Below are 288,358 nucleotides of genomic sequence, written 5' to 3'. Positions count from 1 at the left end.
CGGCCAGAGGAGACCCATCCTATCAGGGCAAAATAACAACGTCTTCACCAGATACAACACAAAAATTTGGATTTTTTACACAGCACAACTCAATAATTGAGAACAAATGTGGTTAGTGAACATACTACTGTGATCACAGATGAGGTATGGAGCTGGATCAAGATTTCTGAGTTCATATTCACAAAGTGGGGAAATTGATTAGGTCAGCTGCAAAGAACTCTCATCACCAGTAGTGCTAGCTTAAGAGTTCGCCAGCCTACATACTTGCTCACTTTACTGGCATATTTATATATTTGCTCGATCAACACAAGCACTTTCAGGCCATCAAATCTACTACTGATGCCCAAGTCATAGAATCCCTACAGTGCAGAAAGAGGCCATTCAGTCCATCGAGTCTCCACTGATCACAATCCCACCTAGGCCCTATATCATATATTGATGCTGCTAATCCATCTAACATTAGAGTCAATTTAGCACAGCCAATCAATCTAACTTGCACATATAGTATTTCCAGGTTCTTGCTCTTGCACTTCCTACTCATCTGGGAGATGTTCTTTTTTCCAATAACTATTCCACAGGAGATCAACTATAATGCATTATACAGGACTACAAAAAAATGTTTGTCATTATAGAACAGCATTATATTTTATTTCTCCAAAAAATGCCTGCCATTATACAATAGCATTATACTTTATTTCTAACTTATTATTTAACACTCTTCTTTCCACAGTCAATCAAGCAATATGTTCCTTTGGGTACAGCTGTTTCAACGGGCTAATGGATTTCTGGGCTCTCTGCCAAACCTCATAATATATTCCTGACTCAGAGATAAGACATCCATTAGTCTGTTGGAACAGCTGCACCCAAGGGAAAACTTGTTTGAATGACAGAATTTTCTCTTAGATCCAGTTCTCAATATTTATTTTTAAACAAGATAAAGAGGTGTAATGTGCTTGCAATTTCTACAGTTGATATTTTAATGGTCTGGTTGATTGACACTTGTACAGGGACGTAATAAAAGTAGCTTTCTGAAGAGCCTGCAAGAAAGAATGACTGTCTTTTTAAAGTTTTTTGCACATGTCATTGTTACTATTGGGTTCATTAGTTCTGTAGAGTTTGCACAGAGTCAATGGAGATCAATGTGCCATTGGTTAGCGTGGAGTATGATGTTGGGGGAGGGCGTGGGCAGAGGGGTATGGCTTGGCATAAAGGCTATGATGGGCCATGGGGAGTGGATGGAGGGTCATAGGTAAGATCTTTTGAATTTATCTTTCAAAATGTTCCCTCACTCAGACCATGCTTCCTGAGATTTCAGAGGATCCATGAACTGCAATTCCTTGGACAGCTGTCCCCATTTCAAAGGATTGTGGGAACTAAGAGGTGTCTGTTGTCACAATGGAACTGGTCAGGTGGGAAGTGCAGGGTATGGGTTCACCCACCCCTTATCCCATCTTGAGGAAAACTGAGGACATCAGGAGTAGGGCTGGAAATCATGGAATCGAACTGGGCACCGCTTTTAAATGTCTGCAGACTCTCCCCGATTCTGTGAAAATCACATTTATTATCTCCGTTAGAAAGAGGTACAAGCTACAACAGTGAACCATTCTTTATCTTGCAATGCAGGTTATTTCATACCACTAATCCCATTGCGGTACTTTGAACCATGCATATTAAACTCTGTGAACGTGTGACCAGAGAAAATTGGAACTCTTTTCTGCACTAAGAGCTTTTGCATAATGACAATTTGCTGGCAAAAAAATTTAATCAGCAGAAAATTAAGTCAAAGGATCGTATTGTCAAGCCAGCCAATGTTACTCTGATACCCATACTAAAAACAATTTCAATAGTCACTGAGTACATGTTCCATAAAAGATTGTTGATTTTGTCTGGAAATAAATTAGCATTTACATTCAACCGTCAACCACAAATTGCATTTAGATGAAATTGTGAATATTGTGAAGCCCAGCATAGAGCAAAAAGACAGATGCTGAGGAGACAAAGAATTGGGGAACATGACCAAAAACATAATCAGAAAGTTTGGCTTTGTAAAATCTTCTGAAGCTGGGGACAGGAGTAGCAAAGTTAAGGATTTAAGGTGAGATTTCAAGAGAGCAAGTCTGAAGCAGTTGAAGGCACTTGACATCAACAGTGCAACAGGGTGAAATCAAAAGAAGAAGAAGCAAAGGATTCTTGAACCTAAACTGCAGAACTCTATTCCAGCAAGAGCTCAGAGCACACTGTATTCAACATATGGGCAGCACAGTGGCACAATGGCACTGCCGCCTCACAGCGTCAGGGACCCGGGTTCGATTCCTGGCTTGGGTGACTGTCGGTGCGGAGTCTGCACATTCTCCCTGTGTCTGCATGCGTTTCCTCCGGGTGCTCTAGTTTCCTCCCATAGTCTGAAATACATGCTGGTTAGGTGCATTGGTCATGCTGAATTCTCCCTCAGCGTACACAAACATGCGCCGGAATGTGGCAACTAGGGGATTTTCACAGTAACTCCATTGCACTGTTAATGTAAGATCATAAAGATCTTAAAATCCCTACAGTGCGGAAGGAGGCCATTTGGCCCATCGGGCCTACACTGACAATTATCCCACCAGGCCGTATCCCTGTAATTCTATGTATTTACTCTGCTGATCTCCCTGGCACTAAGGAGCAATTTAGCATGGCCAATCCGCCTAACCTATACCTCTTTGGAGTGTGGGAGGAAATCGGAGTACCTGGAGGAAACCCACGCAGGCATGCGGAGAATGTGCAAATGTCAGCCTGCTTGTGACACTAATAAATAAACTTTAAAACATTCATGAGACTGACGGACTGCAATCTTTGAAAACAACACAATCTCGCCTCACAACAATTTTTTTATTTTGTCATGGGACGTAGGTGCCACTGGCTGGGCCAGCATTTATTGCCCATCCCTGAGGGCATTTGAGAGTCAACCACATTGCTGTGGGTCTGGAGTCACATGTAAGCCAGACTGGATAAGGATGGCAGACTTCCTTCCCTAAATAACGTTAGTGAACCAAGTTTTTAACAATAATCAACAAAGATTTCATGTTCCTCAATAGGAATTCCAGATTTTTATTAATTCAAATTTCACCATCTGCCTTGGTGGGATTCGAACCTGGGTCACCAGAGGATTGCCCTGGGTCCCTGGAATGCTTGTCCACCAACATTACCACTATGTCACTGTCTCCCCCCATCCTCTTGGTGTCAAGTGTTCACTCTCTTCCATGCTAACTACTATCTTATTGATAAATTAAAAAAAAACCACAAATTAAATTTAATTTAATCAACCAAAAAGATAGACTGCCACCTTTTAAATTAAATAGTGCTCCCTTGTCCAGTCTGAAGAGCAACCTTTGCTCCTTATTTTCAGTAGAACCAAATGCATGCACTCATACTCAGCCTCTGTATTTTTCAATTCTTTCAAAGTCTTGGTTCTCTCCACTTGGATTAGGATTAATCAGTGAAGCAATCAGAATATATTCAAGAGGCAGGTGGATATAGCACTTGAGGCGAATGGGATCAAAAGTTATGGGGAGAAAGCAGAATTAGACTATTGAGTTGAATGATCAGCCATGATTGTAATGAATGGCAGGGCAGGCTCGAAGGGCCTTCTCCTTCTCCGATCTTCTATGTTCATTTACTAATCCCACTTTCTCACATCAGATTTCCCTCACTGTCATTGAGGATACCACAACTAAGGTGCTACCATCATCAACAGTCCCAGGCCTTTCTGGAAATTACTGACACAACGCACTAACTATGTGAAAGGATAATAAAGTCCAGAGCTAGGAATAGATCAGGGGAGAAGGGGGCGGAGTGCAGCTCGACAAAATGTGAAACTTCCTAAACCCAGGCCCATCACTAAGAGTTGCAAGATTACCTGAAGACAAGAAAAATGTGAATGTGGTGCAAAGGGATATGATCCCCTGAAGGGGTAGGGAGTTTTAGGTCAGATGGACAGCATGGTCAGTACAGGCTTGGAGAGTCGAAGGGCCTGTCTCTGTGCTGTAGTTTTCTTTGTTCTTTGTACTTAGAAAGAACCAAAACGATTGGTTTTATTTTACAGATCGGATCCAATGGGGCCATTTCTCTTCCTGATCTCTTCTCTGCTACAATGAGATCAGAAAAATGGAAAACGGCAAAACCTAGAAACTGCAACAGTGCATCATACATCAGTCTTTTAGACACAACTGCAGATGTGACTGGAGCTCCTGAATAACACAGCTACAGCTCATTCCCTAACACCATTTCAAATTTTTGAATCAATCCTTCTTTTGCGACCGAACTGCAGTGTGAAACTAGGCTCCCAGGTACCAAAGCACCTGGTGTCAAAGCACAGTGCCCGCATGGGTATGATTAATCACAGTGTGCAATGCTAAATATAGGACAGGAGCTGCAGCGTAGCATTGCTGGTGTTGTCGAGTGTTCAGATGCGAAGAAAATCGAAGTGATGTAAGTATAATGCATGGACGGGCTCCTATTATTCCCAAGTCCTTTCATTTGCAAGTCCCATATGACAAACATTGTACACACAGAGTAGTGGAAATCTAGAACTTTCTCCTGTTTAAGTCTGTGGGTGCAAGGTCATTGAGCTAAACAGCAGCATTACAGAGAGTGAAGAATACAGCATCCAGGAATCAGTGCCACTGCCTGAAATGTCCTCATCCATTCAAGATCAGGGCGTGCCGTAATAAAACCTCCTGCTTGGCAAAGTTAGAAAATCAGCGTACCCTGGAGATAGTGAGAAATTCTTCGTTTGAATACCCAGCTCTCAGTGACAGTGAAAATTAATTGATGCCAGAAAGGAAATCACTTGATTGTAATACAATGTCTTGAACAAGCTCTGCTAATTAAAATTCCTGCTGTATTTCTAAAATACAATTATTGAACTAGGATACTGGTCCCTGGAGAAGGATAACAACATGGCTGCACAATGCGGTAACAGAATGTAAAACTGAAGGCACCGGCACTGGCTAAAGTTAAAAAACAAATGTGTTCCTGGGATGGACTTCCGGGTGGGGGCGGGAACAACAAAAATCACTTTACTGCTTTGGATGGGATTTTCCAACCCTTCCCACCAGTAGGATTTTCCGGTCCCATCGAAGGCGATACCCGACGGCCTGTTCCCTGACAGCAAAGCCGGCAAGCAAATGACCATTGACTTTGGCGGGACTGGAAAATTCTGCCAGCAGTCAGTGGTGAGCTGCCTTCGCCATGGAAAAATGTCCCCATTAGGTGGGGATGTGTTCTGCGGGAGCGGGGGGTATGGGGGCAGGGGGGGAGAGGTAGTGGGGAGGGGGTGGTGCATCAAGCCCTTTGTTTTATTTTTAAGGAAAGGAGATAGCAACACATTCAATGAACATCGAAATACTGTCTCTCAAAGCTTCAATTTTAAAATTCCTGTCTTTGTTTTCCAGCCCCACTTTGGTTTTTCCCCTCAGCATCTCAAACCTCCTCAAGCCCTACAGACCATGGATATCAGTACTCCTGCAATTCTGCCTTCATCATTCTATTTGCTCCACGACTGGCAGCTTTTCTTTCAGCTGTGGATTTCCTGAACTCTGGAATTCCCTCCCCTAAGACATTCTTTTCTCCTTTGTGGCAGTCCTTAAAGCTGACCTCTTTGACCAAGCTTTTCCTTAAGTGGCTTGTATCAAATTACGTTTGATAAACATGTCTTGGGAATTTGCTTTGTTAAAGGTGTTGTATAAAAGCCAGTTGTTGTCGATACCCGGAATTTATTTAAAAATTGCAAAATAAGACCAAGAGATCCTCCAGATGTCCTGTACCTTGCAGCAGTCTTTCCCTAGGTGTGTCATTATTCTTATCTGTTCAGATTTAGACCATAAGATATAGGAGCAGAATTAGGCCACTCAGCCCATTGAGTCTGCTCCGTCATTCAATCATGGCTGATATTTTTCTCATCCCCATTTTCCTGCCTTTCCCCATAATCCTTGATCCCCTTATTAATCAGGAACCTGTCTATCTCTGTCTTAAAATCACTCAATGACCTGGCCCCCACAGCTTTCTGCAACAAAGAGTTCCACAGATTCACCACTCTCTGGCTGAAGAAATTCCTTCTCATTTCTGTTTTAAAGAATTGTCCCTTTAGCCTGAGGTTGTGCCCTCTGGTTCTAGTTTTTCCTACTAATGGGAACATCCTCTCCACATCCACTCTGTCCAGGCCTCGCAGTATCCTGTAAGTTCCAATAAGACTCCCCCTCTACCCCCCCAATCCTTCTAAACTCCAACGAGAAAAGACCCAAAGTCCTTAACTGTTCCTCATACGACAAGCTCTTCATTCCAGGAATTATTCTTGTGAACCTCCTCTGGACCCTTTCAAAGACAGCATATCCTTCCTTAGATACAGAGTCCAAAACTGCTCACAAAACTCCAAATGGGATCTGACTTGTTAATTGAGTTGGATAAAACTTCATAGTTCTGTCGCTTTAAGTGGAAAAACTGCCAGTTTTGCCATGTTTCATTTTTTCAATTGAATTAGACCTGGGGATAAAAAACTAACTGCAGCCATTTTTACTCACAGCAATTTGCAGGTGGCGCAGTGGCACAGTGGTTAGCACTGCTGCCTCACAATGCCAGGGACCCACGTTCAATTCCCACTTGTGGTCAGAGTCTGCAAGTTCTCCCCATGTCTGTGTGGGTTTCCTCCAGGTGCTCTGGTTTCCTCCCACAGTCCAAAGATGTGCTGGTTAGAGGCATTGGCCATGCTAAATCCTCCCTCAGTATACCGGAATGTGGTGACTAGGGGATTTACACACTCACTTCATTGCAGTGTTAAAGTAAGTCTATTTGTGACACGAATAAATATACTTTAAACTTTAACTTGCAACCGCTGCCTGTGTTCCCTTTGTTCTTTTCCTCATTCCTTTTGTGCTTTGTTCAGCAGATCTTTCTCTACACCCTAGCTATGACTGGTTTTAGAGATTTGTACTTTTCCATGTTCCGAGGTGTTCAGCATCTTCTCTGCTCCTTTTGCAGGATTCAATCATCTATTTTTATCCACTCTATACACCCTTTTAATGAATAAGGACTGTGGTGTTCTTCATTTCCTGTTGCTATGAGAAGATTTATTGAACTGATCTTAAGATGTCTGCCTCCAGAGGCAACCTCATGGCATACTCATGAGCCAGAGGAGTCAATCATCTTGACTACATTTCAAAGTTCAAACATAATCCTCTGAGGTATCTTAAAAAAAATTTTAAAAAAAGACAAACTGTTAAACCTAATGTTTATTTTGAGTTAGACTAGACAGCGTTATCCTAGCAATGATGTCTAACTGTGAAATTAATATTAATTTCTTGAAGTTTCTCAAGCTTCTGTAATAGGAGCAGCATGTGTATTTTCTCTCTTCTCACCCCTCCAGCGTATGCCTTATGGTTTTCTAACAATTAGTTACACATAACAGAAACACTAATTAGTTAACAAGTCTTCATTTGCATCTTCAAAACCGTAGTTTATTAAAGTCTCTTTACCCCTGCCATTTGTCTAAGTGGAGTATATGAAGACTTTTTAAAGGTCCATTTGATATGGTACACAACAGTCTCTGACCATCCATACAATGTTGTTTGCCTGAATTTGGTGAATGCTGTTTTCATCATCTTTGATTTGATTTATTTATTATTGTCACATGAATTGGTACACAGTGAGTACATAGGGGAGAATGGAAGGAGAGGGTGCAGAATTTAGTGTTACAGTCATAGCTAAGGTGTAGAGAAAGTTCAACATAATATATGGTAGGACCACGCAAAAGTCTGATGGTAGCAGGGAAGAAGCTACTTTTGAATCATAGAGTCATAGAGATTTATAGCTTGGAAACAGGACCTTCGACCCAACATATCCATGCCACCCTTTTTTTTATAAAACACCTAAACTAATCCCAATTGCCCGCATTTAGTCCATATCCCTCTATACCCATCGTACCCATGTAACTATCTAAATGCTTTTCTAAAGATAAAATCGTACCCACTTCTACTGCTACCTCTGGCAGCTTGTTCCAGACACTCACCACCCTCCGTGTGAAAAAATTGCCCCTCTGGACACTTTTGTATCTCTCACCTTAAACCTATGCCCTCTAGTTTTAGACTCCCCTGCCTTTGGGAAAAGATATTGATTATCTACCTTGTCTATGCCCTTCATTATTTTATAGACCTCTATAAGATCACCCCTCAGCCTCCTAAACTCCAGAGGAAAAAGTCCCAGTCTATTCAGCCTCTCCTTATAACTCAATCCATCAAGTAAATCTTTCTGCACTCTTTCTAGTTTAATAATGTCCTTTCTATAATAGGGTGACCAGAATTGCACACAGTATTCCAAGTATGGCCTTACCAATGTCTTGTACAACTTCAACAAGACATCCCAACTCCTGTATTCAATGTTCTGACTGATGAAACCAAGCATGCTGAATGCTTGTGACTCCACTTTCAAGGAGCTATGAACATGTATCCCCAGATCACCTTGTTCTATAACTCTCACCAATGCCCTACCATTAACTGGGTAAGTTCTGCCCTGGTTCAATCTACCAAAATGCATCACCTTGCATTTGTCTAAATGAAACTCCATCTGCCATTTGTCAGCCCATTGACCCAATTGATCAAGATCCCAATGCAATTAGAGATAACTTTCTTCACTGTCCACTATACCACCAATCTTGGTGTCATCTGCAAACTTACTAACCATACCCCCTATATTCTCATCCAAATCATGAATATAAATGACAAATAACAGTGGGTCCAGCACTGATCCCAGAGGCACACTGCTGGTCACAGGCCTCCAGTTTGAAAAAGAACTCTCTACAACCACCACAACAAAGTTCATTTGCGAACATCAAAGAGATGCTGATACACCTGGTGTTTTAGCTCAGTACAACCCAGAGCTACCCACTACTATGGGTGGAGGTGATATTCCACAGGTCTGGGAGCTGTGCACTTTCAGATACAGATGGATAGAAAGTATAGACCTGTACACCAACAGAAACTGAACAGAGATATGTAGTAACAGAGAAAGAAGTATTAGCTCTGCCTGGGCTTGTGAACAGTTTATAGGTTATGTTCTTGGCCTCCAGTTCAAGATAGAGACAAACCACAAGTTTGTCATGACAGTCTTAAATTCTAAGGAATTAGCAAACATGGATATAATGAGAATAAGAATGATGAGGCTTGATGCAAAACCAGAGTATGTTCCAGGCAAAGAGCAGATACTTTATCATTTATCCCAGTGGCACCATCTGAACAAAGTGATGTAGCTCTTGTTCAAGAGGTGGAAATCTTCACATTGACAACAATCATCAGTCTAACAGCAACTATTCAGCAATGAAACGAAATTAGAGATGCACAGAAATCTGACGATGAATGTGTTCAGGTCAGTGAGCACTGCAGCAGAGGATGGCCAGGATACATGCTACGTAATTCCAGTCTCAGACAGTACAATGAACAGTAGAGACAGGGACAACTCAGTGTCATTAATGTAGCTATGATAACAGATTGGTCATTCTGAGAGTTCAAAAATTTGATATGCTACAATATTGCACCAATGACATTTGGGCTGGTGGCGTTTGCTACCAAATAAACCTGTTGGACTTTAACCTGGTGCTGTGAGACTTCTTACTCAATAAATGTCGAACCAGAACAAGATATTCTGTTTGGTGGCCAAATCTCTCAAAATCATTGGAAGAAATATTGTCAAACGGCATAACTTCTGTTATTCATTGTAAGCTGTTGATATCATCTCTCTTTCCGTCAAGGCGATGGGGTGGACCTTTTAGAACACAGAAGTGAAATGTTCTTGATCATAGTAGGCTACTAGTTTGGATGGCTAAAAGTCAAGCAACTGCAGGGTCACACCTCGAAAGGACTGATTACATCATTGAAGGAGATATTAGCAACACATGGAATCCTAGACCTTCTAAGCGAGGGAGAAAGAGGACGAGTATTGTTTCAGCCCGATGTGGAACAATAACAAATGTCACAAATGCGCGACCTCGGTGAACCAGTTTCAACCCAAAATCAAGCTCACTATGAACAAGATGTTGAACAGACTCTGCGCCTCATCCAAACAGATAGGTACAATAAAATGGAACAGATATGAACGAGTTGCCATACAGAAGCAACCTTCTACACAATCAAAGCAATCATCTACCCAAATGAACGGACAAGAGATAATGAGTTAATCAAGGGATCCAGAAAACTGACTACCAGATTGGTGAACCAGAGTCACCCACAAATTCTTCTGTCCAGCAGAGCCTGAGAGATCACATGGAGGACTCAAAACCCCAATCTCCTCCAAAGGAGCTGAAGACCCATTTGGGTAGACCAGTGAAACTGCTGTGGCCATTGTCCCTATTAAAAAAAAGGAAGTCAGCAACTTGTGGGCAGGTGTAGCATAATGGGGAGATTCAGAGACTGCGGTGGGGGGGGTGGGGGGGAGATAATGGGAAGAATCAGAGACTTGCAGGGAGATGTAGAATAATGAGGAGAATCAGAGACTGCAGGGGGAGTTTTGGTGGGGTTCTGAGGTGGCCGGGTAATGTCAGAAATTCAGACACTGCGAAACTCATGAAAGCCAGTGCCCCAGTTTTAAAGACGTAACTTTATTTGACTGAGAAGTCACCAAACAGTTCTAGGCCTCTCCAGACATGGAGCAACCTGAACTCTCCAATGAATTCTGATGTATATAGTTCAAGACAGATCAATAATACACTTTTCTCATCAAATTCTCCCTCCTTTCCTTAACTTTGAACCAACCATCTTCAGTTTAGAGTAGTCATTAATAACACCTGACATATACCTTAGCCAATTGCACTTAACCTTCTGGCATTTATTAGTCCATAAAATCTGGAACCTAACTCCTGAGTTGACTGATCCCACTTCCTATGTTGCCTAGTAACCTCAGATGCTAGCTCAAAGTTCAAATGAACATGCCCATCAGTTCCCCAAAGGTCTGCTAAACCAGATTAGCGCATGACTCCACGTCTGGGCATGCGCCCATCTTATCTGGGCAGTGAATAAACTCTAATCACTGAATTTGATTAAGTATTCTAAATGTTCTAACAATTAGAAACTCTTCTGATAAATATTGCACATTCCCAGACCTTTAACATTCACTTAAAATATGGCTTTACCCTTAGCCCTTTACTTCGCAGCAAACTGCGTTTGGCTAAAGTGAACAATGATTCTTGAAGATACATGAACGCATTCACAATATCAACATATGCATTTTAAAATCATAATCACTTGTTTGAATCTCTCCCTGCATTTCATATATGTGTAAACTGCTTTCTTGTTGGCTCAAAAGTCTGTTTTAAAAGGCACTTAGCTTAATGCTGATAGTTCTGTCAGTGCCTTGATGTCTAAATGTTTAAAATCCTCTCTACGTTGCTAGGAATTTTCCTTCCCCTACAGGGAGATGTAGTATAAAGGGTTAATTCTAACTGTATGCTTAAGGCAATGACACAGTATACATCAGCTCAGGAGCAATATCTTGCTCTACCTTGTAGAGTTCATGTAAAGATGTATGCCACGATCTTACCAGCTGTTCAAGCTACGCTCCTGCTGCAGTGAAGTCAGATAATTTGTCAGCCGTCAAATCACCATTCATTGCAGCGGGATGGGAAAATCCCACCGGCATGAACAGTGATGAGATTTCAAATGTAGAGTTCATGCTATGATGTACTAATGTTCTTTAGGGAAGGAAATCTGCCTTCCTTACCTGGTCTGGCCTACATGTGACTCCAGACCCACAACAATGTGATTGACTTTTAACTGTCCTCTGAAATGGCCGAGAAAGCTATTCAGTTATATTCAAGATTATGTTCACCACCATCTTCTAAAGGGTCATTAGGGATGAGCATTAAATGTTGGTCTTGTCAGTGATGCCCACATCTTGTGAATGAATAATAAAAGGATGATAGCTCAAATCTACACTGGTATTTACCTACTATGCCCTGGAAAAAGCTCCTTTACCGTGCCAACCTGGCTTTTACAGCACGCAGTCCTATAAAGTTCATCACAACCCCAGTTACTACATTCAATTCTAAACTAAAGAAAATTTCTGATGTATTGTTCTGCATAATTGTGTCCGTAACTACCCCAGGAGTGACACGGTGACACAGTGGTTAACACAACTGCCTCACAGCACCAGGGTCCCAGGTTCAATTCTTGGCTTGGGTTGCTGGCTCTGTGGAGTTTGCACATTCTCCCTGTGTCTGTGTGGGTTTCCTCCCACAGTCTGAAAGACGTGCTGGTTAGGTGCACTGACCTGAGTAGGCATTGGATTGTGGCAGCTAGGGGAATTTCATAGTAACTTCATTGCAGTATTAATGTAAGCCTTACTTGTGACTAATAAATAAACTTTACTTTTAACTTTAGTTTTTTGCAAGTGTTCCTAACTTTAGCTGTCATTAGTGGAAGCATCAATTCTCAGCTGTCCTGATTCACTCGGCATGTTCCTTTAATTGAAAGTCAATTTTAACATTGTCCAGTTCATTGTACTTTAGAGCAAGCTTTCCAGACTGTTAAATATTTGCCAAACCTCGGGCTGTCAGTTCCAAGAGGACCTTCTTAGGAATCAACTCACATCATTTTAATATTCAAGTTGCCACGCTTGGTTAAAGGGTCACTGAGTTTAGCAATTTATCTTTAATTTTGCAGGTTAAGAGGTGTGGAAAGAGTTACCAACTCGATCCTAGGCACATCCCACCAAGAAGGGAGGCAGAGAAGAATGGCACTTCAGATATCTCTCCTACATCTGCTTGTGGGCAACTCATGTGCGAGAGCCATTAGCAGAATCTGTCAGAAACGTGCCCAGCCATCCTACAAAGCCATCACTTACTGCACAGCAATAAGTTGTTAAATAAATAAGCTGATAGTATTTTTCCTGTGTGATAACTCAAATACCCACAGAGACACAAGACATGTTCAAACATGCCCAAACATACAATATTCTAATAAAGCCATGGAAAGTACTAGTCAGTCAGTATCAGTAATAATAATAGCCAGAGAAGCACCATCCACTTAAATATGAGTTGTTACAACTTCATCCTCAACTTTCAGAAAGATTTAACCATTGGTGCTTATTTCCACAATATTGGTTGGTCAAATCAATAGTGACTAAATATTAGTTATTAAAATGCACCTCTTATATCTTAATTTGATCATTATAAAACATGTTGTTCAGAAATCCAGTCCTTGTAACAGCAGTGAATCTGATTTAACATCCATTGCTCAAATAATTTGAATCGTGTGGTCCTTTGAGACACTTCAACAATGCAATAAGTTTCGGTACAAAAGTAAGTATTTGTTCCATTTCTTTCAAGCCCATGATGTGTCATTAGTGAGCCTAAAGAGAGGATTTACTGCAAAGCAGAATCATCGACATCACTGGCATTAAACCTCACTTGGCCTCCTGATAGCACCATGGGTGGTTAACTTAAATGTTACCAACATTGAACAATTGATTTCACAGGCAAGAACAAGATGAAGGGACTCAACAACATGAACTCAGGGTCATCCTCCACATAGGAAGTAGACGGAAGTGAAGGATGCTGATGTTCAGAGGTGTGAGGGGTCTTTGTCTGTAAGTTTTCACTGTGAGTGGGGGGGAACAGAGCAAGTAATGGTTATTGCCCCCAAATTCGCAAGATATTTGCCTGTGTACATGTGTACTGTTTATTTGTCATGTCACAAGTAGGCTTACATTAACACTGCAATGAAGTCACTGTGAAAACCCCCTAGTCACCACACCGTATACCGAGAAAGAATTTAGCACCTAATCAGCATGCCTTTGGATTGTGGGAGGAAACCAGAGCATCCAGAAGAAACCCATGCAGACACAGGGAGAATGCACAGACTCCACACAGTGATCCAAGATGGGAATTGAAACCGGGTCCCTGGTGCTGTGAGGCAGCAGTGCCAAAATGCCTCCCCCAATACATGGAAGAAATAAGAAGGCTATAGTAATCATGCAAATGATTTCCAAAAGGGCCTTCATGAAGGAGTAACAGTTTAAAGTACATAAACACCCACAAATAAGAAGACAAATTGCATTGAAATCCCATTAGAGCATGTGTGCATTATTATGTTAGGGATCAGAGATGGGTTTTTCTGGCAGTTCGCTATTTCTTGTTTATCAAAGATGAAGAGTGCCACCTTTAAGAATCAGGAACATCATTAACAACTCTGCCAGGGAGGAGCAAATGCAACATTTGGAAAATGAACCAGACTTCAGAGAAGGTTGTTTAGTGACCTCCCCTTCTCTCATTTTCAATTACAATGCTCCCCAGTTCAAAGCAGTTCCTTGGGCTAGCCAGACTATGCTCCAATCAAGATGGCCTTGGCTTCAAAAAAAGACTTTCACTGCAATCTGAGGCTATCAAAAATTGTCTCTAAAACAAAAGAAGATTCCCATTTCAGAAGATTAATCCTCATTTAGTGGAGAGTGTAGAAGAACATGCTCAGAGCAACACAAAGAGTATTTTAAAAAGAAATATGGCCTTATTAGGATATTGCATGTTCAGGCATGTCTAAACATGTCTTATGCCTGTTATAGGGAAATGTTAGCAGCTATTATCAAAGAAGTTATAGGATAGCATTTAGAAAAATTAAAGGATATCAGGCAGAGTCAACATGGTTTTGTGAAAGGGAAATCATATTTAACCTACTTATTGGAATTATTTGAATAAATGACGTGCTGTGTATACAGGGGCACTGGTAGATGTACTGTACTTAGATTTACAAAATGCGTTTGGGTGCAAATCAAAGGCTATTGAAGAAAATAAAAGTTTATGGTTTAAGAGGTAACATATTGGCATGGATAGAAGGTTGGCTAGCAAATAGGAAACAGAGTAGGTGTGCATTAATCATTTTCTAGTTGGCAAGATGTAATAAGTGGTGTGCCACAGGGATCATTTCTGGGGCTTTAACTTTTTACAATTTACGTAAATAACTTGGATGAAGGGACCAAAGGTATGGTTGCCAAATTTGTTGATGACACCAGAATAGATGTAGGGGTCTGGAAAGAGACATGGCTAGCTAGGTTAAGTGAGTGGATAAAGATTTGGCAAATGGGGTCGTGAGTTTTTGGAACTCGTTTCCTCAAAAGGCAAGGGAAGCAGAGTCTTAGGCAGGGTAAATAGCTTCTTAACGTGCATGAGGGTGAAAGGTTAGCACCCTTGAAAGGGATAAATGCGACTATGGAGTTGAGGTTAAAATCAGATCAGCCATGATCTTATTGAATGGCAGGGCAGGCTTGATGGGCAGAGTGGCCTACTCCTGCTTCTAATTCTTTTGTTTGTGTGTAAACACAGACACCAACCTAATGAAGCTACATCACATGCTATCCAGATGCTAAGAACCATGCCTCAGACAGAGCTAAGGAATCTTAAAACCAATGTACAGGAGAAAAACTCTAACCACATTTCACCCAGAGGAGAATGACAGCAGACTATCATGCATCTCCATCCATTCCCAGCTTGGGCCACTGTCTGTGCAGAGTCTGCATGCTCTCCCTGTTCCTGGGTTTCCTCCAGGTGGTCTGGTTTTCTCCCAGAGTCTGAAAGACGCGCTGGTTAGTTGCATTGGCCATGTTAAATTCTTTCCTGAACAGACGCCAGAGTGTGGTGACTAGGGGATTTTCACAGTAACTTCTTTGCAGTGTTAATTAAGCCTATTTGTGACACTAATAAATAAACTAAAAAAGTGTCTTCAGCCAAAAGTGACAAGAAAACAACCCTACTCATCCTTTTCTGGAGGTCCCCATCATCATAGATATCCAGGCAACCCAGTTTACTCATTGTAGCATTAAGAAGCAGCTACCTTGGACTATACAGTAATGCATGGAACGTTTTTGAACTGAACAGTGTAAATTTTGACACTAGGGAAAATGTAAATAAGACATTTTTCATTGTTGTATTGATTAGAAATGCCTTTTCTGTAATTTTTTTTCAGATTATTTATGAATAAAGTATATTATGAAAAAAAATTCAGAAGCAGCTAAGTGCGTGGACACTGAAGGCAGCAAGCTCTCATTTAATCTTGGCTGTATTGCTGAAGAACTGCACCCCAGAGCTGGCAGGAGTCCTAACCAAAATATGACAACAGTCTTTACCTAAGAATGTGGAAAATTGCTCATGTGTATGTTATCATCTCCAAAAAAAGCATGGAAGGTTGAACCCAGCCAATAATGACTTATCAGCCTTTACTCAATCATTGAAGTGATTATATTGTCAAGCAACAACCACTTGCCAACAACTTGCTTATCAATGCGGAGTTTGCAGCAAAATCGCACATGACCTCACCGCCGCCTTATCTGCAACAGACAAGAGAATAACTATCTTCAAAATCAAGGGAGCATTCACCCTGGCACAAGGAGCCTGAGCAAAGCTTCGATCGATGGCAATAATATGTAGGGCCCGATTCTACCGTCACGTTGCACCCATTTTTGAGAGCAAAAACTTGATAAAGTCGGGCGTGATGTGAGTAACGCGATCCGTGCCCGCCTCCGCGCTAGTTCCCTCTTTACCAAGGCCCGAAAGTAGCCGCGATCGGGACCACACCCAAAATGGGCGCGATGGCTATTTAAATGCTTTGATGTGCGTTTAAATTGACTTAATGGGCTGCATGCCCAACTTTGCACTTACCCCTTTACCACGCGTTTGCCCTCCAGAATTGGCACAAAGCAGATACGCTCCCTAGAAGTCCGATTCAGGCACTTCAGTTCATGAGAAGGTAGGTGCCTCGTATCCGAAGGTTCTTTGCTTGAAATTGGTGGAGGAGGTGGGGGGGAATGGGGGAGGTGGGTCCAGAGATCAGTGGAGACAAAAAGGGGTCCGCTGCCACTCTTCCTGAGATCAATGGAGGGGAAGGGGAGGGTCCATTGCCCCTCTGCCTGAGATCAGAGGAGGGAAAGGGGGAGAAGGGCCTGTGATCAGTCCAGCGGGGGAGTGGGGGGATAAAGGGGTCAGTAATGTTGTTGGAGTGGGGCAATGTCTGTGGGGGCCAGGGGATGGCATTATCCAGCCCGGGAGGGATGTGACAGGGGAACAGCATTCTATTGTTTTTTTAGCCTGCGCGTGCGCAGTTGGAAGCACCAATCGGTGCTGTAGGGTTTCGGGCACGTTTAGCCCATCCACAGGCTTCTGCAGCGCAATTCGGAATTGCGATGTTTTTGCAGGTAGTGTGCATATGGAGACGCCTCTAAAAGTCAGATCTGAAACATTCCCAGTTTAAAGTCCACCCAACACTTAGAATCAAAATGGTAAAATAGGGCCAGAAGCGTCCAAAATCATTTAGGACATAGCAGAAGATGGTGGTGATTGTTAGTGGTCAGTCATTGCAGTCCTGGGACATTGCTGCAAAAGTACCCTCGGCCTGGCAATCTGCTATTTCAAGAACATTCCATCTGTCACTAGGTCAAAAGTGTGGCTAGTTACAACCAATTCTGCAATGCTCAACATTGCTCACAACTCCTCCAATAAAAACACAGCTTATATCAGCTGACAAATAGTCAGTAAATCCATGCTAAATAATTGCCAAGCATTTATTATCCCCAACAAGAAAATCACCAACTATTTCTCCTGACCTTAAGTGGCATCAACAACATGACAGAGTCTTTCCTATGTTCAAACATCTTGGGTTCACTACTGAACTGGAAAATCCAAGTCAACAATGTGCCCACAAGAATAACCGTGGTAATATCCAATTCACATTCTGGTGTCTCAAAGCCTATCTACCAATCATCAGGCTTGTTGCCAGCTCAATTGGGCAGGTGTTGCCATAGCAATGCACAAGAAGCTCAACTTCATCCAGTACAGGTCAGGCCATCTGTACAATATGTAACAACCTCAGACCTAATGTGGACCATAAATGCTGGCCTAATCAATGATGCCCACAAAGAAAATTCCCCAATTTATTCCAAAAGGAAGTCCCAGCCTGCAACCTCTGCCATCATGAAAGGCAAGAGTGTTATGTGACCATTAACAGTTTCAACTCACACACCATTTCGACTTGACTTGTTCTAATGCTCCTTCGTCATGAACAAATCAACATTAGTACCAAGGTTACGGTGGTTAATGAAGAGCTTCTACCATCACATCCTTCACTGTTGCTGGGTCAAAATGCTGGAACCCCTTCTGCACGGTGGATGTTCCTACACCATATGGATTGCAGTGGTCCAAGAGGGCAGGAACCACCACCTCCTCAAGGGATGGGCAATTAGAAATCGGCAATGACTGCCAGCCTAGCAACATCCACATCCCGAGAGGGGCAATTAACACGGAGGTGTGAATAATTCTGACAAGGCCACAACAAAATAAGTCAAGACAAAAAAAACTATCCAAGATAGAAATTCAATCAAAAGAAAATGAGAAATAAGATCTGCAAAAGCCTAAGTAGAAGTGAATACTTGAGTGTTGTAAAATTTGGAAATTATTCTCCAAACCAGGAAAATGTCAATCTGAGTCTTGCATTTTTAACTGTGTGTTTGTTTTTCTATCTGAAAATAAGTTTTGTTGGTCCAAGACAGAGAGGAAAACTAGTTTGTTTGTCTCTTCTTGCAATTGCACCTTGATGGATAAAAACACAAGAAATGGTACTGGTGAAATTAAGGGAGATGGTCAGACAAAATCAATGTGGTCCCTCCAACGCCAACTATGTGTGGATCTTGTGAAGGAAAGAAAAAGCGACGTAAGTTTACCTAAGATAGTCCATTGTCAGCAAAACACAAATTTAACAGACCAGCTTTAAAGTTGTCATCTTCCATTTTATTTCTGAATTGGTTTGTGAAGGGTTCCAAAGACAGGGGACACAATCTTACCGTCCGTTCACACTGTGACATGATTGGGGAATTTGACGGCCGGCCAAAACTCCATTCGGTGCAATGGAATGGGAAAATCCCATCGGCATGAATAGTGGTAAGCTCCCAACCACAGTTTTCAATCCTCAAGAACTAATCTTGGAATCATTAAACCTCTCCAGTGCAGAAGAAGGCCATTCAGCCCATCAGAACTGCACTGACTCTTTGACAGAGCATCTTACCCAGGCTCTTTCTCCCACCCTATCCCCATAACCCCATACATTACTCATAGTTAATCCATCTAACCTGCACATCTTTGGACACTAAGGAGCAATTTAGCATAGCCAATCCTCCTGACCTGCGCATCTTTGGACTGTGGGAGGAAATCAGAGCACCCAGAGGAAACCCATGCAGACAGAGGGAAAATGTGCAAACTCCACACAGACAGTGCCCCAAGGTGGGAATTGAACCTGTGTCCCTGCTGCTGTGAGGCAGCAGTACTAACCACTGTGCTGCTGTGCTGCCTGTTTAAATATAACTTGTAAGAAATACATGAAACCTACAGAGCCAATATGGTTGATAAACAAGTCCTTGGTTAAAAGTGCTGGTAATTGTATGAAGGATATTTCAGGATGACTTTTACTCTTTCTCTTGTTAAGATATCTGACTGACAATTATGTCAGGTTTATTTCCCAGTGCGGGAATATGTTTGAACCATCTGAAAACACTTCAGATTTCATGACATTCATATATATGAAAACATCTTAACCGGGTGCCTGAGTTTTTCCCTACCCTCTCGGGCAGTTTTCCCCTCAGGATTTAAGTGTGTGCCCACCAGGGTGAATAAACCACACTACCAGATCTGGTCTCCATGCTACTAGAAGGACGTGGAAGCTTAGGAGAGAGTGCAAAGAAAGTCCACCAGGGTGTTGTCTGGTGTCGAGGGTGTTGGCTATGAGGAGAGGTTGAATAAACTAGGATTGTTTTCACTGGAAAGAAAGGCTGAGGGGAGACCTGATAGAGGTCTACAAAATTATGAGAGGCATAGGCGGGGTAGATAGTCAGAGGCCTTTTCCCGGGGTGCAAGTGTCAATTGCAAGGTGGCATAGGTTTAAAGTGAGAGGGGGAAAGTTTAAGAGAGATGTTTTGGGGGAGGTTTTTCGCACAGAGAGTGGTGGGTGCCTGGAACGCACTGTCAGAGGAGGTAGTGGAAACAGGCACATTTTCAACATTTAAGAGGCATCTGGATGGATACATGAATAGAGAGGGAATATAGGGACATGGACCAAGTAAGGGTAGAACATTTTTTCAGTTTCGTTAAGGCATCGTGATCGGCACAGGCTTGGAGGGCCAAATGGCCTTTTCCTGTGCTGTAAGAAAGTAAACCTTGGAGTCAGACGGTCTCCTCACAAATGCACCAAGCTGTGCATTTTCCCAAATCCAGTGGATTAAAGCTGCTGCTTCTTATTCTGAACAGAATACCTGCAGAACAGAAAGCAGCTTTTCATTAATGACTGACAATTCTGTATAAAAGCCTCTGAATTATTTATTTTTCAAATCGCCCACATCAGCATGGAAAGATTATTTATCCACAGGAAATCTTCGTTACGAATGGACTCAAGTGAAAGCAATCGGCTGTCAGATTGGATGTCTTGGCACTTAAAAATAATAGAGTCCAAACCATGCACAACACTAAAAGCCATAGTGTATGATTGAGTGTATTCTGTTATAGCAGGGGTATTTTGAGCTGATTAAAGGACTCCTCTACAAGCTTACACTTTAATCATCTCCCTGTATCCGATTACACAGCAGAGCTTACTGAACCATACACTACAGTAGTCTCACTGATAGCAATAAGGGACCCAGTATCTTCTAACAGCTGGTTTATTACCGACAATGTGGTTAGTTTGCGAGCCAGGAAGGAAAGAGAGAGAAAGGATTTTTTTCCATGGATCAGTACCCGGGCTTTAAGACAAGGGACTGGAGGAATGTAGTTCTGCAACAATACGTACAGATCAGTTCTAGCTTAGAAAGGATCCCCTCCATCCTCCAGTCACATTGCTAGGAGTTATTGACAGAAGGATCTGCAATTCTGTAACACCTACAGGATGTGATTTGCAAAAAAAGGAAGGACATTTGAACAGTAGTCACTGCTGGAATGTTGGAAGTGAGGAAGCAAATTTGTGCAATGTGATAATGACTAGATCATCGGCTTTGATGATGTCGATCAAGAGACCAATATTGGCCAGGACACGGGATAACTCCCCTGCTACTCTTTAAAGTAGGGCCATGGGATCTTTTACATCAGCCTGAGGCAGGAGACAGCGAGCGGAATTCTACAGTCCCGTCGCGGCATTGGGGAGGAGCCATGAATTATGGTGAGCCATTCAAATGCCTATTGACTTTGGGAAGAGGCCAGAAGACCCAGCCTGCAGGAGGGGGCCTTAAAATTCCACCCAGGGCCTACTGTTTAACATTCAAAAGCTGGCGCCTCTGACTGTGCAGCATTCCCTCAGCACAGCACTAAAATGTTAGCCTTGATTTTTGTGCTCAAATAAAGCCCAAACCCAGAGCTTCCTGCCTCAGAGACAAGACTGCCACACACTGCGCCACAGCTGGCATGTATACTGACAAAGAACCATACACACAAAAAGTTTCATCTGACACTAACCTGGAATTAGGTTGTAAATCAATAGCGTGCACCTTCCATGCCATCATATGTATGCTAATTAGTTTCAAATCATTGACAAGAGAGAGTAATGTGAGTACTGAACGGCCAACGATGAGCAGTAACACACATATTGCGACAGAGACAGCTGGTCTCACACGTATAAACAGATGTTAACTGTAGGTGTGGAAAAATCAACTGCTCTGACAGAACAGATCATCATTGTCAACCTGGCTGAATTTCTCCTCACCATCCCTCTCCTATCCTGTAGCTTCCAGAGTCTGCCTCTCCTCTGCCAATGTCAGCCCAATCGAACAGAAGTGGCCACAAATAGAAATAACTCGACCTTACACCGAGACCGATTGCCTACTTGTTATAGAGTGCAACACCACCTGCAGCCTGATTCCTTATCAGCTTAGGGACATGGCTAAAGAGCACATTGCAGATAATGGTGTGCAAGCTGTTGATTTGCTTCGCATCTACAATGACAACATGTTAGAAGACATGGATTGATTACTTTATTATTTATTATTACTGTCACAAGTAGGCTTACATTCACACCACAATGAAGTTACTGTGAAAATCCCCTAGCCGCCACGCTCCGGTCCCTGTTTGTGTACACTGAGGGAGAATTTGGGAACGGCCAATGCATCTAACCAGCACGTCTTTCGGACTGTGGGAGGAAACCAGAGCACCCAGAGGAAACCCACACAGGCACAGGGAGAACGTGCAAACTCTGCATAGACAGTGACCCAAGTGGGAATCGAAACCAAGTCTGTGGCACTGCAAGGCAGCAGTGCTAACTACTGTGCCACCATGCTGCCCTGTTATACAGAGATTGATTCAAGAAGATTTTCACTTACTCAATTCAATGGCAGCCTCAGGAACCAGACTGCAGCAAGAGCATCCTCCCTATGTTGAATATAATAATTGGTTTTATACTGAAAACATAGATCAGTACCAATCAACTCATCCCCTCTGTAAAGTGTAAACAGCATCGGTTTTCAAGCCTGTCCTCTATCAGGAAACTAAATGAATCTATTGAGTCCCTGCACTGTTCAGTTAACCCTTTTATTTCTTTCTGACCATGTCATTCGTGGTCTGAGTTACTTGATTCTGAATAAAAACATTGTGACAGGAGTTTGGTGCTGCAACCCATTTTCCAATTTCCCCCAACAAAAGGTTACCAGTTTTGAACAATTTTAAAAAGCATATCTGTCATTGTGTAAAATAAGGAAATTCAATACTTAAAAAGGATTCATGTCAAAATAAATCCATACCCTGCACAATAAATCCGCAATGTATCCAAAGTACTCAATAACAAAAGCATGTGGCCACAAGATTAAACATGACCTCTCGGTGCAAGGAAAAAACACTTGTCTCTGTATATTACATCAGGTGAATCCTATTCATCAGCTCGGAAACCAGCTCCTGAACAGTGTTACATTTGTGCCCTCTAGCGTTGACTTTCTTCCATAACAGAATAAACTATTTATCACTGTCACAAGTATTGGGATGTAATGAAAGCTATTGTTATTCAAAAGTCTGAAGCCAACAGGGAAGAAGTTGTTAAGTTTAAAGTTTACTTATTAGTGTCATAAGTAGGCTTACATTAAGACTGCAATGAAGTTACTGTGAAAATCCCCTAGTCGCCACACTCCAGCACCTGTTCAGGTACACTGAGGGAGAAGTTAGCCAGCAGGCCTTTTGGACTGTGAGAGGAAACTGGAGCACCCGGAGGAAACCCATGCAGATATGGGGAGAATGTGCAAACTCCACACTGACAGTGACCCAAGCCGGGAATCAAATGAAGGTCTCTGGTGCTGTGAAGCAGCAGTGCTAACCACTGTGCCACCCTGCCACTCCTAAAAGATGGATCCATACTTTATAATGTAGCAATAGCTTCCAACTTTAAATCATTTAAGTGGACAATGGAAGTATTGATCAGATGGTCAAGAAATTGAAATTAACTTCAGGTAATCAATCTTACTAATAATATAGAAGATCATTTTGTGGGTCACTCTCTTTCGTTCCCCTACCTTTACAAGGTCGAACCCTATCTGCATATTTTTGGCCTTTTATATGGTGCCAACCTAGAAATTTTCGAAGAATTCAACCCGACAAATTTTGTCTCCAGAAAGGAAAATTGATTACAAAGTGGGAAGGTAGATTAAATGATATTTTAAAAATCAAATAAAGATTAATATGAAACCATTCTCAAAGTTTAATTACCTGGGTGGATCCAGGCTGAGTGTGGTCATCCTAATGGTTTTGCAGTTGAGGCAAGTGACAGATACAGATGGAGAATTCGACGGAGGAGCCAGGAAGTTACAGGCCAACACTTTTGCACCTTTTGACTCTTGGAAATTTGATTCACCCCACACGCACATCTTTCGGTACCTAAAAATCAGAGATTTTGCTCTCAAAATTATCTCTCAGTTTCTTTTACTGTCACTGAAATCACTGATAGATTTGTTAGAACTAAATCACAAATTGCATTCTCCACTCTTTTCACCACACTACCTTTCACTTTCTACCTTAAAAACTCTTTGGGATCAAGACTTTGATTCAGACCTATCAGAAGATAACTGGACGTCTATTCCCTCTTGTGTATATCCCTCACTTATCTATGCAAGACATGAGTTGCTACAGTTTAAACTCTTACGCTGTATCTACCTATCCAAAGTTTGATCAAACTTGTGATAAATGCCATACTGCCCCAGCCTCTCTAACCCATATGTGCTTCTTGTGGGCTAAATTGGTTGTATTTTGGACAAATGTTTTTACAGCTCTCTCACATTTTTAATAGTAACATCTCCTTTTACTGCACTCTTTGGAGTGGAACCTAATGGCATCCCTCTTACAAAAATTCAGACTGATAACACTCGCATTTTCAACATTATTGACTAAATGCATTATTCTGTTAACTTGGAAGCTATCTGCCCCATCCTCTTTTATTAATTGGATGTGTGATCTTACGCAGAGTCTTAAACTGGAGAAAATTAAGTTTATTATTTAAGGCTACTCTGATGGATTTGATGTAGCTTGATGACCTTTCCTAGATTATTCTGAAGAGGTACAGCCCTCTGGGGCAGATTTCTTAATCAGTACGTCAAGGAAAGGGAGAAATCTGCCAGGGTGTTCTTGACCATGGCCAATCACAAGCCTATCTTCACTGGTAAATACATTGGGATGCGTACAGTTCCACACACTATAATATTGGCCTTATCAATGGGGAGGTGGTGACTTGGTAGTGTTGTTACTGGACCAGTAATCCAGAGACCTGGGGTTTGAATCTCTCCATGTCAGATAATGAAATTTGAGTTCAAAGTCTAATGATGACCATTGTCACAAAACACATCTAATGCCCATTCTGGAAAGGGATTTGTTGTCCTTACTTAGGACTGGCCTACATGTAACTCCATATCCTCAGCAATGTGGCTGACTCTTAAATGCCCTCTGAAATGGCCCAGCAAACCAGTCAGTTGAAGGGTAATTAGGGATGGGCAATAAATGCTGATGAACCAGTGATGTCCACATCCAATGAATAATTTTAAAACCTTGTAAGTAGAACTTGAGACATTTGCTTATCATGCAAGTTTGATGCTGAAATAAGCACATCAAAGACATCATGCAGGATAATGGCTATTCTGATCAGATCATTTCATGCTGTATATCATGCAAACTCATTAAGTTATTGCCTTGAAAAGTACCCAGCTTACCTCAGATTACCCTGGAAGGGTAAGCTATTTGAACAACAGGTGAAGCTAGCTGTTTCACACGGATACTATGCAGTAACAATGTGATTAGTATTCACCACGACCAGGATGCTGCCAACAAGCCAAAAAACCGTTCTGCCAATCATACAAATGAGTAATGAGGCATATGGATTTTAGTGCCATTGTGATGCTAAATATGTAGGCCATCCATTCTAAAGATAGGCAGATTGTATCAAATAGCTTGGACTTTCTGCTATTTATAGTGGGCAAGGTACAGACTACCAAAACAGCCCATGTTAACAAAATGCAAAAACAATGTCCAGTATTAGATATGACTCCTCAATTGAACAGCATTTGCTAAATAATCCTCAGTGTGCTAAGAATTATACTGACAACCAATTTGAGATTGTCAGTGGGGCTTGCAGTGCAGCGCATTCATGTGTACTGGAAATTACATATATTAATATGCATGGGCCTGCTCTTTACAGACAGAAAGAACATGTACACACATTGCACCTGTTTAATTTGAGGCCAGACCCTTCCTAAAACGGAGTGAAGTAACTTGGGACAGTTTACAAGCCCTTTCCATTAAGGAGCATAAGCTCGGCATTTAGGGATCTGTTTTCATCCAAAAGCTTGGAAAAGCAAAAGCCTAAAACTTGTCCCCAACCAATTTAAACTGATTCTGAAGAGGTTCTCTGCCCAGAATGTTTCACCTGCTCAAGAGGCTGCCTGCCCTCCCTAGATTTGTAGCAAATCCTTGTCAGGAAGTAAGAGATAATTGGACAACACAGTGGTTAGAATCATAGAATCATAAAATTCGTACAGTACAGAAGAAGGCCATTTGGCCCATCGAGACTGCACCGACAACAATCCCACCCTATCCCCATAACCCCACATATTTACCCGCCATTCCCCGTAAAACTAGGGTCAATTTTAGAAAGACCAATCAACCTACCCCACACATCTTTGGACCGTGGAAGGAAACCAGAACACCCAGAGGAAATCCACACAGACATGAGGAGAACATGCAGACTCCACACACATTGCTGGGGACCCGGGTTCAATTCCAGCCTTGGCTTACTGTCTGTGGCTCCGGGTGCCCCTGTTTCCTCCCACAGTCCAAAAATGTGCAGGTTAGGTGGATTGACCGTGCTAAATTGCTCCTTAGTGTCCAATGGTCTGAAGAAGAGTGACTGGTTGAGAAAGGAATGGAAAAGCACAGCAGCGCAGACAGCAGTGTGATTGACAGGAGGCAGAGCAGCTGCTGTCTCCAGAAGAACAGATAAATCATCCATCTACCTCTTCAAACCATCTCAACGTCGAAATCAGAATGACCACTGAGCTCAGCCTGGATCCACCTAAATCATCAAGCTATGAGAATAGTGTCACTTAATCTTTATTGAATTTTTTAAACATCACCTTATCCATCTTCCCACTTCCTAATATATTTTAAATGTGTGAACCTGTATGTGCCGTGTGTGTGTACATAGCTTGGAGATTTTTTATTATTTTACTTGAACTGGGTTGTGTACAATTAAAAACCATTCACTTTTTATTTAAAAAAGACAAGGAAACCTGTGTGGATTTTAAAATCACAGCACAAAAACAATTAATCACTCACTGAATTGGCAAGCATATCCTTTTTTGAACACCAGTTGCAGGCAAATGATGAATAGGAGGAGAGGGGAACCATTTCCCATCTCTTCACCTGACCATGATACCATGGAGAAAGCAATGGTAAACTACAGGTTCCCCATGCTTGCTGCTAATTCAAAAAAGGAACAAAGCTTGAATCTTTATTTGCAAAGAAAGGACCCCTGCCTATGAATATTTGTCACTTCTAGCAAGAATAAATTAATGTTAATGTAAGCCTACTTGTGACGCTAATGAATAATAAATAAACCACATATGAGCTCAACTGGTTACCTTAAATTGGTTATCATTGCAGCTATTGGCGCACTCAGGATTATTCTACAAGTGCTGTCCAAATATAGAGTCACATCTAATAGTTGATGTTTTGTTCTGGGATAAGTGCATGCTGGTTGACTCCTGTTTATATTCTGCCTATTGTGAACAGCCAGAGGAACATGTTGTTTGATTTGATCAGCCAGTCATTGGGATGTATGACCTACATACCTGGCATCGCACCAGCACCAAAATTCCCCATTGCTTTTTCCATGGCAATCCCTCAGCCATTCAGAGTTAATCAATCAGCACCTTTTACCCAGCATAAATTGTTCCAATTGTTTGAAATTTGGCATTCTTGTGTTTGTCCAGAGGAACTGGCAATTCATTTCAGCAATATTCAAGTTATATACTACCGAACACCTGTTAATAAGGATCTGTGCTGCTGTATATAAATCTTATTCAGGTCTTTCTCTACAAAAGCTGCATGTTTCTTAGAAATAAAACCTTAAAATTTAATATTTAGCAGCAACTAAAATGATAAGCCTACTAGGTGGCTCATCAGTGGTTAACAACACAAGTCTAAATCATGTTATTAATGATAAGTTTGCCTACTGCCTCTTTCAGTGCAAGCCATTTTCCATTATCATGCTAATCCTTTTGTCTATTTTTAACACTGCCTCATCCATGAAAATTAAAGCAACAATAGACAAATGAGCTCACAACAATATCTAAATATAGAATTGCTTAAATGCTGCTTCCATGTCTTGGGGGATTCTTTGAATCTCTTCATTCAGCTGAATGTAAAAATAAAACTTTGTGACCCACAAATAAATCTATTTCACAGTCTCTGTCTCCTCTTGTCTTTATTTAAATTATTTTTGTGGCCAGTGTGCCACTGAACTTCTATTCTGTCATGCTCTGTTAGGTTATCCTCCAAATGTTCTTCTTCTTTATTCCTTCATGGCATGTGAGTGCCATCGGCAAGGCTAACATTTGTTGCCATTAACTTAATTGCCCTTGAGAAGGTGGTGGTGAGATGCTTGCTTGAATTGCTGTAGTCCATCTGGTGTAGGCATATCCACAGTGCAGTTAAGAAGGGAGTTCAAAGATTTTACCCAATGACGAGTGAAGTAACAGTACATATTTCCAAGGCAGGATGGTGATGGTAATGAGGTTTGCTGTCCTTGACATTATAGACAGTAGAGATTGGATGTTGTTGGGTGCTGTCGAAGGAAGTTTGACAATTTGCTGTAGTGCACCTTGCAGATGGTATACACTGCTGCCACTGTGCACTGGAAGGTTTGAATGTTTAAGGTGGCAGAGAGGATGCCTAGCAACTGGGCAACTTTAACTTGAAATATGTCCAGCTTCTTGAGTGCTGTTGGGGCTGCACATATCCAGGAGAGTATTCCATCATACTCCTGATGTGCCTTATAGATGGTGGACAGACATAGGGGAGTCAGGACGTGAGTCATTCAGGAGAAGAATTCCCAGCTTCTGACCTGCTCTTATAGCCATAGTATGTATATAGTCAGTCCATTGTTTCTGCTCAATGGTATCCCCAGGATGTTGCTCGTGGAGGATTCAGTGATGGTAAATGCCTTTGAATATCAAGGGGAGATGGTTAGATTTACTCGTTAACCCTTCAGAGAGGAGAGCAGGAAACTGATCTTGAAAAGAAACAAACGAAGATTAACAATATTATGCCCTAATTCACTAGACATGACATACAAAATAACTAGGGGACAAGCATAAAAAAACCTGCCATTAAGACCAGCTACTAAGAAAAAGCACCTGATTGACTCTGGCACTTGCTCAGGATGCAAGGTTCCTGTGACAGTTACAGAATGGAAAAAGAATCGTGACAAATTGAAAATCATGTGGCCATGTACGGTGGAGATGAATCTTCAAGAAACCTGGAAGCAATTATCAAAGTCAAGGTGGAGTGAAGAAAAGCATTAAAAGCAAATTACTATGGATGCTGGAATCTGAAACACAAACAGAAAATGCTTGGAAATTTCAGAAGGTCTGACAGCATCTGTGGAGAGAAAACAGAGTCAGCTTTCTTCGTCAGACCGGAGTCAATCCGATTCAAAACGTTGGCTCTGTTATCTCTCCACAGATGCCATCAGGGCTGCTGAGATTTTCTAGTATTTTCTGTTGTTATGAAGGACATAGATACTGGTCTGTTGAAGCTGGGACACCTGACATAATAACAGGCACAGTGACAGCAATTGCATCTCTTCTGCTTGTTTTCTTCCTTCAGATTTAAAAGTGTCAAGCTAATTGAAACATAGGAACTCCCCGTGAAGTTTTGATGTTATTACTGCGCAAGTATACAGTTGCACCATGCTTTTCAAGCAAATTCATGTCAAAACCTCACTGTGCATGAATTGCTTTGATCACTTGTGCCAACCCTGAGCTCCAGGCACTGACACTCTACTTGATTCATTAACATAGCTCCATCCCCATGCAAAGACGATGCAGGTTTCTGCAATTTAGCCCAGTTCTGAACGGGTATAAGTTTACATTCAGGCTTTTCGATGGAACAGAAGCTGAAATCAGCTGGTGCTTTCTACTGACATCTTTGAACATTTATTTTTAATGGCATCAGAAACTCATACAAGAGCAAATCTTCCACAATTATCTCTTCTTACACAAGGGAAAAAAAGATGTTTGATGGCTTTAACCACACACTTTCATAATAGTGGAAGGATAGAAAGGGAAACTGAAAGAAGGACAATACTATACATTGCATGCTGTCCTTGGTCCCAATCATTCACATAGATTCCTGCTCATTTTACCCTGGTTTGAAGGTTCCCAGGAATGAAGGGTTTGTCATATGAGAAGTGGTTGAGGAGTCTGGGTCTATACTCGATGGAGTTTCAGAAGGATAAGGGGGGAATCTAATTGAAACATACAGAATACTGAGAGGCCTAGATAGAGTGGATGTGGAGAGAATGTTTCCACTAGTGGGAGAGTTAAGAACTCGAGGGCAATGAAGGGACACTCCTCTAAAACAGAGATGAGGAGGAATTTCTTCAGCCAGAGTGTGGTGAATCTGTGGACCTCATTGCCACAGAGGGCTGCGGAGGCCAGGTCACTAAGTGTCTTTAAGACAGAGATAGATAGGTTCTTGATCAATAAGGGGATCAAGGGAGAAGGCAGGAGAAAGGGGATGAGAACCGTATCAGCCATGATTGAATGGCAAAGTAGATTCAATGGGCCAAATGGCCTAACTCCGCTCTTATAATGGCACAGTAGCACAGTGGTTAGCACTGCTGCTTCACAGCACCAGAGACCAGGTTCAATTCTGGTCTCGGGTGATCGTCTGTGTGGAGTTTGCACATTCTCTCCATACCTACGTGGGTTTCCACCAGATGTTCCGGTTTCCTCCTACAGTCCAAAGATGTGCGGATTAGGTTGATTGGCCATACCAAATTGTCCCTTTGTGTCTAGGGTAAATGCATGGGATTACGGACTAGGGCCTGGGTGGGATTGTTGTAGGTGCAGAATCAATGGGCCAAATGGCCTCCTTCTGCACTGTAAAGATTCTATATCTTATGGTTTTAATGTCCTGGTGAATGGCCGTCTGATTTTCAGCGTAACTTGAAAATAGTAAGATCACCATGAAAACTGATATGAGTTTGGGTATAATAATGGCACAAGTTAGAACAAATAAATTCCATATCATTGCATTGCTTTCCCAAAGTATGGGTGAAGTATTACTTTTTTAAAATTTGCTGCAGGATATCATTTTATTTTGACATTGACCTTTAACAGCTTGTGTACGAATGGTTAACTATACAAACTCCTATTGAATAAGAGAGTTGTAACAACACTTGTTAAGACATTTTAATCAATTGCATCGATTAAATTCCAGAATAAAAATCAATGGACTGCACCACTGATTTGACAATCAAGAGTTAGGAACCGCCAGCTGACCTTGCAATGTTGAGCACATTTTTAGGATGAAGATGCTTAAAAAAAATCCAGTACTATTGTTACCAAACTGACTACTGCTCCTGCTAGCATCAGTGTTTGTCAAGGTATGTATGACATGATAGAACACTCAACTGGTAAGACAATTTTTTGCAAAATGTTGATTACAATTAAGTTAATTTTTACAAATCAGTTTGTCAGGTCTCAGTTGATGTCTCTATTTGCAAAGGATTAGTTCATATATAGTGGTACAGTAGTGATTCAGAGGCCTAGGCTGCTGCTCTGGGGACATAGGTTCAAACCCCACTGTGGCAACTAGGGTAGAATTTCAATTCCATTAATATATCTGGATTTATAAAGCTAGTCTCAGTAATAGTGACCATGAAATTATCACCTATTATTGTAAAAACCCATCTGTCCTTTAGGGAAGGAAGTCTGCCATCCTTACCTGGCTTGGTCTGCAACGTGATTCCACACCCGTAGCAATTTGGTGGATGAAATGACCGAGCAAGCCACCCTATTCAAGGACAATTAGGGATGGACGAAAAGTGTTAGCCTTGCCAGTGCTGCCCACAAAAGATTAAAGAAAAGTAATGTTTATTACCAGGTGGCACAATGCTTAGCACTGCTGCCTCAGAGCTCCAAGGTGCCAGGTTCAATTCCAGCCTTGGATGACTCTGTGTGGAGTTTGCACATTCTCCCCATGTCTGCGTGGGTTTCCTCCGGGTGTTCTGGTTTCCTCCCACAGTCCAAAGATGTTCAGGTTAGGTGGACTGGTGATGCTCAATTGCTCCTTAGTGTCCCTAGGTGTAGAGGTTGGATGGATTAGCCTTGGTAAATGTGTCAGGTTACAAGGATAGAGCAGGGAAGGACCTGAGTAAGATACTGTTTTAGAGAATTGGTGCAAACTTGATGGGCTAAATGGTCTCTTCTGCATTGTAGGGATTTTATGAATTTCTAGGAAATGGAATGGAACACTGGTAAAGTATCAAACTTTGAAGGAAGCCCAGATGCCAAAGCTTTCTGTTCAGTTTCCTATTCAATAAATTTGCATTTAACTTTTAGTGTCTTTCTCTAGAAATCTAAATGCTGAAAGGTGACCTGATGGTTCAATAGATTAGACATAAAGAAAACATTTCCAGTTGTAGAAAGTTTAAAAATATAGAACAGTCACTAATAAAACCAACAGCAAATTCCTATCCAAAACATGGCAAGAACGTGGAACATGTACCCCATGGAGCAGTTGAGACAAATAAAAGAGGAAGTTGGGTTAGCCCATTAGGGGAAATAGAATGGAAGGATATTCTGATAGGATCAGATGAAGTAGGGGGAGAGGAGACTGGCGTGGAACATAAACGCTGACATTGACTCATTGTGTTGAATGATGTGTTTCTGTGCTCGACGCTTAATGTCATTTCATCTTGCAAAGTGCGGCCCTTGTCCACAAAGACTGAAAGGAGACATCCTATTTTCAGAAGAGTTTTAATCCTTTCAATGGAAAAGTAGGATTCCAAGCTGAAAACTTTTCTCCTACAATGTTCATTTATCACGTACACCAATCTTCAAGCTAGCTCCAAGCTATTTAAATGTAAGCTGCAAAGACACTATTAAGAGAACTCTTTGGGTCAGCCTTATGCTTTAATGAAGTCAATTCACAACACAATTCAAATATCCCATTGCAATTCACAAGTCAGGAAAACAGTGCCTTATATTTTCATGGGACATGGGCGTCGCTGGTTGGCCAGCATCTATTGCCCAGCCCTAGTTGCCCATGCTCAGAGGGAAATTGAGATTCAATCACATTGTTGTTGCTCTGGAGTCACACGCAGGCATGACCACAGATTTCCTTCCCTAAAGGACTTTAGTGAAGCAGATGGGGTTTTCTGTACAATCAACAATGGCTTCATGGTCATCAGCAGATTTTTAATTCCAGATTTTCTTATAGACCAGATTCCAACACTTGCTGTGACAGGATTCAAAATCAGGTCCCCAGAACATTAGCTGAGTTTCTGGATTAATAGTCGAGTGATAATACCACTTGGCTGTTGCTTCCCCCTTGTTTACACACCAATGTAAATGTGTGAGAGCACAGTGCTATTCTGATAGTCCCATCCCTCCACTGAACACCTATTTCAAGCTCATAGCTCTAGAGTTGTAGTTCATTAGTCTCTCATGAGCTGAATGCCACATTTTTATTCACAGTCGTGACTGCATTGGCATCGTCCATGGCTAATTACTAAGACCAAATCAGAAGACAGATTCAACCAATTTTAATGTATTCAAACTTGGATCTCTATTTGACCCTTTCATACAGTTGCAAGATAAAAATCGTATATATAAGCATAAAGGCAGAAAGAAATTAATTCATTATAAAAATGGAAACCATAGTTTATAGATACTAGGCTGACTGTTCAAAAACACTGCCCATACTTCCTGCAGCTGCTACTGATATCTTATAAGGAATTGGTGGTAAATTGCATCTAACTTTTTTTTTGTTTTGTCCTCATGGTATTCAGCATACAAAAGAGGCTTGTTGCACTTAAGGTGACAAACTTGAGCAGCTCCTTGGATTTTAAGGAAATACTTTCATTTGGAAAACAACTATGCAAGGCATCCAGCTATCAGTTTTGATTGAGTGTTTATCAAAGCAACAATAATGTCTTGTCGCATGACAAAAATGCCAGTACTTAATATTGGCAAGACCAATTATCCTGAGATGCAATTCTTACCATGTAAATGCTTCCTCATATAGTCGTCAAACAATCAAATTGTTAAACACTTCAACAAAGTGGCAAAGGCTTGAGATTTCTGGATTATTTCATCGGTGCTCCTGAACAGCACTTCACAACATAGCAGGAGTAGAAACTGCAGTTCTTCCCAATTACTCCAAATTCTGATCCATGCACCCATTTTTTCAGTGCTTTGATCATCCTTAGATAGAGGTCTGAAATGATGCCAGTGGCATATGGGCACATTTCAGGTACAAGTCATATCCAACACCATATCAATGAGGGCAAGTGAGTACCTACCAGATGGATGTAGAAAGGCAGAGCTTGACATTAAATCAACATGTAACACTTTTTTGACGCCAGCACTGTAATTCTGAAGCTCAACAGTCCAGCTAATGCTTTCTCAGCATCTCATTGTGTGCTTCCATCAGCAGAAAGGACCAACTTCACCCTACTCCCAACTCTACCCCACCCTGAATTATCTCATTGAAAAGGATCATCATGTGTTTTCATGTTAGTTTCAGATTGATTTCAACCTGTTACTGTTATGATTCCCGACGTGTTTGGTGCTTCTTAAGAGTTCTTCAAAGTCGCACAAATCTACAGGAAATGGTGTGACAGATGCTCAAGGATTTTGCCTGAACAAACCTGGTTCCCAGGTCTGGGTACTGATATAGATATTCCTTTTGGAATGCAGCACAACTGCGAGAAGGAACAGGGGTGATGCAAAATCAGGGCAAGCTGCCAGAAGCAGGAAGAGGAGAAGCAGGTGAAGCGCTCTGAACAGGAGACCATGTCCACCCAGGATATTCAAGGAGCAATTCTTCTATGTGAACATCAGCGAGGAACAACGTGTGAGATGTGTTCACCTCAGTAAAGATACCCTGACTGAAATCTGCCACCTGCCACAGTTACAAGTACTGTCTCAGAACAGGGTGAGGACTGCATTGTCCCTTATAGTAAAGGTGGCGATGAACCTTCATGCACAGGCTTCCTTTAGGCTTGAACTAGAGATTTTAATAATTAGCCTTCCACTGTTGTGTAAGAGCTGTTCAGGAACAGCTGAATATATTTAATTCTCTCTTGCAAGAGAGCAGAAGGCCAGGAGGGCACATGACTTTGTGACGATTGCAGCCATCCCCATGGTACAGAATAATATTGAGCGCATGCATAGCACTTTGTGGCACATATGCCAACTCTGCCCTATAGCTGAATTGAAAGGGATTCCATTCCCGCAAAACTCGGCTGGTGTGTGAGCATACTGTCAGTTAACTCTCCTAGTACCCATCTTCCATGTGCTTTTGTGTGTCCTAGTGCTCCTTTGCAGTGCTACTCCATTGCCTGCAGCATGTCTGGTGGAAGGCTGCTGAGTTTGGTGGAGGAGACGGCAGATGGCCTTGAAGGATAAGCTGGAGCAGTTCTGGGCCTCCCAGACCCATCTTTGGGCTACACCATCTCGGCACGTTGGGCAGCAGCAGCAGTCTGGCTGGCTAGATGCCAGGCAATGACAAGGGCATTGGCCAAGCAACAGTAGTGGGAAGATGAATATGCCATTGTCCTGAGAGAAAACAGCAGGTTCATGCTCCATGGAACCACAGCCACTCCCCTGGTGTGTCAACCACATTGCTGTGCCTCTGGAGTCACATGTAGGCTAGACCAGGTAAGGACGGCAGATTTCTTTCCCTAAAGGCCGCTAGTGAACCAGATAGGTTTTTCCTGACAATCAACAATGGTTTCATGGTTATCAGTAGATTCTTAATTCTAGATTTTTTAAACAAATTCAAATTCCGTCATCTGCCATAGTGGGATTTGAACCTGGTCCCCAGAACACTAGCTAAGTTTCTAGATTAATAGTCTAAACGATAATACCACTAGGCCACGGCCTCCCCATTGAAGAATCTCAATGAGATCACTTCACATTCCTACAAACTCCAAAGGGTATAAGCCCACTTAGCTCAACTTCTCAATATAAGACAACCTTTTCTATCCCAGGCATTGGTCTAGTGAGGCTTCACTGCATTCCTTCCAAGACATATATATCCCGTCTTAGGTGAGGGAGCCAAAATGGCGCACAAGTGCTCATGGTTTGGTCTCACTGAAGCTCTTGCATATTGCAATCATGGAAATGGACAGACAACATGATGTTGGTAAGGGGCCTGTATGACACTGAATGGGTGCAGGATAATCATGCATTGTCAGTTCCACATGCATTTTTGAGGGCTGTCCAATTTAGCCCTGTAATACTTTTAAATCTGTACATCACCCAAAGGATTTCCTTTCATCAAATGTTACAGAACCACAAGTTTACAGCGTGGCAGGAGGCAGGTTTGTGCCAGCTCTTTGCTGTAGCAATCTAATACTAATCAAACTGCCCAACATTCCCTTTGCAGCCCTGCATCAACATTTATTGCAAAGCTTTTCCAAACTACACTACAAAAAATGTCACAATCTTGAGCTCAAACGCTTCCAGTGGCAACTTAGTGCTCCAACACCCTCTATTTTAAAAAAGTCTGACTTGTCTCTGACTTTGGTAACAATTTAAATTCCTTAACCTTACATTGCTGGCTCACCAGAAAACAAATATCTACTAATCCTCTTCATTTTAAAACATTTATTAAACCTTCTCAAAGTCTTCAACACATAGAGTCTATTTTCTATAGATGGAATATTTCTCTATCTGTGAAAATCTTTTCCTTGCAGCGAGTGGTTTGGATCCAGAGTGCATTGCCGGGGAGTGTTGGTGGAGGTGGGATCATTTAAGCCATTTGAAGCGTTCAGCAGCAAACCAGACAGCTATCAGAAAAGAAAGAATGTACAGGGTTATGGGGACAAGGTGGGGATATGGCACCAGGTAAATTACTTACCCAGAGAGCCGGTGCAGAGATGATAGGTGGAATTTGCCCATCCTACCCATCACGAGAATCGCAGCAGTGGAACATGGAACATACAAAAGTCAGTTAACCTCGGGCAAGATTTCCTGGCTTGGGGCAAGCGTGGCCAGACAATCCTAGCCCCAGTCGAACAGCCTCCCTTTGCACTGTTCTGCACTGTAACAATCCTGCAATTCGGTGAAGAAAAAACACACACTGGTGATTTTTAAGAAATAAAAGCAGAAGTTCCAGTTTCTGATACACACAAAGTTTGCAAGTTCAGGAAACACAGCCAATTGCACAAAATGTAGAGAACAGGAATTGTATACTGTGACTAAACAAATTTAAATCTCAAAAGCATTAAGTGACAAAAACTAGTTCAACATGACATGATTTTACACCTTTTCCTCCACCAAAGCTACACTGAAACATGCATACATAGAAAATAGAAGCAGGTGTAGGCCATTCAGCTCTTCGAGTCCGTTCCGCCATTCATTATGATCATGGCCGATCATCAAATTCAATATCTTGATGATCAAATTCAGATATCTGTGATATGAATTGAAATGACAATTATTGGCAAATATTCACCCAGTGCATGATAACCTTGTTTGAAGTATTTTAATGCTTTAATCCTGGCCAGAAAGGCTGTTTTGTTACGTCTTCATAAACTGTTGAATCTACCGGTGACAGCCAATATACTTCAAGTTTTGCTGATTTTTCAAGCATGTGAAATGGTTATAGTGTACATTGATTATGATTCTGTTGCTGTAATGAGATAATAGTTTTTTTTTTAAAGACACCATTTTAACATTCCAATCTGAAAATTCTGAGGAGAAATTAGTGTCAAATTTTGAAAGCTGCAACATTTTTTAAATCAACCCAACGCCAAGGTAATTGAAAGTAGCAACACTAATTTTATTCCATAGTTGTTCGTCTTTTCTAATTCACCCAGGATAGTAACACACTTCTTGACAACTGTCTCTACCAGTCAACTGGGCTACCAAACTAGACTTAGCTCAATGACAGCAGCTTCACCTATGTGTCAGAAGGTCTGAAGTTCAAGTTCCATCCCAGAAACTTGAGCATATATTTTAGGCTGACACTTCAGCACAGTACCGAGGGAATGTTGGACAGTTAGAGATGCTGACGTACAGGTGAAAGGGTAAATGAAGATACAGTTAGTGCCCTCAGAAGGAGATGAGTTAAAAAGAAAATTCTTTGACACCATTTCAAAGAAGGGCAAGGGAGATCTTCCCGGTGCCTGAGCCAATATAGTTCCCCAAACCAGCATCACTTAAAAGGAATGGTCTGCACATTGATATGTTTCTGTTCAGGGCACAATCATTATGCATAATCTGTTACTACTTACATTAAAACAGTGACTACTCTTTAATTCACTGTAGTCATCAGCAACTCCATTGGCTGCATCTTGCATGCTGAATGGATGATGACTGCATCCCCAAGGACATGCTCAGTGATGAGCTTGCTATTGCTAAAAGACTAACAGGCTCCCTAACATGTTGGCTAGTGAGACCTCAAGTTGACTGGGATGTGTGGGGATTCTTTGCTGTCAACCTGCTTGTCACCAGACACCCAGTCAGGAAGGGTGCAGAGAAAAGAGAGAGCAAAAAAATCCCAATAATGGGAAAGAGAGCGCAGCAGGGGGTAAAAAAGCATCAGTCAACCTCAGTTTTCTATTTGTACCAATACAGGAAGGGATCACCATTCATAAATCCGTCTCTACATCCACAAGAGATGATGTTCAGGCTGAAAGTGGCACAGTGGTTAGCACTACTGCCTCATAGCACCAAGGACCTGGGTTCGATTCCTGGCTTGGGTCACTGTGTGGAGTTTGCACATTCTCCCTGTATCTGCATAGGTTCCCTCCGGGTGCTCCAGTTTCCTTCCACAGTCTGAAAGACATTCTAGTTAGGTGCATTGACCTGAACAGGTGCCGGAGTGTGGCGACTTTCACAGTAACATGTTAATGTAAATGATTAATAAATAAACTTTAAACTTTTTTAATGTCTTGGTCCAAGTCCATCATCTCCCAAGGTGAACAGAAGACTACTACTACCTCTCCGTAGTATTCTGGAGTATCCTGAGATTATGAAAGATGCTCTACAAATGCAAGTTCTATCTTTACTTTCTTAAAATATAAACAGAATATCCCGCTCTTCTCTTGTCAATTCCCAGACCCAATTAGACAAAACACTCGGCTCAACCTTTTGCCTCACATTGTTCTTGTTTTGTGAACAATCGTAACAAGAAACCTGGATATAGGAGATGTGCTCCTTCAGCAAGTACCCGTATATTTGAGACATCAAAAAAAATACAGGTAGGGAATAATTGGATTGTTCTATCAATGGGTTAGCAGGGTCATGATGGATTGAAGGGCCTCTTTTTGTGCTCTGTGATCTTAAATAGGCAATGTGTGCTTGCATTCCATTTCCATTTCTCTACCGGTCGAGTTTAACACGAGGCAACAAGTGTTTACTGAACTGATCTGTAAGGAAAGCAGAAAAATAATACTTTGTGACATTTATAATATTCATGTAAATATACCTGGTGGAAGCAAGATCCTGAAGCAGAATTCGAATTGAAATGTAATCAGGGAGACAGTGGTGTAGTGGTACTGTTACGGGCTTGTAATCCAGGCCAGTGTTCTGTGTTAATGGTTCAAGTCCCACCATGCTGGAACTTAAAGTTGATGAAAATACTGTTGATTATTGAAAGTTACTGTGGAATTCCCCTAGTCGCCACACTCCGCCACCTGTTCAGGTCAATGCACCTAACCAGCATATCTCCCAGACTGTGGGAGGAAACTGGAGCACCCAGAGGAAACCCATGCAGACACAGGGAGAATGTGCAAACTCATAGAAATCATATAAACCCCACAGTGCCAAAGGAGGCCATTTGCCCCATTGAGTCTACACTGACCACAATCCCACCCAGGCCCTACACCCACACCCCTACATATTTACCCACTAATCCCTCTAACCTACACATCTCATGACTCTAAGGGGCAATCAACCTAACCCACACATCTTTGGACTGTGGGAGGAAACTGGAGCACCTGGAGGAAACACACGCAGACACGAGGAGAACGTGCAAACTCCACACAGACAGTGACCCAAGTCAAGAATCAAACCCAGGTCCCTGGAGCTGTGAAGCAGCAGTGATAACCACTGTGCTACGTGTCGTCCCTCCACATAGGTAGTGAGCCAAGTCAGGAATCGAAACCGGGTCCCTGGCGCTGTGAGACAGCAGTGCTAACCACTGTGCCACTTTGGGACTGAACATCGTCTGTTGTGGATGTAGAGACAAATTTATGAATGGTGATGCTTTTCTGAATTGGTACAAATGGAAAGCATTGGGCTGAGGTTGACTGATGCTTCTTTTCCCTGGAGTGCTCCCTTTCCTGTTATTGGGATTCTTTTGTTCTATCTCTGCACCCTTCCTGACTGCTTGTCTCCAGACACCTCGGTCAACAGCAAGGATTCCCCACACATCGATGCTGATGCCAAGTCAATTTGAGATCTCAGTAGCCAACATGTGGCAACCTGTTAGCCTTTTAGCAATAGCAAGCTCATCATTGAGCATGTCCTTGCGGATGCAGTCATCATCCATTCGGCATGCATGATGCAGCCAATAGAACTGATTCACTAATACTCTTCAGGGAAGGTCACCCTTACCTGGTTTGGCCTCCATGTGACTTTAGAAAGTTGATTCTTTACTGTCCGTTTCATGATGTAGCAAGCCACTCAGTTCAAGGACAATTAGGGATGGGCAATAAATGCTGGCCTTGCCACTGCTACCCACATCCATGAAAGAAGAAAAAGAATCCTCTCCATCGAGAGCACTTGATTTTTATTTATCACCCACCCCAAACTGTCTTTCATTTCAAAGGACATTTGCAAATCAAGCACATTGCTGTGGCTCTGGAGCAACATGTAGGCCAGACCAAGTAAGAACGGCAAATCTCCTTCCCTTAAGGACATTAGTGAACAGATGGGTTTTTACAGCAATTAATAATAGTTTCATGGCCATCAACATACTTTTTAATTCCAATTTTTTTATTGAATTCAGATTTCACCATGCTGGGATTTATACCCAGGTCCCCTGATCTGAATTGCAAGAACGTACGTGTGCGAGAGCGTGTGTGTGTGTGTGAGTGTGTGTGTGTGCGCGCGAGAGCGTGTGTGTGTGTGCGAGTGTGTGTGTGTGCGCGAGAGCGTGTGTGTCCAAGAGCGTGTCTGTGCAAGAGTGTCTGTGTGTGAGAACATGTCTGTGTGTGAGAACATGTCTGTGTGTGTGTGTGTGTGTGTGTGTGAGAGAGAGATGTTTATGTGTGTGAGCACGGTAAAAAGTCTGACAACACCAGGTTTTAGTCCAACCGATTTACCTGACGAAGAGGGAAACCTCGAAAGCTTGTGCATTTACTATCAAATAAATCGGTTGGACTAAAACCTGGTGTTGTCAGGCTTTTTACTGTGTTTACCCCAGTCCAACGCCGGCACATCCACATTATGTGTGTGAGAGCATGTCTGTGTGTTCGTGTGTGTGACAGCGTGAGTGTGCAAGAGCATGTGTGTGCGTGAATGCACAAGTACGTGTGATGAATGTGTCTGAGTAAGAAATGAATGTGCGACAGAGGGAGGTGTGTAAGAGAGAGGGCTGAGCGCACGAGGGAGAAATGAATGTGCGACAGAGGGGAATGTGTAAGAGCGAGGGCTGAGCGCGTGAGGGAGCAGGCTGAGTGCGTGAGGGAGAACAGTAAGTGAGAAGAGAGGTGTATGTGCATAAATGTGAGAGAGATGTGAGTGTGTATGTCGGGAAGTGTGAGTTTGTGTGTTGGGAAGAGGGAGGTGTATGTGTCCAAAATGAGAATCAGCTTTTCAGCATCATTCCTCCTACTAAAATTGACAAAAGATAACTGAAAAAGGTAAGAGTCATAGAGTCATAGTTATAGAGGTTTACAACATGTAAACAAACCCTTTGGCCCAACACATCTACGCTGTCCCTTTTTCAAACCCCTAAGCTAGTCCCAATTGCCCACATTTGGCCCATATCCCTCAATATCCATCCTATCCACGTAACTGTCCAAACGCTTTTTAAAATACAGAATTGTACCTGCCTCTACTACCACCTCTGGCAGCATGTTCCAGACACTCACCACCCTCTGTGTGAAAAAATTGGACCTCTGGACCTTTTTGTATTCCTTCCCTCTCACATTAAGCCTATGCCCTCTAGTTTTAGATTCCCCTATCTTTGGGAAAAGATATTGACTATCTAGCTGATCTGTGCCCCTCATTATTTTATAGACCTCTGTAAGATCATCCCTAAGCCTCCTACGCTCCAGAGAAAAATGTCCCAGTCTATCCAGCCTCTCCTTATAACTCAAACTATCAAGTCCCAGAGCATCCTAGTAAATCTTTTCTGCACTCTTTCTAGTTTAATAATATCCTTCCTATAATAGGGTGACCAGAATTGCACACAGTATTCCAAGTGTGGCCATATCAATGTCTTGCACAACTTCAACAAGACATTCCAACTCCTGTACTCCTGTGTTCTGACTAATGAAACCAAGCATGTTGAATGCCTTCTTCACCACTCTGTCCACCTGTGACTCCACTTTCAAATGGCTATGACCCTGTATCCCTTAATCTCTTCGCTCTGTAACTCTGCCCAACACCCTGCCATTAACTGAATAAGTCCTGAATAGATTCAATCTACCAAAATGCATCACCTCGCATTTATCTAAATTAGCTCCATCTGCCATTTATTAGCCCACTGGCCCAATTGATCAAGATCTCATTGCAATCCAAGATAATCTTCATCGCTGTCCACTAAGCCACCAATCTCGGTGTCATCTGCAAATTTATTAACCATGCCTCCTATATTCTCCTCCAAATCATTAATATCAATGACAAATAACAGTGGACCCAGCAGTGATCGTGAGGCACACCACTGGTCACAGTTCTCCAGTTTGAAAAACAACCCTCTACAGCCAACCTCTGGCTTTTGTCGCCAATTTTGTATCTATTTAGCTACCTTACCCTGGCTCTCATGAGATTTAACCTTATACAACCACCTACCATGCAGTGCCTTGTCAAAGACTTGAGTATGTTTAGTAAGAGAACTTATTAACTATTATCAGGTTATCACTCCTAAAGTGGGTACTACTTCCAAGGGTTAATATTAAGGAGCCATGTCACTAGAAAATGTATTTGTGACTGTGTGCCTCTTCCTAATATAGCAACAAAAGTCATGTTTATATTTGATTCTGTGTTTCCACCCATTTCGCAGCAAATGAAAGGACATCAACATTATGAGAATCCTTCGGGATGCCCAATGCTCTTGGGAGGTCACTTGGGGTGCTGCACCACAAAACGTTTGGGGGATTCTATCATATAGTATAAATTTTTTGTTTCCTCTGACATTGATATTCTTGCAATTGTCCTGTTGTGTGCAAAATGAAAAGCTTTTACAAAATGTATTTTTTCAACAATATATGAACTAAACGTGTACCCAAATCAGAAAGGTGCTTTTTTTTTGCAGATCTACTGAACTTATCAAAGAGAGTGTGTTAGAAGGTCAGTACAAGCCATGTGATTCCAAGTCTGAGTCCTCCTGCTACATGCCTTAAGAGGGTGTTAGCAGCCATGGACATCCATCGGAATGCTCCACGATGATGCTTGGTGAAGTACTGTCATGATTTGCTGTTGCCTTGCGCAGTGTGGCTGAGCAGGAAACTCTCCCATTCTTACCGCCCGCCATTGAAACAATTTACAGGCTGTTAATAAACCTGTTTGACCTCATTGTGGAGCTATCAAACTCCAGAGTGGGATTTGAACCTGGAGCTTCCCACCCCAGAGGTAGGGACCCTACCCATTGCATCACAAAGCCTCCAGCTAGCGCTGAGTACAGTTTCAAAGAAATCAGTGATTTTCCTGGGCTCCAGCTCAATCTATTTGTCATGTTATTGTATGTGTCAGGAGACGGTAGAACCTGGGAAGAAGGGGGTTTTCTATAAATGATTTGACTTCACTCACTAAGGCTTTCATGCAATCAAACATTTAACAGTGAAGGTGGAACAAAGAAGTCAATGTTATCGACAGGCACAAGTATTAATGATTTCCTTTCTGTTCCTCCCTTCCCTTAAATTGACCATAAAATGCCTTATGTTCCACATTTGATGATTTGAAAATATATGTAGCGTGTATTACTGTCACCTAGTGGCAACTAAAGAGGCGGAAATGATCTGAAACAGTTCATCTGTGCCTCGGGCTTGCACAGAAAACAATCATTTATCTCAGTTAGCCCTGCAGGTCCCATAACTGAAAACATAACAAGAATGTGTAAAAGTCACCATAATTTCAAACTCCACGGTTGAACAAAGGTTTTACTGTGTGGTTTGCATTGAGTAATTAAACTAGCAAGAATGCATATCCTGTTGTGACACCTTGTTGTCAGCCTCACAGACAACCAGGAAGTTGGAATGATCTCTGCGATGGCCTTCTCGATGAAATGATAGGAACAAGCAACCAAAACATTTGAGTCCTCGCTGCACGCATCCTAGGGGACAGCTGTTAATTGTGGCAGTTCCCATTAGCACTAACAGTCACACTGCAAATTCAAAGCAGAGAGTGACAGAGCTTCAAAATCTTTCTGGTTCATTGCAGTAACTTGGGTGTTTAATGTCATGTAACAGGATTTTGCCGCAGTGGTATCACAGCAAAAGTAACATTATAAAATTGCCCCAGATTTTACAGTCAGCAGCAAAGCAACTGACCTGGAAGATAGTTGCTCGTTAAAATCTAATAATTTTTGTGAGGTGGATTACAACTTTCCCAATTTTAAATTTCAATCATTTTAAGAGGAGTGCAAGCCATACATTTGAAATCTGGCACCTCCGTGCATAATTCACATATTTGCAGGCTTTACATGCAAGTTTGGAGTTTGCACATTCTCCCCATGTACACATGGGGTTTTGCTGGTTGCTCCAGTTTCCTTCCACAGTCTAAAGATGTGCAGGTTAGGTGGATTCGCCATGCTAAATTGCCCCTTAGTTTGGTGTGTGTGTGTGTGTGTGTGTGTGTGTCTGTGTGTGTATTGCGCATGAGAGAGTGTGTGTATATGAATAAAAAAAATGCAGAAAAACAATGCAGAAAGATGTAGGCTTTGCTAAATTTAAACAACATCTGTTGTGTGCTACATATTTAGTTTAGTTTATTTATTAGACCTCCTTCAGATCAACTCTCACTTAATACCGCACTGGATTGTCAGCTTAACCCTTTGTGCTTGGATCTCTGGAGCGAATGCACAACATTCTCACTCAGGTAAAGGAGTTCCCATTGAGCAATGGCTAAAATGGATTTCAAATTTTCATACAGGCTGGGAGAAACAGAACAGTTGATGTTATTGAGGCAATAAATTTCTGGAATGTATTAATAACAATCTCATCAAATCATACGTCTTCGAGGAACATATTAGACTTTGTGATGAGTGATGAACCAGAATTCATTTGCAGCCTGACAGTGGGGAATTATCTCAGCAATAGTGACCATCACCATATGATTGAATTTGATATTAGGTTCAAGAGAGTCACAAACCAGGATTTTAAAATTTAAGCAAGGCAAATGTCACATGTATGAAATATGTATTGACTGCAGGAAAATGGGCTGCAGTGTTAATGGATATATCTGTTACGAGTGGAAAGGATTCAGATTTCTCTCATGTTTGTCAGTAAGGATCTTCGGCAACTTCATTGCACAAAGTGATAGGTATTGGGTTGATTGTACTGTGCTGGGAAGATGTCATATTGTAACCAACCGTACGTTATTTCATTACTGTAAGAAGTCTCACAACACCAGGTTAAAGTCCAACAGGTTTATTTGGAATCACGAGTTTTCGGAGCATTGCTACCTACCTTTCCACTCAACTGATATAGGAGCGGCACTCCGAAAGGTCACAATTCGAAATAAACCTGTTGGATTTTAACCTAGCATTGTGAGACTTCTTACTGTGCCCACCCCAATCCAATGCTGGCACCTCCATATCATATTTTACCACCAGTGTGCAACAAATCTCATATGTACTCTACCACAAACATATATTCATTCATATTAAGTAAGGTAATCACATATACTTCTTATTTAAACCATGTTTATAGTTTATGCATAATTCACGTATTTGCAGGCTTTACATGCAAGTTTGGAGTTTGCACATTCTCCCAGCGTACACGTGGGTTTTTGCTGGCTGCTCCAGTTCCTCCCACAGTCCAAAGATGTGCAGGTTAGGTGGATTTGTCATGCTAAATTGGCCCTTAGTTTGTTTTGTGTGCGTGAGTGTGGCTATGAACAAAGAACAGTACAGCACAGGAACAGGTCCTTCGGCCCACAACTCTGTGCCAACACAGATGTTTCTCTAACCTAATATTTTCTTGTCTCTATGTAGTCTATATCCCTCTATTCCCTGCCTATTCATGTGTCTATCCAGATGCCTCTTGAATGTTATTATAGAATCTGCTTCCACCACCTCCTCCAACAGCGCGTTCCAGGCATTCACCACCCTCTATAAGAAAAACTTGCCCCTTACCTCTCTTTTAAATGTTTCCCCCCTCACTCTCAACCTATGCCCCTGAGTAATTCACCCTCCAACCCTGGGGAAAAGATATTGACTATCCACTCTATCCAAGCCTGTCATGATCTCGTAAACCTCTATCAATTTCCCCCTCATCCTCCGATGCTCCAATGAAAAAAATCCAAGTTTGTTCAATCTTTCTTCATAATCCTTATCCTCCAAACATCCTGGTAAATCTCTTCTGCACCCTTTCCAATGCATCAACATCCTTCTGGTAGTGTGGCGACCAGAATTGTAGCAATATTCCAAATGCGGCCTAACCAAAGCCTTATACAGCTGCAACATGATTTTCCGATCCTATACTCAATGCCCTGACCAAAGAAGGCCAGCATGCCTTATGCCTTCTTCACCACTTTGTCCACCTGAGTCACCACCTTCAGGGAACTATGGATCTACATGCCTAGATCCCTCTGTATGCTAGTATTTCTATGGGTTCTACCATTGACTGTGTATTTTGACTGCAGTAGGCCTTCCAAATCATATCACCTCACATTTGTTCAGGTTAAATTCATCTGCCATCTTTTGGCCCAGGTCTCTAGCAGATTTATATCCTGCTGTATCCTCTGACAATCCTCCTCACTATCCGCTACTCCCTCAATTTTTGTATCATCTGCAAATTTACTAATCAGACCATATACATTTTCCTCCAAAATCATTTATATATATTACAAACAACAGAGGCCCCAGCACTGATCCTTGTGGAACACCGCTTGTCACAGGCCTCCAATTAGAAAAGTACCCTTCTACTGCTACCATCTGCTTTCTATGCCCAAGATGGGGATATGCCGGCATTGGACTGGGGTAAACACATTAAAAAGTCTGACAACACCAGGTTTTAGTCCAACCAATTTATTTGATAGTAAACTCACTAGCTTTCGAGGGGTTTCCCTCTTCTTCAGGTGAATGGAGAGTTCTGGCCTCAGACAGAGCATATACAGCACAGACAGTTTACAGATTACTGATTAGAATGCGAATCTTTACACCTAACCTGCTGTTCAAGTCCTAAAGTGGCTGGCAATGTGCGTGGAAGGAGCACTGATCACAGGTTAAAGAGATGTGTACTGTCTCCAGACAGTACAGTAAGTGAGGTTTTGCTATTAGTTGATAGCCAAGTTCCGCACACGAGGACGGTCTCAACAGGGATCTTGGGTTCATGTCGCACTATCTGTAACCCCCGTGACTTGCCTGGGTTTGCAAAACCTCACTTACTGTACTGTCTGGAGACAATACACATCTCTTTAACCTGTGATCAGTGCTCCTTCCACAAACATTGTCGGCCACTTTAGGACTTGAACAGCAGGTTAGGTGTAAAGATTCGCATTCTAATCAGTAATCTGTAAACTGTCTGTGCTGTATATGCGCTGTCTGAGGCCAGAACTCTCCATTCACCTGAAGAAGAGGGAAACCCCTCGAAAGCTAGTGAGTTTACTATCAAATAAATCGGTTGGACTAAAATCTGGTGTTGTCAGACTTTTTCCTATGCCCAAGCCAGTTTTGTATCCGTCTTACCAACTCACCTCAGATCCCATACAAATTCACCTTCTGTATCAGCTTGCCATGAGGAATCTTATCGAAGGATTTATTAAAGTCCATGTATACAACATCCACTGCCCTGGTCTGGTCAATTTTTCTTGTGGTTTCCTCAAGGAACTCAATCAGGTTTGAGAGACACAACCTCCCCTTCACAAAACCGTGCCACCATGTGCTAAAAAGCCTTTTCTCTTCCAGATGCGAGTACATCCTGTCCTTAAGAATCTTCTTCAATAATTTCCACCACTTATGTAAGGCTCACAGGCCTATAATTTCCTGGATTGTCTTTTCAGCTCTTCTTTCAGAGAGAAACAATGTTAGCTATTCTCCAGTCCTCTGGTACCTCGCCTGTGGCTAAAGAGGATACAAAGATTTTGGCCAAGGCCTCAGCCATTTCTTTCCTCATCTCGCTCAGTATTCTGGGATAGATCCTATCTGGCCCTGGGGACTCATCCACCTTCATGTTTCTCAAAACCTCCAATACTTCTCTTTTTATCTCAATGTACCTAGAATGTCAACATCCTCCTTTCTACACTCACTATTCACGAAATCCTTTCCCTTTGTGAATACTGATGCAAAGTACTCATCAAGGACCTCACCCACCTCATCTGGCCCCACATACAAATTCTGTTCACTGTCCTTGAGTGGACCTACCCTTTCCTGAGTGACCCGCTTTCTCCTTATATATGCATAAAAAGCCTTGGGATTCTCTTTAATCCTGTCTACCAAGGACATTTCATGGCCCCTTTTAGCCCTTCTAAGTCCCTGTTTAAGCTCTTTCCTGCTATTTTTGTATCCCTCAAGTGCCTTATCCGTTTTCAATTTCCTGAAATCTATGCATGCCCCCTTTTTCACTAAGCTCACAGTCTCTCTTGTCATCCAGAGTTCTAGAATCTTGCCATCTTCATCCTTCATTTTTACAGGGACATACTTGTCCTGAATTGTTAACAACTGACTTTTAAAAGCCTTCCACATGTCAGATGTGACTTTACCCTCAAAAAGCCACCTCCAGTCTACATGTCCTAGCTCCTGCCTAATACTGTCATAGTTAGCCTTCCCCAGTTTAGCACTTTCACTCTGAGGTAACTTCTATCCTTTTCTCCAAGTATCTTTAAACTTATAGAATTGTGAGCACTGTTCCCAAAATATAGAACATAGAACATAGAACACTACAGCACAAACAGGCCCTTCGGCCCACAAGTTGCGCCAATCACATCAATACCTACTAATCCATAGACCTATCTATAACCCCCAATCCCATTAAATCCCATACACTCATCCAGAAGTCTTTTAAAAGACCCCAGCGAGTTCACCTCCACCACCACTGACGGCAGCCGATTCCATTCACTCACCACCCTCTGAGTGAAAAACTTACCCCTAACATCACCTCTGTACTTGCTTCCCTGCACCTTAAATCTGTGTCCTCTCGTAGCGACCATTTCAACCCGGGGAAATAGCCTCTGAGAATCCACCCTATCTATTCCTCTCAACATTTTATAAACCTCTATCAGGTCGCCTCTCAACCTACGCCTCTCCAGGGAGAAGAGTCCCAGCTCCCTCAACCTATCTTCATAAGGCATGCCTCCCAATCCAGGCAACATCCTTGTAAATCTCCTCTGCACCCTTTCAATAGCTTCTACGTCCTTCCTATAGTGAGGCGACCAGAACTGCGCACAGTACTCCAAGTGGGGCCTGACAAGGGACTTATAAAGTTGCAGCATTACCTCCCGACTCCTAAACTCAATCCCTCGATTAATGAAGGCCAGTACACCGTACAAATGGTCTCCAATGAGACATCAATCACTTGTCCAGGCTGTTTCCCAGAACCAGGTCTAGATAGCACCTCCCTGAGTTGAAATGTCTATATATTACCTCAAGAAGCACTCTTGGACGTACAGAATAAATCTGCCTCATCCAAGCACCTGACACTAAAGGAAGCCCAGTCTATGTTGGGGAAGTTAAAATTGCCCATCACAACAACCCTGTTGTTTTTACATCTTCCCAGAATCTGCTGATATGTCAGTTCCTCCACTTCACACTGGCTGTTGGGAGGTCTGTAGTATAACCCCAACAGTGTGATTGCACCACTCCTGTTCCTGAGTTCTACCCATATGGCCTGACTGCATGATCCACAATCTCTGTACTCTATCTTGTGGCCCTTTTAGATTTTTGTCTTTGATTTCTCAGCCTCCCACTTTTTCCCTTCCTGCCTTTTGTTTCTGTCCCCACTCCAAACTGAATCCACCCCCAGCTCCTGAACCATCAAGCGGTCTAACAGGAGCCGCAACTGGACACAACTTCTTGCCTGTGAAGGAGCCAGGGACACCGGAAAGGTCCCTGAATTCTCACATCACACAAGAGAAGCATGACACAACTCTGGGATCTCCTTCAGTTAACCCTACAGTTAACTCACAACAACTCCAATGCCAAGAGAAAAAAGAAAAGAAAAAATATTTACCAGTCAGTCACTTACCTGCTTGATGTGGAGTGGCACCCCTCAAGCTATAAATACCTGGCGACAGACTAACAACCTGTTCCAGGAATAATTAGCTACAGGAAAGAAGGAAAATCTGACCTGTGTACCACCAGGATGTGGAAAGATTGAGAGTGAGAGATTTTTTGCAAGGTTGGACAACAAGATTCCAGTAACAGCTAATTATTAGTCAAGTGGCAACAGCAACATTAATGCCAAGGGTGACATAGGATAACAGTCATTGGAAAAGGCAGTGAGCACCATCTCAAGGGCAATAAGGATGGGCAGCAAATGCTGGTCTCGCCAACAATGCCCACCTCCCAATTTAAAGATAATTTCAAACCGATTACAATCTAAACCAGTAGACCTGGTAAGACCCAAGACTCTTTTTCCTGTACTTGGTGTTTCCTGTTGAAAAATGTTTCCTCTTGATGTTGCTAAGCACGGATTGGAGTACCTACCTAACTTCATCCGTTCTGAATTGTTAGGAGTTGATGTAACCGTGATAAAATTCTAAATGCACTTCAGTTTACAAATCACCAATATTTAACATTCCCAAACAATGCAATTGTAAAACTGCAAATTACTTTTCCAATCCATTACTCCTGCAAATATTTGCAGATATCTCATTAAAGCAACAAACCCCAGCCCACAAACACAAAAGATCCACCTCAGCTCTCAGAGAATAACTAATTAAGCTTCTATGCCAATTACTGAATCATGTCATGTGACCACAATAAACCTTAACTTGGAAGTAATTAAATTCAACTCTTTAATCAACAAATCTATATTTACATTATGATTTGTGGCTAATTACAAAAAGTAATTTTAGACAGAATTAAAATTTGACTAACTCCCAGCAGGCCCTAGCCACTAATATGTGTATAAATCAAGATTGTCTAGACACATGCTTGTTTCTTTATGCTGAGTGAAAATAGTATTGATGGAAGAGGAAATATATAATTACAACTGAAAGATGCAAGAGATGATAGCTGGTTTACAAAAAATGAGATTTGATTTTGAAATTGTCTTGGAGCAGCAGAGAGGAATTATGGAATTGCCATTTTCTGGCATGGATAGTAAGGGGCACTTTATAATCTGGAGCTTAACTTTGGGAAAAAAAACAAATGCTTATGCCTATAAATTGCCTTCACATTGAAAAAGTCTGCTATTGTTTTCACAGTAGTAGAAATTTAAATGGAATGGCAGCTATTTACAGTGTTTAATTTTATTATTTATTATTGTTGTATATATTAGTATTCAGTGAAAAGGATTGTTTCTTGTGTGCTATACAGACAAGGCATACCATACATAGAGGAGGAAGGGCAAGGGTGCAGAATGTAGTGTTACAGTCAAAGCTAGGCTGTAGGGAAAGATCAACTTAATACAAGGTAGGTCCATTCAAAAGCCTGGTGGCAGCTGGGAAGAAGCTGTTCTTGAGTTGGTTGGTATATGACCTCACTTTTTTATCTTTTTCCTGATAGAGAATATGTCTGGGGTGACTGGGGTCCTTGATTATGCTGGCTGCTTTTCCAAGGCAGTGGGAATTGTAAACAGAATCAATAGATGGGAAGCTGATTTGTGTAATGGCTTTGTTCATGGCCCTTTTAAGTTTCTTGTGGTCTTGGACAATACAATAACCAAGGATGCTTTCTGTGGCGCATCTATAAAAGTTGGTTAGAGCTATAGTGGACATGCCAAATTTTCTCAGCCTCCTGAGGAATGTAGAGACCTTGGTAGGTTTTCTTAACTATAGTGTTAGTGCAGAGGACTAGGACAAGTTGTTGGTGATCTGGACACCTAGAAACTTGAAACTCTTGACTATTTCCTCTTCATCCCCATATATATAAACAGGAGCATATCCTCCACTATGCTTCCTGAAGTTGGTGGCTATCTCCTTTGTTTTATTGTCATTGAGGGAGAGATTATTGTCATTGCACTAGTTCACCAAATTCTCTCTCTTTCCTGTACTCTGACTTATTATTGTTTGAGATCTGACCCACTACGGTGGTGCTATGAGCAACTTTAAAATCAAATTGGAGTGAAATTTGGCCACAGTCATGCATGTATAAGGGGCTGAGGACACAGCCTTGTAGGGCACCGGTGTTTTGGATAATCGTGGAGGTATTGTTGCCTAATCTTACTGACCGTGATCTATGGGTTAGGAGGTCTAGGATACAGTCACAAGAGGGAGGAGCTGAGCCCTAGGTCAGAGTTTGGAGATGAGTTTTGTAGGAATAATGGTAGTGAAGGATTGTTTGCAGATAATCATGATTTTTAAATTTATTGATCAGATGGCAACATGTTGTCAAAATGCTTGTAGTCTGTATGTACAGTTACTTCCTGTGAGTGCTGTTAGGGAGGGAATTCCATGACAATGAAACAATATCTCAAAATCAGGATTGTATCAGATTTGGAGGGTAATTTACATTTTGCATTTTAGGCAGTAGATGTGCTTTGGAAGGATCCTTAACAAGCTGATGCAGTGAATCTGGTAGATGACACACTGTAGCCATGGCAGTCTGGTCATCACATTGTAGGAAGGACATGAATGCAATTGAGCGATTGCAGAGGAGATTTACCAGGATGCTGCCTGGGATGGAACACTTGTGAAGAGAGGTTGGATAGGCTTGGGTTGCTTTCGTTGGAGCAGAGGGGTGACCTGATTGAGGGACATAGTTAGGATGGATAGGGAGCAGCTGTTCCCCTCAGTTGAAGGATCAGATATGAGGGAACACATTAAGTGATGCGTGGGAGGATTTGAGGAAAATCTTCTTTTACTCAGAGGGTGGTGACAGTTTAGAATGCCTGGGAGGTGGTGGAAGTGAGATGCCTCACAGCCTTTGTTTAAAAAAAAAACCTGCATGAGTACTTGGCACACCGTAACATTCAAGGCTATGGGCCAAGTGCTGGCAAGTGGGAATAGGTGGGCAGGTCAAGGCATGTCCTGTGTCGGTGCAGACTTGATAGGCTGAAGGGCCTCTTCTGCAGTCATATTCTGTAGACTGGCAATGGATAAATTGGATGCTTAAGGTGGTTGATGAGGTGCCAATCAAGTGGGCTGCTTTGTGCTGAATGATGTCGAGCCTTTTTTGTTGTCAGAGCTGTACTTATCCAGGCAATTGGAGAGTGTTCCATCATACTCCTGATTCATGGCTTAATATCTTGAAAGAGATCAGCATTTAAGAAGAGTTGGGATAACGTTTTCCAAAACATCTGAAGTTCTTAAAGCAAAATTATATCTAATCTTGTAGTAATTATCCTGTTCATTAGTTCAGATTTCATCCAATACTTTGAAACTGAATTTCAGACATTTAAAATGGACAGCAATCTCATAATGATACCATAAATGTAAAGTTGTTTTAGATATGCTCCCATATCTAAAACTACTGTAAGTTTGGACCCTCAATTCAGTTCGTATTTTGCGCTTGCAACTATTTCTGAATTAATTTGTGAAGAGATTCAGGAACAATTCCAGCTGTTGTAACTTTGGTTTTTTCATACTTAGTTCAAATTTCTGTTTTCAAATAATTGAAACAAATCGGTTCAGTTTTCTTTCTGTATGACAAACCGCAAGATGCCATTTAATGACTTTGGTTTCAAACTATTGAGCAACATTAGTACTTGTCCCTCGGAGCATATTGTCCTCTCTGGAAACAGGGATTAAGTGTTTGGGTCTTGTTGGGGCAGGATTGACTCCAAGGTGATATATCCACAATTGGAAGGTTGTAAACAAACCAAATTTTTATGGTGGGATCAGGATCTCATGACCTAAGTCTCTCAGATCTGGAGTAGCCCACACCACTTTGGATTATTGACCAAAGTTTGGTCTATTGATGGGAAGGATTCTAACTTTTTGGAACCCCAGAATTCTGCAAGCCAATTCCTTATGGTGGAGAGCACTCTTTGCTGCCCAGGCAGGAATCTTACCACATGAGATGTGGTTGTATTTAGAGTATCCCAGCACTCCTTTCAGAAATCATTTTACTTGTAGATCTGTGGTATAAGTATACCTTAACTATGAAAGGAAAGGTTGTGGACTCCATATTAAACAGTAGAAATTCAAGTTGTGTGGATATCTAGTCATCTTAAACTCTTAAATGCACTTGTGTTTGCCATCCTGCAAAAAAGTGCTTATTTATCCTCTTGATTTGAATGAGATGCATCTCAGCAGAGGAATAGGAGCATTTTCAGTGTAAGTCTGTATAGGCAGAGTGCAAATTTAACACTTAATATGCACTAGTTTATGATGGCTTTTTTTAGGCTGGTGTCTGAGTTTGTAAGAAAGTTGCTGTCACTAATGCAGTGTAGTGAATAGCTATGGATAAATGCTACAAAATGGTTAATGTTAGTGGGTGTCTGGTATTAACAGCAAAAAGATAAGAAATCAATAATCTTGTAAACGTTGTGATCTTTCTTTGCAGGATCTAGTTCAGCAGTCTGTGAGCTTTTCATTAAAGGTAAATGCTTCAAAGGTAAGATACTAATTGATATGAAGAACATCACTCAAGTATTGAGAATGTGACCCTTTTATGTTTCTAAATATCTCTTCCATTAAAGCATTACTTTTAAGTTTGAATTGTGAATGGAAATGCCCCCATAAAGTGTAGTTTGAGTTGCTCTGTGATATTGTCATTAACATAATAATGTAGAACACATCAGCACTGGCCTAGTAATCCAGAAACCCAGTGTAATTCTCTGGGTATTTGGGATTGAATCTCACCGTGGCAGATAATGAAATTTAAATTCCGTTCTCAAAATAAATCTGGAATTAAAGTCTAATGATTATCATGAAACCACTGATTGTCTTAAAAATCCATCTGGTTCACTAAAGTCATTTGGGGAAGGAAACCTGCTCTCCTTCATCAGATCCACAGCAATGTGGCTGACTCTTAAATACCCTCTGAAATGGCCAGTTTAAGGGCAATTAGGGATGGGAGATAAATACTGGTCCAGCCAATGATGCTCACATCCCACGAATAAAAAAAAAATCTCTTGCACACTGCAACACATCAATTAATTACATATCATTCTTTTTATAGTGAAAATTGACTTTTTTATATTTGTGGGGAATATTGTCATTCTGTGAAGGGTGTGTATGTGTATTAGAGCCAGACTGTCTGGAAGGTTTAAGACATGAAAAGATACAGGTGTTAGGTTTGTGCATTTGTAATGTGATATTATGGTGGGTTTGAGATACAAGTGAATAAGTTGAATGTAGCGTTTTACATTTTTAGATAAGCTAAATTTATTTGAATATTAAAAAGAAGTTGGGGTGACGAGAAATATTTTGCATCTTCCTGAAGTTCGATGGGTAAACCTAGGAGTATGTATTACATTTTCAATTAGACCAAAAGCAGAGACAAAATATAAACCTGATAAGTTTGGGTTTTTTGAAGATTAAGTTTCAGAGGTGCAAGAACAATGGAACGAGAGATGAAAGGGCAGGGGAATGTCTTTTGACATTACTGTGGTGAGCTGGCGATTGGCTGTGTGGGGGGGACCTTCTGATGGGAACAATCTGGAACTTTACATGGGGATATTGTAGGTGTGAACCAGCATATTCAAATCTCTAGCAATGATCATGAAGCATTTCCAGAATGTGGTGTTCTGTGAATTAAAGTAAGTATGAATTTAAGGAAGTTCTTGTGGAAATATTCAAAATCAACCTTAAATCATTGCTTTAAATTTAATTGTGCAAGATGACAATTAATAACTACAAAAAAATGTTCAGGAAACATTTGATATGATCTACTAAATGAATAATTGCTCATTAATTCCTCATTACAATAGCTATGATCAAGATTACTGTCTTACAATAGCAAAAAAGGTCAAATTCTGGTCTTATTACTTATAATTATAGGATTATTCAGTGTTTTGGAAAATTATATTCCACAAGTGTCAACCTTTCAATATAATCAAAGGCCTTCCCCAGAACATCTTGGTAATAGGCCTCATTACACACTAAACCAGCTTCTTTTGTCTCCTATCCTCTCAGTGCACCCAATACTTCTATAGTGTTCCAGACTTGCTGCAGTTGTACCTAACACTATCCTCCTGGTTATTGCAGAACAAATGTGCCCATTCCGACACACATATGGTGACAAAATCATTGTATGCAAACACTGGCTCCGAGGCCTGTGTAAAAAAGGGGATAAGTGTGAGTTTTTACATGAATATGATGAAAGCAAAATGCCACGGTGCTACTTCTATTCAAAATATGGTAAGATTTATTTCTATGCATTAGGATAATGATTGACTAACTTGAGAAGTCTGTAGGATTTTTGAAAACAGATTTTCCTAAGATCTGAAATGACTTAATGCTGAATGAAAGTGGTCGGTAGAGAACACAATTGAAATTAATTCTATGATCTTCTGATGTTGACCCCCTATAAATAAACCCATAGGGTTAGAATTTTGCACGTTGACAGCTAGACTTTTCTACACATTTAGACATTGCAAATATTGACATTAGTACATTTCTATATTGTGATACAGAAAATAAATGAAAGCGCACATAATTAATTTTTACACTTCTCTGACCAGGATATACATACAACAGAAAGCTCATCAGTCAGTGTTTCTGTAAAGAGTCTGATTTACCGTTTTAGTACAGCTCCAAAATGACCATATCAATGCAAGAGGAATTAATTGGTCTCAGATTTTTAAGTGAAGTACTTAATTTCTTAAGTAACTTCAACTGTATTAGAGAAGTTTTTAATTGCTTCAAAGGCTAAATACTATTTGACATAGGTATTTATTACATTGGTATTAAAAGACTTGTGCTGAATTAAAGTAGTCAGTAGACAATGTAATTGAAATGAATTGCTATAAGCTTCTAATGTTAACCCCTATAAATAAAACTATAGGGCTGGACTTTTGCCCATTTGATAGCTAGAATTTCTACCCATTATACATCTCAAACATTGTGTTTAGTACATTTCTATATTGCAATGCAGGAAATAAGTCAAAGTTCAATTACAATCTAAGAAGGCATTGCAGCACATGCAGGCATTTAAGGAAGAGAAAAAGCAGCTAAAATTGTGCATAATCTATATGAAATAAACTTTATTAGTGTATCACAAGTAGGCTTACATTAACACTGCAATGAAGTTAGTGTAAAAATAACCTAGTCACCACACTCTGGCACCTGTTTGGGTATATTGAGGGAGAATTTAACATGACCGATGCACCTAACCAGCACTGTTTCAGACTATGGGAGGAAAACTGAGCACTTAGACGAAACTCACACAGGACATGCAAACTCCACACAGTGACTCAAAACTGGAATTGAACCTAGGTCCCTGGCAAAAGGCAGCAGTACCACCATGCTGCCCACTTGGATAGATTAGAGGTAAAATATAAATGGAGTTGGCTGTGGTGGCCTGCTGCTCTATATCTAGATTCAACTGTTATGATCATTTAGTGGAAAACTGAGCACATTGCCAAAGATATCCTTTCCAATAGAATCAATGGACAGATTGCCCCTTACACGTACCTACTGAAAAATCAAAGCTCTACACTGGAATGATGGTGAAAATCTGGGCTATTCTTTGAAGTGTACACATGACAAACAGGTACACATTGGAAATTTTTTTGCAATCTATGGATCTTTATCCCAACAGAAGTTGTTGTCCTCGGAGATGGAGCACAAGGAAAAAAAATTGTTTTTTTTTAATTTGAGTTTCACACTGCTTATCCTATGTTTTGCTCATTTTATACAGTGATTTTTTAAAAATCTGTAGCAATTCAAATTGAGCCAAAATTATCAGTGGGAGAGGAGCATATGCTGGGATCATTTGCATTTATCTAATCCTTTATAACAAATATCAGTATGCTTGTTCAAGTATTGGAAGCTAGGAATCAATTTATCTTCATTTTTCTTTCCCAGAGGATCCACTTTAAGATTAAACTTTTGGTGTGAGGAATAGCAGTAGAAATGTGTTCCATCACTATCAAAGCTTGGAATAACATTGGCAAACTGAAATAATGAGCCCATGTAACTTGCGTCTTTGTGATACAGGTGAATGCAACAAGCAAGAGTGCCCTTTCTTGCACATCGATTCGCAGATAAAAATTCAAGACTGTCCCTGGTATGACCGAGGCTTCTGCAAACATGGTAATTAATTGCTGATTTTATCTTTCCTTGTGGTCAATACTGTACTCATTACCAATTTCTCTAGAGATTCCAATCTATTCAAAGACCTTGCAAAGTCTAAAAGACTGTAGACTCCTTTTTATTCTCAGTATCAAATACTACTTAATTTTTAAGCAGCATTGTCCAGCAGGTGGTAAAATTAATAACATGAAAGATGCTCATCATTGCTTGCACTGAAACACCATAGTGACACAGCAGACAAGCTAGTAATTGAGATAAACGCTGAACACACGTACATTAGTTTTCCTCCACGCAAGTAACATCAAAGTGACGACGATTCTCATTAGAAGAGCAATTGAACAATAAGAGTATTAGAAAGATTTCATGTTCGGTTCCTATGGTTAGAACTATCATGAAGGATTTCAGTACAAAACGGTTACGTTCCCTTAAGTTTGCAGTTTCTCTTGTTTCATCTTGCAGATGGTTTTGATGATCAAGTGTAGGATCGACATGCTGTGCTTGGTTGAAGTCATTAGATTACGTTTTAGCTTCATTTGAAACAATTTTTAAAAGTGGCGTCTCGGCCTTCTGGCTAAGATGCAAATGAGATCAAGCCTTGGAGGAGGAGCTATGCCTCCTCCAGTCAGCTTGGATCATGTAGATCAAGCCCAAGACAGGAGGCGAGAGCCCTGTCTTGTCAGCTTGGATTGGGAATGTCTCAACTTGTTGAGACTCTGAATTGCTCTTGATTTGATTGAATTGGAATAAAAACAAAAAAAGTCTTGGTTCACTGGGAATGTTGACAAAAAATAGCTACATTTCATATTGACTGTTTTGCATTATTTTTATTTTCATTCAACCCATGATCACTTAGTTCTATTCACTGAATGACTAGTTATTTTCCTCAATATATTATTGGTATGACACTGGAGTAGTAAGCTAACACATGGTAAAATTTAAATTCATTCAAAGTCTGATAACCATGAAACTACTGTCACTTTTTTAAAAAAAACCATCTGGTTCACTGATATCCTTTAGGGAAGGAAATATGTCTGGTCTGGCCTACCTGTGACTCCAGATCCACAGCAAATGTGGTTGACTCTTTATTGCCCATCACGGAGGGCATTTAAGGCTGGTAAAGCCAGTGACGCCCAAATCCCAGAATGAATTGCTTAAAAATTAGTAAGTAAGAAGTGAAAAAGTATTGAACTTTCTAAAATTGTGAATGTATTTAATTTTATAAAAAGTGAGAATTAAAAATATAGTATACTAAATCTACTCCACTTAGTCATAGAGGTTTACAGCATGGAAACAGGCCCTTCAGCCCAACTTGTCCATGCCGTCCAGTTTTTACCACTAAACTAGACCCAATTGCCTGTGTTTGACCCATACCTTTCTATACCCACAATTGTCCAAATGTTTATTAAAAGACAACATTGTACCAACCTCTATTTCTGCCTCTGATAGCTTTTTTGAGACACTCACCACCCTTTGAGTGGAAAAATTGCCCCTCTAAACCCTCTTATATCTCTCCCCTCTCATCTTAAACCTATGCCCTCTAAGTTTTAGACCCCCCTACTTTTGGGAAAAGATGTTGACAATCTACTTTATCTATGCCCCTCATTATTTTATAGACCTCTAAGATCAGCCATAATCCTCCTATGCTCAAGAGAAAAAAGTCCCAGTCTATCCAGCCTCTTCTTAAACTCAACCATCAAGTCTTGGTAGCAGCCTCATTAATCTTCTGTGCACTTTCTACTTTAATATCTTTTCTATAATAGGGTGACCAGAACTGCAAATAGTATTCCAAGTGTCTTCTTACTAATGTTTCTGTGGCAGGTCCACTCTGCAAGAATAAACACATCAGGAAAATAATGTGTGTGAATTATCTGGCTGGTTTCTGCCCTGACGGGACAGCATGTAAACATATACAGTAAGTATTGTACAAGGGGTATTAAATCTGCCCTGCTTGGTTTGTTGAAACAGCTATGATACTAGACCAAAATCGTCTATTGCTGGTGATTATGAAGTTGGGTACGATCTTACTATGTAGTCAAATGTTGAAGAAATCTTTGTTAAAATATCAGATGACGGCTTCAAATGTTTTATTCATCAAACATTTGAGCACATGCTTACTGGCAGCTTGGATCAATAGGCAGCATTCTTAACCAAGAAGGTTGAGTTCAAATCTCATTTCAGCACTGAAATGACACGTCCAGGAGCTCGCACCAATGTTAATTGGTCATTTATCTCTTTTGTAGTTTGTGGCACTCGGCTGTGCACAAATTGGTCGCTGTGCTTGCTAACTTGACAAAAATGGCTGCACAGCAAAAATAAGTTACTCAGATATGAATTGCTGTTGAGATGTTACAAGAATGTAGTAAGAGCTACATAATTAAAGGTTCTTACTTCACATACCATAATGTAGAACTGGACAACTGTAAAATCATAGGGATGCATACACTCTTGCCTGAAAAATACATGCCCAAGTACCCAATCGTCTTGACTACTGTTGATGGCAATATGACTTTGGAAGTTACCCAAGGAATCTTTTAACTTATCAATAGTAAAAAAAAATGCCAGAGAGGAAACAACAAACAACAAAAAACATGTTCAATGCAGCAAAAATTTTCTTCTGGTGCCAAATAATTTGTAAATAATTATTCATTTTCTACTTTTCAGTCCAACTAATGAATTTACTGACTAGAACAGCAATCTAAGCAAGGTAAGTTAAAAGAATATATTTTCTCTTGAACTGGTTGCGTTGAAGTGCAGGTTGGAGAATGTGTATTGTTGCCAATAAAATTGGGTTAAATGCATCTAATGTTAGGCATTAGAGGCATCCTGATGAAACAAAAATGGAATTTACAGTTTATTAATTAGTGTCAAAAGTAGGCTTACATTAACACTGCAATGAAGTTGCTGTGGAGGTGCCTAGTCGCGACACTCCAGTGCCTGTTTGGGTACACTGAGGGAGAATTTAGCATGGCTGATGCATCTAACCTGCACGTCTTTTAAATTGTGGGAGGAAACCAGAGCACCTGGAAGAAACTCATGCAGACACGAGGAAAACTTGCAGACTCTGCACAGACAGTGACCCAAGCTGGGAATCGAATCTGGGTCCCTGGCGCTGTGAGGCAGCAGTGCTAACCACTGTGCTGTATTCGTATGTATTTCTTTAAAATTGGATCAAGGCACAACCAATTCAACTAAAAGCCAAGTGAGTTAATCATTTAACTGTGGAATGTAGTGACTTGTGGAGCTAGTTGTGTTTTTGGAAATTTTCTTTAGTGTCACGAGTAGACTTACTTTAACACTGCAATGAAGTAATTGTGAAAATCCCCCAGTTGCCACACTTCAGCACATGTTCTGATATACTGAGGAGAAATTTAGCTTAATATGAATGGCTGAATGTAACTTTAAATGTTCTTTTCCTTCCTTATCGATGACCCACACACACCATAATATATGGAGAATAAATGTATAAGCTTTTGAATTCACAGAATGCGAATTTATTAAGCACACAAAAGTCAAGGACAAGAGCTAGCAGTTTCAGCTGGCCTGATAGATTGCTTCAGAATATTTATCACTGTTTCTAATATGTTTTATAATTATTTTTCACTAGTTTTTAAATTTATGTCTGCTATCTTAATTTGAAACCCTTAAATTCTAATTCTGACCTAGCGCAAATGCTTCATTTCAATTACCACAAGAATAGAACCTGTAACATAATTCAGCTGGCTGTTTAAATTACAGCACAGTCACCTCCATCAATGGCATTCATGCTGTTTTGTTTTCTTATTTTAAAACAAGGCGATAACAAAAAGTGAAGATACTGCTCACCCGTGAATATCAACTGGAAACACGACCCTTTTCCCAAAACTGAAGTGAAATGCAAAATCTTAACTTGGAAGACTGGAAACTTGCAGAGTAAAAGTAAGCCAGGAAAGCAGAATGGACAATAAAAATTGGATCCCAGGAATGAAAAGACTCTAGTAATCTTTTCCATACACAGTACATCAAATATATTTTCACAGAACCAAGCTCCTTCCTCCTCCTTATGCCTGTATATTTGTTTCAAAAATAAATTATTTCAATTGTTGTTTTTGTGATTGTTGATCTATTAAGTTGATCTATTGACAGTGGAGTTTTCTAAAACATGTTCCCATACCAATTCCATTGGTTCTCTATTTTATTCTCATGTTTTGAAGTCTGATTTTTATATCTTGGGAGTGTGTGACCAATTTCTGCCACCACCCTTGCCCCATTCAAGAAATTCTAGTTCTAACTCCACAGTTGTGTTGGTCCTGGAATTGGGGAATTGAGTTGTCAAGAAATGGTCAAGTGGGAAATTGGGAGAGACTCTTATCGTTAGAGGGAAAGCCAGAAAATTCATTGCCATGGTCGGGAGGACGAGGAGGAGGACGAGACATTACGAGATGGAGGGTTTTTGTGGTCAGACAGAGAACATGTCCCCTTTTCCCTATTGCTCTGCTCTGCCACTTTTTGGCTCACATCCAACCCTTGTTGCCCCTTATGATGCCTTCCCTTAAATTGTGGCTTGTTGTCGTCGTCTTGTCTCCCTGGAGGTTTTCCATGAAGGGATTAGAGTCACAGGGTTATTGACTGAAAATGACTTGAAGGAAGCTCATTTTATCAACCCATTTCCATGTTCAGTATGTGGGTAGATGCTGAACTAGGGCTGGGTGTAGCCACAGCAGGAATTGGGCAGGTTCTCAAGTTGTTCTGCCAATAGTGCAACCTGAGCAGGAATTGAACATCTAAAGCTATGAAAACTGTGGGACTTCTCGTCCTTCCAATAGAAGCAGTGTTGAAGCTGTGCATCTTTGGAAAACTCCAATGCTAGTCAGACAGGATTCTAAAGGATACGCACAGCTTCAGATACAGTACATCATACTGCAGCCCTAGCTTTTATTTTCCTTTTTTAAAAAAAAGTGACAGAATTCATAAAAGATCACCGTAGGAAACAACCAGGATATTGCCTTTAAACAAACACACTTTACTGCGTGTTGCCAATTTATTTAGTCATCAGCCATATTACTGGCTGGAAAGTTTCCAATTCAATGAAACTGAATTTTTGAAAGCCACTTAATGTTTGCATTGATTCACTGATCTCTGGCATTCGACTGTTAAATATTAACATGGAGGGAGTATTGATCCCAATATGCATTTTTCATAACATGTATTGATAAACACACTGAATCACACTTCCAATAGGAAAATGCACCAGTAAAGATTCTGGTTAGGGAACAAACGTAAAACTGGTCTACTAAGAGAAAATCACGCTTAGCAGGAACTGGCATGTCTGAGAATTTAATGATTAAATAATAACACTATGCAAATCTAAGGAAATATCTATTTCCATGGCAAAAACAGGACACTGGCTTTGTAATGGTTCTGACCACCAGTATCAGAGTGGTTCTAGTTGGTGCAAGTACATACACAGACACACATGCTGCCCATATTACACCCACAACCACCTTGAACACGAAGTAAATAACCTTATTAACAAATTTGTGAAAAATACACAAAAGACTCACTGGTTTATATGTGCTTAAATGATTTTAAAGTGCAGGAAACATTGACAATGGCTTTTCTGATTTGATTTATTATTGTCACATGTATTAGTATACAGTGAAAAGTATTGTTTCTTGCGTGCTATACAGACAAAACCTACCATTCATAGAGAAGGAAACAAGGGTGTGCAGAATGTAGTGTTACAGTCATAGCTAGGATGTGGAGAAAGATCAACTTAATGCAAGTTAGGTCTATTCAAAAGTCTGATGGTAGCAGGGAACAAGCTGGTCTTGAGTTAGTTGGTATGTGACTTCAGGCTTTTGAACCCTTTTCCCAACAGAAGGTGGGACAGAGAATATCTGGGGTGAGTGGGGTCCTTAATTATACTAGCTGCTTTGCCGAGGCAACAGGAAGTGTAGACAAAATCAATGGACTGTGCAGCTTCCAAATTGCAACTGTCCTTGATGTCCATTCTCCAGCAAACTTCAGTGTAAATTCACCATTGGAGTATCGCAGTGCGAAGATCTAATTTAGGGTGTTCAGGGACAAATATTCCAATCCATTTTAAAAAAAACAAATTGTGTTATGACATTTTTCCAAAATCTACACTTCAGAAAGTCATAGTTGGAATGTAGACAGGAAAAAGGTGAGTAAACTGCTGCAGTGCCGTTGTGGTATTGCCACTGGACTGGTAATCCAGAGTAAATGCTCTGGGTTCCCAGGGTCAAATCCCATCACAGCAGATGATGGAATTTAAGTTCAATAAAAATTTGGAGTTAAAAGTCTAATACAGTGAAACCTTTGTCACTTATTGTAAAAACACATCAGGTTCACTAACGTCCTTTAGGGATGGAAAACTGCCATCTTTAAGTGGTCTGACCTACTTGTGACTCAAGATCCAAAAGCCATCTGAAATGGTCTAGCAAGCCACTCAATTCAAAGACAATTTGGGATGAGAAACAAATGTTGGCCTTGCCAACGACACCCACATCCCATGAAAGATTTCAAAATGATTTCACAAAGTATCCCAAGTTCCATTTTGGAATTTAATAATTACAGTTACTCTGAATTTAGAGTTAGAACATTTGATCCCTGATCTTGATATAGAACGATAGTAATAATGTGACTTTAAACATTTCACCTAAGATCCATCTGGCACTGATTTTTATCTAAAAGTAGAAGCAAAAGTTCTGTGTCCATCTATAGGAAAAATCTCAAATCTCACTTTTCATGACAGGCAGCGCCACAGAGGCAAAATTTTTCGAAGGCCACAAACCTATTGACAAAGGATGTGCTTTAAGGTATATAATTTTGCATATTCTGGCTATAAATTCCTGTTGACTACAAACATGCTATTTTAAAATATATTTGCTATCTACTAATTGGTGATTAACAACTAAGTTAAAACTTTTTGCCTAAAATGTTAATGCTAGTTATTTGATAATAGGGTTACTTGGCTTATCAACTTAGCTTATCAGTTTAAATAATGATCACGTCTGTGTGATATGGCCATAATCCTACCCATATTGTGAAAGGGGGGAAGAAATGAAGAGATGTTCAAATGGCTTTTGAACATTTGTCTCCCAACCTCCCCTTCCTGCCCCTGATTAGTAATTAGTTTTTCTAAACTAATTAGTTTACAATTAGTAATAACCTTTGAACCTCGTCACAATGTTTCTGCGGCTATTGATTTGCTCAACTGCACCCTCGCCTCCAACTTTGTCTTAGTGCTTGACAAAACCATTATTCTTTCTTACCCACAGTACTATCCTCATCGCCAATCTTTTTGGTCTAATGGAAAAAGACTTGAAAGGATGTGGGGGACCATTTGGTTGAGTTTTGCACCACCAGATTTAACTGGGATACATCAAACACTATTGAATCCTGCTCAATCTGTCCACTTCTCCAGAGTCATTTGGAATGCAAAAATAACTCCCGGTTTCTTTTCTCTGATAAAAATCCTCATCTCGAAATCATCTCTTTTGTGCCCTCCACCCTCTGCTCCAATGATATATTGGAGCTCGTGGACTTCTTTGGTCAGTTTCAGTCTTAGTGACAATCAGCTGCCTCTGCCACTTCCCCACCCTTCCATGAGCTCACCAGGCTATACTTGTTCTTAACTCTTCTTTGAGCATCTCTGGATTCATTTCACTCCTATCTCTCCTTTCTGAGCATCTTGTCCATGAACCCATCTCCTGTTTCCTTGACTGCTGACCATCCTAATTTCACAACCTTCCCCCCATCTCCATATTTTCTCTTTTTGGTGTTGTCTCTCTCCTTAAGTCTTGCTGCCATCACCCATCTCGTCAAACAAACCTTTGACCCCATTATTCTTAAACTAACACCCCATCTCCAACCTTGTCAAACGTGTTGAACACTTTTGCCTTCTTAATCTAGGTCCATCTGATTTTAATCATTCCATTATTGGTGACTGCACCTTCTGCTGCCTGGACCTTAAGCTCTGGAATACCCTCGCTAAACTTCTAGACCCCACCACCTCTTTCAACCTTGTAAGACGTGTCCATTTATCCGATAAGACTGGGACAATATTCAGGCTGGGTTGATAAGTGACAAGTAACATATGTGCCTCAGATACACCAGGAAATGACCATCTCCAATAAGGTCTAACCATTGCCCTTTGACACTCAATGGCATTAACATCGCTGAAACCCTCTTTATCAACATCCTTAGGGTTAAATTGATAAAAACTGAACTGGACCCACCTTATAAACACTGTGGCTACAACATCAGGTGAGAAGCTGTGTATTTTGTGGAAATTCACATCCTAACTGCCCAAAGCCTGTCCACCAAGATACAAGTCAGGAGTGTGATGGAATACTCTCCACTTGCCTTGATTAGTGAAGCTCCAACACTCAAGAAGCTTAACATCATCCAGGACAAAGCAGCCTGTTTAATGGGCACCTTGCTCACCATCTTCAACATTCATTCCCTCCACCACTGACACACAGTGGCAGCAGTACATAGCCGTTACAAGACGCGCTGCAGCAACTCACAAGGCTCCTTTCAACCTGTGACCTCTACTGCCTAGAAGGAAAAGAGCAGCAGGTATATGGGAACACCACCATTGGCAAGTTCCCTTCCAAGTCACATACTACCCTGGTTTGGAACTATATCATCATTCCTTCATTGTCACTGGTCAAGATGCTGCTACTCCCTCGCTAACAGCACTGTGGGTGTTCCTACAACACATGGACTGCAGTGGATCAAGAAGGCAGCTCACCACCATCTTCTCAACGGCAATTAGGGATTGGCTACAAAAGCTGGCCTCACCAATGGTGCCCACATTTTATGAATGAATCAAAAACATTTTAAAAACCTACCTCTTTGACCAAGCTTATGGTCATCTGACTTAATTTCTTCTTAAAGGTTCAGTGTCACTTTGCTTTATAATGACCTGGTACAGTGTCTATACATCAATGTTTTATACATCAATGGGATTAGATAAATTGTTTTTGTTATCTAGGTAGATGCACTTAAATCAGGGGTCATTGGATGGTAATGTGGAGTCAATCTCCCCCAGCTAATATTTTTTCTCTGCCCTAATCTGATAACAGCAAGGCTAATTCCCGATAATGCTGGAAAATCTTGGTAGATCTGACAGCATCTGTGGGGAGAGAATAGAGCCAACGTTTCTAGTCTGGATGACCCTTTGTCATGGCTCTGATGAAGAGTTTCAGATTCCAGTATCCACAGTATTTTGCTTTTACCTTAAATGAGGCCAATTCCAGTACTGCTATGAACACCCTGGATAAGGATGCTCTGGCTGCATCCCAAGATCAGAAAATCCCGTCTGAAGTCATCTGACCTTTGCGTGGTCCGCCCCCTCCCACTACAATTCCCGTGGCAGGCAGGACGGGAAAATTCTGCCTCCCAAGTTAACCAAGTAGACTCCGGTCAAACTGCATCACAAGGCTCAATACAACTTAAATACACGCTGGATAAAGTCGTCATAGCATTTAAATTGCTTTAATTGTAATTTGAATCTACGTAACCTCATAACACTACATAGGAAACCTGATCACTTGAGAGAAATACAACTGGAAAGTATCTGGAGATGTCACTATTAGCTTGCTAACGTACACTTGAACACTTCTGCAACACGTCAGGAACGCAATAGTTCAAGACTTCAATAAAATGGTGCCTTTTTCAACCTAAGAAATATGATTTATGGGATTAAATTCATTTGATTACCCAATCCAGGACATTTATATTATTTTTCACTTATTTTCAATGGCAATTTTTCCATCTCTCCATTTATAAAACATTAGGTGTGAGAAATTGTTTAATGATATAGTTTCAAATAACCTGACACATGGGTTGAGTGACGAGAACAGACCTCATATTACTTATCCAATCGACCGTCCTTCATGTGTGATGGTCTTATTTCTCCTTCTGAACGCTGATTACAACATCTGTATGTAACGCTGGTAGTCCTTGTCAGTGAAATGTGTTTTTTTTAAGCTGGAAGCATCAAAAGCTTATTCTAACATGAAGCCATGTATTGCAAAAAATAAACAGCTATTGGTACCAGCTGCATATTAGGACTAGTCCACACGAGTTGGTAAATATTTGATAAGAATAGGTATCAAATAACAGCAGTTACAAGACTCTTCACACCCCGCTTCCTGTAAGGACTCCATTACATTCTCCCAGTTTCTCCACCTCTGTCACATCTGTTGTGATGATGCCACTAATGAAAATGTTGCTTCTGACATGTTTGTCTTCATTCTTAACCAAGGTTTCCCTCCCACTGTAGTTAATAGGGCACTCATCAAGGTTCAATCCACCTCCTGCACCTCTGTCCTCACTCCTTCCCTCCCAAACCAATATAGGATCACCTTTTCCTTTTCATCCCACCAGCCTCTGCATTCAAAAGATCATCTTCCGCCATGTCCGCCAGCTCCATCATGATGGCACCATTAAATGCGTCTTCCCCTCACCACCCCCTCCCCCGCTCCACCAGCATTCTGCAGGGACCTTCTGTGATACCCTGACTCACTCTTCCATCATGCCCAATTCCCCATCTCCTTACGGCTTCACCTTGCCATTGCAAACACAGAAGGTGCAGCCCCTGTCCCTTTGCTTCCTCCCTATTCAAGGCCCCAAACGCCCCTTTCAGGTTAAGCGGTGTATCACTTATACTTCTTTCAGTTTGGTTTATTGTATTTGCTGCTCCTAATGTGGTCTCTTCTACAAAGGAGTAATTAAACACAGATTGGGTGACTGCTTTCTGCAACACCTTCACTCAGTCCACAAGCATGACCCCAATCTTCCTGTTGCTGCCATTTTAACTCAGTATCTTGCTTTCATGCCCATATGTCCATCCTTGGCCTGCTGCAACATTCCAGTGAAATCCAGTGCAATCTGGAGAAACAGCATCTCATCTTCCAATTAGGTACTTTGCAGCCCTCAGGACTCGACATTGAGTTCGGCAACTTCAGATTTTGACCTTTCTCCTCCATCTTAAACCCCCATTCTTCTTTTTAATATTTCATATATGAGGCCTCAATGCAAAACATCCTCCCCTTCTCACACCAGGCCAACTGTCATTTTTCTGAAAAGTTATTACTTTTGTTGCAATTCCTTTTGCTCTTACATTCTCCCTCCTTTTAGTTGTGACAAAGAGTATGTGACTCAAAACATGAACTCTGTTTCATACCTGATAGATATTGGCAGACTTGCTGACTTTTTCAGTATTTTTGGAGGCAACTTATATTCTAAACTGTAGAAAAGTTCCCTTACTTAGCTCACAAAACAACCAAAAATATCTCGCCACTGTTATACTTTACTCTCTCCCTTAACTGGACTCTAGGAACCACTCCAAAGCTATTCTTAGGTCCTGATGGCTTGTTCCTGTTTTCTTTTCCAGCTGGATTATCTCTAATCACCAAATTTAGGTTTAAGCTGGAGATCCTTCTCTCCAGCCAAAGCTAGGTGAATGTTCCAGTCTAATTTAAAGCCTCATGAATTTGGTCTCTTTAATTCAAACATGTTCCCTCTCAAATTCTGTGTGGTGAACAGCAGAGATTGGTTGCCTCTATCCCTGCATCTAAAAAAACATCCTGCCGGTGATTACTACAATTCATGGTATGTTTCCCTCTCAAAGCCCAACTTTGTGGCAGTTTGAATCTAATTATCTTCTAAACACCCAATTACATTTTACCTCAGAATTGTTCACAGAATCTTACATTCTTGACATCACTCAATGAGATTTATCAACAATCTATCAGCAGTTTATTCACAATCAGTATAGTTGCCCTGGTTGTTGTTTACAGGTGTGAATAACTCTCACCTTCTTCACTGTAAGACAAACTGGCCTCTCCTACAGTCTTTAATGGTCAAGCCACCAATGCTTGTTGTCATCAGAATTCAGACCAGGTCAGATCATGCCCCTCATTCCTTATCTTTATCCTAAATAAAATAAACAGTCCCAAAACATCATGAAGTTATAAACGTGGTATTTACAGTATCATGGCCACAGCTACTCCAGTTCTGTTTTTGAACAATGGAAGTCCATTGTATGAGGTCTAGTACAAAAAGGCCGAATGGCCTCTTCTGCACTGTAAGGATTCTATGAGTAACTATGTGGAGTTATGGGGATAGTGAGACTGTGGTTGGTGCAGACTCGATGGGCCGAATGACCTCTTTCTGCACTGTAGGGATTCTATGAGTTCTATGAGTAGAAAGCCAATCACATTAGTTAAATATCAGATACAGTGAGGACTAGAGGTAATTATTCACCTTTCACGATAATGTGATAAAAGAATGCTTGGGGCTGAGAATATTGGATGCCAGGACCTCAGACTCCTTTATATCAAACCTGTAAATAACTCTGCTAATTCCTGTCCTGCATGCAGTCAATAGAAACTTTGCAAGTCTAGAGAAGTGACATCAAACTATACGAATCTGGGAACATTCCCTGCTAGTTTACCAGTAGTACTTGTTATATATGTTTGTAATAGTATACTTTTTGTGAATCATCTCAATTCCAGGGCATTGCTGCAGAAGTTCCTTGAGGCAATGTCCTGGGCCCAACCAACCTGCAGCTGCTTCATCAAGGATCTTCCTCCCATCATAAGCTCAGAAATGGGGATGTTCACTGATGATTGCAGTGTTCAATACCACTTGTAACTCCTCAGGTACTGAAGCAGACTACGCCCAGCAGCAGCAAGACTTGAACAACATTCAGGCTTGAGCTGATGAGTAGCATTTAACATTCGCGTCACACAAGTACCAGACAATGACTATTTCCAATAAGACAGAATCTAACCATCGCCTCATGACATTCAATGATACAAATTCTCATCCAGCCACATAACTGTCTGTTTCCACTGTAAACCAGAGGTTTGCTATTTCCCACTCCAGGGCAACGCAGAGATAAAGTTTAGGGTGGCAGAATTTTTAACACTTCAAGTTACAATTCCACAAATCCATGGTTCCACCAGCAATGTGATAGAGTTGTCAATAAACTAATATGTTGATAAAAGTAAGGCATCCATAGTAGCAAAAACCCCAATACCATGCTTAATTCAGAAGTGATTAAATATAAAACAAAATCTGATAAAAATATATAACATAAGGAAAAATAAATATAGAAGTAAAAACCTTATTGGAATTTAATAATCAAACTCCTACTACAAATCTGATGAAAGCTCACAACAATTTTCCTTGACATTTCAGAATGTAACCAACTCCCTGGTGCATTCAGTGAATTTTTAACAGAATGCTCTATGCTCTCAAAGTAATGACATTGCCTATATAATACTGAATTTTTCTAGATTAATGACCAGGATACCTGGAACAAGATTGTAAAGAGTAGTAGAATAATAAAAATCTTACAGGCAAGTAGATTTTGCTTGCTGTCATTTAAGTAATACTCACAGACCATTTTTTAATATATTAAGGTGGCACAGTAGCAAAGTGGTTAGCGCTACTGCCTCACAGGGCCAGGGACCCAGGTTCAATTTGTGGTTCGGGTCACTGTCTGTGTGGAGTCTGCATATTCTCCCTGTGTCTGTGTGGGTTTCCCCTGGGTGCCCCAGTTTCCCCCCCTTCACAGTACAAAGATGCTCAAGTTAGGTGAATTGGTCATGATAAATTCTCCCTCAGTGCACCTGAACAGGCCTGGAGTGAGGTGACTAAGGGATTTTCACAGTAACTTTATTGCAGAGTTAATGTAAGCTTAATTATGACACTAATAAATAAACTTAAAGTAATACTCATAGGTCAGCTTTTTAATATATTTATAAAATCCACATTTATTTTAAAAATTTTGCTCTTATCTGTAGTAGTTAGTTAAGTACATTTTCAAATCACCTTACATAAATATTCATTCAAAAATATTGGCAGCCTAAAAATAATATCTTTATTACACTTGTAATTTTAAAATTGTCCTCACAATGAAGCAACTCACCATATCCTTGCCCTCTCCTAAACAGTGCATGGGACAATAACTAAAACTCACTATGAAGTGTTTGAGACATTTTTCTTAAGGTAGTGTCTCCATCACTTTTGATTTGAGTGGAGAGAATCAGAAAAACACGTCAGTCTCTGATTTTCAGTGGTTTCTTTCTCCAGCAATCGTGTTCTGCAAAGAAAGGTTTTAATACTTGTTAAATCATTAATGGCTTTTAGCAAGAACCTTCTTTACTAGGTCTACTTGATAATGCATAGGAATTGCGCTTTGGATTTTTATCAGAGGTCGGAGGATAAAAAGTGGATGTTAATTGATGGTAATTCACACAGTAAAATAATTATCAAGAGAAAATCAGTAAACCAAATTCCAGTATGAAGGTTTAACATTAAAAATAATTTTTGTGTTCCCACTGGACTGTCCAAAAGCACAGATATACTCACGAATATAATTCCAGATGTAGCCAAAGGCTGCACATCCCAAAATCAAAGTGATCACACGTCCTCCTCCCCCTCTTGTATTCATATATGTATTGTAACACTTCCGATAACCTGCAGGAAACAAGTTTCAAAATAATTCTCTCCAGCATTGCTGACAAATTTGTTTCTCTTATTTCTTATATTTCCACCTGCCCCAGGATGAATTTGTTAGCTAATAAGTTAGGTTGTTAACAGCTCAATGGGAGCATTTCTGCCACCGCCCACCCCCTTCCCCCAAGTCAGAAGGTTGTGAGTTTAAGTTCTAATCCACAGACTGAGGAGGTGCTGCGCTGTTTGTGGTGCTGTCTTTCCTATGAGACATGATAGTCTGGATCTTCCTGTCAGCAGCAAAATTGTGGCTTACGCTGCTCACTGCATTCTAAATTACTTTTTTCCTTTCTGGTCCCAGCTGCAGCAAGGTGGACCCGTGTCGAGGTGAGTTGGGAGGCCTAGGGGTGAAGTGCAGTTGCATTCAAACCATTTCCCCTCTGTTATCATGAACTGAAGGCCTGCCCCTTGAGGTCTATCTTCAGTTCAGTATTTCAATGTCATTTTAAATGCATCCTTCATTCATGCTCATTCCACCCTTTCCTTGCGCCTCCTGTCAGCATCGCCACTATTGGGACTGGAAGATCTGAGCCATTAATCCAGGGCCTTTCATATCAATGTAAAAATTCCCATGGCACACTCAGAAAGGCAGGGAGTTTCCCGCTGATGTCCAGTTTAACATTTATCCCCCCAATGACATTATCAAGAGAGATTATCTGGTCATTACCTCACTACCATTTGTGGGAAACTGCCGCATTTAAATGTGTTTTCTACGTTACAACTGTGACTACATTTCGACAAGTATTTCATTCTCTGTAAAGCATTTGGGAACAACCTGAGGTCATAAAAGACATAATATAAATTATTCATTCATCAGCATTTTATATCAAGGCAAGATTCATTTGCATGATCGGTGGCACAGTGGTTAGTACCACTGCCTCACAGCTCTAGGGGCCTGTGTTCAATTCCCAGCTTGGGTCATTGTCTGTGTGGAGTTTGCACATTCTCCCCGTGTCTGCATTTGTTTCCTCCAGGTGCTCCGGAGCCCAAAGATGTGCAGGTTGGGTGCACTGGTCATGGTAAATTACATAAGAACATAAGAAATAGGAGCAGGAGTAGGCCATCTAGCCCTTCGAGCCTGCCCCGCCATTCAATAAGATCATGGCTGATCTGTTGTGGCTCAGTTCCACTTTCCCACCCTCTCCCCATAACCCTTAATCCCCTCTCTTATCAAGAACCCATCAACCCGCTTCTTAAAAATATTTAGCGAGGCAGCCTCCACCACTTCAACGGGCAGAGAATTCCAGAGATTCACCACCCTTTGAGTGAAGAAGTTCCTCCTCAACTCCGTTCTAAACCGCCTCCCCTTTATCTTGAGGCTGTGCCCCCTAGTCCTACTGTCTTTTTTAAGCGGGAAGAGTCTCTCCACCTCTATCCTATCCATCCCATTCATCATCTTATACGTCTCAATGAGATCTCCCCTCATTCTTCTAAACTCTAACGAGTACAAGCCTAGTTTATTCAGCCTCTCCTCATAGCTCAATCCCCTCAACTCTGGTATCAGCCTAGTAAACCTCCTCTGCACTCCCTCCAGGGCCAAAATATCCTTGCGCAGGTGCGGCGCCCAAAACTGCACACAGTACTCCAGCTGTGGCCTCACCAATGCCCTATACAGCTGCAGCAAGACCTCCCTACTTTTATATTCAATCCCCCTCGCTATGAAGGCCAGCATCCCATTCGCCTTCCCCTTGTTGTCTCGGGATGCGTAGGTTAGGGGGATTAGTGGGGTAAATATGTGGGGTTACAGGGATAAGGCCTAGGTGGGATTGTTGTCGGTGCAGACTTGATGGGTCAAATCGCCTCCTTCTGCACTGTAGGGTTTCTATGATTTCTAAGATATTCTGAAGTTAAGGCTAATAAAAACCAAAGCTGCAGATCTGTAGTCCAGTGTTTCCATTACTGCCCTTTTGTAAGACTGACCCCTTGCTACTGCGCGACCTATTAGACCAAGCAGGGGAAAAAATGGCTACGTTCGTACAAAAGAAACAATGCCACTGACACCCACACTGCATCGTGCTTCTGTACCAAACACAATTCATCCAGCTTTCATAGAATCTACTTGGAAAATGGCTGCTCTCAGTAAAGTGCCTGCAGAAAAATTTACCAACTCACTGCACACATACAAACTGCAAAATTAATGTGATTTTGTTTTAATTTTACCACTGGAAAGGTATGCATGTCATCAAAGCTACTTCAAAGGAACATGGCGAGGATAGATACAACAGGATGTGAATGAAGCAAATCATATGGATGCATTTAAGGGGAATCTGGACAAACATACGAGAGAGAAGGGAATAAAAGGTTGTGGTGACAGGTTTAGATGAGTAAAGATGGGGGGGAGGCTCAAGTGAAGTATAAACAGTAATGTGGACTGGATGGGCTAAATGGATTACCGTAACATATGCCGCAGAAACAGGCCAATGCAGACATAATTTTCCACTACAAAACGCATACTGCAAGTCAGCAGACACATATAGCATCATTAACAAATGGGACACTGGATCAAGTTTCAAAGTTCACTGAAAATATAATTTATAACAATTAATCTGATGTGATATTTACAGTTGCAATTTTTTTTGTTCATTTAAGTGCGTTTGTCAGTGATCAAGAATTGCAAATATTACTTCTTTAAAGATGCAAGTTATTTTATACACTCGAGTAATGGTCAATCTCGTAAAGGTAGACACCCAAGTTTTGGCCAAAACTCCCTAATTTTTCTGTTAAAACAAAAGAAACAATGCCACTGACACCCACACTGCATCATGCTTCTGTACCAAACACAATTCATCCAGCTTTCATGGAATCTACTTGGAGAATGGCTGCTCTTGGTCGAGTGCTTGCAGAAGAATTTACCAACTCACTGCATACATACAAACTGCAAAATTAATGTGATTATGTTTTAATTTTACCAATGGAAAGGTACGCATGTCATCAAAAACTGCTTCAAAAGAACACTGAGAGGGTAGATACTACAGGATGTGGATGAAGCAAATTATATGGATGCATTTAAGGGGAATCTGGACAAGCATATGAGAGATAACTGGTTGTCAGTGGCATTATTTCTTTTGTTCTAAAGGAACTATTTTTCCCCTCTTGGTCAAACAGTTGTGCAGTACTAAGGGGCAATCTTACAAAAGAGCAGAAGGAGGCCACATGGCCCATCAAGTCTGCACTGACTCTCCAAAAGAGCATTTTACCCAGGCCCCCCGCCGCCCTATCGCCATAACCCCAAGCATTTACCATGACTAATACACCTAACTTGCATATTATTACACACTAATGGGCAATTTAGCCTGGCCAATTCATCTGACCTGCACATCTTTGGACTATGGGAGGAAAATGGAGCAGCACATGGAGGAAATCCATGCAGACATGGGAAGAAGGTGCTAACTCCGCACCGTCACCTGAGGCTGGGATGAAACCCGGATGCCTGGCGCTGTAAAGTAGCAGTGCTAAACACTGTGCCAACATTCCAAAAATGTTTTTTCACGTCATCCTCTGTTATCATGACTTACATTACGCCTTATTAAACTGTTTAAAAGCAAGAGAAAAAAATGCCATTTGACTACTCTTTGGAGGTGCGGTTGACAGGAACAGTCTCTATAACCTGGCAACTCTAGGTAGTGGGAGAAGATAGCACAACAATTACGGTAAATTAAAGCGTGAGATTCATTTTTATTTGCAATTTTAATGTGAAATATGGCATTGAGTGTGGTTTTCACCTCACATTTGATACAGCTGCTTAGCCTTCAGTGTAGAATGAGGCCATTCGGCCCATCCAGTTTGCACTGACAACAATCCCACCCAGGCTCTATCCCCATAATACCATGTATTCATCCTGCTAATCCCCCTGACAATAAGGGACAACATAGCATGGCCAATCAACCTAAATCCACACATCTTTGGACTGTGGCAGGAAACCGGAGCACCCGAGGAAACCCACAGGGAGAACATGCAAATTACTCACAGGCAGTTCTCCCCAGGCAGGAATTGAACCCTGGTCCCTGGTGCTATCAGGCAGCAATGCTAACCACTGGGCCATCTACATTGCATAATTGATAAATACTTCTTTATGTTTTATGATAATAATTATCTCTTCAACATGCATGGATTTCAATCGCTTGAAAATATTATTCATGTATAAGTTGACCCCCTTTTGCCTGAAAGTTTGGTCTAAAAATTTTGACTTTTCCATGAGTACACACAATTTTCTTCTCATTTATTCTTTCAGAGGATGTCGGTGTCACTGGCAAGGTCGGCGTTTTTTGCTCACCCCTAAATTGCCTTTGCATTGGATAGCTTGCTAGGCCATTTTAGAGGATTGTTAAGAGTCATCCACATTGCTGTGGGCCTGGACACAGGTGCAGACCACATATGGATGGCAGATTTCCTTCCCTAGAGGGTATTAGTGAACCAGATGGGTCTTTCCAACAATTGATGATAGTTTCATGGGCACCAAACTGACACTAGCTTTATATTCCAGAATTCATAAACTGAATTTAAATTCCACCAGCTGCCATTTATCTGGATTATTAGTTCAGTGACATTACCATCTCACCATGTACCTCAAAACTAATTCCCACAATTCTTAGCTGGTGCACTGGCATCTCAGCAATATGCATCAACATTTCATGGAACAGATTTCAGTGCTATTTTTTAAATTCAGTTATGGAATGTGGGGATTGCTGGCTAGACCAGTATTTATTGCCCATCCCTAGTCGCGCTTGGGAAAGTGGTGGTGAGCTGCTTTCCTGAACCACTGCAGTCCCTAAAGTGTAGGTATACCCACATTGCTGTCAGGGAGGGAGATCCAGGATTTTGACCCAGCGACAGTGAAAGAACAGCAATATATTTCCAAGTCAGGGTGTTGACGGACTTGAAGGGGAGTCTCTACGTCGTGCTGTTCCCAGATATCTGCTGTTTTTGTCCTTCTAGGTGGCAGTGGTCATGCATTTGGAAGGTGCTGCCTAAGGAACCTTGGTGAGTTCCTGCAGTGCACGTTATAGATGGTACACATGGCTGGCATTGTTCATCAGTGGTGGAGGGATTGAATGTTTGTGGACGGGGTAGCAATCAAGTGGGCTGCTTTGTCCTGGATGTGTCAAGCGCCTTCAGTGTTGTTGAAGTTGCACTCATCCAGGCAAGTGGAGCATATTCCAATACACTCCTGATTTGCATCTTATGGATAAACTTTGAGGAGTCAGGAGGTGAGTTACTCACTGCAGGTTTCCTAGCCTTGACCTGCTCTGGTAGCCATAGTGTTTACACAGCTGGTTCATTTCAGTTTCTGGCCATTGGTAACCCCCTCCCAGGATGTTGATGGTGGGAGATTCAGTGATGGTAATGCCATTGAATGTCAAGGTATGACGGTTAGATCCTCTGTTGTTGGAGAAGGGTGGCAAGTGGCAAGCACTGTTGCCTCACAAAGCAAGGGACCTTGTTCAATTCGCAGCTTGGGTCACTGCTGTGCAGGGTATGCACGTTCTCCCTGTGTCTGCGTGGGTTTCCTCCGGGTGCTGTGGTTTTCTTCCACAGTCTGAAAGACATGCTGGTTAGATGCATTGGCCATGCTAAATTCTCCCTGAGTGTACCCAAACAGGTGCCGAAGTATGGTGACTGAGGGGTTTTCACAGTAACTTCATCGCAGTGTTAATGTAAGCCCACTTGTGACATGAATAAATAAACTGAAAAACTTAATGGTCAATGCCTGGCACTTGTGTGGCGTGAATGTTATTTGCCACTCATCAGCCCGAGCCTGGATATTGTCCAGGTCCAGCAAGCATTTGGACATATTCTGTTTCAATATTTGAGGAGTTGCAGATGGTGCTGAACATTGTGCAGTCATCAGCGAACATCCCCACTTCTGACTTTATGACTGCACTACTTAAGTACAATGTATAAAAAGTGGTTACTCCACACAAAAACTGATCTAATACAGTTTTCATTTCTAAGCTACCTGATTAACTTTGCGAAGGAGTTTGGAAAGTTGACTTCTATGGATTGTAGGAAGTATTTCCTCAATGGGGAAAAGAAGAATAGCATGTGCTTACAGTCAGTGGACTAGAATAAACCAATCCAACATGGCACAATTTCTTACGCAATAAGCACTTGTTCTATGACATTGGTTGGATGAGCCACTGTAAGGTTAGACAGATTACATCTTTCATGTATATATTTAGCCACCTGAGCTTCCACAGTAAGGAAGCACAGACGCTGATCAGTAAAACAAAGGCTGAAAGACAAATTACAAGATACTGTGACAAAATATAAAATTAGATAATTTTGGATTTAGATTATTTGAAAACTGCATTTTCCCCCAAAGCAAATACGATTTTAAATGAGCAATTAAGTCATATTACAACAGGTCAATCATTAGAAAATGCACAAATATGGTGGAACCATACTGAAACTTTCAAAACATACAGCCAAGTGTACCTTTTGTATTTTCACACCCAGAGGCAGATAGTCTTATGGGTGTTTCCAACCGTTTAGTTTGCTGAGGCAGCATACTTAGTCCAATGCCATGGTACCCTGGATACAGTTCAGGAAACCATTCCATTCCAATCTCAGTTTTTGAGCAAAGGCTCGGGTGAAGTTCTTTAATCCTTCTATCCAAACACATGGCTTTTCTGGAGCTCGTTGAAACAAACATGCACTTTTCTTTCTGTGACAGATGCAAATATTCAGACTGGGCAGCACCATTTGTACTCCCGTCACATTCCATTTTCTCCACTGCCACATTACCAGTATGTGAATTTCCTTCAGATTTACTTAAGTCCTTCTCAAGTGCAGGAGCCATAACTTTGCTGCAAATGTGATTCTTAATGGATGAATTATGACGACTATTCTCTAAAACGTCAGCTCCATAATCATCTTCCTTCACACTTATAGTCACTTTCGAAATATAATCCTGCTCTGCACTGGCAGTTGTTCTACAAAAATTATCTTTAATGTGATCCCACACACTAGTTTTGATGTTGGTTATTGGACTTTGTTCAGATATTAGTTCATTAGAGATCATTCCTCCTGTGACTTCATTCTGGTCAGTTTGCCATCTTATGTCAAGCAGAGGAATCACGTTCTCTTGTCTTATGAAGTGAAGTGTATTTATTTTCTCAGCACAAGATGACTGCGGTATGTCAACATGGATCTGCAGATCCAACACAGCTGTCCCTTTCTCAAACTCTGGTCCAGTTTGAATGTCTTCTGAATTAAGAATTGACTTGACTTTTGGAGAAAATATATTTTTTGAGATCAAGTCAACATGTTGCTTTTCATTCAGTGGGAGCCACGATGAACTAGCTGCACACTTTTCTTGTTCTTTCTTTATAGAATTATTACTTTCAATCTTTTGAGTACTCTTCACTTTTGCCCTGGTCATGCTTTTTAACTTCAGGTCGACTTTATCTCGGTCTTTTTGTAAAAGATGTTCACTTGACTTTGTTTTTATGACCATTTCCTTTCTTCCCTCTTTAGGTTGCCCTTTGGTTGTCCTACTAACAGGCTGTTGGCCTTTATTCTTAATCTGCTCTCTCTTATCCGTCAAATCTCCTTGACCGGACTTCGATTCATTAAAACCCTTACTCCAAATGGTTTGTTCAGAAATCCATGATTCACTTCCCAAACCTGTGGAATGAATCGGCTTTTTTGTTGATGCTGCTTGTTCTTTCTGTGTGAAAGGCTTTGCTGAATTTGCTGTAACTCTCACCTTTTTGCTGGGTGGCGCTGGAGATCTCACTGATTTGCAATTTAATTCTGGCTGTGCGTCTGTCTCTTTAGATTTACCGTTCACACTTCTGGCCACCTTACAGTGAGGAAGATGTGCTTTTAGTCGCTTAAAGGCTTTACCACAAAATGGACACACTTGTGTTCCTGGTGAAGTATTTTCCATATGTAAATTGGCAAGAAGGACAGAATAGTCTTAAATCAAAAGTGTGGAGTACACAAACTGGAATGATTAGTTGAAACTGTTGGCATTTTTGACATTTGCAATAACATCATGTTTAAAGACCAGGGTTTTCTCAAATCATTGATGGAGGTTTCAATATTATTGCTGCAAAAGCTGAGTCTGCCATTTTCCTCTGCGTTCTCATTAGCATTCTTCAAGTTTAACAAATGACCTGTTCATCTAATATTTCTTCATCTCAATAGGACTGCTTTAGGATCAGTTCCTCCCCTGAAGATGAAATGTTTCCATTAAAACAGAAAGGTATATCAAGTTTAAGATAATGACTTAATGGGTATGTCATGATAACCAGGTTACAGTTCAAAGTCACGCATCATTCTTATCCTACTGTTGTACTCTTGTTTCACATGCCATGACTCAGATCTCTTGTACAAACAGGAGAATCAGAAAACCGCCAGTTTCTGGAAGAGGTTTTCAAACAAGAATCATGTCCTTCATTGATCCGTCAGATCACCCTTTTAAAAACTTATATTCATATGGTGTCCTCAACGTGATAAAATGGCCCAAGGCCATTTCACAGAGGCATTATAAAACCAAATATGACACCAAGCCACATAGGGAGATATTAGGGCACACGGTCAAATGCTTGGTGAAATAGGCCAAGCAGGTTAAATCAGGGGACACCCGAGAGGCATGAAACAAAGGATCACAGAGATATCGGAATATTGTGGGGTTGGAGGAGATTACAGAGATTGGGACATGCAAGGCTATGGAAAGATTTGAAAACAAGGATGAGGATTTTAAAATTAAGGACCAGAATTTTCCACCCATCACAGGAATTGTAGCAGGTGGGGGACAGACGATGCTAAGGTCTGTTGATCTCAGGTGGAATTTTCTGGTTTTGGAGTGAGCATGGCCAGAAAATCTCACCCAAGGTGTTTAACCAGGAGCCCTATGGACTGGTAAGCAGAAGGACAATGGGTGAGCAATTTTTGCATGGCCTCAAGTTTATGGATGGAACGAGAGAGGCCAGCCAGGACTCTGGAAGAATAGTCAAGTCTAGACATTTCAGAGGCATGATTGAGGGTTTCATCAGAAGAGGTGAGGCAAAGATAGAGATGGCTGATTTCACAGAAGTGGAAATAGGTGTTCTTAGTGAAGGTAGGGATCTGCGGTTGAGAGCTCTTCTTGGGTTGCAAGCAGTCTGACTCAGCCCTACACCGCTGCCAGGGAGAGGGTTGGGATTGGTGGCGAGGGAACTGTCTTGTTGGAGAGGAGCAACGCTTCAGTCATCACACTATTTAACTGAAGGAAATTTCTGCTCATCCAATATTGGATGTTGAATAAGCAGACTGACGATGCACAGACACAGGGGGAAGCTGAGTGAGGTGGTGGTGAGGTCAAGTTGGATGTTATCAACAAACAACATGAAAACTGATGTTGTGTTTCTGGATAATGGCAACATGTAGAGCAGTTTTTGTTCCCTATTTGCAAACAATATTGGCTAGCCCAGACTATGAATTTAAATTTGTCAAAAGCCTGGGTTTGATATTTTAAGTAAGCCATTGCAAGTTACAAGACATTTTTCAAAGAGTACTATTTGATTTTAGCCTTCAAAAGCCACAAGAGTGGAGGGACAAAATAAAAAAAATTGAAAGCAATGTCTTCAGTGTTGTCAGCCATATGGTATTGTAGCAATATTTCCTGTTTTGCTTTGTAATGAGCACAGCTGGGCTCATTTGAATTTTTTGCATGTTCATGCAAGCACAGTATCTTGAAAGGGACATTGTGGCCTGCACAGTATCTTACCACCTAGGCATGCACATGCAGCTTATGAGTAACATCAGTTGTTGCATTCTGGTCTCTGAGTCTGAAGGCTGTGGGTCAAGTCCCGCTTCGAAGACTCGAGCACAAAAATCTAGGCTGACGCTCCATTGCTATATGTAGGAAGTGCTACACTGTCAGAGAGGCTGTCTTCCAGATGAGATGTTAAACCGACACCCAGCAGGGCGCACAGTATCCCACAGTACAATTCTGAAGGAGAACATTGGAGTTATCCCGTGCCTCAGCCTATATTTATTTCTCAATCAATATCACAAAAATAGGTTAGCTAGTTGTAATCACATTGCCCTTTGAGGAAGTTGCTGTTCACAGATTGGATACCGAGGAACTTTTCCCGTCCCGTCTGGCCATGGGAATTATAGCGGGTGTGGGGTGGGATGTCGACCATGCAAAGATCCGTTGACCTCAGGTGGGATTTTCCAGTTTTGGGGCGAGTATGTCCTGCAAATTCCCACCCCAATTTCTCACTTACAATAGTGACTACATTTCAGAAGTAGTTAATTGGCTATAAAGCACTTTGGGATGTCCTGGAGTAGGGCACAGTACTATGTACAGGTGAATGCAAGGTTTTGTTTTCTTTATGCAATGCCAAAATAGGAAGCAAAGAATAAGGAACAATCCAATCTGATTGCAAAGCATTTGTATCTTTTGTGCAGTCAAGTCAGGTAGATGTTTGCTGTTCGGTGCGGATTACTGGTTGATTATTAAAAGGAGCAAAGGACAAGGATATACCTGAGCATGATTTTCAGTACAGCAAACAATTCAGACTCTCAATGGAGCATTTCAGGAAGGTGAGAAACACGGATAAGAATTAGTAAATCAATAGTGAGCACGGAAATTGGATGTAATTTGATTTACACAAAGGTTAATAGATTTGTGAAGTAGGTTCATAGAAGGCAATTTAAATAATTTCTATCAAAATGGAATAATTTTGTGGAGTTATGGTCTCATGATCCTGGGCAAAAATGGCAACATTCTGGCAGCTTGTGATTTTGTAATCAGCAGTTTTAGCTTTAAACCAATGTTAGGCTTCTCAAATAATTTAAGATCCCTTTCTATTCTTCAGCCAAGGTTATCAGCAGTAGCAAGCTCAAATCAAAGTTAATTACTGTTAATCATCCAGCATGGGAGAAGGTGGATAGCAAACTAGGAAATAAATTAAACAATTTCTGAATCAAGGGCTGACTGAGGTGGTTGAAGAACTTGGGTAGAGTTCACAACTGGCTAACTATCCTTGGCTGGTGGAAGGAGCACACTTGATAGGGCTTTTCTTACCTTTCTACCCTCAATCCTCTTTCCACTTAACTGCTGCCCACCTAACATCCCCACCTGGTCCCCATGCTAGCCGATCTTATTAATGATTCTCTCTCTTGGGGTGTGGCCCCTTTTGCCTTTAAACCTGCTTTCATCATGTAAGATTTTGAGAATTCTACAAATTTTTATAATCTGCAGCATCTATGGATTTTATTCTGTAAACACACTTTAAAATTAAGTGGTTCAGTTCTGACTTGTTATTGGGCAATTAACAGGCAAGATGGTTGGGGAAACAGGAAAAACAGATTTTTGTGGAGAAACATACCTTTTTTTTGTTTTATGATGGAGCTCATTTGTGTTGAGCTGATGTCTTAATGGCCAAAATACCATGAGATGTTTATTGGAAAGAATGGCTAAAACAGTGAGAACTTAGAATGACATCTTACGTTAAACGAAGCATGCATGGTTTAATGGGTGTAAACCAGACAGAAAACTTTTATTCTCTGATATTATGATAACCCAGGCACCCCAGACATGCTCTCTTTCAACTTCTTCTGTCGGGAAAAAGATACAATAGTCTGAGGTCACGTAGCAACTGACTCAAGAAAAGACTCTTCCCTGCTGCCATCAGACTTTTGAATGGACCGACCTTATATTAAGCTGATCTTTCTCCACATCCTAGCTATGACTGTAACACTACATTCTGCACCCTCTCCTTTCCTTCTCCATGAATGGTATGCTTTGTCTGTATAGCACGCAAGAAATAATACTTTTCACTGTACAGCAATACATGTGACAATAATAAATCAAATTAAATCAAATAAACTGTTGATTTTAATAGCTTTAGTGTGGGACTAAGGTTAAGAAATATTGAGGGAGCATGACTGTTAATGGCTCCGCTGTGTCAGGAAGGAGGTGCACATTTGTTTGTGACGGAATGTAAACTTCTGGAGTTTATGATCTATAAAACTAGGGTTGTTAGAAAGATGGGGGTGACATGAGATGAATTGTGTTCTACAGCCAATAGAAGGAATGAACATGGACCATCTTCAATAAAGGAAACAGGAATGGGAGACCAGGAAATAAAAGTTGAGAAACTGTAATTCTTGTTGGCACAGTATTACCATGGCTTCTGGGTTTACTCTTCTGGACACAGTTCAACATCACTTCGAAGACAAAGACAAAGAAGGGGGACATTGTCTGTGCTGACAACACTGAGCTTTCCTGGGATCTTGAGAGATGAGAAAGTTCCATATTGTCTTCCCAGCTTGTTAAGTATATGCAAAATCTTATTCTACTGGATTCATAAATACTAGTTATTTGTACCTTAAATATTGTAGGTTAAGCACAACTGAGGTCCCTGGGGTTAGAGATTTAAAAACGGATCTTAGAGTTTGTTTAAATTAGAAGGGGTTTATTCCTCAAAACCACAAGCCTTACAATCACCCCTCCTCAAAATAACTTACCCTTGACCCCACCATCCTTGTAAACTGTCACGCTATCTCCAACCTCCCATTTCCTCTCCAAATTCTTTGAACACAATTTGCCTCTCAAGTCCATGCTTATCTTTCCCAGAACTCCACATTTGAATCCCTCCAATCAGATTTCTGCTCCACCACAGTCTCACAATAAGCTCTTACCGAAGTCGCATGCAACATCCTATGTGACCGTGGCAAAGGGAAACTATTCCTCCTCATCTCCTCTTGATCTGACTGCAATCATTTGACATGGTTAACCACACCATCCTCTTTCCACTGTCACCCAGCCGGCTGGGACTGTTCTCACTTGGTTCTACTGTTATCTGTCTAATCGTAGGCAGATTATTTTTTGCAATGGATTCTTTTCCTGCTCCCATAGTGTTACCTCTGGTGTTGATTCTTGACTCCTTCTTATTTGTCATCTACCTATTGTCCATTATCCAAAGGCACAGAGTTAGCTTTCACGTGTACAATGATGGCACTCAGCTCTACCTTACCATTACCTCTCTTGACTCCTCCACTGTTGCTACATTATCAGACTGCTTACTGACATCCAGTACTGGGTGAGCAGAAATTTCCTCCAATTAAATACTGCAGTGACTGAAGTCACTGTTTTCAATCCCTGCTACACATTCCCATTGCCTAACTACCAACTCCATCCCTTTCCTCTCGCAACAGTTATAGACTACATCACTTGTAATTCTGGTATCATAGCTGACCCCAAGATGAGCTTCCAACTACATACTTATGCCATCACCAACTTCCACTGTCATAACATTACCTGACTTGACCTAAAGGTAATGAAGGCAGATGACACCCTTATTTCTGCCTTCATTACCTTTAGGCTCAATTATTCCAATGCATTCCTGGCCACTCTTATGTGTCCAACGCTCTGTAAACTTGAGGTCATCATAACTCTACTGGTGCTCGCGCCTTAACTCGCACCAAGTCCTATTCGTCTATTGCCCCTGTGCTCAGTGATTTACATTGGCATTCACACAAGCAATGTCTTGATTTTAATGTTTTCATCCTTCTTTTCGAATCCCCCTAAGGCCTTACCCTTCCTTCCCTACCTCTCTAATCTCCTCCAGCCTCCAAACCCTCTGAACATTCACTATAGTCTTTTGAGTGTTCCTGATTTTAAATGCTCCTCCATTGGTAGTTATGCCATCAAGCTGCCAGGCCCTTACATCTGGGATTCCCTTCACAAACCTCTCCATCTTACTTTTCTCTTTAAGACATTCCTTAAAACTTGCATCTGTGACCAAGCCTTTGGTCATCTAATATAATATCTTCTTACGTGACTTGGTGTCATATTTTGTTTCATAATACCCCAGTAAAGCACTTTGCAACATTTTATTCCAATAAAGGTGCTGCAGTAGTCCAGAGATTGGCAACCTCAGATTTCCTAATCCTTCGGCTCAGCCACTTCCTTTGGTCAATAATCCTAAAGGACATGTTGTAAATGTGGGCAAGAAATGAAAAAGAATCGAAATACATGGTACTGGGACGATGTATTTAGGCCATGATACATCATCCTTCATTTAAAAAAAATTCCCAAAACCAATAATTGTGGAGGAGTTTGGGGAACTACTCAAATAAACGGACAGAATTTATAGAGTCATAGAATTGTTACAGTGCACAAACGTGCCATTACAGGAAGGACATAATTGCTCAAGAGAGAGTACAGAGGGGATTTACAAAAATGTTGCAGGGTTTGAAATTGCAGCAATGAGGAGAGATTGGATAGGCTTCCTTCGAACAGAGGGTGACTGAGGTGCACAAAATTATGAGGAGCCTGGTCAGGATAGACAGGAAAGACTTGTTTCCCTTCACTGAGGGTTCAATTACAAGGGGGCATAGATTTAAGATGATTGGTAGAAAGATTAGAGGGAAAAGCTTTTTCATGCAGAGGGTGGTGGCATCTGGAATTCACTGCCTTAGTTGGTGGTTGAGGCTGAAACACTCCTCATTTAAGATGGATCTGCATCTTAAATGCTGTAAACTGCAAGGCTACGGACGAGGTGCTGAAAAATTAGGTTAAACAGAGTGGCAAGTTTCTTTTTTCTCTATTTTGGACCGCGCAGACACGATGGGCTGAACAGCCTCTTTCTGCGCCATAGCTTTTCTACAATTCTATGTCCATGCCTTCTTTCTGCAACAGCAACTCAGTTAGTCCCCAACCTGTGTTTTCTGTCATCTTGTAATTGTTTTTCCTTCAGTTCCCTTTTGACCACAGATGTATCTACCCCTACACTATGCTCCCATGCACTGCATTCCAAATCCTAAGCATTCACTGCGTAAAAAATATTTTTTTCATGTGACCCTTGGTTATTTTGCCAATCGCCTCAAATTGGTGTCCGTTGCTTTTCGACTTTTCCAGCAAGTTTTCTCTCTATCTACTCTGCTCAGACTCTTCATGATTTTGAACAGATTTTGAGCCAAATCGTTGTGTGATTTCAAGAAGAAATTAGATACAGCTCTTAGGGTTAAAGGGATCAAGGGATAAGGGGAGAAGGGGGGGATCAGGGTGTTGAATTTGATAATCAGCCATGATCAACATGAATGGCAAAGCAGCTCAAAGGGTCAAATGGCCTACTCCTGCTTCTAGTTGCTATGTAACAGTTCTATCAAATCACCTCTCAGCTTTCTCTTCACTGAGTCCCAGGATTTCTCCAATCTTTTCTGCACCTTAATGCCTTCACACCCTCTCTAAATTGTGGTTCAATTGATGGTGCTTCTCTTACTGCACCTCCTACTTGGCCAACTGTTGACCTTATGGCTGATACTAAAACCCCTTACGAACTTCCGCTACATTTTAAAATATTTCAATCGCTATTCCACTGTAATTATTACTATCCTCTACCACGCCGCTCTTAAAACTCCCCTTGGTCGCACCAAATTTGACTTTCAACTGGATCAACAAGTTTTCCCAAAGAATGGAATCCCTACAATACAGAAGATTTCTATATGGGAGTCTGAAAGTCAGGAGGAGCAGATTAGTTCACCAACAATCAGAACAGAATCCCTGCAGAGCAGAAGGAGACCGTTCGGCCCATCGAGTCTGCACCGAGTCGCTGAAGGAGCATCTTACTCAGACCCTCTCCCCCGCCCTAATCCCGATCGCCTGTTTAAAACCTGGATACCTTTATTCTCCCTCCTTCATTTTGTTTTGAAAGCTGAACTGCGAGTTTGTGTCAAAACAAATGAAGCGAATTGTCCTCGACACCCGCAGGACCCAGCCAGAGCAGCGGAACCTTTGTTAAACACCGGGGTGGGAGGGAACTAATCCAGGTCAGGCAACTTCCGGTGTCCAACACCTAGACCGCCCGCTCTCGGGTCCGGGCTGGGGCGCATGCGCATTGAGGAAGGCTGGCGAGCCGGAGAGGGAGGGCAGGACGTTGCGAGCTGAGTGCGCAGGCGTAGTGTGGACCGCGTAATTACGTCACTATTAACGCGTCACCGTGCGTGGCTCCGCCCTCTCAGCCTGGCCCCGCCCCCCAGGCTCGGGGAGGCTCAGACACAGCGAGCAGCAGCCGGGGTTAGATGTTATCAGACGGCAGGTGAGTGGCAGCTTGGCCCTTTCGACAGTCCGCCCGCCCGCAGCCAGATAACCCAGCCCGTTATAACCCGCCGCCTCCCACCGTCCGGGGCCTGGGGGAAGGAGGGAGACTGGGGGTGGGGTGGTGGTCGAGTCGCAATGGGCGGCGGCCGGTCGGTCAGTCACGGAAAGGCCTGGGCCCGTTATCCCCGAGTCAGGGAGACAGAGAGCGAGGGCCCTACTCAGCCAGCACCCGGGGATGTGAGCCCCCGAGGCGGGAGGGAGGCCGGGCAGCGGAGGCTGGAGCTCGGCATCCCTCAGCCTAGTTCGGCAGCGAAGGACGGCTGAGGTACCCAGGCCCCAATGGCGCAGCCAGCAGCTTGTGTGGAAATAAACGTCCGCAGGAAGGCAGCCTGATGCTGGTCAGCTTTCTGTCATCCCCCTGCCTGCCCCCGCGGCCCTTACTGTCGCCTCCAATATTAAAGGGACCTCCCCACAGCCCCGACATGTATTGTCTTCAGCTCCTTTCTCCTCCTCCAATATGGTGGGTGGCAGCTCATTGTGAGTTGGGCTTTGATCAGTCTACAGGGTACAAGTGATGTGTCTGTACTCCTGGGGTGACTGCAGCCCCCCACCCACGAATAAATTAAGAAGTTATCTCCTTTTTAAATCACCTCTGGTGTTCGTATCGTTATTCATTTTCCTAATTCATCCTGCATCACTGTTAGTTTCACTTTATTGTTCTTGGAATCTCAGGATGGACACATTTATTCAGCGGTTTACTTATAGGCAAACAATAAACATAGACCCTTTTGTAATAAATTGCCAACTGTGTAAATTAAGAGTAATTTCCTCCCTCAGGATGAAAATGTTCTTAATCAAGGTATGTTGTGTCACATTTCAACAAATTGTTTGAAACACACAGCATGACCCCAAAATCTGATTTCCTATTTTGTGTTGGATGTACATTATGGTGGATTTGATTTCCCCTCTGGGCATTACCTACCTAGCTGCTCTTCTCTATCTTTTGAGTATACTCACTAAACTACGGCTAGGTAATTCCCTCTAGAAAGTAACGTCAAACATTGGTCAACTTCTTCCGGATAGGCATGTATTAAAAAACAGAACATATTTGGTACTCGCAACAATCACATGTTTGAAAGTCAGAATTAATGGACAGCTAACTCAACCCCATTGATGGGTACAATTTCAGCGTCCCCAAAATTTTATTCAAGTTCTGCATTACAAAATAAGTCACTTGCTCTGTAGTGTTCTAAGTATTTAGTTCAAAGAACAAATCTTGGCAATCCCTCTGGCTTTTATCCACCAACCTTTGCCCGACTGCATGCAGTTAAACTGACGGTGCCAGGTTTTTTTGCTCGGGACGCAGACTTAAATTCAGCACAGAATGGCCTGATAAAAGTGTAAGAATGATGCAAGTATGCGTCTGTTCATGGTTTCAAGTCCAAAACTGATATTTTTAATTGAGCACCAGTTGTATGATCTAACTTAGCTGAATTTGAGTCACTCTGGTGTAGTTATGAGTGTTCTGAGATGAGAATTTGTGCACCTGACATTTATTATCTCATTTCTTGGTTTATAACAAAAGTGTTGAAAGCCCTGTGCAATTGTGTTTCAAGAATAGCACTGGGAAGCTGCATCCTGCTGTCTCAGCTTTAAAACTGGGCCTGGTTCTCCACACCTAAGCAGCTTGCATTCAGGTTTAACATTGTAGCCAAGTTTATCATTGAATCAAATCTTGTTGTAATAGGTGAGCATTTCCACTTTGCTAGCATCCGGTTGAGCTGCACCACATTGTACTTAATACTACAATTTTGCAATTTGTTTCCAACTTCTCATTTCCAGCTGTCTCTTGATAGCTCCAACAAAGCACAATGCGCTTCAAGTCAACATCTTTCTCCAAAGGTGGGGGAGTCTAAAACTAGAGATCATAGGTTTAAATTGAGAGGGAAGAGATACAAAAGGGTCTGAGGGGCATTTTTTTCATAGAGTAGAGTGTGTCTGGAATGAGATGCCAGAGGCAGTACTAGAGGCAGGTACAATTTTATACTTTGAAAAGCCTTTAGATAGTTACGTGGGTAAGATAGCTTAGTGGTAAAAACTGGACGGCATGGACAAGTTGGGCCAAGGCACCTGTTTCCAAGCTGTAAACCTCTCTGACTCCAGAAAACTCCTTTGCACACTATCAACACATTTCTGCTTTCCATCATCTTTTCAAGGCGTATTGCTATTTACTTGTACCAATTAAGAGCCAAATTTAGATTTCACAATTTACTTTATCTATACAGTGGTCATGTCAGTTGGTCTACTCTTATCCAAAGAGCCTTAGCTACATTCAACATGCTGTTCCAGAGATAAAGTGTGATGAAACAGCAATGAATGATTTAGCCAAGTTACCAAAAAAAATTGCCATTATTTAGCTTAGGTTGGATTTGTTTATAATTCCTAGTAATCTTCCATATAATTTTATTTAGGATAATAGGTGAAAAAGAGTCCCTGTTTAAAAATATGAAATATCTTTGGTGTTTTATGACTGAATGTATTTTGCTGCATTTATACTGTACAGAATACAGAATTTCTTCTTTATTCCTTCACTTGTAGGGGAATTGCTAAACCAAGCTGCTTAATGGAGGTTTTAGGATTGTAAAATGCCAGTTAGATAGTATGATTTGAGATTGGTGCTACAACTATATCTATAAAAGTTCTGTAAGATTGGAGTTAGCACTGCTGCCTCACAACGCAGGGCCCCAGAGTCAATTTCTGGCTTGGGTCACTGTCTGTGTGGAGTCTGCGCATTCTATCCGTGTCTGCATGAGTTTCTTCTGGGTGCTCCGGTTTCCTGGTTTGCTGCATGGGCCATGCAGAATTCTCCCTCAGTGTACTCAAACAGGCACCGGAGTGTGGCAGCTAGAGGGTTTTCACAGTAATGTCATTGCAGTGTTAATGTAAGCCTACTTGTGACAGTAGTCAATAAACTTTATCTAGATTGTAATTTGGAAGGTGTAAGTGAATGGTTAACCCCAGTCAGGATCATGTTGTGTAGCCACATGCATGGATGGTCAAAGTTCTGTAAAATGAAAGGGAACATTTTTAGGAATAATCAGTTTTAAGTCAGTGATGGGATGTAATTGATCTTTGACAGATGATAAACTCAATTCAGATAGTTTTTGCTTCAGCAGACAGGAAGAAGTGGAACTAAAGAAGTCTATACTATATTGTAATACTTGGCTGGAAAAGTCAATTATGTTGGAAATTTTCACAGTGAGAAATGATTATATGAATAATATAAACATTTAGCGATGAGTTCTGAGGTACACCTGTGTCCCATAAATGGACTGCCATGGTGAGTTGTAAGTACTACCATTTATGAAACATGGAGAGTTTGATAAGACTCCTCACTGTTGTTTATTTGGCTTGTCTCTTTTTAAGATTGATTTGATTTCAGATCTATGCATAGAGGTTTACAGCATGGAAACAGGCCCTTTGGCCCAAATTGTCCATGCTGCCCTTTTTCTTTTTAAAACCCCTAAGCTAATCCCAATTGCCTGCACTTGGCCCATATCCCTCCATACCCATCATATCCACTGTAGCTATCTAAATGCTTTTTGAAAGACAAAATTGTATCCGTCTCCACTACTCTTGCTTCAGACACTCGCCACTCTGTGTGAAAAAATGGCCCCTCTGGACACTTTTGTATCTTTTCCCCTCTCATCTTAAACCTATGCCCTCTAATTTCAGACTCCCCTACCTTTGGAAAAAGATATTGATTAGCTGATCTATGCCCCTCATTATTTTATCGACCTCTATAAGATCACCCCTCAGCCTCCTACGCTCCAGAGAAAAAAGTCACAGTCTATTCAGCCTCTCCTTATAACTCAATCCATCCTAGTAAATCTTTTCTGCACTCTTCCTAGTTTAATAATATTCTTTCTATAATAGGTGACCAGGATTGCACACGGTATTTCAAGTGTGGCCTTACCAATGTCTTGTACAACTTCAACAAGACATTCCAACTCCTGTATTCAATATTCTGACTGATGAAACCAAGCATGCCAAATGCCGCCTCTACCACCATTGCATGGTTGAAGCAATACACTAATGGGCTAGCCCTTAATTTACAAAATACTGATTATTTTAAACAATGGTGTTTGTGAGCACAAAGTAAAATCATTTTACCATTTGACAATAGGATGGACATGTATGGAACTATAAAAATTAAATGTAGTTAACAATCAAATTACAAGAACATGGTTAATTTTTTTTTATATAGTGTCAGCAATGATAGAGCTCATGAGAATTCTTCAGTTGTGTTTTGAGGAAAGTGAGTAGTTTCACCAATATACACCCAACACAGAAGATCATTCTTTTAGTGATTAACTTGTATCCATAAGGACTTTTGCAATTTGCGGGACAAAGACACTGGAGCTGGATAAGGGGAGGATAATTGCAGAACTGCCAGAAATGTGCAGTTTCAGTGAGGTTCCTGCATTAGTTCACATGGGTTAAAGGAACAAAGTACAGCACAGGACCAGGCCCTTAGGCCCTCCAAACTTGTACCGATCATGATGCCCTAACTTAAAAAAACCTTCTGCCCTTACTCCGTCCATATCATTCTATTCCTTCCTATTTATGTACCCATCAAGATGCCTCTTAAATGTTGCTAATGTGCCTGCTTCCACCACATCTCTGGCAGCATGTTCCAGGTACCCACTACTCTGCATGAAAAACATCCTCTGCACATCTCCCTTAAACTTTACTCCTCTCGCCTTGAACCTGTGTCCTCTTGTAATTGACACTTTCACCTTTGAAAAAGCCTCTGACTACTCACTTTAACTATCTCTCATAATTTTTTAGATCTCTATTAGGTCTCACCTCAGCCTCTGTCCTTCCAGTGGAAACAATCCTAGTTGATTCAAGCTCTCCTCATAGCCAACACCCTCGAGATCAGGCTACATCCTGGTCAACCTTATTTGCACTCTATCCAAAGCTTCTACGTCCTTCTGATAATGTGGTGACCCGAACTGCACGCAATACTCCAAATGCAGCCTAACCAAGATTTTATATTGCTGCCACATGATTTCCCAACTCCTGTACTCAATGCCCTGGCTGATGAAGGTTCATCATTTCCATAATATAAAATAGCCCCCCAACTTCTAAATCTTGGCAGCATTTCAAGTTTTTGACAAATGTCTTGATTGCTTTGAAGTCTGTGGTTGTGCAGGAGAAAAAAAGAACTCATTTCCCAAAGCATGATTTGGAGGCACTAAGAAAGGTCAGAAAATGTAGCCAAACGTTTTTGCATGTGATTCATGCTGTTCTTCAAGCTTTACCAACATTTTGAGGAGAAGACAAAGATTGAAACATTAAATAATATATTGGGGCCAAACTAGAATTGAAAAAACAGGAGAAAGCAAAGTCATTTCAAGTATGATTGCTAGTCAGGCTCAGTACTAGAATTTGGGTACAGCATGTACTTTCCAAGTAAGTGATGCAGAATGTTCATATGTTTCATTGAAGGAAACATTCTTAAAACCATAAGATAGTTGAAGCATTCTAGAGGCTTGAGTTAAAGAAAGAATTTGCAATTCTCATGCTTTTTACAATCTTGAGCTAACCCAAGATACATCCTAGGCAATGATATACCTTTTAAATGTAGTCATTGTTGTAACATAGGAAATGTGGCATCCAATCTGCACACAGCACATTCTCACTAACAGTAGCAGGAATTATGATGAGATAATGTATCTCAGGTGTTGTTTGAAGGATAGATAATGGCTGGGACCCAGAAGAGAACTCCTGCCGTTTCTTAAATAATGCTGTGGGATCTTTTCTGCCCACCTGAGAGGGCAGAACAAGCCTGAGTTTCATCTGAAAGGCAGCAGGCACCTTGACAGTGCAGCACATCCTCAACAAGAGTGTTGGGCTGGGTTATCTGCTCTAGCAGGACACTATCATTCTGTAATAAACAGAAACAACTAGAGATTGTAGTAAACAAAAACAACTGGGCCAGCTTTTCCATTTTATTTACTCTTTTCTGCTATGCGGATGTCAGTGGCACAGTCAGCTATTTTGTCGATCCCTAATTGCCTTTGAGAAGGTGGGAATGAGCCACGTTCTTGAGCCATTGCAGTCCATTTGGCGCAGGCAAGCCCACTGCGCTGCTGGGGAGTTCCAGGATTTTGACCCCACGATCAAAGATACAAAAGAGTGATACCATTCCAAGTAATGGTGGTGTGTCTTAGCTCCACCCATTGAATGCAGCCCAATAAGACACTTCTCACCAAAATGGACACTAAAGGAATGGGGATCAGGTGAGAAAGTGGAGTTGAGGTAGATCCTGTTGAAAGACAGAGCACAGTAAAGGAGCTGTATAATTTCCTCCGATTTCATATTTTCTTAGGAAAGCAAGGTGTCGGAACATTTGCTTCATTCAGCATCTCTTTCCTGCTAAAACCCAGTGACAGGAGCGGGACCTGGTTAACTGTGAAGTAGAGGGGGTGGGGCCAAAATCTAGATTTGTCAAGTGATCCAAATTCCTACCTCTTATTTTTCAATGGGAATTTGGGTGCTGGGCAGAACTAGCTCAACCAGTCCTGGCACCAAGATGAAGGTAGTTCCCCAAAGCCATGCTAACTGACCTCAAAATGATATGGGGGGCTTGAGGGGGTCATAACGCAACCGCCTTCTGCAACTTAAAAACCATTGCCGTGCATTATTTCGTTTTGGGCTGAACAACCTACAAAATCATCAGTTTCCTATGACACCAACTCCATGGGCAGCTTCTTTCATAATTAACTTCAATGCTGAGCTTGAATAATTTGCTATTCTAAATCTTGTCAGCTTTATAATTTTGTACTCTTCATTTGAGTACGGTCTTTTGGGAATCTTATGAACGCAAGTGGCTAAGCTGAAGGAATTGTGCACCTTAATTGGTGTTTGTAGATTTAAATTAAAGTCTTATTCTCTCTCTCTTCCACTATCCACCGGATTTCAGGAAGCGAAGACGGAACTGTAACGATGAAGAAAATCATTCTGTCCCACCGCCGAAACGTCTCAGCAACAATACATTTTTGCAAGATCTACCAAGAGACAGCTGGGACTGTGAGGTTAGAAACAAATTTCAAAATTGTTGTATTAGGTAGCATCCTGAGAACATTGTCCTTCAGTCATACAGCCTACCAAAGCTAACTGTCCGTAAATAGGTACTTGATTGAGGTAATGGTTCACTCCCGCTCCAGAACAAAACCCCAGCATATGTTAGTATCTCCAAGAGAATGGAGGAGAAAGAATATATATAACAGGACATATAAACCCCTTAACATTAGAGTGGGAATTGGATTTTAACCATGAAGTGAGCTGCTTTGGTAAAGTTAAAAGTCAATGTCTGCCTTTCTTAAACAGATTTTTTAGAAAGTATGTATGGAAATGCTTTTACTAACTAGGTTTTTCTCTGGGTTGCTGCTCTGCACAATGTGCAATGAGTTTTAAATGCCTTTTGAAAGATATTCATGAAAGCATTAATTATGAAGATTGAATTCTGGGAACTGCATCATAATCTGGATAAATTAGACTGGGTGAGGAACAGGAGTCTTTAATATTTGGGTGCCTTCATTTCAATTAGTTTGCACATTGGATGTGAACGCATTGGAGAGAGTGCAAAAGCGGTTCACAGAAATGGTTCCAGGGATGAGAAACTTGGGTCATGAGGAAAGATTGGAGAAGTTGCGACTGTTCTCCTTGGAGAAGAGAAGCTTAAGAGAAAATTTGACAAAGATATTCAAAATCATAAGGGAACTGGGCAGAGTGGATGGGAAGAAACTGTTCCTGCTCATGCAGTTGATGTTGTCTACATGAACTTTAGCAAGGCCTTTGACAAGGTACCGCATGGTAGGTTGTTGCATAAAGTTAAATCTCACAGGATCCAGGGTGAGATATCTAAATGGATACAAAATTGTCTTCTTGACAGAAGCCAGAGGGTGATTGTAGAGAGTTGTTTTTCAAACTGGGGACCTGTGACTGGCGGTGTGCCTTGGGGCCCACTATTATTTGTCATTTATATTAAAGATTTGGATGCGATATAGGGGGCATGGTTAGTAAGTTTGCAGATGACACCAAGATTGGTGGCATAGTGGACAGTGAAGAACGTTGTTTCCAATTGCAACGGGATCTCAATCAATTGGACCAGTGGCTGACGAATGGCAGATGGAGTTTAATTTAGACAAATGCGAGTTAATGCATTTTGATCAATTGAATCAGGACAGGACTTACTCAGTTAATGGTAGGGCATTGGGGAGAGTTACAGAAGAAAGAGATCTAGGGTTACATGTTCATAACTCCTTGAAAGCAGAGTTACAGGTGGACAGAGTGGTGAAGAAGGCATTCGGCATGCTTGGTTTCTTCAGTCAGAACACTGAATACAGGAATTGGGATGTCTTGTTGAAGTTGTACAAGGCATTGGTAAGGCTACAGTTGGAATACCGTGTGCAATTCTGGTCACCCTATTATAGAAAGGATATTATTAAACTAGAAAGAGTGCAGAAAAGATTTACTAGGATGCTACTGGGTCTTGATGGATTGAATTATAAGGAGAAGCTGAATAGACCTTTTTCTCTGGGGCATAGGAGGCTGAGGAATGATCTTACAGGGATCTATGAAATAATGAGGGACACAAATCAACTAGATAGTCAATAACTTTTCCCAAAGGTATGGGAGTCTAAAACTAGAGGGCATAGGTTTAAGGTGAGAGGGGCAAGATATAAAAGTGTCCAGAGGGGCAATTTTTTCACACAGAGTGATGAGTGTCTGGAACAAGCTGCCAGAGGGAGTAGTGGAGGCGGGCACAATTTTATCTTTTAAAAAGCATTTAGATAGTTACATGGGTATGGGGAATATGGGCCAATTGCAGGCAATTGGGACTATCTTAGGGGTTTTTAAAACAAAAGAGCAACCCGGCCAAGTTGGGCCAAAGGGCCTGTTCCCAAGCTGTAAACCTCTGTGACTCTATGAAAGGATTAAAATGAGGGTATAGATTTGAAGTGATTTGCAGAAGAAGCAAATGTGATTTTTCTCACGAGTGGTTTGGGTCTGCAATGCACTGTATGAAGGCGTGGTGAAGGCAGGCTCAATCACGGCATTCAAGAGGACATTAGATGATGATTTGAATAGAAACAATATGCAGGGGTACAGGGAAAAGGCAGGAGAATGGCACTTAATTGTAATGCTTACTGGAGAGTGGGTGGAAATATAATGGGCCAAATGGCCTTTCCCTGCACCATAATAATTCTGCTTTTTTCTCAGTGGGTAGAAGCCCATTATCACAACTGACCACATGATCATTGCAAGAAAACAGTTGCCACAGCAACTTTGCAGCAAGTTCTAAGTGGTGCTGTTGTCATCCTCTAAATACGGTTTGAAAAGACTCTCTTAACCATAGAATTTGCACATGAAATATGATGGTCTGAAAGTGTTCTGTTCCTGCTCTTCATCCAAACAACTAATAATAACTTTGATGATTCAGCAAACAATTTTGTTAAACACCCTTATCCGTAATATTTTTATCTCGAAGAAAGTTTGGGGTTGGAAGGATGGCACGCTATTCCTGGAGCCCATCCCACAGAGTGGAAGGAGCTCTGCTCTTCCCGACATTAACGACATTTACATTGGTGTACAGAGCACAACTTCAAAATTTCCAGATGACACCAACCTTGAAAGCACTGTGAACCATGAAAGATTGAAAGTAGATTTGATAGAGATGTTCAAACTCAAAAGGGATCTAGATAGTGTCACTCAGGAGAAACTGTTCCCATTGGTGGAAGGATTGAGAACCAGCGGGCATGTTTCAAGTGGTTGGCCAAAGAAGCAATGGCAGCACAAGGAAAAGCCTTGTTTGGGTCTAGAACATACTGCCTGACCAGGTGATAGAGGCAGATTCACACAGTGAGTGGCTAGGATCTGGAATATGCTGTCTGACAGTGTGGTAAAGACAGATGCAATCATGGCTTTCAAAAGGATTATTTTCCAGAAAGGAAAAATTTGAAAATGGACGATAGGGAAAGGCAGGGGAGTGGGACAAGATAAGTTGCTCTTGCATGAACATGGCAAGTCAAATGGCCTCCTCCTGTGCTGTAATGTCCTAAGTGAATTGAAATAGATAAAACATTGGGCCTCCCCATCAACTTGCTGTGTTTAATCCAGTATATCCAGGCACCGTAATACGAATAATTGGCTTTATTTCTTCCCAGCTAAGAAGAAATTTGAATTGTCGGAGCAAACTGCTATCTGCTGAATATTGTCTTTTGTTATCCAAATAGTAAACATTGGTCTTTTTGAGGGTTTCTTTAACATTTTGATAATATATAGAATGCAGCTGAAGGTAATATACAACAACACACTGATACTTGGAGAATTGGTGTGTGGTTAACAGTGGCTGATGTTGGAGATGTTCTGTAGCAACTCCAGTTAACATATTTATAGCTATTGCTGCAATTCCACAGGGAAGGTGATGCTGTCTGAGAGATGATTCAACATCAAGAGGACATGCTGCATAAATCCGCAAAAGTACTATTTCTTACAAAGGTGTAACCAGTAACTTTGGTATTAATGTCAAGTTGACTCAAGTATTAGTAACTTAGGTTAATGAAATTGGAAATCGAGATAAATCAAGCTTGCAAGCTGTTGATTACCTGGCTCAGGTTCCTGGTTATCGTGTGTCATATTGCTCAGGAAGTGCATTTTGTCTGCTGTTGATTTTGGCACCTTTGAACTTTCCAATCCAGGAAGATTACAAAACTGTGTTTCACCATTTGGGGAATTTGGGATTTAGGTTTACTAGCAAGGGATTTTTCCAATCTTAAAGCAGTGGGAAATTCAAAAAGTGAAAGAAACAACATAAACAGTAGTGAGCCAGCAACAATGAGTGGATGGTGGAGCGGGATAGGCAGCATTAGTGAGTACGTAATGAAGGGGGGTGGGAGAGGGAGTGTCCATGTGACTGCCACATGCAGAAAGTTACCCTTTCTCTGTACATTAGTCTGTCTGGATATGGAAGTATTTTCCTTCCACCTTGCCAAACGTAGCAGATGTCAACTTAGGAGTCAGAATTCCTAATGACTCCACCATTGCATGTCCCACTCTTTCCTCAACTGTCTTTACTAACTTCTTGTTCCAGTGTAATTATGCTGATAATCAGTTTGATCGTGTGACGTTATCTGCCCAGCTGTGTTTCTTGACTAAAGTATTTCATTTTTTAATGTGGAAGGTTACCATTTAGGCTGCTGCCTAAACTCTGAATTTACATGTTGTAAATATGTAAGAGTATGCTACAGCCACTAACTGTTCTTACATTTCTACAAAGGAATGTCTTGCTTCTCATTAGTTGTGGATGGTATTGGTATTGCCAGGAGGTTTCTGACAGTTCACCACAGATAGCATTTTGCACATCCTGTGCCTATGAGGGAATGTGCACATTTAACTTCAGCTGTGTGCTCAATGCCTGTTAGAGTAACACTCGAGAGTTTTTCTCAGCAGTTAAATTTCTTTTCTTTCTGCAGTCCTCAAGCAGTGACAGCAGCAGTATAGTCAGCAGTCCTGACAGACCGAATGGACACTTAGCAGCTGATGGCATACTAAGCCGGACCAAGCCAGGCAGCAGCTCGACTATGCTTCAGTTTTCTGATTCCAGCGAACCGTCTGCACAAGGCCCGTACTTCCAAATCAATCAGATCCTGAGAGAGGCACACTTCTATAGCTTACATCAGCGTGGACACCAAACGTGACCAGAATGTGGAACTGTGTGCCTTCAATGAAGGACAGGGACTGTAAATGTAATCTTTTGGAGTGGATGTTTGTACTTAGATGATTTAAATTGCACAATCTTTTCCCTTATTTTGCTCCATTTGGTTAAAAATTTAACATCTCTTCACTCTTTAAATGCCCTTGGAGAAATGTAATATCAAAATCGTGGGGACTATAATAGCACAACTGTAGCCTTGATTGCTTCATTTACCCTGTCTGGCACAATTCTAACTCACTAAATCTGTTCACTGTGGAATTAATCTGCATTTGAGCTAAGTCCTCCAGTGATGTTGCAACAGGGGTTGTTGAAGGAACGAGAAGAAGATGATTATCTTTCAAATGCAGTAGTGTCAACTTGCTCTAAGAAGCTTTTTTTGCATTCCCGCTGCATTTTACGAAATGATATCAATCTGGATTTCGACCAGTTTTGAAGGTCTTTTAAAAATGATCTCCTGTATTAGGCTTACAACAATTTCTCTGCTATTTTACAACAGGCTGCAAACTTCCACTGATTTGTGAAATTGCAATCGTTCAGAGGCTGAAGCAGATACAATAGTGGAATTTATGCAGTTACTGGTGTAAAGTCTAATGCCTGTGCAGATCTCTAAGATCAGGTTTCCTGCAGGGCTGGTATAAAGATTTGATCTTAGGACCTGTTTGATCAAAAAACATCAAGATGGGTTCTGTTAATCTAGGTTTATATTGTTCTTTGTATAGTTCTGGGATTGCATTTGATACAGATGATTTTAACCTGTACTAAACCTGAACACATCCTTAAATGCAAATATAGCGTAAAAATTGTTTAAATTTTGGCCTCAGATATAAGCAGTTTCTGGATGTCTGTATTTTGCAGTTTTTACATGCGAGTGTAATTGGTGTGAGACAGACAGCTGTTGTGAGCTTCCTTAGTGGCTGAGTGAGTGCATTGTGAATAGCTGAGTCATACTGACCATGAGGGTTTGATCCCTGGCCTGCATTGTTAATTGTTGGGACAACAGTATAGGTTCTACTGATGGAGAACCAAATGTGCATGCAGCAAAGGTTCGAGCACAGTACAGCATGAGGTTCCGCTGCTGTAACCCCTGTGTCAAATAGGCTACAGACAGCTAGGTGGCATACCAAAGGATGCCTTTGGAATTGTATCCTAGCTCAGGAGCCACACCTTTCGCGGGGGGGAGGGGGGTGCAAGGAGTAGTTGCAAAAAGAAAGTAAAAGATCAAAATAACTGTCTTCTATTTTTAGTTATTTGTATGTTTAAGATTGGGTGAAAGTGTAACACAGGTATGATACAGTTAATGACATTCCTAATTGTTTGAGCAAACCTCAGGGTACACATGCCTGACTCTTGATTTGGAATGGGGCTGGGAATTTGTTCTTTGTCAGGGATTTTTTTTTAATTTGTTCTAGAGTTTGAGATTTTATTTTATTTGTAAGCCTAAAGTTACCAAGTTTAACTTTCAGAAGTGAGTACAAAAAATTATTGTAACCATTTATGTTCAATAAAATTAATGAGATCATTTGAAATGCAGTCAAGAATCCAGTGATGTGGAAGCCCACCATTCACAAACAGAATCTTCCATTAAATCTCCAGCGCTAAGCAGTCATGAAATCTGGTATTGATGTCCAAGACATTTTCCCAATCTACGACTCCATCTTTGTATATACTGTTTGCAGTGAAGCGCACAGGTTGAGTTTCGAACAATTCATTCAGAATTGTATAGGATATGACACTTGACATTCCTGGCCAATTGTGAAAGTAACTTGACTGCTAAAATGTGTCTGATACTTATGACCAGTGATTTACTGATAAATAAATCCATCAAGTTGAACCTTTTTAATGGTTTGAGAGTTTTACATTCCAATTACACTCAGTTTTATTTTTCAAAAAATCACTGATCAATTTAACCTGGAACAATTAACTTTACATTTAAGATGTACTTTATCTCCAAACTGGTACAAATGTTGATGGATAACCAAGGAGTTGGTCTTCTGGATGACAGGTAAAATGCTGTATTGACACCATTTTGTTTTAGTCTGTGAAAATTAGAATTTCTTCTGGTGGCTGAACTTGAGTAACACAATTGTCTTTTTGAACATCTAAGACAGTATTACACCAAAACTCAGAGATCCAATGCATTTCCAAGGAATGTTCTTGAAAATGCTGTGTAATTCCTTACATTGACCTGCTTTTCATTATATCATCTGATGCATGCACATCTGAGGTAGCAAGAAAATAAACTTCCCGGAAACTAGTTCTATAAAAAGTAGAGATGTTTTGTTTGCTGTGTTAAAAATGGTTTCCAGTAAAGCAGTAAAAAGGGGAAAATACTACTTAATTTTAGCTCAGTTACATAGGAATTTAGTAGGGCAGAATGTCTATGAAGAGCCATTGTTGAAAAGGAAGCAAGCTGCATGATGAGTACTGTGCATTTGGACCTTAAGTATGGGAATTTGCAACCTTTCAGAACAGTTCCTGGTGGATAATAGGCACAAATGTGGCATTTTAACCTGGTTTGTCCACATCAGCCACTTTGCTTTTTGAATCTTAATCAATTTGGAACCTGTGAAAGTAGTTTGGGACTTTTTTTTGTTGCTTGCCCTTATCCAACACACCATTGGGTTTGCAATTGAGTTTAAATTTAGTGTTCTAGATTAAAAATGAATATGTCTGACATTTAAGATCATGGCTGTTTAAGACCTCATATTGTTAAAGCCAAAAATGCATCTGTTTCTTATAGGAGATTCAAGTTTCTTTTTGAGAGGAATCCATTTCTTGCTTTCAACAATTTTGAAATAAAATTTATTTTACCTAAATTGCTGATGACTCAAGTCTTTGATTTCAGAGTTATTGAAAGCACTGTCAATTTTATGATGCTGCAACTTTTGAACTTGTTTAGCCTTGAGATGCCATTGGTTCTGTACTTTGTGAAAATATGATTAAGCTTGGTAAAGTAATTACGATGTACTTCATAACCTTTGAATATAATTTAAGTAATTGTTAGTCAAGACACTTGAAACAGGGAGTTAAAACATGCTTTCTTAACATCAACCTGTGGTCTTTTTAAAGATAGAGGATTGAGATATATGGCAATGTTAGATTCAATATCATGGAAAAAAATTAACTGCTTCACTAAACCAAGGTGGGGGTTCTCTTGCAGAAGGAAAGGGCAAGTCGAATTGATAGCTAGCTAGCTAGGTGGTGACTTGTGCACTGAATTACAGAAATAATGGGTAGAAAAACTCCACGAATACTTATGTGGACATATTTGAAAATTAAATTGTGTTTAGGGATCTTCGTGCATTGTCCTCATCTCTGGATATAGGTTCCAGTGTTGTTTAGTTTTGGTTGCAACAGAGCATTTTCGTTTTTATTAATAAGAAGGCTTATGGTATGCTTGCCTTTATAGGAAGGGGTATAGAGTATAAAAGCTGGCATCTGATGTTGCAGTTGTATAGAATGTTGGTTAGACCGCATTTGGAGTACTGCATCCAGTTCTGGTCGCCGTACTACTGGAAGGACGTGGAGACCCTGGAGAGAGAGCAGAGGAGGTTTACCAGGATGCTGCCTGATATGGAAGGTCTTAGCTACGAGGAGAGATTGGGCAAATTGGGACTGTTCTCCCTGGAAAGACAGAGAATGAGGGGAGATCTAATAGAGGTGTATAGGATTATGAAGGGTATGGATAGAGGGAAGCTTTTTCCCAGGTTGGATACAAAAATCACGAGGGGCCACGGGCTTAGGGGGAGAGGGGAGAGGTATAATTCAGATGTTAGAGGGAGGTTTTTCACGCAGAGGGTTGTGGGAGCCTGGAATGCACTGCCAAGCAGGGTGGTGGAGGCAGGCACGCTAGAGTTGTTTAAGGCTTACTTGATAGGCACATGAGCAGACTAGAGATGGAGGAATACAAAAGACTGTTCTAAAAAAGGATCAAGAGCCTCAGGACATTCCTGGGAATCAATAGATTCCTATGGGCCGTCCAACATATTGTATGGCTCACCTGTCTTACGTTTGAGCTTCTGGGGATCTTCCGTGAATTATCTGTATAACCTGTGTATGTTTATTAATGTCTTTTTTTTCACATCCACAGGTGATTCGGTCTGCCTTGTTGGCCAACAAGGGGCATACACGCGGTGGGTCGTGCGAGGGCTGCTCTTGGATATTGCTTCGAGAGTTGCCTAGTGCTTCACGTCATTAGTGTACGCTTAAACTGGACCAACTGATGGACAACACGACAACTCAGTGACTATCACTGTTTGTTGTGCAGATACATGGACCTGGGTCGGATCTCCCACTTGGTTTGGTGTCTGCGGGAGTTTGCACATTCTTCCCCTGCTTGCGTGGGTTTTCTCTGGGTGCTCCAGTTTCCTCCCACACCCCAAAAACGTGCTTTTAGGCTGATTGGTGTTAACAAATTGTCCCTAAATTAGACCTCCCTTAATCTGGCACACATACAATTTTCTAAATTTGCACACCTTTATTATGGAGTCCAAGAGGCGTAGGCAAAAGTCATAGGTAGAAGGAGGATTGGAATGAGGCACTCACAATGTTAAAATGGCGGCATGGGCTTGTTGGGCAGAAAAGCCTGTTTCCTGGGCTGTGTTGTTCTTTGTAATACAGATTTCATAGTTACTGGGATGACACACCAGGATGCATATGGAGAGTTATTTGGAAAACAAATCTTGCAGGTGCAGTAACTTGAGTTTAAGGGACACTTGCTGTTGACAGAGATGTGCCCATGCCAAGTTTGATTCTAACTGACTTGCAAAAACAATCAGAAAATGTACTGTCAAATGAGCTGCATTTCATGGTTGCCACTTACCTCAACATCACAAAAACAGATTATCTGGCTATTCATGGTAGTTTTGCTGTGTGCTAATTGGCTGCTGCATTTTCTCCAATAGTGATTACATATCAAAACGTGTTCCGTTAAGCAATTGTGATAAATGGTCAAACAAAATTCCACTGCTTCTCTGGTGTTGTGGCAAGTTCATCTGCAGTTGCTGGCTTGGGCACACCTGACAACCGAACTTAGGTTTAATTCACCTCCAGTAATGTTTGCTTTCCTTCTGATACCCTCCACCATAGCTGAGAGCCTAGACACAAGAAACAGGAGCAATAGACCATACTGCCCACTAAGCCTGCCTTGCTATTTGATATGATCATGGTCTTTAACTCCACTTAACAATCTGTTCCCCATATATCTTGATATTGTGAAATATCAAAAGTCTATCCCAGTCTTAAATGTCTTCAACTTCAGAGTATCCACAGTCCTCAGGCAGATGATTTCAAAGATTCACAACACTTTTAAGAGAAGCAATGTTTCCTCATCTCTGTCCTAAATAATCAGCCCCTCATCCTTAGATTGTGTTCCTATATTTCAGATTCCCCAACAAGCAGAAATGATCTTTGGGCATCAACTCTATTAATCCCCTTTAGAATCTTGTCTGTTTCTAAAGAGCACTTCTCGTTCTTCTAAATGCCAGATAATATAGGCCCAACTTACTCAATCTCACATCATTGAACATATCCCTCATCCAGGTACCAATTTAGTGAACCTTCACTGTATTGTCTCCAGTGCAAGTTTTTTTTTGTTCATGGGACGTGGGTATTGCTGAACCAGCATTCATTGCCCATCCCTAATGCCCTGAACTGAAGGGCTTGTTAGGCATTTCAGAGAACATTTAAGAGTCAACCACATTGACACAGATCTGGAGTCACATCTGGGCCAGACCAGTTAAGGATGGCAGATTTCTTTCTCTAAAGGGCAACTGGCAATAGTTTAATGATTATCATTAGATTTTTAATTCCAGATTTTTTTCAAGTTTCAACATTTGCCATGATGGGATTCAAACTTGGGTTTGCAGGTCTGGTTCGCTGGATTTCTAGTCCAGTGACAATACAACTATGCCATTACTGTACATCTTTGCTTAGATATGGAGATCAATACTGCATACAGTACTCCAGATGTAGTCTTAGCAAAGTCCTGCACAATTGTAACAAGACTTCTTTAATCCTGTCCTCCCATCCTCTTAGAATAACTTTTTATTCATTCTTGGGATGTGGGCATCACTGGCTGGGCTGGCATTTATTGCCATCTCCAATTGCCCTTGAGAAGGTGTTAGTGAGCTGGCACCTTGAACTGCTGCAGTCCATGTGGTGTAGATACACTCAGTGCTATTAGGAGTTCTGGGATTTTGACCAGTGACAGCAAAGGAATGACAATATATTTCTAAGTGAGGGTAGGGGGGTAGCTTGATGGAGAACTTCCAGGTGCTAGCAGCCCTGTGTTTGCTCCCCTTGTTCTTCTAATAGTCATGGATTTGGAAAATACTGTCCGAGGACGCTTAAGTTCCTGCAGTGCATCATCTAGACGGTACACACTCCTGCCTCGGGTGTGGAAGGACTGAATTGTTTCTGGATGGATTGTTTTGACCTTGACAAGCTTCTTCAATGTTGTTGGAACTGCATGCTTCCAGGCAAGTGTATTCTCTCACACTCAGGCTATTCTCCCCAGGATTCCTAGTTTCTGACCTGGGCTTGTAACCATGGTATTTATTTATATGGCTTGTTCAGTTTTCTGGTCAATGGTACCCAAGATATTGACAGTGGGGTATTCAGAGATGGTAATGCCTTTAAAGGCCAAAATGCCATTAGCCTTTTTAATCGCTAGCTGTACCTGCATGCTAACCTTGTGTTCTTTGTACAAGTACACCCAAGTCTCTCTGAAAATCAACATTTACAGGTTTTACTCTTCTAAAATATCCTACTTTTCTTCCAACCGAAGCAAATAAACTAACACATCATTCCCATCTGCCATCTTGTTGCCCAATTACAATCTATCTGTATCTCTACAGCCTCACAGCCTCCTCCCCAAAGGTTACCTTTGTATTGTCAATAAATGCAGAAATATTACTTTGTTCCTTCACTTAAAGATAGATTGCAAGTTCCTGCAGCACTCCAATAGTCACAACCTTCAAACTTGAAAATGCCTCTTGCATTCCTGTCCATTAATCAATCTTCTTTCCATGCTAACATATTATTTCAACTCCATGAGTTCTTACCTTGTCTCACAACCTTTTAGGTGGTACCTTATCAAATTCAGTTTGCAAAGCCAGGTATGCGACATCTACTGGTTGTCCTTTGTTTATTCAAGTTATGTTCTCAAAAAAAAATTTTTCAGAAGTGAAATTCTGATAACTTTGTTAATTTGTTTTAATGACAATATATTGTTCTAAGCCTCCAGGTAACTCCCCCATCTCCCCCTTCCCCACCAAATGCCCTGCAATGTCTGTAACTCAGTCAAAGTTGTACAAATTACAGACATTTATTATAGGTAAAGTCTGGGGTTGTAATGCATTCCACAGATAGCCACATGTTGCACTAATGAGATTACACGAATCAACCAGAGGTATACAATGGAAGCAATGAGGTATCACAATTTAGTTCAGCACTGAATTTTCTCCCAACCACCTACCTCTACCTTACTTCACCTTTCACTGTTAAAAATCTTCATAAGTACCTCTCTTTAGTCATTTCCTCCCCTCACCCTGAGACTCTTGTCAGTTCTGCTCAGTGTCCTGCCAGTTGGCAGCTCCAAAATGGCAAACTCATATTCCCCTTATGCAGTCTCCAAAAATTCAGATTCAGAGTTTCACCCTTCATGGCTAGGTGGCACAGTAGTTTGCCTTGCTGTCTCACAGCACCAGGGACCCAGGTTCAATTCCTGGCTTGGGTCACTATGTGGAGTTTGCACATTCTTCCCATTTCCTCCCACAGTCCAAAGATGTGCAGGTTAGGTGGACTGGCTGTGGTAAATTGTCCCTTAGTGTCAGGGGGATTAGCTGATAGGGCTTGGATGGGATTGTGGTCGGTGCAGACTCGATGGGCCGAATTGTTGTCTTCTGCAGTGTGGGATTCTACGCTCTAAGATAATTCAATATCATCTTTGGCTGTGACGTTTCACTGACAACAGAATTTGGTTTGGCTTTAAACACAAGAGGTGTGAAACGTAAAAGGTTAAGTTACAACAACTTCTGGTGCAACATTAAAAATGGTACTTTTATTAATCAGCAGCATTTGTAATATATTGAAACCACTCTTAACTTGATTAGGCACACCCTTGTCACAAGCAAACAATCTTCAGAATGAGGATCTTATTTTCATTTTCACACCTGCATCAAGCAGCTGGCACAGTGACAAGCTGGCAGAACAACATAATCATTGAAATTTGCACTTGCCCCATTTTCATTTTACAGTATTTAGCAACATATTCTTTCAAAGCATGCTTTGGTTGTTATACCATGTGATGTGAAATCAAATCTATATTTTCCAATTTCATTGATGTAAAATATCAATTTGCATTCCACAAACACACTGTTCCTGAAGTACGCTGTGGAAGAATGTATGACATCCAATTAATTGTAGTTTTGCAAACAAATTTAACGTTTGACAGCCACCTTAAACAATCACGTTTAAAACTGCTGTTTTGGTTGGTTTGAAGGCACAAAGTTTATCATTTGAATTCAATAGTGACTCATCTTCAGCTGCCAGTTTTGTTCTAAAAATGGCTGCTTGATAGTGTCTCTGATATCACCACAAATGCTAGATTCTACAATCAGTATTCTGATAAACAGAATCTATGCCTCACCTGTGGGAACAAAATCTAAAATAACTTGTGTGCGAAAGTGCCATACCGGTTTCATTTTGGTTGAAGGTTGAGTGACTATTCAGATGCTGTGTGAAGAGAAGGATGTATTAAGAAAAGAGAATACAGATGTCTGGTTACATTGAGAGTCAATTTGTCCTCGATCACTCTGTGGTATTTTCACCTCAGTTGTGCCACATACCGTTATTTTATTCTGTTCTGCTGAAGTGTGCATTTCTCTGGATGATCCTTGGTTAATGCAGGGCTTCAGAAGTGGAGCAGGTGATTCATGTACCACCAAAACCATATCAGCAAACAAAGAGAGTTTACTGTCTGTTGGGTCTTCAGAAGCTGTGCTCTGGCACTGTGCAGATTGTAGTCTGGAGTCTGCAGCTATTCTCTTGTGCTGCTCATAGTGAGAGTTTTGTTCAGTCACAGAAGTTTGTGTTACAGCTTCTGAATGCAGTTGAGGTTTTTCAGGGTCTGCTGCACAGGATGAAATTTCAGTCACCTTTTCTGTAAATTGAGTTTTAACCTCTGGCATTGAAAGGGATGGAAATATCGAGCCCTGGTTTTCTTGTGAGGCTGAGCTTCCTTGTGACCGTGGAGGTGAACATAAAGATGATCCTGGTTTTTTCTCCAATAGTGAAACCTTCTCCAATACGGGAGGACAATGTAATGGTTCAGTCAATGCTTTCCCTTTCTGCCCTGAAGTGAAGTTGGTTAAAGGCGTCACAGTATTACATAGCAGGGTGTCACGAGAAATAGCCAGAGCGATTTCTGAGGCCGAGCCCCGAGTTACTGTCTTACTACCATCCAAAGCCTGAAACTGCCTCAGGATCTTTAAAAGAAATGAACAAAATGTTTACATTATTTGTACCTTTTATGATTCTACCTTGGCACCTCTTTTGGTGCACATTGCCAGGATTTTCTGCCTCCCACAATGACAGTCTTTGTCCCATGCAAAAGTTGACCGATTTAACAATAAATTTTCTCTTATCCCAATTTCCTCTCCTTGATACCAGCAGCAACAAGCATTTTAATAGTACTGCTTTTAAAGTATTAAGACACGGCAAGGCATTTTTCCCTTCCGTCCTCCATACCATGTCACTTCCCAGAAAGCAATGGAGTTTTCCTTATTGAGGAAAAGAGCCTCGTAGAAGCTGCACCTTGCTCCCAGCTCAGCCCAGCACCTAGTTGAGACAGTTTGTTTTGTGAGATCTTTGCAGATAACTCTGTCCTTTCATCTTTAACAGTTCTTCAAGCATGCAGTGCTGGGATTTTGTACCCATTCCTGCAATCCACCTCGAAGAGAAAAACTCCCCCTCACATTCTCCAGCCACCATCAAGAAAGAACTTGCATATAAATTGCACCATTTAAAGTCCACACATCTCAGAGCACTTCACAACCACTGAACGTGTTTTCGAGTACAGTTAGTGTAAGAAAATATGGAGGCAACTGCACAGAGCTACCCACAAACAACAGGGGTGATGAATAGAGGCAATCTGTTTTTGGTGGGTTGGGGTTGAGGGAGGAACATTAGCTAAAACTCAGCAAGAATTTCCTGTTTTCAACAACACATTCACTGAAACATGCCAGACATCTCATCCCAGTACAGCCTTATACCACATTGAAGAGTCAGTTTATCTCTGGAGCACTCTATTGTGATAATCACAGCTGAACATCGAGATGAAATGAGGTGTTAGTTGTCATAACCATCATATGCCAAAATTGTTATTGGACGCTGAATTCTGAAGGGGCTAAAGCTACACTAGAGTAAACTATAGCCAACTGTGGGGAAGGTGGAGGAGGCCGGGCCTAAAGAGAAGTTAATGATGAATAAATATAAAATATAACCATGGGAAATAAAAGTATGAACAAAAATGAATAAGCATTAACTAATGTGTATTATTATTACAAACTGAGGGCAGGCTAGAACATGATTATTACTTGAATCATTTCACTTTTCCTCAAGATTACAAGCATTTGACAATTAGCTTAAAATAAGGTCCCTGGGGTCTTGCTTATAAATGTGCAATGTTTTGAAAGAAAACATTTTCTTAACCGTGGGAATAGTGATGATTTTGACAAGTAACTTACCTTAGTGGCTCGATTAGTCACGGGCCCTGGTCTACCCTCACTCAACTGCCGCAGGCACTTGTGGGTGATTGTAAATATCTGATCATGTGATAACAGGTCAGAGCACATCAGGGTGGAGAGAATGCTCATAGACCTCTACAAGAAGAAAATAAATCACCATGAAGAATATATTTAAAAAGGGCAAAAACAGTTCCTCCATACACAGTATATACAGACACAACTATTAAAGACTGTACATCTGCCACTTGCTTGTGAACAAACTGCTGAGATAGTTAAGTAAACACAAGTTGAAGGAATCCAAGATATCTGTGAAGGGTCCATATTTACAGTCTAAACAATAACTCCAGAAGAATTTCAATCTTTGTCAGTGCCTCTGGAGTTACGAGTGACAGTGATTCTTCTAATTTCAGGAAAACTAATAGCCCAAAGCATTGCAGCTTCCAAACAGTCACAATAGTTCCTTTGCTTGTATGAATGAAATCCTGGAATTGCACACCACAGGGACAGATATACTATTATAAGATCTGGGAGCAGGAATAGGCCATCTGGCCCCTCAAGCTTGCTTTGCCATTCAGTAAGATCATGGCTGATCTTTTTATGGACTTAGCTCCACTTACCCGCCCCCTCACCATAACCCTTAATTCCTTTACCATTCAAAAATCTATATTTGCCTTAAAACATACAATGAGGTAACCTCAACTAGTTTACTGGGCAGGGAATTCCACAGATTCACAACTCTTTAGGTGAAGAAGTTCCTCTTCAATTCAGTCCTAAATCTGCTTCCTCTTATTTTGAGGCTATGCCCCCTAGTTCTAATTTCTCCCGCCAGTGGAAACAACCTCCCTGCTTCTATCTTATCTATTCTTTTCATAATTTTATATGTTTCTATAAAATCCCCCCTCATTCTTCGAGATTCCAATGAGTAAGCCCCAGTCTACTCAGTCTCTCTTCATAAGCCAACCTCTCAACTCCAGAATCAACCTAGTGAATCTCCTCTGCACCTCATCCAGTGCCAGTATATCCTTTCTCAAGTGAGGAGACCAAAACTGTACACAGGTGTGACCTCACCAGCACCTTATTCAGCTGCAACATAATCTCTGTTTTCAAACTCCATTCCTCTAGCAATGAAGGACAAAATTCTATTTGCCTTCTTAATTACCTGCTGCACCTGCAGATCAACTTTTTGCAATCCATGCACAAGGACACCCAGATCCCTTTGCACAGCAGCATGCTGCAATTTTTTACCATTTAAATAATAGTCCATTTTGTTGTTATGCCTACCAAAATGGATGACCTCACATTTACCAACACTGTACTCCATCTGTCAGACCCTTTTCCACTCACCTAAACTATCTATATCTCTCTACAGATATTCAGTGTCCTTTGTACACTTTGCCCTACCACTCATTTTCATGTCATCTGTGAACTTTGACATACTACACTTGGTCCCCAACTCCAAATCATCCTTGTAAATTGTAAACAACTGCAGTCCCAACACTGATCCCTGAGGCATACTAGTCACTGATCGCCAAACAAAAAAAAAACAGCCATTTACCGCCACTCTTTGTTTTTTGTTCGTTAACCAATCCTTTATCCATGCTAATACATTATCCGTAATGCCGTACACGTTTATCATATGCAGCAGCTTTTTGTGCAGCACCTTGTCGAATCCAGATACAACACATTCACCAGTTCCCTGTTGTCCACCATGTTTGTAATGTCTCAAAGAATTGCAGTAAATTAGTTAAACATGACCTGCCTTTCATGAACCCATGCTGCATCTTCCCAATGGGATAATTTCTATCCAGATGTCTATTTCTTCCTTGTTGATAGTTTCAAGTATTTTGCCCACTACAGAAGTTAAGCTAACCAGCCTATAGTTACCCGCCTTTTGTCTACCTCCTTTTTAAAACGGTGGCATCACATTTGCTATTTCCCAATCTGCGGGAGCCACCCCACAGTCCAGCGAATTTTGGTAAGTTATCACGAGTGCATTTTCCCTGCCATCTCTTTTAGTATCTTGGGATGCACTCCATCAGGATCAGGAGATTTGTCTACCTTTAGCCCCATTAGCTTGCCCAACATTACTTCTTTGTGATAATGATCATTTCTAAGTCCTTGCTTGCCATAGCCTTCTTGTCATCTATTTTTGGCATGTTATTTGTGTCTTCCACTGTGGAGAGCGGCACAAAATACCTGTTCAATGCCTCAACTATTCTCATTTCCTGTTATTAAATCCCCCTTTTCATCCTCTATAGGGCCAATACTTTTTCAATTTATATATTTGTAGAAACTTTTACTATGGTTTTTACATTCTGAGCTAGCCTGCTCTTGTATTCTATCTTACTTTTCTTTATAGCTTTCTTCATGGCTTTCGGTTGACCTTTAAAGATTTTCCAATCCTCCAGTTTCCCACTAATCTTTACCACTTTGTGTGCATCTTTGTTCAATTTGATACTTTCCTTTATTTCCTTAGATAGTCATGGCTGATTATCCCTCTTTCTACAGTCACTGGTATATACTTTGGTTGAGTGCTGTAAAAAGAAATCACTTTGAGAGTCCAAATTCTTCCTCAATTGTCCCACCATAACGTTTCTACTCCCACTCTACCGTAGCCAATTCCTCCCTCATCCCATTGTAGTCTCCTTTGTTTCACTGGTATTGAATTTTATCTTCTCACACTCCAAGTTCAACCATACTGTAATCCCTCTTCCCGAGAGGATCCCTAACCGTGAGGTCATTAATTATTCCTGTCTCATTACACAGGACCAGATCTAGGATAGTTTGCTCCCTCGTAGGTTCCATTACATACTGTTCATAGAAACCATCGTGGATAAATTCTATGAACTCCTCCTCAAGGCTGTTTTAACCGCCTTGGTTTGACCAATTGACATGTAGATTAAAATCCTCCATGATAATTACTGTACCATTTTTGCATGGATCAGCTATTTCTTTGTTTATTGCTTGCCCCACACTGATGTTATTATTTGGCGGCCGATGGACCACAGTCTATCAGTGAATTTTTTTCCTGACTGGGCCTGATTTTACCATCATGTTGCACCCGTTTTTGGGCACGAAAACTTGGTAAAGTCAGGCATGGACAGAGTAGCAGGTTCTGTGCCTGCCTCGGCGCCGGTTCCTCCTTTGCCAAGGCCCAAAATGGGTGCGATAGTGATCGCACCCAAAATGGCAAACGCACGCATTTAAATTGACTTAACAAGCTGCACACTCAACCTTACAGGCACTTCCCCTTTATCATTGCGTTCGCCCATCCAGATTTGGCATGAAACAGACACGCTCTACAAAAGTCCGATTTGGGCGCTCCAGTTAGTGAGGCGGTAAGTGACGAGCGCCCGACAGCTCTCTGCTTGAAGTCGGTGAGAGGAGGGAGGGGGAAGGTGGGTCCGATGGCTCAGTGCTTGAAATTGGTGGGCGGAGGGAGGAAGGGGGTGTCTGCTGCCACTCTGCCTGTGATCACTGGAGGGGGGAAGGGGGGGTCCACTGCCACTCTGCCTGAGATCAGTGAGGGGGAAGGAGGAGTCCACTGCCACTTTGCCTGTGATCAGTGAGGGGGAAGCGGGGGTCCACTGCCACTCTGCCTGTGATCACTGAGGAGATCGGTGGGATGGAAGGCAGGGAGGGGGGAGGTCCACGATTGGTCTGGGTGGCAGAGGGGTGGGGGATAAAGGTGTCAGTAATGTTGTGGCGGTCAGGGGGAGGCATTATCTGGCCTAGGAGCAATGTGGGGAGGAGCCACATTCTATCATTATTTTTCTGCGCGTACCAGTTGGAGGCCCTTATCGGAGCTGCAGGATTTTGGGTGCATTAGACTCCACCCACAGGCTAGTGCAGCCCAATTCAGAATTGCTGATATTTTTTCAGTTAGAGTGCGTACGGGGCGCCTGAGAACGGGTCTAAAAGTCAGATCTGAAACATAAGTCCGCCCAGCACTTAGAATGAAAATGTAAAATAACTATTTCTAATTTCCACCCAAATGGACTCGACCTTTTTCTCCATGGAACCTACATCATCTCTCTCTACTGCCCTGACGTCATCCTTAAACATCAGAGCTATACCACTTCTGTTACCTTCCTGTCTGTCTTTCCGAATAGTCTGATACCTTAGATATTTAACTCCCAGTCATAACCACATTGCAACCATGTCTCTGTAATGGCCACTAAATCATAATATGGAGATGCCGGTGTTGGACTGGGATAAACACAGTAAGAAGTCTGACAACACCAGGTTTAAGTCCAACCGATTTATTTGATAGTAAACTCACAAGCTTTCGAGGTTTACCTCATTCACCTGACAATGAGGTAAACCTCGAAAGCTTGTGAGTTTACTATCAAATAAATCAGTTGGACTTAAACCTGGTGTTGTCAGACTTCTTACTACACTAAATCATACTCATTTGCAATGATTTGTGCCATCAACCCATTTTTCAATTAACTGATCTCAAGTCCCTGGTTGAAGGCATTTTTTAAAAATTGATTGGAGTATCTTTTGACTCCTTTTTCGAATCTAACCTGTGTTTAGATTAACCTGACAATTATTCAATACTTAAACTGTGGAGTATTTACTTTTTTTTGTTTTCCAATTTAGCACTGTACTACCTCACCAACACAATTTTTACAGAACTGTGCCAAATCCCGGGATCATCAGCCTGATTGATTTCTGATAGCAAGCTTGAAAGGAAAGAGGAAGACATGCATTCATCTTGTGTCATGTTTCACAATGCTTCGAGAATAAATGAACTGCTATAAAACTCGTAGAAAATACCATGTTGACAGTGTCGGAGAGGTCCTTCAATTTCTCATTGAGAAGCTCCACGACCACTTCACAGTTGAGTAAGCCACACCTGAATTTGGTCAGAAATAGATACTGTATTATAGCAAACAGAAATTGACAAGAAATAAGCAGTGTCCCAGAATGAAGTTTAAAACGGTCCAGCGCGTAAATTGTTTAATACTGAAAAGCATCTTCTTCATCAGGCTTGTTCAACCTTTTCATGCGAGAAGCCACATTTCAATTCTTTTCCTCATTTCAGAAGCCAATAAGCGAATTTCGAAATGATGCAACGTTAAATGTGAATTTCAATAAAGTGTTGAGGTGGAAGAAAAGAAATAACTTCCTGAGCAAAAATAAAACAATGTCAAAGCAATAAATTGATTACTTAAATACTAAGTAATTAATAAAGATTGCGAGAGAGGGTCAAATTGTGTTTTTCTGGCTCACTCTCAGGGTACAGGGACCTATACATGGTGCACCAAATTTTGTCAGATCCCCACAGTGGGCAGTACAGGGAAACTTCACCCTAGGAGTGAGCCAGACTCTCTGACACACACCTGTGCTCTCACACACTCTTGTATACACACACACACACAACACGCACTCTCTCTAATTCCTACACCCCCACCAACAGTCAGTCTCTTCTCTCCCCCAACACCAGCAGTCATTCTCTTCCCCTTGCCTGATATAACCGGGGTGGGAGGGACTAATAGATTGAATTAATTTCTCAGAAGCGTTTGACGATTAAGGATCAAGTTTAAGGATGAAATCCTGGAACTATCTTTCTAACAGCACTGTGGTGTAATCACACCCAATGGGCTGCAGCACTTCATGGAGGCAGTTCATCACCTCCTTCTCAAGGGCAGTTCAGGATGGGCAACAAACACTGGCCTTGCCAGTGATGTCACATCCCATTAAACAAAAATTAATAAGCAATATGCACTGCCTAATGGAGACATTCCTTAGTTTTGTAGGTATCATTGGCTTTACAATATTGAAGCAGAAAGGAATACAGCTCCCATGTGAATATAAGTTTAGATAGTTTAGCACAGTGGGCACGCTCCAGGATATCAACTATGGAAGCCATGTTCAGAGCCAAATTACAAATTACTTTATTTGATTTATTTTTGATAGAAATATTTAAGAACAGGTCTCTAAAGAATTTCTGTAAGAAGGGAAGTGAATCAAAATGTCTTTTTTCATAGAAAATCAGAGAATCCTTACAGTGCAGGAGGCCATTCGGCCCATCGAGTCTGCATTGACCACAATCCCACTCAGGCTCTATCCCCTTAACCCCATGCATTTACTCTGCTAGTCCCCCTGACATTAAAGGGACAATTTAGCACAGTCAATCCAACTAACCCGCATATCTTTGGACTGTGGGAGGAAACCAGAGCACCCGGAGGAAACCCACAGAGACACGGGGAGAATGTGCAAACTCCGCACAGACCCAAGCCGTGAACCGAAGCCAGGAATTGAATCCAGTTCCCTTTTCGCTGTGAGGCTGCAGTGCTAGCCACAGTGCCACCCATAGTTTTATTAGAACTACACTATTCAAAAATTTGATCACAAAGAATAGGGAGTGCTGAATTAAGAAATTAAGAATATATTCTTGGATTTTAATTTTATGGACATTATAGTTTTCAAACAATCGTCCATTCCAGTGTATATCAGAAATGTAAAAGTCTTCTGTTGTTACCTATCTCAGGAGTTCAATAAAGTGTTTTTTATCAAATGGTTTTATTAATAAAGTCACACTCACTCTTTAATAAAATGCTGCATTTCATCTCTGGTCAGAAACACTTTTGACCCTTGGGTCAGGTTGTTCACCAAGGTTATTTCCTGCACACAGTCATTCACGTTTATCGATTCAACTCTACTAACAAAAATCAAAGACAGCTCTAAGATTCAAAGCTCAATACAAATCTTCAAAACATCCCCAAGTTAAATTCAAATTATAGTCTCTCACATATTGGAAAATTTACTGAATTGTATGGAAACTAAAACATTTGCTGTTGATTTTAACTAAGAAGCTAGCAAAGGACATGCTCATCATAATATTTTAACCACTTTAAATGAAGCTACGACTTAAGGACTGATCATATTGGAAATAAAACTTGAACTTGTATATTTGAATATAGCATGAATATATCTATAATAAATATATATAATTAACATCAATATACAAAATTCAGACAAAATAACACGACTAAACATTCAGTTGTTCTAGCTACAGGAACTTTTAATCTTTTATATACACACAGTGTATTGAGCTTCTGTCTGTTAGAATGTTCAATACTGTGGGAAATCCAATCAGACACTAATTAAAGGCAATGAGCTGAAACATGTTAAGCATTTTCATATAAAGACCAGAATAAAGCAGAAACATGGTTCGTTATTCACAATCCTCAGTGCAAACAAGATACACCTTCATCAAGCTCTTACATTCCCACACACCATCTGGTACCTAATTTTTTTAACGTTTTCAAATATATCCGCTGCTACGCTATGACCAAAAGATAAGTTCCCCTTCAAATGCATAAATTTGAACTTGCATTTAATTTCACTAACTGGCACCAAACTAGCTTATTGGCAGACTTTTTCATAATACTTTTACCTTTCCATTAAGTCTCCGCTCTCTCTGCTGCCTCCGGATTGGCTGTCTGTACCTGTTTTACTATTGCTGCCATCTGAGATATAATTGGTCTGTGAGGAATCCTGGGAACTGTGTCCACTGTCACTTTCTTCCCAGCCTCCCCCTGGCAGACCAGGATGATGATGAATTGCTGCAGAGGAAAATACATCACAATGATACCAAAGCCAAAACAAAACCAGAGCAAAAACGGCTCCTCCTCTGTGTATGACGTTCTAAAAGTTTTCCAAAGTACTCTGTGTTCGCTCTTCAACCTTGTTTCAAGACAAACTACGCTTTACAAAGGCAGTGAAAAAAACCTTCTATTTGTAGGTTAGCATGGGAGAATGAGGAACTGAGAGAGGACTGTTCAAATGAATTAACCCATTCCAACTCAGGAAGCTGAACTTACCTTTTGTACTGTGTCTAGCAACAGGACTTTTAGAAACTGGTTTCAATTCTTTTGCTTCAGAGACAGTTGACAATACTGGCTGGTAGCCCTCAGCATGATAATAGCTTCCATGGTTTTTGGGGCAATCTTGAGGAAGCACAGCATTCGCCATAACCTCTGCTGCTTTCTGTATCTTATTAAGAATTGCATCACTGGCAGAACCTGATAATAATATAAACATTATTTTTAACTGCCATGATTTAGCAGCCAGACTTGATAGCAACAACATGATATAGGCTGAGGCAAGCACATTGCCAATAAATCCACGTGAGTAAATTGTAAAAAAAAATACTTTTATACTGTATTGTACTACAACCTGTATTCCACTGGTATTCTAGTCTTGTTTGATGTATATCTAGATTCATGAAGCAACTTTTTAAGTCATTGTCAAATTGTGCATAGGGAAGCATTTATTTCTGTAGTCTATGCATTCCTGGTGCCAGTTCATCAAAGACACCTTATTTAATTAAAGAACGTCCGGCTAAAGACACCGTTCAGACTGGTGCAAAAATAAAAGATACGTTATTTGTGGAGCTTCAATAAACAAACCATCCTGCAGTATTTGGAACCATTCCAATTGGATCACAGAAAGCCACAACTAACATTAAATGGCTTGCTTTTCCAAGTTTATTTGCTGATAGACGACTTTTCTTCTCCAAACACGTGCACACTCTAGTTACAACCCAAGGGTTTTGATAAATTAGTTTTTAACATTTATTTATTAGTGTCACAAGTGGGCTTATGTTAACACTGCAATGAAGTCACTGTGAAAATTCCCTAGTTGCCACACTCCAGCACCTGTTCGGGTACACTGAGGGAGAATATAGCATGGCCAAAACACCTAACCAGCACGTCTTTCGGGCTGTGGGAGGAAAAACCGGAGTGTAGGGGGAAACCCACACAGACACGGGGAGAACGTGCAGAACTTGCAGAACTCCACAAAGACAGTGACCCAAGCCAGGAAATGAACCCGGGTCCCTGGTGCTGTAAGACAGTAGCACTAGCCACTCTGTCATCATGCCGCCCATATTCAATGTTAACCTTGTTAATATAACTAAATAATACATGTACCTAGTCCAGCACAATTCAAGATCAACCACAACACGATCATAGTCAAAGCTCCTTTTCACATCTGATTTCATAACCGGTGTGTCTGAATGACACCGAAAGGCACAGAAAGAATGAACTATGTGCCAATCACATAGCGATAAAGCGGTTTATCTCACATTCAAGATGCCTGGTCTGCTTAAAAAAAAGAACTTACCCTACACTGCTTATAGATGAACTATAGTTAAATTCATATTTTATCTTTACTAGTGGTAGATTAATAAATCCCTCTAGTAGGAGAGATTACGAATAACAAAAACTGTACATAAATTTTAGTCAGCCACTTGTAGCTTTCCAGCTCTGATCATCCAAGACCAATTCTAGCTAATCCATTACAAATAATACGAGTGCAATAGAAATGCTAAAATACACCAAACTTGGACTACAGACATTTTAATCACTATAGAGGAACACCAATATTGTCTGTCCGTACTTGGCATGAAAGATATGCAATTCACCATGAAAAAGGGCAATTTTCTTTTTCTGCCTTGTAGGTGGAATGAACACAGTTAGGTAAAAAAGAGAAATGCAGCCAAACTGGCTCCAGGGTTCAAACTTGAACGTTAACATACATAGAACATTACAGTGCAGTACAGGCCCTTTGGCCTTCAATGTTGCACCGACCAATGAAACCAATCTAAAGCCCATCTAACCTACACGATTCCAATATCATCCATATGTTTATCCAATGACCATTTAGAAGTTGTTTAGGAAACATTGGGGCTGCTACTTATGATAAATTACTTGAAATCTGTTTAATTTGAACTGAAATGACAAACACTGGAAAAACAAACAGGGCAGGTTTTCATTTCCACTGCCTGGATGGAACAAAAATCGAATGAGTTGCATAAAGGGCAGGTGATTGATTAGCCAAAGCCCTGCTGAGGCAAACAGAACATTTCACTTCAAAGAACAAGTCTCTTCAAACGGAAGTGAAAATCCCTCATAGAATTTTGCAGATGATAACAACACAGTTGCACAGCAAGACAGAATTTTCTGAAAATAAACCTCAAAACAGACACAGACTCAGTGGAATATCCAAACAAGAATAATCAAGTAGATACATTTGTGCAGCAGCACAATCAGTGACATCCTAATGAATTACAGTTGAATTAATCAGTCTAATCATCTAATGACATCAGCAAAAATCAACATATTGAGTCTATGCCAGGTTTTTCATAGACAAAAGAATACACAATTGACGATAGAATCGCTGACTGCATTGCTTTAGACAAGACTGAAGGATTCTGTAGCAGAGGTCTGATTCTGCATTTACCTGAAGACACTTTCCCTGCTGTGTGCCCAAAGCCTTGCATTGTAGAGCCAGAAGAAGGACTGGAACCCATACCTGTAGAAAAAGAAACAACAAAATTTATCTTCCAAATTCCACTTAGAAATTTCCATTCAGTTGGAGCACTGATTGACATTTGCTCTTAGAAGCATCTTAAACTTAGATCAGTTTTAACCCAAATGAGGCTTTTATTTGAAATGCATCAGTGATGAAAGCAATTCCTTCACCTAATCAATGTTAGGAATTAAAAAATACTGAATACTTGAAAGTAAAGGATACTTGGGAAATTGTCTTAAAAAATAAAGAGGTTAGACAATTTCAGTTCCCAGCTTAATTACTGGATGTATTCCCTCTGCAATATCAACATTAGCGAAGCAATCCATTGAACAATAAGCAATAAGAAACATAAGCAGTAGAATTAGAATCATAAAGCTGTACACATTATTACATTTCACACATTAAATATTTCTTTGATGTTTAAAAGTAATCCCAAATTAATTTTGGATTGGCTTATGGAACATGAAAATCCACCATTTCGCAACATCTTTATCGCTGAGAAAACTAGCTGAATGATAAAAATTAGGTGAATCATCAGTTAGCAGAGTGCATGATTTCAATAAGGTCGAAAAGAACGAGAAAGGCAGCAATATAAAATCAAGCAGCAGCACTGAGAAGGCACCAACATTGGCTTTTAAAAGTGTGTAGAGGTAGGAATGGCTGAGAGATTGATAAGGGCCCTCAGAGAGATGAAGACAACGTAAAGACTATAGTGTGTAGATTTCCATAGAGTATAGAGTAGCAATCTATCATTTTAAAATTAGGTATTTATCCACAGCAAGGCGTTGCCAAACTCGACCAAAAGTTACCTAGTAAGAGAATTAAGTTTAATGTTATTTGAAAATCAAAATATTGTGAATGCTGGAAATCAGAAATAAAAACAGAAAATTTTCTATCTTTCTTCACAGGTACTGTCAGATGGGCTCAATATTTCCAGAATTGTCTGTTGTTTTCATGTTAATTGCCATTTGTTTTCCAGAAAGCTTGTCCCAAGCAAATCTCCCCTATGACGTCCTGTTATCCAAATGATTGGAATCTTAGATATGGCAGAGTTCTTTTTCAAATCTTATTAATTTTAATAAAAGTTAATTCTTAGTCTCCAAACTTTCAGTCTCAAACATTATACAGGGAGTGATCCATAGAATGGAGAATTGGGGTGTTACTGATGATGTGGAGATGCCAGCTTTGGACTGGGGTGGGCATAGTAAGAAGTCTCACAACGCCAGGTTTATTTGGAATCACAAGCTTTCGGAGCACTGCTCATTCATCGGATGAGTGAACCTGATGAAGGGGCAGCACTCTGAAAGCTCATAATACCAAATAAACCTGTTGGACTTTAACCTGGTGATGTGAGACTTTCTTACTATGTTAATGATATTACTGAAGCAAATATTCAACTACATTAGGCAGCATTTAAATCATTGCCAAAAAAATTAATCAACATAAAACAGAGAGAATGAGAATCAATAAAAAAACCCTGAATGCTTTATTGTTGAAAGAAAGCCAAATACCTAGACAGTAAACAATATGACCCTTGATGATGCAAAAATCTGAGGGATTCCTGCTTCTTCCTTGAGTGAAGGCCTAGTCTCCATCTAGCATTCTCTTCTACCTGACTGAACTTTTCTCTCATTGAATAATTTCTCCTTTAATTTGTTGAATTTCCTCCAAGTAAAAGGTGCTGCTAGAGGTGCCCACAACTTCTAGTTCTGCCCATCATTTTGTGAGATATGGGAAGCATTCCTCTTTCCAGTTTTACCAATTCTTTTTCTGGTATATCAATGACATTACCACAGCAAGCAGTTGAGGCTAAAGCATTGTATATTTTCAAGGAGTTAAATATAGCTCTTGAGGCAAATGGGGGTCAAAGGATATGGAGGGGAAAGATGGGATCAGGCTATCGAATTGGATTATCAGCCATGATCATTTTAAACGGTAGAGCAGACTCAAAGGGCTGAATGGCCTACTTCTGCTCCTACTTTCTATGTTTCTAGGACCAAATTGATGCTGCTTCCTGCTCTTGCCCAGAACTGGGAAAAACTAAGCAATTTGGCTTCCAATTTCCAGCTTCCTCCCTGCTTCATATATCTTTTTCTGATACTTCACTTTCTTCACATCTGTCTTCATTTCTGGGGATTGGCCATCTATGAATATTTATTATAAGCCCTCAACTCCTACAACTACCTCAATTACATTTCCTAACACCCAAATTCCTGTAAGGGCTTTGTGGGATATGTGAAGCATTCCACTTTCCCAGTTTCTCCATCTCCCTTGCATCTGTTCTGATGAAGCTGTCTTTCAGAACAGCACTTCCAACATGCCACTCATCCTCTATTATCCCCAACATCTTGTCCTCCTCCCACACAATGACAGGAGGTGTAACACCTTCCCTTTTACCTACTCTTTTTTCACAATAAAAACCCCAAACACTCCTTCCAGTTGAAGATGTACTTAGTGTACCTTTTTCAATTTAGTCCATTGTATTCAATACTTTTTTTCAAAATCATGCTCTTTTCTGTCTTCAGCTTATTGTAATGTTCCAGTGAAGGCCAACTCAAGCTTTAGGAACAGCACCTCAACTCCAGATTAGACATTTTAAAGTCTTCCAGACTCAACATTAAGTTCAACAACTTCAGACTATGAGCTCTGTCTTGCATTTTTTTTTGTCAATGCCAGTCTGTACGTTTTTGCACAGATCTGTCCTTTATCCTTTATTCAGCCTTTATAAGAACGTAAGAAATAGGAGCAGGAGTAGGCCATCTAGCCCTTCGAGCCTGCCCCGCCATTCAATAAGATCATGGCTGATCTGAAGTGGCTCAGTTCCACTTTCCCGCTTTCTCCCCATAACCCTTAATTCCCTTGCCTACCAAAAACCTTTCTACCCGCATCTTAAATATATTTAGCAAGGTAACCTCCACCACTTCAACCAGTAGAGAATTCCAGAGATTCGCCACCCTTCGAGTGAAGTTCCTCTTCAACTCTGTTCTAAACTGCCCCCCCTTTATCTTGAGGCTGTGCCCTCTAGTCCTGCTGTCCTTTGAGCGGGAAGAACCTCTCCACCTCTAGCCTATCCATCCCTTTCATCATCTTATACATCTCAATGAGATCCCCCCTCATCCTTCTAAACTCTAACGAGTACAAGCCCAGTCTATTCAGCCTCTCCTCATAGCTCACCCCCCTCGACTCCGGTATCAGCCTAGTGAACCTCCTCTGCACTCCCTCCAAGACCAAAATATCCTTGTGCAAGTGCGGCGACCAAAACTGCACACAGTACTCCAGCTGCGGCCTCACCAGTGTCCTGTACAATTGCAGCAAGACCTCCCTACTTTTATATTCAATCCCCCTCGCTATGAAGGCCAGCATCCCATTTGCCTTCCTGACCACCTGCTGCACCTGTAGGCTGGGTTTTTGCAACTCATGCACAAGGACCCCCAGGTCCCTCTGCACCATAGCATGCTGCAGCTTTTCGCCCTGTAAGTAGTAGTCCTTCCTACTATTATTCCTACCAAAGTGGATAACCTCACACTTGCCAACACTGTATTCCATCTGCCAGGTCCTCGCCCACTCGCTCAGCCTATCTAGATCCCTCTGCAGACTTTCCATACCCTCCGCACAATTTGCTGTTCCACTTATCTTTGTGTCATTGGCAAATTTCGACACCTTACACTCGGCTCCCTCCTCCAGATCATCTATATAAATGGTAAATAGCTGAGGCCCCAGCACCGATCCCTGGGGCACTCCACTAGTCACCAACCGCCAATCCGAATAGCACCCATTGACACCCACTCTCTGCCTCCTATTTGACAGCCAATCCCCTATCCACGCTAACACCTTACCCCCAACTCCATGCCCCCTAACCTTCTGAAGCAACCTTTTGTGCGGCACCTTATCAAACGCCTTCTGAAAAATCGAGAAACACCACATCCACCGCTTCCCCTCTATCCACCGCACTAGACACATCCTCATAGAACTCCAATAAATTCATCAGACACGACTTCCCCTTAACGAATCCGTGCTGCGCCTGCTCTATCAAACAATTCTTCACAAGATGCCCCGCTATTTTCTCTTTGATTACGGATTCAAGCTTTTTTCCTACAACAGACGTTAAACTAACCGGCCTATGATTCCCTGCCTTTTGCCTGCTACCCTTTGTAAACAGCGGCGTAACATTAGCCGTTTTCCAATCTTCCAGCAATCCCCCGGAATCCAGCGAGGTTTGGAAAATAATCACCAAGGCATCCACTATCACCTCTGCCATTTCCTTCAGAATCCTTGGATGCATTCCATCCGGTCCTGGGGACTTGTCCACCATCAGTCTCTCTAGTCTGTCGAGCACTGCCTCTCTAGTAACAACGATCTCATTCAGGCCCTCCACTCCTACCACCTTTCCATCGTTAACACCCGGCAAACTATTCGCGTCCTCCTCATTCAGGCCCTCCACTCCTACCATCTTTCCATCGTTAACACCCGGCAAACTATTCGCGTCCTCCTCCGTGAAGTTCGAAGCAAAAAAGTTATTCAAGGCCTCAGCTATTTCCTCATCCCCCACCACTAAATCCCCCCTCTCATTCTCTAAGAGTCCAACATTCACCCTAGCCAGCCACCTCCTTTTTATATATTTATAAAAACTCTTACTTTTTATATATTTATAAAAACTATTACTTTAATATTTACTTTGGGCTCATGCTTTATTCCTGACAATTATTACCATTCCCTTTGCCTTTTGTTCCATGACATTTTTGATATTTAATCTCTCCTGGTTTCTAACAAATCTCCAACCTACCCATTTACTCCACCTTTCTCAACAGCATAAAACACACACATTTTTGCCCCTCTTCAGTTCTGAAGAAATCATATTGGACTCGAAACATTTATCTCGCCAACATATGTTGCCAGTCCCTCTTGCTGAGTTTTATTTCACATTTCCAGCATTCGCAGTATTTTGCTTTTAATCCACAGGTTGCCGCAGATTTTGTCCATATAATTTATTTGAAATAATTCCCTAAATTGAAAGATTTTACACAAAAGTGGGATAACATTTCCTATCTTTTGGATATTGGTTATGGTTTGGTCAGTTTTTAAATACCCAACAAAACTAAACCAGCTCTGCTGCAGTTCTAAAATTAAGAAATTCATATTAGCAATTGCCAATTTTGAATTAGTGACTTAGACTATTGACTGAATCCCAATGCATTTATTTGCAGGCAATACCAATGCTTTTAGTTCTGGGTGGGATCTTGAACAGCTTATCGAAACTGTTGGTGCAGAATTGGATGAATTAAAGATATGGTTTTCCAAAACGGATTGTCATTGAATCTGAGTAAAATTAAGGGTGGGTTTTACCAGCCCCCACTCTGGCCAGCTTTCCAATGGCAGAGGCTGTTTGCCATCTGCCACCGGTGGATTCTTCCTGTCCCAAAGTCCATAGCCATTTGCGTTGGTCGCTGGGGAACCCGTTGGCCAATGGCGACCTGCCTCCACCGCCAGAATACCCGCTGGGGGACGGGGCTGGAAAATCCCAGACTACATTTATGTTATTTGGTAACGGTAAAGTAAATGCCCAGGTTAATATAAATAATGTCATTATTGAAAAACAGTTTACGTAAATGCATCTTTTTTACAAATCATATATATAATACATAAAGATATTAAAATAAAATTTAAAACAATTATAATTGAGTAAAACCAAATATATACTGTCTTCACCGTCAGTGTACATTTTGAAATGTTAATGTATCCTTTCCTATTTACATTATTGTTCGAAAGCTCTACAGGTTATGCGAAATGAGCTTTCAAGAACATATCAACAAATGATTTATAAATTTACAGGTTTTGAAGTTGAGGGAGTTATTTTAACTGGAAAGCGTCAATGATTGTATATGAAGCAAAAAAGGCAGGGGCCAGAAAATCCCAGCCTATGTGTATTTCAGTTCGTAAGGTGAATTGTTTGATGAAGGCTGAAAAGATGTACAGGTTTAAAATGTGTACATGGGTCAGATCTTTTAGTTTACATAAAATTATGGAATAAGATGATGGTATTGTTTGTGTTTTATGGAGATATTATTAGGATAATAGGACTACAAAAATGAGAAACGTATGTGTTTAGGAACTGGAAAATTATTAAGAATTGAATTGTATTTGTGAAATTATAAGTTTGTATTGTTTTAATGATGCATGTGCTTTATAGTATTTGGCATTTATCATATCTATGCACCACATAATGTAGTATTTTCTTCATGTTCAAAATAAATCAAATTAATCATTAAACCCTTCAAAATACAGCACTTGACATTTCATATATCAACCTAATTGACTAAGCTAATATCCCCAAGAACAAAAGGAAGCAGAAAACAGGCAATTATTTCTGTTTTTTTTACAATTGTTTTCCTTGACGTTACTACAAAAGAACATAAAAGAGGCTTATTAACTTTCAACATTATATATTATGTATAAGCCCTATACCATCCCTTGCTTAAAATAACCAGTGCCCTCCCTAATGATGCTGCAAAGCATTTGGATTGCAAATTAGAAACATAGAAAATAGGTGGACTAGGCCATTCAGCCCTTCGGGCCTGCACCCACTATTCAATATGATCATGTTTGATCATGTACTTTTAGTATCCCACTCCTACTTTTTCTCTATTCCCCTTGATCCCTTTAGCCACAAAGGCCACGTCCAGCTCCCTCTTGAACGTATCTAACAAACTGACCCCAACAGCTTTCTGTGGTAGAGAATTCCACAAGTTCACAACTCTGAGTGAAAAAGTTCTTTCTCATTTCAGTCCTGAATGGCTTACCCCATATTCTTAGACTCTGGCCCCTAGTTCTGCACTTCCCCAATATCGGAAACATTTTTCCCACATCTAGCCTGTCTAGTCCCATCAGGATTTTATATGATTCTATGAGGTCCCCTCTCATTCTTCTAAATTTCAGTCAGTTTAAGCCCAGTTGATCCAGTCTCTCTCCATATATCAGTCCTGTCATTCTGGGAATCAGTCTGGTGAACTTTCACTGGACTATCTCAATAGCAAGAATGTCCTTCCTCAGGCTAGGAGACCAAAACTGCACACAATACTCAAGGTGTGGCCTCACCAAGGCCATGTATAACTGCGACAAGACATCCTTACTCGTATACTCAAATTCTCTTGTTATGAAGCCCAGCTTGCCATTAGCTTTCCTCACCACCTGCTGTACCGGCAATGCCAACCTTCAGCGACTGTTCCACTATGACACCCAGGTAACACTGCACTTCCCCTTTTCCTAAACTGTCACCATTTAGATAATAACCTTCCTTCCTGTTTTTCCACCAAAATGGATAACCTCACATTTATCCACAGAATAATGCACTTGTCAAGTATTTGCCCACTCAGCCAGCCAGTTCAAGTCACTCTGCAGCTTGTTAGCATCCTCCTCACAGCACACCCAGCTTAGAGTCATCTGCAAATTTGGAGATGTTGCATTCAATCCCTTCATCCAAATCATTAATGTATATTGTGAAATAGTTGGGGTCCCAGCACTGAATCCTGTGGTACCCCTCTAATCATTGCCTGCCACTCTGAAAAGGACCCATTTATTCCCATTCTCTGCTTATGTCTGCCAACCAGTTCTCTCTCCATATCGAAACATCACTCCCAATGCCATGAGCTTTAGTTTTGCTCACTATTCTCTTGTGAATTGTACAGGTGATTGCCAATATTATCTACAATTAGCTGACTGGAGATACTGAGAGAGGATTATTTAAATCAAGAATATACAGGATGAAATATGTGACTTGAAGCATTTCAAACTTAACAAAATTTCTGAACAACAAACTTTACCTGTTGTTGGGTACAATCTGGAAGGAGACGAAGTACACGAGGTTTGATATGGCAAAGCATCAGAGAATAACAAATTTGCTAATTCCTGCCAAGGAAATGGAGACATTAATCACTGACTTCAGGGACTCCACAAAGCCTTTTCTGTACATTTCTCAAAACATGCAGATGGAGAGTATCAGTTTTGACTAATCTAAGTTTCAAACACTGGTCATTTGAAAGCCTTTAAAATGACTGGTAAGTCACATTTATCCTAGCTTTAAGAACATACAATACCTCTGCAGTTGTTCGCACCCTCTGGTATAGGGCATTTCCATGGAGCAGATCCGGAGGACCACTAAAAACTAGCAGGGAAAAGTAAACAGTGCAATAAATAACCAGAAGTTACACAACAGAGAGCAGCATGACATCTATTTCATGACTGAGAAAAACCTTATAAATGAAAACATTGATCAGTTATTGATTTATTTGTAAACAAAACTAGGAACATTCTATTTTCTTTTGTGTTTCCACTCATACAATTAAGAAAAAAATTAGTATGATACTTAGATCATAAAAAAAACCTACAATGCATGCGGACAGTTATGGGAAAAGGGATTTGCTGCGTCAGGAATAAACTCGTTTTTCAAATCATCTTTTCCTCTTTCTGATCCATTACCGAAGAGTTGTTCTTCATGGCTCACAACCATTGATTTGAGCTTATTTTTTAGAACCAGCTCAGCTGGTCTATTCTTTCCATCAGCTTATCTTTTGATAATGAATGTTTAAAATTCCCACTTTTAGGCTGTACTCTCATGTTTCTCTCGAGGCTTTTCTCTAACTGATTCTAATGGATTCACCTTTTTAAAATCCTTCCACATTCTCCTTAACTACAGGCTTCTTCTTTAGTCTTTTGGCAGTCATGGCCTCACTTGATACAACATCATTATCTGCTCCAAATCTTTACATGATGATAATATAAATGTCTTGAAATGGCTTTTGGTATGTGTTTTTACAAGACATTTTGGCCTCCTTGCTCAATTTGGCAATATAGCCGAGTCCCTTTGTACCACTGTGAACCATCACAAAATGTAATTATGATCTCATCTGCAAATCATTGTTATTCACAGATCTAATTTACTTAAACTATGAAGTCAGCTGCATCCACCGTGTAATCTGTGTTCTATTGCACAACATTCAGCATCATTCGTAGAATCCACAGTGCAGAAGGAGGTCAATTGGCCCATCAAGTCTGTACCAACAACAATCCCACCCAGGTCCTATCCTGTAACCGTACATATTTACCCTCCTAAACACTAAGGGGCAATTTACTATGGCCAATCAACCTAACCTGCACATCTTTGGACTGTGGGATGAAACCGGAACATCCGGAGGAAACCCACGCAGTCAGAGGGAGAATGTGCAAACTCCACACAGACACTGACCTGAGGCTAGAATTGAACTTGGGTCTCTGGCACTGTGAGGCAGCAGTGCTAGCCACTGCGCCCATTCTAAAGGAGGGACACCCAAATTCCGTGGAGCAATTTCTGAATCTGAGGACACGCAAGCTTATATTTTCTTCTCATTTTTAGCAATGCTACAAAGCAAAGATTTCTGCGGAATACGTTCACTCGGTAGCATTAAAACTGATAAATCTCCAGGGCCTGATGGCATTTATCCTATGCTGCTTAGGGAGGCGAGAAATGAAATTGCTGGGCCTCTGACGCAAATCTTTGTCTCTTCATTGGACACAGGTGAGGTCCCAGAGGACTAGAGGATAGTGAACGTGGTACCACTGTTTAAAAAGGGTAGGAGGGATAACCCGGGCAACTAAGGCCGGTGAGTTTGACATCAGTGGTAGGCAAGTTGATGGAGAGGATTCTTAGGGATAGGATGTATAAGCACTTAGAGCGTTGCGATCTGATTAAGGATACGCAGCATGGCTTTGTAAAGAGGAAGACTTAGCTTATGAATCTGGTAGAATTTTTTGAGGAGGTGATAAAAACGGGCGACAAAGGACGAGCCGTTGATGTCGTCTATATGGGTTTCAGTAAGGCGTTTGACAAAGTCCCTCATGGTAGGTTGGTAGAAAAGATTAAGGCTCATGGGATACAAGGCCAGGTATCTAGATGGGTTGAGAACTGGCTTGCTAAGAGGAGACAGAGAGTAGTAGTGGAGGGGTCCTTTTCTAGCTGGAGGTCTGTCACTAGTGGTGTGCCACAGGGCTCAGTACTGGGACCTCTTCTCTTTGTAGTATATATAAATGACTTGGAAGAGGGGGTAAGTGGTGTGATCAGCAAATTTGCAGATGACACTAAGATGGCTGGATTGGCAGGCAGTGAGGAGCAGCGTCTGGCAATACAACAGGATATTGATAGGCTGGTATATTGGGCAGGTATATGGCAAATGGAGTTTAATCCGGATAAATGTGAGGTGATGCATTTTGGCCGGAATAACGTGGGGGGGGGGCAGTAATATGATAAAGGGTAAGCCTATAAAGAGTATAGAAACGTAGCGGGACCTGGGGGTGCAAGTGCACAAGTCTTTGAAGGTGGCAGTACAAGTGGAGAAGGTTGTGAAGAAAGCTTATGGTATGTTAGCCTAAGGGGTATAGAGTATAAGAGCTGGAGTCTAATGTTGCAGTTGTATAGAACGTTGGTTAGGCCGCATTTAGAGTACTGCGTCCAGTTCTGGTCTCCTTACTACCGGAAGGACGTGGACTCTGGAGAGAGTGCAGAGGAGGTTTACCAGGATTTGCCTGGTATGGAAGGGCAGGGTTATGAGGAAAGATTGAGCAATTTGGGGCTGTTTTCCCTTGAAAGACGGTGACTGATGGGGGATCTATTACAGGTATATAAGATTATGGAGGGTATAGATAGAGACACTCAGTACGAGGGGCCACGGGCTTAGGGTGAGGGGGGACAGGTACAACACAGATATTAGAGGGAGGTTTTTCACACAGAGGGTAGTGGGGGTATGGAATGCTCTGCCAAGTAAGGTGGTGGAGGCAGGCATGCTGGAGTTGTTTAAGAGTAACTTAGACAGGCATATGAGTGGGTTGGAGATGGGAGGATATAGGAGATTGTTTTAAATAAGGTTCATTAGCATTGGGACGTCGCTGGTAAATTAAAAGGATGTGGTATGATACTAATGTTTTTCTCTTTTAATTCACAGGTTTTAAGTCGGTCCACCTTGTTGCCCAACGAGGGGCATACACGTGATGGGTTGTACTAGGGCTGCTCTTGGATGTTCGAGAGTAGCCTAGTGCTTCAAGTCGTTAATGCGTGCTTAAACTGGACCAGATGCTGGGCAACACGACAGCTCAGTGACTATCACTGTTTGCTGTGCAGACACATGGATTTGGGCCAGTGTCTGTGGAAGTTTGCGCATTCTCCCCGTGCTTGCGTGGGGTTTTCTCCGGGTGCTCCGGTTTCCTCCCACACCCCAAAGATGTGCTATTTAGGCTGATTGGAGGTAATAAATTGTCCCTAAATTAGTTTCCCTCAATGTGGAATGCCATGAACAATAGATAAGGGTCATGGGTGGAGGGGGGGGTACTGTTAATGTTAAAGTGGCAGCACGGGCTCGTTGGGCCGAAGGGCCTGTTTCCCGGGCTGTTTTTGTTCTTTGTTGTTTGTTCTTTGGCCAAGCACTAAATTGAGATAACTGGAAACCTAATGGGGACATGGAAATATTTTATTCTTGTGAACTTACAACTTCAGCCTGTTAAAAAAAAACTCGATATCCTCCCGCCTGCCTTTCCTCCTCTAGTCACAGTGAAAAATTTTAATTGAACAATTAATAGTCGCTGAAGGATTGGTTATTTAGGTCTTACTTTTCTCAGGTATGAAATTCATTTTGCGTAAAACAGGAATAACTTGTATTTATGTAACACCTTTTTAAACATAAAACGTCCCAAGCTGCTTCACAGGAGCACTATCAAACAAATTCTGACACACAGCCACATAAAGATATTAGGGCAGATGGCCAAATATTTGGTCAAAGTTGTATGAGATACCTAAGAGGGTTGTGGGGACAGGAGAGAATACAGATATAGGGAGGGGAGAGGGCATGGAGGGCTTCAAAATAAGGCATCGCTTAACTGGAAACCCATGTAGGTCACGAGCATTTGGATGATAGAGGAATGAGACTTAGAGTTCTGCAGCAGAACTTTGGATAACCTTAAGTTTATGGAGCGAGAATGTGGAAGACCAGCTAAGTGTGTTTCAGGAATAGTGTCTTGGAGTCACATACAATACCAAGATTGCAAATAGTCTGGTTCAGCCTCGGAAAGTCTTCAATATTTTAAAATAATTTATTTGACACAGTTCACTCATAGAATAATTTGCCCAAAATCACAATTTCATTATACAGTAACTCTGGAAACTGAATAAATGCAAAATAACGTAATTAACTATTAATTATTAGGTTCCAAATATAAAAGTAACATTGTTTTTTTTCAATTTTTACATAACTGAAGTTAAGCTTGACAAAATACATAATGACCTGATGCTTTCAGCACTGGGAGCATCCCAGCTGCTAAATCAAAGGTCATTTTTCTGCAAATGTCAACCTGAACAGTGCATCAATGATTTAGATATAGACCGAAAATGCCTGCCAATACCACCTATGGACATCCGTAGGCGGCCGTCAGACAGATTTTGTTGTATTAAATTGTAGCTGGTCAAGAAGAGGATTCTGAGAAACCGAGCACCACTGTAAACACCATAACAAATAAATGGCATTCTTCAGCCTCGGGTGCTTTCATTGCCTATGTCAGAATTGCTGTTTGGAACTTAGATTTTAATTAGACAAAAGTGAATGTATCGCTCTTACTTAACATATTAAAGTCAAATATGGGCTAACCCGGTGTTGCAGTGCACCGAGTACCAACATATCCCATTGTATGTAGTCCTTGTGACCTCAGCTTTGGGAAGATCTCACAGTGAAACCACCTGTTTTCCCACAAGAAGGAAAAATTCACCATAAGCTGTGGAAAAATATCTTCCAGCACTTGTTGCCAAAGTGTTGGTAGAGATCTTTGTTAACAAATGAATCTTTCCCCATATCCCACTCAACATTTACTATTTGCTAGGACTTTATCAAAGCCCAACTATCTCTGCTTTTAGAAGTGAATCAGAGTTTGATTAGTTGTATCCCCATCTAAAACTTGCTTTTAACGTCTACTGGTTTTCTGTCCTTTTCTTCAGCAGGGAAATGCATACTCTTGTCCAGTTCTCTACCAACCACTTCTGTACTTATAATTTCTGTGTTTGGTTACCTTTAATCATAGGTTTGATGGTTTTATCCCTGCTTACTTTTTTTCTGTTTTAGGAATCTCACCTTTCTCTCCATATGTACTCTCTTGTGTCAAGGACAACAATGCCAACAGTTGTCGGGTTTTCCTGTCTGTCTGTCTATCTATCAGTTTTGGGTCTTGTTTCTCCAAAATCTGGTTCCAGTTTATATATATTTTAATCCTTCCCTTTTTCTTTCCATATTCTCGCGTTGGATTTTCTCATTCACTTTCACCTGAATGCAAGCATGATAACTGAGTCCTGTATTTGCATTCAGGTGTGTCCACTGGAGAGTCAATTGCATATAATATATAAAAGCAGGGTGTATCTACTAGAGCAAACAACGGCAGATGTGGAGGAGCTCCTGACTTGGTGGGAAATCCACACAAATGGCTCTGAATTTGTGTATGTGTGCATTGCATAATTGTAGTCACAAAAAGCGAAACTAATTTGTTGTGGCAGCCTTACCAAAACAATGCTTGGTAACACATCCTGTTATATAACATGCCTGAACTGGGAACGTATGGGGTAAAATACATGTAGATGTACAGCAAATATATAGGCCTTAGCTGATGAATCACTGGGTTAATGCACAAATCCAATGTGCTGATGGTACAGAAGTGGCCTAGGCTGCACAAAGTCAGTCATCCAGGGACAGAGGGCAATAAATGTGCCCCCCAACATCCATTGGAAGACTGAATACAATCATCTAGATTTTCCCTGTAGTGACTACCTGCTGGAAAGTGCGTGATTACAGACTTCACGTGAAGCAGGTCTGTGTTGGCTATGAGGCAACTGAAGACTGCACTGTTTCACCTACAGCATTAAAAAGGTTGGTTCCCAGTTACTAAAACAGGAGGAAGTAGAACAGCAGCACATTATACGCTCTGCCCAATGTTCCCTGAAAATCCAATAGGTTATATAAGTCGACCAATCTGCTGCCAGCTGTTTCATGAACCACAGTTTAAGATACTGCTCTTTTTTGAACCGACAATTCAAAGGGCGTTATGTTGTAGCAGCTGTTTTTAATTCCTACCTGTTACCTCTTGGATAAAGGTAGCATTCCTCCGAAGCTCCAGAGTAAATTGAGATGAACCATGATTACATACGTGCCGCAATATCTTGAGAACCTATTAATAAGCACAGAGATGAAGCAGGCAGTTGTACAGCTCTCTGTATATAAGCCAAGCAAGTGTCTAACACAGCACAATGGCACCTTTGTCTACTTTTCTCTGTGAAACTGAGCTGACGCGAGCCAGAGAGAATATAACCTCTTCGTAATTAATGGTTAACATCCCGCCTGATTTTCATGCAAGCTTGCAAATTATGACATTTCTCACTTAGGTGGTGCACTCAATCTGAGTACTACCAGACCCTATTTTTTCCATAGCATTATTTAACAGGACTTTTGCAATTAGCTCATTTACCAGCTGCTCATTAATTGTATTTGTCAGGCAAAGATGGAAAGAAATTCCAAAGTTCGTTGGAAATCAAGAATGCCATTTAGTTTGGCTTTTATTGGCAACTGTATATTTCCTTTCTTTCACAAATGTGCATAGTCCTTTTTTATTTTGAGCTGAGTCTGTTATTTTCTTGGCTGTCCTTTAATACAAAATGGCATAAAATGTACACCTTTCATAAATCTCAATTCCAATTGCTGCTAGTCTATTAAGTGATTTACCAGATTTTCAGAGTTAAGACAACTTTCTGGACGATTCAGAAGAAGCAAGATAGGGATGGGTCTGGGTAAAATGATCTTTCGGAGAGTTGGTGCAGACTCAATGGGCTGAATGGCTTCTTCCTGCATTGTAAGGATTCTATGCAAAGGCAGAGGGATTGGGAGAAATTTCAAAAGTCAGAGTCTACTTAGGCAACTGCAGACACAGCCACCAATGGTGCAGAGTTTATCCAACATTTTCTGTTGTTATTTTATATTTTCAACATCCATAATATTTTGCTTTCATTTTACTGTGCAACTGAACCCTTTACACACAAAGTTACTCAAGGTCACCCTTCAAATGGTGCATAATATGGATTGAAATGTGCGTGATGTGGAGATTATGGCATTGGACTTGGGTGGGCACAGTAAGAAATCTCACAACACCAGGTTAAAGTCTAACAGGTTTATTTAGAATCACAGGCTTTCAGAGAGCTGTTCCTTTATCAGGTGAGTGGAGAGTTGGGTTCACAAACAGGGCATATATAGACAAAGACTCAATTGCAAGATAATGGTTGGAATGCAAGTCTTTACAGGTATAGACAATGCAAGTGGAGACAGGGATAATCACAGGTTAAATAGGCCTGAATTGTCTCAAGCTAGGACAGTTCATAGGATTTTACAAGCCCAGGCAAAATGGTGGGGGTTAAATGTAGTGTGACATGAACGCAAGATCCCAGTTGAGCCCGTCCTCGTGTGCGGAACCTGGCTATCAGTTTCTGCTTGGCGATTCTGCGTTGTCATGTGTCTTGAAGGTTGCCTTGGAGAACGCTTACCCGAAGATCAGAGGCTGAATCCCCAACTGCTGAAGTATTCCCCAACTGGGTGGTCTTAACTGGGATCTTGGGTTTATATTACATTACATGTAACCTCTACCATTTTGCCTGGACTTGCAAAATCCTACTAACGATCCTGACTTAAGACAATTCACATCCTTTTTAACCTGTGATTATCCCTCTCGCCACTCACATTGTATGAATCTGTAAAGACTTGGTTACCTGTAAAAACTCACATTCCAACCATTATCTTGCAATTGCGTCTCTGTCTATATATGCCCTGTTTGTGATCTCAACTCTCCACTCATCTGAGGAAGGAGCAGCGCTCTGAAAGCTCATGATTCCAAATAAATTTGGTGGACTTTAACCTGATTTGTGAGGCTTTTTACTGAAATGTGCAGTAGGAGTCGCATGGTGGCACAATGGTTAACACTGCTGCCTCACAGCACCAGCAACCCGGGTTTGATTCCTGGCTTCTGTCACTGTCTGTGCAGAATCTGCATGTTCTCCTCATGCCTGCATGTGTTTCCTCTCAATGTTCCGGTTTCCTCCCACAATCCAAAAGTAGTACTGATTAGGTGCATTGGCCATGCTAAATTCTCCTTCAGTATACCCGAACAGGCGCTGGAGTGTGGCAACTAGGGGATTTTTACTGCAACTTCATTGCAGTGTTAATGTAAGCCTACTTGTGACACTAATAAGTAAGCTTAAAAACTTAAGGTGACCAGCCTGTTGGGTGAGAGATTTGAGGCATCTTTCATGGCAATAGTGACAAATACAGCAGAACTATTATTTAATGTGAATGACAACAGTGAGCTGATAAAGTTAATGTCAATACAGGTTCCATCTAAAATCGTCGAACCATACTTTATATGGGTGGCACAGTGGGTTAATACTGCTGCCTCACAGCACCAGGGAGCTGGTTCGATTCCCGACTTGGGTCACTGTCTGTGCAGAGTTTGCACGTTCTCCCCACGTCCGTGTGGGTTTCTTCTGGGTGCTCCGGTTTCCTCCCATAGTCCAAAGATGTGTGGGCTAGGTAGATTGGCCATGGTAAATTGATCCTCAGTGCTGGAAGACTAGCTAGGATAAATGTATGGGGAGAGGGCCTGGGTGGGATTATGGTCACTGCAGACTCGATGAGCCGAGTGGCCTCCTTCTGTAGGATTCTCTGGTACTGTTGTCTTTTATTTTTGCATTGTTAGAAAGATGACCAAGCAACGGTCAGTGATTGAGGACAGGCAAGGAACGTGGTGTGGGTGAATGGGGAACTATGGTTTAGATTGGTATTGCTCATGAATGACTTGGTTGGGGCAGAAAGGGGTTATTGAGATTGTATTCTCCTGTCCTCTTTGTGTTTCTTCACTTCCTCTCCTCATACTCCTCAGCATTAACATGATAGGTGTTTACCACGGCTGGTCCCTCATTGTGGTCAACTTGGATAGCATGCAGGATAACACACATCTTGAGACCTGTTCAGCTGACGACTATATGACTACTCCCAAAGTGATCCAGGCAGAAGCGTTGGGAGGATGTCAACGAGTGCTCCAAAACCTTTCTTGTGGCAGCATGGCTCTCACCGTAACCCTACACTTTTGATGGTTGCTGACTGCAGCCAAGAACTAGGATGAGCAGATATTCCTCCCCAGCCTTTGACTAACCGCAGCAGGTCAAATGCAGCTGGCACAGAGGAATGCTGCAGTAGGAAGCTAACCACGACTGCTGTTGGGATAATGGGCATTGTCCTGCATAATGTGCTATGTATGCCAGCTGCACACTGAGGGTGTGGAATTTCTCTCAGTTTGAGAAAAATCACACAGTTCAAACGAGGCATACAGAAAGACGAACAGAGTTGCTTCCAGCTTTTACTTGTACAGAACTAAGAACTTTGAAGCAATGCTGAATCTACACTGGGCAAAGGATAAAAAGGAACATCACCCACCTTCAGCTTGACATGACACGAATGGCTCTGCAATCGTTCCAGCAGATACTCCAGGAGACACTGACACAATCCCACAGACTCATGAGAGATTTCTGCAGTTCCATTCGGTTAGGAAATAACACCAACATAACGCAAACTTACACTAAGTGTGTAAGACTGATTACTTTCTTATGGGAGACAATAAACCAGTAACTCCAGCTTGACAGTATCTTCTTATCCTTACAATATACTACAGGGTTGGATAAATAACTGCAACAGCCATGATGCCTGTACAGTACAAATCATCCAAAGACACAAAATAGTCAGAACAGAAGCATGGAACCAGAAGAGATAATTAAGAGAGGTGATTAAAGGCTCATGTGAAAAGACAACCTGCAGAATGTTCCCATCCTGCCACCAGGGGAATCGTAGTGGGCAGGGGAGCAGACCACGCAAAAGGTCCACTGACCTCAGATAGGATTTTCCAGTTTTAGGGCGAGTGTGGCCGGAAACTCGAGCCCAAGGTTTCAGAAGGCTTTATAGGAGATGAAGAAATAAAGGATTTATAGAGGGAGTGCCAAAAAGCAGGGCCTTGGCAGCTGAATCCTCTGTCAAGAATGATGGAGCAAAGGAAGGAATGATACACCAATGATCAGCATTAGAAAACTGAACGAGGAAGGTAAAGAAATCTGGAGGAGGTTTCAGAGGCAGGATGGGGTAAGACCATAGAGTGATTTGAAACCAAAACAGGCATTTTAAACTTGAATATGTTGGTGACGGGGTTCGTTATGAAACCAAAGTAATAGTGGACAGAGCATGGCGATTAGCAAGGCCAGCAATGATAGCATTAGAACGAATCAGTTTCAAAGTGACAAAGTGACAGATAAGGATTTCAACCATTGGGAGTTTCAAAGGTGGAAGGATTGAGTTAAGAGGTAAATTTAACAAGGTTATGGCAACCTTGGTAACAGAGAAGTGGGTTATGAACCATTGCTCAGGGCTGAACAGGACAAAAAGGCTCTTCTCTTTAGCCAGAGCAAGAGATCAAGGACTGTGATGGAATTAGTGTCAATGGAGCAGAGTTTGCAGTCGGGGCTGAGAGCTAAGTCTTCATTCTTCTCAATAGGAAGTTTAAATTCATCCATGACTTAACATGAAACAAGCACCCAACAATGCCATGGTGATTTGTTGTTTGAGGAAAGATCTGTTCAATTGCATCAAACTTTGCAAAAAGTTAGTGGAGGACAATAAATAATACCTCTTGGTCACGGTCGGAGTTGGACTGAAAGTATTTGAATACATATCTTGGGGAAAGAAGGGGACAAAACTGAAAGATGATGGAACATTTGATGATCTTAAAAGGAATTTCATTTAAAACCAGCTCCAATCTTGTTGTTTCTCCGATGTGTAAAAGCTTTTGCAATTTATTTAAAACAAAATAATTTATTGAAAAGATCCATTACTACTTTTCTGACCATCAGCTGGACAGTTAAACTGAGGAGGAAATCCTGGATGCACCAAGCAAGGATACTAGCAATCTCCTCAAACAGATACCCAGGACACGGTACTTCATCATCTGATGTTGCCTTCATCAACATAGGAAGCTGAAAAGAATATCAAAAGGAATTTAGTTATCGAACCAGTTATGCATAAATGAAGCTGCAAGGACAACTGCTAATAAGCTGTGAAGCACTCAGCTTACTTACTGTACAAGACAGAAAAATCTACACATGATCAAAGTCACTCTCCACATCTTATACCACAATTCAAGCTATCAGTACAGAAATGAGCAAGGTTACTCATTCGCTGCTTGTGACAGTGGTGTCCCATTCCAATCCTCGCTGAAGCATTTTCACTGAAACCTCTCATATGATACCAGAATCACAGAATTATTATGTTGCAGGGGGCAATTCGGTCCATCGTGTCTGCACTGGCTGTCCAAATGAGCATCATGCCTTGCGCCATTCCCCTGCCTTCTCCCCCATATCCCTGCACATTAGTGGAATAGGAACAATCATCTAATGCCCTCGAATTCCTCAATTGAACCTGCCTCCACTACATTTCAAAGCAGTGCATTCCAGACCCAAACCACTCGCTGTGTGAAGTTGTTTCTCCGGAGTTCATACCCCATAATTGGCTCTCAGCCTGACCACTAAATAAAGATGTGGAGAAATAGTTTTCCTTGTCAACATAATTGGGATTAATGGCCAGTTTCTCAGAACCGCTAATAGAAGCTTGTATAAACAAAGCACTTTAATGCAGGAGACATCGCAAGCTTTACAGGGAGTTGAAACAGACATTAAGCAACAATGAGCCAGCTAGGAAGACAACTGATGATATGGCTAAAGGAGTGGTAGCAAAAACTGAAGGATTCAAGGAAAAGGTTCAAGAGAGTGGGAATAGGACAGTGGAAGGTGTTGCTAATGATGAGGGTCAGAGGAGTAAAAGACTAGCAAGATTAATATCTCAACCAACGGAGAGTGCAACCTGGGATACTGTTCTGAAAAAGACAGATGTTGTGGGACTTGTGATTTGAGGGTGAGGGTTTTGAAAATGAGTTGGGCACACAGTGAAGAGAGGCAATGCAGAAGGTTGATGAGCATTAAAACTTGGATTGGGGCAGGGTTCTGGAGACAGAAATTTGGACAAGTTGGAGGTTATGTATTTTAACTGTCTTGAGGCAGGGGAGATGAGAGAAGTCAAATTTAAGGTTAACGTTTATTTATTAGTGTCACTTGTATGCTTACTCTAACATTGCAATGAAGTTACTGTGAAAATCCCCTAGTCATCAAACTCCGACACCTGTTTGAGTAAACCGAGGGAGAATTTAGCATGGCAAATGCACCTAACCAGCACATCTTTCAAACTGTGAGGGGAAACTGGAGCACCTGGAGGAAACTCACACAGATACAGGGAGAACGTGCAGACTCCGCACAGGCAGTGACCCAAACCGGGAATCGAACCCACATCCCTGGAGCTGTGAGGCGGCAGTACCACCGCGCTAGTCGGGAAGGCATGACAAAGTTTTGTGTGACAGCACCCAAAATTCTGGAACAGGAACAATGGAACAAACAAGAAAATCCAAACTTCTGAAGGACTAAATCAGCATTCATTGTTTTGTAAAAACTAGCTGCTGCATTTCAAATTAGAGAACAAAGAGGCTCTAATTAAAGGCACCAAAGTGAATAAATCAAATTCTACTAAATTAATTCTAGAAAAATGAAAACTTAATTATCAAAAGTCATGTCAGTCACCTTCACATATTAACCACTATGAAGTGATTAATATAATTTTCTATTTTTAATGTTCACATATTCCTATGAATCTCCAGTGTGAAGTAATCTCAGATTTTAGTGCAAATTTGTCAGCATACAAAGAACAAAGTAAATTACAGAGCACAGAAACAGACCCTTCAGCCCTCCAAGCCTGCACTGACCATGCTGCCCAACTGAATTAAGACCCCCTACTCTTCCTGGGACCATATCCCTCTATTCCCATCCTATCCATTTATTTGTCCAGACACCCTTTAAAGCTCACTATCATATCTGCTTCCACTTCCTTTCCCGGCAATTAGTTCGAGGCACCCACCAGCCTCTGTAAAAAAAATTTGCCTCGTACATTGCCTTTAAACCTTGCCCCTCATACCTCTAACCTATTTTAAGTGTACTTTTGGATTAGAAACAAACTTTCAAATAAATACATTAATTTGATTGTGCTTTCTGTATTTCACACTGTGTAAAAGGACATTGTGTGGTATCAATGAAACCAAAAAGAAATTAAAACAAAGGCCTAAAAACAGAGAATATTGGAAATACTCAGCAGGTTCAGGCAGGGTCTGTGGAGAGAAGAACAGAGTTAATGTTTCAGAGCAACACATTTTCATTCACAACTGGGAAAAGTTAGGGCTGCAGTAGGTTTTGTACAAGGGGTAGGTGGGAGAAGGACAGAGGAAGATCTGTGATGGGGTGAAAGGTATGCAAATTTCAATGACAGAGGGGCTAGTCTTCCAGGGACAAAGGGAATGGTGATGGGACAGGAAATGGAAAATGCCTGGAGCAGGTGTGTTATTGTCTCCAAAAGCAAAAAATAAAGAAAAAACCAAAACAGGCAAAGACAAAGAAACAAAATGGAGGAGGGGAAAACAAAGTTTAAAAATCTGAAATTGTTGAGTCCAGAAAGTTGAAACTCGCCTAATCGAAAGCGCAGGTGCTATTCCTCAAGCCTGAGGATTACCCATTACATTTTTAAACTTTCTCAGTTCTGATGATAGGTCATTGATCTGAAATGTTAACTCTTTCTCTCTCCACGGATACTCGCTGACCTGCTAACTACTTCCAGCATCTTCTGTTTTTATTTAAAATTTGCAGATTCTGCCGTATTCATTGTTTGGCTCAGTGGGCAAAGGGGGACTGTAAATTAAAGGACAATTATAATTCCACTGTCACATCAATACAAAAGGTGACAAATACAACTCCAGAATTGTAACACATTAAGGCCAAGAGACTCCCTCAAGGCCTCTACTTGTTACCACTTGGGCTCAGTGCTGCAAAGTATAACTGAAGGGTTAGCTTTACCTTAGCAACATCTCTCTTTTTACTATACCTGAATACCATGGGTTCAAATCCCACTCTAGAAATTGGGAGTACACAATGTAGGCTAACAATTCAGCACAGCATCAGAAAATGTACTCATTGTTGAGAGTTGCAGCTTTCAGAGAAGATCATTAACCAAAGGTTCTATCTGTTGTCTCAGATGGATATACAAAGATCCTAAGGCACAACTTGAAGTAGGGCAAGGGTTTACCCACCAGCCAAGAAAATAATATTGCTGTGAACAGGTGTGATGAGTCGTCTTTCAAGTTATTGTCAGGATGAACTTAGGCAGGGAATTGAATCTGGTTAGTAACAGTTCAATATTTTGGAAGCCATTTTTAAAAAATAATAAAATCCGTTATTAGGAAGCATAAAAGTGTCAAATTATTTCTCCTCTTTAGAAATGGGCCAACAATTCTGTCTCCTATCTGACAGCAGTCATTCAAGCACTTAATTTTTTTCCCCTCCAATATAGGAGGAGGAAGTTTTGGGGATATATTTTGTTACAAGCCCATTCAGTTACATGTTTGTACAAGTTATAGGCTTATGTTAAATTCAGAACCCAATCAAATATTTGATGGCTGAAGGTCCCAAAACACTGGATGGATGAGATTAGCAATGGTGGACTGACCATTGTATGGAATCACCAATAGGAACAGAGAAAATCAGACAGAAGGCTAAACTGGGCTGAGTAGGGCTAGCTGGCTGAGTGTCAGTGCACAGGAAAGGTGGCCCAAATTCTTTGCTTGTTAGAGCTCCGAATAGCTGAAGAGATTCAAGTCTGGCAGCTCGAGGCCACCCACATATACTCACTTGCTATTACAGAACAGGGAGGTCAAGGTAAGGGGACTGAGATAATAGGAGTTGCTGTCAGAGCTAGAAATCCGATTACTTTTGTCTCCCTAAAGATGAAAGCCAAACAGCTGGCAATAAAAGTAATACAAACATGTTCTTGTGTTTTCAAGAACTAGTCAAATCAACCTAAGACAATATGGGCTAGATAACAGGTACAAGCTAAAGAAAGACAAACATGTGCAGGACAGAAAACGAGAGGGATTCTACATTTTTATCCAGAAAAATATTATATCGAGAGCTAGCACTAGCTGGACAAACAGATCCTGCGACAGCATATCCAAGTCCAACGAGACATGACCTCCCAGCACAAAAATTCATCAGATACTCTACGATCTTCACAAAGAATCAATGAAAAAGTCAAGATTTTGATAATAAAAAAAAAGTTTTTAAAAATCGTGGCCGGGGGCAGGAAAAGCTGTAAATACACAATGTCATTCTACTCCCCAGTTTCTTTGTTTCAGCAGGTGCAGGCAAAGAGATGAGCAAGTACATTTTCATTTTGACTTGCAACAAGACACCAACAGGCGATCACATCCAAAAAAAAACCTGCAACAGTCTGTCCAGAAAGTTTGACAGCAACTTTTAAAAACAATCAGCACTTGTGCAAAGATCCCCAGACAGCAATACAGATATGAAATTAAACACAGGAACCAAACCATCTACCAGGAGGATTGCAGTGTTGCTACACAAATACATATATTTTGATATTTATATATATTTAAATACATAGATATTTTGTATACTTATATATTCCATAATTTATGTATAGAATATATGAATTATCAGTAATGATGCTGCACTGGTCAGTGCTGCCTGAAGGTACTTTAATCAAGGTGCATCCTGACTATTCCAATCGGTGAGTGCTTGTCCAGGGCCTGGTGAACAGAGGGCCGGCTTTCTGCCATCATTGTCCACCCACAGCCTCTGCTTCCCTCCCTCCCGGGGCCTCTACAACAGCCTGTACTGCACAGTGTGGCCCCCCCCTCAATCCCAATGCCCCCTCTCACACTCACTCACTCGCTGCAAGAAGACCAGCTTCTCTCCCACCGTTGCCATCACCGCCAGCCACCCGTCGACCTTTGACCGACAGCGCCCACCACCCAATCAGTGCCCGCCGCTCCCCCTCCAGTCAGGGCCCGCTATCCGTCGCCCGCCGCCCAATTGGTGCCCGTCCCCTCCCGGTGACGTCACTGCCGCCGATCACGCCGGCCTTGGCGGAAGCGGAAGTTCGTCATGGGAGCCAAGATGGCTGCGCCCAGGTCGGGCACAACTGTAGTTTTACCACCTCTCGACCATGCCGGGGAAAGAGGTCTGGACCCGCACCCGGGATAAACTCAGGAGCTTCCCCCACTTCATGGCAGCATGTGCTGAAGAAGTGGGTTCAAGTGGTTTTTTTTTAAGTTCTTTCCGGTTGTTGCCTTTCAGGATGTTGGAATCGGGCAGTCTCTTGTTCAAGAGTCCACAACGTCACAAAGTCACCTCCACTTTAAAAAGGAAACATCTCCCTGAGGTTTTTGACGAATGGAAGTTAACAGGAGGTTGAGAATCCAGCTATTACCCAAGGGAGAGAGATAGGGAGGGATTAATGTAAAACATTGAGGATGCTGGAATCTGAAACAAAAACAGAAAATGTTGGAAAATCTCAGCAGGTCTGGCAGTATCTGTGGGCAGAGAATAGAGACTATGTTTCGAGTATGGCTGATCCTTTGTCGGAGCTCTGTTCTCTCCTCAATGCTGTCAGACCTGCTGAGATTTTCCAACATTTTCTGAGAGGGAGAGAGTTGTACAAAAGAGGTGACTGCAAGTTCCATGACTAAGGGTGGGCTTGGGAGCAGAGGATGAATATCAGGCCCAGAACGTAAGACCATAGTATTGACAGGTGTGGGAGATTGTAAACCTGGTGGAGGTTGAAGCAGAGGAGCTTGTTACCTATGTGCGGGAGAGAAAAGGAGTCATTGAAGGTTAGCAAGATAAGAACATAAGAAATAGGAGCAGGAGTAGGCCATCTAGCCCTTCGATGCAACAGGCTACAGAACTAAGGGCTAGTGCTGGGAGCAGGCACTGTTGTTGAAGTGGAAAAAGATCATGTTGCTGATGAATAAGATGGTGGTTGAAGCTAAGACTTTTATTGAACAAGACTCAAGATTTAGCAAGATATGGTTTAAACTGAATCAGTAGCCTGAGTAAGTGACAGAGTCATTGGTGAGGCAGTGGAGTTTGTGGAAGGTCTGAAAATGATGGCTTCTGTCTTCCCCAATGTTCAGTTAGGGGAAAGTGTGACTTGATTTGATTTGTCACATGTATTAGTATACAGTGAAAAGTATTGTTTCTTGCACGTTCTACAAACAAACCATACTGGTTATAGAGAGGGAAAAGAGGGTCTGCAGAATGTAGTGTTACAGTTGTAGCTGAGATGAAGAGAAAGATCAACTTAATGTGAGGTAGGTCCATTCAAACGTCTGATGGCAGCAGGGAAGGAGCAGTTCTTGAGTCAGTTGGTACGTGACCTCAAACTTTTGTACCTTTTTCCTGTCTGGGGTGTGTGGGGTCCTTAATTATGCTGGCTGCTTTGCTGAGGCAGCGGGAAGTGTAGACAGGGTCAATGGATGGGAGGCTGCTTTGTGTGATGGATTGGCTACATTCACAACCTTTTGTAATTTCTTGCAATCTTGGGCAGAGCAGGAGCCATACCAAACTGTGATACAACCAGAAAGAATGTTTTCTATGGTGCATCTGTAAAAGTTGTGGCTGACATGCCAAATTTCCTTAGTCTTCTGAGAAAGTAGAGATATTGGTGGGCTTTCTTAATTATAATGTCAGCACGGGAGAACCAGGACAGGTTGTTGATGATCCGGACACCTAAAAGCTTGAAGCTCTTGATCATTTGTATTTCATCCCCATTGAAGTAGACAGGGGCATGTTCTCCACTACGCTTCCTGAAGTCGATGACAATATCCTTTGTTTTGTTAACATTGAGGGAGAGATTATTATCGTCGCACCAGTTCACCAGATTCTCTATCTCATTCCTGTACTCTGTCTCGACGTTGTTTGAGATGTGACCCACTACAGTGGTGTGACCGACAAACTTGAGAATCAAGTTAGAGGGGAATTTGGCCACAGTCATAGGTGGAGAAGGAGCTAAATAGAGGGCTTGTAGGGCACCATTGTTGAGGATGATCGTAGCGGAGTTGTTGTTACCTATCCTTACTGATTGTGGTCTGTGGCTCAGGAAGTTCAAGATCCAGTCGCAGAGAGATGAGCCGAGGCACAGGCCATGGAATTTGGAGATGAGTTTCGTCGGAATAATGGTGCTGAAGACTGAGCTGTAGTCAATATGCAAAGACATGTGCGTAAGGCAGTCTGACAACACGAAGATAGTCACAGGTTTGAGAGAGGTGGAGCTGGGTGTCATCAGTATGGATGTAGGGAGAAACCAGGAGCCCCCAAGCGATGAGGCTGACAAGGAAGAGAAGAGTCTTTCACCAGGGATTTTCTCACAAGGTGTAGAGAGAGTAATTAATGGTCACAATTTAAAACATTCAGCAATATTTCCATCCTTAAGACATAGAGATTAAGGTTTGTGGAAGATTGTTCCAGCCCTTAATTGTTAAGCACTTTAATATCCAGAGTCACTCAAATACTTGAGACAAATGTTAAGAAACAAAATATTTTGCTTCCAGTAAGTAAAATCCTCTGTGTGCCACACAATACCTCTACCATGCAAAGCATACAGAGTGATGCATTATTCTGGACACTTTTCAGTTTTCTGTTCTGAATTTAATAAAGTCAGGCTTTTTATTTCCTCTCTTGCTGTGAGCAATGAGCCTATTTTGTGTTTCCAGCCCTTTCCTGTTCCCAATTCTGAACCCTGAATCTTTTTTTTAAACACTTTCTTTCCATTATACTTACGTGGATTTCTCTCGAGCTTGTCATCATCTTCCCCACTTACATTTTGATTTTTGTCTCCTTTTATTGCCTTGCTATAATCTGTCCAAGAAGCTGACTTCAGGCAGTCCTTGCTTTAATTTGCTCTCTGTGATGAATATTTCTGTTGTTACTTACTATTTTTGTCTTTCCTTCACCCAAGTGCTTAATTGCACTTCGGATACAAGAGTCTTAAAGCTAAAATATCAGCCCTGTTATTACTCTTTACAGCTACTCATACTTCCTGTTTATTTTAATTTTAAGTGGTTTCCTTAATATCACCTTTCCTTTTGCTGTAATTCTTATCTATGGGTTGTTTGCTTATTTCATCTGATTTTTTGATTCAAAGGCATCAGCATACGGGAGATGTGTGGCTGCAAATACCCAGGGAAGCAAGGACCTGAGAAAGGACATGTGCGCAAAAGAGTTTCAGGCGCTGAAGAGCTGCTTTACATTAAATGTAAGTTTTTACTGGCAGAGAAAGAAAAATGAGAAAAAAAGCAACATTTCACCTGTAAAAGAGCCTGAAAATGTGTGTACCATTACAACATGTGTTTTCCATAACTGAAATAGTTTTAAATATTATGCACAGTTGCAAACTGAATTACAGCTGACTACAGTAAACAGTGGTGCACCTAAAGGTCATTGCAGCTACATTCATTACTTTTCTAGCCAGTATATTTTAATATTTCAAGCACCCAAAATTAAAGTTCCACCTATATTGTTATTTATAACTGGAAGTAATATAACTTTTCCTTTAACCAATATATCTTTTAAACTAAGCAGCTGTAAATATTTTGTCGGTCATAAATATATTGTAATGTTTAGTTCTGTGGAAGTAGTACCCAAATGTATGTGTCCTTTCAAAGTCAGTTCCAGATGTATTGTAATTGTCTCCATAGGGCTGCATGAGCTGCAGTTATTTAGCTTCAACCCCAACTAATGGATTTTCCATCCCTGCTAGCCAAATAGACTGTGTGAGGCAGACTGTAGAACAATGAAGACACAATAAAATATTTTGCACAAAAGTCATTGTTTCCACTCAATATTTAACAAATCTATGGTATACACAGAATAAGCACAGTAAGAAGTCTGACAACAGCAGGTTTAAGTCCAATCGATTTATTTGATAGTAAGCTCACAAGCTTTCAGGGTTTGCCCCTTCGTCAGGTGAATGGAGTGTTCTGGCCTTAGACAGAGCATATAACAGCACCGTTTACAGATTATTGATTAGAATGCGAATCTTTACAACTAACCTGCTATTCAAGTCTTAAAGAGGCCAATAATGTGAGTGGAAGGAGCATCAAGCACAGGTTAGAGATGTGTATTGTCTCTAGACAGTACAGTAAGTGAGGTTTTGCAAACCCAGGCAAGTCATGGGGGTTACAGATAGCGCAACATGAACCCAAGATCCCTGTTGAGACCGTCCTCATGTGTGCGGAACTTGGCTCAGTCTCTGCTCTGCGACTCTGTGCTGTCGTGTGTCATGAAGGCCGCCTTGGAGAATGCTTACCGAAGGTCAGAACTCCTTCCACTCACATTGTTGGCCTCTTTAAGACTTGAATAGCAGGTTAGTTGTAAAAACTCACATTCTAATCAGTAATCTGTAAACTGTCTGTGCTGTTATATGCTCTGTCTGAGGCCAGAATTCTCCATTCACCTGACAAAGGGGCAAAACCCAAAAGCTTGCGAGTTTACTATCAAATAAACCGGTTGGACTTAAACCTGGTGTTGTCAGACTTCTTACTGTGTTTACCCCAGTCCAACGCCGGCATCTCCACATCATACACAGAATACTCAGTAACTCATGCAGAATGTGTTGTCAGCTAAATATTACAAACTGTTTAATAAGGTCATAATTATTCAGGGTTTCATTATACTGCAAACATTTGTAGGTAACAGCAGAAGCATAAATGATACGTAAACATTATTGTATCTTAATCATTTTGTCAATTTTTTTAACTCCAGTATATGGGGAGGTAATAGCATTATCACTGGACTAGTAATCCAGAAACTTAGGCTAATGCTTTGGGGACCCAGGTTCGAATCGCAGCATGGTGAAATTTGAGTTCAATAAAAATCTGGAATTAAAAGCAATCATAAAATCATTATTGGAAAAACTCATCTGGTTCACTAATGTCCTTTAGGAAAGGAAATCTGTCATCCTTACCTGGTCTGGTCTATATGTGACTCCAGGTCCACAGCAACATGGTTGACTCTGAATTGCCACTTAGTTTGAGAGCAATTAGGGATGGGCAGAAATGCTGGCCTTGTCAGTGACACCCATGTCCCATAAAATAATAAAAATAAGGCTCTGAATTACCACTGTTGTTTAAGTGCCTGAAACTTAGGCTCTGAACCAATCATTGCAATAAAACAATTTTTTAAAAAATCCTTCCAGGTCCACCTGATTTTTGATAATTCTGCTCTCTATCTGACACTAACAGCAATCTGTATAACCTGGCCTCTTGACTTCTCTCTCCTTTCTCACCTTGTAAGATTAATCTTGACAGCCAGCCGGAGACTGGGAACTCAGTGAAGGATGAAATCCCATCTTCTTTCATATGATGCTTTTCACACTATGCAGCAATGCATGTGACCATCCTCCTTTAATATCTTTCTTGTTTTTTTCAGCAACTATAATGTACATTTTTGTTTATTTCCTTTCAGGCCAAGAAAGCAAGGTAAAGAACAACTGTTTATCCCTGCAGAGTTATCGACAGAACTTTACTGCACACCAATACCGTCCCATCAATCTGTTATCAAGAAAATCTGACCATCCGCATCCTGTAACAGGCATGTCAGGATGAAGCGTGAAAGTAAAGAGTAGATTCAACTCAAATAAATGACAATCTTTTTTAAATTTTCTTAGCATTGGTGCATGTTTATTTTTTGTGAAAGCTGTTCAAAACTTGAACATTTTGCGTCCAATATTTCTAAACAAGGCGTTACTTAGGACAGATATGATGTGCCTGATCCTAAACCCCAACTACAACATCTGCACTGTTTGACTTCAGAATTCCCACTATTGTTCCTATTTTTATGTTAGTTATCTTAATTACCACTCTTGTTTAGCATGACCGTACTGTATCTATGAGAATTATAAAGATGGAAATTGTTTGGTTGGCAAATTATTGCTTAACTTAGCTTTCTGCATTGTAAATTTTGTCATACTTCTAACAACACAATATTATGTTCTGCCTTGTGAAACACAGTGAATTCAAGTGTTTTGAGAACATTCTATGCATGGTGGCACAGTGGTTAGCACTGCTGCCTCACAGTGCCAGAGACCCAGTTCAATTCCTATCTTGTGTCACATCTGGGTGGAGTCTGCATGTTCTCCACGTGTCTGCCTGGGCTTCCACCATCTAAAAGACATGCTGGTTCGGTGCATTGGCTATGCTAAACTCTCCCTCAGTGTCCCCGAACAGGTGCTGGAGTGTGGCAGCTAGGGGATTTTCACAGTAACTTCATTGCAGCATTAATGTAAGCCTACTTGTGACACTAATAAATAAACTTAAGTAGCATTTATTTCATTATCTGCGTCACACAACTGTATTAAAACTCCAAGAAAATGTTGCAAAAGAAAAGTATATTTATTACAGAAAATCCTTTTGCATGAGTTTATCTGTAAACACCACCTTATTCAATTTTTGTCCATTCATATTGAATATTTATATTCCTGAATCAAGGAATGGTTGCAAAATGGTTTTGTTACTTTGAGCTAATGATCTAGTGACATGAGTTCAAAACCCACCAAAGCAGGAGGAGAATTTAATTTGTTAATAAATGAATCCAGATTTTTTTAAAATGCTACTGTTAATAATATTGCCCATGTAAAGGACAGGTGGAAACCCAGATGCCCAAGTCCTCATTATGTATGCCTGGCGAAGAGCCTAGACCAATAAAAGCAGGAGTTCAGCAGAGATTCTGATTTGATAAGTGAAGTAAATTGTTTACTTTGTTTAACTGACATCTTTAAGTGGTTAGAATAAGTTGTCCTTGCTGAGATAGTGTTGTCAACGTGCCAGTGTTTATTTGGACATGATTGTGACGTGTTTGAAGCCTCTTATTGATACTTTATTGTAAGTGATTGACAGTTTTATTGGATTTATGAATGGATGTTCAATGGGAAAAGATTGTACATGATTCCAGAGAAGGAAAGGCAAAGGCCAAAGAGATATGGCAAATCATGAGGACTGACTGAGGGAAGGGAATGGAGATGTCAAAGATAAATTAATTTTGAGAGATACAGATAGATGAGGAATTCATATTAGAATGATTCACAACTCAAGCGCGAGGTGAAGTGGAGCAGGATGTCTCTGAATGGAGGTTTAAGGCAAGGTTTCCAAAACTTTTCTGGCCACAGAACTGTTTTGACCTCCCAGAGTGTGGATGGAACCCTCAGACAGAGTTATGTTGAAGAATTAAAACAAAATGATTGTTTGCAAAAGGCACCAACATCATGACAATAACTTCTATACATTTATTTTTGTATGTATATTATGATTAAAAAGTTCTCATTCAACAAGTACTTGAGTCATACCTTTTTGTAATTTTTAATGAGGGAAGTTTTGCTCACATTTGTTAAATATTGGGAATTCTGCTGGGAAGCTGGATTCTCATGTCAGACATCCACACTTCCATCTCCTTCACATACACACCTCCCTCAGTCTCTCTTTCACTAAGGCTGCTGTCCTTCCTGTCACTTCACAATGGCCATCTTCCCTCCTGCCCCATGACCAATGCCAACTCACTCTTCCCTCCTGACCCATGACCAATGCCTACCTCACTCTGCCATCCACTCTCTTCCCTGCTTCACCTTGGCCTGGACCATGAGGTCTCTCCTACTGTTTCCAGCTTATCCAGAGGTTGGCTTTTCATGGCATTGATTTCTCTATCAGCAGCCCTTGCATGGAGAAACCAGCCTCTAAGCGGCTTTATAGCATTATTTATGTTATATATCAGCCTACATCTAACTGGCTGGTGGAACATCAGATGAACTTTAGATGAATTTCTGAAGATGGGGGTACCATAAGCATAAACATGGGTCAAGGGTGGTGTAGGAAAAACACATTGTTAAGATGGCAGCCTGGGCTCGTTGGGCCAAAGGGCCTGTTTCCCATGCTGTGTTGTTCTTTGTATGTGTGGCAAATGGCAGAGATAGCAGAGTCCAAAGGCACTCTAGGGCACAAACTACCAAAGAACAAAATGGCTTCTTGGTAGAGGAAGGAATGATCTGCATTGATGTATGAAGTTGGTTAAGATAGAACATGTTATCCAGACCTTTCTACACTATCTCAAACCTGTCTTCCTCGGTGGCCAACTGTTGCTCCTTTCTGCACAAAAATGAAATATTAACAATGCAAATGCTATGTTGAAAAGCAACGTGTAGCCTTCTGCTCAGTGTCCTGTTTAAAGAGGTTTCCTGAAATAGTCTAGAGCAGACTTCTAAATGAAGCTTGGAGTCTCCAAAATAAAGAGCAAAACAAATTCTGACAAAAGTCTTAATAACAAATTCTAAGCCTTTACTGAACAGCATAATATAACATGGTAAATCAACATAAATATCCTATCAACATCAGCTTTATCCATGTTAAATTTACCTTATTTCTGGAGGTGTAAGTTGGAAATTAGAACCCAATTATTTGCAAGGCTTCATCTTAAATACCAGATATAGTATATTCAGTTTCAGTGGAATTTAGGACAAAATTTAAGGTGGTGCACAGTTATCTTGACTGAGTCCCAAATATCAAATCTCACCAATTAAGTTGGGTTTACGTCCTAGCAAACAATGAGAATTTCAGGGGCAGCAAGTTTTGCACTGATTTTTTTTAAAATGAGAAGTCCCAAGGAACAACAAAGAGGTAGGTCAGATGCTGAAGCAATAGGGGAAGGATTAGGGTGGTGAAAGGCAAAATTGCAGATGAGGTTTTTGAAACTGGGAAGGGAGCTGGCAAGGTAGAGAGATCAGGAAGAATAAAAGGTAATATTTGGATAAGACAGAAGGATCAAGGGAAACAGTGACACCTGTGTGAAAAGTCAGTCCCCACAGAGGGATGGTGGTAAAACAGGGCTTGAGAGTCTGGAATGGGTTTTTGAAGAAGTGGAATGGAAACCGTTAAAGATGGGAGCTGTACCCAAGGAGAGTGAGTTTTCACAATATTAGCAAATATTGGACTCCAGGAAAGTAATGGTGAGGTCAAAACTGAATTGGGATTGAAAAGTATTTTCTCCTGTACAATTTTTTTTTGGTGGGATATGGAGCTGAAATCATAGGTTGAAACATTGCAGTTGCTGGTACTGTGGTGAAAACTTGTCCATAAAACACAATGCAAAATCTTGTGGTTTTTTTCAGGATCCTTACATTAATTGAATTTTTAGTAGTGGTGCCACTGTATCTGTGACTGCTGTAAACCTCAGAGTGAATGAATGCCTAGATCCATCAGTAGAATGCAAAGGATTGGTAAGTGAGAAGAAAATGTCACATTGGTCTGGGATACCAAAGTGTAGGCATAATTACGGTAAAGATAATTCTATTGGCCAAACTTTTCAATGAGAAATGGTGGTAGTAGTAGCTGAGCTTGCGATATGAAACATTCACTCCTTTAACATCTGTGCTGAACGTACCAGTTTGATGGTATCCACTTTACTCAGATCTCTAATTCCATCTAACGTTGAATTTCTGTCTGAATCATATTCTTTTTCAGTAATAATACACTTCAGTTTTTAATTTGTACATTTTCTCAGATCTCAATTTTCCCTGCAAGGATTAGCAATACACAGTTTTTTTTAAAAAAAGTGCACTAATTTTGGATGTACATCCAACAGTTGTCACTTAAAAAGCTTGACCGTTAAAAATCCCATATGACATATTACCCTATTATTTCAATGATTGATCTTTTAGCTCAATGTTTCAAAGAAGGAAGTCTGCAATCTGTTTGTTTACATCTTCACTTGATAAATTTGCAACAGCTTCATCTCAGGATTATAAATTCTTTAATACATCACTGCTCCCCAAATGTTCACAAGTTGTTGAATTAGATACAAGGATATGCAAACAGTTGCTTCGTAGTACAGAACTTGAATATTGCTGAAAAGAGACATACTGTTGAAGCTTTTTATCTTATACTGATCAGGACAAATTCACAAAAATGTGAAAGGCCCTGTGTAAATGCAAATATCATCTTAAACAGATAGTAAAACTATAAAAGGCACAAACATCCTGGAGGTGTTGCTGCCTTCCTGTCACAGTTCTGTGGTTGCCACTTGTTTGATCTGTGCAAGTTAGAGCAGTAGTAAAGAAGGGATCGGGAACATATGGATCAAAATTGACTTGGAACTGGCAACAGAAAATCACCAAGGATTAACAGAAAATAAGATCAAGGGAGACCTGTTGTGAGGCCAAGAAAAATGTTGAACAAATCAAATTACTTTTTTTCCCCCAAAATGCCTTTTGAAGTCAAACCTCGCTCACCAAAACCTCAGCAACTGGAATTTTTAATATGCAGAATAAGGTCTTGTTTTACTCTCAGTCTGGATATGGTCAATACAGGAAACACAAAATTATTCACATTTTCAATGATGTTTAAATATGGACTAGCTAGAAAAATGAGGATGAAAATGTATACTGTAGGATTTATACAAGTAACAACAGCAAGTTAGTTATGATCAACCATATGAATGAGATATGGTTTATTACATGTGTTTGGCTTTTCATGTATTAGTCTTGCACTACAAAGTAAATAAAAAAATGCTTAATGAACCAGAGTACTTCTGATGATAACACAGTAACATTTTTGCTATTAGTCTGCCTTTATCCTTTAGCAACATTTTCATGAAGTAGAAAAAAAACTCTATACAAGGTATTTTTATTAATTGCACTTTATTGATAAACCAACCATTTACAATAGGACAGAATACAGAGTGCATTCGCAAGATATGTTCTATTTCATTTTCACCTGTATCTAATATTCATTTGGAATGTTATTTTAAGATTAGCTCATCAGTAATGTTTCCCCATCTTAATCTGCCAATAGCTTAGTCCACCTTCACCATCATCCAGTTTTATTTCACAGGTTCTTGGATTTAACTTTGTTAACTTCACACCTTATTTCAAACCTGAAGGTTGACCAGTTGAAGAAAAATCCTGACTTAGGATGGATCAACATGACATAGGAATACAGCTTCAAATGATGCTGCAATTTCACACAGGGCCTAACTACAAGCAGTGGAAGAAAACTTAATACAGAGGACAATAAATTATAAGCAATTCTAAAAAGCATGGTTGGTTGAAAATGTAAGCATCTTTCAAGAGATTGGGGAAAAAAAACACCATCTAAATTTTGCCAAATTCCAGTGAGGTAACAAGCTGTAAGATTGACTTTTAAATTTTGCCCTTCAACGTTTATCTTTATCAATGTCTTAATTATTGTTCAACCCAATACAGTATTTTAAAGGCAATAAAACATTTAAGTAATGACAAGGATAGAAAAGGTGATAAATAATCTCGAGACAGGAACCAGTTGGGAATCAGATTTCAGTACTTATTGAAACCTGCAGTAAGAAATATAGATTACACTCCCACATGATGGGTTCACAAAAATTGGCTGGACCTTGACAGAAGGCATCGAGTGGAACTTAGGCACTTATCTACAGGAAACAAGGAACTCCAGAGGCTAAGGCATTAAATACAGTGTCTGCTCATCTCCCATCAGGTAGTTTAAGCAGCATAAGTCAGGGTCTAAGTGCAGACTCATCCTCTTTGTTGAGCTGGCGCAAAATATCATTTCATTTAAAAATAAACTAATTCATTGTCTGCTGGTAACAACAGATGCTCTACAGTTTTACAATGTTACTAGATGACAAATGCAGAAAAGCACATGCATCAACTTAAATTACATTTAAAATGAGACAGAAACAATAATTGGTACATGGACGAGTTTATCCTTTGATCCCTTACAGCACTGGTAGCAACCAGCTATAATGAAATTTAAATATACATAGGGTGCAAATATTTTTCAAAAACAAAAATCAGCCAATGGTTATGTGATTTGGTGATGGCTAGAAAGTCAAGAGTCATTGGAAGTCAATAGCCTCAAAATATTTGCAAAAATAGTGACTATGCTTAGGCCACAATAATTTGGGTATTTACAATAACCTAGTCCTCAGTCCTGATCAATTTTCATAAATAAAATTGATATTCAAACAAAGTTCTGAAATTGGAAACTACTGCCTATTCCAAGCCATATAGAGAACACATTATACTATATGTTTTAATGCAATTATTTACAAGTGTGCAGAGTTTATATAAGCTGGCTACTTTCAACAATAAATGTTCGTAATTTGTTTTTTTCTAATATATTACTAAATTACATTTATGGGAAATCTCAAGTGGGAATAGCTCAGTGACACCAGCAGATGGGATTATTTGAACAGTCCAACTAATTAAATACCAGTGATGTACTTCAGCAGACTTATGTTTATGCTTTAAGATACATTCTTATATAATTTTAACTCCCTGTCCTTGCCTGGGAAAAAAAAGGACTTGGTATTTGCTCTCCGGTCCCAATGCATTTCTGTAGGGTTGGTTTGGACACGTGATTTTTTACCACTGACATTTAAACTGCTCTATATATTTTTATTGAATAGCTGTGGCACTGACAACGGAATCTCACAATTCTAGTCAGATTTGAGAACATTCTCAAATTACAATTAGAAATGGCAAGCAAACAGAGGTCAATTCGTAAGGGCAACTTTTTAAAAAACTGTCAGTTTTTTTATTAAAAATTTGTACGAATGAACACAAGGGGGAAAATTGTGTAGAGGACCTTCTTCCAGATTATTTATTTAAAAGTATATTGGTTGTAACTAGTTTTCATTACAGACGAATTATAGTCTTGCTTATGAGTACACTGTACAAAAAGATTAGGTAAATGGCTACAATTAAATATTGTATCTTTATCTCCATGAGATACACAATGTGCAAAAAGAAATCATGTTGTCAAACAATTTACTCAGGGGTCACAGTGTCAAAATTACTATAGGTGCAACTACAGTAAAATTCAATGTGCTTACTTAGAATTAATGTAGCAAGTTAAGGGAACAGACCTCAAGAAAATACACAAGGTGCCGAATTGGATTAGTTTGGGAGGAAAAGTTGAAATGTTTGAAATTAAATTTTGAAAACATCAGCCACTATAACCAATAGGTCTAGAAGTTAGCTTTCTCGTGCACACGTGTAAACAAATTAGGCATTAACTGTATAAATCTTTACATTAAAATATACAATCAACTGCCCTAATGAACAACCATTTAGAAATCCATACAACAAAAAGCGCCTACTGTTTACAATGAAACAGCAATGTTGCCCTGAGAGGAGAAAAGACACTAGTAATGGCATTTCCAAGGCTTGAAACAGACCTTCATACAATCAACGGTACATTTAACTGTCAGAATCCCAACAGCAAAGTTATTTTCAGTCATTCTTGGTGGCTTCTCATTGCAGATGAAGAATGACACAAATTGCAATTTCTTGTAATTCACAGACACTTCCTTTACAACGCCTTATGGTAATCAGCTTTTCAGTACAAGTAGTATATGGAGTTACACAGGTACAGTTATTGGTTAATCTCTTCGTGGAATATTCATTATTTCAGCAAGTAACTAAATTCGGACAACTATTTGCTTTTGTTTGAATTTTTTTGGTCTGTTACTTCAGAATTCTTCTTGAAGTCCTTTTGAATTGATCAGACTTGTGTGGACTTTTTTCCCCACAATGGAATGCAGACATGACACTGTTTAAGCTGTGCATAGGACACCAAGGTAGCTTAGTACATGTCCAGGGATATATTATTCCAACTTCAAATAGGCTTCTTCCAGAAATGTGATGGGGTTGGAGATTATTTGAATCACGTATCTTTTTCTGTATCTGTCACTTGCTTTATCTTCCGACTCTGAACGATCTGGAATGATGCTCCTCCTACCTGTTTCAGCTGGCTCTCCAGTGCACTTCGGAGGTTATCGGTTTTAAAGTTTGGCACTGGATCAAGGCTGATGATCAATCTACCACTGTCATCTTGTTGGCTTTCATCCATACTTGGCCTTAGGTCTCTCTTTCTTCTACGAAGGTCACCACCTCCATCGAGTTTCAAATCTTTGTATGGCTCACCATTCTTTTGGCTAGGATTCTTTTCTTTGTGTTTTAGTGGTGCATTAGGGTCCACTTGCTGGAGGTCATTGTTTTTGTCTAAAACCTTCTCTTTTCTCTGACTTTTCATTGGATCTTCCTCGATTTGCCTTTCATCGTGTTCTTGTGCTCTTTCAATAAGATTTTCTCCTTGATTTTTGGGAACTTTATCAGCACCCATAAGCAGGTGGATTTTTTGGTTCCGGTCTTCAATGTGACCGCCTGGCAGGTTAGGATTTTCCTGAAATGTACCCCTATTCCCAGCTTTCACTTTCTCATCACTCCCAAATTTTTCCACATGTTCAGCTTTTAAAGGTTTGTTCTCAATTTCGGATTCAATCTTGTGAACTTCATCTTTTGATTTTGCTTTAATACCAAGATCTTCAGAAATCTTTGGGACTTTGGCCTCGTTATCTGGGACGTTTGCAATTCTATTTCCAGCATTTGGTCCTTCCCTTTGAACTTCGACCTCATTTTCTAAGGGGACATTTGCATTTTTAAGTCCGTGTTCCTGGGCAGCTTTTGCTCCGTCAAGTGGTACCACTTTTGGGACGACAGCATCAAGCTGTGGCACTACCCTTTCACCATCCCTACCTTTAGGGAGAAGGTTTGGAGCATCAATCTTTTGGACGGCTCCTTTAAATTTGTCTCTATTCTGGTGAGCTTCAACATTAACTCCAATTTCACCATCCTGTTTGGAGTCACGAGCTTGATTCTGGCTTTCAAGGCCATTTCCACGAGCTCCTTGCAAAGCACCTTTCAGCTCAACACCATCCTTGTTGTGGTCAGCCACTGGTAGATCCTTACTGGCGTCGCCTTGGGAATCAGCATTGATTACATTAGGCTTCTGCCCATTCACAGAGTCAACATTTTTCACATGATCATCTTTTTCTTCACCTGTCAGTTTTTTCACAGAGTTTTCATCGTCTATTAGATATAAACAAAAAAGTAAAAGGTGAGCCAAATGTTTTACAGGAACACTGAAGCCAAGTCATGAGAAAAAGGCCAACACAGCTCAATAGGATTCCACATTTATTCTTAGAAGTGTCTATTTTAATATTTCTGCTTCTAAACTAGGAATCTGGTACACTATGGCACAAACAGATTCAATATTTTTGGCACTTGATGGCAGTTTATTCTACAAGTTTGTAATATTATTTGACTTAAATTTAGGTCAATTTCTTAAACTTCAGATCTTCTCTCCCAGTTTCTTTCGAACAACAACGCAAGAGCTACGTCACCCATCCTCATCATCACAACTTTAAAGCTCACATCATGTTCCTCAAACCAGTTTCCCCAAGGGAAAAAAATATTTCCAGGAGTCTCTTTCTATATTTCAGTCTTGTAGCCTGTGCACATATCTTTTTAAAAACACTCCAAAAAGCAGCAATAATACATTACAAATCAATATTATTCATTTCAACTACATAAATCTATTGCCTCAGCAATCACAACCTTAAAGTGTGGAGATTCTCTGACAGTTTTTTTAAAAGCAGGTTGAACGTTAAACCATCATTTGCATAGCTAACATCTCCAAATAACGCACGCGACGGAACACCAATCTGCTTGAGGATTAAAGCTGCAGATCTATTTAAATTTGATGAAACATCACATCTAATCAATTTTTATGTATCTGCAAGACACAGATAATGATTGATCATCAATGATACTAATAAACAAATGGCTTCAAGATTTGCCCCAATGATGTTCTGTGACAACAGGAGGGGGGGGCGGGGGGGGAAGACAACTGGGGGGGGTGGTGACAGAGAGCGAGGGTTCTAAGCTATTGCTTACAATTATGACACTAAGTGGAAACACTCCCTGACCATGAGAGCAGGCAACTGGTGTATATTTGGGACGCTCAAACAACAGCTGAGATGGAGCATATTGCAATGTTGTGAAGTAATCAAAAGGTTAAAATGCTTTCAAGTACACCTTGCTTCAAAAGAACACAAGGTAATATGGGTACGAAATTTACATGCTTATGAGTAGTCATAATGTCACAAAATGTTAATATTTCCCTCCACTGCTATCTTAATGTGATGGTTATGACAAACGATGAGAAAGAATTGAGGTAACGGACTGATGGTAAATCACATCATGCAACAGGAATGGCCAATAATGAAGAAATATTCTTGCTAGCATTATCACTGTATATTTTAAGATGCCACTTAAATTAGACTGATTGCAATGAAGTTCTAAGTTCACAGTATTTACTGTAATTTATCAAATATCAATTATTACCTTCTTTGCAGAAATGGTTACTAAATTCACATGAGCCATATACAGTTGTGAGCTGCTAATAAATTACAAATTCTAACACCTCCTATGTCTGTTCTAAAAAAAGATCACACACTAATGGGCGATTATTTAACTGAAAATATATTGTAATATAATGGGCCAATAATTCCTTTGAAGTGGAAAGCAGCATCAGATTGCCATTTGGTACTGCCTTAGCTGTGCTAAAAATCTTAAGCGACTGTCAAAGAACAAAATCAGCCTGGGAAACAGGCCCTTCGGCCCAACGAGCCCACGCCGCCATCGCAACACCACCAGTTCCCCCCTCCACCCAACCTTCCTGACTCAGGCCGAGTGAGATCTAGGCAGCACTGGTCCCATGTTGGAAATGTAAATGAAGTGGAGTGAAGGAGGCCCCCACCACCCCAGCCTTCTTTATGACAGTAGCTGCTGTAAAGCAGGTGAGTTTAAAAGTCAATTAAAAGTAACAGGCTAGGAAGAAGGCAAGTGTCCAAAGATAAGTGGATGGGATATGGAGGTTCGAACATGGATGGAGGGGTCTCGGACATTGCGGATATGTGGGCTTCAGGTCGGGGGTTGGGCCAGGGGGACAGGTCAAGGAAATACCACAGTGGCATGGGAGACACATTTGGAGTCTCAGTCAGGGTTTTTAACAACTGTCTCATTGAAGTGTTTTTAGTTCTTCTAGTTCTTTCAGAATAGCGTCCTCATGTAACAATACTAAACGAATTAAAATTGGTAAATGTGAGCTAAAAATTGAGAAATGCATGATGAATTTCTCCATTGTAGTGATGCTCAGTAGGATAAAACATTGCTTCAGCTTATCCTATCTTCCACAATGACTCTTACCCTGCTGTCCTTTATCCTCATCATCAACTCTTTGCTGGTGGATCTCCTTATGTTGTTCCTGAATCACAGCTAATAGTTTCTCCTGCTGGTCTAAGAGTCGCTTTTGCTGTTCCTGCTGTTCTTTAATCACATTCAGTAGAACTATGTGGTCCATGTGTTTCTCATCATCTATTAGAAAAAGGGTCAACATGAAATCAGCATTTTTCCTGATAAATAAAGTGAAAACTGAGCTTTTCCTTTGTACTTTCAAACCGATTCAATTTTTCTTTCTAGTTTATAAATTAGGGAACTTTTAGGTAGATAGGAATAGGCATAGTCCCTTCAGCCCCTCTTGCCAATTTAGCCTTGCAGTTTGATCATGGTTGATCTGCACCTGAACTCCATTTATTCCATATCTCCTTTTTAGTTGGGGACGGAAGGGAGGGGAACACAAGCACAATAACATGAAGTTGTAAATTTAGTCCAAGGCTTGTTAATACAATGTGAGAAATTCATCAACATTTCAGTCAAGTACATGGTTACCACTCATTAATCTGCTGATCTAATACATTGTTCCAAAGTATGGTAGAAAATGGGGATCATGTTTATGTTTCCCCACAGCAACCAAACGATAGATATTGCTCTACAGGAAGGAAGAACACACTTTCTGCCTGCAAATTGCCTGTCCATCTCTTAAAACAGTAGAGGTGAGTGTCATGTCTGGGGCACTGAAGCAGAAAGATAAATGACCCAAAATGGATGAAGTATTTTGACAAATGCAAATTCTGCAAGTACAGCTCTGGAAGTGTAAAAGTTTCAGTTTCATTTCTTAGTTACAATTCATAACAGAGAAAGCCACATACTGGCTAGCACTGTGCATTCTGCTCCTTGTGTTAAGTGAAATATGCTACCGGCCAGAGTTTTTCCAAAATTAATTTCATTTTGTTTTGCAATTGCCCAAATTGCTTTAGTTGGATGTAATGGGAACGCAGTTTTAAAAGAGCAGTGACCTTCCATTGATAAATACTTTTTAAAACCTGATAAAAAGGGAGCACAAAGGGAGAGAACAGAGGATAATTTAGACAACTTGGACTATATTAAGAAAGTATTAGAGAAATATAGTAACTTCATTGCAATGTTAATGTAAATCTACCTATGACATTAATAAATAAATTTCAATACCTTAAAAAAAAACTGTACTACTCAACCTACTTTCTGACACTAACTCACCTTCTCCTCCTTCAGCTGGCTTTCCATCTTGCTTTTCTTCTAAAATTGCGTTTTCACTGTCTCTCTCATCACGGACATGCGCTTGTGGCACTTCGGCTGCACCAGCATTTTCCGGGGCTGGCAAATCTCTCTTATTACCTTAAATGGGGCAGGGTGAAAAGAGAAAATGATCAAACTGACTTCTCTATGTATGACCAATATATCTATAAAGTATCAGCACAAACCTGGATTACTGCAGCACTGGAACATGAAGTTGCCTAAAATAATATTTTTATCTGTCCTTTCAGTCAATTGCAGAAATGATTTCCCAACACTAGAGAGCGTCAGCGTTCTTCATAAATTCAATGCCATGAATATAAAACTGGTGTGTAAGGTTTGGTGACATAGTTTAGCTGGTGGCGTGTAGTTGTAGCTTTCCTGCCGATAACCAGTGCTCCTCTATAGATATTTAATGACCTGTCTGTACCTGGTTAACCCTGTCCACCTCCTCCGGTATCCAGTAGGGGAGCAGAAATATCTCCCCACCTGTGCAACAGTGAAATGGCACTTCCTTCCTGAACTTGATTTTGCAGAAATATAATTCCCAATTTTTTTTTTAAGAACAGGAGAAAATTTAGAGTGAGACCGCGTGGAATTTTTCAGTGGAGTATGATGGGATGGAAATTATGAAGAGGTTTCTGTGCAATCTGTCTGGTTAATTGCTAAAGAGAAAGCACCAATTAGAAAGAACATTGTAGTTAACCAATTAAGACAAAAATTTACAGATATATAAAGGGCATACACAGATTACAATATGTAACCGATGCAAGAACTGTTATAAAGGCAAGAACTATTATAAAGGGGATATAAAAATGCCTTGCACCACAAAATGGTTGACAGCAGTACTGTAGAGACATTAGACCATTGTACTCTTAACAGATTATCACAGTAACTAGACCGATTTCTCTGAATTTAATATTTCTCCCCCCTACCCTCCACAACTTCAGGTTTTTGCCCCAGCCATGGAGAGATCAATCAGGCCTTATTAAAGAATGCCATTTTGCTGATGTTAGCTGCATAGCGGAAATTTTAAGTCAGCAAATGAAGATATAAAATTATTTCTGCTATCAGGTCAACCGATATTAAACACTTTTCGGCCAAAGAAAATGCTAGCTATCAGAGAAGAAATGCCCAATTTCTACAGGAAATAATTAAATGAATGGATTAATTCGATTAGCACAGCTCAACTAGGAACACTGGAAGCCAGCAGACAGGCTGCTGCAATTTCTTTTAAATATACTCGTCGATTTCCCAGGGCTTAGCATGAAGGGGAGTTGAGAGCTGGTACAGCTTTCAGTTTGAGAGTTGGATGCCAAAGAAATCACTGCACCATGGTAGGGAGAGGGGGAGGAGGACTAAGAATACTGGTAATTGTTCCCCATTGTCAACACCTTAGGAGGTGGTCATTACTGACTGGACCACCCATTACAACATTGTGGTAAAGCAGGAAAGCAGAGGTTGCGTAATCGAGTGGCTCACTCTCTTGGTGAATAAGCTTGGAGAGACCATCTTGAAGGCTCAGGGTAGAGTGTGAGGGAATGCTCACCTGGCTTAGTGCAGTCATAAAAGAACAAGCTTAGCAACCAACCAACCAAGGCAAAGTGGTTCACTTGACTGATGACCCTGCCACAGGACTCAATATCCATTATCTGCCCCACCATGATTGCAATGTGGCTGCTTAATGTACCATTTGCAGGATCCACTATAGCACTCACCAGGGTTTTAGATAAATCCCATTTGAATCATTGTCAGTGTTTTACAGCATGGAAACAGACCCTTTGGCCCAACTTGTTCATGCCGCCCGAGATGCAACTTACCGTTTTCCAGCTCCTTGTTCTTTACGTTTTCTATATTCCCTTCTGCATTACGAATCACTGAATCTTCTTCTCCAGGAACTTTGCCGTGGTTATCGTTCGGCTTTTGCTGTTGCAATTCCCCACCTTGTAGGGGCACTGCACCTTGAACGTGAACCTCAGGTTCCATCTTGCCTGGCTGGCCTTTTTGTTTTGAGTCAATCTCTGGAGCATTTCCAGCATCATTGATGTGGCTTTCAACACCTTTTCCCTGTTCTTTTATTCCAGGTTTAACCATCTTTTCCTCTTCCAGTTCTTTAACCTTTTCGTTGAAATTCTTTTTCACCTCTTGTTTTCCATCGTTTGGCTGATTGTCCTTTATTGCCGGGAGCTTCTGTTCATTTGATTCATCCCCATCTTTTCCCTCATCGACAATGACTTTGTCATGTGGGATGGGTGGTTCATGTCGGTGAGCCTCTCCCACAGGATGAGCAACCCCTAAAAACAAAGATAACTTTTTAAAAAGCCAGATGCAAATTCTATAGGAACTTACTACAGCAGCTGGGAATTTATATTTTAAAAAAAACAGCTGTCACTCAATTATAACTTTAAAAAGTGTTTATCATCTTTCATTTTGGAAGTTTTTCTCATGATATATATAATCATGATTTCTGAAAATATTTATACCATGTGTGTGTCTCTGGTTCCAGCAAGACAACATGAAGCTGTAATATGCCAATCAATACCACTTGGTCAATGTGTGTACAATGGACTCAAAAGTAAGGTGATTAATTGATTTGAATCCAATAATATTCATAAGTCATCTACATTGATGAAAGTTAGAGTTCACCAACCCAACAGGCTGGCCAGTCCTGTGACGTTACTCAGGGGATTAAAAACCAGCTGTCCAGTGTCCTGGGATCCAGATTTGAGGTCAGATGATGGACAGACTTCAGGAGAGAACTTTAATATGTTTCCAAAGGTTGTGGGGAACATTTTATGGTTAAGTTTAAATATTGTGAAGAAATTAAATAACCAGCTGGTAACATTTTGGATAAAAAAATACCAGGCTAATTTAATCAGTTTACTTTCTCCTCTTTCTTAGATAGGCTTTCCTTGCTCTTTGTACACAAATTGGGGCTCCCATATGTGCTTGGTTGTTGCACATTGGCGAGTACCTACTGTGCTGCTTATTTCAATGCACCTAATGACATCAATCTTCATTTCTAATTACACTGCTGTCAATTTATTATCTCATTAAGATATTTAAATTGCACTTTTAAAAATAAAACCCTCATTTCTGATCCACCAGTGGAATAAACATTAATTTTGATTGGAATTTTGATTTATTCAAGACATTTTCGTTCATTGCATTATAAGCGTTTAGCAATACCTTTAATCTGATCTAATTTTTACAATTGAGAGTCAATGCGAACTGGGATGTGCATCACTCCCAAACTCTGAATACGTGTTATGCTAAAGCTTGGTACTTTCCAATGTGAAAAAAGGGGAAACTAGAAAGGAAATGATCCCCCAGCCACTTTGTAAATCTCCAAGATCAGCTCACAGAACACTGATAAAGGCACAAGGACAAACAGAGGCTGCCTTGTTCTTCAGTACCGAGATGGAGCAAATATAAATTTGTATTGACGTCAGCAGTAAAACAACCAAGCTGTCAGTCTGTAAATTGCAAAATCTTCAAATTCAATTCAAAGCGAAATTCTCATACAGCCATAACTTGCAGTACCTTGGTCAGGCCGATCCAGCTGTACTTCCTCGCCTTTTTCATTCCTTTCTTCAGGTGGTTCTATTGGGACCTTTATCTGAGGTTGCTCTACAGCATCCTTGTCTAACTTTGGACGGTCTCGATCATCACCAGCTTCTTTAAGCACACTGTTTTGAACTAAAACCACAAACACTCGAGTTACTCATGTTGCATTTATAAAGAACTCTATGAGCAACTTAAAACAGCTATTAATACAGAATTGACAAGTGCAAGGTCTTTACTTAGCAAGCAGTTACTTTTGGATGGTGAATTGAGCACACCTAGGTAATCCTTTATATCTGGCATTTTTTTTCTATCCTTGCGCATCAGCAGAACTCTATTTAACCCGCAGAGTGCTAAATGTTCAGACTGGCTTTTAAGTGACTCCACAGAACTTTTGACTCTTGAAATGCCATGTCTAGATTATTAGAAAGTACAGTTGACCAATATGGAAACCTAAATCAATGTTTGCTTTAAAAAGGTGTGCATGGCTTGTGTTGATCTCTACAAAGTTACTAGTTCAGTGACTGTAAAGTTCTATTTGGGCTCCACCTGCTTTCAGTTAGCTTGTCTGAGCTGAGTTAGCAGTCTTTATTGAGCTGAACACAATTAGGTCTAGACATAGCAGTGTTAAAACACCAAGACACTAGGTCTGAGGCTGCTCAAGTTAATATATTCTACACAACAAAAATCATGATCACTAACATAAAAGCTGAAAGGCATACTTGACTGTAAAGTGAAACTGTGTTCTTAAAAGCAGCAATATAATTGCTCAACAGAGTAGCTCGAAAAATTGATTTCATCTCTTCAAAGTTATTGCCTATAGAAACTATAGTTCCTAAAATAATCAATAGATGGCAATGTACACCAGTGAAACCATGGTATCAGAGCAAATAGCACTTGAATTACAACATATAAATTTATATCACTGAATATTTAAAAATAATTAAAATTTTAAAATGTTCAAATGTAAAGAATTCATTTTAAAAATACAAAACTATAATTTTACAATTCTATATCAGTCCTTCAGGGGAATCATTTTAAAAAGAATTGCTGCTCTAATTTATGCTGACCTGTTTGCTGAAATTTCAATTTTACTTTGACCAGTTGGCAGTCAGATTCTTTTCCCCCAATCAGATTGGAAGACAAATACATTGCCATTCCCTGATGGTTTGTTCTCCCACAAGCATCACAGACCACACGTGTAGTACAAACCAGGCTAATGGAGCATAGCACAAGCAAGCACTGGGGAGTTTACTGCGTTTCTGATGGTTTTGGGGGCAGGTTTATCTATTTACTGACAGTCTGCCCATGCACATCCAGCCAAGACTCCAATATTCTCCATTCAGTTTATTTGTGACCCTTCTATGACTTTACTTATAAGCATTTTAATGACTAAATTAATACAGTGAAGAAAATAGATTACTGTTTATTCTCTAGATATCATCATTGGCAATATTTTGTCATACATAGTTCTGATCTGGGGAAAAAAAAATCAGCTGCTAGGAGGGAGGACTTTCTATGCATCTCCTCTTGCTAAAATGATTTAATTTCTCAGAAATGGTGTTCCTGTTATGATTGTGGCACAAACTTGCAGCGTACATTGTGTGGTAGCCAGTTACATCTTTGCCATCCAAATTCAAATTCACTTTCTAATACTGGAATTGGAAAATTATTGCAGATATTTTGTTTGAATTGACAGTTCAGTAGCATTGTATACTGCACTGATCATTTTTAAACAGTGCTACAATTTGAATTACACAGTATCTAAGGTTTGGAAATAAAATCCTTGGGCAGTTTCTAACATATCAGCTTTCACTAGAAGTGAAAGTGGCCGATTTATTATGAAGTTTTGCAGGTAAATCAATCATCCATATCTTCAGCAGAACAAACCCAATTTCAGAATTAATAAGACAACTTAACATTAAACTATAGCACAGGACAAAGTACAAAACTAACAATTTAGTTCTAATCTCTCGAGAGCCCTACCTTTATAAGCAGTATCAAGCAAGTCCTTAAGCATCCACAGATCACCAAGATCTTAGAACAATTTAAACAAATACTTCTTTACTAGCAGCAATAGCACGGTATACAGGAATTCCTAGCTGGAACAAAGGACCTCATGATTAAAGCTTTCAGCAATGACTCCTGCGCTTTCGTCAGCTACTTCACCGTGTTTCAATACACAGCATGAATTAAAGTTAAATCATTCAATGTTGGTGTGGAATTAGAGAAGTGTTTCAATCTCGTTGGAAGGTTTTCAATGCTGAAGGCGCAAGAAAGTTAGTAGCCATCAGTTCAGCAAACCATGGGACGAAATGCAGAGTGTGTGTATTGAAGTAATACAAACTGATTCAGAGAATTATTTCATTTAAAAGCTTTAACTTTTGCTTCACTACATTCCTTCTGTCATACTACGTTACAGCAGAAAATAAAAACAAGTGTGGTGGTTAATAGATCTGTAAAAAAAAATTAATGAAGTACTAGTGTCCATTCCAAAAAGTCATTCAGATGTTGATAAAAGGAACTGATGCGCATTACATTTGTCACAGCGTAAACGTAACTGGATCCAAAGTCAGGATCCCACTAGATTAAGGGCAAAGTAAACGGAAAGTTCTTGGCAGAATTAGTTTCACTTCACCTCTCGTCAGTTTTGGATGCCCAAACATCTTTATACCAAAGCTAAATTTGTATTTTGAATGAATTATCAGTAATGGAGTACTATAATGTGAGCCTGATGCACTGAACACAACATGATATTTCAAAAAAAAAGTCACAGATGATTAGGAAGATACCAAGGAAAACAGTACATCTCAAAACAGCCAGTTACTAACCAGGTATCAAACATTTCCATATAATGAAACAAGTAATTCTAAATACTTAAAAATTGTTGAAATGTCAAATTGTAGTACAGATTATCACCCCTAATGACGATGTTCAGTTAATGTGGTTTTCAAAGCAACCCACATGATTATGTCATGCATTTACTTACTGAATGCAAAGTTGTATTATAAATTCAAAGTTTATTTAACCCATTAAATGTGGACACTAAAATAAAATAATCTGCCATCTTCATTTAAAAAGCATACAATCTCAAGGCTCCCCACACCCAAGAATATTGAATTTGATAAACATCACAAAACAATTCAGCAACTCGCCGTGAATAGTAAAAAAAAAATCCCCAAAATAAAACTGAAAATTGCCACCAACTGAAGGTATTAGGGACTTTTTTTTAAAACACTAAACAGTAACGAAGCAAGTCATTCTGATTAGTTTGGCACAGATACACCAAAAGACTTAGGATTTAAAATTACAAGCAACTGGCTCATGGACACACTGATGGGCGGCAAATGAAAGCTTTATGCAAATCTCTGGTCACAAGTCTGGGGAGAATAGCCGATAGCAACATCAGTGCTTTATATCACTGATTGTATAAAGATTCTCCATCTAAGCTGGAGCACTGAGGTTGCAGGGCAGTGGGGGTTGCTGCAGCCAAAGTAAAAGCAGGGTATTTATCCAAAAGAAATGAGGCAATAAAGGTAATTGCAGCCACACTCAGGCAAACCAACATGAGATGGTCAGACAGCAGTTTCTGCACACAACCTCCTGGATAAAGTGTAAATACAAAGAGTGGGGAGGCCAAAAGGAGGAGGAAAAAAAAAATCAAAGAAAAGTTTAAAATTAGAAGTTCCTTATTTTGAAAAAGATGTTTTTAAAGTTTAGAGCTGCTTACATTCAAACTAATATTTCTATTAATGTAATGGTATTGTAATTAAAAATAAGGGACAATGCTTAGACCCTGAAAAATTCACATCAGCCAGCAAATCGGCATATCACTTTGCAACCTTTTGGTTAAGAGCATTAGAACAGCAGCACATAAAAAGATCTATTTAGTCTAAAGAAACTCGAAACAGTCCACTCACTTAATTTAAACTAAAACACTGTCTTCAAAGGGCTAAAAGCAGTTTACTTTCCATAAAAGGAGGAATAATTTGAAATTGAGTTTTTTTTTAAATCCAACTTCAGGACAGCTGTTTCGATTGTTGTGGTGTAATAAAAATGCCTAACAGTGAAGTTCAAATGTGCCAACAGGCCTGCAGGAAAACTGAAATGTGTATTTACTTTTAAGCTCCACTTCTTCCAAGGGAATTTTCATTTCATGACATCAAGTATTCTCTCTCATCTACGTCCCTAATTCAAATACTTCCCAGTCTTCACCCATTAATCTTCCTCACTGACTAAGGAAATGCTTTGCTTCTGGTGGGGAAATTCTCCTGATAATTCGATCAAGATTTTGAACTTACTAAGGTGATAATTGCCAAGTGACAGCACCTGCTCAAAAACACAGCATCTTCACTTATTTTTTTACATAAACAGCAGAGGAGTCGGAAAATATTGTAGTGTTCCACCACTGGGACTTGAGTTTACATCTACAGCACACACAGCCCATTCCCAACTGCAACTGCGCCCGCTGAAGGCATGGAGTAGATAAAATATATCCCAACAGGGGTGACAGAATCTGAACAAATGAATATACCTTGCCCGTTCCCTCGGTTGAGGCTGCCTATATACATGCCAACAGGCCTTGCTACAGGATCTTACAGCACAGGAGACGACCATTTGGCACATTATACCTGTACCAGCTTTACTGAAATAACTTCTTTTAATCCCAGTTCTTTGTGCTTTCTGCACAGCCCTTTTAAATATTTATCCAGTTCACTTCTGGAAGTTGTTATTGAATTTGCATTCACTAACCTGGCAAATAATAAATTTCACATCATATCTTGCTGTATAAAAATAACTCCTCATTCCCCACATCACTTTATCATCTTAAGTCTGCCTCTTCTGGTTACCAATGTTCCAAACGGTGGAAACAGTTTCTCCATATTTAGTTGGTCAAATTCCCTCAGAATATTGAATGCCTCTGAATAAATCCATCCATAACCCTTTCTCTGCCGAGGAAAACCAAAGACCCTCCTTCCTGATACTATCTTGGTAAATCTATTATACTCTCTCCATACTTTCCAAAAATGCAGTGAATTGGTAATAATCCTCCAGCTGGAGCCAGCTAAACCTATTATTTATGAATAGTAAAACTTTCTTGCTTTTGTACTCTGTTTTTACATTTAGAAAGCCAAGGAGCCTGTGTGCTTTTCCTTAAAGCAAACAGCTTCAATCGACTTGTCTTGCCACCTTCAGAGATTTGTGTTTGTAAATCCCAGGGTCCTGTTCCTGTATCCCTTTTCAAAATTGTACCATTGCAATTAAACTGCCTTTCCTTGTCATAATATAAAGGCATTGTTGATCTTTCTGTACACCATAGCTATGACTGTAACACTACATTCTGCACTCTGATCTCATTACCTTTTCTATGTATGGTATGTTTTGTCTATATAGCGCACAAGAAACAATACTTTTCATTGTATACTAATACATGTAACAATAAATCAAATCAAAAATCAAAATACCGTGGATGGTGGAATCTGAAACAAAAACAGAAAATGCAGGAAAATTAACACATTTAATGTATTGCCAAGTTTTGTGTAATTTGCAAACTTTTAAATTTGAACTCAAAGATTATTTACGTTAATTATTTAAGAACATAAGAACATAAGAAATAGGAGCAGGAGTAGGCCATCTAGCCCTTCGAGACTGCCCCGCCATTCAATAAGATCATGGCTGATCTGTTGTGGCTCAGTTCCACTTTCCCGTCCTCTCCCCATAACCCTTAATCCCCTCTCTTATCAAGAACCCATCAACCCGCTTCTTAAAAATATTTAGCGAGGCAGCCTCCACCACTTCAACAGGCAGAGAATTCCAGAGATTCACCACCCTTTGAGTGAAGAAGTTCCTCCTCAACTCCGTTCTAAACCGCCTCCCCTTTATCTTGAGGCTGTGCCCCCTAGTCCTACTGTCTTTTTTGAGCGGGAAGAGTCTCTCCACCTCTATCCTATCCATCCCATTCATCATCTTATACGTCTCAATGAGATCTCCCCTCATTCTTCTAAACTCTAACGAGTACAAGCCTAGTTTATTCAGCCTCTCCTCATAGCTCAATCCCCTCAACTCCAGTATCAGCCGAGTAAACCTCCTCTGCACTCCCTCCAGGGCCAAAATATCCTTGCGCAGGTGCGGCGCCCAAAACTGCACACAGTACTCCAGCTGCGGCCTCACCAATGCCCTATACAGCTGCAGCAAGACCTCCCTACTTTTATATTCAATCCCCCTCGCTATGAAGGCCAGCATCCCATTTGCCTTCCTGACCACCTGCTGCACCTGCAAGCTGGGTTTTTGCGACTCATGCACAAGAACCCCGAGGTCCCTCTGCACCGTCGTCTGCTGCAGTTTTTCGCCACGTAAGTAATAGTCCTTCCTACCATTCTTCCTACCAAAGTGGACCACCTCACACTTGCCAACATTAAATTCCATTTGCCATTTCCTGGCCCATTCGCCCAGCCTATCTAGATCCTTCTGCAGACTCTCCACACCCTCCGCACAATTTGCCTTTCCCCCAATCTTGGTGTCATCAGCAAATTTCGACACCCTGCACTCGGTTCCCTCCTCCAGATCATCTATATAAATGGTAAATAGCTGAGGCCCCAGCACCGACCCCTGGGGCACCCCACTAGTTACCAACCGCCAATCCGAATAGCACCCATTGACCCCCACTCTCTGCCTCCTATTTGACAACCAATCCTCTATCCACGCTAACACCCTACCCCCAACTCCATGTCCCCTGACATTCTGCAAGAAATCAATAAAGGCCAGAATTCTCTGACCATTCACACCTGTGGGGTTCTCTAGTCTCGGCCACAGGTTTCCCAGCAGTGTGGAGTGCCTTCAATGGGAAATCCCATTAACAACAGCGGAACCAGAGAATCCCACCACCAGCAAACAGCCCACCGTTGAGAAATAAGCGTTTGGGAGGCTGGAGAATCTCACCCAAGAAGTTTGCATAATAGAGTCATGGAGGTTTACAGCATGGAAATAGTGCCTTCCATATCTTTAGGGATGTACTAAATTCAGCTGTGGCTCAATTAATAGCACACTTAGCTCTGGGTCAAAAGGTTGTCAGTTAAAGTCCAGAAAATTCAAGACTGGCACTGCAGTGCAAATACTCTGTTTTGTCAGAGGTTCTACCTTTCTGATGAGATATTATGCCAAGTTCCTGTCTGCTCTTTTATGCTGGGTATAAAGTATTACATGGCATTGTTTCAAAGAATTATAGGCAAGTTATCCCTGGTGCCATGATCAATATTTATCCCTGAACCGGCATCACAAAGAACAGGTCATCAGTTCACAATTACACTGTTATTTGTGGGAGTTTACTGTGTCCAAACTAGATGCAACTGCGTTGCCTACATCACAGCAGTGTATGTAGTTCAGAAGAAGGCACTTCATTGGCTGTAAAACATTTTGGGATGCCCTGAAGTTGTGAAAGGCGCGACAATATAAATTGGAAGTTTTTTCTGAAGTGTTTACAATGTCTTTCTTTTCAAGCATATTCAGAATTGTTTTGTGGAGAAACACAACACCAAGTTGTGCACAGCATGCCCCTCTGGGCAGCAAACAAGATAACTGTCCAGCTAATCTGTTGTATTGATGTTGGTTGAAGGTTGAATGTTGAATGTTGAGGGAGCGCTCCGAGATATTTATGCCCCCCTTGAGGGGGAGATAGGGGCCTTGATTTAACGTGTCATCCAGAAGACAGCATCGCTAATCAATGCTGCACCCCCTCAAAACTGTTAGCAGAGATAATAAACTCAAGTCCTCAAATCCTGGAGCTTCAATTCACAATGTTCTGACTCAGAGGCAGGACTACTGCCTACTGGGCAACAGCTAACATGAAATAATTAGAATGTCAGTGCATTGCCCACAGTACTGAACTTTCCACTCGTGCTTCCAGTATGTACTCAGTCTGAAGTTCTTTTCACATCACTTTAACGGTGTGTTCGCTGAGAAAGGAGGGAAATCCATTCAAAAAGGGATTACTTTCTGCATTGCCCAGTTCAACTGATGGAGTGTCATAGTCTCCATGGAGATATTCATAGACTAATCTTTAATGAGATGATAAAATTGGAGGAGTTTCCTTTGAGGAAGAGGAATAAGATCAAAACAATTAGAATGCATAAATCACACCAACTTTCTGCCATTGTGTTATTTAGGAAAAATACTTCACAACTCTCTTGTACTGATAACACAGATCCTTTCAAACTTGCGAAAGGTTAGCAACTATACAACATTATTTTTGCCTTATCCTGTTTATATTACTTTCTATTAGAGAAAGAGTCTAGAACTTACTTTGTAAATGCTGTGGTAATGGGTTTTCTGAAAGATTTCAAGAACATTTAGTATGCAAAGGGTTAAGCATCAACAAAAAGAATTAAAATGCCAAGTCTTCAAGTGAATTAACATGGACAGATTTCAAGGAACTTAAGTGCGCACAAAGCTTAAAGCAGTATGAACCACACACTGTTCAGAATCTCAGCCACACACAAAGAGGAACTTCCTGACCAGTCAACCTTTGGCCTTTTCATCAAGTGACGTACATTCAGAATGACATATATGGCTTTCATACACATTCTAACGAGGCCCCCACACTGAAAAAGGGCAGGAATCTACACAAAACCAGAGCCCTTTCTACATTACAAAACAGAAGGATGATTAGAACCAAGAAATCCTTCACAACGGTGGATTCCTCTGAGGTGCAGTCTCATAACACATTTGGTGGATATAAAAGCTTTCTAAGAATGGATAAGCTGCTCTTTAAAAAAAAACTATATAATGAAAGATAGCTTTTTGTAGTCTAGAAGGAAACAGGGTTTTGGATTGCTTTCAACTCAATATGTCAAAGACACCCACTGCTACCCCACACTGCCTATGCACCTAAGCTTTCCAAGATGCAATATTAACAAGCTGTTTTCCCTCACAATCTGCCAACAGTATTTTCCCCCCAGAGGAAAGGTGCTCCACTCATCTCAAATCTACATACGTAGCAAGGATTCCCAAAGGTATTTTTTGGTGAAATCGTTTTTCCCTTCCTTAGGCCAGATTCACTAATATATGTGGAAAGTTATATAACTTTTACTGGGGTGATGCTGTCCTACATTTTCTTCCTGCACCAGAGTACACAATTAGATAATTTTAGTGAGGCAGTTCCCTTTGTATTCTTCTCAGAATATTGCATATCCTAGCTATGCCCTTTATAGATATTTTGGCATCAACAGAAACAGCCCGTCAGGTTTGGTTAACTTCAAAGTTGGCTACTCGCCACATATAGGCCAAGTCTGCCCCAGAATTAAGCCATGGATCAGTTGTATCTAAATCCTGCACTCAGCCAAAGAATTTACATGCATCAATAATTCAGAAGTAGCAAGGTTTTGTGACTGTTATTTACATTTTTACTAAGCATGGGCAGTATGAACAGCTCAAGACATACTGAACAGAGCTGCTTAATCTATAAATTTGTTAAAGGGTTTACCACTATCAATATGGCGTTTTTTTATCAATTAAAAAGATATTAGTTAAGGGTACCCTGATATTTCAAATTGTTCAGCGTTCAATTTTCAATTGGACAGTGAGTGTCCAGTTCCAGCAGCCATTATCCATGTTCAGATAATCTGTCGCAAACAAGCACCAGGGGGTTTCTTTGGGGGAGGCAATAGCCTAGTGGTATTATTGTTAAACTATTAATCCAGTACTCAGCTAATGTTCTGGGGACCCAGTTCAAATCCCACCACAGCAGATGGTGGAATTTGAATTCAATAAAACAAATCTAGAGTTAAGAATCTACTGATGATGATGGAATCATTGTCGATTGTCAGAAAAGCCCATCTGGTTCACTGATGTCTTTCACTGCCAACTTTACCTGGTCTGGCCTACATATGACTCCAGAGCCACAGCAATGCGGTTGACTCAACTGCCCTCGGGCAACTAGGGATGGGCAATTAATGCTGACCATCCAGTGACACCTATGTCTCACAAATTAATAAACAACAGTATAGCATAGGGTACCGTTGCAAATGATGTTAAAGTTTTGTGCCTTCTGGATGTGGAAGACATAGGAGTTAACAGACCAGACCTCATCAACCTAATTAGAATGGTATGCATACTGGCAAGAAACCTACATGAGGAAAGTAAGAGCTCATGGTGTAGGGGTTAACATATTAGCATGGATATAAGATTGGCTGGCTGATAGGTGTTAGAGGGTACACACAAATGGGTCTTTATTTGATTGGTAGGTGTGACAAGTGGAGTCCTGCAGGGATCTCTACTGAAGTCTCAACTTTTTTTTTTACAATTTACATCAATGACTTAAGATGAGAGGAATGAAGACATGGTAGCTAAATTTGCAGACAACACAAAGATAAGTAGGGAAAAATTTGCAAACACACAAGTGATTTGCAGATGGATATAGACAAGTTGAGCGAGTAGGTAACAATTTGCAGATGGCATTAGATGTGAGAAAATGTTAAGTTGTTTACTTTGGCAGAAAGAATAAAGAAGCAGAATAGTACTTAAACAGAGACTCACCACAGAATTTGAAATGCAGAGGGAGCTAGGTGTTTTAGTGCATGAGATACAAAAAAAATGAGTATAAGAACATAAGAACATAAGAAATAGGAGCAGGAGTAGGCCAACTAGCCCTTCGAGCCTGCCCCGCCATTCAATAAGATCATGGCTGATCTGTCGTGGCTCAGTTCCACATTCCCGCCCTCTCCCCATAACTTCAGTTATACAGCACATTGGTGAGATCACATCCTGAATACCGTGCACAATTTTGGGCTCTTTTAAGGAAGGATGTAAATACATTGGGGGCTGCTCAGAGGAGGTTTTAAAAGGTTGATGCTTGGAATGAGCAGGCTGTCTTATGAGGATTAACTGGAGAGGCTGGCCTTGGTTTCACTGGAGTTTAGGAAAGTGAGATATGACTAACTATACAAGCTCCTGATAAGGTAGACATAGAAAGGATGTTTCCTCTTCTGGGTAAGTCCAGTATTCAGGGTCACAGTTCTAACATTAGGGGTCGTCCTCTTACGACCCCTCTACGACTTCTCTACCTCAGAAGGTGGTGGAGGCGAGGACATTGAATGTTTCCCAAGGTTGAGGTACATACTTAGGTACAGGCATGAAAGGTTATCAGAGGTAAATGGGAATGTAGAATTCAAAACAAACACATCAACAATGATCTTATTGAATGGTAAAGCAGACTTGAGAGGCCAAATGGCTACCTCTGCTCCTATTTCATACGCTGAAAGATTGTTGTTACTCAGACTTGTCAGCTGTAATGTCAAGCAAATATCACTCAAAATCAGAATGAAAGTTTCATAATGGGAACATCTGGATGGTAAGCAGTTTAATATCAAGGACAGGTGGATAAAACAAACACTATAAAATGGGCTCTGTGCAAATATTTATTTCCCCATACAAACTAGCCATAATTCTTTCAGTGATTAGTTGTGATACTGAAGAAATGTGTTATAAATTATATACAGATTACAAATATGAATGAATAGCTTTCTGGTGTGCAGTCTGTTCAAACCTGTACTGTACACATTTATGTTACTGAAAGGGTCAACAGGCTTCTATTGTACTAACTTTGTTAAAACAATGAAACCCAGGAGGCAATTTGTTACTCTTAATAGGTACTAAATCTAGCTGACTCTACAGAATTCAGTTTAACGTTATTCAGACCCACTGACCTGTATCTGATTCATGTGCACTCAGGGCAAAAAAAAGATTGCCTCATAGATGACATTCTACCAATGGTATAAATGCGTAGAAATCAGAATATGGATTTGTGGCATATTAGATGGGTATATAACACTATTAGTAAAAAAAAAGTCGACAGGGCTAGAACAGAATGGGTGATTTGAATTAAACGATTGGTAGTATAATCAGTATAAAAGGAGGCTAACAACTGGAAAGCTTCAATTGTATCTTTTGCAACTCAATGACAAACTTGCGTCCCCGAAAAGTGTTTTTAAACTTAAGCAGGGTTTGAAAACAAGGCAAATGGATGGAAGAGGACAACAAGTTACATTCAAATCAAGCTGGATATAACCAAGTGGCTGCAACACTCCATCAGTATCCAGCCCACCCACCTCCATACACACAGGATGCAATGCAGTCAGAAAATAAACTTCCTCCAAATGTTCAGAATAGAAGAGAAACAGCTTGTATTGGCTAAAAGAGCCGAGTCCATCTACCTTAAAAGAACATGAACACAGGTGATTTGATTGAAGTTGACAAATTATTTCAATTAGATAGGCTGGGGAGAACAAGGACTATGCATATAAATTATGCAAGGGAGCAAATAGTTTAGATGTTGAATGTTCTCTTTATCATTGAGCAGCAAACCCAAGGAACAAATTGCTGTCTTGTGTAGTTTTTTAAGATGCGGGTTGATGGGTTTTTGATAAGCGAGGAGATTAAGGGTTATGGGGAGGAGGAATGTGAAACTGAGCCACGACAGATCAGCCATGATCTTATTGAATGGCGGGGCAGGCTCGAAGGGCTAGATGGCCTACTCCTGCTCCTATTTCTTATGTTCTTATGTAGTGAGTGCTGATTTCCAGTACATCTTCAGGAAATAGCTGGGCTAGTTCTCGGCTGACTTGAAGAACACACCATCTAAAAAGGTAAGTAGCAATTAATACAATCATGGTGATTGTAGTCTTATGGATTAGGGTTACATCCCACAGGAATTTTCCAGTTTTGCCCCACCGGAATTGACCTTGGATTTTGAATTTATTTTCCTCTGCCAGGAGACTGCATGCCTCGAGAAGATGGTGAACTTCCCGACATGATACACAAGGAATCACAACTGTAAGGGACAGGCTGGACTGACCAACTTCTCTTTCTCAATGGAGCATTTTCGTGTTTGGTGTTAAAATGATTCTCTTGGCAGGGTCATAGAGATATATGCAGTTTCCTCAAAATTAAACTACGAACAGCTTAAAGACCACAGAAATCACAGATGGTAAGTAAGAGCAAGGTACGCAAAGGAAAGCTACTTAGCATCAAGGAAATGAACAGTAACAACAGGTGGCTGATTTCTGGTCCAATTTAGGATAAAAAATAGTGCACCCGAGGGGTTCCAACATGAACCGTGTCAAAATATGTTTCATTAAGAATAAGTTCTGAAAGTGTATGCGGCTCCTTCATTTTGCTTAGAGTGTAAACTTTTGGCTGCACCTCAAAAGGATAGTGGGGATTTTACCCCATAATGGAATTTACCCCAAACCACCTGTTATCTTCTGGAATACTTTGCCTTTAACAGCATCTTATGACTCAACAGCATGGACTAAAACCAAAGTATAGCTGCTTAGTAATTAAGCAAAATAAATGTATGGTTTAATTAAAAAGGAAAAATACAAAAGATACATAAATACATGGAAATAATGTCATGCCCCAGCATGGATACAAAATCAAAGTTCTACCTTGAACATATCTACAGGACAAAATTGTTTTCCCTCATTCATGAATATGACCAATGCTTTGCCTGCAATTTGACTCCAGACAGGGATTGGTAATGAAGAACTCTGAAGAGATCTACCACCAGAGATAAAAAAATTACAGAGAATAACCTGCCTGTTCTGAAAGTGCATTGTAGTTTTCAAATATATCATTTTTAGAAAATATTAGGGAAAAAGTGCTTTCTCTATGCAAGTGTGAAATCATTTTTAGACAACATATAGAAATGAATATTGATGGTAGTTTAAAGTTGTACAAGTGCACTATTACCCCAATGGTTAGAAAATTACATGCATTTTTAAATACTGCGCGTTTTACATCTTTTTTCAATCCAGTAGCAATAGTTTATTACATAATGCCAGTTAATATTTATTATACTACAATTTTCTTTATATTAAATGATACTGGGGAACATTGTCCCTTGATTTTGGCATGTGTTTTCATAGGCTTACAACCTGTGCCTTTCACATCTGTCACACAGTCTATGTTCTAAAGCTGTAATCTCAACAAGTACCACTCACTGCCTGTAGATGCCAATTAGGAGACAGCTGCAGCAATTACTGTGTGACACATGCCAACTCTTCAACAGTTACATGAGAGTTCTGGTTCAAATAAGGTATTTTTTTCCCTTGTCCTGCCTGTACTCCTATTATATCCTATGGAAAACAAATTTGGATGGTAACAACAACCTGTGGTTATGTTGATTACTGGAGGAACACAAAATGTTTACTCCAGGTAACCCTCAACCCCGAAATGAAAATTTGCCATTCTGCAGAGAAATTCAGATCTGGCAGGTGCTAGTGACTCTATTCCACAACTACAGTAGAAGCTGTAAACCATGCTTTTAATCGAGACATGCATGTCTGCCATTACATAAATGCAAGGTTTCCAGGCAATAGGGGAAGTGATAGCACAAATTGTGCTAAACTAAAAAATAGCGAATGTTTTCTTGGCTGCAAAATGCAAGCCAAAACCAATTTTCATTCCTAATGAAGTTTCCAAAAAGTTTTTTGTATTAAAATAAAAGGTTTATATTATCTTGATCAGTATACATTAGTAATTAAAATACAAAGATTACTGGATTAACCACAGAACATTAAATGGACATTTTAAGACGCACAATGATTATGCAACTCTGATCTTGGTGTAAGTTTACATCTTAATGTGTTTTAAAATGTTGGATCATTAATATAAATCTGACATTTCTAAACCAAAGATTTGATTCTTCCAACGAAAAACAAAAAGTAAAGTTTATTTATCAGTGTCACAAGTAAGGCTTACTGCAATGAAGTTAGTGAAATTCCCCTAGTCACCACACTCTGGTGCCTGTTTGGGTCAATGAACCTAAACAGCATATCTTTCAGACTGTGGGAGAAAACTGGAGGAAACTCATGCAGACATGAGGGGAACGTACAAACAGTGACCCAAGCTGGGAATTGAACCCAGACCCCTGATGCTATGAGGCTGCAGTGCTAACACTGTGCCGCTTGAAATTTGTAGCTCACTATAAGGAACCAGATGAATCTGACACTGCACAAAAGTAACATGGAAAATGGTAGCAGGGTTTAATAAATTTAAATTTTAGATTGTATTATAAATTACACATCTTTGCTTAAAGAATATGCTATAGACACTTGAATGCATCACTGTTGATAAAGAATTTTAGAGCACATTTTAAAAATCCTTTGAAAAGGCATAAACTGTACAGTAACTGTAGAAGTTTCTCTCAAGCTAGCCATTTCCGCAGCAGGACGTAGAATTAAAGGGAGCAAGAGGATATGAAATTAACATATTCTCAGAGTTTAAATGATCTTCAAGGAGCCATATTCATCTTATATGAAACAATCCAAGTTGGAATGCACAATAATTATGGTAATCTAACAATCACCCTGGAGGTTGCTTTGTATAATGCTGGCAAAATAGTGTAGCACTTAAGACTTTATGAGTGGTGTCAGGTTTTACAAGCTGAGTGTGTTGGACTATAAAACCTGTGTTCCCCTGGAATTACAATCAGCCAATTCTCACAGGCTAAGCAAATTCCAGAAGCAGTGATTTACACACACGCACAACGTACTTGAGGGCTGTTCCAGTATTGTTTACCAGCTTGTCTGCAGATCTCAAACTAATAATTTTACACACGTAAAAATAATTGTTACCAAGCATAAAAAAAGTTATATTGATCAGCAGTCTAACTTCTGAATTTTTGCTCCTATATTTCTAGTTTTGAAATTGCAAAGCATGAGGAAATTTTGGCGTAACTGCCATAGATATAGCAAAACATACATTTTTGGAAAGCTGCATTGAAGTTTGAGCTTGAAAAGACTCCTTTTGACATATTAAGCAGTAATGGATCTCTTATTCAGGTAACCACATTACAATAGTACAAGGGCTAAAAGTAAAGCAGCTGTACAGTCTCAATGTCACCATAGGATAGTGTACTAGTTCAAATCCAAACTTGCATATAGCAGATGATGGAAATTAGAAATAAAAACAGAAAATGCTGGAAATTCTTAGCAGGTCTGATAGTATCTGTGGAGAGAGAAATCAGAGTTAACGCTTCAGGTTAAAGAAGTGAGAAAAGAAACAGGTTTTAAACAAGTAAAAAGGGAGAGGATGGGAAAAAAGAAAAAAGGGAAGATCTCTGAAAGGGAAAAGGCATGAGATTAACTGAAAGCATTAATGGCACAAGGTCAAAGGGAGTGGTAGTGGGAAGTGTAAAACATGTAAAAAGATTCACCTAATGGAAGTATGAATGGAAAAATCCTGAACAGCCAAGAGAGACACCAGAATCAGCAAACACGATAGGAGTTACAATCTTGAACTCAAAGTTGAGAGAGAAAAGGTTCCAAGGTGCTTAGATGAGATTTTGTTCCCTCTTGCTTACGCAGAGCAGTATGCCAAGAGGAGAGGCGCCAGAGTGGGAGCAGGATGGAAAATTAAAAATAAATTATCATGTCTGCCATTATACCGGACAGTATGAACAAGACCTGCCAAAACAAAAGCAATGTTTTGCCACAGCTATTAGAAAGTTAAATATCTTCAGGAGGAAGGAACATGATTAAAATGAACCATCCAATTAGATTTTTACTAAACAAAATAAATTAGTTCTCCAGAAATATCTAGATTCTTTTTTAAAAAAATCTTTAAAAAACCAAAAATGTGCTTTCTTTTCATCAGTATTGTGATTTATCTTTTCTTTTTGTAGTTTATATTATTTGGTACTAGCAATAAACCAGTGAACGTTTTACAGTTGCTACATTAAAGTCCATTCTGAATGCTGAAAGCATTTCAGTAGAAGAATGGTTCAATAATCGTAGAACTCCTCCATATAATGACATAAGTTACTGAACTGAAAGTGGGCTTTTTTTTTTCAGTAGACTAATTTTTAAAAAAGATTGACTGTTTTGCTAATATGCGTTCCATTCCTCTTCGCATGGCGATTAATGCCAGGAAGCGGTTCAAAGGGCTTGTGAAAGACATCAGGGCCTGTTCATAGATTTTCTGTTTCTAATTGGTCGTTCCATTTTGTTAGGGTCATAGTTTCAATAGCTCATTTTGTGAATGGGATTTCAGTGTTTGGGCCCTGTTTATGTTATTCCAGCAGTTGTTTTGCTCCACAGTGCTTTCCATGTGCACTTTTGCATGCACGTTTCAGGGCAGAGGCAAAAGCCTCTGCACCGTGTATTGTGTGCGTCAACTGGCACCCTGAGGTTCCTGGATGAATGGGACATTGGCAGCTCTGCAACCTGGCAACAAATTTCCCCTGTATAACTTTCTTGTTTGCTATTTAATTCAAACAATTTCATATTTCAATAAAATGAATTCATTCTAGATTCATTAAAGTAAGTTTTTTGTGTATTATTTGCTGTTGGGATTATAACAAGACAAACCTATTTCATCAGCATAAGTTTATCAATGCAAGATACTTCTTGAATAAGAGAGATCCATCCATTGATTTCTACTGGTTTTCCTTCACACACAGTAAAAATTCTCATTACCAAGATAGTCGGGGCAAACGAAATGCATCAGAAATACAATTCATAAGATTACTTCAACAGCATTCGAAAGCATAATTAGCAGCTGCTTATTAATACTCCAAAGCACAGTTTAATAGGCAACTGTAATTCTTCTCCACATTCTAGTTATTCTCAGTTGAAAGCTTTGGTGGTTTTCATCAAGTTACTTGTCATAGGACTTCATAAGTAAGTCCAACTCAATGGAAAAAATATTTTAGAGATTTGTCCATATCTTTGCTAGCTGTTCCTGCCTCCCATTAACTAATAATTATCAAATTTATCTGAACTTCTGAACACCAAATTAACTTTGGATTTTACTGAAGGTGCTTATTATATAACCATGCAGATTAGACATACACATCTCCATACAAATTACTAGATAGATAAAAATAAAAAATAATAATGGACAGACAGACAATATGGCACTCCACTGCAAAAGTACAGAGATATACGTGAGTGATAATGTGATCCTCAATGTCTATATCACAAAGGGTTGTAAATTTCTACACTACTGTGAATAAAGAACACAACCCTGCAAGTCATAGGTGTCCATTCAGCACCAGTATTACTCAGTATTCACTGTGACAAATAATTTAAAATTCCACACGGGGAAATAGACAATACTACAATATTTCCTTCACTCTTTGTAACTGTAAACCCATCAACATTTCAGTGGCTTGCACAGGTATCAATTAACCATAACTTACCTTGAAGTACGAAATGCATCAGTAACTCTTAGTATAAAAGATCTAGGAGGCCACATTCTAAACAGGTATCTGTGATACCTTCAATTTACTGCAGTTTGGCTGAGTGCCTTCTGTTGCAGGCTGCCTGCGTATCAATTTACGCCTAATGATGGATGGTGTCAAATTCTATCAATTCCAAGTAAATGTTCATTTAGCCTGCTTCTTTTAATCCATGCATCTTGGTGCAAACCAACTGTTCTGAACACTCCTTGCGAAAGTGCAGAGAACTCAACATGCAGAATCACTGACAGCATGCAATGGAAACCTTGTGAAGCATAATTTAATTGTGGATTTACTGTTATTGAGCCTAAATGTTATACAATCCAGAATCATGAAACTCAGAGCACAGAGCTCAAGCTCCAGGAACACCAGAGCACTCCAGAGATTGTGGTAACTCACCTAATTGTTTGACATCTCTCTGTGTATCCTTCTCCAGCAATTTGCAGACTACAGCTCCCCCCATAATACAACTGATGAAACATTGACTCCAGCTATAGCTATGCACCATGACAAGTTTTTGTTACACAGCTTTCCAATTCCAAGTTTCTTTTTGCATGCCATACACAAGGCTGTTGGGTTCCACGTAAAACAAATTGAATTATGAAACATGATCCCAAAACACAAATAAAAACTCAGAATTCCATTGGAATAAAGTGCTATTTAACTTATCTAGTTGCCTTGAGGCCTTTACTCAGGAATATGTTTTAGCTTCATTTTCTTTTTGGTTCTGAGGCCGTGTTTGTTATTATTGAAGTTGTCAGCATTTCAAAGCTTTATTGCGTTCCCCGTATACGGGGTTCACAAGTCAGAGAAAGTCCAGCAGAGATTTTATTTTGCGCAACTTTACACCTACAAACCAAAATTTGAATTCTTATCCCATAGCATTTCACAAACACTTCTAGTGTGATTTTACAAAGGATCTGTTCCTGTTGAGATTGCCAGTCTGAGCTGGAAATTGTTTACATTATTAAAACGCACCAATTATGAAGCATCAACTTCAGTTTGTAGCACAGATCAATGGTCTTCCAGTTTCACATTTCAAGACTGCTCTTATTTAGATTTTGCTTTTAAAACTTTTATTTGAGAGAAGAATTCAAAAATATACTTAAACACATTGAATACCAAACTAAGTTTCAACAAAATATTCTGGATTTATTTTTGTTTGCTATTAGTGAGACTGCAATAAACTCAAATGTATGTTTTGGAAACACAGGAAAACATTTCAGAAAACTTATGTATTAATTATTAGAAATTTTTTTTAAAAAAGTGGGCTCAGGCCTCTTGTATTCTTGGGACGATTCTGATTGTAGTTCCACAAAAAATAATTTGTTGAAATGGGCAGCACAGTGGTTAGCACTGCTGTCTGACAGCACCCAGGGACCCGGGTTTGATTCCTGGTTTGGGTCACTGTTTGTGTAGAATCTACACATTCTCCCCGTGTCTGCATGTTTCCACCAGGTGCTCCAATTTCCTCTTTCAGTCCAAAGGTGTGTGGGTTAGGTGGATTGATCATGCTAAACTGCCCCTTAGTGTCAGGGGGACTGGCTAGGGTAAATACGTGAGGTTGTGGGATAGGGTCTGGGTGGGATTGTGGTCAGTGCAGGCTCAATGGGCCAAATAGCATCCTTCTGCACTGTAGGAGTCTATGATTCTCTGAATATTGGGATACATGAAACACTGCTTAATTTTAATACAGCATCATTGTTGCATTCTGTGACCTTGAAATTTATACTAAATATAAATGCTTAATGAAAAATAAAACAGCTTTCCCATTACTTTTATTTGATTCATTCAAAGGACGTGGCTGTTGCTGGCAAGGCCAGCAATTATTGCCCATCCCCAATTACACTTGAAAATTTCACAATTAGTCCAGTATGCAAAAATGTATTTTGCAATCATCACACAAAATTAAATAGTGGAAATGCCAAAGAAATATCTGACTACCATCAATATATTTTCTCTAATCCGCATCCCATCTAACTGACTGGAAATGCTGTCACTTCTACTTTGGATTACCTTTCTTCCATTTCTTTTGTTCAGAAAGAAAAAAGGTTCTCTTTTATTGTGAATTGATTAGCAGCATATATCCTCATGTGTGTTAGCACTGTTGCCCCTAATGTTTCTATGATTTGTTTCTTGGGAAAGAGAATGGAGAGACAAATAGATAATGCCCAACCCCTCCCCTTTTGCCCACCAATCCTTTCTATGCAAGCAGGAGATGCAACACCTGCCTCATCACTCCTTCCTACCAACTATTCAGGACTCCAAACACTGCTGTGATGTGAAACAGTGATTTACTCGTACTTACTTGAATCCCGAACACTGTACTCGTTTGTTCACTCTACATTGGCAGACCAGAAGAAGATTGGGTGATCATTTTGCTGAGTACCTTTTTTGTTTGCAAGCATGACCCCGAGCTTCTGGTTTCTTACTGTTTTATCTCTCCATCCCACTCCCATCCTGACCTCCCTGCCCTCTCCCTCCTCGACTGTTCCAACAAAGCTCAAGAGAAACTCAAGGAACTACAATTCATTTGTCAATTAGATACTTTGCAATCTTCCAGAGTCAAAGAGCTTAACAATTCCAGACCATAAACACTGCTCCCATTTTCTCAGTAAGAAGTCTCACAACACCAGGTTAAGTCCAACAAGTTTATTTGATAGTAAACCCACTAGCTTTCGGGGTTTGGCCCAACGTGAGGTGAGTGGAGTGTTCTGGTCAGTGTCTGATTGAAGATCCACATCCTGACTTCCATTTTCTCAGCCAGCAAGTGCTATAATTTGTAGTTCCTCTAAACCTATCTTTTGGTTTCTATCTTTCCTTATTAGCATTTTGACCTGCACTCTTATTTAATCACTCTTGCCTTCTACCTCATCACAAAAGTTCCCTCATCATTTCCTCCCTATCCCACCCAACTTTCCATGTTTCTCAATCTACTTAAACCTGTTGCATCTTTAACATTGATTTCTGACAAAAGGTCAATGACTTGAAACCTTAATTCTGTTTTTCTCTCCATAAATAGTGCCTGACCTGCTGAGTATTTCCAGCATTTGTAATTAAGATTATGCCACCTTTGTCTCAGGAGGTGGAATATTCTTGGCATTGCAATGACATCAACTGGTCACCTAACGAAACCCCCGTCTGACGCAGCATCTTTCAAACAACCCTTTCACCGCAGCGACTGATGAAGGATTCTGATTGAAGATCCAATGCTATATAACAGTTGGGTTATCTGCATGATCAAAATGAGCAGGGGTATAAGGAAAATGCAGGGGAATGGCACTATGTCATGATACCTGTTTGAAGAGCTTGTGCAGACACAATGGGCCATAACGGACTTCCGCTGTGTCATAACAATTCTCTGATTCTGTGAAAAATGTTCCTCCCATTTCCATTTTTGATTTAGAAGGAAAAGAATAAGCATCAGATGTCAACACAAATCCGCTAAGTCTGTGAGCTTAAAAAAAGAGTTTTACTTCATATCATTCCAAATGTCCATGAAAAAAAAGTTATAAAATTTCTATTTTCCTGATGTAGTTTAGAAATTCTCTCAATTTCTAACTATTATGAAACATATTATGAAATTAATTTGCATGTTAGGAAAGATTTACTTTGATAGTTGACAACTTAAACTTCCAAATAATACGTCCAAACCTTGGATTAACTTTTGCATTGAAAAGGAAAACATTTTTAAAATAGTGAATGGAGAGGTCTGAAAGAACCATATGTCATCCTGGAGAGGAAATTGCTTGTTGTGGCCAATGTAATCAACGTTGTGTACCAATCTTTTCAGTTGTAACATCCTGCTCATTCCCACATACTGCCCCATTGACAGTTTTAACATGGTCCATTCTGAAAAAACGTGAGCTCACATAATATTGTGCTGTAGTTGTGTGTTGTACTTAATTTCTGTGACTGCCCTACAAGCTAACCTGACACATTTATTATGTTATCCACACTGTATAATGAATCTGTATTAAAATCTAGCATTTGAAAAAGGAAAAGCATTTTATTTTCCCCATATTATTTACAAGTACCTGACTTGTACAACATATTTGAATCCAGCAAAAATAACTAATTTCCCCAAGTACCTATCTTTGTTCCACTTCCAACTTGGTTCATTTGATGCATCTATACAACATCCACTCATTCAACAACCAGGCATTGATAGCCAAGCCCCATATAATCCACAAGTAATGCAATTAGAAAGAACACAAATGACAACACCCCAATGAGTGGCAAAGTCATCCTCCTTGGATAAGATCATGCTTCACAGTATTTATTTGCTTAATCTCGGTGCTAATACACAACGGAACAATTATAAATTCCAATTTTTTCCTTCCTCTCCAGAACTTTATTAGTTATAGCCATACAATAAAATGACCGATAGGAAAGAACTTGATGTATGCTTGTACATACCTCCACTACCTTGTTCAAATTACTTGCAATTTATATGCATATGAGTTTAGATTGTGAGCATCAGCAAGCTTCAGGGATCCTCACTCAACAATCCTCATGCGCACGTGATCACACTACTGTAACGGCATTAAATCAGGTCAAGAAACCTCAATGATTTTGCTTTGCCTAACCCACGAATATTGAGGTCAATTGTAGTTCCTCTGTGTCAATCTTGACACTGAACAAACGGAATCCTAGACTTGCTTGAACTGAACTCACTCAAGAGTCATTTAATATTCACTTACTTTAAAGTATTAATACCTTGATAATCTCATTTCCAGACTCTACTTGGTTCGCCAGCAGTCATGGAGCCCATACAGACTGTTCCTGACTTCATCACAGGAAATTGCTTGAACCAAGTTCACAACAACTGAATTGCAAAACAAAGTTTTTCAAATGAGTCCTGGTCATTGAATAGAGAGTTGCACTTACCGCTTTATCGCATATATCAGAACTTTAGTTGCAGTATCACTGCTACAAGACTAGAATTAGCTTTGATTTAGTCACCACATCTTGAGTGGACAACATTCTGGGGGAACTGCAACAGTCTGCCAGTTAGTGACGTGGGAACTAGAGACATGCTTTTTATTTTCTCAATTGCCAAACCAGACAAGTGCTATAAAATCAGAACACTTCTCTAAATATGACTGTCTTTAATTATGACAGAAATCCATTCAATAATTGTAACAGCAGTTGCCTTTTTCAGTAAGCATTCTAGAAACCTGTATGGAATTCTCTCAACAAGTATAAAACACTCGAGTGAAGTCGAAGTACTGGCGAGCGATTAGGATGTGGAAAAGAAAATTGAGAGGTAGCCACTTTAGTATGGCCTGGAGGAAACAATTAAGAAAATCCTGGGGAGTTTGAAGAAAAGAAGTTCTAACATAGGAGAAATAAAAAGAATGCAGTAACTGGAGTAGTTTACTTTTATGAATTAAGAGCAGATTTGCTCGAACCAAGGAATCAATTTTGCATAATTTTAACTATATCTAAAAGTTCAAATTATCCAGCCTCTACTCTACCTTGTGGTTAAGGGCAGCACAGTGGTTAGCACTGCTGCCTTACAGCACCAGATACCAGGGTTCAATTCCCAGCTTGGGTCACTCCCCGTGTGGAGTCTGCATGTTCTTCCCATGTCTGCTTGGGTTTCCTCCCACAGTCCAAGAGCATGCTGGTTAGGTGGATTGGCCATGCTAACTCCTCCCTCCCTCAGTTTACCCAAACAGGCGCTGGAGTGTGGCGACGAGGAGATTTGCACAGTAACTTCATTGCAGTTTTTTAAAACTTTTAAAAACTACTCTTCATACATTTCAGCATCAGTCTTTGGCTGACTATTCTGAATTAGGCTTATATAAATATTGTACTAAGAGAGTTAGTAATACTATCCCCAGTAAATCAACAAGTCAAATGTAGGAGTTAGGAAAACCCTCAATGTCTGGAACTGTTTGGTTCCATAAAAGCCAGCAACACTTGGCAATAACATGGAGACTAACTTTTAGTAAATTTCATGGGTGCTTATGATAAAGAATTGGTTTTAACTTTTTTTAATTATTGCAAGGTTGTGGTAAACAACCATAGGATCCCTACAATGCAGCAGAGGCCACTTGGCCCATCAAGTCTGCATCAACTCCCTGAGAGAGTATTGTACCCAGACCCTCTCCACCACCCTATCCCTATAATCTCACACACATACCATGGCTAATCCCATTTAACCTACATATCTTGGGACACCAAGGAGCTATTTACAAAGAACATAGAACATACAGCACAGGAACAGGCCTTTCAGCCTCCAACGACCACGCTGCCTGCCAGAACTTAAAAACCCCTACCCTTCCGGGAACCATATCCCTCTATTCCCATCCTATTTATGTATTTGTCAAGATGCACCTTAAACGTCACCATCACATCTGCTTCACTACCTCCCCTAGCAGCGAGTTCCAGGCACCACCACCCTCTATGCAAAAAACTTGCCAAGTACATCTCCTTTAAACCTTGCCCCTCCCACCCTAAATCTATGCCCCCTAGTAACTGACTTTCACCCTGGGAAAAAGCTTCTGACTATCCACTTTGTCCATGCCTCTCATAATCTTGTAGACTTTTGATAGATTGAGACAGCTCAGTCTTTCCTCCTTGGAGAGACGAAGGATGAGGGATGACCTGATAGAGGTGTATAAAATGATGAGAGGTATTGATCGAGTGGATTCTCAGAGGCTTTTTCCCAGGGCTGAAATGGTTGCCACAAGGGGACACAGGTTTAGGGTGCTGGAGAGTAGGTATCGAGGAGATGTCGGGGTAAGTTTTTCACTCAGAGTGATGGGTGCGTGGAATCAGCTGCCAGCAGTGGTGGCAGAGGCAGATTCAATAGGGTCTTTTAAGAGATTTTTAGATAAGTACATGGAACTTAGTAAGATAGAGGGTTTAGGTATGCCTAATCAGTAGGGACATGTTCAGCGCAACTTGTGGGCCGAAGGGCCCGTTTATGCCGTACTGTTTCTATGTTTTATCGCCCCCTCAACCTCCATTGTTCCAGTGAGAACAAACCAAGTTTCTCCAACCTCTCCTCATAGCTAATGCTCTCCATACCAGGCAACATCCTGGTAAATCTTTCCTGCACCCCCTCCAAAGCCTCCAGATCTTTCTGGTAATGTGGCGACCAGAATTGAACACTATACTCCATGTGCGGCCTAACTAAAGTTTTATAAAGCTGCAACATGACTTGCCAAATTTTTAAACTCAATGCCCTGGCTGATGAAGGCAAGCATGCTGTATGCCTTCTTGACTACCTTCTCCACCTGCATTGCCACTTTCAGTGACTTATGTACCTGTACACCCTCCCTCTGCCTATCAATACTCTTAAAGGTTCTGCTATTTACTATATATTTCCAATCTGTACATAGCTTGTCTTCCAAAATGCATTACCTCACATTTGTCCGGATTAAACTCCATATGCCATCTCTCCACCCAAGTCTCCAACCCCTCTATATCCTGCTGTATCCTCTGATGGTCCTCATCACAATCCACAAATCCACCAACTTTGTGTTGTCCACAAATTTAATCAAACCAGTTACATTTTCCTTCAAAAACATTTATATATATTACAAACAACAAAGGTCCCAGCACTGATCCCCAAGGAGTGCCACTTGTCACAGCCCTCCATTCAGAAAGGCATCCTTCCACTGTTACCCACTGTCTATGAGCAAGCCAGTTCTGTATCCACCTTGCCAGTTCAGCTCTGAACCTTCTGCACCAGTCTGCCATGAGGGACCTTGTCAAAGGGCTTACTGAAATCCACGTGGACAACATCCACTGCCATGCCCTCATCAATCATCTTCATCACTTCCTCAAAAAACTCGATCAATTTAGTATGACACGACCTCCCCTTCACTTAACCATGTTGCCTCTTGTTAATATGTCCACTTATTTCCAAGTGGGAGTAAATTCTGTCTCGAAGCATATTCCCCAGTAATTTACCTACCACTGACATAAGGCTCACTGGCTTGCAATTATCTGGATTATTCTTCCTACCCTTCTTAAACAAAAGAATAACATTGGCTATTCTCCAATCGTCTGGGAACTCCCCCAAAGCCAGTGAGGGTGCAAAGATTTCTCTCAAGGCCCCAGCAATTTTCTCCCTTGTTTCTCTCCCTTGATTTTCTAGGCTATATCCCATCAGGCCCTGGGGGCTTAATGTTTCTCAAGAACCCCAGTACCACTTCCTTTTTGATCTCAACACTACTCAAACTTTCTACACACCATTTTCCGGATTCATCATCCATCAAGTCCTTCTCCTTGGTGAATATTGACGCTAAGTATTCATTTAATACCTCACCCATTTCCTCTGGCTCCATGCACAAATTCCCTCCTCTGCCTGTGAATGGGCCAACCCTCTCTCTGGCTACCCTCTTGCTTTTTTTTTTATATAAGCCATGGGAGCTTCCTTAATCCTGCTGGCCAATGATTTTTCATGACCCCTTTTAGCCCTTACTTAAGATTCTTCTACTTTCCTTGTAATTCACACTTGCTTTGTATGTTCCCAGCCTCCTAGCCTTGACAAATGCTTCCTTTTTCTCTTTGACCAAGCTCACAATGTCTCATTATCCAACAGTCCCAAAATTTGCCATACTTGTCTTTCATCCTTACAGGAATGTACCAGTCCTGAACCCCTATCAACTTACACTTGAAAGCTTCCCACATGCCAGATGTTGATCTGCCCTCAATTTACATTCTTCAGTTCCTGCCTAATATTGTTGTAACTTGCCTTCCCCTAGTTTAGCACCTTCACTTGAGGACTACACTTATCTTCATCCATCAGTTCGTTAAAGCTTACTGAATTGTGGTCATCTGCCCCCAAGCTACATTCTTCAGTTCCTACCTAATATTGTTGTAGTTTGTAGAGGAACTGCTCCCCTACTGAAAGATCAACCACCTGGACCAATACCAGGTCCAGCATAGGGTCTTCCCTTGTTGGATTATCTACATACTGTTTCAGAAAGTCCTCCTGGATGCTCCTTAAACTCTGCCCGATCCTTGACCCTAACACTAAGTGAGATATTAACATGGCAAATTTCAATCTGTACATGGCAAATTCTCTTAATCAACACATCTTTGGACTGTGGGAGGAAACGCATGCAGCCACAGAGAGAAGGTGCAAACTCCACAATCACCCAAGGCCGGAACTGAACCTGGGTCTCTGGAACTGTGAAACAGCAGCGCTAACCACGGTGTCACTGTGCCACCCCAAGACCGAAAGAGGAGTAATCACAACATAGACAGTACCTTTAATAAAATTTTGACAGCTCTCCTCCTTCCCATGCCACAATAGAATTAGAATTTGTCTTGGTATTGAACATCCTGTCTAAGACGTGACAACAGCCTTAAAACATGCTAGCACAGATATGATGCTGCTAAGAGCCAGTGTACAATTTATCCTCATATAGATGGTTAAAAAAGTATATACACACTGACATGCATTGCTTGCCTTTCAACAAGAGGAGAAAGATGTATTCCAACTTTTCCAAATGAATAAGATCTTGATATTATATGGGAGAAAGTACAGCAGAAACAATCAAAAGTTTGATGCCAAGTAACTTGCTCTTTTGAAACGAAATAATTAAACCAAAAAAATTCACTCATCCTTTCTTCAATTCTTACCACCATCTTCTCAAGGGCAATTAGATGTGCAATAATTGCAATCTTGCCAGCAGTACTCTAAACCCATGAAGAAATAATCTTAAAAAAATTATCACTTGCCACATATCGTCAGTTCTCAACTGAGCTATCAAGTTTCCCAACTCAGAGTAGCGAAGTACTTCACTGAAGCATTGGAAAAATACTGATTTACCCACCCTGCGTGCCACCTCCCCCTCACCAAGGGGGAAAAACGTTTTAGGTTGGTCCGGTGGCCAGGGGTGTCCTTATATGATCGATAACGAAATAGGATTGAATATTTAATTTTAGTTTTATTTCCAGTAATTCACACGTAATGTCATTAACAATGGAAAGAAACATTTTGTTTTGCCTAAAGTAGTGCCAGTTACACTGGCAATTATGAATTTAATTATTTCCCCAGATTAATTGGACTGATTACAATAAGGGCTGTTGTTAATAGCAGACAAAATTGGTAGTGATGATGGCAGGAACTGAGGAGAGCAAAGTGAAATGCACAACTGGTGCCACACCACAATGGAGTGCATATGGTATGGCTGAAGTCTCGCGCAAATTGTAGACAAAATTCCACGTACAGTAATATGTTTTCTAGTCATGTTTCTGATGTCAGATTAGTCTCAAACGTAGATCCAGACAGGCTTTGTAGTTGCCCACCGCCAACTTTTATCCATGCACTGCATGTTTCCAATCTCAATTATACACATAAGGATTGTAATAATGTCTCCTTCTGTGCTTTCTAATACAAAAACAACAGTAGTAGTTTTTTTTAAAAAGAGGGTGGAGAGAGAGTTTTCTCTCCCCTCATCATTTACCATTAAGCAGTACCAAATAGTTATTATGAGCAGGTTGACTGCTTTTTGTTTTTATTCTTCACTAACAAAAACACTAGCCAATCCCATGAGCCAACTTATTAATTAAAAATCAATCCACAAAGCAAAAACAAGGTACTTGTTGTTCAAAGTGAAAACACATGTTAAAATAAAACAAGCTTGTGTAAACTGAATGGGAAACAGATGTTTATTGATTAAGGGGGCACAGGTGATGGAAAGGCTGTGCTGGTATATAGTGCACATGCTGTTAACCAGAAAACAGCTGTTTCCCAGATTCTAAGGCCACATCCATAATGGCTGCAATTTCATGTTAGGACAGATCTGATTATACCATAACTCACCCTGGCTGGTAGCCATTTGGCTATTTGAGTACTTTTCCTCCACAGGATTGAAGAAATGCGCAGAGGATGCACGGGGTGAATAGTGACATGCCAAGATTAATCCATTAATGAGGGAAGACTCAAAGGCTTAGTCATACGTGAAACAAATATAGTATTTTTCATTGTTCACATGGCGCATTGTTTAGTTTTCTATTGTATAAACAAAGTTCTTTTATCTCATGGGACACAATTGTCAAACGTATCCATTTTCAACCATGCTTTTTAATCTCAACCTAGAAAAATGCCTACTACTGTACAAGTGTGAATATTTCCACTACTCTCCTAGGCATCTGGCTTGATTGATGCATGACTATTTATTTCTATCAAATATGCTGTTTTATATAGTGAACTGCAACTGAATTCCTTAAACTCATTTGACGTGGATCTTTACAGCTCTTGGAAAGAAGGGCCCTTCATTTCATCAGTTTTACCTAGATTCTAATGCATCATGTAGTTCCGTTTTCTTTTAATTAATGAAAGCAAAACAGGTAAATATTTAACTATTCATTGATTAAATGGAATCTACATATTTATTTCAACTGCCTTTTATAAATACAAATTGCTCCAATATATAGTTAACATTTGAGATGCAACATTTAGCTTTTAACATCATTTCTTTTAACCACAGACTACAATATAGATCCATAATTTCATATGTACAAATGTCAGCTGGAAAATAATTTGTAGTGGGAATGTAATTTGTCTATCTCCTCCTCCTAATCCAAGTCAGACAAGCCAATCTAGAAGAGAAGAAACTGGAGAAAGTTTAAACAGTTGAGCGAGAAATTCAGAACTTCCACGTTAAATGCAGCAAGTTGACATCAAGCACCTGTTTTTGGTTCTGAAGTTCTTTGAATCACCTCGTGTCAACACAAAGAATGCAAGCATTCCAATCTGATCTATTTGCTGAAACCAAGCTTGTTTTCTACATTTCGTTGAACTGCCAGTCAAATCCAAACAAAAAAATTTGTTCTGGAAACAAGATTCAAATGCTAAAGGGCAATATTACATTGTTACCCTTTGATCAGATATTTTATGCTGAACATGGCCAGAAGGCAGTTACACATTTGTGATCTTGGTATAGTGTCTACTGACCTGTAAGGTTACCTTGGAGGGCATGATTAAATGCAAGACATTAAATATGTTTGCAATCCTTTTTTTAAATAATGCCTTAAGGCCATGGCTTGGATATGCATTTCAAATTTTTATTAAACTTCCAGTCAGCATTTTCCCTTTTTGTAGCTGCACACTAATGAATGGAGAACATCTTTGTATTGCTATTAATACTTCCATTAAGTGCATTTTATTATTTACCCCCTTGAGGCTGGAACCTTTTTTGTTTACCACTTTTTTCAGTTTTGCTGTTTGTAACTCTCACTACACTTGAGTATTAATTTATAGTAGCTTCAAAAGAGTGATGGAATTCAGAGTCAATACAAAATTAAATACTTACTGCCCATTAAAAAGCAAATGCATTGCATTAACCCACCTTTTTTTTAAGGAAAGGGAAATCACTGCATTTTGACACTAAAAGCATAATAGCACAACGCTTCTGTGACTGGTCAATTACACTGTTAGCTAATTTGACCTCCCAAAATATCATGGAGATTAAAAGGGTAATGTGCTGGCAGTGCAAATGGAAATTTACTCTGCCCTCTACATAGCATCTGGGATCGATCTGAACGAACAGGGCATTTCCTTAGCTAATCAGCTTCAATGACTGTGAAATGAACAGCGCAAGACCCGAACAAAGGAGCGTAACTTAGAATGGATGAATTCAATGTCAAATCAGGCACAGAGAAAGAAATAATGGGCTGAATTTCTTGAATGGCTATCAACATCGTATTGCCATTCAATGCCCCATTACTGGAGGGATTTTTTCAAGCCTGTCTCACCCGACCTTCCAACTCAGCTGGGCGATCCAGATAGCGCAGTTTGTACAAGGTCCAGCGTCGAAGTACAGGAGAGTTGGAGGAGGCCACGTTTTTTTTTTATTTAATGGTATTAGCTACTGTAAACCAGGTAAGTTTAAACGTCCAGTGAAATTGACAGGCCAGAGAAAAGGTAATGACTAAAGTAACTGTTTAGGGTTTGGGGAGTGGGGGTACCACAAAAAAGCCTCACCTATAAAGTTCTGAGAGGGTTCCCCCTGAGTATCTTTAGGGTAGCCCCTAATAAGATACTGGGGAGCTTGGAAGTTACTTCCCAGTGAGTTGAGAAAAATAAAAACAAAGTTAAACAAACTGTTTTTTAATCTGAAGGGGTAAGGCTCTATTTTGAGCAATTAATTTTTAGGACCACAGTGGTTGACAGGCAGTAATGAACACGCATCACATTGTTAAAAGGTGTATAAAACTTGAAATGACTTAACTTTGTGGCGATTTCACTATTTACACAGAAACAATGCAGGGACTTCATAGCATACAGCACATTTAAATGATGAGGTAGCCAGGGAAATGTAGTGTTTGTTAAGCTAATAGCAAGTTCTTGATATCTGCATTTAATCATGCATTGCTCTCACTTCGAGTTGCTGTTGCATTTGCACTAAATAATGGGGAGCACTATTAGCTTTGCTGTTATGTTGACAGGGTTTTTTGGACTATTATCTCTGGCCAATTATTTGTTCGCTGATATGAGATCTGCTGCATGTAGCTTAGTTGCCACATTTCCCTACATAACAGCAGCTAGACGAAAAAAACATCTATTACCTGTAACGTACATTGAGATGTCCTGAAAACATAATAATGCATTATGCACACAAAAATTCTTCCTCCTCCATTGTTATTCACTGGAGCTGATTCTCCAGATCAATGGAACTTGTAAACCAAATAGCTTTTCCTCAACTTGTGGAACAACATTTCTGAACAGTCAGCTTGATAACTGATAACATATCAATACTTTGCTCTGTAACATTTTCGATCAATGTGACAATATAACAGAATATACCAGAAATCTTTTACAGAGGAGTAAAAGCATGAATTGCTCTACTGTGACAATAGGAGATGCGTTGCTAGATCCAGTTTTGGTGATGAGTGAAGTAGCAACTATAACGTCAACAAGATCACTTTGAAAACATAGGAGCAAAAAGGATTCCAAGATAAAGATGCGAGAATTGAAATTAACCAATGGACTGAATTCAGATCGACAACAGGCAAGCAGTGGAAGATATTTCAAGAGGGAACGAATAGTGTCAGTTAAATTACATTTTGACAAGGAGTAAAGAGTTGCCGTCAAAGGCTGGGGTTGGAAAGGATTTTTTTTCAAAAAGGTATGATCAAAATATGGTAACAATAAAGGAAAAAAGCATAGAAGGAGACATTAGAAAAGCTGAGGGTCATGATAGATTATGACAAACAAATAGCAACATTGTTAATAAAAATAACATACAAGAGGATATATCAAATGTGCTGTAGGACCACAGTCATAAAGTGAGGGAATAATAGATACAAACAATTGTATCATATTGTGCTCATATTAATTGACTAATAACCACGTCAGACCTTACAGTTCATTGTGAAATGACAGGAAATGTCTGAGTATGCGGCAGAGTAACTCCAGGAGGTAAATATCCAGAAGAAAATTTAAATTTTAAAATACTGAATGGGATTAAAATTATCCAGGTTCAAACAGCTTCAAAGTAATAAAAGGAATTTGGAAAGGGAGTCATGATTTCTTTGAAACAGGAATTCTGCCAGAAGGAATAGGTGGTGATAAATGTTATCCCTGTGCAAAAAGAAGGAAATCAGGAGATTAAAGACAATTGGTCTTTTTTCAGTTGTGGATAAATGGTCAAGATTAATAATGTGAAGTGAAATTAGTGAATATTCAGAAAGACACAAACTAATCAGGGACAGCAAGGCATAGATTTGTAATGGGCAGATCACACCAATCCAGTTCAATTCTTTCAGACAGTGATCTATGAATTATTTACTAATGGATTTTAATAAGGGACATTAAAAATAAGGCACATAGTATTAAAGAAAAAGATATTTAAAGTGAAAGAGGACAGAGGACTGAAAACAACAGAGACTGAACAACTTTCTTTTAAAGATTGAGAGGTTGGTGTTGGTATAGGTATACCAAGTATTTGTTTCTCATTTGTGTAAAAGATTTGGATGCAATTATAAGAGCTGCAGCTTTGGTACTGACTTCAACATCAGAGAAAAGGTTGCTGGCAATTGCTGACCCAGGATGTGTGAAGCTGTCGACAGTCACCAAAATAAGGCTGTCAATGTTGTTGGAAGGTGACGTTTCTGATCTCCTTACATTAATTGTTAGTCCAAATTCCTTACCGGCCCAGAAGAACCGATCTTCAGTATGTGGCGTGAGGACAGCATCATCAGCAAAAAGCAACTCATGGACATTAAGCATTTTGGTCTTGGTGTGCAGTCTTGCCAAGTTGAACAATTTGCCATTAGCCCAGGCATACAGTTTGACAGCCTCACTGAGTCACCAAAAGCATAAACAGCATCACAGAAAAAAATATGCTAAACAGAGTTAATGTCAGGACAGCTGGGGGACCATGAGCAGATTAACCAAAAATACAAAGCTCCCCATTGTTTTCACAGCAGTAGTAATGATATTGAGCTTTTAATACATCTATATTTAAGGGTACTTTTTAAAGTTCAGTTTTTTTTCCTGCAGGCAGGCGACTCAGATGCTCGGAAAGCAGGATAATTACTCATTTTACCCATGTAGAAGAGAACTAATTGACTTATGATTATGGGTGAAAAGATCCCTTGGGAGGGTTTTGATTAAAGGAATGGAAGGTTTGGTTTAGGTATACAAGGTCATGTGATAAAGTGTTTAATGGGAGGAGCTAGATCTGTAGCAAGGATTTGGTGCCAATTTGATTTCAGTTGAGTGTTTAATTTCTGGCTGGTGTTGTTTAAAGACAGAAGTCTGCAAGCTGCTCTGAAAATCAAAATCTCTCTGAAAGCTTCAAAAGTGTTAACTAAATTTATAGCAACTATGCCTGGATTTGCTAACTGTATTTAAAATAAGTCTGAGGAATATTGCTTATTTGGAACTAAAAGTGATAAGTTAGAAATTAGCATTGTTTCCTTTCATTTTAACAATTGTTAAGCTGCTTCATTTTGTTAGAGTTACATTTAAATTGTTATGAATAAAGCTTGTTTTGATAAAGATCCCCAATCTGTCAATAGAATTTCGCCATCCATGTTAGGATACCAAAACAGCAAAATTGTGTCTAGTCTGGTTTCATAATACACCTGGGGGTTCAGGTCCAGGACCCAACATGACAGAATTTGTGCAGGACAAGAAAAGCAGCTGAACAGCTTCCACCTCCCTTGCCCCAAATATTGGGCATCTCTTGGCAAAAGTGTGTCAAATATGGCTGGGTCATGTGAGCTGATGTTTAATGATTGCATCCCCAAAGATGTGCTCTATTAGAAGCTTGCATCAACATAAGACCAACAGGTTGCCTACATCTTCAATACAACGATGTCTGCAAAAAAGACTAAGTTGACACGAAATGGAGTCTTTACAAAGGGAGTCCTCATTGCTAACCAGAGTGCCTGGAGACTGTCAGGAAGGGTATGGAGAAAACAGGAGGCAAAAGAAATATCCAGATGGTGGAAAAGAGCGCCCAGAAGGAAAAAACATCAGTTGACAGTAGGACAGCGCCTACCTCTCTGACTGCTGCAGAAGAGATTGCCACTCTTGAACTGGTCTCCAAGCCACAACACAAGGTGTGAAACCATAGAAAATTTACAGCTCAGAAACAGGCCTTTTGGCCCTTGTCTGTGCCAAACCATTTTTTGCCTAGTCCCACTGACCTGCACTTGGACCATATCCCTCCACACCCCTCTCATCCATGTATGTACCTGTCCAAGTTTTTCTTAAATGTTAAAAGTGACCCCGCATTTACCACTTTATCCGGCCAGCTCATTCCACACTCCCACCACTCAGCGTGAAGAAGCCCTCTCCCCAATATTCCCTTTAAACTTTTCTCCTTTCACTCTTAACCCATGCCCTCTGGGTTTTTTTTCCTCCCCTAGCCTCAGTGGAAAAAGCCTGCTTGCATTCACTTTATCTCTACCCATCAAAATCTTATACACCTCATCAAATCTCCCCTCACTCTTCTACGCTCCAGGGAATAAAGTCATAACCTATTCAATCTCTCTCTGTAACTCAGCTTCTCAAGTCCCGGCAACATCCTCGTGAACCTTCTCTACACTTTCAATCTTATTTACATCCTTCCTGTAACTGGGTGACCAAAACTGTACACAATACTCTAAATTCGGCCTCACCAGTGCCTTATACAATCTTACCATAACACTCCAACTTTTATACTCGATACTCCAATTTATAAAGGCCAATGTACCAAAAGCACTCTTTACGACCCTATCCACCTGTGATGTCGCTTTTAGGGAATTCTGTACCTGTATTCCCAGATCCCTCTGTTCATCTGCACTCTGAGTCCTACCATTTACCCTGTACGTTCTACTTTGGTTTGTCCTTCCAAAGTGCAATACCTCACATTTGTCTGCATTAAATTCCATTTGCCATTTTTCAGCCCATTTTTCTAGTTGGTCCAAATCCCTCTGCAAGCTTTGAAAACCTTACATACACTCTTGGCAATAGAACATCGTCTCCCAACATGAAGGATGGCCAACTAGCTAACTAAATAATCATAACAGGAATTATACTGAAACTGGGGGTATGGCAAACTTAACAATAAAGGAGATTGCAGCAAGATGTACAAGTTAGTCAGTTAAACAGAAGATTCAAATCAATGTAAACTAGTACATTTCAGTAAAATAGCAAAAGCAAACAGTAAAAGGCAAAACTGATTAACAGCTTCAGGTGCAGAAAAATCAAAGGGTGCATGGGGCATAAATACATAAATCTTTAAAAGGTCACAATGCAAATGGAAACAACCATAAAAACCAAATGGGATATTTTTATTAAAGGGGGCATTAAATACAAAATCTGGCAAAGCGTCATTCAGACTCAAAATATTAGCTCGGTTCGGTCTCCACTGATGGTGAGAGACTGGCTGAGATTTTCCAGCATTTTCTGTTTTTGTTTCAGATTCCAACATCCACAATAATTTGCCTTCATCAATGAAATAATGTTGATTTCTGCACAGCAATACTTAAATTACATATGGAGTATTGAGAGATTTTTGGGCAGGATATTACATCAATGGGAAGGATACAGCAAACATTTTAGAAACATATACCGGGAACATTGCTGAAACATGTTGAAGCTTTTTGTTTTGCATTCATAGGGACAGGAGTAGGCAATGTGGCTCATCAAGCCTGCTGTCATTCAGTTAGATCATGGCTGATCATTTACCGCAATACCACTTTCCCATACAATCTTCCTATCCCTTGATGTCATTAGTCTCCAGAAATCTGTCAATTTCTGCCTTGAACATGCTCAATGATTGAACTTCCTCTCCAGGGTAAAGAATTCCAAAGACTCACCACCCTGAGTGTGAAATTTCTTCTCATCTCAGCCTCAAACAGCCTACTCCTCATCAGGATAGATTTGAAACAATACCAAATCTCAGAAGGAACAATAATTTATACTTCTATTTGTGAGGCATTTGTATCACTACTCAGGGAAGAACGAGCCCTTGAATACGGCTGGAACCACTAGCCTGACCAATCACTGAACTGAAGGAACAGACAGGGCTTTAACCTTAATGGGTCAGAGGAGAGTTTGGGTGAAGGGAGACTTAAAAATTCAAAGGGAAAGGTTAAAGTGTCAGAACAGCATAGAAAAGCAGAACAAGACAGGAAGGGGCAGAGACTTTAAAACCATGTACATCAGTGAATAAAATCATTGCAGAGAATAGAAATTAAAACAATGAAATTAAAGATATTTTATCTGAATTCACAATGCATTTGCAACAAGATAGACAGATTAGTTGCATAAACAGAGGTAAATGATTTAGATTTAATCATTGCAGAAAAATGGTTGCAAGGTGATCAAGGTTGGACAATAATTATTCCTGGGTACAAAAACATTTTGGAAAGATGGACAGAATAGCAAAGAAGGAGGGGTAGCCCTTATAGTGAAGGATGACATAAGATTAGTGAGAAAGGACCTGGCCTCCAAGAGATCATGTGACCATACGAACAAATCTTATATACACCACCAGGCTGCTTTTTACTTTTACACACAATAAGAACATAAGAAATAGGAGCAGGAGTAGGCCATCTAGCCCCTCGAGCCTTCCCCGCCATTCAGTAAGATCATGGCTGATCTGTCGTGGCTCAGTTCCACATCCCCCCTCTCTCCCCATAACCCCTAATCTCCTTGCCTATCAAAAACCTATCAACCCGCATCTTAACAATATTTAGCGAGGCAGCCTCCACCACTTCAACGGGCAAAGAATTCCAGAGATTCACCACCCTTTGAGTGAAGAAGTTCCTCCTCAACTCCGTTCTAAACCACCCCCCCCTTTATCTTGAGGCTGTGCCCTCTAGTCCTACTGTCCTCTCTGAGCGGGAAGAGCCTCTCCACCTCTATCCTATCCATCCCATTCATCATCTTATATGTCTCAATGAGATCTCCCCTCATTCTTCTAAACTCTAACGAGTACAAGCCTAGTTTACTCAGCCTCTCCTCATAGCTCAACCCCCTCAACTCCGGTATCAGCCTAGTAAACCTCCTCTGCACTCCCTCCAAGGCCAAAATATCCTTGCGTAAGTGCGGCGACCAAAACTGCACACGGTACTCCAGCTGCGGCCTCACCAGTGCCCTATACAGCTGCAGCAAGACATCCCTACTTTTATATTCAATCCCCCTCGCTGTGAAGGCCAGCATCCCATTCGCCTTCCTGACCACCTGCAGGCTGGGTTTTTGCGACTCATGCACAAGGACCCCGAGGTCCCTCTGCACCGTTGCATGCTGCAGTTTTTCGCCATGTAAGTAATAGTCCTTCCTACCATTATTCCAACCAAAGTGGACAACCTCACATTTGCCAACATTAAATTCCATTTGCCAGTTCCTGGCCCATTCGCCCAGCCTATCTAGATCCCTCTGCAGACTCTCCACACCCTCCGCACAATTTGCTGTTCCACCAATCTTGGTGCCATCAGCAAATTTCGACACCATACACTCGGTTTCCTCCTCCGGATCATCTATATAAATGGTAAATAGCTGAGGCCCCAGCACCGACCCCTGGGGCACTCCACTAGTCACCAACCGCCAATCCGAATAGCACCCATTGACACCCACTCTCTGCCTCCTATTTGACAACCAATCCTCTATCCACGCTAACACCCTACCCCCAACTCCATGCCCCCTGACCTTCTGTAATAACCTCGTGAGGCACCTTATCAAACACCTTCTGAAAATCAAGAAACACCACATCCACCGGCTCTCCTCTATCCACCGCCCTAGACACATCCTCATAGAACTCCAATAAATTCGTCAGACACGACTTCCCCTTAACGAAACTGTGCTGCGTCTGCTCTATCAAACAATTCTCAAGATGCCTCGCTATTTTCTCCTTGATCACGGATTCTAACATTTTACCTACAACAGACGTTAAACTAACTGGCCTATAATTCCCTGCCTTTTGCCTGCCACCCTTCTTAAACAACGGGGTAACATTAGCCGTTTTCCAATCTTCCGGCACTTCCCCGGAATCCAGCGACGTTTGGAAAATAATCACCAAGGCATTTTCAATACACTTTGTTACGAACACTAACACAACCTTGGACCTACCTGTACTTAATTACCTGCGGGTGCAACTATGTTACTGATATTCTGATTTTGCTCTTTGTTGTACCTCTGTCTCAAGTACACAAGGGATAGAAGATCCTAATTACTAAAACAACTTTTAAAACTTCTTTCATTGGAGTATGGAGGTAAGCATTCACTGAGGTTTTCAAAGAAGCATAAGCTTAAGAGATTTGATGATGTTTTAATCTCGTTGGAGACCAGTAACGTTTCTATAATTTGGTGGATATCCAAAAACCCAAGGATTTATTAAAATAATTAAACAGGATTCACTGTTTAAAAAGAATCCAACTACACCAAAATGAAAGCACAGTAATATTTGAGCTCTATCCTTAGTTACATTAAATATATTAAGAGTACATGAACATTGCTACTTATATACTAAACCCAATTTAACTCAAATTTCCTTCTACACAAACTTGACTTACACAACCAAAAAACTTAAGTCAGATACTTACCAAAAATTGGAACTTAACCACTTGGGCTGGTACTGTTTCAAAGATTCATACAGGGTTGAAATTTCTTGGGCTCTCCATTACTTCTGTTAAGGCTGTCCCTTCAAATCCCCTCCAACTATCGTATGGTTTTAGACTCCCACTTCAACACTTAATGTCTCAAATGTAGCCATCTCAGGTCAGAACTCTTCAGGTTTTAATGCTCTAACGTTACCATCTTTTTCTTCTCAGTATGGCTATCACAAAAATCCAACATTCTGTTAGTAGCGTGCTTCAGTTATCAAACAGTTTAAATCCCTTTCACCAGCATACAGAATTTCAACTGAATTTGACTTGAAAGAAAAGCTCCCTACAGCGAGGTTGTTCTGAACTCAACTGCTTTAAAAACAGATCACTCAGTAATCTCACTCTCCCCTTCACCATGCCTGTCCCTGCAATTCATTTCTTCTTTGTTACTACTGTTTACCTCCCAACTTGCAACTTGGTTATATGATCAACACAAGGGTTTTCCCCAAAAGCACAGAGGCCATCACAATGGTGAACAATAGTTTTCTGCTTGTTATCAAATTACTAACAAAAAGGTGTAGGCTAGGATCATCAGTTCAAAAATGTTAGAGATAGAACATAGAACACTACAGCGCAGAACAGGCCCTTCGGCCCATGATGTTGTGCCGACCAGTTAAAAAAAAACAATGACCCACTAACCTAAACCAATCCCTTTTCGTCCATAAACCTATCCACGGATCTCTTAAACGCCCCCAAACTAGGCGCATTTACAACTGCAGCAGGCAGGGCATTCCAATCCCTCACCACCCTCTGGGTAAAGAACCTACCCCTGACATCCGTCCTATAACTACCCCCCCTTAATTTAAAGCCATGCCCCCTCGTGCTAGCTTTCTCCATCCGAGGAAAAAGGCTATCACTATCCACCCTATCTAAACCTCTAATCATCTTATATGTTTCAATAAGATCCCCTCTTAGCCGCCTTCTTTCTAGTGAAAACAACCCCAAATCCCTCAGTCTCTCCTCATAGGACCTCCCCTCCATACCAGGCAACATCCTGGTAAACCTCCTCTGCACCCTCTCCAAAGCCTCCACATCCTTCCTGTAATGTGGGGACCAGAACTGCACACAGTACTCCAAGTGCGGCCGCACCAGAGTTGTGTACAGTTGCAACATGACGCTGCGACTCCTAAATTCAATCCCCCTACCAATAAGCGCCAAGACACCGTATGCCTTCTTAACAACCTTATCTACTTGATTCCCAACTTTCAGGGATCTATGTACACATACACCTAGATCCCTCTGTTCATCCACACTATTCAAAGTCCTCCCGTTAGCCCTATACTCGACACATCTGTTATTCCTATAGATATTTATTTTGCATAGACTGTATTAGAACTTGGAAAACTTTACAATATTCATCTATTAAGACTAAATACTCACTTCATTTAAAACAGAACTAGATAAACGTTTGAAAAATAACATAGAAGGGTAGATAGAGTGGAAAGGAAAATAGGGCTAGCACCGGCAGAGGTTAAGTAGCTGCCTTCTGTACTGTAATTTGTTTAATACTTCCATTTCCCTAATTATAATTGCAACTGTAATCCAATAAATCATCAATAAGCAGTTCCATACAAAGTGTAAAGCAGAGCACCAGGACTTAGAAGTATTTGTTTTACACAATGTTATTTATACACAATTTCTTTAGCAATCAAGTGTCTACTTCTGAAAACAAAAAACTCGTTCTTATATTTTAAGACTCATTGATTGTAAACAAATTATCTAAATTTATAGGGAGTCTTAATAGAAGGAATAAGCAGCTGGGAATGTGCCTGTCAAATGTCATTCCATCAAACTATTGTTAAAATGGTTATGTTTGGCAGAATTATAACTGAATAGTTAACTTATCTTGTGCCTTTTTTAAAAATGAAAATGATGTGGAGAAGCCAGCGTTGGACTGGGGTGGGTACAGTAAGAAGTCTCATAACACCAGGTTAAAGTCCAACAGGTTTATTTGGTAGCACGAGCTTTCAGAGCATTGCTCCTTCATCAGATTAGTGCCCTTCATCACCTGATGAAGGAGCAGCGCTCCAAAAGCTCGTGCTACCAAATAAACCTATTGAAATTTAACCTGTAGTGAGACTTCTTACTGTTAAAATGAAAAGGCATACCTCTGACTTCATTCACTGTTAACTCTACAGCATTCAGAATTTACAACAATTGGAACTAAGCACTTCCATGGTATTCAATTATTCCCAGCTTTTCAAAAGTATAATTAGTTTACCCTATTTACTTATTACTTACTATTCGATGACAACAGAGTGGGTTTTGGAAATGAAATAAGCATACCTACGCATTAAGAAAATATGAAAATGTTTTAAAGGAGCCATCTCTCTGGCAGAATTCAGCTTTAAATGTAGTTTTTTTTTAAATAATGGCGTTGCCAGTCAGAGTAAGCCCTGCCCAGTGGCAGCATTCCTACCTAAGCTGGAATGCATTGGGTTTGATTTCCTCAAGATAGCTGTGGTAAGTAAAAACAAATTTTCAGAGATTGGAACTCAAGTGGAGGAATAATATGCCACTCCATCGATTTAGTCAGTTCTCTTGGTGGGAAGTTAACATTCAGGCTCGAGACCCATTCATGTAAGAAAAATATCTGTGTTATGAAAGCAATGCAGAGCGTGATCTGTTGGACGTAAAAGCAATGATGTAAACAGGGTGTTCCAAGTGGACTTGGAAGCAGACAGTGCCAAATCATAGGATCTCATCCTCCGTCTCCACTATTTTCATATGCTTCGTTGTATAATTTTTAAATTATAGGTAGCAATGTATAGGTGATAAAAGAAAATTGTCAGCAACATTGTTGTCTACTTACTGGTAGCCACTGAGCAGAACTGGGTAAAACCTTAAAAAATCTTTCGCTCAGGGATGGCACAAGGCAAAAGAAAAAGAGACCACACCTTAAAATGTAACAAATTATGTCCCCTACTGCTGGGTAATGATACAGCTCAATGTAGTACCAAGGCACAGAAACAGAATGTTTCACGTTTCCTGTTTAGCCGATGCCAAGTTAGGTCATTTCACTTGGGATGCCACAATAGTTTGAGCACCCCTCAGCAACAAAGGATAAAAAGGGGAAAAAAAAGACAAGATTCTTTTTCTTGATGCTATTTGTTGGCCCCTCCTTCTCAGCCCCATTAGATCATTAGGGAAATTCACTTTCTCCATTGAGATATCATCTTTTTCTCCTTTGGATCTGCATGCATGATTCAAGCAGTCAGGCAACCTACTTTTAGGATTTTTATCAATCATACTTAATAGATAGAACAAGAACAGGTTTTCACTTGACTGCTATGTCCTCTAACAATTAAATAGCCAGCTAAAAGACTGTCTATATCCATGAAGAATGGTCAGTTGAGTATCCTACAGAAATACTGCCCAAGTTGGGTGGCACAGTGCTAGGCACCAGATTCAATTCCAGCCTCAGGTCACTGTGGTGTAGGGTTTGCACGTCCTTCGGATGTCTGCATGAGTTTCCTCTGGTTTCCCCTCAGTCCAAAGAGATATGGGTTAGGTTGATTGACAATGCTAAATTGACCCTTAGTGTCAGGGGGATTAGGAGGGTAAATAGGTGGGGTTACAGGGATAGGGCCTGGGCGGGATTGTTGTTGGTGCAGGCTTGATGGGCCAAATGGCCTTCTTACACACAGTAGGGATTCTAAGTTCCCATTTAGCCAAACATGTAAACACTATTACATTCAGAAATTATGGGTGATAAAGAGAGAGGAATGGAATATACTTCAATTTTTATTTAAAATATTCTGAAAAGGATACAATAGAGGTCTAAAAGGGGTAAACTGCTGATCAAAGAAGTTGATGAGCACATGCTCTACTGGAAGCAGAAACACACTGGAAATGTTTTGAGATTTTTGAACAGTTTATTTTTACCAGGGAATTTTAGATTGAGTTGTAAGGGTTACATTTTAAAATAAAGTGAATTTACACAGATTTAAAAAGAAGATTTTCCGCACAAACTGCAGAAAGTTTGATGTGCTAATTAAGAAACTCTACTTGTTATCTACAATGGTCAGGATTATGAAGCATCTCTATATTGCAGATGCCTAACTGGTTTGATTGAAAAGCCTACATTCCCTGAAAAGGGGAAGAAGTCAGTGATCCCAACGTCAACAGTACACAAGAATAAAGACACTTGGGGCAGTCAGCTTTTATACTTTTCCATACACATAGAATCTCTACAGTTCAAAAGGAATTCAGCCCATCAAGTTGGCACTAATTCGCTTCTTACCCAGGCCCACATCCCTGCCCTAGCCCCATAACCATGGCTAATCCACTTAACCTACATATTGTTGGACACTAAAGGGGCAATTTAACATGGCCTATCCACAATTGCTTGCCATTTTAACACAATCCTGCTCCCATGCCCACATGTCTATCCTTGGCTTGCTACAAATGTTCCAGTGAACCTCAATGCAAACTGGAGGAATAGCATCTCATCTTCCGGTCTCAATATTGAATTCAATAACTTCAGATGATTTGCTCAACTCCACCTTGACCCCTTTGTCTTCATTCTATTTTATTTAATGTTTTTATACTGTTCCCTACCTTTTATTTCTTTATTGTCTTTCTTCATTTTTCTTCCCCCCTGCCCCACTCTTTCCCTCTACTTTACACCCCTCATCTTTTCTCCCCCTTTGCTTCTCCTTTTCCAAATCTTACCTCTGTGCCATCCATTCTCTGCGCCTCCCCCGCCCCGTTTGTTCTATGGGCAGCTATTAGCTGGTTTCTGGGGCTATGACTTACCTTTCACTCCCTCTCACTGCAGTATAGAAATCTCCCACTTTCTACACGTTAGCTTTGACAAAGAATTGTTTGGACTCAAAACATCAGCTCTTCTCTCTCCTTACAGATGCTGCCAGACCTGCTGAGATTTTCCAGCATTTTCTCTTTTGGTTTCAGATTCCAGCATCCACAGTAATTTGCTTTTATTTTACCTAACCTGCACATCTTTGGAGTATGGGAAGAAACCCATGAGGACACAGGGAGAATGCGCAAGCTCACACTAACAGTCAACTAACGTCAGAATTGAACCTGGATCCCTGGCACCGTGAGCCAGCAGTGCTAATCACTGTGTCACCATGCCAACTCCATTTTGAAACATAAGCCAACCCTTAAATATAACTAATTTCTAATTCCCCTCTGTAGAGGAAGCAAAAAGATCAAACATCCCAAACATGAAGGGCACTACTGCAAACAAGCCCTTTTAGCAAATGACAATTTGCATCAATATAATTACCTTATCACACTTTTCAAAAATATCTATCAACGCTTCACATATAATTAATCACTTTGAAATGCAATGTTTTGCAATGTAAATATGGCAAACATTTTGTAAACAGCAAAACCCCACAAAGCATTGGTTAATCTGTTTTTTAAGGAATTTTTTGAGAACCACAATGGCACACAGCTTGAAATAGTACAATGTACATTTATGCTCCACTTAAGCCAAGAGAAGCAGCAGACACAGCTTCAGTTTACAGTTCTGATAAAAGGTCACTTCAACCTGAAATGTTAACTCTTGATTCTCTCCACAGATGCAGTCAGATCTGCTGAGTATTTCTTTTTACACGTTGAGCATTTTCTTTTTATGACAGCATCAGGTTAAACTTTATTTGAAGTCACGTACGACCAATGCTATCATATGCCGATGGTGACTCAATGAGGCTTCAGAACACAAAGGCTTTATTGCTAAAGCAACAGATAACGATATATACAAATAGGATCCGACAGAATAACTGTGCGACTACACTACTTGTCTCTGGCTCCAACTGTTGATCCTTCCTAACCCAGAATATGTTCCCTCACACTCAATTAGCTCAGCTTCCTATCTCAATACTCCACAGGATCCAGCCCAAACACATGGTCCTCAGACCTCACACTACACAGCTACACTCAATTTGGATTATCCACTCACATGACATTCAAATCTATAATCTAACAAACCAAAAGCAACACTCCTATAAATGAAGGATTAATCATTTACCTTGGAGCCAATCAAATACATTCATTATCTGTTTCAATACATTTGCAGACTCCATTCTTATATAAAAATCAAGCCTCATTCTTTCCTCACTGACTCACAAAAGAGGTGTATTCATATTCAAGCTTTATTGCTCATGAAAGCAAGCATTCAAATTTTATACAATATTCAGAATTTGAGTATTACTCATTCATAAATATATGACATGCAGCATATGGATTAATAGTGATGGATCTGACTGAAATTTTAAAATGTTAAATTTATTCAATAAATTGTATCAAATAGCTCCGGGCAAATTTTCTTTATATGGCATGTGCATACAGAAATAATTACGTTCTTAAACTTAAAAGGTCAGAAACAATTTGAAACAGTCAGAATATAGATTTATTGTGAAACAGAAATTATGGATTAGTTGACAAAACATATATAAAAAAAAGTTCAAGTTTCTCACCATTGGTAGCAACAATGTCGTTAGGGAAATACTTGTTTAAGTCACAGGTAAAGGTAGTTATCAGCTGTTAAGAGGTTAAACATAGGACACATTCTGCTTTGCCCCAACTAGAATAAATATTTTTTAAACTTTGAAGTTTGATTATGCTGTTTCTCATGAATTAAGAAAAGCAGGACAGGTTAAAAATTGTCTCCATCAAAACAGAAAAACACTTCCTCAAAAGTTACACCAATTTTTATTCTTTTGGATCAACTTAAACGCTTAAATATTCACTCCCTGACATACTTCAAAAGCATGAAGGATCTTACTTAAAATGGTACGTATGGTAAAGCAAAACACTGCAGATGCTGGAAATCTGAAATAAAAGCAACATTTTGGAAATACTCAGTAAATCAGACAGCATTGGTGCAGAGACAAACTGAGTTAGCATTTCAGATGGTGACCTTTCTTCTGATGATCATGACTGGATTTATATGTTTATTCTTTCAAGGATAAGGTCTCTTTGCCACTCCTATAAAGAATTGGATTTATACACTGTCAAAAAGGCTAATTTCTGATATTACAGATGAAAGGAGTAAGTCCGCAAAGTAGTTCACAGAATCATAGAAACCCTACAGAGCAGAAAGAAGCCATTTGGCCCAGAGTCTGCACTGACCACAATCCCACCCAGGCCCCACCCCCCTATCCCCACATATTTACCCGCTAATCTAACTTATGCATCTCAGGACACTAAGAGGCAAATTTAGCATGGCCAATCAACCTAATGTGCACATTTTTGAACTGTGGGAGGGAACTGGAGCACGTGGAGGAAACCCACGCAGACACAAGGAGGATGTGCAAACTCCACACACACTGACCCAAGCCGGGAATCGAACCCAGGTCCCTGGAGCTGTGAACCAGCAGTGCTAACCACTTTGCTGCAGTGCCGCCCAAATGTGCAAACTCCACATAGATAGTGACCCGAGCCAGGAATCGAACCTGGTTCAGAACTGATGTGAAGCAAATCTTCTATGCAAATCAGATTGATCCTTGTTAGAATGTGTAAATATTTTCACCTAACAGGAAGTGCCAAAGCACCTTTTAAGTAATTGGAAATATCATGCTTGCCCAGCACTTGAAGGAAAAATACATACAAACTATTAGATACAAGAAAATATTGCAGATTTCCATTACTGAACTGAAGCTCATCTCAAACCACATTCTCTTTGACTCTTCCAAATAAACCATAATGAGATTCCCTCCGAGAAAGTCAGGATATGTCACGTGAAAGGATTTAGGCACAATTAACATAGGTGACAATTACTGCCACAGCTCATACAATTATCACATTAAACATTACCATCATTATGCTAAAAATAATCAATATTTTGTCTCATCAGGGCTGGTTAATTTGGTAATAAATTATTGTGACAGCCCAATGTTAGGATAATCCCCAGGACGCGTGTTTTATGTTTGCTCCATTTGAATGCAGAATTGGAGTATTTTTGCATCAAGAAAAACAGGACACAGATGGTGAAGGTCAAAGCAAGGTCACATCGCACCTGCTTAGAAAGACCTTGCTGACAGGCTTACACTGAAAGAAATGCCCAAGACCCAAGTCTAACTTGTAGCTTGCTATTCTTTTTAGCAAATTTTGATCTCCAGCAATCTTGGAAAATTCCAGCGCATTTGATTGGCAACTGTTGTTGGAACTTCGATAGAACTCTAGGCATTGTACTTCTTCTGTTACCACTTGCACATAAATTTAAAATTCCAATTCTCCCGTTAATTTGATAGCCAAACCGTTAAGAGCAAAGGTTAGATTAGAAATATCCAATCATATCATCAGAATGTATGTTATGATTTTATAATCTAACATACTGGGATTGTCTAAACATAATTGTTCACAGGTGAGTCAAATATTACATACTTTCACAGCAATTCTACCACCTTACCCACCATGGCAATCAGAGTGGGTGAGGGGCTGACAACGGGAATGTCCATTGACCTCAGATTGGGTTTTCCGGTCTCGTCGAGCGAGGCCATAAAATCCCACCCTGTCAGGTTAAACAGTTGCTGCAATTTAGGAACTACATTGGGAACAAAACATAAAACAGATGGAGTAATGTTTGAGCTAAGACGTTTCTGAAATGCTCAAATTAGGGATTTAAAGGGATTTGAGTTGTTTCTCAAGCCCCAAATTTGAGGAATCCTATAATCATGTAATCATTTTCTTTAAAGTCCTTTTATTTTAATTAGTAACATTGCATCGAGAAACTTTGTTCAGATAGAGGGAAGGAAAAGGTGAAAATAATCCATCAGGTTTCTTGAAGCAGGGCAAGATCACAATTAGCCTGGGTGAAAATATAATTCTTGTACTCATATGCTGGTAGCAAACCTAAATAATGTGATCTGTTGCTGTGCGAGTTATGCAAATTATATTCATTGCTTTATTCAATTTATCACAAATATGTTTGTAATTCCTGGTGGATCTGGCAGCAAAAAAAAAAAAATCAGTAATATAAAGATTTAGCCATTGTTTCACTTTGAGGAAAACCTGTTCAAATCAATCCCTACCATTCAAGTCAAACCTAAAAGCTAGCATAAGTTCAGCACTGTCAGAACCTGCAAACAAATTGTCTGCTTTCCTTCAATTAGAGAAAATATATTTTGAAGGGGGCAAAGGGAATTTAATTGTGTCAGGAAAAAAAAATCTAACCATCCTCCAATCAATTTCTGGTCATGTCAATGGCACCAACATTTTGGAACAGTTACTCAAAGGGAATTTCCCTGCCATTTATCACTTCATTGTATCCTCCCTCCATTTATTGAAGAAAATTATATATTGATAGGTTCACAGCAATTGTCTTTAAAAAGATATATGTTTATAAATAAACCGACAGATGATTTTCACCCTCACTAGACCCATCATACGGGTATCATTGACTCTTTTGCTAGAGCAAGCTCAGGGTATCAAATACATGGAACTTCCATACAAGTGATCTCATCTGACTCTGGCAAAAAGAAATGGAATAGTTTATCATCTTATGAAAATTGGATGATGAAATTATCACACAAACACAGACCCCGTTAGCAAAACTCTTGGCATGATTACGAGGCAATATATGCCAGAGGAATGCCATTAATCTATAAATACTTTTTGTTAAAACAATGTAGTAATATTTTTAAAACTGGTACACTAATTGTTTATTGACTAGTTGAGCGCACAATGTCACAGACGTTTACATATCAATTACAATTTGTATAGATTGTAATATGTCAAAATGGGTTTTTCCATCTGAATACAAGAATTTTAAATGAAATCATGTAGCATTGTGACATTCATAAAAAATGTGCCAGTTATGGGCTAAATCACACTGGTTAACAGATGGCTATAAGTTATCAAGATTTGTCAGTCTTACATCATGCGTAAGCTAGTAGCATGTTTCATACACTAAAATTAATTACTCGCGATAAATATCAATATGATCCAACATAAAATACCATTTATTTCACATTACCAGCATATGCAGTACCAAACATTTAAGTCAATAAACTGTACATAGCCTGAAAACTGTATATTAACAGAGCTGCAATAATATCAAAACAAATCATGCAAATCTCATTACAAATGACCTAATGCCAAAAAACTTGCCGGAAAAATATAGGGAACAATCTTACCAGCCATTCATGCCACACTCCCACTACAGTAAATTCAGAGAATTTGGCACCCAGCCAACACTGTTCAATGCAGCAGGATGGGAAAATCCCACCAGTATGAATGGCCATAACATTCCAGCCATAGTCTTTGGCCTTACTGAATTATTTTTTAGCTTCATGTCCACTTTTACTTTTAATGAAAGAAATACACATTGGCATCTAGGCCCTAGATCAAACCAGCTCATTGAACCCTAATCCAATCAATGCACTATAAGTAACAAGGTTTCCTGTAATTAGAATGGACTACTTGTGTAACTGAAATTCTCAAATCTGCGTGGTCAAGCAGCAATCAGAAATATGCAGTGCCGGGAACAAGCATGCCATGCACAAGCAATGTGCCCTTTAATATATGCAAGCGTACATCAATTGTAAAAGATACAGTGCACAACAATGGGAATTAGAGGAAATTTCTGTGCAAGCATCAGGGAAGTTTGGTATTGCAAACTTTTGAATTGAATCAAAATGAGCAGGAGAAAGGATCTTGCTGAGTAAAGGGCATTAAGTTAACATTACTTACAATTTGCATATATAGTTAAATCACAAATATAATGCCTTTGACCAGGAAGCAGCAAGAATTTTTGTAATTTCTTTAAAATGTCTAGGGAATCTAACTGTTAAGAACATTTGAAAAGGATTTAACAATTTGTTTCATTAGTAATTTTCTTGGATAAGAAAAAATATTGGCCCATGTGAGCTGGTAACCCTTGATTTGAAAACAGTACGAAGAGGGTGGAAGTTGAGACAGAAATCGTGTGGCCTGAATAAAGGAGATCAAGAAGCAGAGAAGATGGAGGGCAACAGCTGCAATAAGTCCTCTGTGGCAGAAATCACTTCACCAAAATCCTTTGTGTACTGCTGTTAGAGTTGTAAATAAGAGTGCCAGTCGTTAGCAGTCTATTTCCAGGGATGTCAGAGAAACTGACATTCTTGGTTAAGTAGAAGGCAAAGACTCCCTGATTAGCTCATCAATTGGATCCTTAATCAGGGAGTTCATACTCCAAAAGGCCAACCTCAATGACCTGACTGAAGTCATTACAACAGCACAGATGCAGACACAGAGATAAAGCAGAGACAAAGAGGAACCATAGAATCCCTACAGTGAAGATGCCATTTGGCCTATTGAATCTACATCAAATCTCCAAAAGAGCATCTCACCCAAGTTCTTTCCTCTGCACCCTCTCCAGGCATTTACCATGGTTAATCCACCTAACCTACAGTCTTTTGACTGTGGGAGGAAACCAGAGTAGCTGGTGGAAACCCATGCAAGCATCTGCTCAGGTAGTCATCCAAGGCCAGAATTGAACCCAGGTATCTGGCACTGTGAGGCAGCAGTGCTAACCATTGTACTGCCGTGATGGAATTTTTTTCACAAAGAAGCAAATTATTTTTGGGAAGTTGCCAATTTTTTTTGTTTGGCAGAAAAAGAGACAGATGCTCTTGGGTGTCTGACCCAAATTTAAGAAAGGTCTAAAACCTGGAAAACTGTGTGAATAGCTTGAAGATACTGAATGGTTACCCAGATGGGGCCAAACCATGAACTGGTAGTTGGTTGATTGAGAAGGAACACCATTAGGATTCTCATGACCTGATGGAAAGGGGTTCATAAAAGTTTGTCTTGTTGATGACATTCATACCTGTGAAACTTGGAAGTGAAAGCTGTTGTTGGATAGGACTTCTGACTTAGCCTGTGTTAATAATGAACTGCATTTGGTAGAATTGTGCAGTGCCAAATTTACATGGGTAGTGCTGGGGATGCTTATGGTTGCACAAGATGCATCTTTATTGTATTAACCACTTGAAACAAAATTTACCTATTTATTGGAAATATAATTTATCTGTTGATTCAAGTTTCATCTGCATTGGTTCTGATTCATGTTAAAATAAAAGCTGCAAAAAACATGGAATTTAAGGCTCATAATAACAGCATTTGTCAATTGTATTTAAGAATATATCATTAAGATAGGTTTCCAGACTAAGGGACTGAAAGCAAGTCTCCAAAGCAGCACCAGAATATCTTCCAAGGTCTGCCATCAGGTCAAACTACTCCATTACACTGTACATGAGGGTAACCTCAAATACAATCCAAAGCAAAGGATATGTGCCAAACTTGCAACAGTAGAAATTTTCTTTCAAATAGCAACTAAGTTATTATGGATTTATCCTTATATATTTGCCTTTTTTGTATTATCTAAATTAACAGAATAAATCTAAATAATCTCAGTTTCTGTTTAATATGCACCAATCCAACATTTACAGGTTTGAACGTAATTAAATCGTAAACAAATTAAGTATCATGTCACACAAATCTGCAAAGGGCAGATTATTAGAGAACATACAGATCCCAGGTCAAGGGTAGATATTAATAATGAAAAGGTTAGGGCAAGAATGAGTCTGTAAAATGCATGAAATTTCTTAATTATTTTCTTCAAATTAGACTAACATTGTTCAGTGCACGCTATTTTAAAAATAATGGAAACCTAGGACTGTGGCAGAGAAAATGTTTTAAAAATCTGCGCTATAATAATTCAATGCTGTTTGTTTTACCTGCATCATCTACTGGAAAGCATAACACATACACAATACTTCAAGAGAGTTTACTACATCTATCATTTTGCTATACTATCTGAACATATTCTTGAGATGCTCATCTGCTCCCCCATCCCATCCATGCCTGTATCTGGTGGCTTTCTTCTCTGTTACCCAAAGATCAGGGCAACTGTTAGGTCAGCTGTACTTAGAATCATTAGTATTCACGGTTCCATACTATTATGTCAAAAGCATTGATGGGGGATCAGAATAAAAGCCAAGTGTAAAGAATAACCATCAATTGTTCAAAAAATGTTTAATTTAGAACCAAAGTACACATGCATCAATGTTGCACTCAACTGAAAGCCTTTCTGGCACTTCCCTCTCATCTCTTCCATTCGTAGAGCGTAAATTAGTTCTTCATTACAAATAATCAGTAAATCACAGTGCCACCAATTTTCCTTTACATCATTTTAGTATTTATGCATTTAAATTTCTTACCCAAATAACTTGTGTTACATTTTAACAAGATTATATCTGCTAGCTATCCATTAAACTGTGGTTCATGCTTCTCAGTACCAAAGTCTAACCAGGCCTGTTAAAATCTTTAAAATCACCCAGGTCTTGTCTTCTACACTCTCACACTTACCTGAGATTTTCTGTTGCTGGTCCATTTCATTTTGCAGCTTCTCACGGTCAATGTCCTGTGGTGGCTTTTCAGGTGTCACTGGTTGTTCACTTGTGGCAGTCAGAGTAATAAATGTGCTGATCACCAGAATAACGAGACCAACCCACAGAATAATCTGAAGAAATTCAAATACATCAACTGATACGTAGTATTCACCAACTTTCAACCATTTCAAAGACACATTCATTGTTTTATCTAAAATTGGGCGAGGTCAATAGAAAAATCCAACAACCAATGATTGCAGTTTAATAGTGTAATGTTAGGCATTTTCGGTCATATAAACTTTTCTCATTTAAATGTCAGAACACAAAGCTTAGGGACCATAAGTGTCAAAACATATTTGAACAAAAGCACTTTGTATTTTCCACAAGGGATATTCCAAATTCCTTTCCTTTGCAAGAAAATACTTTTCAAACAACACTGTCCCTTGCTGAAAATTTAACTGCCCTGTTACATGTTAAAATAAAAAGTTCAAAAGAATAAGCACTTAATAAAAAGAATCATTACAGTGATGTAGTTATATTGGAGAATCACTTCTTAAAATGGCTAGTATTATGGCATCACCTTTCAGCATTCATAAAACAGGAATTCTGCTGTAGCCATGGCTGAAGAATTCTGGCGGAAATAATCTGACATATAATTTACCAACTTGCCAACAGCAGACATGATTCAATGTTAACCTGCTAATGTTAGGTTTGGTAATTACTGCAGGAAGTGAAAACAAGGGGCACTACCAACAGCCGACACACAACCGATAGTCCAGTTAATATCCTAAATGAGCCTGAAAAGGCTTTTTAAGCAAATTACATTCTGTGCTTACTAAATACAAGACAGTAGTAACACAACAGTCAAGACACATTTTGTTCAATAAGCAGTCAGATTATTAAATGGTAATTATATTATTTTTAAAAAATGAGCACGGAGAGCTTCATGACCTCTTTTTATAACCCAAGGCAGCTTTTGTATTGTAACTATCAATCTGACTGCTAAGCCCAGAATCAAATTCTTGTGGCCAGCAGATGAGCTGTTTATAAACCCAATTTGACATTATCCCACACTGTATCAAATCCAAATAATGAGAGATGGCCTGCAACAACTGGTATCAAATTGCTGTGTGTCAGATCAGGACCCTTTGCAGTTGTACTGCTGGTTCCTGGGTGACAGGGAAGAGGCGAATAAGTGTCATATTTCTGAACCGCACCCTCCCGATGGAGGAAGTGAATGTTTAAGATGGTGGATAGAATACTGATCAAACAGGCTACTTTATCCCGAACAGTACTGAGCTTGCACTCATCCAGGCAAGTGGAGAGTACCACACTTGATTTGTGCCTTGTTCTGTTGCCCCTGTACAAACCAATAACTTTATAACGGTATTAGAATATCCAGTGACCAACTTAAAAGGAATCAAATGACAAGACTTCAAGTTTTAAGATTTTTGCTGTAACAAACAACAGCTAAAGATACTTAGTAACGAGCTAATACTCTAAACTACACAAGATTATCCTAATTGTCCTTGAGAAGGTGCCAAACTTATAAATCGCTCTTTTCAATGGCAAGACCCAGTCCTGGATTCCTTCCTCCTAACTTCGCAAGAGTAATCTTACAGTATCCTTAAACTGCTGTGTGCTCCATCAATGGTTTATTCGCCAAGCCTTCTCCAGCATTCTCTCTGGGAACTAACAGGGAAAAGTCTCAACAGGCTTATTTGGTAACAAACGCCACTAGCTTTCAATCTGATGGTGGGATGGAACTTGTTGATGTCATCAAAGAATTGTTTCAGTGATGGTTCACCATGAGTCCAACAGAAGAAAACGTCATCGATGTATCTAGTGTATAGCATTGGTTGAAGTCCTGTGCAGTGCAGAAGTCTTGTTCGAACCAGTGCATGAAGATGTTGGCATATTGAAGTGCGAATTTGGTCCCCATGGCCGTTCCGTGCGTCTGGATGAAGAACTGGTCGTTGAAGGTGACGACATTGTGGTCCAGGATACCAAATAAACCTGTTGTACTTTAACCTGGCGTTGAGACTTCTTATTGTGTTTACCCCAGTGCAACGTCAGCATCTCCACGTCATGACTAACAGGGAATACAGCCTTTCCCCTTTGAAAACCATAGCAACTGCTATACTGGTGCTCTCTTTCCCTCTCTTTGGTCCTTAAAATTTGAGGCAGCAAGTCTGCGATTGGAATCTCTGCTTGGGCTTTGATTTCAGGTGTTAAACTAAGCATGATCACTTCAACAGCCCTCAGTCTGGCCCCACAGCCACCACAATAACCAAAGCACACGGGTGTGCGTTGTTAAGCAGAACATACAGATCATATGACTCAGCAATTGTTTTACCCTTCTCATCTAATCGTAGTGATCATCATGAGAAATCAAAGAATAACAATGACAGTAATTTTCCTTTATACCATTTTAGTATTATTTAGGTATTTAATTTTCTTATTCAAATAATTTGTGTTCCATTTTGACAAATCTGTATCAGTTGTGCTGCAGCACTTATCCAAAAGACTATGGTTCATTCTTCTCGATGTCATGATAACTGGTTCAAAACTTCAAAACCACCAATGTACATAAACACTTTCAAATACTAACCCACACGAGCAGCAAAGCTAAGGTAAAATTAAAATGCAATTAAGTAAAAATTCAATGCTTGTACCAGACACTCCTTCCAATACTGGCCTTTCACACTGCTGTGCAAGATTAACATGTGATCTTGCACTCATTATGAAACCAGTTAGCCACTTGATGCTTCTTACTCATTGCTGTAACACAGAGTTTCCCAAAAATTTCAAGCTGTGAAACCACCTCGTGACCTACCACGAGCATCAGGGGACCCCGATTCTTTTAACGTTGGGGCCCCATTTTTTGCCGTGAAATAGGAGCGACACACAAATCTAATGTAAACAATTATTTTCAATGTCCACCAGGATGTTGCCCAAGATGGAGCATTTCAGCAATGAAAAGAGACTGGATCTTGTTTACTTTAGAGCAGAGAAGGCTGAGGGAGGGACTTGAATGAGGTGGATGGACAGGGTGGATAGGAAGCGGCTGTTCCCTTAGTTGAAGGATCAGTAACAAGAGGGCATAATTTTAAGGTGAGGGACAGGAGATTTACAGGGGAACTGAGGAAAATGTTTTTCAATCAGAGGGTCGTGAGAGTCTGAAATGCATTGCCTGGGACAGTAATAGGAGGTGGGAATTTTTAAAATGCACACGGGTGAACACTTGAAATGTCATAACATTCAAGCCTATGAGCAAACTGCTGAAAAGTGCAACTAGTGTAGATTTAGTGTAGTTTTGTTCAGTGTAGACTCGTTGGGCTGAAGATATTAATCTATTAATAATCAAAAAGTTCTCCGATTAAAAATATAAAAGTCTTGCCATTTGTTATTTTAAATTCGAAGAGCCCCTCACACCTCCTTTCTTCTTCACGCTCGTGTCTCTCTCTAATCTTAATTAACTTGCATCTCTCTCTCCCGCCTTCATAGACACCACTCGCCCCTCTCTAAGTTCGCATGCGTACACGCTCCCCCACCTCCACAAACTCACACGCTACCCCAGTTCCGAACTGCTCCTTTCCCAAGGCCTGAACCAACTACCCAACTTATCTACATCCAGTCCTCAAAGAAGTTTTGCTTGATTGACCCAATTGAATGTCTAATTCTTTATAAACTTTGTGCATTTGAACAGGCATTTATCCATCATGTGGCAGCAGCCAGCTTCGCGGAGCCCCTGGAGACTCTTCAAGGATCCCTGGGAACCCTTGCTGTAGCACATCAATAAGGCTTTGTACATTATGCTTTAAGTCCAGCGAATATGTTGCAGCAGTTATTTTGAAAAAGAACCAAGTGTGGGAAGTATTCACCTGGATCCTTAAACTGTCCTGGTATAATCACAGACAGGGTAGTGATTGGGGAGAGGGCGGCGGGGGTGGGTGTTTGTATCCATCCCTATTGAGGGGGATGTATGAATGAAAACCACTTTCACTTTTGATCATTCAGGTATAAAAGGCATCCTGTACACAGAGACCAGGCCTGGCTATGACTCCTTCCTGCCCTCTTGGTTCAACGGTCTGAAGGATAGCTACAAAAGGTGCTAGAAGAAAGCTGGTGCCAATGTAACAGTATGTGATAATGTCTTTGTTCTTCCTGGGCACAGAAGATGCAGGAGTACAAACAGAGAAGAATTATTTACTGTAAAATTAACATATTTAATAATTAAACAGCATTGCTTTCTCCTTAGCTTCTCACGTCTATAGTAGGGTGAATTTAGAATTTTATTTATACCTTTACTATTCTGTGTTGTACCAAATGTTTGCAAAAGTTATAATGAAACAACTATCACAATTGTAATGAAAAGGTGGCTGGAACTGGCTCATATTATACTAATTAACTAATACCTAGAAGGTAGCTGTCAGTCAAAAACCAATCTTAAAGTAAAGATAAGAATCATAAAATGCTCTAACTTTAAAGTTTATGCAGCCATCCAAAATCTTGAATAGTATTAGACCCTAGTAACTCTATTCTACCAATCAATTACTATACGTACTCTCCTGTTGGAGAGTTTATAGCCCTGGAATTTCCTCCCCAATATGCAAGAGCAGTAGATTGTAACATTTTTCCCAACATCATCTTAAGATCCAATAATTACTCAACATCAAACAGTATCTTCTGCTTGTGAGGATTCACACTGAATAAAATCTTAATTTTACAACTCTAATGACGGCTGAATTTAAGGCATAAATTGCATTATATTTCACATGGATTCAACAGTCCACTAATCTGGTTTGCCCCCAAAGCAACAACTTAATACATGTGTCAATGTATTTTGCAACAGTTTTCTGCATGGATGCCACTTCCGTGTTAGAAAATGAAGCAAAAGCTGGAAACCAGCTGTCATGAAAACAGTTGACTGATTTCTGGCAGCAATACAGCAGTTGTTCAGCCAAAAGAAACATCTGGTTTTCAAGGCAGGAAACAGAAAATCACAGCAAATAATATGCCATAAAGCCGTGGTTCTCCTTTAACAATTCTTTTATAAATTGGAACATGATATATTTTCAATTTGTCATCTGCAATACCAATTTTCAAAAGTACAATACAACTTGGAAGTCCATAAATACAATAGCCCCACCTAACATTAATTTAATGGAACAATCATGGCCTTTGAAAAGTGCAGGTTTAATGAAACAACACAAGTTTCCAAATTTTTTACACAGGCAAAAATGCCATACTCTGATGCCCCACTGCACAGCGGTATTGTCACTGGATTAATAATCTAGAGACCCAGGATAATGTTCTGGGGATCCAGGTTCAAATTCCACTATGGCAGACAATGAAATTTGAATTCAAAAAAAAAAATCTGGAATTAAAAATCAGTCCAATGGTGACTACGAGGTCATTGTCATTAAAACCAACCTGGTTCACTGATGTCCTTTAGGAAAGGAAATTTGTTGCCCTTACTTGGTCTGGCCAATATGTGTCCCCAGATTCACAGCAATGTGGTTAGCTCTTAAATGCTCTCATGGATGGGCAATAAATGCTGACGCAGCCAGCAACTCCCACATCACATGAACAAATAAAAAAAACTCCTTTCGATCAGAGCATTGTGGGAGAAAAAAATGAAGTGACTTTTTAAGATGATTGGCTTCCCAATTGTTAGCTACCATATCAATGGATTTCTGCAAATCCCACTTTTGCTGGTCACTTAAATTCATCTGCTATTTGGAATGAGTACAAGTTAATCGGAATATCTGGAAATGGTTGATAAAGTGACATTGACCTATTGAACAATGCACTTATAATCTGATATGAACTCCCATTATAAAAAAGCACACATAAATAAAAATCAACGAGGTATTAAGGCAGACATGTTAATATTTGGGCATCAAGGACTAACACTTCTGAAACAAATCACACCTTCCCCTTTACACCAAGCCTGGATATGAAACAGAGTTTCACTGGTGCATTGTGTACTCATGACCAACATCCCAAAAAGCATTTCAACCTTAGCACTGGCTACAATATCAACTGTCAGTGCAACAATAAGCATTTCAATTTAACGATCACTATAAAGGTAAATGGAGTGTAAGGCATCACTAAAAGAATCGTGACATAGACTGAAAAAACATCATGAGTAAAAAGAATGGTATCGATATATATGCAAATAGATCTTATTTTACAGTATTACATTAATGTAATTTTTTTCCTTTTGCACAAAAGATTAAATTTCAGAATGAGATTTATGAGGGAGGGAATAAAGTAAGAACTCTGGTTTAGGATTCAACTATCTCAGAGTATCAAGTTATCATGGCCACTAGTCAAAGTTTGCCATTTGTCTGTATTAGATAACCTCAGCATCCTTGGTACATTATATATTTTGGTGAGGCATGCATAAAAACCCATCCCCATGCTCAAGGGGCTTCAAGCCAGGAAATCCAAAAATGCACAACTTCCATTTGTTTTTTTTTAAAAACAGATAAGTGCTCTCTTTGTAGGGACACGCCTCATTTAGCCCAAGTCCAGAATAATTATATACAGGCCAAAGCTTGAGGGCCTCAAAGTTGGCACATTAACAATATTGCAAGCATGTAGTCAGCTAAACCCAGGCAGGTCCTCAGCACAGTACACTGGTAAGTTTCCAACAAGTTGACTACGCCAGGTTTTAGGGTATTAAGTTAGACGGTTTTCTCAGGTCAATTTGGAAAGAGTGACCAGTGACTAATCCCACTAAGTAGCATTAATGACCTAATCTTTAAATTATCAAGTGCTCTACAATACTGTGCAACTGCCTGGCTCAAGTATTAGATTACCAGGTCGCTACAGAAGATCCAATTTGTCATCACCAAGTATGGAAACACAGCTAACTCAGCCCCTTCTTTCTTTTCTTAATTCTCCAGCTTGCATGTGTCATTAGCTGGTCATTGACAGTTAAATGATGGTGTACTTAAGTCAAGGGGATGGTTATCTGAAAAAGGAAGAAAGTGCAGAGTTACGAGGGAAGGTGGGGAATGGTGTTGGACGAGCTGCTCATTTGAAGAGCCGTGCAAACAGGATGGGACATATAGCCTCCTTCTGCATCTTTACAATGCTGTCGTTCTTTCCTTGTTTTAGCTCAAGATATGAAAGCCACTGCACCAGTTTAAAAAGCCAGAGAGCATCCAGAACTAAGGACGCAAGGATTTTGAAACAAAGGCCGTGATTCTCCCATCGCGACCCACAATTTTTCTGCCAGGTCGCGGTGGGAAACATGCATCTCCGGCCTTGAACAGAGATTTGCGCATGGCCAGTGATTGGGCTGGCCAGCAAACAGGAGGTTGACAGTTTGGGGCCACTGTGCAGAGCTCCAGAACTGTCAAACTCCAGCACAATAGGCTCCAACCCCCCTGGGTTTTTAATGAGCCTCCCGACTCTTCAGTACACAGGGTGCGGAGATTCAAGTGACAAGCAGAACTGAGAACAGTCAGGATTTAGAACTTTTGGGAGAATCACAGCCATAATAAAATGTCAATAATACAAATAGTTTATTTAAGTTGTAATTTATTACATTTTAATTTTGTTCAGCTGGTTTTGATTTTTAAATCCTAAATCCAGGAAGGGGACATATAATTTGGCCTGACGCTTTTATGCAGTACCAATGGAAGATTACATTTTCGGAAATGCCACCTTTTGAATTAACACCAGATTTTGAGAGATTTGTTCTTTGGGTATGAGTGCCATTAGCAAGACTGTTTTAATTGTTCATTACCAATTTCCCCATTGATATTACGAGTCAAGTACAGAATCTCCCTAACAAAATTGAGTGTACCTACACCATTTACACTGCAGTGGCTCAAGGCAGCAGTTCACTACACTTTCTCAAGGGCAATTTGGGATGAGCAATAAACGCTGGCCTAGCCAGAGACAACTACATTCCATAAATGCATTAAAAAAAACACGAGACATGGGTGGTATGTTCCTTCTCTAGAGAGGCAGTGGTAAGCCAGTTGAGTTTTTCTTTAAGTAATCCAGCAACATTGTGCTGCTGGTCCACAAATTCAACTTAACTGGTCACATACAAATGCAACTCATGGGGTGGGATTTTTGAGCCACCCGCACCCCAGATTGGAAAATTCCGCTCAAGGTCAACGAACCTTTGCACGGTCGGCCCCTTACTCGCTACAATTCGTGGTGGGTGGGATGGGAAAATTCCATCCATGAAAATTCCACAAGGTCACTGTCACTTCCACACCAACATAACAATTGGCAGCTCAGATGGATCATAGAAGTAGGAGATTCTGTCAGTGTCCGGCCCATCATCCACCCCTCAACCAACAGCACCAAATACATTAATTATCTGCTTTTTGTGGATCTTGCTGTGTGCAAGTTAGCTGTCACACTTTTCTACCAAGTAACTGCACTTCAAAAGCAAAACATGCAAAGGCATGTAATAATGCAGGTTCTTGCTTTCTTTGCTCCCTACTACCTCCAATTTTTTCTCCACCTGTCGTTATCGCACTGTGGTTCCAGAATCACCCTCTGCTATACTGTCAAATGTCCACTGTAGCTGCATGGACTTTGGCGATGTTAACAAACTATTTGAATACGTGACTTTCATAACCAAATCTCTCCTTTCTTCATCAGTTACCCAGAGGCACACTGGATCCCAATCAGAAAACACGGCAAATTGTCCTCCTATCTAAAAACTAGAGGCCTAGAACTGTTGCCTCGGTCCTACCTGAAATCAGTTGACTCAGGAAAGTCAGATTTAACTTTGACTTTTCTTGTTTATATGCCACATTTTATCATTGCATAAGCTTACTAACAATTTGGAGAATCGCATAGTTAACAGATGAAAGAGATAACAAAAAAATGTTGAAGCCTGTTCAAGAGGGCAGTGAAATACAAATATAAGAAACATAAGAAATAGGAGCAGGAGTAGGCCATCTAGCCCTTCGAGCCTGCCCCGCCATTCAATAAGATCATGGTGATCTGTCGTGGCTCAGTTCCACTTTCCCACCCTCTCCCCATAACCCTTAATCCCCTTGCCTATCAAAAACCTATCTACCCGCGTCTTAAATGTATTTAGTGAGGCTGCCTCCACCACTTCAACGGGCAGAGAATTCCAGAGATTCACCACCCTTTGAGTGAAGAAGTTCCTCCTCAACTCTGTTCTAAACTACCCCCGACTCCATGCCCCCCAACCTTCTGTAAGGACCTCTTGTGCGGCACCTTATCAAACGCCTTCTGAAAATCAAGAAACACCACATCTACCGGCTCTCCTCTATCCACCGCCCTAGACACATCCTCATAGAACTCCAATAAATTTGTCAGACGTGACTTCCCCTTAACGAAACTGTGCTGCGTCTGCTCTATCAAACAATTCCCCTCAAGACGCCTCGCTATTTTCTCCTTGATCACGGGTTCGAGCATTTTACCTACAACAGACGTTAAACTAACCAGCCTATAATTCCCTGCCTTTTGCCTGCTACCCTTCTTAAACAACGGCGTAACATTAGCCGTTTTCCAATCTTCCGGCACTTCCCCGGAATCCAGCGACGTTTGGAAAATAATCATCAAGGCATCCACTATCACCTCTGCCATTTCTTTCAGAACCCTTGGATGCATTCCATCCGGTCCTGGGGACTTGTCCACAATCAGTCCCTCCAGTCTGTCGAGCACTGCCTCTCTAGTAACAATAATGTCACTCAGGCCCTCCACTCCTACCATCCTTCCATCGCTAACACCCGGCAAACTATTCACATCCTCCTCTGTGAAGACCGAAACAAAAAAGTTATTCAAGGCCTCAGCCATTTCCCTATCCCCTCCCACTAAGTCCCCCCTCTCATCCTCTAAGGGTCCAACGTTCACCCTAGTCAGCCTCTTCCTTTTTATACAATTTATAAAAACTCTTACTATCCTTTTTTATATTTAGCGCTAGCCCAGTTTCATAGTTTATCCTACCCTTCTCTATCAACTTCTTCATCATTCTTTGTTGATATTTAAGCCTCTCCCAATCCTCTTCTCGCCCACTACTCTTAGCTACCTTAAACGCATCTGCTTTTAATTTAATACTCTCCTTTACCTCCTTCGTTATCCATGGCTGATTATCTCTCCTCCTACGATCCTTTTTAACCATCGGAATAAATTTCTGCTGAGCACCAAGAAAGATCTCCTTAAAGATCTTCCACTGCCCCTCAGCAGACCAACCTTCCAATGTGCTCCCCCAGTCAACATTCGCCAATTCCTCTCTCATCCTATCGTACTCCCCTCTGTTCAAACAAAGGACACAGTTCCGGGAGCCCACTTTCTCCTCCTCCATCTGCATCAGAAACTCCACCATACAATGATCACTCTTCCCAAGAGGATCCTTCACCACAAGGTCCCTAATTCTACCTGCCTCATTAAATAACACCAGATCAAATATGTCCCTTAATTGAACATCAACATCATTTCAGAAACAGTGGAATACTAAAGGCTTTAGTGAATTTGCATCTCTTCACCTTGGATAGAGAATGGGTTAGTCTACAAGAAGGAATTCCTGATCAATGTTCCAAGTTGCGAGAACTACCCTCCTTTCTGTGCCATCTGTCACTGCAAACCTGTTGACCAGGCAGTTAAATCATTCTTCTCTTTGAAAAAAAACAAAAAAATGTCTTTAATTTAAACTTCTTACATGCTAGCAAAGATCTGGCCATGGAGAAAATATAGCCAGCTGGCTTACTATAAATTGTACAGTCTAAATAAAGTTTAAGTGACTAGATCAAAGGCAGTCTTTTCTTATTTTGTTCTATTTATAAAATGTGTTCCCACATCAACACACTAATATGGGACATTTAAAAAAAAATGCGCTTTTATTATCCATTGGCTGGTTTGGCCGCAAACATCAAGAAAGCAATTCCTTCAACATTTTTAAACATGTTTCAGCTTAATTAGAACAAAGGGTAACAGAAGGCATCATGTGGCTTTATGTCTACAAGAAACTAAGTAAGCCTTTGTAACGTGTGAAGCAAAATCTGCATTGGAATACTATATTGCTTACGTAAAAAGAAATGCAAGAGGAAAAAGATGGAACAGGACACAATTTACAGAGAAAGTGAGCAAACTTGTAACACTAACCACAAATCAAAATTAGGCAAGATTTTCAGCCATTGAGGACAACTGAAGAATGTTACTGGATATTACACATCAATTTCTCTTGCAGTCAATTGTTCCAATCATTTCCCCTTTCTTGCTCCACTTTAAAGAGTGTTGAACTTAATTTTAAGTACTGCAAACCCTATCCCAAAAGGAGGGGGGAGAAATAATTATAGAGTAAATTAACATTTTAAGTTCATTCTTTTTTCTCAGTTCGATTTGACAATTTAAATGTCACAAGACTTTTTTTTAAAGCTGTCATACGATTAAACGCATGTGTTTATTTTAAAAGTTGTCAGTGAAATTCAGTCCTCATGGCATTGCAGCTGCATCATTTGGGACAACCAAAATAGCTGCTTAGAGAGAATTTCTGGTTGCAATTGCCTTAGGACAATTAAACCAGAAAAATTATGTACGTATAAATCTAGAATGACACTGATGTAATTCAAGCTATAGCAAATGAAATAATAAGACCAGTTATCTTTCACTGCCATTTTGTCATTCTGACTAGAATTGCCTATGGCAACTACCATAAGGCTTACATAGCTCTACTAATAATAAAATTGCACAGCACTTCTTCTATTTCAAACTACTTTTATCTCCAGGTGTTCCTCATCTCATCTCCTTCAGCAAAGCAGGCCAGGTGATTGACAGCTGAAATACCACTCCATGATAAGCCAACATAAGGACATATTTGGAGGAGGGACAAACCTTCAATTTCCTCTATGTTACAAGGGAACACTGCATGACTTAGTTGACTAGGAGGAAAACTAGCTTAGCTGCGTCACTGAGCTAGATCACACAAAACTGTCATCTGATTAGGAAATCAGTGATTTACTATATGCAATACTGTATTTCTATTGACAAAAATCCTTTATTTGTCAGAAACTAACCTGAACTAGGAGGTAATAGATTTTAAACACATAATTTTAAGGCATCTTTTGTAGGAACAGTTGCTAAAGGAAGAAGTAAAATACCTGCTGTTTATAAGGATTGAAGTCTGAAGGCATGTGGAGGCCACAGACAGGGAATTCAGACAGAGCAAAACATCCTGGTATTATTCAGGATGTAAGTGAGATACTTTATTTTTCAAATTTTCTAGCACCAGCTGGGAGTACAGAATTAAGGGGGACGAGTTCTGCCATATTATAAATATCCATGTACCTTCTATTTTATTCTCTAAAAGGACAGAAGTAGCAATCAAAATATAAACTTCACAACAATGTGGATGCATGCAAAATCTACAACCCCTCCAGTATAGTATTAGGATATTTTAAACATTCCCTCCCCACCACCGCCTTCAGAAAGAAAAATAGAGATTTAGGGAATTACAAAATTAGTGCGCGAAAGTGAGACAGAAGTTATCTTTATAATTGGAACTTGAAGGGCAGAAGTATAAAGGCTTCCTGCTTCTTTTGCAGATTAGGAAACTAACCTGTGAAGTGAAACCATTCTTCTGGATTTTCCTGTAGATAAGCGCTGGGCAAACAAAACAGATCAGACTTCCCATGGTGGCACCAGTCAATCCAAGGATCGTTTCCACTGACAAAGGAAGAACAAGATGTGTTAGAATATAAAAGTGGATCATCCTTTCTGGTCTAACGTATAAGTGCAATAACAAATAAGGCTTGCCCTTTTGAATTCATAAATACTTATTTCAGTAATAAAATCTCATTCTGAACTGCAAATATATCGTTGTCCACAATCGTGATTGTTCTCCCCTTTTAACTGATGTATAAATTGTCCTGCCAATTAGCTAAACAAAATTTACAAAAAAAAAATCAGTAACCTTATTTTAAATGGAAAGTATATCAACTTTATCTATATTGTACCCTTACCATGTTAGTATCGGTTTGCCCATGAATGAGGCAACTGATCAATTACTTAGTTTGTCGCTAATCATATTAAACTGGTAGGAAGTTCATATGAATCCGATCATTCAATACCAATAAATAGCTTTCCTGAAATTGGCATGCATTTTCCACTAACTGTTCCTGCCATCAATATAACTCATGCAATAATCTTCCATTGACTTTCACATGCACAACAGGAAAATGTCATCAATGTATACTGAATCGTTAAGGAAGAACCACGAAACAATAACTCGCATGGTGACAAACAAAATAGAGGTGGACCATTGGGTAGGTATATCAAATAATCAAACTACTCTACTTTGTAACTTATGATGAAAAAAATCAAAGTCCTCCACTCCTACAAAAACTTTATTCAGCTGTATTATTGATTTACTGCCACTTTAAACAATTTGTCTTCTGTAAGCTGTGTGTAATGAGTTTAGAAAGACGAATCATTTGGACTTGGGCATTAGAATTGCCATTTTTCTCCAGTGCATTTTTTCCCTCAAGATAAGAGGCATCATGAAACATTTAATATTCATGTCAGTATTAAAACACACTGCGGCATGGCACAACCACTGCCACTTGTAGACTGCACTCCCTTTCTAGATTGACATATGTGTCTTGACAGCCACTGAGCAAGAGCATTGCCCACTTCACAAAGGTGACACATCTTATTCCCAAATCATCTATTCTCACATCATTCTTGAGCATGAACATCAACTTGTGCCAACCATTTGAGTTGTGGATCTCTGCTGGTTGGACAACTGCTTCCAAGTTGATTTAATGTAGGGCCCTTACAACCAGCAGAGAAACAAAAGTTTCATTAGACGGTGACAACTAGTATTACTATTTTAAGGTTGCTGAAAGTGTGAAGAGATGAAGGAGTTGAAAATTTACAAATTGGTGCCATCAGTCAGTGAAAATAATTTTGGTATAGCTGACAGGGCGAAGCATGGGGTCCAGCATTAGAACAATCAAGTTCTGATGTGAGAAAGGCATGGATGAATGTTTCAACAGTTGGGGAGAGGTGGGGCAAAGACAAGCCCTGTTACAGAAGTTGAAATTGGCAACTTTTGTGATGGAGGTTATGGGGTTGGAACTACAACTTGCAATTGAATCGACCACAGGGAGTATGTAAACAGACTATTTCAGTCTGAGACAAGGCAAACGTACAGAGTTTGTGATAGGAGATAGAGGTGAAGACTCTCATCTTCCAAATGTTTAACTGCAGGGAATTGTTATTTACCCAAAAATGGTTGGAAAACACAAAAGCCGATAGCACAGAGACACTGAAGGGAAGACAGAGATCATGGAGAGTTAGAGCAAGTCCCATTTTAAAGATGCAGAAGTTGGCCTTGCATCTGTCGTTGATGTCATGAAGGAGCAGTATGCAAAAGTGGGACGAGGATTAATCTGTAAAAGGGTGAATTCAAACCCAGTACAGATTTTTAAATCACTGCAGCAGCCAGCTGCCACCACCGTGACTAATTCTGTTACTGTTTCTTCAACATTTGCCCACATGAACATAAAACTTATAGTGTCGCTCAACAGTTATGCAGAGCTAGGAATCAAAGTGATTAAACATTAGTCTAATATAGGTAATAAAATCCATCCAAGTTCTGCGCAAAGTTGCAACAATTTGCGCGAGGTTAGCAGTTTTGCCATTTAATCTAATGTAAAATATATTAGCAGATTACATAAGACATTGCGAATGAGGCAGGGAATACCAATTTCACAGGAAACAACAGCCTTGTGATGTGCAAGACAATGCATCGTTCTGCTGAGATGGCAGTGAATGCATTCTGCCCTTCCCTTAAGGCCCACAAATATCAATTACTATAAGGCAGCACAAAATGCAGGTAATTCCTTATAGGCACATTCCAAGGTCATCGGGTAACTATTTCTCTGTACACTAGATAACTGCTGATCAATCACTGTTTTAAGCTTATCTACAGATTGGAACATTCTCCTGGACACTTTGCTCTTCCCAAATAGTCAGAAGAAAACCACAAGAAAATGACTTTTTTTTCATTATATTTTTGATAGATTATCCTGCATTTGCAACAAAATGCAATTAACTCAAAAATATATTCATATTATTTTATATTAGGGCGGCATGTTGACAGAGTGGTTCGCGTTGCTGTCTCAACGCCAGAGACCTGGAATTAATTCTGGCCTTGGGTGGCTGTCTGTGGGAATTTGCACATTCTCCCAGTGTCTGTATAGGTTTCCTCGATGTTCAAAGATGTACAGATTAGGTGGATTGGCCATGCTAAATTGTCCCTTCACGTCTCAAGATGTGTAGATTAAGGGGATTAGCAGGGTAAATACATGGGGTTAGAGATAGGGCCTGAGTGGGATGCTCTGCCAGAGAGTGTGCAGACCTGATAAGCCAAATGGCCTTTTTTTGCACTGTAGGTTTTCTGAGATTATTAGGACGTTCCAAAGTGGTTGTGAGGTGGCCAAAATCTTAAGTCTGCGGGCTTGTCATATTACTGTTCTAAAGCAAATAGAGACAGAGTACAAAATGTGTGCTCGTAACACATTTACAGGTACAAAATCCATTCCTACTATTTCCAATATATACTTTATAAAGGTGAATATTGCAGCAGTGCAAATATACTGCAACCTTTAGGTTGCATTGTTAAACATGTTCACAAACTAAAAATTTTGTCATGAACTTGATAAATTAAAATTCTATGAGGAAATCACCTTTCGGTTTAGGTACAACTTAATGAAGTCATGAATTTATTGAGGTCACATGTCAATGTTTATAGGTCATTATGTGAAACAAGAGCATCTCTTGCATCACAATGAATCCCTGAGAGAAATAACTGTCGCAGCAGATCCCTACAAGGAATAAGAATGATCTGGAAAATTACAAAGAAATAAGAGAGCTATAGCAACTGCAAGCTGATGGTAGAATCTTTATTATTGTACCAAGCCTCTGGGAAAAACAAATGTACTGTTGCAAGATTATGAAAAACTGGTACCATGATGGATTTCCATTGGAAAACAAGGCTATCACACTCAGTCACAGACATTACACAATAGGTGTTGCAGGAAGGGAGGGCATCACATCAAGTAAATGTGATAAGAACATTATGGGCAAAACAGGCAAATCACAGGGGTTTTCAGGAGAAAGAAGTGTTCTGATAAATTGAAGAGTGAATCCGAGAAGTAAAAAGGGAGTAACTGTGGAAAGGGAGACATGGGCATGATGAGAAATTGGTACACATTGAAGTGAATTATGAGAAATATGAACATCACATTGAATCATTATTGAGAGTTCCAGAGCATTTGCAGTGAGTCACTATGAAAAATGAACACACAGCGATTCACTGGAAAAAGTGAGAGCATTATGACCATCCTGGGGAAGCTCTTCAAGCATTCTTAACTGACAGGGGAAATTAGTGTCATAAATAATCACTGCAATTTGTAATTTTCATGACAGAGACCCAAAATGAACATAAAAACATAAGATTCAGTTTCTATCTATTTGACCAGTTTCTATCTATTTGTTATTGTTAGGCCTAAATGGAATGATCTCCTCTCTAGGAAACAGATTTGAAATATTATCTCTCCTCATCTTTCAGCAGTGCTTTTTGGTTAAAAATAGCATAGTATTTAGAACTTATCTGAGAAACTAAGTCTACTTAGTTCAGAAAAGCATTGGCTCTGGCAGGGATGTTAGATGGAGGTTGGGAAGAATATTGCTAAAGGTGCCAGAAATAATTAATGTGTTCATATAAATAATTATGATGAGGTAGATCAGGAAGAACTAGGTTCATGCATTTAAGTTGCAGAAGTAGATTAGATATGATGTGCTCGTTCTTCTCCCCAAAGGACAGTGGACCTGTGGAAAAGATGTAATTTCAAAATAGGGCTGGATCAACTCCTGGTTGGTGCAGAGATGACGACATACAATAGTTAAGTGGAATAATAAGCATCATAAATTGAGGTCAATGCGCTCTGCTGGACTAGCTTTAATTGCCAAATGTAGGCAGAAAGTAATTGTATTGATTTTTTCCTCCCTAAATTTACCTTTTGCATCTTATTAGCTTCTCCCAGGTCACATGAATAGTGGTGAAAGTGACCATTGTAAATCACGATAGTTAGAGCATTAAGTATGTATGGGGTGGACTGAGTGGACCAGCTGGTGTGTTCCTGTCCTTTATCTTTCAAATGTTCACAGACACATACCCAGTTACATACACAGAATAGTAAACATCAGGGAATTCATAACCAGACAACAGTTCAGTAGCTCCTAAATTTGAAGAATACAACTGGACCAATAAACAGTATAACCCCTGGGCTGAATTATTCCAGAGGATATAATGCTGCAGAAAAATACAGGTTTGTGCTACAAACTTTTAACAAACTGCCAAACTTTTAACAGATTCATTTTTCCATTGTTTTATAATATTCTCTGCTACTTTTTATCCCATTTTAACAAGTGTGTCATGAAAAGTGTGTGAAAAGAAAAGAAATTTTGCTTTGGCATTCCCCGGACTTTCAACGTTAAAGGCATTATATAAATGCAAGTTGTTGAACAAGTCCGCAATAAATTGTTCTAACAGCATCATAAACATCACAAGGACAATGGCTCAGCAGTTTAAAAATGCCACTGCCATGAAGTGATTGAATCACAGTTTTGAACCCTGGCCAGAAGTTTGTTGTTGTCTATATTTAGTTGTCCATTACAATGTTTATTCTTCAAGTGAAGACGACTGCATAATTCACCAGTTGAAATGTTAAGTTATACATGCCTCTTCCATGAGTGGAACTAGTGTGTTTCTTCTCATATTTAAAGCAACCAGGCATGACACTACAAACAAGGTAAAATAGAACCTCGAATACCAGAATCACAGAATCTTTACAGTGCAGAAAAGACCTTTTAGCCCATTCGGTCTGCACTCACTCCCTGAAAGAGCATTCTATCTAGTCCAACAGTACTGCCTTATCTCCATAACCTTGCATTTTCTTTCCAGAGAACAATCCAATTCCCTTCTGATTGCCTTAATCAAATCTGGCTCCAACACCCTCTCAGGAAGTTTGTTTCAGACTTCAACCACCCTGTGGGTGAAAAACTGTTTCCTCACATTACTTCATTACATATAAAAAAGGATAGCAAGAGTTTTTATAAATGTGTAAAAAGGAAGAGGCTGGCTAGGGTGAACATTGGACCCTTAGAGGATGAGAAGGGGGACTTAGTGGTAGGGGATGGGGATATGGCTGAGGTCTTGAATAACTTTTTTGTTTCGGTCTTCACGGAGGAGGATGTGAATAATTTGCCGGGTGTTAGAGATGGAAAGGTGGTAGGATGGGAGGGTCTCAATGACATTATTGTTACTAGAGAGGCGGTGCGACAGACTGGAGGGACTGATTGTGGACAAGTCCCCAGGACCGGATGGAATGCATCCGAGGGTTCTGAAAGAAATGGCACAAGTGATAGTGGATGCCTTGATGGTTATTTTCCAAACGTCGCTGGATTCCGGGGAAGTGCCGGAAGATTGGAAAACGGCTAATGTTACGCCGTTGTTTAAGAAGGGTGCCAGGCAAAAGGCAGGGAATTATAGGCCGGTTAGTTTAACGTCTGTTGTAGGTAAAATGTTAGAAGCAGTGGAGGATCTTTAAGGAGATCTTTCTTGGTGCTCAGCAGAAATTTATTCCGATGGTTAAAAAGGACAGTAGGAAGAGAGGTAATAAGCCGTGGATAACGAAGGAGGTGAAGGAAAGTGTTAAATTAAAAGCGGAGGAATTTAGAGTAGCTAAGAGTAGTGGGCAAGAAGAGGATTGGGAAAGGTTTAAATGTCAACAAAGATTGACAAAGAAGTTGATAAAGGAGGGTAGGAGAAGCTATGAGGCTGGGCTAGCACTTAATATAAAAAAGGATAGCAAGAGTTTTTATAAATATATAAAAAGGAAGAGGCTGGCTAGGGTGAACGTTGGTCCTTTAGAGGATGAGAAAGGGGAGCTAGTGGTAGGGGATGGGGATATGGCTAAGGTCTTGAATAACTTTTTTGTTTCTGTCTTCACGGAGGAGGACGTGAATAATTTGCCGGGTGTTAGCGATGGAAAGGTGGTAGGAATGGAGGGTCTTAATGACATTACTGTTACTAGAGAGGTGGTGCTCGACAGACTGGAGGGGCTGATTGTGGACAAGTCCCCAGGACCGGATGGAATGCATCCGAGGGTTCTGAAAGAAATGGCGGAGGTGATAGTGGATGCCTTGGTGGTTATTTTCCAGACGTCGCTGGATTCCGGGGAAGTGCCGGAAGATTGGAAAACGGCTAATGTTACGCCGTTGTTTAAGAAGGGTGCCAGGCAAAAGGCGGGGAATTATAGGCCGGTTAGTTTAACGTCTGTGGTAGGTAAAATGTTAGAATCCGTCATTAAGGAGGAAATTGCGAGGCATCTTGAAGGGAATTGCTTGATAGGGCGGACGCAACACGGTTTCATTAAAGGGAAGTCGTGTCTGACAAATTTACTGGAGTTCTATGAGGATGTGTCTAGGGCAGTGGATAGAGGAGAGCCGGTGGATGTGGTCTTTCTGGATTTTCAGAAGGCGTTTGACAAGGTACCTCACAAGAGGTTATTGCAGAAGGTCAGGGGACATGGAGTTGGGGGTAGGGTGTTAGCGTGGATAGAAGATTGGTTGTCAAATAGGAGGCAGAGAGTGGGGGTCAATGGGTGCTATTCGGATTGGCGGTTGGTGACTAGTGGGGTGCCCCAGGGGTCGGTGCTGGGGCCTCAGCTATTTACCATTTATATAGATGATCTGGAGGAGGGAACCGAGTGCAGGGTGTCGAAATTTGCTGATGACACCAAGATTGGGGGAAAGGCAAATTGTGCGGAGGGTGTGGAGAGTCTGCAGAAGGATCTAGATAGGCTGGGCGAATGGGCCAGGAAATGGCAAATGGAATTTAATGTTGGCAAGTGTGAGGTGGTCCACTTTGGTAGGAGGAATGGTAGGAAGGACTATTACTTACGTGGCGAAAAACTGCAGCAGGCGACGGTGCAGAGGGACCTCGGGGTCCTTGTGCATGAGTCGCAAAAACCCAGCTTGCAGGTGCAGCAGGTGGTCAGGAAGGCAAATGGGATGCTGGCCTTCATAGCGAGGGGGATTGAATATAAAAGTAGGGAGGTCTTGCTGCAGCTGTATAGGGCATTGGTGAGGCCGCAGCTGGAGTACTGTGTGCAGTTTTGGGCGCCGCACCTGCGCAAGGATATTTTGGCCCTGGAGGGAGTGCAGAGGAGGTTTACTAGGCTGATACCGGAGTTGAGGGGATTGAGCTATGAGGAGAGGCTGAATAAACTAGGCTTGTACTCGTTAGAGTTTAGAAGAATGAGGGGAGATCTCATTGAGACGTATAAGATGATGAATGGGATGGATAGGATAGAGGTGGAGAGACTCTTCCCGCTCAAAAAAAGACAGTAGGACTAGGGGGCACAGCCTCAAGATAAAGGGGAGGCGGTTTAGAACGGAGTTGAGGAGGAACTTCTTCACTCAAAGGGTGGTGAATCTCTGGAATTCTCTGCCCGTTGAAGTGGTGGAGGCTGCCTCGCTAAATATTTTTAAGAAGCGGGTTGATGGGTTCTTGATAAGAGAGGGGATTAAGGGTTATGGGGAGAGGGCGGGAAAGTGGAACTGAGCCACAACAGATCAGCCATGATCTTATTGAATGGCGGGGCAGGCTCGAAGGGCTAGATGGCCTACTCCTGCTCCTATTTCTTATGTTCTTATGTCATCAAGGAGGAAATAGCGAGGCATCTTGAGGGGAACTGCTTGATAGAGCAGACGCAGCATGGTTTCGTTAAGGGGAAGTCGCGTCTGACAAATTTACTGGAGTTCTGTGAGGATGTGTCTAGGGCGGTGGATAGAGGAGAGCCGGTGGATGTGGTCTTTCTTGATTTTCAGAAGGCGTTCGACAAGGTACCTCACAAGAGGTTATTGCAGGTCAGAGGACATGGAGTTGGGGGTAGGGTGTTAGCGTGGATAGAGGATTGGTTGTCAAATAGGAGGCAGAGAGTGGGGGTCAATGGGTGCTATTCGGATTGGCGGTTGGTGACTAGTGGAGTGCCCCAGGGGTCAGTGCTGGGGCCTCAGCTACCTACCGTTTATATAGATGATCTGGAGGAGGAAACTGAGTGTATGGTGTCGAAATTTGCTGATGATACCAAGATTGATGGAACGGCAAATTGCGCGGAGGGTGTGGAGAGTCTACAGAAGGATCTAGATAGGCTGGGCGAATGGGCCAGGAACTGGCAAATGGAATTTAATGCTGGCAAGTGCGAGGTGGTCCACTTTGGTAGGAATAATGGTAGGAAGGATTATTACTTACGTGGCGAAAAACTGCAGCAGGCGACGGTGCAGAGGGGCCTCGGGGTCTTTGTGCATGAGTCGCAAAAACCCAGCTTGCAGGTGCAGCAGGTGGTCAGGAAGGCGAATGGGATGCTGGCCTTCATCGCGAGGGGGACTGAATACAATAGGGAGGTCTTGCTGCGGCTGTATAGGGCATTGGTGAGGCCGCAGCTGGAGTACTGTGTGCAGTTTTGGGCGCCGTACTTACGCAAGGATATTTTGGCCTTGGAGGGAGTGCAGAGGAGGTTTACTAGGCTGATGCCGGAGTTGAGGGGGTTGAGCTATGAGGAGAGGCTGAATAAACTAGGCTTGTACTCGTTAGAGTTTAGAAGAATGAGGGGAGATCTCATTGAGACATATAAGATGATGAATGGGATGGATAGGATAGACGTGGAGAGACTCTTCCCGCTCAGAAAGGACAGTAGGACTAGGGGGCACAGCCTCAAGATAAAGGGGCGGCAGTTTAGAACGGAGTTGAGGAAGAACTTCTTCACTCAAAGGGTGGTGAATCTCTGGAATTCTCTGCCCGTTGAAGTGGTGGAGGCTACCTCGCTAAATATTTTTAAGACGCGGGTTGATGGGTTTTTGATAAGAGAGGGGATTAAGGGTTATGGGGAGAAGGCGGGAATGTGGAACTGAGCCACAACAGATCAGCCATGATCTTATTGAATGGCGGGGCAGGCTCAAAGGGCTAAATGGCCTACTCCTGCTCCTATTTCTTATGTTCTTACGTTCTTCTACTCCTTTCTCCAATTATTTTGAATTAGTGTTGTCTAGTTCTTTAATGTACTCTTGCAAGGGAAGAGTTTCTGGCTTTTAACCGTCTATATGCTCAGGGTCTATCAAGTCTCCCTTCAGCCTTCTTTTCTCCAAGGGGAATCTCAACAATATACCCTCATATCTCGTTCTTTATCCCTGGAATCACTCTTGTGAATCTCCTCTGTACTCTCGTCAAAGTCTGCATATGCTTCCTTAAGTAGGATGCCAAGAACTGAACTCCGTACTCCAGATGAGGCCGAACTAGTGTCTTATGCAAGTCCAACATAACCTCCTTACTCTTGTACTCAATGCCCCTTTAAAGCCCAAAATACTACATGTTTATTAACTCTCTTGCACTTTCAATGACTTATGTACATATTCGCTGAGGTCCCCATATACCTTTAGAGTTTCTGCTTTCATTTTGTGCTTCTCTCCATATTTTTCACGCCAAAATGAATAACTTCAGTTCTCTGCATTGAACTTCATCTGCCACTTGTCTGCCCAATCCACCTAAATGTCTCTTTGAAGTTCAAAATTAACTGTGAAAACTTCTTCACAGTTGACACTGCCAATTTTTATATTATCTGCAAATTTTGAAATCATGCCCTGAACACAAATTTAAAGCAGGACGTCCCAGGAGAGCTGCACTACACATCTTCCTCCAATCTGAAAATCATTTATCACTACTCTGTTCTTTGTCAATCAGCCAATTTCTTACCCAAGTGCCTACTCATCCTTTCATTCCATGAGCTAACATTTTGCTCATAGGTCTGTTGTGTTGTACTGTGCCTTTTGAACCTCCACATATATCACATCAACCTTTGCTGTTAACTGCTTAAAAAAAACTCCAGCAAGTTAATTAAACATGATTGTCCTTTAATGAATCTATGCTGACTTTCTTTAATTATCCTATGCTTATGTAACATGACTCCCGATTTTGCTCTGAACTATAATTTCCAAAGGTTTCCCTACCACTAAAGTCAAACTGACCGACCTGTAGTTGCTGGCTTTATTCTTGTACCCTTTTTTGAACAACGGTATAACATTTGCAATGCTCACATGAGAGAGTACAGGAATGAGATAGAGAATCTGGTGAACTGGTGTGGCAACTTCCTCAATATAAACAAGTCAAAGGAGATTGTCATTGACTTCAGGAAGCATAAAGGAGAACATGCTCCTGTCTACATCAACGGGGATGAAGTAGAAAGGGTCGAGAGCTTCAAGTTTTAGATGTCCAGATCACCAATAACCTACCCTGGTCCCCCCGTGCTGATGCTATAGTTAAGGAAGCTAACCACCACCTCTACTTCCTCAAAAGATTAAGGAAATTTGGCATGTCAGCTACAACTCACACCAACTTTTACAGATGCACCATAGAAAGCATTCTTTCTGGTTGTATCACAGCTTGGTATGGCTCCTGCTCTGCCCAAGACTGCAAGGAACTGCAAAAGGTTGTGAACGTAGCCCAATCCATCATGCAAACCAGCCTCCCATCCACTGACTCTGGCTACACTTCCCGCTGCCTCAAAAGCACCCTGGACACACACTTCCTCCATCTTCCATCAGGAAAAAGATACAAAAGTCTGAGGTCACGTATCAACCAACTCAAGAACAGCTGCTGTTAAGACTTTTGACTGGATTTACCTTGCACTAAGTTGATCTTTCTCTACACCCTAGCTATGACTGTAACACTACATTCTGCACTCTCTCATTTCCTTCCTTATGAACAGTATGTTTTGTCTGTATAGCACGCAAGAAACAATACTTTTCACTACATGTTAATACATGTGACAATAAATCAAATAAAATTTTTACAATAATCATTTTCCTACTACCTTGCGAAGCCACTTTAAAAGTAACATTGGCCTTTGATTACAGTATTCCAATGAAAGGTCATCGACTTGAAACATTAATTCTGTTTCTCTAGTCACTGAAGCTCAGATATGAGTATTTCCAATAGTTTTTGGTTTATATTTCCAGTATCCAATGTATTTTGCTTCCATATCATGAAACTGCTGATTTTAATGGTTAAACAACTATTGGAAAAAGCCAGAGTCAGTGCTGGAGTATGGTGATTTTCATAGTAACTTCACTGCAATGTTAATGCAAGCTTACTTGTGACTAAAAAAATAAGTTTTTTTTTAAACTTCAGAGTAAAAAACTCTTAAAAGAAAGGAATTATTGGTATGAAAGTACTTGAACTAACTACTGCACCTCACTAGTTTGGAAGTCAAACAAATGACAATCAGAAAACAACTGCGAATTTCAGCAGGGTATAGAAAAATGAAATTAAGAGCCTACATAAATCTGCTTTTTTTTAAAAAATAGTTGCCTTTTTGGTAACTATTTTGTTTGATAATCACACAAACGCCGTACAGTTTTTCCACTCACACCATTACCATCATCAAATGCAATCAACACAAAGTCCATCATGCTAGGCTGCAAAATTAAGGTCTAATCCTTGGTTACAGACCACACAGTAGGATGGCCATCAACTTAAGTCACCAGACCTGTTCTTCACATGTCTATCTCACAGTTTGCATCAAGGCTGGAGATTGGGAGATTCCTGTACTGACTCAGCCTTGCAAATTCTTTAGCCATCAGACAGAGCGTAACACATTAAGAGCGTTGGAAAATTAGGCATCAGTCTTAGTAAAGAAGCGGCTGTGGTAATGTTTTCAATTATTAGGGATAGCATGGTGGCACAGTGATTAGCACTGCTGCATCATGACACCAGGGATCTCAGTTTGATTCTGGCCTTGGATGGCTGTGTGGAATTTATATGTTCTCCCTGTGTCTACGTGGGTTTCCTATAGGTTCAAGATTTGTTCCTACAGTCCAATAACGTGGGGGTTAGCAATGGTAAATGTACGGGGTTATGCAGATAGGCCTCGTGCTCTGAGTGTCGGTGCAGACTCAACGGGCCGAGTGGTCCCCTTCTGCACTGTGGGGATTCTAATGTTCTATATTTAGAAGTTATTAGTACAGAAATGTTACCTGGTCATGAGAATAGGCACTCACAAAACACTAAGAATTTAAGGTAATTACAAAACAATATTCACAGTTACTGAAGTGAAGACAACCTGGCTAAAGGGGATCACTGCATTTTATTTTTAAATTGTGTATAAAATGGAATGGTGCTTTGGATTGTTTATTAACATTAACTTGGTTGCTACAAATGTATAATCATATTGTAGATTTTAAGGACAGCTGCTTTAAAGGCACATATTTGGATTCAAAGATTCAAATTGAGTCTAAAAATGAAGATATGGATAGACCTCTTGGCATCGTTGTGTCTGTTCAAACCACTTCAGATGATCATCTCCTGAGCTGATCAGTCATTAAAATGCAAGACTCCTCCAGGGAGGTCCAATAAATCTTCTCAAGCCACAAAGATCCTTAGCTTTTGAGAGAACAGCATAGGACTTCCAGGATCTCAACATAATTAACTTCTTTGCCTGGTAGAACAATGGGTCATTTAAAATTAACATAGCAGCTGTTTTGCTTTGGCTATGATAAAGACAGGCTGAATACGCGGTGTGTACAGAACCCTCAGGAAGGATGCTGAGACACAGAGGTTCTCAAGGGAGAGCACAGGAAGGTATCCAGAAATCTGAGCAATTCTGAAGTGTCATACTCACAGAACTAGTGAGGAACAAGGATTCTCTCTCTCCCAAAATCTGTTTGGCCTGCTGAGCCCACACAAAAAGGCAAAACACTAGCTAATCAACTGTAGAAGCCATTGCAGCTATTGAATACATCACTTCAATTTCAATCCTTCACTCCAAGCAACCAATATGCCAATTGCATACTACGGCTTGCAACAAAACCTTACAGGGCAGAACTGAATTTCACCTTTATGAGTGCATTTTTATCCTTCCCTGCATTTAATCTTTGTATGTGTTCAGTTAGTAACTGTCACTTTTACTTAAGTTACTTACAGCAGTAGGTTTGCAAGAAGCAATCCTTTACCTCAAGTAAGACTAAAGTTTTGTTGGTTATTTTGCGATCGAATCACTCAAAAATTTACACACAAATTCTTAGCTCACAGATCACTGAGGAAAACCTTTTACATGGTCCTGATAGTGGTCATGAAAATACCTAGGTGACTTTTGATTGATGAACAAAATAAAATACAAAATAGTAGAAGTTGCATTTCAGTTCTGACCATGTATAAGCAGCATGCATGATGTAACAAGTTTGTTGAAAGTAGCCATCTATTTAAAATGCTACCAAAATAAATAATTTTGCCCCAGGTCACATTTCAGCCATTGCAAAGTTAAAAGTAAAGTCTGTTTAAGCATTTGTTTGTAATTTAAGGCTCATTATCAAACTAAGTCAAGGCCCCTTAAACTGCAGGAGGCTTCATCCATAACACACAAAAAGCCTGCAAATGTTGTAATTGTTTGTGCTCTATCATGGACAAAACTGAAGCAAATAATTTCAATGTTGATAAACATGAGGTTATCCACTTTGAATCAAAAAAAACAAGTGGACAAAATGGTAACAAGCTAGAAACAGTGGAAGTCCAAAGAGACTGGATGGGCAGGGGGGGTAGTCCAAGCACATGGATCAGAAAGTTATGGACAGGTGTAGAAAATTATCCAAAAAAGCTAATAGCAGGCTTTTATATCTGAGATACAAGGGATTCGGCGTTAGATTTGTGCTATACAAAGCAGGGCTCCAACGGTGAAGTTAGGAGAGATTACACTGTAATCCTTGGAACTTAAAAGGTTATGGCATGATTCGATTGACGTTTTTAAAATAATTAAGGTGAACAGATAGACTAGATAGAAAGTATTTTGGTTGATTGGGATGCCTAAAACTGGCACATTGTCTACAACTTAGAGCCAGGTCTTTAAGGATTTGAATTATTATTGTCATGTGTATTAGTATACAGTGAAAAGTATTGTTTCTTGCATACTGTACGGACAAAACATACCACACACAGAAAAGGGGAGTGTGCAGAATGCAGCGTTACAGTCATATCTAGGGTATAGAGAAAGATCAACTTAGATGCCTGGAACACGCTGCGGCGGCGGGGGAAGAAGTGGATGATTTTTAAGGGGCATCTTGACAAGTGCATCAATAGGATGGGAATAGAGAAATATGGTCCCCAGAAGGGTAGGGGGTTATAGTTCAGTCAGACAGCATGGTCAGTGCAGGCTTAGAGGACAAAAAGGCCTGTTCCTGTGCTGTAATTTTCTTTGTTCTTAATGCAAAATAGGTCCGTTCAAAAGGTCTGATGGCAGCAGGGAAGCAGCTATTTGAGTCGGTTGGTACGTGTGCTCAGAATTTTATATCTTTTTCCCAATGGAAGAAGGTGGACGACAGTATGTCTAGGGTGCCTGGGGTCCTGCTTTTTTGAGGCAGCAGGAAGTGCAGACAGTGTCAATGGGTGGGAGGCTGGTTTGAGTGATAGGCTGGTCTTCATTCACGACGTTTTGCAGTTTATTACAGTTTGGACAGAGCAGGAGCCATGCCAAGTTGATAGAACCAGAAAAAAATGCTTTCCATGGTGCATCAGTAAAGTTGGAGAGAGTTGTAGCAGATATGTCAAATTTCCTTAGTGTTCTGAGAAAATACAGGCATTGATGGGCTTTCTTAAATGATAGTGTCAGCATGGAGGGACCAGGACAGGTTGTTGGTGATTTGGACACCTGAGAACTTGAAGCTCTTGACCACTTCTACTTAGTTCCCATTGATTTTGACAGGAGCATGCTCTCCACTATGCTCCCTGACGTCGATGACAATTTCCTTCATTTGTTGACATTGAGGGAGAGATTATTGTCGTCACGCCAGTTCACCCAGATTCTCTATTTCTTTCCTGTACTCCGTCTAGTCATTGTTTGAGATCTGACCCACTATGGTGATGTCATCAGCAAACTTGAAAACCAAGTTGGAGGGGAATTTGGCCACACAGATGCATAACAGTGTATGGTATGGGGACTATAGGTGTATAAGGAGTATAACAAGAGGCTGAGGATAACGATAACAGCCTTGTGGGGCACCAGTGTTGACGATGGAGGTGGTGTTGTTGCCTGTCCTTATTGACTGCAGTCAGTAGGTTAGGAAGTTCAGGATCCGGTCGCAGAGGGAGGAGCCAAGCCCCACGTGAGGGAGTTTGGAGATGAGTTTCATAAGAATAATGGTGCTGAAGGATGAACTGTATTCAATAAATAGGAGTCTAACGTAGGTGACTTTGTTATCTAGGTGTTCCAGGGTTGAGTGCAGGGCCAGGGAGATGGCAGCTGCTGTGGCGGTAGTCAAACTGAAGAAGATCCAGGCAATCTGAGGGGCCAGAATTGATTTGTGCCATGACTAACTTTGATGCATTTCATAATGATGGATGTCAGAGCCACCAGACAATAGTCATTAAAGGCATGCTGCCTGGCTTTTCTTTGGTACCGGGACCAGGGAACATTTCTACACGTAAAGGATGGTATAAGCTTGGAACTCTCTCCCACAAGCAGCAATTGATGCTGATCTGTGGTTAAATTTAAAACTGATGTTGACAAATTTTTGTTCACTAAAGATATTAAGAGATATGGGAGTAAAGGCAAATATATAGAGTGGGACTGCAGGTCAGTCATAATCTCACTAAAAGGCGAAACAAGCTCAAGGGCCTATTGCTGTTCAAATGTTCTTATACAATCTGCATTAAACTCAACTAAAGATACAGATTTTTGGTTCATACGCTTTCTGGAAGCCATACGGAAAAATCCATCCCTCACAAAATGTACAACTATGGGAAAAAAACAAAGGTCAAAGACAAAGATGCGCATTACCGTATCCTTGTACGACAAAATTACTATTATTTTGCAGCAATATTCAGAATGAAGTAACTGTTGAAAACCACTTTGCCAGCTATTCTAAACACTTTTCTCCATATTCAAGTGGTCAGAAAAGGGACAGCTGGCAAAGTATGCCTTGCCACTGAGAGCAGTGATCGGATTTTGTTTTTCTTCTCCAACCACAATATTTCTGCACATGCAATTAAAGTAAAATTCAATAAATGCAGGGCCAAGCTAAGTGAAGCCATCTTACCGTTAGGGATCAGAATTCCACCCAACATGGTACCAAACACAATGCCAGCAGTAATCAGCTTAAACCGCAAAGGTGGCATATACCCTCCTGCAGCAAATGTACCATCTTTCTGCTAAAATCAAATAGGGAAGAAAGAATTGGTGAATTATTCAATACCCTTCAAAAGTAAACATACAGTTCTGTTAATCCTACTGAATTGTTCTTGCTGACTTGAGTCTGTAGTTGGCATCAACATAATATCTGCAAGGGATTTCGTCTTCCTAATAAGATTGAGTCCACAAGGTGGTGCGGCATACTGTTGGAAATTTCTCAACACAAAAGGCGTTTTGAAATAATAATACATAGTGATACTGGTGCACTTGATTATACTTCTCTTTCAACATTATACTTTTTTTTGGTTAAGTTCTGCCTTCACACCAATCAGTGGAATAATGTAACAATCCACTTGGCTAACCAGGAATCATTTATGAAATGCTGGAAAATCTCAGCAGGCCTCGACAGCATCTGTGGAGAGAGAATAGAGCCAACGTTTCAAGTCAGGATGCCTCTTCTGTTTTGGTGGCTGATTCCAGCATCCAGAGTATTTTGCTTTCATCATTATTCATGGTTGGGGACAGATTGCTTTTGAACCGACAGAAAAGTCATCATAAACAGTGTAGCCCAAATATTAATGCTATGGAATAAACTTGAGCAAACTGTGATTTGAAACAGTGGGCTTTAAGTAGTTTTAGAACATATTATAGCCATATTTAAAAATCAACTTACTCCATCTCTTCCCCACCTTATCTTTGTTATGTACAGATAACTAATTTTTCAAAACTGCTATGTTTATACCGTGTACTTACTTGCAACTGCTCAAACAGAAAGGTGTTCAGAGCTTGTCTGCAAGGAAGAATCATCATGGGGAACCCCACAGCAACGGACATCATAAATCCTACACGAATCATCTCGGTTACCAAGTTGGAGGGAAAGTTCATCATTACATTCCCAGCAATGTTATCAGTGTAACCGATATAACCAAAAGAACCAACCTGTTGGATAATAATATTGATGGGGATTAAGTACACTTTACAATTCTGCTGTTTTTACCTTAATATTTGGCAATTAAATTTAATATCCATCGTTTTCCTCATCTATGAGTTTGCAATCCAAACAAGGCAACCAGTGCAAAATATTGTAATATTAGAAGCATAAGTCGACTATCCTTTATCTGAAGCTCTCAGGGCTGACTGAATGTTAGATTTCAGATCTTTGAGTACAAAATTAAAGAATTGTTATGGTGCAGATGGAAACCATTTGAGCTATTTACCGCAATTTTACCACCTCGCCTGTCCAAGGCTCATAAGATCTCGCCCAAGGCCAACAGAGAATGCCATTCTGCGAGCCTCACCCTCACCAATTCCGGGGCAGGCGTGCCAGTAAAATTCTAGCCGTTGCGTCTGCACTGACTCTTCCAGGTATAAACTTACATTACAATAGCCCATGCCTAGGCTAGTTATAGTCTAAACTAAATGTAGTTATTAGAAAAGCATGTTGTATCACTGAACAGGTTTCTTTTTGACATGTTCACCACATAAAACACAAACAAGGTAAACAGTGCAGAGAAACAACTGGACTTGCCAAGGTAAAGATTGATGAGGTTCATACAGCGTTTTTTGGATTTACAAATAAAAGATGCTTGACCTGCACTAATCCATATTTGCTTTTAAAAAGTGCACTTTTTTGTATAACATATGGAACACAACAGTTCATTTTCACTACCGTATATACTGTAACAGTAACTGCTAAAATGAAGTAATTTGCTGCCAAAATTAGATTAATCTAAGAGCAATGCTGTTCGAGGTTATTACAATAAAACAGGTATGTGTGAAAATATGATGCCAATCCTGGGAGACATTAACAATTTTTTTTGTTAAGTTTTTGTAAATAAATATAGTTTAAAATTGAACATTTTATTTTAAATACATAGCTTCAATACCTACTTAAATTATTTCAGTGGTTTTGATATTGTTATACGTTCATTAGATCCTTCCAGATTTACCTTTTCCATGTAGATAAAAAATAAAACTACTTTACAGAAAAAACTGAACTCTTTTCAAGAAAATTGGCATGGAAACAGAGGCACAGTGAAGTGTGTGTCAGTTGAGACTGTATACTGTATTGGCCTGAGCTGTATGCACATATTACTTATCTGCTACAATCATATACCAATTTCCAATCGCGCTCATTCCCAAGATGCAATAAAGGAGTTTTTCCCCAACAAAATGAATTATAAAAGTACTAGAACTTATTTTCTTCAATACCTAATGTTAATTAATAAGACTCGGGCATTAGGCCTGTCACATCAACAGGAATAAGTCATTTTTTCCTAATTGCCCCTTAATCAGTCCATCCACCAATTGAAAATAGAATGAAAAGATTTCCTTCATTCAATCTAAAGGGCTAAGATCCAAACTAAACTTTAAATAAGTTATTTTCTTTATTGTCTTTGCTTTGTCAGAAAAAATCTCCTGAACATATTGTTCTAGCCACACTAGTGAAGCATTACATTTAGACAAACTTATCCAAGTGCTGAGTTAAATTTTATTTATTCAATTTTTTTCTCACTTTAAATAACATAGCACTGCCACTGCTTACAAGATTTAATAATGTGAAACATTGTAATACATAACATGCTCTTCAATTCATTCCAAATTCAAGTTGCTTCTATTAATTTTCACAAGCCATTGTAGTGTTGTCTAGTTATATGCAGTATAAATCAGAGACTTACAGTTATGTAAAACATATTAACCACATTCAGAGAGGATGTGAAGATAGTGCTCATTCGTTTAACAGAAGGTTCATCCAAACTGTCGTATGTGGGCAGCACTTGGCTAGGAGAAAATTGTGAAAATAAGCTTGTAAGTTTAAGCAACATATTGAATTATCCCCAAATGTACAAAATAAGATTAATTCACAAATAATCCACTAATACTACTTTTCTGTATAAATTCTTGGTAACTTTTTTTAACAAGTCAAGAACCAAGAAATTGTTTAAGAATATCACAGGCTAATTTAATCATAGAACAATAAATCACCTGAAAAAAAAATTCAAAATAAAAACAATTTGGACATCTGAACTATAGTGAATCCTACAATTATTGAGGCAACAGATCTAAAGGTTATACTGAGGTTTAATAATACACTGATGTAACAACACTATGTATTGTGCCAATTTGTCTCGTTCTACACCATAAAAAGAATATGCACACTCTGAAGAGGGTGCAGAAAAGATCAACAAGAATGTCACCTAGCACAAAGGGGCTGAGTCATAAGAAAATACAAGAGGAAAACAAACTCAACAGCTTGGGAAGAAAGTCAACTCAAAAAAATGGCATTTCGTAAATACAGATGGCATGAAAGTCTGGTACAATAGAATAAAAGTTAGAGAAATTAAATCTTGAACAAATAGTAGGAAGAACTTCCTTACCCAATGTTCAACAAACATTTGGAATAACCTGCCTGGCAACACAATTGAGACAAAAGTCTTCAAGGATTTCAATATGTGGCAACTTGGGCAGCACAGTGACACAGTGGTTAGCACTGCTGCCTCAAGTGACAGAGGCCTGGGTTCAATTCCTGACGTGGGTCACTGTCTGCGCGGAGTTTGCAAATTCTCCAGGTGCTCCGGTTTTCTCCTACTGTCCAAAGATGTTCGATTAGGTACGTTGGCTATGCTAAATTGCCCTTTAGTGTCCTGGGATGCATAGGTTAGCGGGATTAGCAGGGTAAATATGAGGGGTTCTGGCGACAGGTCCTGGGTGGGATTGTTGTCGGTGCAGACTTGCTGAGCCGAGTGGCCTCCTTCTGCACTGTAGGGATTCTATGTTCTTTGCAGTTGGATACCAAATTAGAGGAGTTAAGTTGCTGAAAAGCTTCAAAGGCTTGAACAATCTCAATTGTGGTAATTTTTAATCACAATATTGAAAATACATAAAATCATACAAGGAAGCTAAAGTTTTTATACCTGAGCAAATGAGCTTAACAGAAGTGCAACCAAGTTTGCAATTGTGAATTTAGTTGGTTTAGATTTTAAAAATATGCAGCGCCAGCCATTCCCAAGAAATAAAAACAAAAATTGATAAACAACTTTTAAAAGACAAAATTAATTAAAATTTCTCAGCAAATGGTCCAGATTCTGTGGTTGTATTTGGCTTCATTATTCCACTGAAAGTGATGGCAACTTTGGGAAGGAAATCCTGACGTTGCAGTCTGTGATTCTATGCTTCTCCAGAGGATTCGCTGTTAAGGTTTCTCAAAAAAAAAGTGACCATTCATTGCACTAATAATGAAACTATTCTGTTTATAAAATAGCTGTGTGTTTGCCTACAGAACTTTGAAAGCAGTGCAAAGTAAATCAATGTTCATAAAATTATTTTGGAGATGCAAGACATCTGATAGCACAAATTATTTTAATGATCAAGTCATCTTGCATTATATTAGAGTCAAATCTCAATGCTTAATGAGTTTAGGTACTATCCAGTTGAGATGCTGGGTCAGAAGCAAAAGTTTCAACCGTTATGGAAAAGTGGTCAGTGAGAAGGGTTAGTAATAATATATAAATCAATTTAAAAGGTGAAATTTGTGCTTTGGAATTCATTTGAATATGTTACAAAAGTAATTGCATATGAAATTATAAATCAGAATTTTTTTTCCCCACACACAAAGTACACCTTCCAAAAAGGTCAGCAGTGATGCACTGAAAACACGAACAACTCTGCTACATCAGTCTCAGTGGATAGTGGAATATTTTGAACTTAACAGATTAGGGAGTATAAGTAAAAATGAGAAAACTCTATCTTAATATTTTTGGCAAACATTGCTTAATTTTAGCTTTGAGAAATTGGAAATAAAATGTATTTTTATATTTAAGCAATTAGCATATATGATACAGAATTAATCTTGTGTATATCTAAAGTTTAAGGTAAACAGTTCTTTTAGTGCTGCCAGAGGTCCTGCAGGTTCCATATCTACCACTTTCATTCATTGAAGCAGAATGTTATAAATATAAGCCGGAGGGCTTTTAGTTACTTGATGTAGTAGTGGGTTAATCTGGACACAACAATGCACTGCAGTCACAAACTGATGGGTAACGTTGAGAGTATAACACAAGGTAATAGCATAAAATTGCATTTATCAGCCCCTCGTGAAAGTGGCATCACACTGGTATTACCACAAATTAAGTTCAGTCTTTATATAATAATTACATTGATGACTGAACCTGACTTTCATATAATCATGAGATCGATTCTTACTGCAGAATGTTAATTCAAAAGCTATAAGATGAAGGTGCCTTTTGTATGGAGAATAACTATAAATGGAAAGGTGGGTTACATTACACTACAAAACAGTACCATAAAAATTGGCCATACTCTAAAATATGAAAACATATCCAATTCAAATGGCAAGATAATATAGCCATTGTACCAAAATGATATTATCAAAAAAAAAGCTGGCATGTCTACTTCCAGTAAACAGTTGATGTAAATTGCTCAGAAATGTCATTTTACCAACCTGCATCACTCTTTGTGACAGTCAAAGTTGCAATTTTAAAATTACTAGCAAAACTGGGTCACTGAACTTACCATCCCCTCCTCTACCCAGATAATTGGTACTACACAGGAAGACTCATTAATGCCTTCTCTGAACTGGTTCATTTCTACATTAAGTTCTAAAGACTGAAAAGTACTGATCCTAAGAGAAATAATGTATCAATTCTACTGCCCACATCTTACCTCACACCAAGTCCCAGTCATTCATTAAACATCCTTTGTTCTACATTGGATCCTGATCTTCCAACACCTCCAATTTAAATTTTTTGTCCTCATGTTTAAACTCCTATGTCACCTCATCCCTCAGTATGGCTATAACATCTTCCAGCCCTAAAGTCCCACTATCCCACAGAATTCTTGTTCTTCCAACCATGACTGCTGTGCATCCCACTGCCCTGCTATTGATGATCATGCCTTCAGCTGCCCAAGTTCCATGATCCAAATTCCCTCCTTACAATCTTCCACTACCCATCCATCCTCCATTTGTTCACCCTTCTTAATGCCTGCGAGGCATCTGGGGGCATTTTGCTGCAATGGAAATTCAAGTTCTTGTCCTTTTGATTCCACTTCCTCCATATCATCTAGTTTCAATCAATTCCAACAAGTGAGCTTTAAGGGTGAAAAGTTCTTGCTGCACAAAGTACTGAATAACAGCACAAAGCAATTTAGAAAAATAAACCAGGTACTTACGACTGGCAGGCAAAAGACATGCCATAGATAGGAATGCACTGAAAGATGCCTTCCCAGCGAATGTAACTGACTCGGTTAAGCCACTGACCGTTAAAGAGGCCATGTTTGAAGGAAGATAGTACAACCTGTCGTGAGGGAGAGTTAATTTGTAAATCATCTTAAGCATTATCTCTGAGGATCACAAGATTAAAAGAACATTACAGAAGATACTTTGGCCCTTCTTCATTTGTCCATCTTAACTCGCCTTGAAGCTCACTGCAGAGTCAAATACTTTGGTGCAATTCCAGGGCTTCTATCTCCGCCAATGTATCAACGAACCCATTCCACAACTAAAAAAGCAAGATATAATCTAAAATGTAAAGGGCTTTGAGCGATTGAGGAGGGGGCGGGGGGGGGGCAGTAAAACAGGTAAGCTGTGTGATAGAACAAAGAACAAAAACAGCCCAGGAAACAGGCCCTTCAGCCCAACTAGCCCACGCTGCCATTTTAACATTACCAGTCCCCCCTCCACCCATGGCCCTTATCTATGCTTACGGCATTCCACATTTGGATAGGTTGGAGAGCAGAAAAAAAATTAACAAAAGCTACATGGTATGAAAGGAAAAGGCATTGGTAATGGTTATAGTCAAGAAACAAAAAGATTTGTCCAGAGTGGGTGTGAATGGCAGATGAACAATAGTGCTCAAAAGCAAAGACATAAAATCAAGATTAAGGCTGGCACATGCGAAACAAAAATATTGGAGGGGGGGGTCTGGGATTGTTAAACTCAGTATTAAGTCAAGAAATTAAGTTCTTCATCGAAAAATGAGGTGCTGTGCCTCAAGCTTGCATTGCACTTGTTTCAAAACACCATAACAGACCAAGGACAGAGATAACAGCAAAAGTGGATAATTAAAATGGCACACCACTAAAAGCTCAGGATCAAGCTTGCACGCCGAGCGGAGGTATTCTGCAAAGCAATCAGATCTCCCCAACGAACAGAAGGCTGTCTTGTGAGCAGCAAATATAGTATACCAAATTGAATGAAGTAGACATACATCACTACTTCACCTGGAGTGTTTGTAGCCTTAGACAATAAGGAAAGAGGAGACTGAAGGGCATCTCTGGTGCTTGCACGGGACGGTACCATAGGCAGGGGATCAGATGTAAGCCAGGATGCTGTTGAAGTAACAGTCCCTTTGAAATGCTGACAGGGGAAGGTGGCTTTGGTGGTAGCATCACATTGGATGTGGTGGCAATGGTCAAGGATGATTAGTTAAATGTAGAAGCTGGTGGGTGGAAAGGAAGGACAATGGGACTCCTATTCCAATTCTGCAGGGAGGGGAACAATGACAATAGAAAAGCAGAAAATGGAAAAGACATGGCTGAGGGGCCCTGTCAACTATGAAGAAAGAAAGATGCATAGGTATAAATTCCAAAGCAAAATCAATCTGAAAGATATATCCTTGGAGATTCATTATACAAAATTCATATAACAAAATATCTTAAAATGTTTAAAATGTAAAAAAACCACAACTATTAATTTGTATATATACCCTGGTGCAAAATCCACCATCCAATATCCACAAGTTTCCCCACAGATTTTCACCTTGGAGCAGTTGCAAGGGGAAAATCACAAGAAAAAAAAAGCACAAAGAGAATTCTAGTCTGCCCCATTCAGGGCACTAGTGGGCTGATTCACCAAGCAGCAGTTCTGGAGGTGTGCTCAGACTAGGCATCCCAACTCTCCCAACAGATTTATGGGACGAATTTGAGAGGAAAATGAGAAGGGGATTTCTTTTTTTAAATTGGTCATGCATATTATATGGTTATTACTCTGAAGGAGGAAAAAACATTTTTGGATTTCCATTCACAATTCCTACACGAGGCCAAACTAAACAAGGTTTTTACGAAATAAAAATGAAAATGAAAGTTTTACATTCATTAACATTTATATTAACGTAATCAGTGTTTAAATTAGCTGAAATGGTTCCACTTGTTGCAGTTAACAAAGGTTGTTGATATTTTAAAATTTAGTTGTTTGCAGTGCACACAACAGTTAATGATTCTAAAGCAGGTGTTCAAATCTATCTTTAATTTTTTTTGAATGAATCTGTAGTCTAAATATTAACACAGCAATCCTTTTACATGGTCAGTTATTTTTTAAGGAAATCATTTTATAGTTTGCACTATGCAGAAGCTCATAAATTATCTTGCAAATCACTGAGGCTAATAATGACCTTTCTTGGTGTGTAGCATTATCTAGATGGATCAGATGAAAGGACATGGGTTGCCCTACCAAAATTCTGTCATTACTTAGATGTGACCTTGCAGATGAAACTCAGTGATCCATACAAGTCAGCAGCAAAGCAAACCGGTATCAGCAACAAGTGGCCCTGGATCAGAGAATAGCAATGGTGGTCAAATCTGTAAGTGAGCTAATCATTTTGAAAGTTTACATTAGTATGCAAATGGTCATCTTCATCAAAAGATCACTGATGCTTTTCAATCCTTCCATCTCTTTTCCTCCATTGTCTAATGTCATGCTGCATATTTAGTGTCATCACCTCATACCAATTGTACTTCAGGGTGTTTGACTTTCGAATGCATCAAAGGAAAGCAGCACAAAATCATATTTTTAATCTGCATTTATTTATTGCTCACGCGATGGCTAGCCATCCCATTTATCATTGGGAGTCTTGATGTGTGCAGTCACTCCTTTGAATTGCCTTCGCTCTAATCCCTTAATTTCTGAACCTCCTTTTTGTTCCTCATCTACATCCTATTTATATCACATAGCCTCTCAGCACTACTTCAACTCAAATGAAACCTGAGGTCATTACTATCTTACAGGAAGCAATGGAAACAAAGAACTGGATCTAAAATTATTTTAATCAAGTAAGTTGTTTTTCTTTTGCTCAGAGTTAGAGATAAGGTCAAAACTTACACAGCAAAAGTTAAAGTATATAAACGGCCATTTATTTTTGCTTTCAAAAGTAAAACATTTATAGTATTTTCATTAAACTAAAAACAAAGTACGGTAATCATTGTACTTCAGATCAATGTCTCACAAAATGACCAAATCTGGATTGGAAACTAAAACAGCTCATGATCTTACCTGCTGATTATCATACAAAATGACCACCCACAGAGAGTATTGATTTTGGGGTTGATAGAGAAGCATCAGCTCATATACAAGTTTATTACTCCCATATGAGTGAGTAATTGATGAACACAGCAATGTAATACTATTACAATGTTTATAATAAAGCATCACAAAGGTTCCACTGCAGCAATAGCTGCAACACATTCCTCAATTCTGTCTCTATTCCAGAAGAAAATTCTACACATTTCAACAAAATGGAGATAGCTTCATACACACACACACACACACTTTAAGGCTACATTATCTAACAAATGTTGTGTCTACTAAATAGAATATGCTACTGCAGCACCCTGAGGAATTAAAATTAATTATTTATTAAACTAAACAAAGTTGTGTTTTATTTACATCTTGGTGCATGTCATTAACAAAAGTAAAATTAAAAAGGAAAACTGTAAATCTGAAATAAAACACCAATACATGAACTGACCTTTTCTCTTCCAGATTCATATTGCTAGCACTTTGCACATTTCATTTCACTTAAAATTTTGCTGCAAATTTCTTTCAACTTTTTTGAGATTAAATGGCTTGAAGAACATCAGACAGGGAAAAAAGCGATCTTTTAAAAATCACTGTCAGTATTTAGAAACATTTAATTATTTCCATTGTAGTCTGTTTTCCAAAATATAATTTTTTTGTTTTGAAAATCACAAAGGGTCACAAAGCCTTAATTTTACACAAAATTACATTTGTTCTTTCAGAATTAATTTTTTGATTTGTATTTTCCCCAAACACAACAGTAATACTAAAAACTTCATATTTTGCTAATAGATACTAATTTGATTTCAATTTCATTTTCCAACATGCATTTTAGTGGCTCATTAATGAAGCAAAAGCACTATTAAAACCATTTAAACCAGGTTTATTCTGGAAATAAAATCTTACATGATACCTGTACACAGAAATATACAATCCATTCTTAAATACACAGATGCATTCATTAATTTCAAATTCAATTTTATCCTATTTTCTTCAACTTATAATAAATTTTACAACATTTACTGCCTTTGAAGGTTCAAAGCTCCAATTACTACCAGACTTACTCAAAACACTTATTTACAATCATGTACATACATTCAAGCAGAGATAAAAGAGAAATTAAAAGACTTCGGAAAATTAGACAGCTGAATGTAAATTAGGGTACTCACTACAAACATGAAGAGAGTGTAGAATATTAGAGCCATGGCACTGAAGGACTGGATCGAGGCCATCATGTTCCTCTGCAAACTCAGTGGCAGCACTATAAATACCGAGACTGCAAACAGCAAGAACACACGGAATCCTTGCGTTGCCTAAAACAGAGAAATGGCAGCAAAAAGAGCAAATGTTAGAATCCCATCAGGTCACAGCACAAGTGAATTTCTTACTAGGTATAATCCAGTTGTAAATAGATCACAGGAACTAAAAATGCAATATACATCAAAATATAAATCACTGGAGTAATAATATTGTAATTTAATCAGAGTGCAAAAAAGGTCAGAACCAAGCAACATGAATCTTGATGGATTTATGGTTGTCACATGAAACCCAAGATTAAATTGCAATTTTCTATTCTTCATTCACCAGCTTTTTTTTAAAAATAAAAATATAATTCATCAGTTTTGCTAAAGAGAGAACAATAATATTGCCAGTTTCAGGCAACATCAAAAGTATAATAACGGCAGCCTCTGAGGGGTCATTGTAAGGTCATCACTGAAAATTATTACTGTCACAAAATTCAAAGGAATAAAAGAATTCAATAGGAATCAGGGAAGCTGTCATTTTGTTGAGGGACTCAAATGACTTCACAGGCACTCAATGAAGTTTGACGGACATTTGACCCCAAAATGGAAATAGTGGAATGGAAAACAAAAATCTCGTGGCTCATTTACACGCATGATTTTAGCATTCTTTAATTATAGCACAACTTGAGTGTTGATGTCAAAATGACAAAATAGGGATGCAGCACAGATCAAATTTGTGTTCTGCAAAAAAAAACTACAAATACTATAAAGCTGTTGAATGAAGTTTAGAATTAAACTAATGAAGTTTGTTTCTACCCGCAATGGATGGGACTCCTACTAATCGTCGCTTCAGATAAATTTGTGGACCACAAACTGTTCCCTGTTTAATCTGATTAGCACACACAACTACCTTAGCGCATTTGCGTGTCACTCTGAAGTCAAAAAGTTTACTTTCGTGTGTGCCATATGCAAAGTCTGCTTACCTGAAGTCCAAGCAATTGAGCAAAGAAATTAGATCCTAAATCAGCGATAACAACGTAAAAAGCAATACAGGTCCCCAACATCAGGCCAATCAAGCTAGAAAGTAAACATAAAACATAATTAATATCCCTGCAATTCTGATTCACTCTCACTACCTAGCCCAAGTGGTAGTAAGCGAAGATAAATGCACCACCTTGTGTGATATGCAACCAAAGAGACCAGGACACATCACAGGTTTTATCTTTCATCTGCAGGGTTTTAGAAACCATTTCAGTTGCAATGGCAACAGGAAGATTCAGTAACTCCTAATATGTGCTGAAGAATGCAAAAGCACAGAAATAGTTCAATTAGCACACACTTCTGATCGCTATCCAGAAACCTTCGAAGGAAAGTGCATGTGTTCAGTCATTAGATGAAACTGGATTATGCTCAGATGCAATATACACTCTGAAAAGCCTGTTAAAACCACCATTAAATAGCTCCTTCATGATTTCTGATATCAACTCCAAACAATACAATGCTTTTCAGGGAACATTCGGAACACGCAAGTGAATATTTCTCATCAATACTTACTGTTGAGAAAGGCATGGACATTAAGGAACTTGGGGAAATAAACAGTGATGTCTTGGAGTGTACATATTACAGAGGCAGAGGTGCTGGAAGTTTTAAAACACATCAAGATAGATAAACCCCCAGGACCTGATGAAATGTATCCCAGGACATTGGGAAGACTAGGGACAAAACTGCAGATCCCTAGCAGAGATATTTGAATCATTGACAGCCACAGATGAGGTGCCTGAAGATTGGAGGGTAGCAAACGTTGTGCCTTTGTTTAAGAAGGGCTGCAGTGAAAAGCCTGGGAACTACGGACCGGTCAGCCTAACATCTGTAGTGGGTAAGTTGTCAGAAGGTGTTCTCAAAGACAGGATCTACAGGCATTTAGAGGGGCAAGGACTGATTAAGGACAATCAGCATGACCTTGTAAGTAGAAAATCATAACTCAAATTTGATTGAGTTTTTTGAAGAGGTAACTCTTCAAAAGGTACATAAGGGCAGTGCAGTTGACGTTGTCTACATGGACTTTAACAAGGCCGGTGATAAGGTACCACATGATAGGTTGTTGCATTCGGTTAAATCTCATGGGATGCAAGGTGAGGTAGCCAATTGGATACAAAATTGGCTTGATGACAGAAGACAGGTAGGTGGTAGTAGAGGTTTTTTTTTCAAACTGCAGGCCTGTGACCAACAGTGCCTCAGGAATTAGCGCTGGCTGGGTCCACTGTTATTGGTTATTTATATTAATGATTTAGAGAGAATTTAGAAGGCATGGTGAGCAAGTTTGCAGTTGACACCAAGATTGGTAGCATAGTGGACAGTGGAGAAGGTTATCTTGAATTGCAATGGGATCTTGATTAGTTGGGCCAGTAGATTGACAAATGGCAGATGGAGTTTAATTTAGAGAAATGTGAGGTGATGCATTTTGGTAGATCAAATCATGGCAGGGTGTCGGGGGAGAATTACAGAACAAAGATGTCGGATTACAGGTTTATGGTTCCTTGAAAATCATTTTACCAACCTGCATCACTGATAGTTAAGCTGCAATTTTAAAATTGCTAGCAAAACTGGGTCACTGAACTTACCATCCCCTCCTCTACCCAGATATTTCCTATAAAGGAAAGGCTGGATAAATTGGGATCTTTTCCCTCCGGAATGTAGGGAGCTTAGGGGTAATCTTACAGAGATCTAAGATAATAAGGGGCACAGATAAGGTAGATAGCCAACATCTTTTCTCAAAGATATAGGAGTCTATAACTAGAAGGCATAGGTTTAAGCTGGGAGAGGAGAGATATACAAGGGTCCAGAGGGGCATTTTATTCACTCTGAAGGTGCTGAGTGTCTGGAACGAGCTGCCAAAGACAGTAGTAGAGGTGATGACAATTTTGTCTTTTAAAAAGCATTTAGACAGTTACATGGATATGATGGGTGTAGAGGGATATGGGCTATATGATGGCAATTGGGACTAGCTTAGTGGTAAAAACTGGGCAGCATGGACAAGTTGAACAAAAGTGTCTGTTTCCATGCTGTGAACCTCTATAACTCTAACAAAATGTGTATAATCAAAAGGCTTCAGGCTCACTGGTGCTAAGTACAACAAAATCCCAAACCATACAACAGTCCAAGGCACTTAGCCCAAAAAAAGATGAATATTGAAAACAATGTTTCTTCATCTGTTCTTTCATCCCATTTTAAACAGGTTAATATATATGTACATACACATACACGCACATACTAAATGCTCACCCACTAATGTGTCAATGGTAATTTCCAAATTCTTGATGTGGAGTTGCAGGCATTGGACTGGGGTGCGTGCAGCAAGTAGTTTTATAATACCAGGTCAAAGTCCAACAGGTTTATTTGGTAGCACGAGCTTTCGGAGCACTGCATCACTCACCTGGCGAAAAAGCAGTGCTCCAAAGGCTCATGCTACCAAATAAACCTGTTGGATTCTAAACTCCTGTTTGATTTAGGTCTGCTCTTCAGTCACAGAATTCTTCCACATCATCCCACCAAAGCAAACATGGCAAGCCAAATCCAACCCACTGAACGTCTGCGCGAATGATTTTTTTTCCCTTCTGCTTTGTCAGAAAATGGAATGGAATTTTTTCTCTATCATGTGTACAGTCAACTTCCATGATTTCCAACTTCCACCTCATAATTACTTCTAAAAATTTTAAACTTAATATCATGGATAAATATCAAACCCCAGAATACAAAACACTGCCCCCTCCCCGTAGATGAGTAAGATGACTCATTTCACACATGGCAACTGCTTCCTTTTTCAAAGGATGATACCCATTTAATGGTTCAACAACAAATTAGCTTTATAAAGCATCCCTCAGGTATAACACTGAATGTCAAATAATCATAAGGACACAGCATGGATATATCACTGACAGACCCCATGTTTGCTGTCTCAGTGACTGAGATTGATAGATTTTTGTTAGCTAAGAGTGTCAAGGGATGTAGAATAAACGTGGGTGAAAAGAGTTGAGGTACAGATCAGCCATGGTAAAATTAGATGGCAGGACAGGCTCATGGGACTGAATAGCCTGCTTCTATTGAAACAGAGCTTCTCTTTCATACATCTTTCATTACAAAACTCTGCTTGCCTGAAATGCAGTTTCTTGCTTGTTTTTATTAAACATTGAACTTATTTCAATCTTAAAATTATAACCACTGGATCCCAAATATTCCCTTGGTTGAACTTGGCTCGTAACTAATTACCAGGGAGTAAGAAGCAGATCACTTTTATCTCTCACATTCCTTCACCTTATGAAGATTCCTAAAGTACACAATAAACTCTCATGGATATGGACTGCCACAACGTCAGAGTTAAGAAAATTAAAATCTTCTGTAATAACATCTGAGATGTTACAACTAACATTTTTCTGAACTCCTAGAGTACTACATCCACTTTGGCCTCCGACAGATTCCTACCAATACTCATCTTTTCTCATCTTTCCGATCTACCCACATACACAATTCTAACACCCAACTCACCCCTTCATTTCAACAATTTATAACATTCCCACACAGCTGCTTCATCCCCATTACTTCCTCCTCTGTACTTCCCATAACACCATGAAATTTAGCTCAAGTGAATAAGGATTTGTTCCCCACAGATCCTCTTTCTTTACTTCAGTTCAGTAATTTATTCACTACCTACTTATCACCGGTCTAACTAATCCATTACTGTTTTACTGGTCCTGACATTCATGTAAATACACCCTAGTTAATTTTTTGTCCTCCTTACGATGTCCACATGACCCTTCACTAAATTAGTCCACACCCCTGCTTACCTACTTTATATCCCATCGGCCATGATATTGTGGTACGATCAAAAGTAACCAACATCCAAAAAAAAAGCAGACATACATGGAATAAATAGATAGTATTTGATGGAACTTATCCCATTACTATTGAAGCAACCATCAAGTATTGCATTACACAGGGATCCAAATTACTGACAGTTTGACTTTCAGTAAGTGCCATTTAAAATCAGGGTAGAGAGGTAGAAATAAAAATTTAACAAAATGTTTCCTTTTTTTGTGATGGAGTTTTCTTACACAAAAATAGCATGTTTCACAGGTAAAAGACACAAAGATAAAAAGGTTACTAGAGGTAGTGGGTTAAATATGATTCATTAATTCTGCAAAAGCAACAGTGGGTGAGAACAACAGGACTGATCCATGAAGGAGCAAGGAAAAAAAGTTTAAACAAAAAATAAAGAATAAGAGGAAAAAACAGGAAATGTGACAAGGGTAAAATCACTTAAAAATATTTATGCCAGCATTTCAGTAGCGAGTTAAATTTCACTAGCAGCTATTGGTCACATGAAGCTAGGATTTTATAGTTAACATTCTATTTCCTTACTTCATCTTTCTAATGCTGATTTATTAATGATTAATGAGATCTGAAATAATTTCTTTACTGTAAAGGGTCAATCATGTCATTACTGAGGGCATCCATTTAAATCAAAAATAGCTCTTAAATGTTACAGATTTTATCTTTAAGCATACCTCCTGTGTACCCTTCAATCTTGTGCTATAATAGTACATCTGTTAGGGAATTCAAAACTGGCTAGGCAGCACTTTAGTTGCAAATGCTACAACACAGAAAATTCATACAGCAGACCTTATGTTATAATTGCCTCAAAAATGTCCACACAAATTCTGAACAGTCTGGAATCTTCAGCTGTCAAATGTTGATTAAGATAAAGTAGTCTAAATTCATGGTATAGGTTACAATGCACATCCAGAGGCAAAAGCTATACTGCAGCCTGCCACCTTTAGGTCTCAGTACGCATCTCAGATGAATGTCAGCTCTGTATGTCTACTTGTACGTGTGCAAAACTTTTCACTATATAAGAAAAAGAAATTTGCCTTTGGGGATGCAGGTGAGTGCAGGCAATCTTAGAGCAATAAAAAAAAAGTACTTCAGTTTAGAAACATTCCAAGTAGCCTGAACCTTTCCAGATGCAGGTTTACGTTAATTCTGAGTTATAAAAGGCAAAGGAAGCAATTTTATCTTTGAGGCAAAATACCCAAAGTGGTCAACTTAGCTTTATATTAATGCACACGTGGAAGTGCAGCAGCAGCCCAAAACAGTGATAAAACACAACTTGAAACATCAAGCCTTTCTGGAAGCCTCTAAGATTTCATAATGCTGTATTTCAATTGAAGATGCAAAAAAGATGCCAAGCAGCAGAGACCTGTCCTTTCAATCTGAGTCAATTACACTCTAATTACTGAAGAAAGGAAGTCCATAATTAGTCAAGAACAGTGCTCTGCAATTATTCGGCTGCATGGATTAGATGTCAAAACTGAAATATTACAGTTTAAATTGTAAACGACCTTTTGAGTAATGTGATCAGAGTTCTAATAAGATACAAGTACTGAGCCTCAGAAGTCCAAGATTGGAGCTTTCTCCCACTTTGTACACTTTTGCATTCTATTCTTTTATTTACTTTATTTATTTTGTCCTTTTCCCTCCATGAAGATAGAAGGGCTTTTTTTTAAAAGAATGAGGCACAACTTCCATCACTGCCAAATTTGGTTTGCCTTGAAGGCAGCATGATGGCACAGTGATTAGCACTGCTGCCTCACAGCACCAGGGACTGAGGTTTGATTCATGGCTTGGGTCACTGTCTGTGTACAGTCTGCATATTCTCCCCATCTCTGCACCAGTTTCCTTCAGGTGCTCTGGTTTCCTCCCATAGTGCAATACATTACTTGGGTGCATTGGCCATGCTAAATTTTCCTTCAGTGTACTAGAACAGGTGCTAGTGTGTGGCAACTCAGGGATTTTTATAGTAACTTCATTGCAGTGTTAACGCAAGTCTACTTGCGGCACTAATAAATAAATTTAAAAATTGCTAGCTAGTAGGCAACTTGCATTCCCTCCAAGTTTTAACAAACAAACAAAATAGTAGTAAAGACAAACTAGTCCCATCAAGACTGCACCACGTTGGCATGCTTTCCGCTTCTACACAGTACTTCCAAGAACTCTGTATTCCTCCAACCCATTACTAATTTTATCTTCTCCAACCTACTCAATGTCCAGAATCCACCACATTGAAGTAATTCCACAGATTCATGGCCCTTTAAGAGAAGTAATTATTTTCCTCATCTGTTTTAAATCTCCTAACCCTTATCCTAAAACTATGACTGCCTCACAAGAGGAAACATACTCCCTATACCAACCATCAATCTCTTTTAGCATCTTATATGCTTCAATTAGATCTCTCCTCATTCTTCTAAACGCTTAAAAGTATAGGCCTAAATTGCTCAATCTCTCTTCAGAAGACAAATCCTTCACCTGTGGGATCAATCTAGTGAACCTTCTCTGAACTGCCTTCAATGTTACTACATCCTTCAAGTAAGGAGATCATAACTGTGCATAATACTCCAGGTGCGATCTCGCTAAGGCCTTGTACAGTTGCAGCTACACTTTCCTACCTTTATATTCTATTCCTTTAGCAATAAATGCCAAAATTCAATTAGTCTTATTACCTGCTGTACCTGCATACTAGTTTTCTGTGATTCATGCACAAGCACACTCGGATCCCTCATAACCGAATCTAAATGAAGAGAAACTTCAGAATGCTAATAAGCTGCCTCTGTTTTTCTGACCAAAATGGAAAACCTCACACTTACCTACACTAAACTCAATCTGTTATTGAACAGCTGAAGCGAGCAGTTCTTCAATAAAACCTGTTGTGTTACTTTGAACTTGTATGTATAAACCATGTATTTTCTTTTTCTGTTAAGACCCACAATCCATAACATAGTTAGACGTCACATCACACAAGGAACCAAAACTGGGCACGGCATTCTAGATATAACCAGAAAGGAAAATGTATTGTTTTCTAAGAGATGGTGACATAAAGGTAATAGCACTGGACTAGTAATCCAAACTCCCACATTAATGCTCCAGGCATTTAGGTTGAAGTCCCACACAGCAACTATGAAATTGAAAGTTTGCCTCTGCAATGGTAATCAAGAGACTACAACTGATTGTTGCATAAACCCATCTGGTTCAGTAGTGTCCTTTAAGGAAGGAAATCTGCCATATGTGACTTCAGACCCAAGCAATGCAGTTGACTCTTAACTGCCCCAAAATGGCCTAGGGATGGGCAACAAATGCTGGCTTTGCCAGCAATGCTCACATCCCATGGAAAATTGTCTTGACAATACATCCAACACTACTTACTCTTCTAATAGCCTTATTGCATTGTTCAAGGGGCTGCAATGATTTGTGCATTATAATATCCACGTCCTACACAACAACCTTGAGCCTAATACCCAGCACTATGTTGACATGCTTGAAGTAGAGCCTATCCAAGTGCATCATGTTGCTTCCATCGATGGAAAAGACAAATGACAAAGCACAACTATGTTCACCAAAACTAATCCAAAGTCTGCACACTAGTTCCATAGCACTCAATCTTACTTATATATACCTATAGGGAATGCTCCTAAGCTCCCATTAAACATCAGCTCAAAAGGTCTAGAGCACAACTGTTAGCATCCTGGAAAAAGTTTAAATTGTAGTGAAAACTTCAGATTAGTTAATGGACTAATCTTTTGCTAAGCACTTTACAAAAGTAAACCAACAATTTACAGTACTGGTAATTTATTGCTATTATGCATTGTTTTTAAAAACCAACCAGAAAAGTGACCCAATGTTCTGAATGTTTCTAGTATGCCCATTTGCCAAAGTAGCATGCAGAATGTTGACAGTTACTTATCAGATTTGATAAATATCCTTTGTATTCCTGTCCACTGCCCTCTGTTCCTTCTTGTGATTATGGCATTAAATGCATTACCACTTTAAGACTGTCAACTTTTCATTAAGCTGTCAGCAGCTGCCAGTTCTCTCTCTCTCTGCTTTTTCCTCTTGCTACGAAACTGGCAGATCCTCCTTTGGGTTTTTTATAAACTTCTCTTCCAACACTCCAAAACTTCTCCTTTTTGACCTCTGCAACCTTTTTTTTCTTTTAGCTGCTTGAAGAGTATGCTTTTTACTTTTGACGTGCCCAACACGTCCTTTGATCCTTTCACTAGCAGATCTGGTTCTATCTATTCAGGACCACTACTTCTAAAACTTCTTAAAACTTATTTTTCTTTAAGCAGGTTGGGGACTTCTCCCCAGAACCCCTCTGCAGCTCATCTTCCTTGCAGGCCCTACTGTTGACTGGGAGCCTGTTTCAGCCTCTTCATTTTTCCATGCTTCTGGGATAGGTTCTGCAATTCCCTTGGCACTTTCTCCTTTAAATACTGCACTCCGTGCCTTCTTTTATTTTAATTGAGTTCCACTTTTCTTAAAAAAAATTGAAATCATACATAGCTTTAGCTTCTGGGGGCTATTTTTTCTCCATCTTTTTGTCTATATATTTCTAAACTTTTGATTGTACCAGCCAATTCAGGCTTGCTTTGCATCTGCTCTCAGGATATGGCAATATCTCATAATCGCACTACTCACACAACTCAGACCACAGGCAGTGTCCTCAATCTATACCATCCTCATCGCCAATGTAATGATGCATGTTACAGACTTCAATATTCATCAACAAGGAAAAACTGTAGAGGCTGGCAACTTTTTGTTTGTCCTGGAGTAGACCCCAGATGCCTCAGACCCTACATATCTTTGACATGCTTTATGCCAAAGAAAGTGGACTCTCCCTGACAGCGTAAAGTCCTAATTGGTCCCTTAAGGCAGCTGACCCTCTTCTCCTATGCTGCCCTTAAAGAAACAATCACTACATACAGAATTTTTTTTTAGAAACCCCAGTGAGAACACACAGCATATTCTATGTCGGTTTAAGATGAAGAACTGATTTTAAAATATTCAACTGACGTCACCTTTTATAGAGTGAAATGCCAGATAGCGCTCCACATTCTTCTCCAATGCTTTGTTCTATAGCCCCAATCACAACAACCATGGCAAAGATTTGTATCTTCTTGCACCCCTTCTCTACTATGAATGCATGGTCCAGAAACTTCAGAATGACAAGGTTCTCAGTAATCAGAGATTTGAGCTCTACGATGACACTGATCATATTTGCTATGTTCTCAGTTCTATTCTAGAATAATTACAATTCTCCTTTAAAGAAAAAAATCAGTGCAGGGTGGGGACTGGTGAGACAATTATCTCTTTGGTTCAATGTTAAACTCAGCTTCTGCTGGGTAAGTATGGCATGACCCGCTGTCCTGATTTTGTTTATGATACCCTTTAGAAGAATCAATAATCTTACAAGTTTTTTTTAAAAGACATCACATAACTGCTAAATCCTCAAAAGACAGAAAATCTGAGAAACCACATACTTGAGAACTAGGCAGTCTCCAGATAAGTCAAGAACCATGAAACTTATTTACAAGGAAAGTTTTAGTTACACAACATGCACACAAGAATTCAACTGAACCATATGCAGCTGCAACTTGTCAGTGTCCATTAATAAAGGGACAATTGGCAAGGGAATTGGATACACCACTGGTCAGACATATCTCTTATCGTACACGTTTGGAAGTTAGTACATAAGTAGAGAAAAATACGTTTCATGATATGATACTTAAATAGATGTGCATAAATTTAATTGGACAACTATACTCAAGTGTTATAGATTATGTAATCCTAACTATTAATTGTGAGTGGATATAGATAATTTTTGAACAGATGTACAGATTTGAGTGGTATCTGCTAATTCCTTGTAACTGAAGTTGAAAGTACAAATGTCTGCAAAATGCTTTTAGGGCTCTCTGGCATGCCACCAGCTGGAGCACCAGATCCTTAGCTACAGGTTGTTACGAAGGCCATTTACAAACTCCAAAAATTTCCATCTTGTCAATCAAAGGGGATGAAATCTGAAAATAACTGGAAAGCTATTTTTGACCCATAACACCTTCAAACCATTGTGCAAGTACGTTTAATGACAGTCTTGAATTGTAATGTAAGCTTACCTGGTCTCAACCAGCATTTTGCCTGCTTTTCCATAGGCGTGAAAAGCTAAAAATTAAAAAGCAACTGATTAGAAAGTGCAACAGTACAAACACTTGGAATAGATTTGAATTTACATTTCAGAATAAATTGCTTTCGTAGTAATTGCGACTGAAGTGAAAGAATTTTAAAACATGTACCAATCCCTGAGGTGCATGGTCAAGTGTTGTTACATTTTCCATCAAAGAGTCAGCACCAGCTTTCTACAGTTTCCAAATTTTGGTACGAGACACTAAAGCACTAAATACCATTTACTGAAGAGGGTAATTCCACAAGGATGCATAATTACTAATAGATTCTCCTAGTTGCAAATAATTTTTAAGTGTTTGCTTAAAAAATTATTCCAAAGCTGAGATGAAGAATGCTATCAAATGTCTATAAGACTTCCCACTGTGGAATTAGCTTCCCTTTAAAGATTAGTGTATTAATAAATTCTACAGTATTGAAAAATCCATTATGATTTGGAATTAGATATTACACACAAGTCAGCAGAAGTGCAGTAAAAATCCCATTGCTAGGTCAGCTATTTTGAGTACAGTAACTCGAGACTGATAGCTTCTATGAGATAGCAAGACACCTAATATATTGGCAAAGTACTCTCACATATTGCACTCAACTGCAATGACACTTCCTGTTTACATCAGGAGTAGATTGACATAATGGTCAATTCATGAATTCAGAACTTACCACTTTAAATAAAACAGCAGGGAAGGAGAAAAACGTGGTCAACTGACGACACGTTATGAAGATTAAACTTTTCAAAAGCTGAACAAGATATGTCACCTATTGTTGCATGATGTTAAAACTGCAGCAGTATTCAGCCAACATCACAAATATCAACAGCAATATATACTAAATGATGGAGTGTAGCAACAGAGAATTTAAGTAGTTAGTGGAAAGGAGGTTATTACATCAAGAAGAACTCTATGGGTAAAGATCTATTAGTTATATGTCCCTGTGGAATTACCCTTCCTTATAGAATATGCACTGATATTTAGTAGGGCTCCAGGTGCAAAGTCATAAATTGAAAACAAGATTGAGGCTTATTTTACACACAAGCGCACACAGATCTGTTGAAAAACCTATACATTAGGTAGTTCACAGTGGAGCAAGTTAAATTTCCACCTCCTTGTTCCTCTCAAAGTCCTCATCTACTACTACTTTCCCAAACACTACTGTGATTTCTGCACTATGAACTATTCCATATCTTTTCCATTAGCCTTTATGTCCAGTGAGTTCTGATCCATGGTGTTTTCAGTCACAAACTTCTCCATCTCCTCTGCTTTAGCTTTATCACCCTCACTTAGCCTCAAACTGCCCCAAGCACACATCTTCAACACTGCCATGAATTTATCAAGCCTATGTTTCTGATTTTAAGACGACCTCTCAGATAACCAGTTAATCCTGGCAATTGTTCTAATCCATCTTCCACCCCTTGGTCTCATTTCAAGTTCTCACCCCCCGCCTCCCATTTCCAAATCCTGGCTTTCCCTTGTTCTAGTGTTCACTATCACAAATGGCTTGGCCTGCAGATACTGTTGCCAACTCCCTTTAAAAGCATATGCCATCATCTGCTCCTTGTCAGAAATTACTGTTGAACTTTATTTCCATCAGCCATTCTGTTTCTAACCTTTATTTCCTCTTCAAGGATCTCAAATACAATTTCTGCAGTCTACCAGGCATCTCTCCAAAAGCCTCCTTGCTACTTTTCTTCCTGTCTTTAAAAAAAAGACCAAACTTTCTTTCATTGCCCCTAACTTCTATATTCTTTCTTTGCACTCTGTACAATGCTTTGAGACTATTGGTGTTAAAAGTGCCCTATAAATGCAAGCTAATATTGCATCTAGCTTGATCACTACATTTTAGCCAAACATGGAGCTGTCCAGAAAGTAAATCCATTTGTACCAAGACAAGGGATGAGAGCATAGAGTTGTGAAGAGACTAAAGCAGGAAACATTGAAAATGTAGAGAAGTACATGGAGTATGAATAGTTTGGACCTTAAACCATCCAATGTCCATTAAGAGCAAGCATAACATCTTACAGCAATTGATTTCAACTCATTAACAGATTTTAAAAAGTACAATACTCCAAGTTATTAGCTGACCTGTGCTCAAAACAGATTTGCGAAATGGAAACAATTAGGCTTCTCCATCACCTAGTTATTAACCTGGACTGAGTCAGCTGATTTCACTGTGGTTGAGCACCAATGAAGTTCATCTGAACAGGAAACAACTAAAGGAAGGCCTGGGCACAACACTGATGCTTCTTATAACAAGTAGGTGGCTGACCCTTAACACACTGGCAATACATGGCAATTTGCTTAACAGGGGAGGAAGCAGTTATTTCAAGTGGCTGTTTTTTGATACAATGGTACACGGAGTAATTTGTAGATTTAGAAACCAAGTATCTTTTATTGGTACTAACACGCAGAGTTTCTTACCAAGGCCTGGGTACGTCCTACGCTTGCTGGTGTTCGCTGCCTTCACCAGAAACATACAGGACTGGTGCGTCATCCAGGAACAGAAGAGGAGTAGGACAACTCCCAGTGCAATTCCACACTGCAAAGTTTAAAAAAAATCAAGATATCCATTCTAATTTGAAAGAAGCACCAGCAAGATTATGGAACGCAAAATAATTGATCCTACAGTATGTACATTTGCAATTTTAAAGTATTCATCAATAATTCAGTCCAGTCAAACTGTAGTGTGTACCTCATTCTGAAATCCTGAATCAGACCCAAACAATACCAACCAAAAGGATCAATACTTTTAACCTGAAGGCTAGAATGAGAGTTAATAATGACTTTCAACTCACCAAAACTTCGGATTTTCTTGAAAAAATGTTTATCAAGATAGTTGCTAATTGTACAAACCATTTTGCTATTAAGGTTATTTCTTATTTACCAAGGGGAGCAAGATCATTTGAGGTCTAAAGAGGTGATTATCCCTGTTAGCATATTACCCCATGCTCAAGATTGAGGCCCATGGCCAACAGTCTAACAAGCAAATTTTCAGTGGTGATGACAGAACAGCTAGAACCTAGAGGGACAACAGCTGTTGCAGGCTGAGTTTCCATCGCAAAGAACACTTGCGTTTCCTTTAAACATACAAGGAAAGCAATGGGAAACCAGCTCATATTTTCCCCCCATCATACTGCTATTGAAGGAGGCTTTTACCAGCTACTAAAGCAGAAATTAGAGGACTGCAAGGTGTGGAGGAATGAACAGAGCATCGACTCGTGGGCAGATCACAGCTATCTTGTTTACCAAGATATAAGGAATACAGCTTTAAATTCTAAAAGACCCCTGGCTTTTAGCATCAGAGAAAATACATCCCACGTGTGCAAAGTTACAGAGAAAATGAGGCAAAGACAAATGACCCCACCTCTTCATCCCTTTATGTTTTCCAGGGATTCCCAGGTAGAGGGAAGTCTGGCACTATTGCACAATGGGCACAGGCATTGGTAAAGATTCTAAGAAGGCAAAAGGAAATGTCTTGCCCGCTGCCTTTCCCCTTAGGCTAGCAGCCATGGGGAATTAAGACATGGGACAGTCCAAAATGCTGAGTTGAGCTTGCCCCAGAAGCAGCCACAGTCCCTCCAGCATGAATAAGCCCATCAGCAAGCTAAAGAGGAACAAACATTTTAACTTGTTTTTGAACTTCATCATGGGATCCAACCAGTCACAATGTGTTACAGCTAGCATCCAAGCGAACAGCTTTAAGTCTTTCAGGTCTACAACTGCACTCCCTTTTTCCTGTCCAAGCCATGAATGATGTGACAGAACCAAGCCAGGGGTTTTGGTCCATTGATAATGGGCTTAAACAGAAAATGTTTGCATTTCTGGGCCTGGATTGGAGGAAAAAAAATGAGATACAGGAAAAATCAGCCCTTCTATGTTTTCTTAAATAATTACAAACGCAAGAGAATTTTTTAAAATTCTTCCATGGACCGTCCGTGGCTAGGCTAGTATTTGTCGCACATCCCTAACTGTCCTCAAGAAGGGCAATGAGCTGTGCTCTCGAACCACTTCAATCATAGTGGTGTAGGTATGATCTGGAGGAGGGAACCGAGTGTAGGGTGTCGAAATTTGCTGATGACACCAAGATTGGGGGAACGGCAAATTGTGCGGGGGGTGTGGAGAGTCTGCAGAAGGATCTAGATAGGCTGGGCGAATGGGCCAGAAAATGGCAAATGGAATTTAATGTTGGCAAGTGTGAGGTGGTCCACTTTGGTAGAAAGAATGGTAGGAAGGACTATTACTTACGGGGTGAAAAACTGCAGCAGGCGACAGTGCAGAGGGACCTCGGGGTCCTTGTGCATGAGTCGCAAAAACCCAGCTTGCAGGTGCAGCAGGTGGTCAGGAAGGCTGGCCTTCATAGCGAGGGGGATTGAATATAAAAGTAGGGAGGTCTTGCTGCAGCTGTATAGGGCATTGGTGAGGCCGCAGCTGGAGTACTGTGTGCAGTTTTGGGCACCGCACCTGCACAAAGATATTTTGGCCTTGGAGGGAGTGCAGAGGAGGTTTACTAGGCTGATACCGGAGTTGAGAGGGTTGAGCTATGAGGAGAGGCTGAATAAACTGGGCTTGTACTCGTTAGAGTTTAGAAGAATGAGGGGAGATCTCATTGAGACGTATAAGATGATGAATGGGATGGATAGGATAGAGGTGGAGAGACTCTTCCCGCTCAAAAAAGACAGTAGGACTAGGGGGCACAGCCTCAAGATAAAAGGGGGGCGGTTTAGAACGGAGTTGAGGAGGAACTTCTTCACTCAAAGGGTGGTGAATCTCTGGAATTCTCTGCCCGTTGAAGTAGTGGAGGCTGCCTCGCTAAATATTTTTAAGACGCGGGTTGATGGGTTTTTGATAAGAGAGGGGATTAAGGGTTATGGGGAGAAAGCGGGAAAGTGGAACTGAGCAGCGACAGATCAGCCATGATCTTATTGAATGGCGGGGCAGGCTCGAAGGGCTAGATGGCCTACTCCTGCTCCTATTTCTTATGTTCTTATAGCCAACTGTATTATGGGGAGCACTAGGATTTAGCCCAGCCTCACTGAAGGAATGGCATTCCAAGTCAGGATGTGCATGACTTGGAAGGGAAATTTGCAGGTGGGAACAGGGTCTAGAAGGTGTTGGCAAGTGGCTCGTGAGTTGCTGCAGTCACTGTATATGGTACACAATGCTGCCACTCTGCATTGATGGCGTAGGGAATGAATGTTTAACGTCGTCTATGAGGTACTGCTCAAATGGACTGCTTTGTCCTGGATAATACTTACCTGCTCGTATAGCCACACTGTTTATATGGCTGGTCCAGTTAAGTTTCTATTCAATGGTAATGCCAAGGATATTGACAATACCAAATTATTCCAGTTTCTATGTTTGTGCAAACCCAGGGGAAAAGCTAAATTTGAAGGATTAGTTTGAGGGAGGACAAAATTCAGATTTAGCCAACTTGGCACAACACAGCCATGGCCATATCATGCAGGGTGACAACTGAGAATTTAAAACAGGCCAAATGTTTTACAGTTAGTTTTGGCTGAGTCCAGACACAAAATTGGTTGAACTGTAAAGGAATGATTATGCCCCTACTTGCAGAAATTGTGAAAAATGTAAAAGCCATTGTAATGCTTCAAACAAATTCTGACACCAATGTAACTTTATCCAATTGGATACGACAAAAGTGACTGCTGGTGCTAATGATCTTTCTGCATAATGCAGTTATCTTCAAAACAGCCATTACAACTGCCTGTGTAGGGAAACGTGTGCTGCACATGGGGCTAAAAGTCAATAGAAAGAGTAGGCGAGGAAAGATTTGAACAATCAAAATGTAATCCCTTTGAATGCCAAGGATCAGATTGCTACTTCTGAAACAATGTATAACAAAATAGAAACTCATGGCATCACACATTTCTGTAGAACATTTTTTTTGGACATAAAAGAATGCAGATTATTTTTCAGTAAAATGGCCTCTTTTTGTCATGCGAGCTGAAGCCAGGTGGCAAGACAGCAGTAACGATATCTGTGATATACCAGTGGACAAAAAAATACCGTCAATAAGCGAAGATATAACCCTAATGGCAGCAATGCAGTATCCATTAAGATTATACACGATGGCTGTGAGAGATAATGGACTGTAATACGATCCCAGCACATAAACTCCTCTCGCAGTTTATGTTACCGGAACCCCTTGATTATATTTCCAGAGTCTTTATTCTCAAAACTATAGCTTCTGTGCACAGATTTTCTAACTTTGGATTATTTCTTGAGAAATCTGTGCTGATGGAATCACATCTTTAATGCACCTTGTGATTACAGCCATCACATATGAAAACACACAGGGCACTGACAGCTTGTAACCACACAGGCAGGACAAAAGGGAGATAAAACATCAAATTGAAGCTGCACCTCTGATAAACAATATGATACCATGGAGTAGCTTCAAGGTTCCAATCTAATTCAGGATTCAGATGATGTCAAAACACAAGAAAGAAGCCATTTATAACTATTGAACCTGCAGATGCCTTCCTGAAAAGCTGTTTTGAATGTCCACAGTTTCAATCTTATTACAAATAGGAAGGAATGCTTGCAAGGCTGTAAAACTAACCACATGGTTAAGGTACAGAAGGAAGTTAAATTAATGTAACACCACAACATGCCCATCAGAAACATCTCAAAATACTTTACATACAATGAATTCCTTTGAAAGGCAAGTTGCAGTTTTACGTAGGCAAGTATGATACAGCAATTGCACACAAAAGGCAACGAGGAAAAAAAAAATCTGTGAACTTGGTGCTGGCAATGGGCACTCCCTGCTCTTTTACAAATAGTAAAAAGTCTGTCAACACCAGGTTTTAGTCCAACCGATTTATTTGATAGTAAACACACAAGCTTTCGAGGTTTCCCTCTTTGTCAGGTGAATGGAGAGTTCTGGCCTCGGACAGAGCATATAAAGCACAGACAAATAGTGCCAAATCTTTATCATTCAAATGAACCACTGAAACAGACAGAGGTTTGTCTCAGTTTAACATTTTAAAGGATTGCACCACTTACAATGCAGTGCTCCCTTACAGCTACACTTAGCTGCCTAGATTTTTCTGATCAAATTCTGAAGTGGAGCACCAACCCAAAACCTTCCGACTCAGTAAACAAATTCCACCAGATGAGCTAAACAGACAGTTAAACTGACTGTCACTAATTAATATCGAGCAAGAAGGGTTTTCACCACATCTTGGTCGTTCACAATATCCTCAGCATTGAAATTGTTTCTTCAGTGGTCCCAGGTTTTCACCTCGACTTTCCTACCTAGATAACCAATTGTTTTTGATCTTACTATATCAAGAAACATTGAAAATAGGAGTAGGTCATTCAGCCTAGCAAACCTGCTCATTATGACCATGGCTAATCCTGTATCTCAATGTCAGACCCTCTTTCTCTCACCATACCCCTTTTAGTGTCCAGAAGTCTATTTCTTTCTTAAATGTATTCAATGATAGCCTCCACAGCCTTACGTAGTAAAGAATTCCACAGAGCTTCACTGCCCTCAAATGAAGAAATCTCTTTCTAACTCAGTCCTAAATGGTCCGTATCCAAAAGTCAGAGCCCCTAGTTTTTGAACCCCCACCAGCCAGGGGAACATCATCCCTGCATCCAATCTGTTCAACCCCATCAGAATTTTATACGCTTAAAGAGCTGAGTGTTGGGACTCTTGCTATTGTATATTAATGATTTGGGCGTGAACACGGGGGGAAAATTTGCAGACAACTCAAAGATTGGCCAAGTAGTGAGTAGCTTTAATTTACAAAATTATAATCGATGGGTTGGAGGAGTGGGCAGCGATGTGGCAGATTAATTTTAACAGAAATGTGAGCTAATGCATTTAGGGATGTCAAACAGTTATAGGGATTTTTTTTATTCCTTCATGGAATATGGGCATTGCTGGCATTCCAGCATTTATTGCCCATCCCTAGTTGCCCTTGAGAAGGTGGTGGTGAGCTACCTTCTTGAATCGCTGCAGTCTGGCCTACAATGCCATTAGGGAGGGAATTTCAGATTTTGACCCAACGACTGCGAAAGAACAGCGATATATTTGCAGGTCAGGATGGTGAGTGGCTTGGAGAGAAACATTCAGGTGATGGTGTTCTCAAGTATCTGCTGCCCTTGTCTTTCTAGATGGAACTGGTCATGGGTTTGCAAGGTGCTGTCTAAGCATCTCTGATGAATTGCTGCAATGCATCTTGTAGAAAGCTGCTACTGAGCATTGGTGATGGAGCGAGTGGATATTTGTAGATGTGGTGCCAATCAAGCAAGCTGCTGTGTCCTGGGTAGTGTTAAGCTTCTTGAGTATTATTGGAGCTGCACCCATCCAGGCAAGTGGACAGTATTCCATCACACTCCTCACTTGTGCCTTATAAATGGTGGACAGGCTTTGGGGAGTCAGGTGGTGAGTCACTCGCTGCATTTTTCCTAGTCTCTGACTTGTTCTTGTAGCTAGTGTTTATATGGCAAGTCCAGTTGAGTTTCTGGTCAATGCAACCCCAAGGATCTTGACAGTGGGGGAATCCAGTGATGGTAACACCATTCAACATCAATAAATGGGAATATACCAAGGGTAATGAAGTGAGAGATCTTGGCATACAAATACACAGGTCCCTAAGGCAGCAGTTCAGGTAGACAAGGTTGTAAACAAGACATACGGAATGCTCTCCTTCAATGGCAGAGGTATAGAATATGAAATGATGTAATGTTGCAGTTGTATAAAACACTATCATTGTGAAATATTTCGAAAAGTTGCTCACGGCATGAATCAATTGCAGCCTCCTGGACTGCCTGGATCCATTGCAGTTCGCCTACCGTCGCAACAGGTCCACAGTAGATGCCATCTCCCTGGCCCTGCACACAACCCTGGAACACCTAGATAACAAAGACACCCATGCCAGGCTCAGCCTTCAACTCTATTATTCCTACAAAACTCATCTCCAAACTCTGTGGAGTTTAGAGCCTCAGCTCCTCTCTCTACAATCAGATCTTGAACTTCCTAACCCGCAGACCACAATCAGTAAATAAGCAACAACACCTCCTCCACAATCATCCTCAACACCAGTGTCCCACAAGGCTGTGTTCTCAGCCCCTTACTATACTCCTTATACACCTATGATTATGGCCAAATTCCCCTCCAACTCGGTTTTCAAGTTTGCTGATGACACCACCATAGTGGGTCAGATCTCAAACAGGAATGAGATAGAGAAGCTGGTGAACTGATGTAACAACAATAATGTCTCCCTCAACATCAATAAAACGAAGACTGTCATCAACTTCAGGAAGTATAGTGGAGAACATGCCCCTGTCTACACCAACGGGGACAAAGTAGAGATGGTCGAAAGCTTCAGGTTTTTAGGTGTCTAGGTGTCCAGACCACCAACAACCTGTCCTGGTCCCCGACACTAACAAAGAACAAAAAGAACAAAACAGCACAGGAACAGTCACTTCGGCCCTCCAAACCTGCACCGATCACATTTACCTATCTAGACCAACCACTTATATCCCTCTATTCTTCATTTGTTCATATGTCTATCAAGATTAGTCTTAATTGTGGCTAATGTAACTGCCTCAACCACGTCACTTGGCAGTGCATTCTAGGCCCCCACCATCCTCTGCGTAAAAAACTTCTTCCACACATTTCCACTGAACCTTTCCCCCAATCTTGAACTTGTGCCCCCTTGTAACTGTCACTTCTGCACTGGGATAAAGTTTGCAACTGTTCACCCTATCTATACCTCTCAATTTTATGAGATTTATACAATTCCAATGCTATATCGTTCTCAACTATAGTTAAGAAAGCCTATCAATGCCTCTACTTTCTCAGAAAACTAAGGAAATTTGGCATGTCAGCCACGACTCTCACCAACTTTTACAGATGCACCATAGAATGCATTCTGCCTGGTTGTATCACAGCTTGGTGTAGCTCCTGCTCTGTCCAAGACTGTAAGAAACTACAAAAGGTTGTGAATGTAGCCCAATCCATCGTACAAACCAGCCTTCCATCCATTGACTCTGTCTACACTTCCTGCTGCCCAGCAAAGCAGCCAGCATAATTAAGGATCCCAAGCACCCCGGACATTCTCTCTTCCACCTTCTTCTGTCAAGAAAAAGATACAAAAGTCTGAGGTCACATACCAACCAACTCAAGTACAGCTCTTCCTTGCTGCCATCAGACTTTTGAATGAATCTACCCTACATTAAGATAGTCTTTCTCTATAACCTAGCTATAACTGTAACACTACATTCTGCACTCTCTTGTTGCCTTCTCTATGAATGGTATGCTTTGTCTTTTTTAGAGCGCAAGAAACAATACTTTTCACAGTATACTAATACATGTGACAATAATAAATCAAATCAAACTACTGAGGCCACAACTGGAGTAGTGTGCACAGTTCTGGTTATCACATTGCAGGAACAACACAATTGCTCTAGAGTGTGCAGAGGTGGCTGATAAGTGATAGAATAGTTTGGCTATGAGGAGACATTGGATAGGTTGGTGTTATTTTCCTTGGAACCAAGAAGACTTGATAGAGGTGTACAAAATTATGAGGGGAAAAGACAGTAGACAGGATAAAATTGTTTCCCTTGGTGATGAATTCTAGAACCAGAGGATGTAGATTCAAGATAAGTAGCAAAAGGTGTATAGGGGATACGAGAAAGATTTCTTTTTCCACACAAAGGGTGTGGGTATCTGGAATTCGTTGCCCAAGTTGGTGGTGGAAGCAGAGACACCAAAACTCTAAAATGTACCTGGATCTGCACCTTAAGTGCTGTAAGATACAGGGCTATGGGCCAGGTGCAGCGTAGTGGGATTAGAAAGGGCACCTGGGTGTCCTCAGGCTGGCACGGACAAGATGGGTCAAATGGCCTCCTTCTGTGCTGTAACTTTTCTATGGTTTTTCAGAATGTCCTGACATGAATCCAAATACACTATGAGCTCCTTGTCCTGCTGTTGTGGTTTTGCTTGAAGTAGTGCTCACAAGCCTTTTTTATATTGTTTACTATCTCATACTCTTAAAGAGTTTCATATTCTTTACGTCTGTTCAAAGCTGAAATTCCCAAGGTGCTCCAATCTTTCCTTACACCTCAACTGTCACATTGGATTAGGTTTGTTGCTCTTCTATTTCTAGATGACCTCCAGAGATCACCATAGAACCAACACTAGACAAAGTACACAACATACAGCAGGTTCCAAGTCCCGATTTACATTTTCAAACCGACAAGCTCGCGGCAAGGACAACATGAGGTAACATACTCCCAGAGTAATTCTCATATAACAACAGAAAATGGATAGGCTGGTTACTTTTTTATCCACAGGGCTTCTCACATGTTTCAGTTGAAACAATTCAGTAAGGAGTAGGACATTAACCTCTGTGTATAGCTACCATATTCTTTTCACAACGAGAAACTATTTTAAGAGATTCATCTGAAATTAAATACAGGATTTCAATGGTGTAACTTCAAAAATTCCACAGATTGGATGTTTTAAATTGAGTTATAGAATTATGATCATAAATAAAAATAAATTTTATTTAGCTTTGCATTAGTTACATATGCCACAATAGGGTGGCACACAATGGTTAGCACTGCTGCCTCACAGCGTCAGGGAACTGGTTCAATTCCCGGTTTGGGTCACTGTCTTTGTGGAGTCTGCATATTCTCCCCATGTCAGCGTGAGTTTCGTCTGGGGACTCCAGTTTCCTCCCACAGTCCAAAAACGTGGTTAGGTGCATTGGCCATATTAAATTCTCCCTCAGTGTACCTGAACAGGCAACAGACTGTAGCGACTAGGGAATTTTCACGGTAACATCGTTGCAGCATGAATGTAAGCCTATTTGTGACAATAATAAACAAACTTTAAACAACTGAAAATATACATCATAAAGTGCATGTCAATATCTTAGCGGGAACAAAATTTTTCACAACCTAATCAAGGAGAACAGAAGCCCTCATTCACTGACAACAGTATTAAGCCCCATTGTTAGCACATAACTGAAGACAATGACGACCATGTGTGTTTTGCAATTTTCAAAATACACAGTTCAACTACAGACACCGAGCATAACAAGGTGCTGGAAACTGCGTATATAGCCACAAGTATTACGGTATACACCTGGACAAAAACAGCGAATGTGAAAGATTGAAAACAAACTTGTAATTACAGATTATATTTGGTGTCTTCATGAAACACACTTCAGAGCTAATCAATTACAGGCAAAGATGTGTTTTTAGTAAACACAGGAACCAATTTGCCAATAGCATTATCCCACAAACGAAAGGTGAATTACATACCCTGACACTGCTCAATGCAGAAGAGCATGGGCAACTGGGACTAGCTTAGAGATTAAAAAAGGGTGACACGGGCAAGTTGGCCGAAGGACCTGTTGCCACGTTGTAAACTCTGACTCCCTAATTTTCTCTGGATAATGCCTATGATTACTTGACACCCACTTTTAACACATCCATGGACTTTCACACAAACAGCAACATCTTGCAACTACATATCACTTGGTCAGTACTGCACCAAAATGTCAATCTGGAAAATGTGCTCAACTCCCAGAATTAGAATTTGTTTGAAATCATGGCCTTCTGACTCAAGGCACTATGTGCTAGAGAACCGGGGCTGAAATGTACTTGTTCACATTTAGTTACAATAAAGCATGCATGTGAAAAATACCTTGAACAAAATTCAATAAATGAGACCCTTTGCAACCGAGCACTCACCTGTTTGAAGCAGAAAGGCATGGTGAGGACACTCACTCCCACGATACTGTTCACCACGTTCATGATGTAGCCCCAGTTTGAAGCCGTCATGCTGGACTAGTTTTGGAGGGAAAGCTATCATAGAATCTCAGATTAGGGCTTTTAAAAAAAACTGATTTCACCGTGGATTACTTTTCTTCTGACGTTGACTGTATTAACAGTACAGTTAATGACCTGTAACTATAAAAACGAGAAAAATAGCTGCCTATTTGAGTCTTGCCCGCATTGGAAAGTGTTTTCTAAACCTCAACGTGCAATTTCCGAGTTTGAAATTCATTGTAACTTTTACTAATTCTGCAGTGATTGCCTAGAAAAAAAAGTCCTGGTATGGAGTCATCAGTATGGAAGGTAAATTATGGCACTCTATCCAAAAGGAAACCTCACCCAAGACGGAATCTGTTATGTAACAAGCTGAAGTGAGTTGTATATAAATTAATTACGAGACATTTAAAGGGCTCAAAACCTGAAATAAAGCGGAAAAGGTGAGATAACGGAAAGGGAATGATAGTTAAAATGTTAATCGAGAGAAAAAAGCAAAATAAACTCAACGATGAGGCACGAAACAAGAGGGGATTTTGGAAGTTTAACAGAATGTGTAAAGACACAAACAACTTAAAGTGAAACTGAAGTTTTAAGGAGGTGGAATACGGGATATAAAATAAACTGAAGTGAGAAAAGCGAGTGTGGGAGTGGAGCGGCTGAGGGGCAGCAGCACTTTGCCGTGACGTGGCGAACGCTGAGAAGCAAACTCTGCAGTTTGGAGGTTTCTGTTTACCAACAGCCTGTTAACTCCGTGTGTGTGGTCACACTTTCTCCCTGTGTGTTCCCTCCCTGTGCATATGTTTACTATGTGTGTGTTTTCGCTCACCCTCTGTGTCTCCTTTTGTGTGCTCAGTCTCTCTGCGTGGCTGTGCTGTGTGTGTGTTCACGCTCTACCTGCGTGCTTACTTTGTGTGCTCACTCTCACTGCGTTCACAGTGTGTGTGGCTGTGCTCACCCTGTCTCTCCCTGTGTTTGTGCTCACTCTGTCTCCCTGTGTGCTCTCTCTCCCTCGCTATGCCTGAGCTCACTCCTTCTCCCTGTGTGTGTGGCAGTGCTCACCCTCTGTACCTCCCTGTGTGTTCACTCCCTCACTGCGTTCAGTTTCTGTGTGGTTGTGCTCACCCTCTCTGTGTCTCCCTGTGTGCGCTCTCTGTCCCTCTCACTGTGTATGTGCTCTCTGTCTCCCTGTGTGTGTGTGTGTGTGGCAGTGCTCACCCTCTGTACCTCCCTGTGTGTTCACTCCCTCACTGCGTTCAGTTTCTGTGTGGTTGCGCTCACCCTCTCTGTGTCTCCCTGTGTGTGCTCTCTCTCCCTCTCGCTGTGTCTGTGCTCTCTGTCTCCCTGTGTGTGTGTGTGTGTGTGTGTGTGGGGCAGTGCTCACCCTCTGTACCTCCCTGTGTGTTCACTCCCTCACTGCGTTCAGTTTCTGTGTGGTTGCGCTCACCCTCTCTGTGTCTCCCTGTGTGCGCTCTATCTCCCTTTCGCTGTGTCCCTGCTCTCTGTCTCACTCTGTGTCCTGTCAGTGAGGCTCCTCACCAGGCAGCAGTCCCAGGCCCAGCTCGCAGCACTCTTCTCCCCTCCGTTACCGGCCCAGGCGCTTTCCACTCCGGCGCCGGCGCTCGCCAACAACAGGCGCCCCTTTATCCTCTCTCCCGTCTGGATAACTTCTCACTGCCGGAGGAGCCAGCTCAGTCAGGCCCTCTCCTCCTTCTTCCAGCCTCTCCTTTAACCCGCCACCCAGTCACATTCCCCCTCTCTCTCACTCTTTCCACTTTCTCTCTCTCCGCTGGCGTCTCCAGGAAGTCCTCATTTAACAACAAGTGCTGCCCGGGACGGATGGGTCTCTCCTCCACCATCTACGCGCTCTCTCTCTCTCTCTCTCTCCACTCCTAACGCCGCCCATGCGGCAGGGAGGACTCATTACATCATGTTGGATTGTTTTAAACTTACCTTTGCAGTTTCTATCTCCAACCAACCATTGACTAATACGTGACCGTTGCTTCTTATGAAATAAAATGATTTTGCTCTAACTTTGACATTGTTGTGTTGATTTGTGTGCCTGACCCCACCCCACCATAGAAACAGAAAAATTAGAAGCAGGAGTAGGTCATTAAGCCCTTTGAGCCTGTTCCGCCATTCATTTTGATCAAATTTAGTGTCCTGATTCCTGCAGCCCCCCCCCCCCCCAATATCTGTTGATCCTTTTAGGCCCTAGAGCTATATCTCATTTTTTCTTGAAATCAGACAATGTTTTTGGCCTCAACTACATGCTGTGGTAGTGAATTCTATACATTCTCCACCGTCTGGGTGAAAAAATTTCTCCTCGCCTCCGTTCTAAAAGGTTTGCCTTTTATCCTCAAACTATGACCCCTATTACTAGACTCCCCCACCATTGGGAACATTCTGAATCTACCCTGTCTAACCCTGGTAGAATTTTATAAGTTTCTATACAAACAAAGAAAATAAAGCACAACGTCTCCTGCACAGATATTGACTGCCTGCTGCTTTTATGTTAGATTCTCAAATTTTGAAGATGTTTCATTTTTTTACTTGTAGCTGTTCAATTATTAAACGCTATCTGGGGTAGGTGGGAGTGTGGAATTGATTTGATTTAATTTTTTATTATTACATATATTGATATACAGTGAAAAGTATTGTTTCTTGCACACTATACAGACAAATTATGCTGTTCATAGAGTGCATGAGGAGAACGAAAGAAGAGGGTGCATAATGTAATGCTACAGTCATTGCTGGGGTGTACAGAAAGATTAGCTTTCTATAAGGTAGGCCAATTCAAAAGTCTGACAGCAGCAGGGAAGAAGCTGTTCTTGAGTCTGTTGGTACATGACTTCAGACTTTTGAATCTTTTCCCCAACGGAAGAAGGCGGGAGAGAGGATTTCCGGGGTTCATGGCATCCTAAATTACACTGGCTGCTTTTCTGAGGCAGCGAGAAGTGTAGGCAGAGTCAATTGGTGGGAGGTTGCCTTGCATGATGTATTGGGCTATGTTCACATCTCTTGTAATCTTTTGCGGTCTTGGTTGGAGCAGGAGCTATACCAACCTGTGACACATTCAGAAAGGATGCTTTCTATTGGTGCATCTGTAAAAATTGGTGAGAGTCGTAGCAGACATGCCAAATTTCTTCAGCCTCCTGAGAAAGTAGAAGTGTTGGTGGGCTTTCTTAATATAGCATCGGAGTGGAGGGACAAGACCGGACACCTAGAAACTTGAAGCTTTCAACCATTTCACTTCCTTACCATTGATGTCCTCCACTATGCTTCCTGAAGCTGATGACTATCTTGAGGTTACAATCTGATCAGCCATGAAGAAAGAGGGCCCATCTGGCCTACTTCTCCTAATTCATATGTTCATATGATGTATGTTTAAAAATCTTTCATTCATTTTAAAACAATGCAGTTTCCATATCCAACCAATAATGAACTAAATACATGACCATTGCTTCACAAAAGATAAAATTATTTTGCACTAAGTTTGACATTGTTGTACTAATTGAAACTGGTAATGGTCAGATAAACAGACCAGAGGTAGCCAACGGTGGGCTGTGATGGATAGGTTCTCAATCTACAAGGGAGTCAAACGGGGTAGACAGAAAAGTAAAGTTGAAGCCACAGTCAGATCAACAGTGATCTTATCAAATGGTAGAGCAGGCTTGAAGGATGAAATGGCCCCTACAGCAGCAGGGAAGAAGCTCCTACATGCTCCTAATTTCTATCTTTGTGACAAGACTATCAAGCAGGATGAGGAGGATGCTTGCTCTGAGCAAATATAAATTGTGTGCATTTAATATATGGCTATATTTCATAATCCAGTGAAGGGTGAATTCTGTTGCTGTTTTCTTCAGCTGGGGGAATGCTGTCAGTGAAGAGTTGACACATTCCTGCAAGTTTCATCAAATGACAGCCTGCTTCCAGTTGCCTACTCTCCACATTTCCATGATTGGTCACCCAACACACCCAGTCTCATGGTTCACCATTTTCCCATGCTGCTTGAAAAGCAAACAGTCTTTTCCTTACCAGATTGGAAGATTCTTCACCATCTCCCATTTCCATTTTTTTGTGAATGAACAAATGTTCCTTTTATCACCTCTATAATTTGTTTCTCTTATTGCACACAGTTGTCAGTATCCTGGAGATGAATTG

At 40.3% G+C, this 288,358-nt stretch overlaps 6 protein-coding genes across 10 annotated transcripts; 3 read left to right on the top strand and 3 right to left on the bottom strand.

Annotated features, from left to right (window-relative positions):
* Positions 1-51,285: 51,285 nt before the first annotated feature.
* On the top strand, positions 51,286-61,124 carry LOC145356471 (cleavage and polyadenylation specificity factor subunit 4-like). The gene is made up of 6 exons (XM_080209208.1): positions 51,286-51,388; positions 54,734-54,784; positions 56,380-56,532; positions 58,333-58,428; positions 60,247-60,340; positions 61,090-61,124. The coding sequence occupies exons 1-6, from the start codon at positions 51,286-51,288 to the stop codon at positions 61,112-61,114; spliced, it is 522 nt and encodes a 173-aa protein (XP_080065334.1). The 3' UTR covers positions 61,115-61,124.
* An 11,098-nt stretch (positions 61,125-72,222) lies between these two features.
* LOC145356709 (uncharacterized) lies at positions 72,223-88,750 on the bottom strand. Of its 2 annotated transcripts, none has more exons than XM_080209613.1 (4): positions 88,593-88,750; positions 79,402-81,142; positions 72,823-72,930; positions 72,223-72,553 (listed from the first exon to the last, which is right to left on the bottom strand). In XM_080209613.1, the coding sequence occupies exons 2-4, from the start codon at positions 80,855-80,857 to the stop codon at positions 72,510-72,512; spliced, it is 1,608 nt and encodes a 535-aa protein (XP_080065739.1). In that variant the 5' UTR covers positions 80,858-81,142; positions 88,593-88,750; the 3' UTR covers positions 72,223-72,509. The 2 variants fall into 2 exon arrangements, 1 of the variants encoding a protein (XP_080065739.1); XR_013889189.1 differs by lacking the exon at positions 72,223-72,553 and adding an exon at positions 73,634-73,741 and having other exon boundaries at positions 72,886-72,930.
* A 160-nt stretch (positions 88,751-88,910) lies between these two features.
* LOC145356708 (protein VCF1) lies at positions 88,911-103,911 on the top strand. The gene is made up of 3 exons (XM_080209612.1): positions 88,911-89,009; positions 96,003-96,114; positions 100,558-103,911. The coding sequence occupies exons 1-3, from the start codon at positions 88,993-88,995 to the stop codon at positions 100,780-100,782; spliced, it is 354 nt and encodes a 117-aa protein (XP_080065738.1). The 5' UTR covers positions 88,911-88,992; the 3' UTR covers positions 100,783-103,911.
* Positions 103,912-108,076: 4,165 nt separating this feature from the next.
* Positions 108,077-145,920, bottom strand: tepsin (TEPSIN adaptor related protein complex 4 accessory protein). 2 transcript variants are annotated; one of them, XM_080209611.1, is made up of 13 exons: positions 145,841-145,920; positions 140,912-140,984; positions 139,402-139,493; positions 136,003-136,096; positions 129,967-130,034; positions 129,694-129,778; positions 121,805-121,876; positions 119,383-119,583; positions 118,956-119,124; positions 118,101-118,214; positions 116,330-116,408; positions 111,548-111,682; positions 108,077-110,287 (listed from the first exon to the last, which is right to left on the bottom strand). In XM_080209611.1, the coding sequence occupies exons 2-13, from the start codon at positions 140,976-140,978 to the stop codon at positions 109,529-109,531; spliced, it is 1,935 nt and encodes a 644-aa protein (XP_080065737.1). In that variant the 5' UTR covers positions 140,979-140,984; positions 145,841-145,920; the 3' UTR covers positions 108,077-109,528. The 2 variants fall into 2 exon arrangements, with proteins under 2 accessions (XP_080065737.1, XP_080065735.1); XM_080209609.1 differs by having other exon boundaries at positions 145,845-145,919.
* Positions 145,921-146,065: 145 nt separating this feature from the next.
* ndufaf8 (NADH:ubiquinone oxidoreductase complex assembly factor 8) lies at positions 146,066-153,285 on the top strand. The gene is made up of 3 exons (XM_080209207.1): positions 146,066-146,202; positions 149,101-149,211; positions 151,422-153,285. Exons 1-3 carry the CDS (start codon positions 146,122-146,124, stop codon positions 151,437-151,439), a joined length of 210 nt encoding a protein of 69 aa, XP_080065333.1. The 5' UTR covers positions 146,066-146,121; the 3' UTR covers positions 151,440-153,285.
* Positions 153,286-156,617: 3,332 nt separating this feature from the next.
* Positions 156,618-285,978, bottom strand: slc38a10 (solute carrier family 38 member 10). Of its 3 annotated transcripts, none has more exons than XM_080209607.1 (17): positions 285,734-285,978; positions 284,117-284,335; positions 273,797-273,914; positions 271,319-271,364; positions 261,302-261,395; positions 260,244-260,387; positions 255,954-256,078; positions 252,443-252,545; positions 250,518-250,703; positions 249,673-249,784; positions 233,081-233,187; positions 220,490-220,643; positions 167,836-167,991; positions 166,113-166,586; positions 164,257-164,394; positions 163,048-163,215; positions 156,618-160,866 (listed from the first exon to the last, which is right to left on the bottom strand). In XM_080209607.1, exons 2-17 carry the CDS (start codon positions 284,204-284,206, stop codon positions 159,662-159,664), a joined length of 3,420 nt encoding a protein of 1,139 aa, XP_080065733.1. In that variant the 5' UTR covers positions 284,207-284,335; positions 285,734-285,978; the 3' UTR covers positions 156,618-159,661. The 3 variants fall into 3 exon arrangements, with proteins under 3 accessions (XP_080065733.1, XP_080065734.1, XP_080065732.1); XM_080209608.1 differs by having other exon boundaries at positions 284,117-284,230; XM_080209606.1 differs by having other exon boundaries at positions 284,117-285,978.
* Between the last annotated feature and the right edge of the window lie 2,380 nt (positions 285,979-288,358).

The sequence above is a fragment of the Carcharhinus amblyrhynchos genome, chromosome 21, assembly GCF_965287045.1.
Source record: "Carcharhinus amblyrhynchos chromosome 21, sCarAmb.v2.hapA, whole genome shotgun sequence".
NCBI lineage: Eukaryota > Metazoa > Chordata > Chondrichthyes > Carcharhiniformes > Carcharhinidae > Carcharhinus > Carcharhinus amblyrhynchos.
Note: the sequence above shows the minus strand (reverse complement) of the source record. Positions and strands in the feature narration are given on the sequence as shown.

Coding starts and splice junctions, on each gene's coding strand:
- LOC145356471 (XM_080209208.1), top strand. CDS start 51,286: ATGCAAGAGATGATAGCTGGTTTACAAAAAATGAGATTTGATTTTGAA. Junction 54,785..56,379: donor TAAAGGTAAATGCTTCAAAG/GTAAGATACTAA, acceptor TGGTTATTGCAG/AACAAATGTGCCCATTCCGA. Junction 56,533..58,332: donor CTACTTCTATTCAAAATATG/GTAAGATTTATT, acceptor TTTGTGATACAG/GTGAATGCAACAAGCAAGAG.
- LOC145356709 (XM_080209613.1), bottom strand. CDS start 80,857: ATGGAAAATACTTCACCAGGAACACAAGTGTGTCCATTTTGTGGTAAA. Junction 72,931..79,401: donor TGGGTGTGAAAATACAAAAG/GTACACTTGGCT, acceptor TGTTTCCTGCAG/GTTATCGGAAGTGTTACAAT. Junction 72,554..72,822: donor CTACATCTGGAATTATATTC/GTGAGTATATCT, acceptor CTTTCTTTGCAG/AACACGATTGCTGGAGAAAG.
- LOC145356708 (XM_080209612.1), top strand. Junction 96,115..100,557: donor GAGACAGCTGGGACTGTGAG/GTTAGAAACAAA, acceptor TTCTTTCTGCAG/TCCTCAAGCAGTGACAGCAG.
- tepsin (XM_080209609.1), bottom strand. CDS start 145,883: ATGGCAACGGTGGGAGAGAAGCTGGTCTTCTTGCAGCGA. Junction 119,584..121,804: donor AGCAGGGAAAGTGTCTTCAG/GTAAATGCAGAA, acceptor TATTATTATCAG/GTTCTGCCAGTGATGCAATT. Junction 119,125..119,382: donor TGCTAGACACAGTACAAAAG/GTAAGTTCAGCT, acceptor TTTCCTCTGCAG/CAATTCATCATCATCCTGGT.
- ndufaf8 (XM_080209207.1), top strand. CDS start 146,122: ATGCCGGGGAAAGAGGTCTGGACCCGCACCCGGGATAAACTCAGGAGC. Junction 146,203..149,100: donor TGGCAGCATGTGCTGAAGAA/GTGGGTTCAAGT, acceptor TTTGATTCAAAG/GCATCAGCATACGGGAGATG.
- slc38a10 (XM_080209606.1), bottom strand. CDS start 284,206: ATGACGGCTTCAAACTGGGGCTACATCATGAACGTGGTGAACAGTATC. Junction 252,546..255,953: donor ATGTCTTTTGCCTGCCAGTC/GTAAGTACCTGG, acceptor ATTTTCTCCTAG/CCAAGTGCTGCCCACATACG. Junction 163,216..164,256: donor GCCAGCTGAAGGAGGAGAAG/GTGAGTTAGTGT, acceptor TTTTTCTAATAG/ATGATGAGAAACACATGGAC.